We start from the raw sequence: 241,902 nt of genomic DNA, 5'->3' as shown, positions 1-241,902 counted from the left end.
ATTTCTCGGTTGTTATGGTGTACCAGTACACACCCCATCTAGTCAGCAACACCATCACCAAGACCCTGAAAGAAACTCCCAAGTCAACTAAACCGGAACCTTCCCCCATCAGAATTAACATACCATACCATGGCCAGATAAGTCATCGCATCAGCCGTCTCATCAAGAAAACAACAGGAATAGACGTCACCTTCCGTAGCGACACCAACCTGAAAACGCTACTATCAGCTAATGGACGCGGGCCAACAACACCTAAATGCAACAATCCAGCAGGATGCATCTACCAGATCCAATGTAGTTGTAAAGAGACATATATTGGTGAAACTGGTCGACGACTGACTATCAGGTTAAAAGAGCACAAAACATCAGTTAAAAATTTGGATCAGAAGTCTGCCGTATGTGAACACATCATGCACAACCCCAATCACAAGATTGTTTGGGACAACACCAGGACATTAGTTAGGAACGCCAGTGACTTCAAAAAACGGAAGCTCCTAGAAGCCATTGCAATCAAGCGGAACAAGCCCTCAATCAACAGAGACGGAGGTGTTTACTTACCCAATGCATGGAACCACTTTATCCTCAGTGACTAATCTTTATCCAAACATCTTTACCTGCAACTCGTTAACCTAATCAACACAAGCCTGCACACCAATCAGCCTGTACATAAGTTGAAGACTGTATATCAATCAGTCGAAGCCTGTACATCAATCAATACAACCTGTATATCTTGTTACCCATTGTTATCGGTCTACTGTTATGTGTATATATACTACAACCCTTTAGTTTTATCCTCACCTCACCTGAAGAAGAGACTAGAATCTGTCTCGAAACGTTGTGACCTTGTATGATAAAGAAGTTGAACCATAAAACACTTTTAGTTTGATCTTAAACATCACTGTATGCTGCTTGGATATGATGACAAGTTTTAACCAATTTATAGCAGGCTTGACAGCCCGACCCCATTAGTCCCTCTTACGACTAGCACTGGTTGCTCAGGCCTAAAGAACGAGTAACTTCACGGGTAGTTACAGTAATGAAGATTTGGGTTAGAATTGATCTTCCGTAAGTTGCGACTAACGGGGTCGGTTGGTAAGGATCGCTGACTTGGTTGACACGTCATTGTATCCATATTGCGAAGAACGATGCTCATCACCAGACTGTCTGGTCCAGATTAGGTTATTTACAGACTTCCACCCATGTGGAGAATCGAACCCTGGTCTTCTACGTGACGAGCGAACGCTTTAACCACAGGGCTAACCCACAAAGATCACATGTTCACGTCAAAAAGCATACACAAGAACATTAGTGCCTGTAAACATAGCATCATAATACATTTCAGTTGCGGGGCGGTGGGGTAGCCTAGTGGTTAAAGCGTTCGCTCGTCACGCGGAAGACCCGCGTTCGATTCCCCACATGGGTACAATGTGTGAAGCCCATTTTCTGGTGAGATTGCTGGAATATTGCTAAAAGCGGCGTAAAACTAAATTCACTCACATTCCAGTTGCACGTGTCTCACGAGACGGCGCCACACACGTGCGCTGGTTGTCGTTCGAAATTCCAACGTGTTGTGCCACCCTGTACACATTGTATAGTGCCAACAGACGTCAATGGCGCCACGAATGTCGAAACCCGAATAATGGTCGCTGGTTGACCGTCTTCAGATGAACTCCGATTCACTTTGCACTTCCTCGGTATACTTCGTCCTGTCGTGTCAACCTCATGACAGATCTGCCCGTGGATCTGTGGGCGGGCATCACTGAGTGAACACCACCCTTATTGTGCAAGGGGTGGTGAATGCATTAATATCGGTGCAACGCACTGACACCCTTTCTTGTCCCGTTTGCAAAGCGCGTGGATAGAAGCTGCCTAACTGGTGTGGAAGCCGCAGTGGCTGGGTGGGGTTCGGCTGGCGATAAGTTGGCTGACTTTGAAGGTGTAGGTTCGAATCCATAATGGGACCCAACCCAACAAAACTATACTAGAATTTAATGTAGTCGGTAACGATCTTCCCAATAAAACAGAATGATATTTTGTACATCTGACATGGCGTTAACATTAATCCATACATTGTGAGTTTCTATAAGGTCTGATGCTCTTGAGAAGCATAAAAAGGATATTCCACGGAAGGTCGTTTAGTATCCTCCGTGTATTCCATGGGAAATCGTTTGGTATCTTGTATGTATTCCACGGAAAGTCGTTTGGTATCCTCTATGTATACCATGGAAAGTCGTTGGGTATCCTCTGAGTGTTCCATGGAAGGTCGTTTGGTATCCTCTGTGTGTTCCATGGAAAGTCGTTGGGTATCCTCTGTGTATTCCATGGAAAGTCGTTAGGTATCCTCTGTGTATTCCACGGAAAGTCGTTTGGTATCCTCTGTGTGTTCCATGGAAAGTCGTTGGGTATCCTCTGTGTGTTCCATGGAAGGTCGTTTGGTATCCTCTGTGTATTCCACGGAAAGTCGTTTGGTATCCTCTGTGTATTCCACGGAAAGTCGTTTGGTATCCTCTGTGTATTCCACGGAAAGTTGTTTGGTATCCTCTGTGTGTTCCATGGAAGGTCGTTTGGTATCCTCTGTGTATTCCACGGAAAGTCGTTGGGTATCCTCTGTGTATTCCACTGAAAGTCGTTTGGTATCCTCTGTGTATTCCACGGAAAGTCGTTTGGTATCCTCTGTGTATTCCACGGAAGGTCGTTTGGTATCCTCTGTGTATTCCACGGAAAGTCGTTTGGTATCCTCTATGTATACCATGGAAAGCCGTTGGGTATCCTCTGTGTGTTCCATGGAAGGTCGTTTGGTATCCTCTGTGTGTTCCATGGAAGGTCGTTTGGTATCCTTTGTGTGTTCCATGGAAAATCGTTTGGTATCCTCTGTGTATTCCACGGAAAGTCGTTTGGTATCCTCTATGTATACCATGGAAAGCCGTTGGGTATCCTCTGTGTGTTCCATGGAAAGTCGTTTGGTATCCTCTATGTATACCATGGAAAGCCGTTTGGCATCCTCTGTGTGTTCCATGGAAGGTCGTTTGGTATCCTCTGTGTGTTCCATGGAAGGTCGTTTGGTATCCTCTGTGTGTTCCATGGAAGGTCGTTTGGTGTCCTCTGTGTATTCCATGGAAGGTCGTTGGGTATCCCCTATGTATTACAACTACACAAGACATCAGGGCTCGTCATCCAGAAAACACAACAAACACTTTTATTTAAAAAACAGCTATTTTCATTAATATTCAACAAAAAATATAGAGTTCTGTAAAAAACATACCATATTACACTTGCACTTATTAGGCACTGAATCCCAGATTCTAAGTGTTCTTTTGTCTGGGTTGCATAGTAAAATATGGGACGTACAATATTGAATGGATATATAACAACTTATTTTTTCGTACAGCGCGACATTTCGATACACCTTATTGTACCGTTGTCAAGCATTCCTCTATCTGTATCGAAAAGTAATGTCGTTATGAAGTAAATGAAGTTGTTATCAACAAAGTTTGTTCAGTATTGTTTGTTTGTACTGTTCATAGGACATGTGAAGATCCGGAGTAGAATAAGCCTTCAGCAAACCATGCTTGCCACAAAAGGCGACTATGCTTGTCGTCAGAGGCGTCTAACGGGATCGGGTGGTCAGACTCGCTTACTTGGTCGACACGTCATCGGTTCCCAATTATGCAGATCGATGCTCCTGTTGTTGATCACTGGATTGTCTGGTCCAGACTCGATTATTAACAGAACACCGCCATATAGCTGGAATATTGCTGTGTGCGGAATAAAACATAACTCGTTCACTCGCTGTTTACATTCATGTAGCTCCTGTTACATGAGACGCTGCTTTTATGAAGCATGATGAGTCATCTATACAAAAGCAGTAATGCCAACACAGTAAGTAAAATACAAGTGTGAACATACATGTGTAAGTGGTTTTCTTCTGCCCCAACATGTTTAGTTGCTGTACAGAAATACAGAAAAGATGTAAAAAAAATGAGTGACCAGACAGCAAAGGAATGAGTAACACCAAGAATAAAAAATGTCAGATCGTGAGCGATCATTCTTTACACCTATTACTGAGAACACTTCTACCACTGATTATCAAACCATCGCGTAAGAGCGTTACCTTATATACACGTTATTAGTGAGACAGGCTGTTTTGTGACTGCAATTGGCATTTATACGTGTACCAGCTATATACAGAGAGAGAGAGAATGAGAATTATCACACGAGTAAGTGTCATACGACCTAAACGAAGCGAATACTTGGAATTTTATCTACGCAAATGTGCAGATTTCGTTTCCAATCAATTTTCAATAGTACCAGGTGGCCCGGCCCGTCACGACTTTTAGGCCATCCCAATTTTGCACAAGTTACGTGTAAGTTGTGTGGCACACTTGCGATCGTGATAATTACTTCAGTATGCATTTTACTCATGTATATTTGTGCAGTAACACAGTGACAAATGTGACTGCCCTGTCCCATTCATTGAGTATAAAATATGAACGCCCATGTCATACTGAGTCATCTAGGTGACGATCGGACGCTTTAACCACTAGACCACCCAACCGCCCCATGGACAAATAACATATTGTATTAAAAGAATGATTTCGTGTAAATATATATTACAAAATTGAAGGACCATCCAAAACGTCCTGAGCAATGTCAATATCGCAGACATACGTTGGTAACTCAGACTTCTCCTTCACTGAATCACGATGTTTCTCGCCATAATCGTAAAGTAATTTCGCTCCAAACACCTCGTCTTGTCACTTCCAAGTCCTTGGGGACTCCCTCAGCTCTGATTCTCAATTTCACATCAACACCAAACGGTTTTGGGGGGTTGCCAAACAGTCTTCTGTAACGTTTTCTGTTTATCATAACCACCTCTTCAATCCTGTACACTCGAATCTGGTTATTCGTGCACTCAGCAACATCCTCCCAATCAATCACTGTTTGTGAGTTACGTGAAACCATTATCTGTAATTTATATATTAAACCCTCGAACAAGTCCGCATTAGCAGGAGGGTCCCAGTTAATATCAGTCTGCGTGCAATTATGCGGAATTTCTAGATAGTCATGCTCAAAGCTAACGGATAGAGGGTAAGCAACCACCCGGATTGGCTGATTGGGGCTCTCACTGGAAATCTGATCGGCGCCTACATTCTCTGGTCTGGAGTTACCCGGATGTACATCGTGTGAGCTGTGTTCACGTGACTTTTGATCAAGTACGCCCATAGGATCCTGAATGGGATGTCGAAATCGTCTTTGACTTCCAACTCCTGACTGATACGAGACATTATCTATGTTTCCTTGGTGCACACTTGTTGAGTTGATCTCACTGGCAGGACGTTCTGGTGTTGCCGAGCCGCCAGGTATGCTGCCCGTTCTCGGAGACGTAGGTGATGTCACCGCTGATGGAGACTGGTTTATGAAGTGCCTTAAAATCAATAAATAAAAAATACATCAATCGAAAGTGCGAGCGAAAAAACTAAAAGAAGTAACGACAGACCGACCTATCGACAGACATGTTCGCAACATTCCAGTAACACGACAGAGCTTGGCATCACACGTTGTTGAGAATCTAACCTTCCCCTTTACCAGCGTTAGCCGTGAATAGCTGTAATATTGCTCACACAACGTAAAACAATCATTCATGTGTTACCTACGAACTAATCAATGGCAAGAAAGGATAATGATGATTTTTTTATGGGAGACGCATTAACCACTAGACCACCCAAGGCTTTTGACACTTAAGAAATTGGGGATCGAATGTTCCCGTATTGCCATGGAGATCTGTACAATATTATATAACATGTATGCTTGGTGTTGGAGGCGACTTAACGCATCGGTGAACGAACGACTGGCCGAACAGGTTCATGCACGTTATCTACAATGTGTTAATTGATTCTTGTGGTCCTATATCGGAGTGCGGCTTTAAAAGAATTCTCATTGTTCCTGCCACTTCATTTTGGATGGACAGAGTTTGGGTTGGGTTATTATTCATATCAACTTCACTGTCATGTCGCTTTTAGATGTGATAATGGTTCTTAATAAATAGCATTATTTTTCAGGAGCATGGACCGATTTGAAATGCGTTGGAAAGATTGAAATCTTACAGTGAATGATGCACACTGTAAATTAGTACGAAAACAGCTCAGCACATTCCATAAGTGTTCAGGGTCCCGATAAACAAAGCGATCTTACCTCTACGTCATTTGTAAGCGTGTGATAAACTATACAGTTACGATAGCTCGTAGAGATCCGAAATAAGTCCAGCAAAAGAAAAGAGCCTACTGCAGTAGAGGTGACGAATGTTATCGACTAAGTGCGGAAACTTACCCTTTCGTAGTTGTGCTCTCACTAACAACTGTTTCTATTTTCTGGACACTTGTGTCAAAGAACAGTTATGTCTCACTTATTATGGTCCCCTCTGAACAATGTTGTAACCTACATCATCTATAAATAGTCGTACATACCTATGATTTCCGGCGTGTTCCTTGGGTGGGAATATAGCGACAACATCGGAGTTGCCCATAAGAACCGCCCGTCCCACGTCAGATGCATCGATTCCATACTTGTGCTGGATTTCACGTGTAAGCACCTGCACTGCCTCGCTGTAAGTTGGCGGATTATCGTGTCCTGCCATGGCAATGTGTCCTTATGATAAAAACAGCCTTATCACCTTGTTTACGCCGTTGCATCAAGAACATTGGTATTCCCTCGCGTTGACCAATGAACTGCTTAGTGACGTCAGAGTAGATGAAATGGCAGCGCGTTATTGGAGAGTGACATCAGCACCGTGTGATAAAAGTGGATATATGTAAGGGTGGGTTGATCAATGATTAGGAAAAGGAAGGGTATCCACTCAGATACTCCTTTGTAAGAAGATGAGTAGTCTACCAAACATTATGCGCAAAATATGTAAACCGTTTTCAATTTAACACATTATATTTGAGGTTATAATTTACTTAGGTCAGGGATACTCTACAACAGGGATAGGTCACTCGCTTGCTTTCTTTTCCATTTGTACTAATTAACATGTGCCTCGTCATCCTCCAACGCACACAGTGACTTGGCTCGTTCCCAGTGCAACTTCATTTGTGTTTAACCAGGGAGACAATATAGAGTACATACTTTGTAGATTATCCCTGGTTTAACAGAACCTCAGCCATAGTATATTCCCCTCATAAGAATTATGACAATGACAATGACAATGACAATTTATTTCAGTACGAAGGCCACATGGCCTAAAGTACATTAAATATTCAAAAGAAACAGTGCACAGCGGTGTACGAAGAGTGGAGGGTTGTGTACTGCCAATATACTCAAATTGGTAAGTTTCGTTTCAAATAGATACTTAAAGCTAGTATGTGCACATAGTGAATTGATGTCAGTAACTGATAATATTTAGCACGTGATGGATTAGCATGATAATATGATGGATTAATTTTCTTGCGGCTTCCAGAATAATAAGGACAAATAAGCACAAAATGGTACTCATCCTCGATTTGCTGCAATTGGCACTTAGTGCATAATAACATTCTTTTCTCAACAGTTTTATCAAACCTATACTGTTGAATATTTAACTTATGTGAAAGACAATGAAACTTACATAGGATTCTTCTCAAATCGTGTCTGTCAGCAAGTGCGGATATGCATTTCTCAGGAGTTAATAGTGATTTCAGTTCAGAATATGCCCCCCAAAAGTGAGAATTACTAATCTTAGAATGCCAATGTTGAAACTGGATATCTTCACGGCGTTGTTGAAACTGCTTAATAAATATCTCAGCGTGACCACAATCCTGGGCGACCCATACATATGAGAAACCAGTGTACCAAAGTAATAATCTAACTTGTGACACCCAACTTATTTTCCCATTTTTGTAGTATGTCTTGAGCATCTCATAACAGGCTTTTGGATGTTCCATGTATAATAGTCGACACCAGTATTTGATACAGCGTGTATAATATTTAACACAAAGCGGGTGTCTGCCTGTCTCACCAAGAATGGCATTTGTGGAAACAGTTTTACTGATACCTATAAATCTCTTAAAGAAATTTCTTTGTACTCTCTCAATTACATCTCTCTTTGTGAAGCCCCAAATCTCTGACCCATACAATAAAATGGGAATAATTTTAGACTATTTTATATATGAATTAAAGGTGTATGTGAAAGATGTATTTGAAGTAATAACTAGAAACACTCAAACAACGGCGTATAGTATTTCAATGGCGGATCAGAGCTGATCGGCGATTTGTCACATTTTTCACACACCTCAAATACACCCTAACATTCTTTTTTAGATGATGAAGCTATCACTATTACTTGCAAACACAGTTCGGCTGATAGTATATTCCCCTCATATGAATTAAAGGTGTATGTGAAAGATGTTTTAGAGGAAGTAACTAGGAATACTAAAACAACAGCGTATAGCATTTCTATGGTGAAATGACTATGCTTGTCGTAAGAGGCGACTAACGGGATCGAGTGGTCAGGTTCGCTGACTTGGTTGACACATGTCATCGGTTCCCAATTGCACAGATCGATGCTCATGTTGTTGATCACTGGATTGTCTGGTCCAGACTCGATTATTTACAGACCGCCGCCATATAGCTGTAATATTGCTGAGTGCGGCGTAAAACTAAACTTACTCACTCACTACAGCGAAATGTCATATTTTTCACACACCTCAATTACACTCTAACAATTTTTAAGTCATAAAGCTGTCAATATTACTTGCGAATACCTTTCACCTAAAGGTATGTTCTCCTAAAAATTAAACGAATGTGTGAAAGAAATTTTCATCGGCACAATTTAGTCTATCTTCGCGGTGAATCGACAATAGAAGCCAGTGAGCAAAAACATACCGACCTGAAACTTTACTACAAATCTACTGTCCTAATACGGACACTAATACCAATTATTTCACTTAAACTGAAGTGACAAAATAGTTAACCGATCTTAAACATGTTGGATTTCAGTTGTTATAACACTCAGCGAACTTAAACAGCTGTTGAGAATAAACCGGGCTCAATCTTAAATACTACGCTGCCACCATATTGGCTACACTGGTTACGTAACGACCCGAGACATACGTTCAGCGGCTTTTCGGGGAGTTTCTTCTCCCCATCTATATAGACTCCCTGCTTAGGTGGATCCACGAATTTTCAAAGGTTGCTGGGGTGTCGAACTCCCAGTTAGTTGGATGAGTGTCATACTGGGGTTGGGGCGGGGTTGTTACATTTCCTAAAGGTGGTACTCGCTGCTTCCCATTAAGAGAATTTCGTTTTCTTGATCAATTGTTTTGTCACTTGATCAGATCATATATTTCAGTAGTCACTTACTTGACACAATATGTAGGAGGGAGTGGGTGAGTTTAGTTTTATGCTTTCCTTCAGCAATATTCCAGCTATAAAGCGGTGGTCTGTAAATAATCGAGTCTGGACGGGCAATTCAGTGATCAACAGCATGAGCATGGATCTGTGCAAATGGGAACCAATGACTTGTGTCAACCAAGTCAGCAAGCCTGACCACCTCTGATGACACAGGCGCATTTTATGGCACACATGGGTTCCTGAAGGCCTATTCTACCCCAGACCTTCACGGGTCCAATTCATATATAGGAAACAGAGTCAGTCTGTCAAATAATCAACTAACTTTACAGCAATTTTATAATGACCAAAAGTTTCAGATAATTTACAAATTGACTGACTTTACATATGGCTGCAACATATATATAGCAACAGTGAATAAACCTTCCTTTCTCAGCCCCTCTACATGGGAGAGCAAGTCGTAGTGCCAGCACATTAACAATAATTTGAATGAAACCAATGGGTGATAATGTGAGCATCAAGTATATGTTTCACATTTGTCTTCACAGAAGTAGGAGTAAAACTGTCTCATGTTCATTACTTGTATGTCGGGAAGTATAGTTCAGTCTTTTGAAACAGGAATCAGATGAAGAGTTGTGTTGCTTAGAGTCACCAGGTAGATCATGTTTCTCAGGTTGTTTGTGCATGGTAAATATTCAAGACCTGCATCAATCAATGCTCATGCTGTTGATCACTGAATTGTCTGATCCAGACTCGATTATTTACAGACTTTTGCCATATAGCTCTGAGTGCGGTGTAAAACTAAACTCACTCACTTTAAGACCTGCATCAGTCTGTCTCCCTCCAACAGAAAGCCTGACATTTCATGGTATAACTAAAATACATATACAAGCAGTTAAACCCTCCTCATCTGCCACTTCTACATGACTACAGGTATGGCAATACATGGCATCTGTGTGAAATGTATATCAATACTATTAGTCAGTAGAACAATATGAAGTTGTATCCAATGATATTTTGTAATGTGAATCACAACCCTCAATCACCTGTTTATAAGTCTCAGACAGCAGCCATGACACACAGAAGGGAAGATACACATAAGCTTGAGGGTACTGGGCAGATTTCTCTGTTTCTTGACAACCTGGAAATACTAGAAAAACTGCATACACAGGTTCTTGAAGATTTTCTCTGAACCTTAAGTTCTTTTCAGTCCTAAAATAACTCCTAAAATAATTTGTATGCATTGTAATACAGAAGTTATAAAGCAAGGCATTATTGTTTTGTGAGCCTTGTAATGTGATAACGTGTTGACATAGGTGATACAATACTGTGTAGATACAATACTCTGTTGACATTTGAGACAATACTTTGAAGATACAATACTGAGTTGACCTATGAGATACAATACTGTGTAGATACAATACTGTGTTGATGTATCAGATGAAATACTGTGTATAGACAATAATGTGTTGAAGTATGAGATACAATACTGTGTTGATGTATGCAATACAAAACTGTGTTGCACTATGAGATACAATACTGTGTAGATACAATACTGTGTTGATGTATGCAATACAATACAATACTGTGTTGCACTATGAGATACAATACTGTGTAGATACAATACTGTGTTGATGTATGCAATACAATACTGTGTTGCACTCTGAGATACAATACTGTGTAGATACAATACTGTGTTGATGTATGCAATACAATACTGTGTTGCACTATGAGATACAATACTGTGTAGATACAATACTGTGTTGCACTATGAGATACAATACTGTGTAGATACAATACTGTGTTGATGTATGCAATACAATACTGTGTTGCACTATGTGATGCAATACTGTGTAGATACATGTTGATGAATGAGGTGCAATACCGTTTTGACCTATGAGATACAATACTGTGTTGATGTATCAGATGAAATACTGTGTATAGACAATACTGTGTTGAAGTATGAGATACAATACTGTGTTGATGTATGTGATACAAAACTGTGTTGCATTATGAGATACAATACTGTGTAGATACAATACAAACTGACATTTGGGATACAATACTGTGTTAACGTAAGTGCTTCATTACTGTGTAGAGGTATCTGATACTAAACTATGGTGACATATCGTTACACCATCATACAAGGCTGTCGTAACCCTGGATAAAAACACAACAAACACATCATAAATAACAGATATTTTAGTAGATATTTAACAAACAAAAACTCTATACAATTCTGTAAAGTAAATACCATATGACAATTGCATTCAACTGACACTGACTCCCATATACATACTCAAAGTTCTCTGCACTCTTTATGGCATATGAAACATTTACCCAGCTCTTATTTAATGAGACGCTGCTTGAGAAGTATGATGGACCAACTATACAAAAGCAGACATCGATATGCCAACACAAAAAGTGGTATAGATAACTGAAAAAGGGTGGTTTTCTACAGAAATATAGAAAAGCTTTGATAAATGTTCATAAATGCTGACTAGGCACTGACAGAGTTAGTAGCACCAATAAGATGAAATCTCAGATCGTAAGCAGTAAGTCTTTAAAACTATTACTGAGTAGATTTATATCACCTCACATCATACAGTTGAACTAAAGGTGCATGTGAGATTTAGAATATATATTTACACACATCACTTCCTCTCCTTCGACCTTTTTCAAGAAAAAACAAACCCAAATAATAAATAATCACCACTGGATGACACTAACATGAGAATAATGGACAATTATTAGGATGATTTCACAAAGTACTGTGTTTGGTGCATATATATTATATATGCAGCTTACAAAATGTCAGCATGTATATATAGTGGGCAGTGTTCATGCTGTTGTCAAGAATCCTCACCAGCGTTAATCAATCAGCCATAGAGTTCCATCCAGGTAAGCATGTGGCCATGTTGGTATGATACCCAAACATTTGAAACTAGGTGGGTATCAATCCATCTTGATAGTTTAACCTAACTCTCAGCAATGGTCCAGCTGTTTGTATTGGCTGCTGTGGCAATAGCTGACCCACATTAACTGTGGAAACAAAGAGCCAGTAAACTGAACACAGGATGTTTGCAGATGTTAAGACTTTAAGACGTGTCTAATAAAAAATGTTAATAATTCTAATTCTTGTGCCTAGAATCCAACATAATGATGCTCTCTGACATTACATTATTACCCTTAGTGAATTGTATTTTCAAAACTGTGACTGTATATGTCCATATATCCGTTTCTCAGGTAGCCATTTGGAATAGTTGGGTGGAATGAGTGCAATGTGGATGAAGAGCCATGCCCAGATACACAACACAGTATGAGACCCAGATCTCACTTTTATGAAAGCTTCATACGGAATTGAACCCAGGCCTTTGGCGTGAGAGGCCAGCATGCTAGTCAGGACACATTGTGTGCTCCACATATAGCATATTTGACCATAATTTGACCTGCATGTGATTTTAGTGCTTGATAACCTGCATGTGATTTTGGTGCTCGATAACCTGCATGTGAATTTGTTGCTCAATAACCCGCATGTGATTTTGGTGCTTGATAACCTGCGTGCGATTTTGGTGCTCGATAATCTGCATGTGGTTTTGGTGCTCGATAATCTGTATGTGATTTTGGTGCTTCTACCTGAACACTAAGTACTTTCTTTTGAGTTTGTGAAAACAGATTCAATTCAACCAGGAAAATGGCCATTCAAAGTCAAATCACAAAAAACATTTTCACTTAACTTGCTGATCATAAAACAAAGCACTTTCAGTTTCAATTGAGGTCCCCATCCACATTAAATACAAACTGAGACATGACATTCCCATCACCAATACATGAGGGTCCTGTTTAACAGTATCCTTCAATAAATAAACTGCTGTTAATTCTCTGTTCTTGAACATAAATTCCACATAAAACAGTTATGTAAGCCATCTTAAACAGAACCATTCTGATTACATTGTAGGTGTAGATAAGTCGGATGAAGGAATCCACTGGCCATATGAAAGTGCAGTAAAATGATCCAGTTACAGGTTATTAATATTATGAATCACTTCTTTGAATGGCGTGTTTAGAAGTTGGTGAATCAGACAAGGACAAACTTTATGGATGAACACCTTCTTTAATGAGGTACTTGCTTGACAATGATACAAGAATCTGTAACAAAATGTTGTATAATGTGAATAAAGAAGCTGTTCATCAATACAGTCTGTGCTTATCTGACCTGTGAAAGTCCTGGTGTAGAATAGGCATTCAGCAACCCATGCTTGCCATAAAACGTGTCGTATGATGCGACTAATGGAATCGGGTGGTCAGGCTCGCTGACTTGGTTGACACGTCATCGGTTCCCAATTGCGCAGATCGATGCTCATGTTGTTGATCACTGGATTGTCTGGTCCAGACTCGATTATTTACAGACTGCCGCCATATAACTGGAATATTGCTGAGTGCAGCGTAAAACTACACTCACTCACTCACTGTTCTTATCTGACTATAATTAATTATCGGAGATAGTGGCCATCCTAAACTTATACAATCCTGAGACATAAACTCACCCATCCATCCACTGTCAAATATATGACCAAACCCTGCAATAACAAGCTTAATTAGAACATGATATTGACATATGACACATTCCAACCTAAAATACCATCTGATTAACGATCTGGATGAAAACTATAACCAATGAAGTCAGGGCGGTGGAGAAGCCTGGTGGAGAGAGTGTTCACTCACCATACCAATGAGCTGGGTTTGATTCCTGCAAGGGTACAATGTGTGAAGACATATCTGGTGCCCCTTCATATTGATGGAATATTGCTAACAGTGGTATAAAAACACTCACTCACTTTACTTTGGACCCATTATGTCTAAATCACAGGGATGGTTCTCTCTGATCAACAATGTTTTGCTGCCAATGCGCATTCAACATTAACCGTGAGAATGACAGACACCTATTGTACAGGTGAGGAGGGTTTGAGATGCCAAAACGTGCCAAGTGAGTTTCCAAGTGTGACTTGTTAAAACACCCCTTACTTCCCGCAGTCTATGTGTTTCTTGTGAGGAAATTGTTGATGAGAGGACACATGATTTCTTGATAGTGTCACTCAGACATCTGAAGTTGTCAGAGTAACACCTATTCTGAGATAGTCATATTAAAGTGCGAAACTAACATGACATTTGGCTTTCCCTAAGCATCAACTATTACAAACACTTTCCCTAAAAGGAGAGAGTCAAACACTAACTCCAGACAAAAAACATATGATATCCTGAGTGACGATGCTGCTGCTGCTGCTGTAGTTAAATGGACGTGGTGGAACTGATGTTGAGTTTAGCACGCTGTTGTCAGCTCCACAGTCGGATTATTCCCAGACACAATCCCGCACACGTCAGAACCGTACCTGTGTAAGAAAAGGTCACTCTCAGTACATACCTAACACCAAACTGAATAACACTGTTCGGAATTATTAATATTTGGAGAAAGTTTTATGCATTTGTTTGATCAGTCTTCACTCTTGCCAAACATTCCCCCAAAATATTTTTTTATCCTTAACATTTTTGTTACTGCCTGAACTTCTTTTAGTCAGCCTCAAGGGCACTTTCAGAAAGACGATTATCAATAAATAATGCAGGCCTAGTGGTTAATGCTCAGATCAAGGCTTGATTCCCCTCATGGGTAAAATGTGTGAAGCCCATTTCTGGTGTCCCCTGCCATGATATTACTGGAATATTGCTAAGAGCAAGGTAAAACCAAACTCACTCTTTCTTTCAATTATATAATAGGAGATTTCTTGTCACACAACAGAAATGATATTAGTCCTGTAATGCGTTTTCATGGAGCCAGCCTATGAAATAAGGCCCATACGACTCTCTGAGACAGATAAGATTTCTTATGGATGGTCTAATTTACAATTAGGCAGTCCGGTATCTGGTGAAAACATCAGATACCATGTTCCATACATCTGAGCAAAAACTGAGTTCTTTACTCCTGGACCTGTGAAGATCCGGGTTAGAAGAGACCTTCAGTAACCCATGCCCACCATAAAAGGCGACTCTGCTTGTCGTAAGGGGCAGCTAACGGGATTGGGTGGTCAGACTCGCTGACTTGGTTGACACATGTCATCGGTTCCCATCTGCACAGATTGATGCTCATGCTGTTGATCACTGGCTTGTCTGGTCCAGACTCAATTATTTACAGACCGCTGCCATAGAGCTGGAATATTTCTGTGAGTGGCGTAAAATTAAACTCACTCAGTCACACTTTTCTTCTAGTTAAACCCATTTGGGGAGGTTGATGCCTTGCTTGGGTTAGGGCTTATTTCATACGCTGGTAGAGCTGATGATAGTCATGACGATGTTCATGATGATACAGGGTACAGGGGAGGTGTGCCTGTTCTGGACACTGCAAGTGCTTCAAAGCTAAGCTGAAGTGCCGAAGTATGTTGATTGTTGTTACACAAAATGACACGAAATAGCTGACCCTCTTAGTAATTTTGCAGAATGACTGCTTTCACAATCTGACTGTAACATACTAACAGTGACATGTGCATGGTGGTACAGGGTACATACCTCCAGCAAACTTAAACACATCGTTCCTGTATATTTCGTACTTGGTCAGGAGATGTGCAACCTGTGTCTCTATCTTCTGATGAAGCTTGGTAAGATTCTTTTGATTTTCTGCATGCTGGAAAGTCAATATGATCACCTCGCCAGATGAGTGTGTCCCATTATGTATGATAGATTACAAAAGCCTTATACCCCTCTAGTCTCAAAAACCCCATCTCAGTGCTCTTTTTGCTGCATGTATCAAAGTTCATGCAAGAACAACCTTTCACTGAACCAATCAGAGCTTTGTTTGCCAGATTCGGAAATTCTTTTCGAATCATGAAACTTCAAAAAAGTCAATATACCCTAACAACTAGTCTCTGAAATGAACATATTTCACAGATAAAAACATTCATAGTAAAACAAATAGTGAAAGGGAACCCTGTTGAAGCTGTGGAAATCGAAAGTTGCCACATTTTCTAGACTTGCATGAGCTTCCTTGGATATATTTGCCTCATGGACTGTATGACAGACTTTGGTCAGCACAGACCTTCACATCTAGCCCTACCCTACAGATCTCATCTAGTCTGTTCTATTTGCTTTGCTTTGTAAACATCAAGCTCTTCCATATCCCCAGATATATTTCATGGCAAACTGTTTAACTTCCACTTAAGACCAGTCTAAGTAAACTTAGTCTCAGCAATATTCATTACACACCTCTACCAAGTCTAACAAACCCTAGCAGGAGGTCACATCAGGTAACATTTGAGTGACCTATAGCCGCTAAATCAAATGTGAGACAGTGGAAAGGATTCAACAAATCAGACAATGACTATTGTTTAGGATTTGGTGGGACTGACAAATTTTCCCAGTCACTGACACTGATCCCTCAAGAAAAGAAAATCCTCATAAAACACAGATATTTGACCTGCAGTAAGTACACTTTAAATCTTCTGATGACATTGTTACCATTAGCCAATATTTTTGCAAGCTGACATCCTTGAATATTGACAAATACCCTATTTTGAGCAATTCTTTGCTCACTGTTGAATATGTTGCACTTGTAGCGTGCTTCACATGCATCATCCGGAAGCGATTGTATGGAAAATAGCATTTGAAATCGTTCGGGTACAAACCTTTTCCAGATAAAAGTTCAAAAGGGATGTGTGAATCTCGACTTTTGCAATTTAGTAAGCTGTGCTCTGATTGGTCAGTCTCAGAGGTTACCTGAAATGACCTCCTAATGAATAATACTAAAAAAGGTTTACCTTAATTGACATAAGACATGGATGTGGGGGACAGTTTCATAAGCTAAAATGCGTACATGTTTGACCGGACCAGTGAGCAGAGAATGTTTTCTGTGGCAAGATAACTAAATCCCTATACAGAAGTTTCCTATACTTACTGCCTCCACCGATCGGCTCCGCTCCAAGTTCATATCAAGAGTCATTTGACCTTTCAACTTTGCAATCTCATCCCGCAAGGAGTCTTTGATTTGACGGATTTCAAATGACTGTTTCTGAATAGCAAGTAAATAATAGATCATTTCAGATGTGAGGTGAACAGCTAAATATGCAGCCTACCTGTACAACCAATCAACATAAACAACTGTTTGCCACTAACATGGCAATGTCCCCCACCGCAAAAGAAGAATAAAATATTTATAACATATTCACTACTTTTTACTTGCTCATACACAAAATGCATGAAATGACTGGTGTCTGGATAATCACAAATGTAAGCTGTCAACAAAACTGTGTTAACAAAAGTTCGAATTGTGAACAAAGTGTTGTGGTCACATTGAAAATAGGATCACGGTCACCCAAATCGACTGGTGTCTTCCTAATTCCGACCCGTGAAGGTCCCGGGGTAGAATAGGCCTTCAGCAACCCATGCTTGCATTGGCATTGCGTTAACAAGAGTTGTGGTGACCTGAAAGTGACATCAAGGTCACCAAAATAAACTGTAACAAGAGTTAACAAGAGTTTAAAATCAGTCAAAGAGTCATGGTGACCTTGAAAATAAGGTCAAGGTCACCCAAAGTGATTGGTCTCTGTATGATCTCCCAATGTAGGCCATCACCAAATTTGAAGACACTGGGTACAACAGTTCAAGAGATATCGTGTTAACACGAGGTTGAAAAGCAGTCAAAGAGTCAGCGTGGCTTGAAAATGAGACCAAGGTCAATAAAATCAACTGGTGCCTTTGCAATCCCCTAATGTAAGCTGTCACCAAACGTGAAGACATTGGGTACATCTGTTCATGAGATATCGCAGTAACAAGAGTTATAAAAGCAGTCCAAGAGCTGTGGTGACCTTGAAAATAAGGTCATGGTCACCAAAATCAAATGGTGTCTGCGTAATCCCCTAATGCAGGATGTCGCCAAATTTGAAGACGTGGGGTACAACAGTTCATGAGATATCGTGTTAACAAGAAACTAGAAGTACAGCCGTACAGACACTGATGAATAATTAGTCCCCCATTCCGCATTGCAGCAGGGTAAAACCAAGATACCAAGATAAGATCATACCATTTCACCTCTGCTTGGTTGCATAGCAAGGAGACTCACCTGTGTCTAGCTGCACAGAGTGGAGACTTACCTCTGTCTGGTTACGTAGTGAAGAGAACTCACTCTTCTGCAACATGACCATGTCCTTCTTCACAGAAGAGATCTCTGCCATAAGCTTCTGCACGCGGATCTCCTGCTCCGACTTGCTGATCATGTGGTTAGACTGGTGTTGGATGGTCGTATTCACGATGTCAACTAGACAACTCGCCACTGCTTCCGACTGTTCACGAGTAAATCCTGATACAGAAACAACAAGTGACAATCACAACATCCACAATGCAACTTGGTTATTCACGATACATTATCATCCTCCTGAAGTTAAGGTGATCGATACTATAAAAAAGATCTCTAAAGTATGACAGGTACACTGGGACAAAATTCTCATCTCTGCATACATATGATTTTGGATTTAACATTGTTTTCCATGTGATAATAAATAAATAACTATCATAGTTTCTTTGTCTCTGTTGACCTTGTTATCAGAGAAATACAAGGCATTCCTGCAAAGTCATAATATTAGTCCCAACTGTCACAATTAGAACTGTAGACCAACATTTGATGTACATTTTTACAGAAAAATGCTGTCTATAAAAGGTAGCTATATAATATAAAGAAAAGGAGCTAAGAAACTCTCTGCATTTTCAGAAAACAGTAGAAATCTAAACTTTCTGCTTATTCTAGACTTGCATGGGCTTTCTTGGATGTATCTGTTTCTACTTGAACTGGGAAACCTGTCAATCCAGTTTGAGAATTTGTAAAAATATTCCTTTCAGTTTCATTCCCTAAGCAAGCCTAGATACAGAAAACTGACAAAGGTGGGTGCTTACTGAAAACCATTCACCAATGAAATCTTTGATCAGGTGTCAAAGGGTAAGGGGCAAAGAAAAACATTTTCAACAATTTTCACTTGATATGACAGCTATATACTTGACGTGTACTGCTGTGTGTGTACAAAATGTTTTGGCATCACAAAAATATGGACTGACATGTAAATGATAAGTCTTAGGTGTTGTCCTTTAAGAGATTACATACCGACTTGTGTACAAATTCGTGGTGATCAGATTAACTGAATTAATTGAAGACACACTGAATGATTAAACTGACCAAATGACTAAGCAATCAATCATGTTTTCTGATAATCAAACACAAACAATTTTGGAACACCTGTTTACATTAACAACATTTTTCACAAGGCTGATTTTGTCTGAAACTTTTCATAAGCACTACAAGGTCCTTCCTTGTCATGGTAGAATTTATCTAAAAAGACTCCAGGAAATTTATGTTCCTAACTCACTTGTCATCCTTTAAGATGTAAGATTTGTAAATGCATTTTGTGCAATTTGTCCCCCAAACTACAAAAGAACTGCATGTTTTCTGTTTTTTTATGCATTAACAAACATAATAAGGAAAATTTGATGAATGATGGTAACAAATTATTTTTGATGAATGATTGGTTGTAAATAACCAATCACAATGACTGATTGGTTGTAAATAACCAATCATAATGACTGATTGGTTGTAAATAACCAATCATCAACTGTGAAATTCTAACCAATTCCCAACACTAGCATAAGCCTGCCAAGGTAGTTGGAGCAGAGTGCTTAATACACGGAAGATGGCATGTCAAGTTTTCTCCTCATGTTGTAACTATGGTTCACTCTTAGTGATGAAGTTTTCACTAAGAAACAGTACACACCCTTATCTTCCAGCTTCTTGACAAGCTCCATCGTGTTGAAGAAGTAGATCTCTTTGACTGTGGAGGGGTCCACATGCCACACATTGTACGCGACCGGATGCTCTATGCTAGAGTCTCCTGGGAACAAGACACAGAAAATAGTGACTTGAGTCTGCTGTCTAAATTCATGTTTTACAATGGTGCAATAGCATCATAGTCATTGCATGGAATTTGGAAAACACAGGGCCTTAAAACAAGGGATGCTGGGAGGAAATGTGGCAAAATTAGTTTTGTTCAGTTGGGATGTATATGTTTTATTGAAGTTATTATTTCAAATTCTTAGCAGGGCCACTTTCAACACATAATTTTCAGACTGCATTCAATGCAATAACATAGAAGTGTTTGCCACTAACATGGCAATGTCCCTCGTCACACATATGGCCTAGGCCACCCTGAAATTATCACCTAATGTGATATAACTGAAGACATTATGTGCCACTTTATATGAAATATTGTGCTACACAAGTGGTCAAAGTGAGTGAGTGAGTGTGTGCATGCGTGCGTGCTTGCGACGATGCTGATACTGATGATGATGATTACAAGGAGAGACATGTACAATGAGGATGAACCTCCTCAAGATTTATGTACAAAGTCAGTCGACCCCACTATGCATGTCACATACAAAAATCATTACCTCCCACAGCTACCCCCCACACCCTCAACTTTACAGAGTAACTTTTTCGAAGTCTACAAAATTGATGACCTGCATACAACAGAATGGAATGGGTGAAACCCACACAAAATCATCATGCTTCAGCCATATATTATAAACGGTCCCTCATCCAGAGTTAAGTTGAGCACAGCCACACAAGGTGATGCTGAAATGAAATCCTGTTGAACACTGACATGAAAACCATCAATGATAAACGACAGGCTATATTAAAACAAACTGAATGTATTCAGTTCATGATGCGGCAGGTCTGCCATCTGTCTCATAAATAAACTGACTGACTTATTAATCATTCACCACTGTTTGCCCTCGCAGCAGACAATATGCTACCAGATCATATTCTGATTTAGACAGTAAACTCCATGAAATGGAAATAGCACTGCAATTACCAACCATTATTATTCTAAATGAAGGCCCCATTGTCATGTATTTCAACATGGCCTGACATAGATTAGAGATCCAGCCTCAGTTTATAAACTGGTTACTCAGATTGAGTGAATATTACTTGACACATCTTGCAGTTATGAATGGCAGAATATTTAGAACTGACATGTACAATACCAAGCACAGTGTTTTACATGACAAAGAAATGTATCACTGGTACACAAATGTATATAATGAAGCTCAATATTCTATTACACTGCATGAATAGTAATAGTCAATGTACTTGATTCGTGACAAGAAATGTTCAAGTCGTGTTATTTTCAAACCAAGTCAGTCCTATAATTACAGAGAATACATAGCTCATCCTGTGATATCGCTGATGTGAATAGCTGTGCTTCTCATCTGAATTCAATAAAGGAGTGTGTTTTACCGTTTGGAACCTATCTATCTTATCTATATACTCAACAGAATATTCATAACAGTTGGCACGTTTTAGAACAGGTGTTGACAATCCACATTGCTTCTAATTTCATGAGTAATGTTATGCCTAACAGTATATGCTAAAAAACCCAAGATATGAATTCAGTCAATGATATCATTCATTATACATCTTAAGACAGACGAATTTCACGCATATGAACATCACTTGCGCATGACGAATCACTTAGGGAAATTGCATCATAACTTGACATAAGACCTTTAACGCTGTGCTTTTTAAAAATCGAATGACTATCGAGTTGACAGTGTACCTGTGCTTTCAGAAACTTCTGGTGTTTCTGTACTATCGATCTTGAAAGCACCTGTCCGTCTAGGAGTGCCCTCAACCGGAGAGAGAGCTTGGGGCTGATTGAGAAACGGCTCGGACTGTTGTGCAGCTGCTTCGATTGGAGTTTGAGATCCTTTGCCGTGAACCCATCTATACGATCTGGGTAATTTCTGTGCCTCAAGAAGGAACCATATGTGCCTTCCACAAAGCCTCCCCATAGACATTCCTCTCATTACTCCCGGGGTCTTGAAACAACAATCGTTTCTTCTCGAACACTGGTTTCAGTTTTCGTTCCACTTTGATTTAGAGTTACCTGCCCCTTTAGAGAACACATGAAGGGATAATTGAAAGAAGCGCATGTAAAATCATGGATGTCGGTTGACCTCTTTGCTTCTGGACAGTGTGAGTGAGTTTGCTTGTACCCCGTATTCAGCAATATTCCAGCCATATGGCGGAGGTCTGTAATTATTCGAGTCTGGGCCAGACAATCCAGTGATCAACAGCTTGAGCATCGATCTAACCTGTTGGGAAACGATGACATATCTCAGCCAAGTCAGCGAGCCTGACCACAGGACCCAGTCTCGTAAAAACTTATATTTATGGTAGATCTATATCAGTTGAATGAAATTAGATAGATGACATTCATATGACGTGTTACACGCAGAAGACAGATGACCTTCCTTGATTGAATTATTATGTAGTTGTCATAGTTTTCTATTACCTTTGAAATACAGGTCCAGAAACTGTTTGTACTACATCACAATACCGTAATACCTGGTTCCAAATACTCCATTTACACTGTGACTATTAAATGTCAGGCAGGCTGGATTCAGTGAGTAGTTTAATGTCACACTTAGGTCTATGTAAATGACTGAGAGGCTCAGGCAGTCCAGTGATCAACAACATGAGTATCAATCAGGCAGTCCAGTGATCAACAACATGAGCATCAATCAGGCAGTCCAGTGATCAACTACAAGAGCATCAGTCAACGTAGCAAGCCCTTTGTGTGCGTGTGCCTGTGCGCGCGCGTGTGTGTAAGCTTGATAGGCTGCAAAGCTTTAAGATAGCATCGAGGACTTGCCCAGCCTTTAGCAACAACTATGTATAAACCTATTTCTTAAAATATTATTAGTAGTTGTAGTTATGTCTATGTCAGTCTACTAGTTGGATGTCATGACACATGTCAACCAAGTCAGCTAGTCATTTCACAAACATTATGCACAAACGCACAGGCATTGGTTACTGAAGACCAGTTGTAACTCGGGTCTTTATGAGTTAGCCAGGCAGGAATCAAGTTAGTGATCTTATCACTGATTAAAGGAGATGGGCTGAAGTCACTTTGGAATGTTTAACATTTTTTTAACCTAGACACCTGAAAAATACATTATGTTAACATTTACAGATTTTGTATCTGAGAAACCAAGAATGTCTCAAGCACTCTCCACTTCTCTTGCGAGAAAACTTGTGTGGGGACACGCAGTGGTAGCGGTATGTTTTGTACGTGTAGAAATAGAATTATATATACATGTATATAGTTCAAACCTTTCGCACGTGAAATTTTCATCACAGTCCTGAATCATTTAAAAATTTGTTTTTCTATGTTGCTGTTTTAAGGTACTTTGTAAAATTAAGTAGATCAGAATCTATGCGTCCAAAACATGTTCTTTTTTGTGTGCATTTATTAATTTTTTTTGGCGTGAAAAATGATTTTTGCATTATCGTGAACACTGGTACATGTGTCCAAAACAATTTGTCTGTTGTTTAACACTGCACTCATTGACTTACCAGCCGTGTGGGAGTAGTCTGCAAATACCTGTCTGAATCCGATAATCCCGTGACTGACTTACTGAGCAAGGATCTAAACGATTGGGATACTGTGACATGTGCTACCAAGTCAGCTAGAGTGACTACTACAAGCATGGGCTGCTGAAAAGAAATTCTAACTCCTAACTGGAGAGCAATGCGGATATTCTTGGCAAGAGGTAAACATGAGATGACCACACCAGTTCATCATGTCATCTATCAAGTATTGAATTACTGACGGAAAAGGGAGAAAACTGACCTTTCACATTTATCTCAACTGTTTTATGTAGTTCATATGCGAAATTGTGAAATACATGTTAAATAGTTCGGCCTAACTACAGTTCCAGTGGTAGGGAGATAGGAAACGTGCAATACAGAGATTAGTGCAGAAATGGGCAGTGTGGGGGTTTTTCCAAGTCCGAAGCCACTTATTTGGAAAAGACCATGTCTTCATGCAAAATAGTGCGCGGTGATATTATATTACAAAGAGCATTGGTTCAACGGACATTTTGAAATTAGTCTTAGCTTCATAACAACGATAGCTGACATAAAAAAGACTTTCATGCTGAAACTGTGAAGGATGTAAGGACAATGGAAATCATTATCACTATTAAAAGAAACAGGGGTGGGGGGGAGGGGGGCGGAGTCTCAAAAACAAAATCGGGACGGGTGAAGTAGACGATGGGGTGGGGGGTGGGGCGTCTCAAAAACAAAATCGGGACGGGTGAAGTAGACGATGGGGTGGGGTGGGGGTCGTCTCAAAAACAAAATCGGGACGGGTGAAGTAGACGATGGTGTGGGGTGGAGGGGGTCGTCTCAAAAACAAAATCGGGACGGGTGAAGTAGACGATGGTTGCGGTCGGGCTGGGGAATAGAGATATCGGCTTAGATGTTAGAATTCCATTGGGGAATTAACGTAGGGAAGTACAGGACATATCCTAACGTATATATAACATTATCCAGTCCTGTTGATCAACACACAGGAAAAGGTACAAAATATCTTTGAGAGAAACCCTTTGTGCCAGTTGGCAGCGTATGCATTTCATGTATTTCCAGTTGCCATCTATAGTCTGATCTAATGTTTTCAGCAGCTATTCTTTTTCTCCCCAGATTTTACGAGTAAACATGTTTTCCTGGATATGCTCTGCCCCATCCTACGGAATGCCCAGTTGGGCAAAAGTGGATTATTTCGACATAGATCTATCCTATTTTTTGGCGGTTGTGCAAATTTGAGGAATACAGAACAGCCCCAAACAGCTTTATTCTATTTCCGACATTACCTTACAATACAAATTCACCTTACATCTGATTCTTGTTGAATATTGTACAATTATAGACTGGTGATTAGTTCAATAACTGATTTTATGGACCCACGAAAAGTAATATTGACAGAGGACGAGGAAGGGGACCGAATTCAGCAGCCTGTAATTGTTTTATTACGTAATTACCAAGAACAAAGTTCTAAAATTCAAAACATGCCCATTTAGACAAGAAAAGTAATTCTGTTTTCACTACAACCAATAAGGTTATGTCAAAATACTGTGATATTTAAACAGTACAGTGAGGTTATAGTGCTTTCAAGTTTATATGAGTTTTGGTAGGACCTGGAGTCAATATGCGTGACCTCTAGACCAGTCACGTAGCCGGAAAAATATGCTTACATAACCACTAATCTTATCCACATAGTGAGTGAAAGAGTTTAGCTGACTCAGCTTTTAGCAATATTCCAGCAATAGCACTGTAGAGGGAGACACTAGGAATGGACATTGTACCTATATAAGGAATCAAATCCAGGGTCTGGATTTTTGAAGCTCTCTTTGGGCTGAGATAGTCGTAAGTGCCATATATTAACATTAATTTAACTTACGACTACCTTAGCGCTAAGAGACCATAAAAAATCTAGACCAAGGTCTTAAAGACCCTTAACCAAAGTTAACCATGGGGCAGGCACAAAGCCGTGTGTATGTCCAATACCTGCACTATCAGTGTGAAACCCAAGATACAATCATACATTAAATATTCATCACAAACTGCTTCAACGCATAAGGCCTTAAATAACATTTTGACTTCTGAGAAAGAACTTTCTGAATGAAAATGCCTCTACATGATCACCAGTCTTCCTGCTACTGGACTTGAGGAGACCTTTAAGTGCAGCCAACAAACAAGAAGTTATTTACATGAGTTTATTCCTCAGTTGTTGACAGCACGTGCACATATAAAGGGCGATTACAAAAATCTTGTAATTCACCTTGATAAATACAGCCAAAGTTAACAAATACACACACAGAAGCAGGTAACCGGATTAGTCCATGGAGTGAAGGAGTAGGGTTTTGTGTCAGGTTCAGCAATGGTCGATCCATATAATGGTCTAGGCACCTGGGCCTAGATTTTCGAAGCTCTCTTAACACTAAGATAGTCGTAAGTACTATACATTAACATTAACTTACGACTCTCTTTGGCTCAAAGAGCTTCAAAACTCAAAGCCTTGAAACATAATTTACACATACTACCCACGAAAGAAATGATATGCTATAACCACAACACCAAGACACTGGCGCTCATGAATACAATGGAAGAATCACCAAGCCAGTTTTGCCAGCCAGTTGGGCTGGCTATGTCAAGATGTTAATAGCCTGCCTGAAATTCAAATGTAGAGCTGGTTTCATAATAAAGCTGTTAATATGATGTACATTTTTAAGGTCATAAGGTCTTGCACAATTATAACTTAACAAGTTGGAAAGAGTGATATATTTACAAAATGACCCCATGAAAATCCCTAGCCAGTCTGGCCAGTGATTAAGATTTGCAGGCCCGACTGGATTTTTACTAGCCCCAGGCTAGGGGGCCAGAGGCTATTTCCCACACTGGTATCACCAGGTGTCAACAATTTGTGGGTATAGCATCAAAATGATGCAGGCCACACACCTTTACTATTTTGGTGAGAGTCACAAGCATGGAGCAGTGCTGACAAACCAAAAGATGTAACAAGGCGGATCAAACCCACCATCACAGGATTCTGTCACTACCCAAAGAGCTATTTCCACTATATGGAAGACTGAGACCTAACTTCTGTGTGTGTACATGTAGACACATTATGACAAACAATAAATAGTCCACTGACATCAAACAGCAGTATCATCTGCTTGACAGGCCATCTGTGAAACAACATGTGACTCTGGCGCTGGAATTTGTGTGTCTACTTAAAGATGCAACTTATAGAAAATTGGGAATTATGAAGAAGTCACAACGATATATATTTAGAAAATGTCTTCTTTGTATAAAAATGATTTTCATAAATTGGTCAAGAGAAAAACAGCAAAAACAAATGAGTGCACCAATAATAATGATGATCTTGGGCCCACTTGAACAAAGCAATCTTATTGCTACGACTGTCAAGCTTATGTTGGGGAGCTACAATCATTTTAGCACTAAGATCACTTGGTGCAAGTGAACCCGCGGTATTTTGTAGCAAACGGTTAAATAATCAAAGGTCAAGTAATATGTTGCTAAGCAACATGGTGCAATTAGTACTAGTACATAAAGCGTCTTAAAGCACTGTCTTTATTAGAATTCTTTGTCATATTCTGCTCATATACACCCAGCACCATGTTCCTGACTTTAGAAAACATAAAAATGCACAGATTCTTTTTGTAGCAACATGACGCAAAAGAGAGAACTTATTTCACACTTTACTAAATGAAGAAGTTAGCATTAGGTGATATATATAAAATAATCACAATTTTACAATGTTTGAAGAACCTAAATCAGTACAGCCTTGGGATACTGTATAATGAAACCAGATGTCAAACACTGTACCATAACAGACTCATACTGCACTGACATAAGGCATGTTGTCCAGCACCATGGACGCGAGAATGTTGTTGTTTGACAACATGAGAGGTGAGACTGTGTTGTATGTTGTCCATCATCAATGCGAGAATGTTGTGTTGTGATGCAACATGGAGGTGAGAATGTGTGTTATCCGTCATGGTCATAAGAATGGTGTGTTGTCAAGCACAATGGACATGAAGACGTTTTGCAGTCAGGCAACATAGGGATGAGAATGTTGTGTTCAGTCAGGCAACACAAAGGCTAGAATGTGTGTTTTCAGGTAATGTGGAGGGGAAATGTGACATCGATGTAAGACGTGTGCCTGTCGTCAGGCAACACTGATGTGGGAATGTCGTATTGTCAGGTGACACTGACGCAACGATGTTGTATTGTCAGGCAACACTGACGTGAGGATGTTGGGTGTTGGAAATGTATGCTGTACAACTACAAAGGTGGAATGGGTGGAGGAGAGGCAGAGTGAAGGGCATTGAGAGGTGGTAACCAGGGCAACACTACATCTCTTGTCACAAGTTCTGCTTGCTGCGCACATCACGATCATAATTCTCCAGCAGGTATTTCTTGTATGCTGTTTGATTATGCCACAAATCAGCTGCGTGGCTGTTTAGGGGACTGTCAATGTTGGGTTCTGAAATAAAGACCAAATATTATTATCCACTGTTCAACATGTCTGTTTAAAATATCAATACCTGCTACAGAAAAGGTTTTACAATGCCTTAATATATTATGTGCTATGTTGAAGTCACAGCATTTGAAGATATCAGGATCCTGGCAAGGGACGCAACTCTGCACAGTGAATTATGGCTCCCAAGATACCATGCGAGCACCTCCACTTTCCTTAAAAATATTCATGCCAGCTATTCTCAATACGTATGTAGTCCTACAAATTTCTTAAGCCCATTCCTAACACATTGGCTACAATCAAAGAAAAGAATTCTTACATCTACATCTAAGGGAGTAAGTGAAGTGAAATGGGGTTTAACGTTGTACTTAAGAATATTTCACTTATATCATGACATGCATGCATGTGCATGTGGGGCTGCTTGTACTAACCCAGACTTAAAATGGTTTTATTCTGCTGGCTCAATGACATACCATGCCTCAGCTAAGCATGAATACCCCACACAGACAAATTATACTGAGTCCGAGCCGACCAGTCCTTGTTTTTTCCCATTAAAATGATTAACGCCAAGCGCCAGATAGGAAGCAAAATGTACCCAATTTTAACGTTTTTTGGTATGACAGTCTGAGATCAAACCCCCGACCGTCTGCTCTCCAAGCGGACTCTATCTACTACACCACAGTGATGGTTTCAAGAAAATCCAGACACATCATGTCAGATGTGTCATCTTGGTGATATCGTGTAAAAAAACAGAAACAACATACTATTCATATTTCGTGATTGACTTTGTGGAAAAAAACAACAAAAACCTAACAATTAACATGTTGATCTGAACACCGACATGTTTTGCATCACATGCTACTCACCACCAAGCAGACTCTGTATGGACAACAAGATGGTTCGGACATCGTAGAGAGCTGACCACTTCTCCTTGAGGATATCAAGACAGATGTTGCCGTGGGTGTCCACGTTTGGGTGGTAACAAGGAGTATCAAACTTGACAGTTGGAGGTTTGTATGGATAACCACTGGGAAACACCAGTGACAACTTGTACTTCAGTCCATCGTATACCTGCACAAACATAAATAACCAGCTAGTATGTGAGCTGGGTATTACCATGCTTTCAGCAACACTCCCGCAATATCACAGTGAGGGACCACAAAATTTGGCATCACACATTGTACACTAAAAAACCAATGATGTACATGTGTATATCATAGTGTATTTCAGGTGTACCACGATGCTTGCAATGTTGACAAAAAGCATCAGAGTTTGACAGAGAATTTATCAGGTCAATTTAGCGTATAAGAATTTGATGGAGACAGTTTCAGCATGTGAGAGAGTCGTGACCTTGCATAAAAGTGTAGTTAATGGAGTGGATGGTCAAGAATGAGTCATAACATGGTTGGCATGAGTCAGACGCACAGAATGGAATGAGACTTTTGCCAGGCTTACCGTTCCAGTACCACCTTCAATGGTGCCTATCCAACAGAAAAGATTGTCACCATCTGGAAATGCTGACACACCAGGCTCTCCTGATTTCTGTAAGTGGAAAATGTGTAGAATTATTATCAGATCACAAGGAGTGGTGTTCACAGCAATGATAATGATGGTGCATGAGATTTAACATGTTTAAGGAGCAAAATCCTCAGGAGACATTTCACTGATGTTACTATTGAGGGGGAAACAACTATTGAGACAGCAATAGTCTATTGCAACATACTATTGAGATAGTGACAGCACATTGCAACAAAGTATTGAAGTACTAGTTTTTCATTTCATTTCAAGTGACTGAGTTTAGTTTGCGTCGCACTCATCAATATTCCAGCTGTTTGGCGGTCTGTAAATAATCGAGTCTGGACAAGACAATAAAGATATTTGCGCACTATCAAATTAAAACAAAACAACGGAGAACCATATCTACAATAACAACGTGAACAGGAAAGTCTTGACAATGAAGTTAACCAATATTTTTTTTTTATGATTGCTTGTTGGTAATAAACCAATCATCAATAGTGAGATTTCAACTGATTCCCAACACTTATGCCATCCAACTTATTCCATGATGCATGAAATATTGAGTTCTGAAAATATCCACTCAGTTGACAATGTCTTGAATTCAACACATGACATACTGGGGCTCATCAGGAAATGAGCAACAGCTGGCCTGGTTGAGTTCATCTGGTCACCTGCTACTGTCAGTATTTAAGGATTGATGTTGTTGACAAACAGTGCCTCAAATTACATGATGCGCAAAACATTCATAGTTCTGTGACACTGTTCAATGGCAAACATAATCACTTGACATACTGACATTAGAAAATGAACAACAGCTGGCTTGGTACTATTTGGTAGTATTCTAAATGAGGTCACATGTACTGTCAATATCCCATTGTGTCCACCCTACATATGCATGTGACAAGACGTGAATTTTAGTTTTATGCCAAACTCAGCAATGTTCCAGCTATATGGCAGTATTTAATCGAGTCAGGACCAGACAATCCAGTGATCTACAGCATGAGCATCGATCTATGCTGTTGAGATATGATGACATGTGTTAACCAAATCAGCAAGTCTGACCACCTAGTAATCCTGTTAGCCGCCTCTTACGACAAGCAGGGGTTCCTGAAGAGCAACAGAATTATACATACCAACAAGGTCATCAGTTCCTGCTGTAACCTGTAAATAAACAAGATTCATCTTGATATTGTGCTGATAAAGGTTAGGCACATTTGGGATCTTCCACATTTATCATATTTATCGACTCATTTACATACATATTGTTTGTGGTGAAACTACATAATGCTTTTTAAAAACTAATGGACATATCTATATTCAGGGCTATGGGATGAATTTATGAATTTAACAGTATCAGGTAAAAAAAATCCTGCATAAGTCTCTAGGTAAGAGTTCTGGCCGTAACCCCCACTAAGATGTATTCTATTTATCATCATTATTTCAAGGTTAATGAAATGTTAATGTTCAATGTTAGGTTTAGAGTGGCTTTCTACCCATAAAAAAAACAAACAAAAAACATATGTTCTTACTATTAATCTCTGGCATAGAATGATAAAAAAGACAGGTGTTGTTGGAAGAAGTCTTTTCAGTTTCAGTTCTACACTTAATAGTTTGAAGCACAGAATATTCTCTTAGAGTGTTAGTGGGAGTTTCAGGCAAAAGATTACACAGATATTTTGGTATTTTTCACAAAATGTAGTCAGCTAGCTTGCACATCCTCTTATGTTAGTGGCTGTTTCGATGTAATTCTTACTGCTGCATATTTTCGCCATCCATCAAGGTTCTGGTGTTTATGAGTGCAGCTGCAATTGTTCGAAATAAGACTGAAGTTATTAAAGATGACAACTCTTACAGGAGGAAGCCAAGATATCTATGTAATTTGAATTTTATAGATTTCCTGGATCAACCAAGCTGCAGATAAGTTTTATCTACATTCAAAAGTAGAAAGTGTATGTACATAAACTTTTATTCTTCAGTTCTGAATCGATATATCGATACTGTCGAAATCTCACTTGAAAATGAATGAAATCCTTGGTCATGGATTCCATCTTCCCCATTCGTTTTCAGTAACTAGGACCTTAATTAACCAATTAAGCCACCCTTATGATGTGTTGTAGAATGCGCACGAGGTTTCACAAAATTAATTGAAATCGGTTTTCATTTACTAACAGAAAGAATGAAGACAAATAAAACCATTTTCAACATGAATCCTACCTTTTGGTCACTGAGTGATTATCTTTAGACGAAGGCGACGAGGACGTTTTCTCTTTATTTTTGGCGCTAGAAGAAAGTTGATCAAAAAACATGTTTGCCATCTTTGTCAACGGAGATATGTTTTTATCAGTACCGTTCAATCAAGGCCTTGCTTCGGTTTGAACTGACCACACTGCACTCTCTGGATCGACATCCAATGAAATGCTCCGATACGTTCTTGAGCCAATCAGCAAGTACAGTACAAATCCGTCATTACTTAGGGACCATTCAGTGTGCAGTAAACTACATCCGGCCAATATTGCTTGAGGTGTTAATAAAATCATCACAAAAAGAAGAGGTTATCCATAATGGACTGTAATTACCGTTATAATCTTGAAGACAGCGGTAACATTATATACCAAATCCTGATAATTACAAAAGTATGGCGTCGAAAATACCCACAGCGTTCCTTTTATTTACGTTCATCTTCATCTTTTTGTTTACTCACAAATGTATAATCTCAACATGTTGACAACGTAGCACCCCAAAGGTAATCCTAGTATTAGAGGTTCTGGTTGGTGATCAGCCAATAATGTATCAGAGAATGGAAGCTGTTACCATCTGACAGAAGCAGAGACCAGCACCAGCTTCAGGAGCTGGAACTGGTAACTCCGATACCCAGGGCGGGTGGGTAACGAGTAGGACCCGGGTACCCATCTCAATACCCGGAGCCGTTATGATCATGTGACCACTATGTAAACAATGTAACATGTTATTCTTTCACTATTATATGGTTGCAGTGTCCTTGAAGACACCTGCACATCATTAACCCAACTGCCTCTCAACGGGCTATTATAACTTGTTTGTTTAAACTTCCTTAGGATAGTAGCGTTACCGCAAGAATATACACCTACCGCACAACCAGTCCCTTTCTATGAAGAGGCCGGTTCTTCGATTCCCTTGGAAGAAGAGGAATGATTACATGACGCCATTTAGAACGTGGTCAAATGCAACATATGTCATATTTGGGATTTCACTTTCTCGGTAAAGTGCAAATTCTAGTACTTTTTTGGTTGAGTCCCATCGGGGATTCGAAGTCGGATGGAAGTCGCGGTGGCTGAGCGAGGCGGCTGACTTGGTGTGCTGGCGATCAGGTGCCTGACTCTGAGGGTGCGGGTTCGAATCCCGGATTGGACTCAACCAAAAAAAGTACTAGAACTTTTACTTTACCGAGAAAGTGAAATCCCAAATATGACACATGTTGAAGAAAAAGAATGTCATGAAAAGTATTTAGCTACTAACGAACGGTTGAATACGTTGTCAAAATATGAAGAATGTTTGTTTTCCGTACAGTAGTAACGGGAAATGTTGTAGTTTTATGAGCTGATATATACTAAAGTTCACAGAAACATATTGTTTTACAAATAAGCTCAAGCTAAAAGTGACAATTAAGATCGGGATGTTTGTTCTTTAATGACGCACCCAGTTCCATTCCCTATTAGATATCTCAGCGACCTGTGAATAATCGGGTCTGGACAAGAAAATCGCGTGATTTTCTTGTCCAGACCTATCCTCACAATGTCGTAGACAGCGACCTATGTAATCCAACTTATCTACTTGACTCAGCGAAGTAAGCGTGCCTGACCACCCGACTCAATTGTGCCTGGTTCACATTTGAACTGAGATGGGTCTACGGTGTCAGTAGACTCAGTTTCGGCGCATTACGATTATCGCACGATTCTACGATTTTATGAAACAGTGAAAAATGACGACTTTGAAAAAAAATCGTAAAGCAGTGGCTGATTGTTGGCATTGCATGGGCACCGCATGGAGGCCGCACGATGATCGTGTGGCAAACGCACAATGTTTTTAACTAAAGTGATGTGCGCACGGCCATCGCACGGCTACTGCACGATCACCATGCGGCTTCCGTAAGACCTCCGTACAGTCTCCATACGATTTCTTTGCAGCCTCCGAGCATGTTTGCCTCGGCCTGTCCCCAACTGAATGATTCCTATAGACGATGTGAACACAGACGTCGTAACCCGCGGTCATCCACAATGCCTAAAAATCGTACGGAAATGCGTACACTACTCGTGGCAAATGTGATCTAGGTCATCGGTTCCAATTTGTGCAGATCGATCCTCATGCAGTTGATCACTGGATTGTCTGGTCCAGACTCGATTATTTACAGACCGCTGTCATATAACTGGAATATTGCCGAGCGGCGTAAAACTAAAACTCACTCACTCACTCACTGTGATCCAGGTGTAGGACTTTCACGGAGACAACTTCTTGGGAGTCCAGTGGACTGAGCGTCTGCGTAGCGAGCGGAAGGTCAGTGCATGGGTTGCAGAAGACTGCTGGGATTGGCGTGATTTACGCCAACAAACATTATCAACACAATTTCTGTCAGTCATCAGTTGAGTAGATCATAACACATCCGGCTGGTATATATTATACAATAACTACTCTGTATTCACTACTACAAGAACTGGAGGTATTGAAATTCTTCATTCCTCATGACAATCCTCTGCTTTTTGGCTGATCCAGTATGCGATAGGATAACCATATGGCTACAGCGTTCGACCCGTGTTCGATTCTTGACATGAACACAATACCTAAACCCTAATTCTGGTGTTTGCACGGTAGGCAATTGCGTTTTAACACTTTTAACTTTTTCTTTTGCCGATAATTTATGTGAAACAGACGCCACCTGTAATTGCACGTACAACGTCCAAGGAAACGGGCGTCACTCCACCCGTGAAGATCCGGGTCACAAGTGGTCTTCAGTAACCGATATTTGTTGTAACAGGAGACCAGCAGGATCAGGTGGTCAAGCTCGCTGATTTGATTGACATATGCCATCATATCCCAGCGTCGTGAATCGGTGCTCATGATGTCACCCACAGGATTATTTAGCCCCAAATCTGTTGTATACAGACCGATCGTCACATGACTCCTAGCGAGGCATACCGTAATTGAACGAAAATATGAACTGTGATGCTTACACCCATTCTTCGTGTTTGCTCGGCATATTCCGCAGTGCGCATAATTCGGCGGGACACGATGGCCTGCCGACAGTTTTCTCGCCATATAGCTGGAATATTGCTGAATGCGGCGTTAAACACCAAACAAAATTAATCCAAGCAACGCCGACTCTTAAAGGTCTGGCAAGAAAACCTGAATGCGAGGCATCGACACGGAGCCAAAATCAATGTTGTATTATAAAAAGAGAAATCTGCGAAATCTCTGCGTTCCAAATATGCACCCATATGCCCCGTCACGTGCTTGTGAAAGCCGGTTAACGAATTAAGTGCAGCTACATTAAATGTTTCCGTGTCATTATTGAAGTAAAATGCGTGTACAAACGGCGTTTATAAACCACACTTGATGACTTGTGATAAACACCTCCACAAATACGACACATCTCGCTGCATCTATTGAGACTGTAAGTACGGTCATCTTGAGCTGAGTCGCAAGTGCACGAAAATATACTGAACAGCAAAAGAAACGCGTCTCTTCGTCAAGTATGTAGTAGAAGACGTAAATATGAACGAACTCTTACTTTTATGAGATTTTCATTTTTCTTGTCACCAGTCGTATCCCAATTCCTTAGATCGATCTTCACGCTGTTGATCACTGGATTGTCTGACCCAGACTCGATTATTTACAGACAGCCGTCATATAGAAGGAATTCTGCTTCTTTCACCATCTCGACCTTGAGGGACCAGCGATGAGATAATAAACAATAGCTTTTTCCTTATTAGGATTTCGCTTATTATGTTGGATGTCAAGACATAAAATGCGTCTTATCTGAGGAAATTGACCAGCTTCTTCTTTCATCCACACAAAAATGTTTTTGTTAAGTTGACGTCTCCAATAAAAGTTATTTAGAATTATTCGTTTCCGTTTCGGTGAACTTTGACCTCCACTCCTTTTTTTATATATTTTAACAGCAAGTTGACATAACACTGATCCCAAACTAGTTTTATATAAAATGTGATAACATTGGTTTTATACACCTTTGACGACAGGATTTTATTTTGTTTGAATATATGTTTGTGATTGTACAATCTTCTCTCGTGACGCTATGGCAGTAATATCGTCATGTGGCGGTAAATATTGTAAACCTGTTTCGGTGCATGGCACCTTGCCTTCAATACAACTGGAACTCGAAATCACATTCGAGAGAGATACTGTTTTTTAAAGTTTTGTTTACCCCACATGGCGTGCAGTCGTTTGGATGACCATTCTAGTGATTCATCCATCCTTCGACGCCGGTATCAGTATGAACAAAAACAAACCTGGAACCATCGTTGACTTCACACGTACGTCAGCACTTAAAGTGTTTACTGCAGGCAAAACATACCATGTAGACGTCCTATAGTATAAATATACCCCCATGCTGCTAACTCTCGAGCAGCGTTATCCTCTATGCTATTACCGGCTCACGCATGGAGAAATCCTTATCTTGTAAATACTTGCGAGACATTATTACTTTGGGTTCAACTTCTGCGTTCAGGGTAGATAAATTATATGTATCTTTATATACAGCAGGGCGGATAATAGTGTGAATAACTTCAGCTGACGTGTTTGCCTACACATCACAAAACACATAGTTAAGTTTAAACATTATATATATATATATATGAATAGAATTGGGTACGTTTTCCAAGTAAATACACCTTCGCCCAGGTATTTACGCAAATGAATGACAGTTTATACTATGCATAAACAGTGCAGTAGGAAGAAAGCAGTATAGTTAGAATAACAGTTTAATATTTTTGTTTCCAGAAAACGTTTTTTTTTCAGAAATACAAACGCGTTCTTTTTCCTTTTTAAGGAAAACACGATCTTTCTCGGCTCATGTCATATGGAAACAACACGACTTGATTCGGTTTGACTATTAACTTGCCTCGATTTGATGTACAGACTGTAGACTTGCCTCGACTTTAGAATGTATGCTCATGGAATCAAATAAGGGAACGCAGAAAGTACAAGTGTTCCTTTATTCTTTTCCATGATTGAATTGCACCGTGAGTGAAATTCTGGAAATAAATACAAGAACTCTTTTACTTTCACGTGTTCCCTTATTTGTTTCTATTAGTATATATTCTATACTATAGTATATATAGTCCTGTCGTGCGTGCCACGAGTCCTTATCTGGACGGCTTGATAACACCGATGACGTCGCTATAGGCATGTTATTGCTCTCGCTTTACTTAGACGAGAGAAATCTTGTCACGATGTGCTGATAAGCGCGTTATGTTGTGTACCTATACAAACGGATGTCGACCAGGTAACGATTCTGTTATTGAGTCATGTGCATCTCAGCGAAGTATCGCAGTCATTCCGGCATTAGGTGAGCTTGTTGCCTCTTTATACAAGCATATGAGCGTTGGTATATTCTGATCTATATTCCTGTTGTATGCACATTACAATAGCAGTTCCAAGTTTTGTGAATATTCTAGATATTACGCAAACATTGTCAAAGCTCATTAATTTACCTTAACGAATACCATAAACATTTCGACTGCAGGATCTAGATCCATGCTGCGTTCATGGATGACCCCTCATGCCATGTGGTGGCAATGGCTACCGTTGGCGAGAGAAATAAGCGCGTACTTGGTTACGAAGGTATTCGGTTTGCTCCGAGAAGACTCCAGTTGGTCACCAAAGCAGCAATGGAATTTATGGAACAGAGACTGAAAACCAGTTCAGATGAAAGACGAAGTCCGATAACATGGCGGACTCCTTCATCTTCATCGTTTTCACCGCCTCTCAACATAGTAACCATGGTGCCCCTCTCCGTGAGGTAGAACAGGCCTTCAGCAACTCATGCTTGTTATAAAAGGCGACCATGCTTGTCATAAGAGGCGGCTAACGGGATCGGGTGATCAGACTCGCTGACTTGGTTGACACATGTCATCAGTTCCCAGTTTGAGCAGATCGATGCTCATGATGTTGATCACTGGATCGTCTGGTCCAGACTCGATTATGTACAGACCTTCGTTATATAGCTGGAAGATTGCTAAGTGCGGCATAAAACTAAACTCACTCGCTCACTCACTCCTCCTCTCCTCTATAAAAACATTTACTCATGGCGTATTTTCCACACACTGACATTATAAAAATAAAACCAAGCACTGAATGGGTTATGGAAATTTCCGTGTAAGAAGAAGAAAGTTGTTTTGCCTTTATAGTGCCTCACCTTTTAGTAGTAGCTTTTTTTTTTTTATCTACAAGTAGATATTTGTATAGCGCCGATATCCAGTTAGTTCAACTGCTCAAGGGCGCTTTTTTCCGCTCGATCATTGCATGTCCATAACAACAGCACATCGTATTTTCAATCTCAACTCCCTAGGGATCATACAACTCTTGCTGCCTTAACAGGCGCATCGAGTTAATGTGGCTTTCCCATCCTTACTAGGTACCCATTCACAGCTGGGTGGACTGGGACACATAGTCACAGTACTTTGTCCATCTTTACTGCACGTTGCTGTACCCGCAACGAGGTGTTAGTACGAATTCGTGTGGTCACCATCTGGTCATCTACCAACGGATTCGTGAGTTCTTTAAGTGCACAGGGTTGTGTACTGCACAGTCGGGGTTGTGACAACACTGAAAGAGTCTGCACACAAAGTTGACTCCAAGGCTTTTACACCCGGTCACAGGTGGGCTCGATCCCGGCACCTCCAAGCTCGCTGGATTAGCTGTGCCTAAAAGGCGTACTATATTAGGTTTTGGCTAGTTCCAAATTCGATTTCAGTCTACTGTCGTTCGGTCTAGTCCACACAGTTGATATATCCTGTGGACAAAGGGATGAGTGAGTGATTAACGGTACATTGAACAGAATCCCAGTTGTATCAGGGCGTGGCATATTGATGTAAGAGGAAGGGACCCCGGCCTTAAACGATTATTACTTGTGTGAAAACACTGAACATTGTATGGTAATTCTCTTAAAAATAATCAAGTTGCATCTGACATTTGACCACTTTCTAAAAGGCATTGAGTAATCATCGCTTTCAGTTTACTCATATCAGAGGGGTTCACAAGTTAGACTAAGGCTTAGTCTCTGAATATATACTGAACATCATTGAAAACGCACCACCTGTAAATTTTGAAATAAGGCAATAGAATCTTTTGGAAATGGAAAATTAATGGTGGGAATTTTGATAATAACACACTAGATCGTAAATAACGCTCTACAGTAAAAAACGGATTGTTCGAACACATCATCGAACACATCACATGAAAACAACAAAATTCATGCACATCACACACGAAGGGCACAAATTGCATGCAGAAAGCATGCTGTTCAGGGGTATAAATGACCTTCGGCACAAAACCGTTCTCATTTTCGCAGTACTTTCGTAAGTAAAGTTTTTTCGCCATGCCAAGATTGTCACCAGAGGAACGAGAACAGGCCTTGGGTATGTTGCAGGTCGGCGCTTCAAGCAGAAACATTGCACGACGATTTGGGTGTCATCATTCGACCATTCTGAGGCTTGCTAACAGATACCAACAAACAGGAACCATCAGGGACCGGCAACGCCCAGGTCAGGCACGTGTTACCACCCCTCGTCAAGATCGAGACATTGTACGGCGCCATATTCGGGATCGAACCTTGCCCGCTGCCAGAACCGCCAACGCTGTCCAAGGTCGACGTGGTTTGATCAGCGCTTCCACCGTCCGACGCCGTCTCCGTGCGGCAGGGTTACGTTGTCGACGCCCTTACGTTGGACCCATCCTGACTGACAGGCAACGCCGACAATGGGCTGAACAGCATCGTGTGTGGTTGTTGCGACGTTGGCATGATGTGGTGTTCTCCGACGAGTCGCGTTTTCACTTGCGAAATGCTGACGGGCGTCTACGGGTATGGCGTCGACGGGGTGAACGTTATCATCAGGATTGTGTTGTGCAAACCGATCGGTGGGGTGGAGACAGCATTATGGTGTGGGGAGGGATAAGTTATCACCACAGAACCGCTCTGATTGTTTGTCGTGGCAGAGTGAATGCCGTTTACTACCGTGACAACATTCTTCAGAACAACGTCGTTCCCTTCTTTCACCAGCATCAAGATCTGCACACATTTCAACATGACAATGCACGAGCCCACACTGCACGTGTTTTGATACAGTATCTGGCTAACAACAACATTCCTCTACTTCATTGGCCTGCATTGTCACCAGATTTGTCACCCATCGAACACTTGTGGGATTACATCGGCCAACGCCTCGCACGTCGTCCGCAGATCAACAACCTTGGGGAACTCGACCATGCCTTGCAGCAAGAGTGGAATGCAGTGCCTCAGGACTTTATTCAGAGACTTATCCGTTCAATGAGGAGACGTTGCACAGCTTGTGTTGCTGCTAACGGGGGTCATACACGCTACTGACTTTCCATTTTGACCCCATCTTTATTTCATTGTCAGCTGCATTAAATCTTCACTGTTTTGCTTGATTGTTTTTTGCTTCTTTTCTTTATCAAACATTGGTCTACACAAATATGTAAAATTTACATAGATTGCTCACTTCTGCTCTTAGAAATCCACAATTTTAGGGGTGGTGCGTTTTCAATGATGTTCAGTATATATAATTTTGATAGAAACAAATAAACCCATTTTAATTGAAAAAGGAGCCCTAGGGAGATCAGAGATCCTGAACCTGCTAACATGTAGACTTGCTTTATTCAGAGCCTTAGCACTGCAGAGAGGGCTAGACTGTGGGAAAATGACGTGGTTCAGAGACTGTGAGACAGGCTATCCGACTTCTATTTCTCTAGAAGCCGCTGTGGGTGAGCGCGTTAGGCAGACTTTGTGTGATGGCTATTAGGTGCCCGACTCTGAGGGTGTGGGTTCGAGTCAACCCAACAACGGCATGCTAGAATCTGTACTTCACTGAGAAAGTTTAATCCCAAATAGAACGCATGTTACTATGGTGACGTGAACAAAAACATTTACATCGGAAGTATATCGTCACATCAAGCCATTAACAATTAGTGAGATCCGCGTGGTGGCTAGCGGCCATTTTAGTTCGTTAAGAGAGCGGTGCCTCCACCTGTAATTAGTCGCCGTGCTACAGGTAGTTCCAGAGTGTGAGTTTCTTCCCGAGCTGACAATGGGAGTATATGTCTCGTACTGTCAAGACAATAGATGTCCAAATTTACTATAGTCCCATTAGCCTTATTGTGGCTGGAGGTAATGCAAGCTACATAATGCCACCATATCCGCTTTCCATATTGTCATCATTAATTTTGTTGTCGAAATGTCACCTTGGGCTTGGGAAGAATATCTTATGAGATGTATACTGTGTCGCAAAAGAAACCTCATCCTACCATAAATGTTGCCAGATATGTTTCATCTTGATTTTAATTATTTTGTCATTTTTTGTGTGTTTGCTAGACCTGGTTCTTAGCCAGTGTTCAATAAAATGTGGTTTCATATTCTGTATTTGATAAAAAAAAAAATGTCGCCAAAACGCAGTTACTAAAGTAATGATGGGACGAGGTTATTGTGCGTAGTTCATGAAAATGACAATGCGCGTGCATCCCGAGGTGTCATTCCCATAAGAAGAGCCGCCGAACATGCACCAACTCATTCACCTTTTGACAGTCACGACGGGGACATGCCACGATTATCAACCGGCAAAAATCGCCAGATTGTCATCACGTTTGAGACATCGTCAGATGTCGCAAGCCTTGTCTGAGTCCGATTCTCACTGTTCGACATCGTCGTCTCCAGTGGGCCACACCATCGGAACTGGCGCCAACGGAATTGGCGAACTGTAGTCTTCTCGAAGGGTGATGGCAGAGTGATAGTGTGGCGACGACGCGGGGAGCGTTTTGCTGATGATCTGTCCATGAAAGATTCGTAGGGAGGTCCGAGAATAATGATGTGGGGTGTTATTGATTGCTCTCAATCACAAACTAGGCCCTATGGTGTTCCATAATATTGGTCCTGGTAGAGTAAGAAACAGTGTAATATCTGCCCGCTACATTGATGAAGCGTTGAGACCCTTCGTCGTGTCTACCAGCAGGACAACGTGCGTGTCCTTACTGCCAGGGCAACTAGAGACATACAAATTCTTCAGTGGCCTGCCCTCGGCCGACAGACCTCTTGTAGGCGAGATTCAGAGGAGGCTCAGTGATGTGCGACCAAGGCCGACAACTGCAGCTGAACTCTCTCAGGCGTACCACTGTGTCTGAGCGCAAGTTCCTATGACCTTCATCAACCGTTTCATCCACTCTATGTACAGACGATGCTGTTGTCAACGCTCGAGGAGGCCACACACGCTACTGACTTTTGGATCGCACTGTCGCGCCTCCTGCCGTCTTTTTGACGTGTAGCTGTCTGAAATTCGTCCTTAAGTATTGAACAGAACATGTCAATTTCGAAATCTTTTTGACAATTATTATGTTATTCACATGTGTTCGAATTGAACGGATTGCCAATTTCAGAAGGTAAGGGGGTTGGGGGGAAGGGGGTGGGGGGTGGGGTGACGTTCTTTTGTTTTTTGTTGTGTTGTTTTTCATTGTTTTTATTATTTCTTTGCGGTTCGGTGTATTATGATCCTCATGTGTTCCTTTGTAATAGAAAGCAAAAACAAAAAAACCCCGAAAGAACATTACTTTTTGAACTGCAGCTTGTAATAAATAAATAAATAAATAAAGGGACAAACAAATTGATAAATAAATAAATAGTAGTCTTTATTAAGTCGATATTTTGCGGTCGTTGTATTTCTCTGGTCCCTTAGACATGGTCGTCTTTTGATTGTATTTCTGCTGATGCTCGCCATCAGCTTCCGTTTCCTATTTCAATAACATGAATAGTTAAAAGAACATTCGTTTCTCTAAACATTAAACACAGAAAACTAAAATGATGACGCTAAGGGTTGGTTTGCTTTCAATCCTGGTTACTGCTATAACCTGATGTATTTTGAGTGCCCATGGGCGAGATTTTTTAATATCGCTCTAAATTAGCGGAATTAAGTTAAAATGAGATGCATTTTATGCCATAATACTTACAAACACACTTTCATTCAATTACAACCTCCAAAACATGAATTCTGAGCGAAATTAAACTTTCGCGCATAAATTTTGCATTGTGACGTCATAAGTATGTGACGAGGAGAGTTAATAGTTACCGTGCATTAGTTCTACACGATGATGACACCAGAGCAAGCACTGAAACGATGGTTGTATCAAAGAATAAAAACAAAATGATACCCAGAAAATTCTCTATATTCATCGGAATCTATTGTTTATAAAAAGAAAGCAGACATACGGTACAAGTCAAGATAGCACATTGCAAAGGACATTTTCGGTCACCAAAAGCATCACTCACATGTATCACATAATTAAGACTTCTCTGAGGTTTTGGTAAGTTTTGCAACCCCGCCAAAAAGTCGTCTTTGAGCTCTCTGAAAATGTAGGTGGAAAGATGTTGCTCAGTTGTGCCGCAACAGCCATGGGATGTAGACATGAAAGCGTTGTAACGCGTTTTAAATTTGTACAATATACTCGATTGTTTTCTGAATAAAAATGTTAATGCAATTCACTGTAGTTTTGACTCTAGGCCATTAGAAACATTTCCTGGTTACCGAATCTACGCGTGTCCTCAACACATAGCATTTTATTGTGAAGTGTAATGTGAAAGGGCTGAGCCATTATGTTTGCCTGAAGGTCTACGGCGAATAACAGCGACGTCATAGACAGAAACAGTGGGTGTGACGTCACAGAATGGTTCCATGACAACATTGATGGTTCCCAGTCAGTCACCAACAAAGCTTGGTGGTGTACAGACGTACATTCGTTGCTCTTGCAAAACTTCACATCTGTTGCGGGTCTGTGTCTGTATGTTCAAGTCTTCTCAACCCATTATCAGGTAGGTGATGGGTAAGAACTTAGAATGCTAGAATTGCTTTAGTTTTCTGAAAAAATCTGAAACCTATAAATTGAATAACTACGTCTTCTGATGATGTTCATCGTAATCGATATATCCAAAACTTATTTCTGGGTAATTTAAAATGCTATCCGCAATATAAATAATTCAGATTGAAAGATTGAGATTTGATATATTTGGCCCACAGTTGAAGATGTATCAACAAGAACGGTTGAAGAGTAGGAAACTCTTCTCCCCCATAATCGAGACGGATGAGCGTCAGTCTAACCCTCCCAGTCCAAGAACGCCACATCAACACGATTTACTTGGTATGAAATTCCAATCCTGCAATATTGGACAGAATCAATACATAAAGCCATTCAGTTCACCTCATTCACAAACAGTCGAAAGGTATCCTGTGTTTGAATTTGCTACTTTAGTCTGTACCAGAATGTACTTCTACAATGTCTGGTTTAATATATTCAGTTAAATACCAATGTAACCCCGTGCAGTGATGATGTAAATAATGGCGAGTCAGTTTCCAGCGTTTTAAAAACAATTCTGATCTGATAGTTGCTAATCTTTACCATATTCAAAAACTGTTGAACAGCGTCTTGTGCTTGAACTATTATTTTTCATTTCTCTTGACAGTTCAGTACATGGATCTGAAACTTCAAGTCGGGGATTTGGAGGAAAGGTAGGCACAGCTTCTGTTGATATTTTCTTAGCTTGTATGTCACAGCTGCGATAAGCACAGTGTAAACAGGTTTACAGTTTCTTCCCAGCCATTGAAGAGCACGCGATGTTTCGCCCCTGATGTATGGAGCATAAAGCATACAGCGTGAAAAACGTGACTTTACATTTGAGTGTTAAATTGCATAGAAAAATGAGTTACACAATGGCTATTTACGTACATTACAAAATATCGACGCATCCTTTTTCAGTCTTCTCGATCACCTGTTCAATGAGAACCAGAAGCTGAGAGAGGAGAACGAACGACAGGCCCGGCAACTCCGGGAGGAAAACGTGTTAAGGCTCAAGGCTGAGTCGGAGAGACAGGGCTTTAGGCTGGAGTATTTCAACTATCGTCTCAGTTGCACAATGGAGCAGGCCGAGGTCCGGGAACTGAGACAGACGCTGGAGAAGCTGACAGGCGACTGGGAGAAGGAGAAGCAGGCAGAGGTGGAGCAGAGGAAGAAGCTGGAGGAAGAGCTGGCAGCTCTCCAACGCCAAACTGCCTCTCTGGCCCGTCGCACTCTTGGCAATAAGCAGATCAGTTCCTCTAACGTTTGTCCTCCAGTTCAGCCAAGGAAGACTCGAAGACCCTACACAGGAAAGTCTAAAGTCAAGGTTCAAAGCAATATCTCAGGTGTCAAGACATATTCATGTGCTTCCGGTGACAACGTGGAGAAGGCCAAGGTCATGGACAAAAATAATAAAAAGTTGAAGGTCACTTCTGATGTTAGATCCATCATGAAAGTCACCGAGGGAGAACAGGACAGAAGGAAACCAGGCCGATCGTCTAAGAACCTTTCTGTTAGATTTGCAAAGGGAAGGCCACTTGGAAAGACCCGCCAGGAAATGTAATTACGACCCTGGGTCAACTGACCTAAGTTTATTAACTGTTTGATTGTTGGAACTTCAACAACAGAACTGTGCTGATTAAATGTCACTGGTTGTTTGCTAAACAAATTCGGGTCATTGAAGAAACTGCTTTTTGTTTTTATTTACAAAATCAAGACGTTTTGATTTATACTCACACATCATATTACTGTTTCTTTGCAAACATATTCTACCACTAGTATATGCTCACACACTCTGCCACAGATCTATACTCACACATTCTACCACTGATCTATACTCACACATCACACCACTGGTCTATGCTCACACATTCTACCACTGCTGTATGCTCACACATTCTACCACTGCTGTATGCTCACTGATTCTACCACTGATCTATGCTCACGCATTCTACCACTGGTCTGTGCTCACACATTCTACCACTGGTCTATGCTCACACATTCTACCACTGGTCTATGCTGACACATCCTACCACTGGCCTATGCTCACACATTCTACTACCGGTCTATACTCACAAATATTCTACCACTGTTGTATGCTCACTAATTCTACCACTGATCTATGCTCACTAATTCTACCACTGATCTATGCTCACTCATTCTACCACTGTTCTATGCTCACACATTCTACCACTGTTGTATACTCACACATTCTACCACTGTTGTATACTCACACATTCTACCACTGTTGTATACTCACACATTCTACCACTGTTGTATACTCACACATTCTACCACTGATCTATGCTCACACATTCTACCACTGTTGTATGCTCACTAATTCTGCCACTGGTCTATGCTCACAAATTCTAGGACTGTTGTATGCTCACACATTCTACCACTGGTCTATGCTCACACATTCTAACTGGTCTGCGTTCACACATTCTACCACTGTTTTATCCTGACACATTCTACCAGCCTCTTACGACAAGCTTAGGTTGGGTGAAAATCAGCTCTTGCATGGATGACGGGTGGATATGCACAGAGTTGAATGTTTGTTACTCAAAGCATACAGTCTATGTTTGGCAATATTTTCGGAACATAATCATAACTATCTATGTTTTGTTAACTGAAACACGTTATCAATTATTCATCTTTATTCTCCGATTATTCCTTTTGATCCTAGTACAAGATGTTCATTTGAACATTCGCAGGCAATGCAATGGGTATATAAACACGCGGAAATATCTTTACGTTGGTCATTAGAGGTTATATCTAGGTATATAACCCGTCCTGATATTACACAACCACACATGAACACATTTAAGTCAGGTTTGTTATTTTATAGTCGGACTTTGACGTGTTTCCGATTCGAAGACAGGTCCGTCTATTGCTAGGTCGATGTTTTAGTAGGCGGCTTAATATTCCCCAATTTTACCTTAAGCTCAATATGGCGTTTATCAATAATGCAGTCACCTGGAAAAAGTTTTAGGTCGAGACATGAAAACAGAACTCAGTGGTGTTACGTTAGGAACATGTTTCCTAAACGGTTTTCTCTCTGTATTTGTACTCGGCTGATATTATGAAAATTGCCACGTCAGTTTTAGGTCTACAAATAGGGTTAGCTATCCTTAGTCGAAAATATCGCCAGTGTAAAAAAATATTCATAATGATTGATTTGAAAACTGTGGCATTGATAATATAGTACATGATGAAACAGAGTTTTGATTAACACAGACAATGCTCAAAGGTAGGTTATTATTCATAGGCTGTTTCTAAATTGTGTGATTTGAAATATTTCGATTTGTTTGTCAGTGTCTCTAGTCCTAGTTTACAGACCACCGCGATACAGCTGGAATTTTGCTGAGTGCATCGTAAAACTAAACTCACTCACTTACTCAATATGGCAGTTGTATTGAGATTAAATCATCTAGACGGATACTACATTTTGAGAAAGGGGTGCACATTATTGAGAAAGGGGGGGGGGGGGGGGTGCACACTTCATTTTCGCCCACCCAGTTTACATTCAGCTGCTCAAACTATGAAAATTAAGAATTTGAATTTTAACTTTACTTTTAAATTAACCCCGCTAGGTCCCCATGCGACGTCAGGTGTTCTGAAATGCAACGGTCGTTCTGACATGCAGTGTTCGTTTGATCCCTAATCAACAATCAAACCGCACAAATGAGCTGCCATGGAAATGAAATGTACAGGACATACTCATTATAACCATATAAAAACTTTGTAATCCTTTTAACGATGGAATCTTGCCACACGATATTTTCTGATATGTGAATGTCAGGAAGGAAATGAGAGGCATTAAACCGGTTTCTTAAGCAGAAGAACTCTGTACTGAAAATTGTGCCAGTCAATCCGACTATATCATGGGCAGGTGTATATAAATCAGAAATTGGTCCCGCTCCAAGAATGATCCGAATGCTAAACCCATAGATATATTGTAAGTATGGCAAGTCATGTCTGGAAAGACGGACAGACGCCAGTCTATTTGAGGTACAATATGTGAATTTCTTTTCTCCAGAAATTATCATTGAAAGTGTTAAGCATAACCTCAGTGACTTGAACAGGTCTAATCAGAAATCATACAGCATTGATACAAGATGTTAATGAATAGTCAAATGTATTGTCAACAAAAAGTAACTGGACTTACAGTACAGCACAGAGCCCCAACACACGGGGTGACATCATCATCTCGTTCACACGGATGACATCGAGCTCTTTGTCAAATGAGATAACAGTTTCATAGTGTAGGTTCTCTTTGTCGAATCCTTTTCTAATGATATTGGTCTGACTTTTTGACTCGACAAATATACATTGTAATACTCCGCATCTGAAACGTGGCAAGGTACCTATCGATGGATCGTTACAGGGGAGGGGAGTTAATGAACATCTTGTGGAAGATCAGGCTTGCAAGTTCCAGACACGCTCCACAATGCCCAGATTCAATTTCGGGCCGACGAGTGTAAATCTCACTCAAAGGAACTCTGGGTTTCCGAGCTAAATGCTTGAAACAAAGTCAAAGCCACCAATACTTTTGCTGTGCCAGTCCTTTCCTATTCCTTTGGAGTAGTTGATCGCCCAAAACAAGACATCCAGAGTCTTGATCGCCTGATCAGAAGGATCATGTCTGATGACAGAGCCAACCACCCTCGTTCCTCTCCCAATCGTTTATACATGTATATGCCAATCAATATAGAAGGTTGGGGTTTGATTGATGTGGATGCTCTTCATGGTAGAATTTTATTGTGTACATATGCATATATCTATTTATCGGCTGACCTTCTAGTGATGAACTCACGATGAAAGCAACGATGAACTATTTTAAGCATGCCAGAAATGTTGGATATAAACAGAAATATGAGGTTCATCTTGTTGAAAGCCATGTTGTGCTGGACGGTACAGGGAAGGAAGTAAACCAGGTGAAGTCCTTCACCATGTCTGCCCAGAGTCGGTCATTTGTGGAGAAGCTTTCTGAGAAACCACTGTATCGTGTGTACATGCAGTGTGTGGAACAGAACAGCAATCCAACCGACTCATTCGACTGGATGAAGTTAGCTGGTCTAGAAAGTGAAAATGAAGGCTTCCACTTTGTTGCTCAGGACCAGTCACTTCTCACTCTCATTCGCCAAATGTGACTCTAAAAGAAAATAATTGTAATAAATTTGCAAAAACTAACCCCTCGTCAGTGGATGCCTTTTCAGGGCACAAGCAGCATATCTTAAACGACATGGTGGCATGGCTTGCTGCTTCTACTATCGTCATCGACATGTCTGTGGCTTTGACTCCGAGGTCCATCCATGGTATGACCCGGAACATGTCCAGGACGTCATGGAAAATGATGCCTTGAAATCCCTGTGGAATAGGCCCATATGCAACCTAAGGAGAATTCCAGCCAACCTGGACCTGACTTTATTTGACATCAATGTGATTGGCTAGATTCATGAAAAGCATGCTAAGTATGCAGATCTCGCTTTTGAAACGTTAGACTCCCCATTGTTCTCGGCGCCCTTGGTTTAGTACCTCCCGATTTTTGGCGCAGATCAGAAGAGTGTCTGGGTTCTCCAACGGGAGCACAGCCCTTCTCAAAATCTGGGTATTGCAGAAGGCTGCTATGTTGGGGCGTCTAAATATTCTCTGAAAAGGTCTTATGGGTTCGGCAGCATTTCCTGGGAGAAGTCCCATTCGCTCTCTTGCGTGTAGAAGGAGCAGGGACCCCGTGCTGGTGATAAGCCTTACCAGCCTGACTGTGTCAGGGTCACCCGAACCCTCTCTGCTTCATTTTTCACGGTAATCTTGTAATCAGAATGGGTATTTATAAAGCGCTGTATCTGTCCTGAAGGTACATGCTCAAAACTAATAAACAACTCTGTCTACGGTGCCATTGATGTAACGTTGTCTGTTCATGTATGTCTGATAATCACAAAGTTAAGGTTACAGAGAGAGGCACCCAAACACCAACAACGCTTGCCCCTGGATGTTCCGTTGCATATGCAGTGAGGCGTCAATCACAATCAAGGTCATCAGTCATGAATAATAGACTCCCAATTAGTGGACTCTTCCAAATGACGTCAAATTCCACTGACGTCGACCTTGACACCAAGCTAGAGTCGCGCTGCCTTGTGCTCTTGGGATAACAACGAAAGTCTGATAGGCCGTCGGGATATACACCAGACCTATCTTAGGAGAGTCCAACCATTCTAATGGACAAATGACGACGGTGCCACTGTTTTAAAACGTCACTTGACAACAATTACATGTAGACTTGTGACTCTGAGAAGGGTTGTATCCTCGTTAGAAGTTGTCACAGGTGGTCAACCTGACGGCATTAGTTTGATGCTGTTTTGGGCTGCCAATAAACATTTCTTGCATACTAAGGTGGTTCCTTTGTTTTTAAAGATCCGGTTCGATTCCCAACATGGCTACAATGTGGGAAACGTATTCTGATGTCCTCCGCAGTGATGCTGCTTGATTATTGCTAAAAGCGGCGTAGAACTATACTCCCTCACTCATACACAACATCATGCATCAAACAAGTCAGCGAACCTAACGACCAGGGACCCGTTTTACAAAGCCGTCGTAGCGCTACGACTTTCGTAAGTTACAGTTTAGGAGATACGACAGTTTGAAGTCAAAATAATCGCTCATGCCACTACAGCGAAGAAAGAAGGTTGAGGACACTGTTAGACCGATCCCGACCAGTCACTGTGTATTGTTACGTTTGGTTGGTAAAATAATGTATGAATCAACAGGAGTGGGTGAGTATAGTTTTACGCCGCTTTTAGCAATATTCCAGCAATGTCACTGCGGGGGACACCATAAATGGACGCCACAATTTACCCACGTGGTTAAAGCGTTCGCTCGTCATGCCGAAGACCCAGGTTCGATTCCCGACATAGGTACAATGTATGAAGCCCATTTCTGGTGTCCCCGCCGTGATGTTGCTGGGATATTGCTAAAAGCGGCGTAAAACGCACTCATTATAGGCTTATTTTCCATTGAATTCATATGACCGAAGGTAGCTCCACTGATTCCGAATTTAGACGTGACCGTTATATAGGTACGGCGGTGGGTGTGGTTCTCAGTCTTAACGCTCCTATCCATTACCGGCGTAGTGTAACAAAGGGAAATCTTGTTGCTGTGTGAAGGAGCTTACTGAATGCTAGAGCTGAGTCACACTAAACAAAAGACGGTATTCTGTCTCGCATTGTGTATACATATACTTAAGACTTGCGTCTGAATCACTGGATGTGGGTAGATATCGAGCTGCCCGATACATCCGCCCTGGATGATGCTCCAGGAGTGCCCATTTGAATCGTCAGTCTTAACTGCCAGCTTCATCTAAAGAGCCCGTATTTGATGTCCTATAAAAATATACAATTGGTGTAGCAAGCCAAATATGTCTATTGTTGGTTTGGTTTTATTGTTTTATTGTTGGTGCTATCGTTTGCTGTTCCTCCATCCGAAATAATATTTATGAATTAATATACATACTAGGATTATTAACAAAACCTATCAAAACATATACTAGAGAACTCACAAGAATAGCTTAAAGCCCCCAAATCACTTACGACATATGGGGTCGAACCACTTAGCTTTACCTCTGTTAATCTGCGGGAAATAATGGGGGAACGGAAGGAACTTTTCCGTTGTTCGATACTACCCTCAGCAATATTTTGGGTATATTTGTCGCAAGTCTATTGATAATCAAACCTTGACCAAGCAATCAAAGGATTGACAGCATGAGCATCGACCTGTGGAATTTGGATATGACGGCATGTTTCAGTTAAGTCAGCGAACCTCATCAATCGATCCAATAGTAGCCCTTTACAAAAGCATAGTTTCCTGCAAACTTAGATATTCGCGCCTCGGTGCAAAATTAGTCTGCCATACAGACTCTGAAATAAATATATCCAAGAAAGCCCATGCAAGTCTAGAATATGTAGCAAGTCTAGATTTCTACTGTTTCTGAAAATGAAGAGAGCGTCTGGAAAGTACATATGAATGTATCATTTAGTTTGCACCAAACAACAATACAAACTAACATAACTTAAAACATTAGCACAAGTACCTTGATAACAATCGATATCCTCAGGAGTCTTTGGGCGGTGTGTGACGCCCGTTTCTGATGTCCCCCGCTATGATGACTAAGGTATAATAAGGGAAATGATATCGTAGTTTTCAGAAGGAGTGAGTGAGTGAGTTTGGTTTTACGCCGCTTTTAGCAATATTCCAGCGATATCACGGCGGGGGACACCAGAAAATGGGCCTCACACATTGTACCCATTTGGGGAATCGAACCCGGGTCTTCGGCGTGACGAGCGAACGCTTTAACCACTAGGCTACCCCACCGCCCCGTTTTCAGAAGGAACTGGGCTGAGGTACGCTGAAGGCGTTTAGTTCGTCCCTAGGCCTGGAAGAAACCTGTGATGGCGCGAATGCAGAGGTACCACAAGGAACTGATGGCCCAACAATTTAGGTTACGAAATTCCCTATGGAGAGCTGTCATGTCAAAAACCTGTGATTGTGGGTTTATTCCCGAATGAACATGATCATGAGTGTTTGTGGTTCAAGGATGCGCTCTGGACTATTCCAGCAGTTAATATGACTGCGGTCTGTAAATAATCGTGTCTGGACCAGACAATCCAGTGATCAAAAACATGAGCATCCGTCTACGAAGTTGGGACACGATGACATGTGCCAGGCAAGCCAACAGGCTCTTAAGACAACCGTGGGTTCGTGAAGACCAGTTCTAGCATGGGTATAGCGTGATTAACATGTTCTTGTTGATGAGCATGATGCCAGTACACACTGGTAGAAGTGAACGCTGAACACATTACCACGGGAATTCCTCCCACCTGACGCTGACTCGCCTCTCCTTGCTGCAGATCATAGCGTATGATCTACCCCAGTCAGATATCTGTCTCAGCATCCGCGCGAATACAATCCATATGAGGATTCAAGAATATTCGAAGGTGGACAGGCAATTGATTTAACAGCTACCGGTGACTGGTTGGTTGGTTGTTTAAAAAAGCACCCAGCAATATTCCAGTAATATGGCGGCGGTCTGTAAATAATCGAGTCTGGGCCAGACGATCTAATGATTAACAGCATGTGCGTCCATCTACGCTGTTGATATATTGTTTAATGTGTCAGGACAGTTTAACGTGAAAAATGCCGTTCAGTGTGCCAAGAGACAGTTTAACGGTATGTTTTCGCGTTAAACTGTATCACCGAACCATTAAACGGTACATTGTCAATTTAAATGGGGTATAGTGTAAAGATAAGCTGCTTCCTGCCACTATCAACAGTATTGTGTCACTATCAACAGTACCGTGTCACTATAAACAGCATCGTGTCACTATAAACAATATTTTAACACTGTAAACTGTATTTTACCGCGGTAAACTGTTCCTTGTCACTATAAACTGTTTCCAATCACGTAACATGGTATCCTGTCATTTGAAAAGGTTTTCTCGTCACTGTGAATAGTATTCTTGACGGTAATCACCCGCTTCTCATCACAGTAAACGGATTCTTGTCACGCCAAACGGTATCTTCTCATGTTTACCTGCTTCTTGATATCACCTTCAACTATATGTCACCGTTGATGGTTGTGATCGATATCAATTTTAAAAAGGGATGGCCTAAAAATCGGGCTTAAAAGGTATTTGACCCAAGATTACCCAGGTGTTATGAAGAAGCTACTGCTGCTGCACTCAGAGATATTGTCTACAGATATGTCGACAGGGAATTACCTTGCTCCCCTTAGTTCTCTGGGGACACATCGCCTTCACCGTTCCGGAACGTTTCATGCTCATTGTCAATAATTGACAAAAAGACTGTGAACGGAATATACGCTCCCTAACCACAAGGGCATCAATGAGTTTAAGGCTTTGAAATTAAGGATGTGAGCGAAGTCTCAGCACAACGTGTTTAGACCTGCATTGTCTCTAGGTTAATAAATAATAGATTAAATGAACATTTCTACAAATACATAACCGCAGACTAGCGTCCCTATACTCTCCGTTTATCTAGACTTGCCTCTTTGAAGGATGGAATTGCTAAAGATCCATGGACTTACTTCTTTGAGAGGGATTTTAGAGTTGTAAAGATGAAAGGAAGCAAGTTCTATATGCATAGTCACCTTCTTTATTGCAATGAGTGCGAAGTTTCGGTGCAGGTGCTAACATTGCTATCAAACATATCAAGCTTGTCAAACCGGATAACGGTGTTAGCGCACTCATTGCAATAAAAACTTGGCTATCCGGTTTATACTTCATGCCGGATATTCCAGCTATATTGCGGCGGTCTGTAATTAATCGAGTCTGGCCCAGACAATCCAGTGATGAACATATGCCAACCATGTCAGCGAGCCTGACCGTTAGTCGCCTCGTACGCCAAGCATAGTCGCCTTTAAAAGCAGGCAAGGGTTGCTGAAGGCTTGTTCTACCCTGGACCTTCACGAGTCCCACTTAACTGCGGAGTGAGTGGGTGAGTGAGTGAGTTTAGTCTTACGCCGCACTCAGCAATATTCCAGCCATATGGCGGCGGTCTGTAAATAATAGAGTTTGGACCAGACAATCCATCGACCAACAACATGAGCATCCGATGACATGTGTCAACCAAGTCAGCTAGACTGACCACCCGATCCCGTTAGTCGCCTCTTATGACAAGCATAGTCGTCTTTTATGGTAAGCATGGGTTGCTGAAGGCCTGTTCTACCCCGGACCTTCACGAGTCCCACTTAACTGCGGAAATCGGATGGTATAGAGGAGTGAGGAGTGAGGAGTGAGGAGTGAGGAGTTTTGGCATTTTGAGTACAATGGGTACTCTTGTGTTTTTAATGGAGCTTGATCACACACTGTGGTGCTTTGCTCAGAAAGCATGTTCCTATTCCTTATTCATGTATTCATAATTCTATTCTAACATGAAAAAACACACTCTTAAACGCTGAATTCTGCTTTGCTGTGTAAACAGTAACATACGCAATTGTGGGTGGCGGCACCCGAAAATATCCTCAGTCTGACTTCAAAGTCCTCGAAAATACATTAAATTTTGTGCTAGACTGTGCACATTGATAATGTGTAACAAATCATTGCTAGGATGTGTTTGGTTTAGGTTTTTAAAACTTTTTGCATCCTCTTTATGTGACTCAATGACCCTCCGGCTTTTGTTGGGTACAACGTGTGAGGCCCATTTTCTGGTGTCCCCCGCCGTGATATCGCTGGAATATAATGCTAAAAGCGGCGTAAAACCAAACTCACTCACTCACTCCGGCTTTTGTCTGACCTCCAGCTGTGCCAGTATATCTGGCGTCACCTGGGTCTAGTTCAGAGATTACCTTCAAAAATATCTCCAAAGATGTAGCTCGTCTGATGATGTCATTTGAAGTAAAACGCACATAAAACGTGTCGGTATTGACACAATTAGGCAATGGTGTAGTGCACCTGTCAACAAACCCGTGAAGATCCAGGTTAGAATTGACCGTGAGGAATTCATGTTTATCGTAAAAGGTGACTAACGGGATCAGGTGGAGAGTCTCGTTGACTTGGTTGACTGATGTCATCGCACTCCAGCTGATTAGATCAATGCTCATGATGCTAATCACTACACTGTTTCGATGTGAGGAATCGAACCCGTGTCCTCCGCGTGACGAGCGAAGGCTGTAACCACTAGACCACCCCGCCGTCCCTTGATACATGACTTAACGTCGTTTTAATGTCTTGACTTGATGACTGGCCATCAGCATGACAGGCAAACAGAGAGGTTACCTAACCGGACGTGAGCTCAAACAGTTACTCTGCCCAGATTCTCCACCAGATGATGTTGTTAACGCACATGTTCACAGGGGATTAGATATGAAAAGAATGACAGCATCGCCTTCATTGTTTCGTGAGTGAGTTTAGTTTTTACGCCGCACTCAGCAATATTCCAAATATATGGTGGCGGCCTCTAAATAATCGAATTGGATCAGACAGTCCAGTGATCAACAGCATGAGCATCGACCTGCGCAACTGGGAACCGATGACATGTGCCAACCAAGTCAACGAGCCTGACCACTCGATCCCGTTAGCCGCTTCTTACGACAAGCAAAGTCGCCCGTTATAGCAATTATGGCTTGCTGAAGGTCTATTCTACCCCGGACATTCAGAGGCCCTTCACTGCTCCGTTATCAGTATAATGAAGGAAGTATCAACATTAATACTACGGCATGCTATCTAACGGGACTAACATGATAAAGTGGCTGTGGGGTAGCCTAATGGTTAAAGCGTTCGCTCGTCACGCTGAAGACCTGGGTTCGATTCCCCATATGGGTACAATGTGTGAAGTCCATTTTCTGGTGTCGACGTGATATTGCTAATCTTTGGTGTGACAAGCGAACGCTTTTACCACTAGGCCGCACCCATAATATGAATTGTGCTAGTATACAATGGTACAACGAGTCTTTGGCGTGACGACCCTGTGACCATTAGACAACCAACATCCCATCAGAAGGGATTTGGATTCAGCTGAAAAAATATCATCTTAAGCTGGAACTGAAAATAATGTTTTCTGAACAACTTTCATCCTGCTGCCCTTTACCATTGCTGATTGGGTTTGATTTCCTCGTCTAATGGTCGTTGTCGGTATTTCACAGTTTTCATCCCGTTTCTAAAATGTTTCCCCAAACAAGTCTGAAACAAGGTGCCTTGACGTGACCAGTGACCAGTATATTCTCCGAAAATAGACGGATATTTGGACATTAAGTACTGTAAAATTTTGCAATCCAAATACGCCCGAATGAAATACGCAACAGAAAAGTGGTAGCCTCCCTTGTAAAAATTGTGGAAGATGGTCATCATTCCTTTCACTGGCTTTTCAAATAATTTCCTCAGTGATTCTGAACGAAAAATGGGGATTCGTTTTAAATGGAAGCTAATGTCAAACCATCTGGAAATCAATGCTCTGACTTTGAATCACTGAAACAGCATAGTTAGAGACAGGTGATTCAAACATAAAGTACGTTTAAAATATCCCCACCCCCATCCCGTTATCGGCTTTAAAGGCCGGGATGGTTCTTCCATAGTCCCCATAAACGCCACGTTTTCATTCAGCAAAAGCTGAAGTCTGTGCATATAACGTTTTCACCCCCTTTTTCATCAACTCTGATGATTGCGTATTGATCAATGACTCACTCCCAAACTTGAGGTCTTTACAGTGTGTGGAATGCTGATGGATATTTCACATGCATGTTTCGTTTCTTTTTCCAAAATTAATCTGTATCGCGGGCTGAGCGCGTTACGTTTGTATGTATGTGCACTGACGTAGGCTACCTACTACCTTAAATCGCGCAGATATGCCAGCGGAGAAACGTCATATGTCACGTGACCGCTCACTGCCATTTTCAATGAAAACCTGATTACATTCTTGTGTTAGTCACGATCCTTAATACAACTCACGCATAACAGGGAATTGACAGTGTTTTTCGACTCTCACAACGTGTAGTCTTCCTGTGTTGCAGGTTACTGTCTTGAAATGGACCATCGGGATATATTAAGTAGAGAGGTTGCTGAATCAGTTAGCGAGGAACGGCGGTCTAGTCTCGTACCGTGATCTATGTGAAAAGGACCCTGCAATACCACTGTTTCATCGTGTTTACCACTTCTCTGCAAACGCGCCAGGCAAATTAAACTACAAAATTATAATTCGTCCTGATGTGTCGGAGGTACGCCCGAGTGGAGTGACCATGTCCGAGGAATAACCATATCGGTGTGTGCGATATTACGGGGATATTTACTCTGTCGTCTGCTACAGATCAGCGTTAACGAGCTTTGGCTCGTGCGAGCTCTGCACAAAGCTCTACAAAATGGCGACGTTTCCAGATGCCTGTGTGGAAGTTACCTCCACTGACCCTCCGTCAGCTCCCAGTACCCCACAACATTCGAGCTCAGCGAGTTCGTCTCCTGTGTCAATCAAATCCCTACCCCAGGGACCCAAATACAAACTGGTCTCAGAGGGCGACATCCAAGTGTGTCGTCTTAACCACACACGGACGATTGTAAGCAAAATCATGAACTCAAAATATCTGCGGCGATGGGAAAGTCATCATATTGTTCTAGATCACGGAGAAATTCGCTCTGCTACGGTGAGTGTCTGACATCACACGAATACCTATCATCCCCTGTTTGTGCGATGATGCGTTTATCACACGGTCGTAATCTGGTTTGTTGTGACGGCTGTCAACATGGCGGTTCTGTGCCATTCTTATCACGCGCGAGTGTTTTCGTTGTTTTTATTGCTTCTTTTCCCTGAATTGGCGACAAAAACAAAATGTTAATATGTTCCAACTGGTTCACCGTGTTTTCCACGACTTTGCTAATTATGCGTTAAATGCGTGTTCTTAGCGCGTTTGGTCGGGACACGTGAATCTGACCTTAAGCCTAAACTAGTAAACACCGTCGGGGGGCACGAGAAATCAGGCTTCGGAGGAATCTGTCAAAATTCCTGAGATCGATAAATGGTTTAATTTGGCGAAGGTAGATTGGATCGTGTTCCTCCATATTGGTCAGTTGTGGTTGTTCATATTAGCTCTGTAAAATGTGTTTGCCAAAGTTAGTTCATCCTTGCCTAGTTCAGCCAATAAGCCAAGTCGTTCATGCAATTTGTTAGCATTTATCAACCAGACGTGGGAGTTGGTGACAAGTGAAGAGATGTCGGGAACTTGTTTCAGATATGTATGCGATTAACATCTTATGTAAAGAAATGTTCACATCCATAAAGTTCATACACACACAGTGACAATTTGTCAAGCAGGTGACCTAGTTATTTTTACTGGCAATGTATTTTGGGCCAGTTCATCAGGATGTAGTTTGTGATGCGAACTCTGTTTCCCTCACGTAAGTTGGATAAAAGTTGCACCAAAACCCAATAATTCGACTGACATTTAGTCCAAGAGATATACGCTTGAAGGTCCAGGGTAGAAGAGACCTTCAGCAACCTATGTTAGCTATTAAAGACGATGATGCTTGTCGTAAGAGGAGACTAAGGAGACTGGGTGGTCACGGTCGCTGACTTGGTTGACACTTGTCATTGGTTCCCAGTTGTGCAGATCTATGCTCTTGCTGTTGATCACTGGATTGTCCAGACCATATAGCTGGACTCACTCACTCCTAGAAATAAAGCCATGTGATTGGAAAAATATGGACAATATTAATCTAAAAATCAATCCAAATGTAGTTTGGTTGGTTGTTGTTGAACACCACACTCAGGTATTTCAGCTATATTGCAGCAGTCCGTCATTAATTGAGTCAGGAACACAATCCAGTGATCAACATCATGAGCTTCAATCAACTGAAGCCCAGAATAATTCTGACCTTTTTAGAACTGAGGCAGTCCAGACTTGTCAAATGATTCTAGGCTTGTGTAGGAATATGATTGACAGTTTGGATGTTTCATATTTGGGACATATTGACAATGACATATCCTATGACCTATGAACTATTACTCTTTGTATGTTTCTTATCAAGACTGTTATAGTACCAATATCTATCATTTGATGTTGGATGGGGTCGTAAAAAGGAAAATTGAAAACTTTATGTAAACTTTTCAAGTCCAGATTAACCAAGAGGAGAACTCACTTGCAGTAACAATATTATATTGTATGTCTTAATACAAGGGTAGTATGATACTTGATTTATAACTCATTGGGACCATGCATTATAAGTTACATTGTTGTAAAAACACATAAGTAATAGCAGGTACTGTTCAACAAACTTAAAATTCTGGTTTTGTCGAATTGGCAAAATGCATATTTGCATAGCTTTTACAGTAAGCTTTGTTCTATGTGTTACTGTCACATATAAGTTTCCCATCTTCTGTCTCTGAATTTCAAAAACAAATATTTTAGGGTTCTGATACATTTGCAAACTTGATGCATAAAAGTACTGCATTTTGGTACAGTTCATATCACACATACACTATCAGGATACCTATTGTGTCTAACCCCCACTGCAGTGTTAATGCAATAATGAGTTCTTAAAGTCTGTCAGTTTTAAAGAAAAGTGTGGAAAGGGATCTTACACCAAGTTCTCTACCAAAGGAAACATTTGTCCTGTAGAAATCATCAGAAGAAAATCACATGCAGCAGTGAACCTTTCATCAACTTTTCAGTGGCAGAATTTGAATTCTCATCACTTCCATCACAGATTCCTGGAATGATTTTTGAAACCTTTCAGCTTTCTGAAAATTGGACTGGGGCTGTTTGGGGCAGAATAAATCCGGGAGCTGTTGGACAGTTGGTCAATATTCCCCATCTTCTGTCTTTTCCTTAGGACACACATGTTCAAGTATACAAACTGCTGACTTACTGCACATACAAATAGGTTATTTACTGATAATATGGTTTTATGTTGTCATATTACCCAACACAGTTATCAACATTGTTTCCTTGTGGTATAAAAGTGGGCAATATATGATATAGCATGCTATATGCACAGATTTCTTTTATTGATTAATAAACAAAGAAACCCAGAGCAAACACTATGTATAACGTAACGAGTGAGTGAGTTTGGTTTTATGCTGCTTTTAGCAGCATCAGGTTTTGAATGGGGGTGGTTGTGACACCTGAAATGGGTTTCTCACATTGTACCCATGTGGTGAATTCAACCGGGGTGTAATATAATGAATATGAAGAGTTGATATATAGTATCAGCTTGTTATATTGAGAGCCAGTGGGAAACCTGGAATTCCACACTGCCAGAAACCTGTAAAATGTCTGTTAAACTCAGCTATAAATAGCCTGTAGATACACCATAAAGCTGGAGTATGTCAAGATAAAGGACTATATCCAGATGCATGCTGGCCTGGAGCAAAATTCTATATAATAAATAAAAGTGTTATAACGGATATCAGTGTAGTTTGCCAATGTTGTAACTTTGTAGAGGAAACTATACATCATTGATATCAGGATAGGTCCCAAGGAACAGGCTTTCTTGCATATTTTTACATCACGGCAGTGTTAACATACCTTGGTATTCAGGACAATGATACATTTAAACTAATCTCAGTTTGAAAAAAAAGTAAAACCAAAAACAACAAGAATTGCTTTCACCAGTATGCCTGAGGAGGTAATAATGTATATTATCCTTGATAAACATGTGTATGTCAAAATCTATTGAATGGTGGCAGTTAAAGGACAGTTACAGGTATTGAGATGGTTTGGTAAACAATGGGTATGATTCTTTTTTTTCCTGTTAGATGCAGTATAGGTTTGAATGTATAAATGTTAGTTTGTAAATGAATATGCTAGTTGGATGGTGTTGCAGATGAAGTGTTTACTTGTCATGCTGAAGATCCAGGTTTGTTTCCTCACTTGGTTACATTGTTTGAAGCTCATTTTGGTGTCTCCTGCCATGATACTGCTGGAAGATTGTTAAAAGTGTTGATGTCTATCCTTGTATTCTCACTCGTCTCGATTTTCCTAATTAATATATGTATTTTTTATTATGTTGGAAATTTAAGTGAATAGTCATTGCCTTTTAGGATGTAAAGAAATATTAAGTGAAATGTTTTATTCTTGTATTGTCAATGTGTACATATTCACTTCTTTTCCGATGATATTGATTTTTTCCTGAGTGTACAGTGTATTATTTACTGACATTTCATGACACATTGGTGAAAGTGTAGCAACATGGTCAGAAAGAAATATTTTTCGCTGACATTGATAATGATCTTGTATTGCAAGAGTGTGTCCTTCGTAGTTATTTGTAGCTGGATGTTTGTATTACTGGGAGATATGACATATAATCAATATCAAAGGAATCCTATCAGGTGATCATTGTTGAAAAACATCCAGGAAGAATATTTGTGCTAGGGTTGAAGCCTGCTTGGGGCCAGTTCAAAAGCAGGAGTGTGATAAAAATGTAATTATTTAAGGTCAAGGTTTAATGAAGGACAGTGTAATGGGGGTTTAGTGAGTGAGTGAGTGAGTTTGGTTTTATGCCGCTTTTAGCAATATTCCAGCGATATCATGGCGGGGGACACCAGAAAATGGGCCTTACACATTGCACCTATGTGGGAATTGAATCCGGGACTTTGGCGTGACAAGCGAATGCTTTAACCACTAGGCTACCCCACCGGCCGTAATGGGGGTTTAATGGCCCTGGAAGTTATATATCAGGCAAGTGCAACACGCCAAAATGTTTTGCTTTGTATCACAGCTTAGCTAAACCATGGTTTTATTCATTCATATACTGTTAGGAATTGTCATCCATCATACAATGGATAGTGTTCTCGGCAGGATAAAGTCAACGGATATTTTCAGTATTCGTTGGGGTCATTATATGCTTCTGTCTGGCGGTGGGGTAGCTGAGCGGATAAAGCGTTTCTTCGTCACACAGAAGGCCCGGGTTCGATTCCCTACATGGGCACAAATATATAAGTGTGCAATATGTGAAGCCCATTTCTGTTGTTCCCTGCCATGATATTGCTGGAATATTGCTAAAAGGGATGAAAACCAAACTCTCTCTTTCATTGTAGTTTTTCTCAAGGCAAGGCTTTATCTTTGTTGACTGTTTTGGATTAGTCCATCCATTGTATAATATAGGCAGGTACAAATGATTTTATCACCCTTGAATAAACTTTAGTTGTAAATACTGAAAAGGTAAGTTCAGTTCTGCCACAACTAGTCACCAAAACTCAGTGAACATTTTCTGACTTCAGTAATTCAATGTGTGGGGATGTGTGCCTTTAAACTTAGGAATTTAATTTTATTTATCTGACATCAAACTTTTGAACTGGTCCCTCAGGGTGCTTGGTATTGCATAATAGACACTTAAAGTAGTTTTGTTGCGTTCTTGATGTATGTTCCAGTTGCAGGGAGTGATGTGCAAATTGAACAAGCAGCAAGCACGTTTTGGATTTTTGATTATGACATATCACCAAAAGAGATCCAGGCCTTGTGCTCAACAGCCAATAAATACAACTGTACTTGTAGTCAACAAGAGTATTAGTCTGATAAAGTATTCCTATGCCTGTTCTGAGTGAGTGAGTGAGTTTAGTTTTACGCCGCACTCAGCAATATTCCAGCTATATGGCGGCGGTCTGTAAATAATCGAGTCTGGACCAGACAATCCAGTGATCAACAACATGAGCATCGATCTGCGCTATTGGGAACCCATGACATGTGTCAACCAAGTCAGCGAGCCTGACCACCCGATCCCGTTAGTCGCCTCTTACGACAAGCTGAGTCGCCTTTTATGACAAGCATGGGTTGCTGAAGGCCTATTCTACCCCGGGACCTTCACGGGTATATGCCTGTTCTGAAGTTAAATTCAACAATGTCTATGTCTTTCAATAGTCCAGTGCCACTTTAAGTTCTACATAGTGTACCAGTAGATGCGGTGTTAGTAGAACCGCAGAATTTGGTCTTCGGTTCGGTATACCATTAAGTAATAAAAATCAGTGGTTTTGGTTTAGGTACCATCATTCCTACCAAGTCATAAATTGACAACTTTATTCATTCAAAGTAAGAAAGATTATGGTTATTGTTTATATCTTGTATTGCAGTATATACAGTACAGTAGTAAGAGAGTACCATTTCACCCCTATGTATTAGTGTATCTAAACCACTGTCAGTCTGTTATCATATGAGAACAATCTATGCACAGGTGGATCGAGTGGGGGATCCCCTTTTTTCAGTGGGTGAGTGAGTTTAGCTTTACGCCGCATTTAGCAATATTCCAGCTATGTGGTGGCAGTCTGTAAATAATCAGTATAAAACAGACAATCCAGTGATCAATAGCATGAGCATCAATCTGTGAATTTGGGAACCGGTGACAAGTGCCAACCAAGTCAGCGAGCAGCACCTGATCCTGTTAGTCACTTCTTATGCCTTTTATGGCAAGCATGGGTTCCTGAAGGCATATTCTAACCTGGACCTTCATTGTTCGATCCCCCTTTCTCCAAAATCTGTATCCGCTCCAGTTAATGATTGTAATGATTATTAAGTTTCCATACACAAGTCTTATCAGACAAACCCCGTGAAGGTCCCGGGGTAGAACAGGCCTTCAGCAATCCATGCTTGCTATAAAAGGCGACTATGCTTGTCGGAATAGGCGACTAATTGGATCGGGTGGTCAGGCTCACTGACTTGGTTGACACATGTCATCGGTTCCCAATTGCACAGATCATTGCTCATGTTGTTGGTCACTGGGTTGTCTGGTCCAGACTTGATTATTTACAGACCGCTGCCATATAGCTGGGATATTGCTGAGTGCGGCGTAAAACGTAACTCACTCACGATGTAGATAGGCCAGACAGTGGTATTTGCACATTCAGCTTTGAACATTAAAAGATGCCTTCATGATTTAAGCTGAGTGAGTGAAATTGTATGTTGGTTTCAGCAATCTTTACCACAATGTAGCTGTGTGTGTATTTTTTAGTTGTTCATTGCTGCATTCAGTAATAGTTCATCAGTTCCTGCAGATTGTAAATAGTTGAGCCTGGACAGGAAAAGCCAGTGATTGACATCTTGAGCATCGATCTAAAAACTGGGATACATCATGCAATTTGAAGAATGACAACAATTTTTATGGGGATACAGCTTCTTTTATTCTGTGAAGGCAATGCTTCAACATAAATTCTAATGTCGTTGAAAGTTGTCCACTCCACATCTAAAATGCCCATCGAAGAAATCAACCAAGTCAGTGAGCTGTTTCTGTATGTGCCTGTTCTGTTTATATGTTACAGAGTTTCATGTGAGATCTCTTAAATGGTGCCATATAACACTTGCCTATGACAGTAGGGGTTCAACCTGATTATGTCTATAGGTTCAATTTGGTTATGTCTCAAGATTCAGCCTGATTTATGTCTGTAACTTGAACCTGATTATGTCTGTAGATTCAACCTGATTTATGTCTGTAGGTTCAACCTGATTTATGTCTGTAGATTCAACCAGGTTATGTCTGTAGGTTCAGCCTGATTATGTCAGCAGATTCTACCTAAATATGCCTATAGATTCAATCTGATTATGTCTGTAGGTTCAACCTGGTTATGTCTGTAGGTTTAACCTAATTATGTCTGCAGATTCAACCTGATTTATATCTGTAGATTCAACCAGAATGAGTCTGTAGGTTCAACCTGATTATGTCTATAGATTCAACCTAAATATGCCTGTAGATTCAATCTGATTATGTCTGTAGGTTCAGCCTGATTATGTCAGCAGATTCAATCTGATTTATGTCTGTAGCTTCAACCTGATTATGTCTGTAGATTCAACCAGAATGTGTCTGTAGGTTCAATTAGGTTTTGTCTGTAGGTTCAATCTGGTTATGTCTGTAGGTCGAACCTGAATATGCCTGTAGATTCAAACTGATTATGTCTGTAGGTTCAACCTGGTTATGTCTGTAGGTTCAACCTGATTATGTCTGTAGGTTCAACCTGATTGTGTATATAGATTCAACTTGATCGTGATCTCTAACAGGGAAGTATCAATTACACAGATAATTAAAAAACATGTTTGTCGAAAATATGGCTCGTCAGAGCTGCCAGACTCAGTTTCCTTAATATTGCAGGAATATTACTGTTCATGGTGAAAAAATGCTTTGATGATAAATGATGTATTCAGTGTACGTTATAGAGTAGCTCATACTGTTTCTGGCTTTTTGGATAGAGTGGCTGTGGGTCGGGCATCTGAAAAAAGAAAAGAAAAGTGTACATGCGAAGGTGCACACACAACATGCTATAATACCCTATGAGTGCAGTGGTCTCGAAAGAAATTCAAAAGCAATTGAATTCCAACTTACTAAGGAAAAGAGTGAGTGAGTATGGTTTTATGCCCCTTTCAGTTATATTACAGTAATACCATGGCGATGGGGGCACCACAAATAGGGATTTCATCCTTGTAGGGTATTGAACCCATGTCTTCAGTGTGACAAGTGAACACTTTACAACTAGGCTATCCATTCACCCAGGAAGTAGAAACAAATATCATTATGAGCGCTATGTGAAGAAATGCATGTAGTAAAATCTGCTTGAAGCTGACTATTGAACAAGTCATCATGACATGCTGGCAGTCCAACTTTGCAGTGTGAGACGGTCTCAGTTCTGTTATTTGGTCTGGAGTGCAATCAAGCAACACTTTTGTGACTATCTAGTTAAATATAACTTTTGTGATTCTTTTTATTTTTGTTTTGTTTCTTTGTTCAGTACCCTGTCAATCTTTTATGAAGAATCCTATGTACTTGTTTAAGGTTTGATCGTTAAATTTTGCTGAAAAGTTGGGCTATAAATGTCTGTAATCAATATTTCTTTGAAAGTAATTCTGTACTATGTTTACTTAGACGTTATCTGTAAATATTCTTTACTGAACAATTTTCTGTGATGGTATGTGTTAAAATCGACCATTTTTAGGTGATTATTGGTTGAGGGAAATGTCAGACATATGAAGGCTAGGGGATTAGTTTGATTATCGCATACCCACTCTGCCCACTGTAAAGTTTTGATGAGTTTTGCTTTGACAAGACAGATGCTCAAGTCTCATCCGTAGTATGTAGCTATGAGAGACTTTATTCACTTGTTTCAGACACATTGGATTGCATCCTGCTCTGTGTCAGATATTAAAAATGTAGTTTGTTGCCAGGCCATGCCCTTAGTGGTGCAACCAGTTCTATGTAGGACATTAAAGGTTTTTGTTCCATGGTCTGACACACCCAGTTATATGGTTAACATTGAAAAGGATCAGTTCTTCACATCCCATGCCCTTAATGGCACACCCATCTTTCTGGTTGACTTTAAAGAAGGCCCTTGCTCCACAGTCCATGCCTGTTTGTGGTTCATCCAGTTCTATGGTGGACATTAAAGAGGCTGTATTACCCACACTGTGGATGCTATTCTGTAACAACTGAGTGTGTGAGTGAGCTTTTTGCAATATTCCAGCAATATCAGGGGGACCAGGGACACCAGAAATGGGCTTCACACATCATACCCATGTGGGGAATCAAACCTAGGTCTTTGGTTGATGAGCAGTTGCTGTAACCACTAGGCTACCCCTCCGTCCCTGTAACAATTGATGTTCTGTATTAAAGTCAGAAATGTTCAGTGTGTCAGTTGTACCTGACAAATATGTGAAGTAGAGCATGCAGAAGTGAGTGAGTGAGTGAGTTTACTTTTATGCGGCACTCGGCAATATTCCAGCTATATGGCGGTGGTCTGTAAATAATCGAGTCTCGACCAGACGGTCCAGTGATCAACAACATGAGCATTGATCTGCGCAATTGGGAACCGATGACCACCCGATCAGCGAGCCTTGTCAGTCGCCTTTTACGGCAAGCATTGTTTGCTAAAGGGCTACCCCGGGACCTTCACGTGTAGCATGTAGAGCGTTGTGATAAGCAAATGCTTTAACCTCTAGGCAACCCCACTGGCCTTTTCTGATACGACTAACTCAAGGTTCTCATCATTGCATACAATAGATGTTTAGCTGAGTTCATTCTTATATCTTTCCTTCATGTTTGTAGTGTGGACATCGCGGTAAAGTATTGCAAATATAATTATTTTAGGTGCAGTCGGTTAGGTAGTTGGGTGGATGGCTGACGTAGTACCTACCTTTGTAGCCATAGTTGTAGGAGCTTTCGCCCATATGGACCTCATTGCTAAGGGGGACAGGATGATGTCATGCTTCTTGCATGCTCCGCCATTTTGAGGGGCAGAGATGCAAGGAGCGTGCACATTGGCCAAGTTGGGGATTTTCCCTGTCATGTGGTGCGAGAAATATGAAGGATTGTTTGATTCAGAGTATTTTGTTGGATCTTATTTCTTGATACATTGTTTTTAATAAACTGGAATGGAAACTTATTATTCCTTCTGTTGGGACTTTATTTGAGTTGGATTAGAAAAACCTTTCAATAATCAGCCATACAGAACCTACAGACAAGTTTTCTGACCACACAACGTGACCAGTTACATAAAAAACAGAAGGAAAAGCATCACAGTAAACAACCGACACTTGTCATGTATCCACAAGGTTCTGCTGTCACTGAGCATCTGTTACATAACTCTCACCGATTACAGTAGGAAATACTATCTAGGTTGATCTGAGGTTAAGTTTAAGAAATATATTCAGTATGAACGCCAGATGAACATCTTTTCTCTCAAAAAGAATTACCAATTTTTTCACTCTTGCAAAAGAAAATCTGTGAAACAAACAAAATAAGTGTTTCAAACAAATTATCCACTTTTATCAGAACATGAGCAACAGGTTCATTCGCAATAAGGCAACTTTTTAGTTTTCGATTTTTGCACGATGGTGAAACACGGTGATCTTTCATGCTTAGTGTTGTTATAGTAATGTTTATGTAAGAGCTTCCTGGGGAATTAGTGTAAGTGTGGCGGCTAAATTTGTACTTATTTCTACGCGAACACAGTTCATGGTTTGTTCATGCTGACGCTGATTTTGTGAAGTTTTTGCAGAACTGTTATTTACCGTATTGATTGTTTATCATGAGAAGTGCACATTCATATCAATCGCATGTTACTATAGTGTCAACAGTTTTATATAAATATACTGTTACAATCATCATGATTACTCGATTTCTGAGAACGTACAGCTACAGTACAAGTACGTAGCTACAGATCAAGGTGGAAGGTATTTGGTAGTTGAAAGTTGTATGTACAGAATCGGTAAGAAAAAAAGCAAATGAGGTAGGTAATTGGAGATGCACAACAAAGACTGCAGTGCCCCATTGACAACGAAGAATGACTTTCCACTGAGAGCCGACGCAACTCACAAGCACCACAACAGCTGCACCCCTACCCCCAACTTTTTTAGCACCTCCCATCAAAGAAAAAGAGGTACAGAGATCTGCAAAGGAATCTTGTGGAAGTCAAGTGGAAGTTGTATGAATATGCAGATGGTGCATTTATGATATTAAACTAGCATGTTAGATGATGCTATATTGTAATGATAAATGACATATGAAATATTTTACAAAATGATACGATGATTAGCATGTTAGATGATACCTTCTGCATCTTTCAAGTAAAATATATCATAAAATGATACGATGATTTGCATGTTAAATCATACTTTGTGCATGTTGTAATGACTAAAAAGGACCATAGAAGTGGGATATATTATAAAATGATATGATATTAGGTGATAACATGATAGATTATACTTCGTACATCTTCTATGCGAAATATATTATAAAATGGTTCGTGGAAGTGAAATACTTTATAAATACATATGAATGAATGAACATGAACGTCTTGTGGTTGTCACCTTCCCCTGGTATTAGGGTTCTTGTATAACCACCTGAATCCATTGTTACAAATGTGCACCCTTGTCGCACAAAGGTGAAAACAAAAAACAGCCCATGCTTATACACACCCTGAAAAGTTGCCTTCCTGCGAAAACACCGAACAACAGGCAGAATGTTTGGTTGTTTGCTTATGAGCAGCTATTATGTAATTATTTGAGCTGAGCAATAATTGTACCCTTCGAAATTATCTGTGGTCATGTTTGTGAGCAGTGGGCACATTTATTCATCATCATAATCACTGGTTTAAGACAGGCCATAAACAGGATGAAGAACTCTTCAGCTTTGAGATTGTGTATTTTTATGATTAAAACTGTTGAAACTATCAGCTTTCAGTTTCTACATCAATGTCAAGTTCATATTTGCTGTTCATGCAGAGGGTATTGTGGACAGTCATGGTAGTGAAATATACTCTTAAAAAAAAGTAGGGGAACTGTACTTTCAATGTACGATTGTTGAAATTGGGTGATATATGGGATTAAATCAACGTTGAGGTCAGTAAATAATCAAGTCTGGACCAGACAATCCAGTGGTCAACAACATGAGCATCAATCTGCGCAATTGGGAACCAATGACGTGTGAACCAAGTCAGCGAGTCTGACCACCAGATCCTGTTAGTCGCCTCTTATGACAAGCATAGTCGCCTTTTATGGCAAGCATGGGTTGCTGAAGGCCTATTCTACCCCGGGACCTTCACGGGTCATCTACATTGTGATGTGTCTGGACATATTACATTTGGAATTGCACTTTCCCAGTAAAGTACAGATTCTCATACTTTTGTTAGTCCCATGGTTGAGTCCCATCCATGTTTTGAACTGACACACTCAGGCACCTAATCGCCATGACACAATCCTTAGTTAAATATACCATTTCACCATTTTTGAAGTGTGGATCACTAGGAGCAAAACACTATATTCTCTTACCACTGTATGGTACATAATGCGCTACAAGGCCTTTGGTTCCGTCAGTTTTGGTGTGGTCAGCTTCGGTTAAGTACTTCAGATACTTCACTCCTGGAAAATATGAAAGAAATGCATAAATTTTTATTTCCAGACATTTCAGAAAAGGATTAAAAAGCATCAATGAAATAATTATATGAAAACTGAAAATACCAAATTTCTGGGTTGCATCACTGCATACTAAACTGAAGGCAAAATACTGCGGTTCTACTAATACCACGATATACCGGTAATGTTTCACCTCTTTGGGCTAGTGGATTGTCAGATTCATGCTTCATTATTGAAATGTTGCCTGTCAAAGCGCCAGAATATTGCAGTGTGTTATTGTTAGAGAAACAGATAAACATGACCTCGGTATTTCTGAGGTCATCATCAAGGCCTGAAAAGGGTTATCCTGACCTAATGTATTGTAACATGTATTCATGTTATTCCATGTCACAGTTATGGAGAGAGATTTCTGTTGATAAATATGGCAAACCAAAGATTTATAATGTTTCTGCACAAAGATTACATACAAATGTTGCAATGCCAACACAATGACACTTCACATTTCTTGGCCACCAAGTACGTTTTATTACAGAACAGTATGCCACATGTGGAAACTTAATTTGCTTAAACAGGTAATAACTCAGCACAGTGAAATAAATGAGTTATTCCAGCTGTTTGTTCATGACTAATGTTAAGATATCACCTGGAAGCAGGTTATCTGTCCCCTCACTGGTTACATTCTATGTGACATTATGATCCTTAATGCACGGTCAGGCAGTGAAGTGCATTTAATAGTGATTAATGCCAAGGGTCTGAATAATAAATTGTTGAGTTAGTTTTCAGAGGGTGTTGTCCCGTACCATGTTTGTCAGAAGGGGAGAATACTTTCCCTTTCCTCTTTTGCCAGGATGATCATGGCTGCTTCCTTAAGGGTCACATACAACCAAAAGAATCAAACATAATTAAAACCCAGTTATGACTTATTCACGATCTATAAAATGCAGTGGTGATAGTGAAAAAATGAATATACGAAATTATAAGCATAAAATTCAAATCAAAAGTGCAATATTTTGTACTTGTGTTTACCTCCCTCAAAATGAATGACATCTTGTCATTGGTCATTTTTCATTTGCTGATATACTTAGCTGGCTCTTTGTTTATGGTTTAAAAGCCCAATAGGTGTTAATTTCAATTTGCATGTGGTCAGTGATTGAAGTTGTGCATTGCATATTGTCATTAGCAGACAGGCTGGCAGACATATAGGTTTCAATAAACCAGACATTGAGTTTTTTCTGTGACAGAGTCTGCTTATCGCAATCAACATGTTTTTATTATGTAACGAGTAGATTATTTACACAACCAAGATTAGACTGCTGCTCACAACCTCGTACTTCAGGCATGCATTCTGTTTCAAGCTCCACTGCTTTATGAGTGCATAATGTTGTTGAAATCACGATTTCCACGCGCTGGGGAAAATTAGTGAATTGTTTGAAACCCGATTTCCTTCGCTTTTTTTCAGCTTTATAGGTTGAATCGGCAGTTTTGATTATTTGTTTCGGGGAGTGCATACCAAAAGGTATCAGAATCTGCAAAGTTGTGTTTTGTGTTGCATGTGACCTTAAGGTAACCTGATATCTGTAAAGACAAATGGGTGAATTAAAAAAAATATTTTCAAGGGACTATACAGTAAGAAATAATTAAGGATCATTGAAGTAAGCTGTTGTGGCCTTTACCATTACTAGATTCAAAATTGCTCCTTCACAAGCAAAACAAGAGTAAACCCTCTCTTAGTCTATTAGATACTCTAGTATATGTTGCTGTTAACTGCAGTTAATGGTGATATAAAATGTGATCATGCCCTTTTCAGTGTACTTCATTGTATATCCTGCTGATGGATTGTCACCTATGATGTGACTGATTTGGTGTCAATGTTTCCTAATCATGTTAAGAGGGACTTAATGGTCTGTAACCATCCAGTTGTTTCTGCATGGTGGATGCAACATTGAATGCAGATCAATGCAGTGATATAAAATGTTAACACCATACTAACATGTATTATAGTCATGTGTTTACATCGTGCTGACAAAGGGTGACAGAACGGATAAAAAAACACAACATTATCCGAAATTTGAGAGATGATTAGTTTTCCCATACTAGTGTGAGTATATATCAAGTAATATTTGTCAGATTGAAGTTGAATTTACTGGTATATACTGAAAGTTATTCTCCATGATCTGAAGACAATGCACTGTCGATACCTGTCACCCACAAGTCAAGTGTGAAGCTGTCAATTTCATGTGCAGCATGGGAGACTCACTAGACTACTGGCGTGGATGCATTAGCTGTGTTTGTCTCAGTCGAAGTGAATCACGACATGTATTGAAAAAACTTTACATTCAAGGAACATTTTTAAATAGACAACTGAAGCTATTACTTGTTCTGAACTTGATTATCCACGTAAGTGGGAAATACTTATGTGATCCCCCCAGCCTGAAATATGATCTGTGTGTATGGACAATGAACACTTTCAATGTCGAGACTAATTTGAAGGACGTTTTAAACACAACATCAGTTCCTTACGTCCGCCGCCTTTTGGAAATATGTTCCGATGTGGAGTCGAACCCTGGCCCAAGGGGGCGTGCGGAGCGAGCAGGGATGTCCGGGCTAAGACAAGACAGTCTACACTAGAGTTCGGTGGTGAGAGCAACCCTGACCATGGTGAATCTGACATCTGATCAGGTCTGACATAAGTAAACTGAACAATAAGTTAGACACGATGAGAAAGGATATTACAGACGAATTCATGAAAATAAGGGCGGAAAACGCAGAATTAAAAGAGAGAGTGTCCATGCTCGAAGATGCAGTGGATAAATGTGAAGCCCACAGTAGACGAAATAACCTTATCATTCACGGAATAGGGGGCACGTTTGGGGAGAAGTGGGCAGAGACTGAACGTCTTGTGAGAAATTTCCTACACGACAACCTTGGTATGGACAACGCCGACAATATTGACATCGAGAAACCTCACCGGCTTAAAAGCAGAGGAAACCGTAAACCTATCATCGTAAAGTTCCTATCCTACAAGGATAAGGTAAGCGTAACTGATCTTGCCAGGCAGAAACTTAAAGGCAGTGAACAATTACGTGTAGCTGATGATTATACAGAAAGAGTTAGAAAGACAAGAGCAGCTTTAATTCCTTTCATGGTTGAGGCTCATAACCACGATAAGAAATCTTTTCTCTCGTATGATAAACTTGTCATTGATGACGATGTCTATGTGTATGATAATGAGAAAATCAGAAAGATCAGTACACGATTTACCAACGCCCGCCGTGAGTCAACGCTGCACAGTTCTAACGGGGCCCATGGAGGGACGCCTCCTTGGTCCCGGGGAAGCGGCGGTAGGGACACCCAGGCGGCGTCTGTTTCAGAGTAGGCACTCGGCCATGACCTACATACTTAGCTGGACACAAGATCTACACCCCAAGGCTCGGGAACTGATTCCTTAATCAACTTGAACATATGTGCATGGAACATCCATGGTCTGCAGTCGCACATACAAGATAATTCATTTATGGACTTTTGTGTACAGTTCGATATATTTGGTCGTTTAGAAATGATGCAAAGTGATTCCACTATGCTTCATAGTCTATTCACAGAATTTATGTGTCATGTAGCACCTGCAAAACGGTTACGGAAGTATGGTCGTTACTCTGGAGGTGTGGCTGTTTATGTTCGAAAGGTGTTTGCGAAGGTTCTCCAAAGGATATATCCCAGCTGGGAAAATAGCGTCTTTTTCCACTTTAAGAGTAATTTCATTGTAGGATTCCTTTATGTACATCCAGAAGGATCCCCACTTTATGTTGACCCAGATTCTAATGGCATTGATGAGCTTGATAAGAAATTAGCTGCTATTAGAGCAGATTATGGTGATGATATTCCTATAATACTTCTAGGCGATTTCAATTCGAGGGTGGGCACAAACGATGATTATTTGTTGGAAGATAATAGTGATTTGAACTTCTTACCATTATCAGATTTGTATTGTGCCGACAACTTCAGGGAGACTAGAGCAACACCACAGTAAATATCTATGGTCTGGCTCTTCTAGAAGTATGCAAAGTATGGGGTATACATGTAGTTAAAATCCGCAAGTGGTCAGTGATCGTCATGTAGAGTGTGTAAAACTCGTAAAGTTCAGGTGGAATAATGGTGGTTTAGACACCTTCAATGAGTCTGTAGCGTCTAATACAGCACATTCTATATTAGATGAGTTCCTTGATCTAGTCCATTCTGATATCAATGGTGCAACCGAGAAACTTGTTGAGTTTCTACACTTTGTAGGTAGTCACTTTAAATGTCGTGATGATCACATCCCAAAAGCAAAGAATATGCAACCAAAATGGTTCGAGGAAGAATGCGAAGGTTCTAAAAAATGTAAGTTTTACTGGCTTAATATGTTCCGCAAATACAGATCAAAAGAAAATTTAAACAGATACGTTGAGGCAAAGAGACACTTTCGCCTCCTATGCAGAAATAAAAGTAGAATGTTTAAAAGTGGTATTGCTGATGAGATTCAGAGTGCAGCTGTAAGTGGTGACTTTAAGAAGTTCTGGCATAAGATAAAATCTCTACTGAACACTTGTAATGAAAGTAACACAATTACAACAGACAAGTGGGTGACATATTTTAAGAGTCTGTTAAACCCGGCATGTCGGGAAACAAATGTTGAGTTCAATGAGAATGTTGAAGAATTTTTGACACAGCATGATTACTGTGCGGAATGTAACAATACTGAATTTCTATCTGAACCAATTACAGGAACAGAAATAGATAACGCGATCAAAGCGTTAAAATCTGGTAAATCCCCAGGTATTGATGTACACCACCCGAATTCTTTAAACATGCCCAATGTTTACTTCCCTACCTGGAAATATTGTTTAATGCTGTTCTAGATTGCAGCATTTACCCTGATAGTTGGAATATTGGCTTGATCATTCCACTCTATAAAAATGGAAGTACTCAGGAACCAAATAACTATCGTGGAATCTCTCTGTTAAATGTAATGGGAAAAATATTAACTTCTATCCTCGAAACCAGAATCCGTATCTGGCTAGATCTGAATGAAATATTACATGAATGTCAAGCTGGATTTAGACCTGATTACTCAACAGTTGATGATATGTTTGTTCTGCAAGCATTATGCCAAAAGTATTTAAGAAAACCGAAACGCAGCTTTCATAGACGTTCGGAAGGCTTTTGATTATGTAGACAGAAACAAGCTTCTATATGCTCTTATCTCCAAAGGTATACATGGGAAAATAATACGAATTTTAAAAAGTATGTATGATAAGGTATCTGCTTGTGTGAAAATAGGTAGTGTGCGCTCAGACGTATTTTCGACATCATTGGGACTATGGCAAGGATGCATTCTAAGTCCTGTTCTATTCATCTTCTTTATTAATGAATTAGTTGATGAAATGAATACATGTAGCCTACGAGGACTATTCGTGAAAAATGGAATGAATGATATACTTTTACTGTTATTTGCAGACGATGTCACTCTTATCGATGACACAGTAATAGGTCTACAAAGAAAACTGGATACGTTAAATTCATTCTGTATCAAATGGGGTCTAGAGGTTAACTTGGATAAATCCAGCATTATTGTTTTCAGGAATGGTGGTTTTCTTCGTAATAACGAAAAATGGTTTTATGACAGTACAAGCATGAATGTTTTACCTCATTATAAATATCTTGGCATTGTCTTTACATTGAAATTGTACTGGTCTAAAGCATGTGAAACATTAGCTTTACAAGCTGGGAAGGCTTCATTTCCTATTTTTTCTCTATTCAAGACATATCAAAGTATATCTTTGTCTGTGGCATCCACTATATTCGATAGCAAAATTGCACCAATTTTACTTTATGGTGCAGAAATATGGGGTTTTACTTATTGCGCAAACATTGAAAAAATGCACAGCTATTATTTCAAAAGATACCTTTGTGTTAGCAAAAATGTATCGTCAAATATTGTACTCAGTGAAATGGGTAGAAGCCACCTTTGTGTGCAGTATTTCACCCGTTGCATAAAATACTGGTGTAGACTCCTATGAACTGCTAAAAAAGATATGACGACAGTGGTGGTCACAATTGGGTATCCCATGTACGTTTACTTTTATTTCATTCTGGATTTTCTATTGTGTGGTTATCGCAAGATTGTGGCGAGGTAACAAGTTTTATAAATGTTTTTAAACAGAGATGGAAAGATATAGATTTCCAGAATTGGTATGCAAAAATCACTTCTTCGTCATTCTTATGGTCATAAGAAACTTGGTCATGTGGCCATAAATACCGAATAAAGCCCTTCCAATTATTGTATATTTCTCTGATGGATTATGTCCTGTAATTTGATCAGTCTGGTGTGTCATTGTATCCAAATGAAGTGGACTGTGAATTAGTGTAGTCAGCAGCCATGGCGTTGTTGCAAAGTTGATGTCATTTGGAATGTAGTGGTAATATAATGAAGGAAACAAATAAGGGAACACGACTTGCAGTATATATTTATTTATGCATTGATTCATTCATTCATTCATCCCCCCAGCATGTAATGCGGGGGAATATATTCGAAGCCTCGTCTGTTTGTCCGTCTGCCTGTCCGTAATCATTTTGTTTCCGGAGCATAACTCAGAAACTGTTCAATATTTTTAGACCAAACTTGATAGATATAATAATCTCAACCTATAGTTGTTCCTTTTGCTATTTACACAGTTTTGGCATTTTAATTTTTTTTTGTTTTTCCATGGAACATTTTGGTGTTAGTCTAATGGTGGGGTGGGCTTCGTTTCCGGAGCAGAACTCAAAAAACATTCAACAATTTTTCAGCAAAACTTGGTAGATATGTGTGGCAGACCCCAAAGTGGTGCCTTTTGTTATTTACAGGTTCTTGTGATTTATAATTTTCTGTGTTTCCATGGAAACCTTTCGGACTTAGTCTCAAAATGGAAGGATGGGCTTCGAGGATGGAAACGATTCTCAAAAGTGAGAGGTGTGTTCGTTTCCGGAGCACATCTCATATAGTTCCTAATATCTGTCAGCAAAACTTGGTAGATATATATGACAGTCCCCAACAAGGTGCCTTGTGCTATTTACTGGTTTATGTGATTTATAATTTTCTGGGTTTCCATAAGTGTTTTGGACTTTGCCTCAAAATGGACTTCGTTTCCGGAGCACAACTCGAAAACTATTCAATATCTTACTGCAAAACTTGGCAGATATTTGAGGCAGACCACAAAGTGGTGCCTTTTGCTATTTACAATGTTTTGACATAAGAAGGGCCATGGGTTAACAGATTCAATTTCCCACATGGGTTCAATGTGTGAAGCCCAATTTTGGTATCTCCTGCTGAATGCCGCTGAAAGTGGCATAAAACCCAGCTCACTCACTCACTCTGTATGTAAAACTGTGTATTGCTGCCACATCAAAACCACCATTCATCACGTTCATTTTTATGTACAACTGTTTAGGATGTTGAGTATTGATGTTTATCATGGTAGCTTATACAATGGTCATCTGTATGATAATGATCTGTTCATCCAACCAGGAAGTATGCTGCAGACCTATTCTTCATTCTTCATAATTTTGAGGTTATTTTGTTGGCACAGAACTTCTGCACTTTTCAAAACAATTAGTTCAGAAATATCCTGACTGTACATTTCATGTAAATATTGAAAATAATGCCTTGCAAGAATTTCATTTGGCTTAAAAATGTGAAAATCTGTGCTAGTATACCTTCCTTTGAACTATGAAAACTTAACCATGAATAGTGTAGGTTTAGAAATCCATGTAATGGGTTGAGAGCATTTTCATTGCATAAAGTATCTTTTGCAATCTTCACAAATTTTACTTTAGCTGCTGTAATATATTCCCCCAAACTCATATTTATGTGATAATGGTCAGGTCATTGACAAAGGACCTGTGTTGGTAAGGTTAGAATTGATCTTCAGTGACCTCTGCTTGACATAAGAGATGACTTACGAGATTGGGTGTTTAGACTTGCTGACTTGGTTGACACACAGTTACATAGATCGGTGCTCATGCTATAGGTCACTGTATTGTCTCGTCAACACTCGATTAGTTATATACCGCCGCCATATAGCTGGAATATTTCTGAGTATGGAGTAAAACTAGAAATGATTGTAAAGGTTCCAAAGTTTTTGCATGACTGTTTTACATGAACCTTGATTGTTGTTACAGTAAAGTACTTTTGCTATTGCTGAAAAATATTTTGCTCAAGATTATATAATTTTTGGACTCGGTTACCAAGAATAAACACTGTCATACATGATTATTGACTGTCAGAACAGTTTGATCAACCTGCGTTGAGTGAGAGAGTGAGTGAGTGAGTTTAGTTTTACGCTGTACTCAGCAACATCCAGCTATATGGCAGTGGTCGGTATATAATCAAGTCTGGACCAGACAATCCAGTGATCAACAGCATGAGCATCGATCTGCACAATTGGGAACCAATGACATTTGTCTACCAAGTCAGTGAGCCTGACCACCCGATGCTTCAAGTCGCCTATTACATCAGCATAGTCGCCTTTTATGGCAAGCATAGGTTGCTGAAGATCTATTGTATTCTTGATCTTCACAGGTCAAACTTGTGTGGGCAAACTGACAATACAATGACAATGTGCGAAGCAAGGCTTCAGTTTAGCAGTCATTTACAGTGTGTAATGATATCATCTTTGTTATGTATATAATTGTGTCAGTGAACTTGACAAGTCAATATTTTTCTTCAATAATAATATATCTTCATTATGACCAGATATTATCCATGCGAGGAAGGACACTTGATTGTTCCAGATTATTTTCATGCTCTCAATTATTTCATGATTAGCACTTTGTGGAAATAAACAGGAAAATCCTGCTGCCGGAAGTATGACCAGATCATGTCTTGTCACGTAGTATGTTGTTTGTTGCACGTGATATGATAAAGGCCTGAAATCAGGACACAGATCTGAAACTATACATAAAAAATATGGGAACAGTTTTTAGACCAGTAAGTGGAGTAGTTCGAAACAAATACATGTGTGGCACGTTATGAGTGTTAACATCCTACTTGTTCTTGGTGTTACGTTTACTATGCATACCCCCTTGTAATACAAACCAGTAATAGCTATCTGAAATTATAATGAAGTTGAATAAAATTCTGAGATTTGAAAGCTCAGTTGGTCAGGCAAAATTATGAGGATTCGCAATCTTAATTTCACTTTTTTCAATATACTTTTTAGTTTTTAGTGAAATTCATTGGTACATTTTCTCTGCAAACAGACTATAACCATAGGTCTTATCTGAGAGAGGTTACAGATCCAGTGACTGTTATTTCAGTCAACTGATTGGTCATACTCGAGAAAAACATTGCCGATAGTCTGCGATATGTGGGATATTGATATATCTAAGGTAAATAGGTATGTATCAGGTTTTTAATTAAAGCATGCCTATGAGGTTTGTCTCAGTAACTGACCCTCTGTAACATTGGTGTGCTCTTCAGCAGCCACAGTAATAATGGAAGGACATATAAACTGTTACCACTCAGCTCTGAGTAGTGATATCTGATTGGTCAAGACAAATTTAACCCATGATCACCTTGTATAGAGTTCTGAAATAAAAGCCTGTGATAACTGAACCTGAGAACACTTGTATAGAACATTGACATAATAGCAGCTTAACCCCAGGCCATCCTCTTGTCTCAGCACTCACATACTGGCTAAATGATAGATTAACCCAGAACCACTGAGTCGATTGACTAGAATTTTGAGATGTTTGCCATGTGACACTATTACTCTGGTCTGTTTATTTTTAAGTGTTTATTAGTTACTACCAAGCTGGTTTCTTTGTTCTGATATAATTAACTAAGGAATATTTGATGCATGTAATGGTTGTCTACAAATAAACAAACCTAAACCAGACGAACTGGTGATTAATGTTGTGATATCTCATTCACGCCACCTGGATACGTGGCTGGCAAGAAAGATTGATAACTGGAAATATCGTTGAAGAGAATTCTTAATAATTATTAACGTGAAATTCTTCACAAGCTTTGTATTGCGCAGATTGTGAAGAAACCTGGAAAAAATTCAAAGAACACTTTTGCTTTCATGTGACCCATTATGTTGTCCCCCTCAGTACATCATACATAAACTTTAGGTAGTTCTCTCAAGCAATACGCAAACATGTCTTTTTATAGTGACTCTTTTCTAATTATGTCCAGAATATGTCTGTCTATGCATAAATATGTCAGCAGTCACCATTTTGTGAAATATGATGATTTATTTCTGCTTTTTTAGCATTTAGGCCCAAAGTTACTGCTCTGATATTTATTGATCATTAATGGATTAATTGATAATTAAGTTAATTGTTATGGATTTCTATGATCAGTATTGACTGCCAGCCTTAATTCATTGACATACTAGTCAACAAACCAACCAACCAAATCTTGGAATTACTAAATTCCTCCAAATAGATAAATATTTTTTGATACTCTGAATTCAATAACTTTCTTTCTGGAATAAATGTCAATCGAGCCTTGTTCAACAAGCACAGGTTACTGACTATGCATTCCTATTCAGAAACACCAGGGACAAATTTGACACAGGAATGGCCAGCTTAAGTACTTCGATTTAAGCACTGCCATATTGAACTCCAGTTATTCAATAACAGAAGTTCTCAGATATAAGCAAGACCACCTAGATTGAGTTCTGAGTTGTCAGCTGTGTATAGCACTTACAGGTCATATGGGACACTTTATTTACTTGAGCTGGTAGAATGGGAATAAAATGTCTGGATTCTGATCTGCTGGGGTCAGGGACGAGGAAAACAGGCTGGAAGTGTTGCCAGGCAGCATCCAGGATGCTTGTATAAATACACACACTCTCAGTGGATAACATGTCAGTGTGCATGGGTACATGGTTAAGCCTTCATAAACCAATCTGGGCCGTTGAACCAAACAGTTCTTTCAGTATAGGGTGAAAGCTATTATAAAGTTTTACTTTTTCATTGTAAGAATAAGAGGACTTGGAGTAGCTTAGAGGTTAAAGTGTTCGCTTGTCACAACGAAGACCCGTGTTCGAGTCCTCACATGGCATAAAGCTAAACTCTTGCCTTTTATGGCAAGCAAGGATTGCTGAAGGCCTATTCTACCCCGGGACCTTCACGGGGTCAGGAACTGTTAATCAACAGAACTGATTAAAAGTAGACTGTTCATTAAAAGGTAGAATTACCACGTGTCACATTTATTTCTGGGTGGGATCTTGCAAGCATTAATAGATTTTATAGATTATGATGTACTTTTATATCACCTATTAAACAAATATCAATAGATGTTATTTCCACACTAAATAAGCCAAATCAAATACTTCCCCATCGACTTTAGGTTTAACTGTAAATATCTAGGCTTATGAGAAGCCCTTGTGTCATAAGCATCTTCATCATCGTCGTCTTCCTTGTTCTATTCCCTCTGTACAGGTTTTAGGCCTGGTCTCTGTGGTGAAAGCTTTGTTTGTCATAGTGACCACCTGAGTTCAATTCCCATAATTGGTGCAGTGTATGAAACCCAATTCTGGTGTCAGCCAACATATTGCTAGAATATTGCCAAAAGTGGCGTAAAACCAAACTCATGCTCTCAGTCACTTAATTTCATTGACTCTGTGTTAGTCTAGTTTCATATGAACAGTGGGGTAGCCTAGTGGTTAAAGCGTTTGCTCGTCACGCCGAAGACCCGGGTTCGATTCCCCACATGGGTACAATGTGTGAGGCCCATTTTCTGGTTTCCCCTGCCGTGATATAGCTGGAATATTGCTAAAAGCGGCGTAAAACCAAACTCACTCACTCACTCACTCACTCATATGAACAGTGTGAGATTACTGAAGTGTAATTGTCTTGTATGTTTTGTTCCAGCCCTACGGCTTCATGGAGCTAGGAGTACCATATTCCGGAATAGAGGATGTGCACATAATATCTCGATGGGATGCTGGTCAAAAGTTTTGTATACGGATTACCATACAAGATGGATCCTTATTACTACAGGTATGTAGGGATTAAAGTATCCACTTGTTATGCCAGAGACCTTCGTTCAAAGCCCCACATAGGTTCAGCATATTTAGTTTGTGAAATTCATTTAGTACTGTACATATGTTGGGATTGTCATACAACCTAGTGGTTAAAGTGTTTGTTTGTCACTCCAAAAATCCAGGCTCTCTTCTCCACATGGGTTCAACATTTTTAGTGTGTGAAACTGTCTTGTGTCCTGCCACGGTATTGCTAGAACATAGACAACAGTATTGTAAAACTGTACCTGTTCACTGTACCAGTTTTGTTAATTTTTGATCTGATATTTCTTGAATCAATGATCATTTTGAATTTGAGACTAAAGTTAGTATTTGAGGATTTGGTGACATCTAAAACACAGGATGATTGTAACCTCAAGGTGTATTGTAGCTGAGCTATTTTGATATATAAAGTGTGAATTGTCTGTTTAATCATAAGGAAAAGAAGTTAAGAGTGCATGTCTTCATTACGAATTTGTGACACTCTTTTGTGGTGTCCCATGCCATGATATTACTGAAATATTGCTAAAAGCACCCTGTAACTAAGCTCACTCACTCAATCATGAAGAATATTATTTTTAATGCACATAATTCTTAGGTAGGTAACTGGTGTATTTGATGTATCCTTGGGTAATATTTGTTATAAACGATGCATCACGTAAAATTTACATTAAAAATATTTGTTTTAATGTTGGTTCGTATTGAATAATAACTTGGTTGATATTTTCAATTAGATATTCTTTCAGTAATGCATGTATTTGTCAGCAATGGTCATGACAAACTAAAAGAGTCCACTAATTTTGTTATGACAGTTGTGTGTTAAACTCATTTCAACTTAGTCGTAAACTCATTAAATCATAAATGCATTTCAACTAAATTATAAACTCATTTCAACTATATCATATAGTCACTAAATCATAAATGCTTTTCAACTGAATTATAAATTCATTTCAACTATATCATAAACTCATTTCAACTATATCATATGCTCATAAACTCATTTCAACTATATCATAAACTCATTTCAACTATATCATATGCTCATAAACTCATTTCAACTATATCATAAACTCATTTCAACTATATCATATGCTCATAAACTCATTTCAACTATATCATAAACTCATTTCAACTATATCATAAACTCATTTCAACTAAGTCATATATGACATTTCCATGACTAAAACATAAACTGTCAGAGTTTACTGTGAGCATTATGATATATATCCTCAGATTAATATTTGTTAATATACAACAGCTGGGAAATAACAAGTTTGTTTCACAGTCCCTGAACCACATTACTTTACCTATGTCCTAACCTTTCCTACCATGTTAAAGCCCTATAGGAAGGAAGTCTAGATTTTCTCTGAATTTCTCTCTGAGTTAGACTCCTTTTCACTGTAAATGGGTCTATTTGTTGATATCAAAATTCTATATTCAGAAACTAAGCATTAGTCTAGGATACAACATATTTCTTGATGTATATTCCGAGTTGATGATAACATTTGGTCCTAACTGATGTCCTATAAAATTCATATCTTTGGGCGGACATTTCTTCACATGTAATAGTTGTGATATAACATGATATTTGCCTGACATACATTCCCAGGTGATTCCCGTCCTAACTACCTTCCTTCAAGATTTAGATCTATCAGCAGACACATCCAGGGGAACGGTCCCTCATGGCCCTTGCTGAAATAATGTTTGATCTAAGAATTCTGGGATGAAAGATTCTGCAGCCTGACATCTTTGAGACTATTTGTGATAAATTCATCAAAGTGAAACTTTTTTGGTAGGATTTGAGATATGTGTTGATTTATTGTGAGATATTTACCAAAATTAGACATGTTAATTAGTCTGTAATTAGCAAGAGCTTGTCAGAATGGCCATTGTGATATTTTACCGTTTTCACCAAAACCATGGCAACATGTCAAGAAACTATATATTGTATAGTTTTTGTACGAAGGATGGTTTAAGGCATCATTAATCATGGTAATTATGAGGTAAAAAATGAAGTGTGAAGCTTAAAAATCAGCATTTGATGTATGTTGTCAGTCGATGTTGCACATTGTAGTTTGTGTTTTATCAGAATTCCAGCTATTACCAGTTTAACATTTACTATGATATTTATTTGAAACATGATGTGTGCATTATTTATTCATGGTGCCCTGGCATTTTGAATCTCAATATCTGACATAGAAATAAAGCATACCGGATAGCCTGTAGACTGTTTTGAACATACATATTTTTCACCTTAGATGTGGCACTATATAATTTGACTTTTTTCTTTTGATTTGTGCTTGGTTATGTTAGCATGGGTTTTTCAAGCCCAAATGGGTGATGAGAAATTTGTAATTCCAAATATGACATGTATTTTTATCAGAAGCTCCACAGTAGGGAAATACATACCATTCCCAAAAAGTAGGGGATATTCCATTTTGCAAGGATATACTACTCTACGCCATTGCATATGAGAAAATGTAATATATACCCATACAGATTAAACATTTGTAGAGGAACGGATTAAATAGTTACATTTTCTCTTAATTTCTCACCATCACCTGTTTCCTCCTTAGCTTCATCATTTGCATTTTATCACTCTTGAAAATCTAGTGTCTGCTAATTTTTTGAATGGTGTATTTTGATGTGTGATGCATTTTACTGGAACATCATAAGTTTGGTAAATACTGACAAACATCAAAATGTATTTTATGAGAATTGTTTCATATGAAAATAAAGTAAGAAAGTCCTTGTGGCCTTTTCGTATGTGGTGAAGATCTTGTAGTTTATCACGGTATAGTTTGTTTACACTATCGGCATCAGTACTCAGGACAGCTCGTTTCCGGTCTCTGAAATTCAGAGCCCTGGTTAATCGTTGACAGTGTTCTCGACGAAGAAGTTAAATATTTGTGTTTCATTTCTGATTAATCGATGCATGGTATTCATTCCAGGCCCACAATGGCTACCTGAGGGATCAGTGGTTGTACTCTATTCAGTGGAAGGTAAGTGTTGGCGGGGATTATTGATCATGTTCACATTGGACATAGGAGGGTGGGAGGAGAACGTATGCTGATTGGATGAGAGTTTGAGTGTGGGTGGGGAGGTAGTTTGGTAATGATACTGTAGGGTGATATTGACAAAGGAAGAGGATAGGAGGCAAGGGGCAGTTTGGATAGCTGGGTGGATAGTTTGGGACAGACGGATGGATAGTTTGGGACAGACAGATGGAGTGTTTGGGACAGATGGGTGGTATGTTTGGGACAGATGAATGGAGTGATTGGGACAGATGGATGCTATGTTTTGGACAAATGGATGGTATGTTTGGGATGGACGGATGGAGTGTTTGGTACAGACGGATGGAGTGTTTTGGACAGACGGATGGAGTGTTTGGGACAGATGAATGGTGTGTTTGGGACAGATTGATGGTATGTTTAGAATGGCTGGATGGTGTATTTAAGATAGCTGCATCTACTGTTTGGGACAGTTTGGGACAGTTGAGTGGTGTAATTCACACCACCCAACTGGAGGATTAGAGATTCTTTCTGAAAATATAAAAACTTTAAGATGACCCAACTGCTTGAAATGCTTCACAGTGCAATATATCTATACAAGGCTGAAGCTCAATCGACTGTATACACTTGGGTAAAGCCCTGGGACTTAGTGGTAATACAAGTGAGTTCTTCAAGAAAGCACCCTTTTCTTGTATTGACATGTTAGTTGCTTTGTTTAACTGTATCTTATCATCTGGAATGTACCCCCAGCAATGGACTCTGGGAGTCATACTACCTATATACAAAAAAGGCAATATTAATAACCCTGCAAATTACAGACCTATAACATTATTGGAAGTGTCTGGTAAAATATTTGCGAAAGTGATCAGCTACAGACTAGATAAATGGGCAAAAGATGAAAAGTTCTTTGTTTCTGAAAAAGCAGGTTTTCACAAAGGGTTCAAACAACTGATAATATTTTCATACTTGAATCTATTATTACTAAGTATCTATCCTTGCACAAGGGCAGGTTGTATTGTGTCTTTGTTGACTTGAAATCAGCTTTTGATTCAGTTGTTTGGAAGGGACTGTTTTATAAACTGTGGATAGGTAGCATTAAAGGTAAAATGTTCCGCTTACTTTGTAATATGTATGCAAGTGTAAAGGCTTGTATTTCTTTAGAAGATGGTAATACCATCTTTTTTTAGTGCTTATTTGGTGTAAGACAAAGATGTCTTGGCACAAGTGGCAGACGTCAGCAAGGACCATAAGGTAGGATAAAGAAGGTGTGGTCAAAGCATGCCCACTCATTGGTCTACGCTTGTTATCGTCCAGCATTTGTGTCAAGATTGTTTAGCTGAGGGTCAAAATCGGCTTTCAGTTGACTTGTTGAAGTAACAATGAAGAAGTGGTAGGTGTCATGAGTGGTGATCGATATGCCAATCACCCATGATTATGTTCATATGAAGTTTTAATCGATTGCATGCGATGGAAGCGTACCGATATTTTTAAGAAGAATCTTTAATCCTCATAATGACATGAGGGCCTGTGGTGTATTTGGGACAGTTGGGTGGTGTAATTAAGATAGATAAATTTAGTGTTTGGAACAGTTTGTAAGATTAGTGATTGGACTATTTTGGACATTTGAGTGGTTTGTTTCCGCCGAATGGATGGTGTCTTTGGGACAGCTATGTTTGATGTTTTGGAATGAATTGTTAATGGACCTTATAAACATGAATGAGGTAGTTTTTGAAAATGTAACCAGTATCTGTTAGCACTGTACATGGAGTAAACCTTCAGATGAGGAAGGAAATATATACACTAGCAATGTGCAGACTATCATGTTGCCACCAGCCTGCCTTGAAGTAGGAGGGAATGCTAAACATGCTAGAAATACCACAGGATTAAGATGTATTACTCTATAACTACCTAATTAGTCCTAGAGGACATTCCCTTGGGCGCAGTGCTCCTGGTGTTCATGTCGAATATTGAAACTAGACTGGAAGTACGAGGAACAGTTTCAGCCTCTGTACACTTTTAAAATTTGTTTTACAAGTTCTTAAAGAAGCAGGTGGACATGGACAACATTATGGCTCAGTTCGCTCAAGGCTTAATCCCCCAACATCTGAGAATCTGCTTGCTTCCTTGTAGAGTTGGGGCTTTACGTTGTTGTGCACATCTTATGCCACGTCTTTATGTTGGAGTAATCCCAGTTCCCCTCATCAGGGCAATCATTCTAATGTCAGCCGAGTCATACTCCATGGACAGTATGTATAGAAGGCGTCATAGTCGTCTTATGTATACTGTGTTAAATGGTCAGTTCAGTCTGTTGAAATGAAGCAGTTGTCGAAGAGACTGAAACTTCCTAACAGGCTGAAGTTTAATGTCAAACTTTGGCAGAAAACAGTATGTGTAGCATGTTTTTGAATGTTTTAATTAAGATAATCGGATGGGCCATGCTACACTAAGGCACCATTAAAGATATAATTTCTATACGTTTAGACTAACAAATCAAACACGAAATCCTGAAACATGCTATAGTCCTTATAACGTTTCAAGGTCTTTTCCAGTCCCCTTCATCAGGTGAACCTTGAAAGATGTTTGAAGAATTGAAAAGACGTTTAATCCATAACAGATATAAGTCATACATCACAACTTCTAAATGCCGCTAAAAGATATATTTTTGTATGTTTTAAAATGGTTACAACCATTTCTCATACACTGGTTTGTCTTGAGCTGCTCAGAAGCTTGTGCTTGGCAGCAAGTCTTCAACAGATGCTGGAAAAAGCCCAAACTGATATTTAAAATTCTAATGTCTAATGTCGTGACTTTGTAGAGGAAGAGGAAGAGGAAGAAACTTTTAAAGCAAGTGTTACATTTATTGACTGAATGCAATAATAAAATTTTAATGTAACTCCTGTGGAGAAAAAGAGAGTTTAAACCAAAATAAATTTGCCCCCAAATTAGCTGCTAATGTTCTTATTGTTTTAGATTAAAGTTATGTTTACATGGTACAGTTTTTAAGTAAAACATATGACAGATTAAGATCACAATGTTTTTGTTTCATTTGATATAGCTTAATTATGTCAATGAGTTTACCTGTGAATTTGATTTCTTTTTCAGAAACACATGTACAAATATGAAAAACTGTTAAAGAATGCGCGGAGACCTGAAGTTTTAGTAAAAGAAATAAAGGTAAGGTGTGCTTGATTTCAGGATTTATTTAAATTTATTAATTTGTTGTAGGCTTATGTTTTACATGATTTAGAAATGTGCAAGTGAACAGAATGGATGCAGGAAATGTATGTGTTATAATGTGATATTTTACGGAAGTATTCAGTGATAGCAACACAAAGTTACATCAATCTTCAAAACAAGTAATAATTCAGAGTTAAGTGCCATACCTCAGATATTTCAGGGATGCAAGCTATTATCTAGTTCATTGGATTTCATAGAGAATGGCTTTGAAACTACCTGTGGAGTTTTAATCAGTTAAAGATGAACATTTTGTAGATTACACTGTCAGTAAAGTACACTTTCTATGTTAGGTTGACTACCATCGCCACTATTATTTCCAAGGAAGGAACACTTTCTAGATGCATTGTGTAATTCATGTTACATCTTACACTAGACTACACAACTTCATAACCTGTGAAGATGTGGTTTAGAACTGATATTCAGCAACCTAGGTGACTGATGGGATTGGGTTGTCAGGCTTCAGATTGTGATTGACACGTTATCCCATCACTATTACGAAGACTGATGCTCATGCTCTTGATCACTGGATTGTCTGGTCCAGATTTCATCATTTACTGATTGTTGCTTTTAGTCTATGTTAGTGAACGTGATGTGATTAGTCAGCAATATACAAGGTCAAAACTGACAATTTTTGATGGTTAATGACCAGAACGAGGTTCAACAGGAAGTCATGTCAATTAGTAGTGAGACCAAAGGTCACATGACCTGTGTGGTTTTATGGATAGAGAATCAGTCAGGAGAGGTTTGTTGGTTGACCCTTTGGATACCTCATTCCAAATGATGTTACAGGATTTTTTGTTTGTCTGCCAGTCTATCAGCATGATAGATTTGGCTTTGTTTCTGTTAAGTGAGTGAGTGAGTGAGTGAGTTTTATGCTGCACTCAACAATATTCCAGCTATATGGCAGTGGTCTGTAAGTAATCAAATCTGGACCAGACAATCCAGTGATCAACATGAACACCATTGAGGGTAAAACAAGGTCATAGCAGCTAGGAGTGACTGGGTGCACAACACACACCAACACTCCATGACACAATAAAAAAAAAAGTAAAAAAGAAATATGCATCATTTCAGAAGTGCGGGCACAGTGTTGAAAGTGCCATTTTTTCTCCTGTATTAGTATAATTGGTTTAAGAATGATAACTTGTGCAAACAGAGATGAAATTTGGTTTCGTGCTTGCCAGCACAGTCTGTAGTGAGGTGGTCAGAGGTCAGGTCAAATTGTAATGGACTTGACTCTGTTTCACGTGATGTATGTAATGAGTAATTTCTTTTCCAGGGTAGATCAGTCATTTTGATGTATAATGGACTCCATTCATGATGTATTTCATTACAAAACAGAGGCGGTGGGGTAGCCTAGTTGTTAAAGCCTTTGCTCATCATGCTGAAGCCCTGGGTTCGATTCCCCACAAGGGCACAGTGTGTGAAACCCATTTCTGGTGTCTCTGATATTCCTGTTATTGCTGGCATGTTGATAAGAGCAGCGTAAAACCATACTCACTCACATCGGACATGAATTTGGTGCATTATATACTGAGGGAAAAAAATAAGAAATCACATGAAAGCACTCGTGTTCTCTTATTTTATTCCAGGTTTGATCACAAGCTGTGTGTTACAAAGCTTGTGAAGATACCTTGGGGAAAAAATAAAGGAACACTTGTCCTTTCATGTGGTCCCTTGTTTTTTTCATTCAGTATAGCTAAAATACTGTGCAGATTGTGTTTTACTGTAAGCACATGGTTTTGTTGTTATTTCTTATCTCAGGTAAGCTCATGTTTAGACGATTGTTTCAAGGGTTGTGAAACCCATGCCTTTCAGTTTAAATTCTACAATTTCATAACAACACATACATACATACACAAAACCAAGTTCTATGGATAGCCAACTCTTTTTTGAATCCAGTGTTTTGGTGCAGGTACTTACACTATTATCATTATTTGCGTGTTCACATATACTGAACAATAGAAGAAATGCAGCTCTGGCCTTTTGTGAAATTTTTAGATAGAAGACATAGCTATGAATGCTAACTTTTATGAGATTTCAGTTTTTTAAACTTTTAAAACATTTCTTTAGCTGATCAGTAGAGTTATACACTCACCCTTAATTTCTGATTTTTTGGGTGGTTGAATTTAAAGTCAAGTGGTAATTAAATGTAGAAAATTTAAACATGAAAAAGGTATTCTAGCAATGCCAACTTTGTACAGAAAAAGAGAATGTGTACTTTGTCCACCCCAGCTGTGAATTCTCAAACAACGCACTCTTTGCTCTTCAGCAGACAGCTGAACATGTTTTAGTGTGTGAAGGCAATTATGTGCCTGTTACAAAGATGAATAGCTGAATTGAAGTTTAAATATATCCAGAGTGAATGTACTGGTACGTAGTGACCTGTGTCATTACTTGTTACAAAAACAGAAAATTTCAGAAATATTTGTAATTAATTAGATTTGTGTAACATTATCTATTTTAGTCTGTAGCATTTTTGTTGAGGGCATCAACTATCGTCAGATTACTGTAAACTCATTCTATCTGAATGTGTTTCATTACTTTACCAGAATTTCTGAAATATTTTTAGTCATTTCTAGGACAGATCCTGCTTTGTACAGCATTATCTATTTTATTCTGTAGCATATCTGTTGAGGGTGTTTAGCAGATTAATGTAAACTACGAATTCAAACATTGTTTATCAAATTCTCTATCTGATTCTTTCTGAATGTATGTTGTTAACTTAAGGTAGTAGCGCTGTGGTTCTGTTGCCATATGATATATAGAAACTATAGCCTGTTTCACTTTTTGTGGGGAATGAAATAATGCGATTAATCTTTCGTGCTTTCTGCCCATAATAGATGAATCTCGGAAAATTTGATTAAATTGCAGTCACAAACCATCGCCATAACCCTGACCCTGAACTTTGTTGAGATTTGCTCTGATTATTTATGAAGTTCAAAACTGCTTGAAACAAGGGCTTAGCTGAAGAACATTTACTGTGCAAAGTGTTGACTTCGCTAGTACACCCAGCACAGAATTATCTCCGGATTCTACTGTGGTTCACACTGAGAGTGAGTCAGTTTCTCGGGATTAATGCCCACTTGAGCATTATTTCAGTTTTCTCACATGTTGTCATAACTGGGGGGTAGGGTGGAGGTGAGTGAAGCAGGTTTTAGATGTTTGCGTCTTTGTGAAGTAGTAAACCCTTGTACATGAGTATGTGTCAGAATGAAAAGTGCTTAAAGTTTTTTTGTTTTTACTGTTTTATGCAGATTAGTGGGGGCAGTGGTGGTGAAGTTGAGGCACTACAAGAGATCTGTGATTAGGGTTTGAATCCCATGTTGACCCTTTTATGTTTCTAGGTGTGTCAGCACCAAACCATTATACCTACACTTAGTTTCAACAAAGCGTTAAATGTCTAAGGTCTGGATAACTTCAGCCTTTTCCCCAACATGCTGTTGCCAGGCCTTGATATAACTTGCTTTTCACATTGTCATTAAACCTAACTTGCAGCTTTCCTTAATCACTTCCAGTGGTACCCAGCAAGTTGGTTAAAATTCTGGATTTAAACCCACAAATCAGTGAGTAGGGTTTTATAATGGTTTTAGTAATATTCCAGGATATCATGGCAGGGTACAACAGAAATGGGGTTCATACATTGTACCCACATGAAGACTTAAACTCAGGACTTTGGCATGACAAGCGGTTACCCCACTGATTCTGTGAAATCCAGAAATGAGGTAACTGCTGGATCTAAAGAAGGTGAAGTTTTTGCACTAAGGTATATTGAGGTATTATAAGACTTTAAATGATTTGAGGAAATGGTTGAGGTGTTTTCCTGGTTTTACAAGTACCTTCTAACATGTAGTCAAAATTTACAAATGACTAGTTTCATGAATGTTTCATATATTTACAAAAAATATCCAGAAATTGTGACGTTTAACTTCTACCTGTTTTTGCTGTATTCTGGGGAATTATTCATGTGGCATTTAGTACAGTAACAGATGTTTTCCACCTGAAAATGCAGAGTAGGAACTAGTTACACTATGTTGCAGCTGTGTACAGGAAGGGCACCTGTTATCAGTCCCATGCAGGTGCAAGTTGCATACATCACTGTCTAGGCCAATCAATAGGCTTGATTAGATCTCAGGCATTGTTCTTCAGTCAACAGGATGTGAAACTTTGACCAGTAAACTGTGTAGAGGGATGTTAAAAAATATGAAAGATGTTACAGAGATAATGTCTGACTCACAGCTTGAATGCATCTGAATGTGGTATTTTGAGAACTCTTGTGTTGATGGTGATGAGATCATATAACAAGAGGACTCATGCCTTGGAAAGTTTTGCTCAAGTTGGATAGCCTTAAGGTTAAAGCGTTCGCTAATAACACTAAAGACCGCGGTTTGATTCCCACATTGAATACCATTTCCGTTGTTCCTCACTGTGATATTGCGGAAATATTGCTAAAAGTGGCACAAAAATGTACTGACTTAAGTTATATTGGATAACAACCATATACATACATGTATACAAATGTTTCATTGGGAGAGCATACTGTGCAGTGTTTGATAACTACAAAAATGACTGTTTTGTGTGTTTGTGTAAATCATGAAAATGACTTGTTCTGATCCACCAACTGAGCTCCAATTTCTGCTGCAACATTGTAGATTTATTGATCATTAATTTCAGTTTCTGATAATTCCCAGTGTGTAATAAACATATGTGATACAGTAGTAAATTTAACATTGTTGCTAGTTGAAAATGCCTTGGATAGGTCCAAATTCACTGCCAAAATCACTGTTGCTCCACCCACCTGGTGTTTATGTTCTTTTATTCCATTCAAGAGGTGAGATGGGTTTAACATCATACTTGAGATTATTGAACAACGATAGCATAGTGATGAAAGTGTTCTCTTGTCTAGTTTGATTCCTGAAGTGGGAATAATGAATGTATCAAGCACATTTCTGTCATCCTCTACTATGATTTTACAGGTATTTTGCAAAAAGTGATGCAAAACCTCATCCACTTTTGAGGGGGTTGAGTCCCGTCAGGGATTTGAACTCGCACCTTCAGGGTCAGGCACCTAGTCGCCAGCACACAAAGTCCAGCTGGAAGTTTCAATTGCTGAGTGGGATAGACTTGCGTACTGACTTTGTGTGCTGGTGATTAGATGCCTGACTCTGACAGTGTGAGTTCGAATTCCTGATGGAACACAACAAAAAAAAAAATAGTAGAATTTGTACTTTCATAAGAAAGTGTTGTTCCAAATATGATATATGTTACATATGACCACTTTCTAAATGGCATTGTGTGATCAATCCGCATTTTATTCATATAATGTTCAGCTCTACCCAGTAATCTCAGCACTATACTTGACTATGTTAAGATTGATTTGTGAAATTGGGTCGTGACAAGGTACATGTCATCATACCCCAATTGCACAGATTTAGAATCCTTCGGGCATTCCGGTTCAGTCACGTTTATTTATGCATAAATGCAAGTCATGCCTAAAACTATATTCACTCAGTCACAGTCAGCAAACCTACTGGTAAAATGTGTTAACGTTATGAGCAACTACCGCAGGACAGGGAGAGCATCTCAGAAGGCTTGGTAGTGTGGGTTGCTGTCTTGCAGACAGAGGAGGGAGACATCGATCAGGTGCTATAAACTGGTCTGGTGCCCCTTTCACACAATCAATGATGGTGAATGAAACAGGATGTGAGTTTAAGGAAACATCTGTTGGGTGCTACATACATAGTGTCAGAGTGCCAACCAGCCAACTGATTTAATGCTCTCTCTCTCAGATCGATGGCCATTTGTCTGCAGCAAGGCAACACAATCTTTGTAACACCCAGACATTTAGCCTGGCTCTCCCTCCCAACTATCTTGTGAATGAGGTCAGAGTTCTGATTCTGTGTAATTATTCTATTTCACTGTTATTCTATTCTAATTTATCATTATTTAAGATTGCATTATTTTTTGTCTATGAAACCAGTTGTAAATTTTTTTGCATCTATTGAGGAGAAATTTCTTTTGCGATTAATGTTCATCTTTTAATTAAGCTGGATGGGTAGGGGGATATGTCAGCTTGAGAGATTTTCAAATTTGATTCACAAAATTTTTTCCGATGTTTGGGTCAGTGATACTTCCACAGAATTCTCTAATTGTTGACATTGTTGCCAAATTGTCAAGAACAATACAAAGGTTACTTCTCACTGTTACAAAAATCATCCTAGAGTCCACAGTCAATGCACGGCCTTACCCTTTTGGTCATCATGCTCATAGGGAATGAATTACTTCAAATATTCTTCTCTCATGTACATGCTTCAACTTCTCTAAATAGTCACTGCAGGAATTCAGTTTGTATAATTATCCTGCTCCTGAACAAAGTGTTGTTCCTGTATCATGAGTGTATGTCATAAATCCTTAGAAAGTATTTCATGAAATTTTGTATGCACATCAGGAAATCACTGAAATGCGGACATGTGGTAATCAGGTCTGATTTTTATATTTATTTCTGTTTCCATGGCTCAACCTTGCATCAAATGAAGAGTTTCTTTGTGGATCATAGCTCTGCAACTGGCCAGAGTGAAGTAGTGGAACTCAGTACTCAGGCACCTAGCTGATTACTTTTGCTGTTCATAATATTTGAATTGTATTATTTTTGTTTTTCTGTAGAGACAATTTTGTCTGAGGTTCAAATGGAAGTAGGAGAAATTTCTTAAGTTGAACTCATTAACTGTGAAATAAGTCTTTGTGAGATGCTGTTAGCCCATGAGGCCATTCCTAAGCAGCTGTCTTAGGCCCCTAAATAGATTTTATTAACAGACGTTTTTGTTTCTGATCGAAGAATAAAATGGATTCAGGTTCCAATAAAGTGTTTCATATAGGGTGGCAAAGTGTTAATAATCATAAACTATTCAGTAACATACAATCCTGCTTATGCTCTGTTTAGACAGGGGCAGTGGGGTAGCATAGAAGTTTAAAGCATTGGCTCGTTACTGTGAAGACCTGGGCTCGATTCCCCACATGGGTACAATGTGTGAAGCCTATTTCTGATGTCGCCTTCTTTGATATTTGCTGGAATAATGCTTTTGAAAAGTGGTATAAAACTGTATTCACTTACTCTGGCTAGACGTGGATACAATAAATGTCCCCAACCTATTTCTGTTTTATAAAATGACTAAATGAATTTTAAGTCCACACTTGGTGTCTTCGTAGACGTGACATGCTTGATCGAAGTTGCCCATAGTGCAATGTTTTCGAGGAAACAAGAACTACTTGCATCCATACGTCAGTTGACGACTTGTTATTCTTTGGGTATTTTGTTCTGGGATAATAATTTGAGTTTACATTAAAATCTTTTGACATATGTTTTATTACATGGCATCACAAGAAGACTTCAGCATAAGCACTTTTGGATGTAATGAAATGTATTAATATTTTTTTTATCATTTTATGAATCCCCCTTAGAATTTGAATCACGATTTTCCATGGGTGTTCTTTGTTAAGCACAACTGCAATATTTTTCACAAGATTGGTGTCAAACTAAGATCCAGTGTGTGAAGTAACCACTGGCCCACCAGCCCGTGACTAGTAAAAATCTAATCATGACAGTCAATATCCAGTCATTGGCCCAGCTGGCTGGTGAATTTTCAAGGGATCATTTTGTAAATATATCACTTTATCCGACTTGCTACGTTACAATACACAGGCAAGATTATGGCCTGATAAAAATGTGTATCATGTTAGCTGCTTAAAGATGAAACTCATAGCTGACAATATCTTATTCTGATCTAATTTTAATATCTTTTGCCTAGTTTCTACATTCAAAGTTCGGACTAGTGAATTATTTTGTGGGCTAGTAACTTTGAGGCATAGCTAGCCTGACTGGCTAGCAAATTGTGGAAAGTATTTGCACGCTGCTAAGTACCAGTGACTATGACCTGCACCACATTGCAGCCAGGACGTCTGTAACCGAAACACACAAGTCAAACCCAGAGGGTGACCCTATGACATGTATTTAAGATACACACATTTTTGTGTAACCTCAGTCAGCATCTGATAACCAAATGTTTGTTGCTTTCAGTTGCAATAGGAGTCCTAGATACGACTCCAACAAAGAGCATGAAAATCAATAGTGAGACATTACGGTACAAGGCACTTTTTCAATAATTAGGTCAAACCAACAAATTAGGTTTTGTAGGACTGTTTTTCTTCCCATTACGAGATGGAATATGTCTTTTAAAATGTCATGTTTTCGTATGTTGCAGTGTTGCACCTTGACCTACCAATCTATGGGTACCCCAGTAATTAATTTCAAGTGTCCTATGGGAAATACAAGTGTTCTGTAAAGTAATGACATCTTGGGTAGAGTGGTATAAGATTTGATAAGAACTGAAATTACAATACCTTTATCAAGAATTGGATACAATAAATATGTTTTATGCATCTCTTGGTATGCAATATTGTGTTACTTTCTGCATTCATTTTGGACAATTGTTCTTATTGGATGAATATATTGTTGTCATGTAACCCTGTATCATGTCGTGATTTCATTATCATATCAACAGCTGTAGTCTTTGCAAACATGATTATTGTGTTAAAATACTCCTTATGAACATAAAAGGATTCCATGACCTAACCTGTTTTAGAATATGTCTCATAGGGCAGTGGGTTAGCTTAGTGGTTGAAGTGTTCGCTTGTCATGCCAAAGATCCAGGTTCGATTCCCCACATGGGTACAATCTGTGAAGCCCACTTCTGGTGTCCCCTACCATGATATGGCGGAATATTGTTAAAAGTGGTGTAAAACTAAATTACTCACACTAGTATGTCTCTGCGCCTCTGTTCTTTAGATGTGACTTAACGGTCAGACTCTGTGCGTGGGGCCATTTCTTGTCAACATACCCAAGTGGTATGTGCAGTTATAGATATATATTGCTGACATGATAAATATTGCTGAATGAAATAGCAGCAAAAGCATTTCAGTATTTGTGAAAGTCGAAAATACATTTTTTGCAATGACTTAAAGTGGTATATGGAATAAAAGTGATGTAATGAAGAATATGGAATGAAAGTTTTCATTATCTTCAAGTGATCATTGAGTAGGTCTCTGTTTTATGGTTGTCCAGTGGAAATATGAGGACAAAACTGGTTATTGCTCATTGAAGATATTTAAAATGGCGATCTAATGCCTGAGCTGATTACTTGTCAGCGTGATCAGGGCGAAGAACATCTGTTTATGCATTCAGTCACTGGCATATCTTGCCCTGGTTTGATCTTCAAAGCAGGACCAGATATGCTAGTGACTGATCTGGTCTTGGTTTGTTCTTCAAAGCAGACCCATGAAGGTCTGGGGTATAATAGGCCTTCAGCAACCCATACTTGTCATAAAAGGCATCTCTGCTTATTGTAAGAGGCAACTAATGGGATCATGTGGTCAGACTCACTGACTCGGTGGGCACGTGTCATCGGATCACGACTGCATGGATCTATGCTCATGCTGTTGAAAACTGGATTGTCTGGTCCAGACTCAATTATTTACAGACTGCCTAAAGACAGATTATAGCTGTAATATTGCTGAGTGCGGGATAAAACTAAACTCATTCACTCTTCAAAGCAGCTGGCTGAGGCTGAATATTACTGTTTTGGTGGAACGATATTCACTCTCTCTGTGATGTGTTCTGATCATCAGATCTTTATTGAATGATGTGACAGGTTGTGAATTCTGCTACACATTTTTAATGTAGCAATTAGTGCAAAGCAACACCTGACAGGTTTTGATTTATGAGGATTTCAGGTGCCTGTGCAAGGTGTTACTTCCTCAAATGATGGTGGTAAGGTAGCCTAGTGGTAAGGTAGCCTAGTGGTAAGGTAGCCTAGTGGTAAGGTAGCCTAGTGGTTAAAGTGTTCGTATGGGTTCCATTCCAAGCATGGGTACAATGCATGTGGTGCAATCTTTTACCAAAGTATGACAGTGAAATGTGAAAAGAGGTAAACATTATGATGATAAATCTGTAAAGGTTAAGGAGAACTCAGATTTAACAACTAAACTTGATTGCACAACATTGGGACAATGTCAAAACACAACTGACCTAGGATGAATATGGTGCAATTTCTATAAAAACTGTAATTGGTGATTAAAGTCATCTTTACTTAATGCAAGAAATTTGAGAATATTGTTGTCAGAAGAGGGGATTGCATTGAGATACATGGGGAACATACCTAGAATGGATCAAGAAGAGTGATACGATAATAAAAAAGAATTTGGTACATAAGTACTGCTGCAAGAGGAGTCTGTTATGGTATATATTGCAATAGACCCTTGGTGTGTGATATATTATGTACTACAAATTGTGTGTAATGCGATACATATTGCAACACAAAATTGGGGTATATGTTATTAATCATATGGAAACAGCAATATCATATATCATTTCTAATGTAAAAGTTTGTTTATCTAGATTTTTCTGCTGAAAATGATAACCTGATTACCAGAGTTTTGCAGTATTTGATATTTATATGGCGCTTTGCTTGAGGCAGTGTTATTGTCAATCAATATATCATATTGACAGCTGGGTGTTACATTATGACACTTGTTAAGTCATTACATGTTCTGAGATTAATCAAGAGCAAATGACAGAAGTTCTGTAAATGTTTTAAATAGAACTACTTGCTCACAGATTACTACTCACCGTGTGTTTTTATGTCTCCCATTTAGCACCTGTGCATTTGTGATTAGTATACTGATGGTGGTAAATAATGCAACATAGGTGGTATAACAGAAGACAGTTGAATGTCTTGAAGATAAATAAAATGAAGTTTCATGTAAATCTTGGTGCTACAGCTTTTGTAATGCCTGTGCTGTAAATGTATGCTGGTTTTACTGCAATGGTATTTTACTAGTAAAAGATCTGAACTCGTCTTTTTGATACATGTGGCACATCTTTATTTGTTCTCTTACTTCGAATACCTTATGTGTATTTGTCCCATGTCATATTTGTGAATGCACTTTTTCATGAAAGTACAGATTCTATTACTGTTGTTGGGTTGAGTCCCATTTGGGAACTGAACCCACACCCTCAGAGTCAGGCATCTAGTCACCAGCACACAAAGTCACCTTAGCGCAGTGATACCCTGGACATAGATTTTCGAAGCTCACTTAGCACTGTATTGCAGAGTGTGATTGATGTCTCACTGGCAAACCTTAAGTATACAGTATTTTGTCTGTATTGCAGAGTATGATAGATGTCTCCTTGACAACTCCTATACAAGATGTCTCTGTGTACCAGTTCCCCCTGGACTTGGTATCTGAGTTACTACAGCAGGTATGTAAAGGATAATCATGTGTTTACCTTTCATAAAGATTCCAGGTAGAACTGTTCTTCAGCAACCCATGCCTGTTGTTGGAGGCAACGAACCGGATCGAGTGGTCATGCTCACTGACTTGGTTGACAGGTCATCATATCCCATTTGCCCAGATAAATGGGCATGCAGTTGTTCACTGGGTTCTTTGGTTCAGACTCAGTTATGTCATAGCTGGTATATTGCTGAGTATGGCATGAACTCTTTCCATCACCCATGTAGCATCATTTCAGATTTTCCAGGTACCAGAAGTCTCATAGACTGTGTTCTGTGTGAAAAGGTACAAAATTTGGGTTGTCCTTCACAGCCAAATCAGAATTTCCTGTTTCCTGTTGGCATTCTTATCCTGTTTGAAACTGTGACAATTTCTGTGTTAAACTGGTATTTTTATTTAAATATAAAACATGTTTAACGATTGAAATCTGTAGTGTTTGAAGGACATTAATCACTTTAGCCTAAGAACTCCTCATTCCACAATGAAACCAGAGAAGATCTGCTTTAAAGTTGGTCTTCAGTAATCCATACTTGGGATCTTGTGGTCAGACTCACTGCTTTGGTTTACACATGTCATCGTATCCCAATTGGGTAGATTGATGCTCATGATGCTCATCACTGGACTGTCTGGTCCAGACTCAACTATTTACAGGCTGCTGCCATACAGCTTGAATATTGCTGATGGCAGTGTTAAACAAGAAACCAACCAACCATTCCATAAAGGAATCAGTGTGTGGTGATTGTTACTCTCATGCTCGAACAAAAAATTTAGACAGTTGTAGCACTCTCATTTTCCTTGTGCATTGCTGTCCAAAGCCAAGTCAACTCATATTTGTGGACTTGATGGTCACAATGGCAGGTGGCAGTGGGGTAGCTAGGTGGTTTAAGCGTTTGCTCTTCACTTCAAAGATACAGGTTTTGATTGCCCACATGGGTACAATGCTTGAAGCCCATATTGGGTGTCCCCAGTCTGATATTGCTGGGATATTGCTAAAAGCAGCTTAAAACCTCATTCACTCAGTCGCTCACAGCTTTATGATATGGATTCAAACATTTGAAATATCTGCTTTAATTATCATTCATATCATTTTTATTTTATTTGTTTTCACAGAATTCAGATGTCATCACCAAAGTTGCTCATGAAAATATTATTGTAGCATTGGCACCTCTTCTTGAAAACAACCATCCCACGCAAGAAATCTGTGATTTTTTCAGCAAGGTGAGTCTTATCTGATAACTGCTTGATATTTGCATTTCATATCATTGTTACAAAATATAAAGCAATGGCTTCCTTGTTACAAAAAGAAACTAAGCCATGAAGACCATGTTATATTTGGGATTACACTCTTTTAGTTAAGTACAGATTCTAGTACTTTTGTTGGGGTATTAAAATACACTCCATCTATCCGTGTACATTTATCTGTTCCAAGCAGAACTCTAAAACCATTCCGTATTTCTTCACCAAACTTGGCACATAGATAGATCTGGTGGTGAACTGGTGCTTTTTGGTAGTTTTGGAAACTAATTTTGGTGTTTCCATGGCAACAAGTTTGACTTTGACTGAAATTGGTGGTAGTGCTTTTTTCTGGAGCAGAATTGTAAAACCGTTCTCTATTTCTTCATCAAACTTGGTACATAACTTGGTCTAGTGGTGTACTGGTACCTTTTGCTAGTTTGGGGATAAAATATTTTTGGCGTTTCCATGGCAACAAGTTTGACTGAGACTAAAATTGGTGGTAGTTCTCTTTTCCAAAGCAGAACACTAAAACCGTTCCTTTTTCTTGACCAAACTTGGTACATAGCTTGGTCTAGTGGTGTACTGGTGCCTTTTGGTAGTTCTATAGTTCTGAATGAGATATGTTTGGTGTTTCCATGGCAACAAATTTGACTTATACTGAAATTTGTGGTAGTTCTGTTTTCTGTAGCAGAACTCTAAAACTGTACACTATTTCTCCACCAAACGTGGCACATAGGTGGTGTAGTGGTGTATTGTTACCTTTTGGTAATTTTAAAATTCTGATTAAAATATTTTGCGTTTCCATGGCAACAAGTTTGACATACACTGAAATTGGTGGTTGTGCTGCTTTCAGGAGCAGAAATTTAAATACCGTTAATTATTCTCTTTCCACTTTTCCATAAACACATCAAAACATTTGACATAATCATAACTTGTAGACATATTCATGAAGGATATTTGGCCGTTGTGGGGGAATCTCGATGACTTTGTCCTCTTGTTACAAAGATTTTACTCAGAGAGTATAATTCCAAATATAACATATGTTAATATAACCAAGTGCTCTACCAAATACAAATATGCATAAATAATGGTTCTTAGAAAAAGACATTTATTGCATCAGGTGCAAAATGAATTTTTAAAAATACATTGTTGTAAACATATTAACATGTTCTTGAACAATGGTTATTGCACTAGGCACAATGTAATAATAGAAGTGTGGAATATTGAGTATATTAGCATAGGCATTCTATTTAGCCTACAGTATCAGGGCATGCTATGATGCGTATTGCAGAAGGGCATGAAATAATTGTGATGTGTCTGACACTGTCCTTCATGGCCTTGTTGCAATACTAGCCAAGGGCTATTGTCTCTGGCCTGTCTATAGCAATTAAAACCAAATGGCCAACAGCGGAAATTGTTCTCCAAGGGTGCTTCATGCGTTTCACAATTGATTTCTATAACTGTTATCATAAAAACTTGTATGTCATTCTCTGAAAATGTGCAGATTGACATAGCTTGCGTTTGATCACACGATTTTTTCGGGCAATGTTATCAGTGTTAGCATCATCTAGGCCTGAATGTGATGAATACATTTATGCACCAAAGATAGTTTCCTAGTTGACTTCTCTCAGGTGAAGGTAACACGTTTATATTCCTTCTGGTAATGGGGATGTTGGTTCAGAAATTACTTTGCATTGTGAGGAACAAAAACATCACCAGACATTTTATTGACTTTCTGTGATCTATAGACAAAGGAATCTGTGATTAATAGAGAAGAATAAATAAACAGTGCTACAGACCCCAGCCTTCTTTGATGACAGACATTGGAAATGGTTCAAGTTGTCTTATCTTGTAGAAAATAGGATTGCATCAAAGCATAGATTTCCGGAAATTCCTGTTTCAGTACGTCTGGTGATAGGTAATAATGTATTGTGGCTTAGATAATGATTGAACGTGTGGAAGGAAATGGTCAAATAAAGAATTGTGACAGACTGTTTTCACAATTACAGAGCAGTCAGTTTTCATTTTCATCAAGATCAGTTTGATCCAAGACATTCATAGCATTCTAGAACAGTTATGGATTTCTACAGTGTACATTGTGCTTGGATTCTCAAGTATATGAACGTGTGTGTGGACTCATTTAAAGATGGTATATGGAGGAATTCAAATTGAGGTATTGATTAAATAATCTTATCAAAGCAGTGAAAAAGTTATGCTATATTTCACTGAAGATGATTTCCTGGTATTCTAAGATAGGAGTATTTTCTATTCACTTACAAGTTACACTTCAAACGTCCGTATCTGATTTCTTTGGTATGATCAATGTCATGATGACAGAGTTGAAATTGAACATGATTTTGTTTTAGCTAAATCATGTGCCACAAAGATATAACATTGAGCGAGAGTTCCTATCCAGATAGAGATACAATATCAATATATCTAATGGCAGTTCTTTCTGAGGACATCCCAAGAGTAGCTCTGTGAGGTTCAGAACTGTTTTAAATGGCAATCCAGGCTTCAGGGAGCAGATGATTCAAAATTGATATTTGATGTTGAACAATGTTAATTGATGGCAAGGTGATGTTGGAAACTGAGATGAGTAGGCTTGCTGAAATGCCAGTTTAAGGTTAAACTTGGCATCTGTTACCAAATATCATTGACAGTTCCACAGGGTACAATTGAAAGTTCTCAAATCTTGTCCTAGGAGGAATGAGATGAACCTTGGTGAAGTACCTATCAATTGATTTTAATGTTTGATGATTTTCTGAGTTTGAGCTTTTTCATGACTTCTCTGGAGATGTAACTGATGCTTGTAATCAATGTTGGTATGTCCAACTGGGGATGGTTTTTCAAGACCTTGACTCAGACATTATGTGGAATTAGTTCTTTCATGTGTAGAATGAAAGCTTCATTCATTAATAAAACAATTCTTTGAAATAATCTCAATATGTAAACATGCTCAAATATGAAAATGTGCTTAAAGGGAACTATAAAATTTTTATTTCCACTGCTGAAAGAACCAGGAAGAAGGTTCATTTCGTAGTGTTTTCAAGGCTCCAAAGACATTAATTTATACTCGAGGATTGTCTAAGAAACCATAGTATTGCAACATACTGAAAGTTAATTTTGAGATGTGCTTCAGAGCAGTGCACATCAAATAGCTACAAATAAGTTTCTGCTTTTTGGCAGTGTGCAATCAGGGTTCCCTTTGATGTGGAAAACCTTCATATATGATGCTGTGTAAAGTGAAAATATGCATAAAAAAATCCCCTCTGCGTCGCTTGCGATGCAATAAAATCACTAATCAAAACCACACAATTTAGTGCTGTAAGAAATAAATGTACCTAAATTGATCCCTGATTTCAAACTAATTATAAAGTACACACTATAATTCTTTAACATTTAGGCTTATAGGCATGTACCTGAGAAAAAAAGACATTATTAGTTGAAAATATTGTTTAAAATAATTTAGATGTTGAGAAAAAGAAATATTATGCAGGCAATTTTACTTCCTTCAAAACCAATGCTTTGGTATCAAGGGAATAATCTATCAATCAAAGGAAATGGAAACTAAGAATCAGAGGCCCAAATAAGCTGCATATCCAGGTAAAATATGCATAGGAAATTTCCAATTATGCATTGAAAAATAATTATTGCATACCAATTTAAAATGTTAGGTACTTAAAAAGTTTTAATATATATGTGTATGGAACATATTCATCAATATCATCAGCATTGTGATTGCTATCAAGTTGTACTGCTGTCAGTACAGGATTTTTTATGAAATCTTTTCCATTATATTGTTAAGTTGGTTTTGAATAGGTATGACATAAGGCAGTACGTACCTGCTTAGAAAAACTTACTCAGTGACATACACTTAGGTGAGTAGAAGCATTGAAATACCCAGATATCTGAAAGCAGTAGTTAACACTAATAACAGAAAAATAAAATACCCATTCAACATTCATAAATTTTCATGGTTTTCCCTCATTATTATCATGTTTTCCTCTTTAGTGTCATCAAAAGTAATCTCGATTTCTCCAAAGGTGTTAAACATCTATGACTGCCTTTTCTCATTTAATTTTTATAAGCAAGAACATAACTGAACAGGCTGTCACTGAATTAAAGAAGTTGGGATGTAACCGAATTCAGGAATAGATGTAAATCATCAAGCAGCAATACAACTGAACAAGAATGGATATAAGCTGACAAGCTGGGATATAACTGAACAGGCTGTCACTGAATTAAAGAAGTTGGGATGTAACCGAATTCAGGAATAGATGTAAATCATCAAGCAGCAATACAACTGAACAAGAATGGATATAAGCTGACAAGCTGGGATATAACTGAACAGGCTGTCACTGAATTAAAGAAGTTGGGATGTAACCGAATTCAGGAATAGATGTAAATCATCAAGCAGCAATACAACTGAACAAGAATGGATATAAGCTGACAAGCTGGGATATAACTGAACAGGCTGTCACTGAATTAAAGAAGTTGGGATGTAACCGAATTCAGGAATAGATGTAAATCATCAAGCAGCAATACAACTGAACAAGAATGGATATAAGCTGACAAGCTGGGATATATATAAGTAAGTTGGGATGTAACTGAAATGGAAAAGATGTAAATCATCAAGCAGCAATACAACTGAACAAGAATGGATATAAGCTGACAAGCTGGGATATAACTGAACAAGCTGGGATATATATAAGTAAGTTGGGATGTAACTGAAATGGAAAAGATGTAAATCATCAAGTAGCAATACAACTGAACAAGAATGGATATAAGCTGACAAGCTGGGATATAACTGAACAAGCTGGGATATATATAAGTAAGTTGGGATGTAACCGAATTCAGGAATAGATGTAAATCATCAAGCAGCAATACAACTGAGCAAGAATGGATGTAAGCGAACAAGCAGGGATATAACTGAACAAGCTGAGATATATATATAAATAAGTTGTTATGTAACTGAAATGGGAAAGATATAAATCGTCAAGCAGCAATACAACTGAAAAAAACATATATAACCAAAGAATCAAGTCATTGAAAAAGATGGGATATAATTTAATATCCTTTGATATAAATGAAGAAGCTGTGAAGTAACTGAACAGACTTGGGTATAATGGTTGGGATGTAATATATCGATGTTTAGCTCAGTAAGCTGTAATATTCTGTCTTGAAAGTGCCATTCAACCCATCTGATTCGTTTGAAAATGTATGGACAACCCTTGGGAAAACAAAAAAAAATCTTCTATTTAGTAGTGCATACTCAGATACTGCATGACTCGAGCATAAATGGAATGAAATCCACAGTTTGGTTCTCTGAAGATTTGATTGGGAAACTTATTCTTCTATGGTACCAGTAACCAGAGCAAGCATTTCCATGCTTATTTACACTGCTGCATGCTAAGTGAGGTACATGCATTAATGATAGAAAAAAACCCATACCATTGTGTTGATTTACGGCTGATTTGATGCCTACTGTGCTAGCCATGGATTTGACTTGAAGCATGTCTGTAAATTGTGTTAAATAGATTGACTAAATCAATACTATCACACACTTGGTATTGGCTGCTGTCTGCTTCCTGAGACTTGGTCGGAAGTCGTGATGTCCTAGCTGCTATTGGAGACCAACATACTGCTGTAGTCATGGTGGCCAGTCTGCTAACCTGTTCTGTCTACTGCTGTGGTTGTGGTGGCCCACTTGTTAGCTTGGGCTGTCTACTGCTGTGATCATGGTGGCCCATCTGCTAGCCTGGGCTATCTACTGCTGTGGTTGTGTGGCCCATCTGCTAGCCTGGGCTATCTACTGCTGTAGTCATGGTGGCCCATCTACTAGCCTGGGCTGTCTACTGCTGTGGTTGTGTGGCCCATCTACTAGCCTGGGCTATCTACTACTGTGATCATGGTGGCCCATCTGCTAGCCTGGGCTGTCTACTGCTGTAGTCATGGTGGCCCATCTGCTAGCCTGGGCTGTCTACTGCTGTGGTTGTGTGGCCCATCTACTAGCCTGGGCTATCTACTGCTGTAGTCATGGTGGCCCATCTGCTAGGCTGGGCTGTCTACTGCTGTGGTTGTGTGGCCCATCTGCTAGCATGGTATCCCATTTGCTACTTGGGCCTATCTGTTCTTAGTCATCTATTGGTGAAACCTTAGTGGCCTATCTAATATTGCGATCAATCTATCATAGTGATCCATGTGGACTAGGGGCTAGCCTGTCTGATGCTGTCATGGTTTTTCTTGTTTTACAAGGGGCCTGTCATCCTTTGGGTCATGGAAGCCCATCTGTTTTTGGTGGACTGTCGGATGCGGTCTTGTTAGTCCATCTGCTACTAGCGGCCTGTCATCCTCAAGGGTCATGGTAGCCCATCTGTGTTTGGTGAACTGCCTGATACAGTCTTGGTATTCCTGCTGCTGTGGGCCTATTGTCCTCAGAAGTCTTGGTGACCTAACAGTTACTGGTCTACTGTCTGATGAAGTCCTGGGAGTTCAAATGTTACTAGGGGTTGTTGTCCTCTGGAGTCATAGGGGCCCAGCAATTACTGATGGCCCATCTGATGCTGCTGCTGAAGACTGTACATAACAGATCAGTGAGAATGTCATTTTATTCCATAATGAAGTACTGTTGTATGTCATACATTCTAACTCACTTATAGAGGTTTTGTTCATGATAATGAGGTGGTGGAGTAGACAAGCGGTGTCTCTTCACTACAGGGTGTTCAGTTCCCACAATCTGAGGAGCCAGTTCTTGGCATCGAGTCCAATGTCATGACTGGAAGAGTGTGTGAACTCAAGCATATGGTTAGCAATTCGCGAAGCGTTTGTAGCCCTACTAGCTTCTTAACACATTCAAAGTTAAGAATTCTTAGGACCATTAATGGTTCGAGAATAAGGGCCCTGTGTGGTTGCCCATGGCTGCTATTTCTTTTCTTTGGCAAGTTTGATAGAATTAATAAACTCTTGGTAATTTACTTTCATATCTAAGGAGATATACAGCTTATTGAGCTTGACCTCATCAGGTGAACATTGCGTGACTGTGTCACTACTGGTTGGGTCTATTATTTTGAAGGAGTGCACCTCTATCAGTTGATTGTCAACGAGTCCTAACAGCCAAGACAAGGTTGCCATCTCAGTGCCAATAAATCGTCAGCAGTGTCCTAACATACAGACAGTCTAATGTTTCCGATGTGTGCATGCTTCATTAGAATGCAACATTAACAACATTCTGTGCTTCGTTTGTTTAATGAAGTTATCTCGACCTGCCGCTTGCTCCATTCGACGTCACGGGTCAGCCATTTGTAGAGTAGTTCAGGTCAAGCTGAATGTACTGTAGTATTGTTATTCTGTGCTCAAACAACAAGAATTTACAGCCTGAATGGTCCATGGTTCATTTCTGGTTTCAGAGGTTTGATGTTAGAATTGCTGTACTGCTTATGGGGGGGGGGGTCTTGCCATGGATTCTGCTAGAAAGACCGTGATAGACTGGGTTGGAATATTGGCCTTCAGTAACCAATGCTTGTCGTAAGAAGTGACTAATGGGGTCGGCTAGTCAGTTCTGCTGTCTTGGTTGACACATGTCATCAGTTCCCAGTTGCGATGATCAATGCTCATGCTGTTGATCACGGGATTGTCTGGTACAGACTTGATGAATTACAAACCCCTGCCAAATAGCTGGAATATTGCTGAGTGCGGCACAAAACTATGGTCACTCACTCTGTAAGTAACACAGAGATGTTTGTTCCTGAATTAGACTGACATTCTAACCATGTGGAAACTTGAACTTTCTTTCTCTACTACCAGATTTCTGTGTGCATCAAGTGATATGATGATATAAAAACTCTGAACTACTGAAATTTAAACTGACTTGTATGCAAGCATCCAGCAAGCACAGCTGTTGAGCAATTTCTTGTACTGTCGATACATACTTTACACAATAGACTTAAATATTGTGAAAATCAGCATAAGACTTCACTCGCATAATACTGACATGACTAATTTCTTGAATATTTTCAATTTCAGCACTGTAAAAACAGTCCCCGGTCTAGCATAGTGATAGAGCTGTTCACCCCTGTGGTTCAAAGGATATTAAAACACAATATGGTGAGTACACTGAATACCATATTTATTCTAATAAAAACAAATATCTGTAAGCTATGGAGTTTAAGCTGAAAGACCTATATTCCCTCTACAGGCCAGACCCACTTCATAATGCTCTTACACTTTTTTTTCTCTAGAAGGTTAGAAATTTAATAGATTAAAAACAAAAACTTGAAGAAACATGCTGGGCCTGCACTATTCAGATATCTTATTTAATTGAACCCTTATTGGAACAGAGGGAGGAATTCTTTTGAAAGACAAAATGTTTGATCCTTTAGTTTCAGATTGAGTCATTTCTTGAGCTTGGAGGAGAGATCAGACATTACCACGAAAGTGTAACTTTTATTAATATAAAATATTAGTCATATTTGACATTATTCCTTTTAAAATCACAAAACATGAGAGAAAAGTTTGCTAAACAAGGGAGGAATTGAGTCTGGTCCTCAGTGTTTTGATTCTCTGGCTTTGTTTTCCCTCTTTACATGTTTTATTTTGTTTGTGGTTCTTTATTCATATTTGAACTAAAACATAATGTTAATCTCAGATTGTACCTCAGATATAGGATGTACAGATCGAACATATCAGATACATTTTGCTGAATTATTTGATGCTGATAATATATTTGACAGATAGATATGAGTGTGGGACCCGTTTTTTATTGTCCCTATTGGTACAATGTGTGAAGTGCATTTTTGGTATCCTTCTGTGATTTTGCTGGACACGTGAAGGTACGGGGTAGAATAGACCTTCAGCATGCTTGTTATAAAAGGTGACTATACTTGTTGTAAGAGGTGACTAATGGGACTGGATGGTCAGGCTTGCTGACTTGGTTGACACATCATTGGTTCCCATTTGCCCAGATAAATGGGCATGCAGTTGTTCACTGGATTGTCTGGTCCAGACTGGATTATTTACAGACCGCCGCCACATGGCTGGAATGTTGCTGTGTGAGGTGTAAAACTAAATTCACTCACTTACTGTGATATTACTGAAATAATGCAGCATAAAACTCATCCCACTCACTTGTTCAGCAAATTGTTTTACATTGTGACTTATTGTATCTCTTCAAAATTGGGACCGTTTCTGTATGATAAAGCACAAAGTAATATAAAATGATTTTACAGTGCGGAAATAAATATTTGTGAATAGATATTACCACAACACTAGGTAATAATGTGCTGTTTGGTAATGAGTTTATATGGAGCCTGTAGATGTGTTCCCAGGGAATATGAGCAGTCTTTGTAATTACCACACGCACATTGGATATCAAGAATACCTGTTTACGTCAGAACAGAATAAGAGAGATGTAAGGTGTTAGTGTCACTGACATGTGCAGCTCATTAATTTAGTCCTGCTGTGAAGTCTTTGTATAATGCCATCTGTGTTGTAACTGAATGTCTTTATCCGGGACATAAGACATATCTGGTCATATACACTATGAAGAACTCTCACCTAATGTGTAACAAAGTGCTTGTCAGGGCATGTCCTCTCACCTACAGTGTAACACACCATGCTGGCAGGGCATACTTTCACCTACAGTGTGACACACCACTCTCTCAGGGCATGTCTTCTCACCTACAATGTGACAAACCATTCTGGCAGGGCATCTTTCACCTATAGTGTGACACATCACTCTGGCAGGGCATGCCCTCTCACCAACAGTGTGACACACCACTCTGGCAGGGCATGTCCTCTCACCTGCAGTGTGATCACTCTGGCAGGGCATGTCCTCTTACCTAGAGAGTGTCACACCATTCAGGCAGGACATGTCCTGTTACCTAGAGTGTGTCACACCATTCAGGCAGGACATGTCCTGTTACCTAGAGAGTGTCACACCATTCAGGCAGGACATGTCTTCTTACCTAGAAAGTGTCACAGCATTCAGACAAGACATGTCCTCTCACCTACAGTGTGACACCCCACTCTGGCAGGGCATGTCCTCTTACCTAGAGAGTGTCACACCATTCAGGCAGGACATGTCCTGTTACCTAGAGAGCGTCACACCATTCAGGCAGGACATGTCTTCTTAAGAAGAAAGTGTCACAGCATTCAGAGAAGACATGTCCTCTCACCTACAGCGTGACACCCCACTCTGGCAGGGCATGTCCTCTTACCTAGAGAGTGTCACACCATTCAGGCAGGACATGTCCTCTTACCTAGGGAGTGTCACACCATTCAGGCAGGACATGTCCTGTTACCTAGAGAGTGTCACACCATTCAGGCAGGACATGTCTTCTTACCTAGAAAGTGTCACAGCATTCAGACAAGACATGTCCTCTCACCTACAGCGTGACACACTACTCTGGCAGGGAATCCTCTGACCTACAGTGTCACACACGACCCAGTTCTTTCACCAACACTGACATTGTAACTTATTTAAAGTAACACGCTCCCTAATCTCTTCACATGACAAAGGCTAGTCATGGTTGTACAAGAAGTGGTCTATTTCAAGAACTGGAGATTTCTGAAGAGACCAGAAAGGTTGCCTTCATGATGGAAATAATGCTTCTAGTATTTACAGCCCAGTACCCACTCCAGGGCAATGTGACTGACCAATGCCAAGAAGAATGGGCATTTTCCTCTTTGTGTGTTGCAGACACTGGCATTCAAACCATCCAGTAACAAATGTTACCAACACCATGAGTGAGTGAGTTTAGTTATATGCTACACTCACTCAGATATATGGCAGCGTTCTGTAAATAATCAAGTCTTGACCAGACAATCCAGTGATGAACACCATGAGCATTTTTGATCTACGCAATTGGGAACTGATGATGTGTCTAACCAAGTTAGTGAGGGTTTTTTTTATGACAAACATTGGTTGCTGAAGACCAGTTCTAACCTGGATCTTCATGGATATATATATATATATATATGAGTCACCAAATTGAAGTGTGAAAAGAGCTGTGTTCTGTTTTCCCATTTTCTGCAGTTTTCATGAACTTTGTGCCTGTCACAGAATTTCTGCCTTTGGTAGCTTTACTTAATGCCAGTAAGCTGTAAAATGTAGAATAAAAGTGAAATATAAATTAAAGGTCACAATTGTAATAGTCTTACCAATTCATGGTTTATTTTGACTGCCAGTGTCAGTGTGGACTAAGTGTTGCATAGTTAATATCAAACATCAAACAGGCTTGGTATTACAAGGTTCGTAGAGGCCATGTTACAGGCTTAGCTTTGTGTACTATCCAAGCAGTTCCTGGCTTTTGGAACCATCATGTAGGTAATCATTGCTTTGTCAGTATTGGGCAAGTATTACATGGCTTGTATTAGGGAAAAGTGTAATGGATCATCATTGCTTGGTCAGTATTAGAAATTGTTTTGGCCAAAACTATTATCATGTGAATTGGTGTCATATAGGCTGACCGTCCCATTTCATGTGTCATATAGGTTCATTATTCCATGTTTCATATGGTGTCATATAGGTCCATTATTCCATGTTTCGTATAGTATCACATTGACCCATCATCACACATTTGGTATAGTACCATATAGGCTCATTATCTCACATTTGGTATGGTATTATATTGCTGTATTATTCCACGTTTGGTATGGTGTCATAAAGGCCCATCATCACAATATTGTTTTGTATGGTGTCATATAGGCCCATTATCACATTTCGTATTGGCATCATGCACACCAACCATCACCAACCATCACCATCATACAGACCTATAATTTATTGGTTTGGATTTGTGTCACGTAGTCGCAGCACTAAGTAGTTTATGTGGGCTGTCAGTACCATCTGTGTTCCACACCATCTGTGATTTTACTTTCTGTTTTTACAGAAACATTTCAAATCATGGTGTTTGTCAAATCTCTCACTGTGGTTCTGTACACATAGCTCACATACTAAGAGAAAATGTCTGGGATCAAATGATTAGCTGTAGTTTTTGTATTTATGCACAATTCCTAAACTACAGTTATCTTTCAAATCTCATAAGTAATTAATACAGAGGATGTAGTAATCAACATATTTGTAGTCATCCCATAATCATATTTTGTCATTCGTTTTGTGTCAGTCCATTTACATATCTCTAAGACCAATGGGCATTCTTTCAAGAAACATATGAGAAGCCCATTTCTGTTGTCCCCCACTGTGATATTGCTGGAATATTGCTAAAAGCAGCATAAAACCCAACTCACTTGCTCACTCTTTCATGAACCTGTGCAGAGACGAAATCTAGGTTCCTAAAAGGTGCCTAAAGCTATCTAGAGTGCTTTAGGTAGAATTTTGAGAATGTTCATGATTATGTGTCTGGACAATGTTCTGAAACTAATAGGTTTAAGGTAAACCTAAAAATCAGTTTTGTGGATGAAAGCTTGGTATGTTTTATGTTTACCTGTCAGAATGATGGTAAAAGTCGCCACATGTCACAGCACATTTCTATGACAATGAAACATCCATTCCAACGATAAAGGAAGCATGCTCCGTATGGCCTGGCAATCAATAGTGTTAGTTCCATTGGTTGTCGTTAATGGTCATCTGCGTATTGAGGCGTGATGTTGACTGTCGGGCTTTTTGCCCAGATTTACCCTAATCAACTGATTACCAGGAACCACAGCACAGTGAGTTCCAGAGTACAGCGTTGTTGTCAGTATTAGCACATTGCTCCCAGAAGTTGTTAATGTTACATAAGCCTCTAGTCAGTAATGGAGTCGAGACAAATTGAATTTTACAATGGTTTTAATGCTGATGTGCTACTCAATGGAAGTTAAGAACTAGGTAGTTCACTCGTGTTAGGTTGATTGACTGTTGTTTTAAAGGGCACTTGGCAATAATCCATCTATGGTGGTGGTGTGTAATAGTCAAGACCAGATAAGACAATCCAGTGATCAACAGCATGAGCATTGATCTACTCAATTGGGATATGATGACGTGTGAAACAAGTCATCTAGTCTGACCCCCATCCCATTTTTTTGGACTGCAGACCAGTTCTAACCCAGATCTTCACAAGTTTTCTCATATTAGGATGGTTTACATCTGATTCTTCTTCCATATTCCGATAGTTCACCTGTTATTTTTAATGTGTTTTTAGGGGGTGATGTGGTAGCCTAGTGGTTAGAGCATCTGCTCGTCAGGCTGAAGACAAGGGTTCAGTTCCCCACATGGGTACAATGTCTGAAGCCCATTTCTGGTGTCCCCTGCTGAGATATTGCTGGAATATTGCTAAAAGCCGGGTAAAGCCATACTCACTCACTACCTTCTTTTGAGTGGTGAGCTATGTATATGATACCCGTTACTGTGATTTCTATTAGCTTCCTATCTAGTGTGGGAAACACTGTGTTTTGTTGGACTGCACAGTATTACTGCTATGCTGGTATATCACAGTACACTTTTCAAATGATATGTATTGCAATTTTTTTTTCTGAGAACCTGTATATTTGATAAAGAGCATATGTGAAGTTTTTGTGATTCTTGTTAAAACTTAAAATCTACACAGACTTTTTTTAATAACAAATGTTTTCCATCATATTCAGTAGAAAACAGCATACTGTAATACTATGTATGGTATGAAAAATTAAATAGAATCCCAGACTATGCAACCTAATTTTGAAGTTGCTGTTGAAATTAGATCCATTTTGAAATTAGATCCATGACATATATTTTTAGGGACTTTCAGTGTAGAAAGTAGAATTGACATGCACAATATAGTGTCATTCAGTCAGATAAGGGCGGTATTTGAAATAGTCTGAAAATCAGTGATAAATTTCAATACATGCGTTTGTGAAGGGTGGATGATGAGTGAGCTTAGTTTTAGCAATATACACAATGGCAGTGGACACCAGAAATGGACTTCACACATTGTGTTCCTTGTGTGGAACCAAAACAGGTCCTGGGGATGATGAGTGAATGCTTCGACCACTGTACTGCAACAACCCCTCCAACGTCATGAACGTGTAATATCTTCACTATTTCATGGTAATAATTCATAGTCACATTCTTATGAGTGAGTGAGTGAGTGAGTGAGTGAGTTTAGTTTTACGCCGCACTCAGCAATATCACAGCTATATGGCGGCGGTCTGTAAATAATCGAGTCTGGACCAGACAATCCAGTGATCAACAACATGAGCATCGATCTGCGCAATTGGGAACCGATGACATGTGTCAACCAAGTCAGCGAGCCTGACCACCCGATCCCGTTAGTCGCCTCTTACGACAAGCTGAGTCGCCTTTTATGCACATTCTTATGATAGTGCAAGAGTTTGAACACTGTTTGTAGCAGAGACCTATTATGAAAAGGGAGTGGATTATATTGTATATGTTTCTTCTGTTGATTTCTTCATGTGTTGATCCGTGAAGGTCCGAGGTAGAATACCCAGCTAAAATGGCGCCATGGTCAACCATGGTTGCCATAAAAGGCAACTATGCATGTTATAAAGAGGCTACTAAGGGAATCGGGTGGTCAGGTTCGCTGACTTGGTTGACACATCATCTGTTCCCCATTGCGCAGATCGATACTCCTGTTTTTGATGACTGGATTGTCTGGTCCAGACTCAATTATTTACAGACCTCTGCCATATAGCTGGGATATTGCTGAGTGCGAAGTAAAACTAAATTCACTCACTCACTCTGATTATGCGAATACATTTCAGTGATGTTATTTTGCAGGACTTCGGAAAGAATCCACAGATGCGATTTTTTGTTCAGGAATACATCCAAGCCTTGAACTGTCAGAATGATGGAATACGGGTAGTGCAGAACTTCGTCAGAAGGTGAGATCAGCTGACTTAATTATGCCACAGTTATTGCAGCTTGTAGTTGTGACACATCCATCTCTAGTACATCATTCATTTACCATTCATTTATTGCTACAAACACTGTAAAACTAAACTTTAGGTAATAACAGTGGTTATATACTAGTTTTTAGTCCAGTAGCATTACCAGCTCACAGCATTTTCTGTGCATAAAGGTGGGAAAACTTCACTTCCTGTATTTGCTAGAGTCAACATCTCTAGTTGTGATGTCCAGAGGTGATATTGTAATTGCTACAAATTGTGATGTCATGATGCAAAGTCGACGTAATAGTATCAACTGTCAGTTCACCTGATGAAGGGGTTTGGAATGACCCAGAAATGTGTATAAAAGAAAGTAAAGAAGGTTTATCCATTAAGGATCTTGGTCATTCTATTTGTATCTTCAAACGACTAAATTTGATCCTTAAAACTACTATTCGCAAGCCCTACCTTGGTTATGTAGGTGTTGCAGGGTGTGAAGTCATTGTGATGATGATGATGATGATGATGATGATGATATCCTTACCTTGTCAGCTACAGGATCATCCTATTTGGTCATATTGTTATGAAGTCTGTGGTTCTAGTGCCCCCGTAAATTTTAATGCTACTTCATATTCACACTGTTGTTTGTCTGTTAAGTTATGCAGTTAGTTGTTAGGATGTGAGATCATCCAACTTATTTATGCTCTTCACACAATTTTAACTGACAGGGTGGTGGGATAGCCTAGTTAAAGTGTTTGCTCATCATGCTGAAGGTCTGGGTTCGATGCTGCACACGGGTACAGTGTGTCAAGCCAATTTCTGTCGTCCTTTTGCCATGATATTGCTGAAATATTGCTAAAGATGGCATAAAACCGCACTCACTCACTCACTCAAATGGACAATGTGATGACACCATTGTTAGAAATTGATGTGATATTGCAGAAATAATGCTATAAGCAGCATAAAATCTTGCTCAATCAATCAGTTTTGAACAGTGAAACGGTGTATTATAAAATCAAACTCCTGTGCATGAACAATCATCACAGGAAATAATAACTCCATTATCAATCATCAAAGGAAGTAATAACTCCATTATCAAAGTAAGCAAAATATGTGCAGTTGTTTGTCATAATATTTAGGCATTTTTATGTGCAAATTAGTATTAAGCTGATAAATAGCAATATGCAAAGCAACGTACCTTACATAAACTAATAGGATTAAGAAGATCCAACTATTTTTGGTAAATCCTGAAGAAATGCAAAGTGGAATTGACAGACTGATTGATCTGCAGAATATCAGCTTTCTTGGTACCATCACCGTACCGGAATCCGTGAAATAACCATAAAACTTACAGCAGAGTTGTTTCTGTTGGAGTTTCGGCTGCTGTTCCCCAGCCGTCTGTGATATGTCATTAAAGTACTATTTTAGGATGTTGTGTAGTTTCAGTAGATAAACTCTATTGTCTGGTTTACCAAGCAAGTTAATATTTTGCAATCATGCTGGAAAGTACAAAATGTGACATTTGCAAACGTTCAAATATGGCATGAATGATATCGTCTCTCTTTGTGGAGCATCATTCTGTGAGTTTCTTGTGTGTGATTTGGCACTGATGGCACATAGTTCTCAGGAACTTCAGCTCAGGTCTCCTACCTCCCTTACACTTCACACCTTACGCTGTCATTCCTCAGTAATTGTTTTCATCCTTTAAAGTACTGGGCAAGTCGTTATATATTTGAAATAATGATGTTCACAAGATCATGTCTGTGCTCAATTGGGGTAAAGTGTTTCCCTGGAGTGGAAGGTTTTTGGTTCAGTTCCTTAGCTTCTCTGTCAACAAAAGACAGAGGATGAGATGTTACTTGTTGTATCCCTGCCTTTCGCTTATTAGGAAATGTAAGAAGGATTAATAAGCTTGGATTGAGTACACTCTGTGTGAGTGGAAATCCATGTTGAACTATGGACATGAAGAATGACAAAATGAAACAAATGTGTCATTACTGGTGTTCGTAATTTTCTTAATAAGGTGATATTGTAGCCAACTGTGTGTGATATGTAATGTGTGATGTCAGTCTAAGTAAATTAAGCTTCAGTACTTTTCCTTACACTCCACTACTGAATCTAACAAAACCTTATGGGAGGTCGTGTTAGGTGACCTTTGAGATTGACCAATCAGAACACAGCTTACCAAATCACAAAAGTGGACATTCACACGTACCTTTGAACTTTTTATCTCAAAAACGTTTCTGTCCCCGAATGATTCCAAATGGTATTTAGCACACGGTCGCTTTCAGGTGATACACACGGCCCATGTTACAATCATGACAATGGTAAGTAAACTGTCTCTGAAAATAGTGTTTTTGGCAATATTCAAGGATGTCATCTTTTGGAAATATATTAGCTAATTTTAACCGTGTCAACTGAAACCTCAAAGCGTATATACTGCTGGTCATATAACTGTTTTATATGCAGATTTTTCTTTGTGGAGAGATCTTTGTCAGTGACCTGTCCCTGCAATCCCTGAGTAGTAGCTGTTGTCTGATTGGTTAAATCTGTTTAACCGTCTTGCTATTGATTGGATGGTCATAGGTCGCTTAAAGGTTACGTATAAAGACCTTTTACTAGGGTTTGTTAGACTCAGTGGTGGAGTGGAACAAATAACACTGAGACTAGGTTTACTTCCACTGTGTGTGATGGTTTACTTCCACTGTGTGTGATGTAATGTTCGTACTTCCTCTCAGTAAGGTTGATACAGTTGGACAATAATGTCTGACAAATGAAACATTCTCTTGAAGACATATTCTTGTTTCCTCTCTATTAGGCTGTGGTATGGTGGACAACATGTGACAAACAGAAACTTCCTAATGTGGACTTGTGTTCGTACTTCCTCTCAATAAAGCAGATACGGTGAACAATAAATGAAACATCCTCATCAATACATATATTCTTGTTTCGTCTCTGTTAGACTGTGATATGGTGGACAACAATGTGTGACAAATTGAAGTGTATTACTGTAGACTAATGTTTGTACTTCCTCTCAGTAAGGCAGATACGATGAACAATAAAGGCTAATAAATGAAGCGTCCTCATCAAGACATATGTTCTTGTTTCCTCTCTATAAGGCTGTAATATGGTGGACAGCAGTGTGTGAAACAGAAACTTCCTACTGTGGACTAATGTTCATAAATCCTCTCTATAAGGCTGATATGATGGACAATAAAGGATGACAAATGAAACATCTCCATCAAGACAGGTGCTTGTATTTCCTCTTTATAAGGCTGATATGGAGGACAGTGATGAGTGACAACGAAGCATTTGTATCAAGAAGACCCTCTTCTGTAGTACTAATTCTGCTGTCAGCAAGCTCAATCTAATGCTGCCCTACTGACATCAATTCTCCCCGTTGACATTTGCCATCTTCCCTGTGATGGTAAGCTGTATCAAAGTGCTTCTCTGTGAGCACTGACCAGCGAGACCTCTATGTCGGTGACCAGATTTGATGCCATGACGACAGGTGCCCTGTGACAAACCTCAGTGCATGGTGCTGATAACTGCTGTTCCATATCCCATCAGGTTCTTCTGACAGAACCATTGGAACTGACAGTGTTATATTTAGCTTATCCTCATGGGATTAGTTTGCCAGCATGACCAATTATTAAGTCGAGACGAATACTCCCTCTGCAGAGGGGGTTATTGCAGAATATTGATGCTGACATTTCATTTAGAGCGCCACAGATCCTCTTGCCCTATGTGGCTGATACAACTTCTCACCCGATGCGTTAAGTGACAGAGATATCAATATTTCATTAGAATTCAATATTTCATTGTCGTCATGAATTCAATGTAGCATTTGAAATGTATGGATCTGACATTTCTTGAAATTAGACTATCTGTTTCTGTATCTAAGATTTCATTGCTTGGCAAAGTCCATTTCAAACATGCTCCATATTCCATGCTGTTCAAGTTTTGATTACACACCCAGACATTTCATATTATTCAATACTCGGATCACCATTCCCGTTAGAACATTACTATTATTTATTTAATGCCACACTAGACCACTCATATGGTGGTGATTTTTGTAAATAATAGATTCTAGACCAGACAACTCTGCTGGAGGCATCCTGAGAATCGATCTTCCATCTGATCATGTTACCTCCCTCTTGTGACAAACAGGAGTTGTTACATACCCATGGCAATGGGGTGGCGAAGGGGTTAAAGCAATTCACTTCTCATGCTAAAGACCCAGGTTAGATTCCCCACATTGGTACAATGAGTGAAGCCCATTTCTACTGTCACAGCTGTGCTATTGCTAAAAGTGGCGTAAAACCGTACTCACTGCATGCAAATTCAAACCTGGATCTTCATTGGATAGAAAAATATTAAGCATCCATAATATATTTATAATGTTTTGGGAACAGGAAGCTTCTTTATGAAATATACTGATATAGTATGGACTTTTTGAACCCAGCTCATGGTGCAACATATGTGTCAGGGGATGATGGTTAATGTGCCTTTATACTGTTATGTTGTTTATTTCAGCATGCATGGACCCTCTCATACATGTCCACATCCAAGGGTGTTGCCCAACCTAGTTGCTGTCTGCTTGGCTGCCATCTACAACCTGTACGAAGAGAAGAGCAAGTGAGTGACCCAGATCAGACTAGTAAAATGGCAGTTTCTTACAAGGAAGCATGGGCTGATGCTCAATGCGTTTGTAGAAAAATACAAGCAAGCACTAACCATTATCTCACTGTCCCTAAACACTAATGAACACAGTCAGTAGCTGTATTGTTTGTGGTGGCATTTGGTCTTGTACAAAGATCATTTTACAAGCTGGCAACAATGCAGCAAAATGTCTCAGTTGTGGTTTCTGCTTTCTGGTGATTCTGCTTTCAATTCCTGAGAGTTTTCTGCATCTATGGGGATTTATAGGGTCCTCCATCTCACGGAGGCATGACATAACACATATTGCTTGCCTGTTTTTTCTGAGCACTTGGTCTGAGTACTGATTGGTCAGAGCACTTGACTGGTCTGAGTACTGATTGGTCAGAGTACTGACTGATCTGAGCATTTGATAGGCCAGAGCATTTCATTGGTGTGAACACTTGATTGGTAAGAGCATGTTATTGGCCTGAGTACTGATTTGTCTGAGTACTGATTGGTCAGAGCACTTGACTGGTCTGAGTACTGATTGGTCAGAGTACTGATTGATCTGAGCATTTGATAGGCCAGAGCATTTCATTGGTGTGAACACTTGATTGGTAAGAGCATGTTATTGGCCTGAGTACTGATTTGTGTGAGCACTGATTGGTCAGAACACTCGATTTGTGAGAGCACTGATAGGTAGGAGGACTTGATTGGTCAGAACACTCACTAATCTGAGCACTTGATTGGTCAGAGCACTTGATTAGTTAGAGTACTGATTTGCTCAAAGTAGTTGATTGGTCAGGGTACTGATTGGTCAGAGTACTGATTGGTCAGGGTACTGATTGGTCAGAGTACTGATTGGTCAGGGTACTGATTGGTCAGAGTACTGATTGGTCAGGGTACTGATTGGTCAGAGTACTGATTGGTCAGAGTACTGATTGGTCAGATTACTTATTGGTCAGAGTACTGATTGGTCAGAGTACTGATTGGTCAGATTACTTATCGGTCAGGGTACTGATTGGTCAGAGTACTGATTGGTCAGATTACTTATTGGTCAGAGTACTGATTGGTCAGAGTACTGATTGGTCAGATTACTTATCGGTCAGGGTACTGATTGGTCAGAGTACTGATTGGTCAGATTACTTATCGGTCAGGGTACTGATTGGTCAGAGTACTGATTGGTCAGAGTACTGATTTGTCAGAGTACTGATTGGTCAGGGTACTGATTGGTCAGATTACTGATTGGTCAGGGTACTGATTGGTCAGAGTACTGATTGGTCAGGGTACTGATTGGTCAGAGTACTGATTGGTCAGATTACTTATTGGTCAGAGTACTGATTGGTCAGAGTACTGATTGGTCAGATTACTTATCGGTCAGGGTACTGATTGGTCAGAGTACTGATTGGTCAGGGTACTGATTGGTCAGAGTACTGATTGGTCAGAGTACTGATTGGTCAGATTACTTATTGGTCAGAGTACTGATTGGTCAGAGTACTGATTGGTCAGATTACTTATCGGTCAGGGTACTGATTGGTCAGAGTACTGATTGGTCAGATTACTTATTGGTCAGAGTACTGATTGGTCAGAGTACTGATTGGTCAGATTACTTATCGGTCAGGGTACTGATTGGTCAGAGTACTGATTGGTCAGATTACTTATCGGTCAGGGTACTGATTGGTCAGAGTACTGATTGGTCAGAGTACTGATTGGTCAGAGTACTGATTGGTCAGATTACTTATCGGTCAGGGTACTGATTGGTCAGAGTACTGATTGGTCAGATTACTGATTGGTCAGATTACTTATTGGTCAGAGTACTGATTGGTCAGAGTACTGATTGGTCAGATTACTTATCGGTCAGGGTACTGATTGGTCAGAGTACTGATTGGTCAGATTACTTATCGGTCAGGGTACTGATTGGTCAGATTACTTATTGGTCAGAGTACTTATTGGTCAGAGTACTGATTGGTCAGAGTACTGATTGGTCAGAGTACTGATTGGTCAGATTACTGATAGGTCAGAGTACTGATTGGTCAGAGTACTGATTGGTCAGAGTACTGATTGGTCACAGCACTTACTATGGATGAGTTAATATTGTATGTACAAACTGCTAAACACTGACGAAGGCCTCACAATAAAACATAGATTTGATGAAGTGGTGTTTCCTTGGTAGATAATGAATGCCACGTCAGTTGTGATAAGAGCATGAATGTAGACCTTATTTCGGGTTATGTTGCTTGTGCAGACCCATGTATTTGGACACTTGACGTAATTTCCATAGATTTCCATGTTAATTTAGTGTAGCATAAATAAATTTTGTAAGATCCAAGTGAATATTTTTTTATCTTCCCTACAATCACATAATTTCTGTTTAATTTGCTGTTGCTTATTTATCGAATGATGATATATTTAATCACCAATATATGTGCAGTGCTGTGAACTCCTTTAACATGGTGGCCTATGAGATTGTGGAGCCATACATAAGTTAATAAATGTGATGTCATTAGTTAAATAGTGGTTGGAAACTTAAGCTGAAATTATGTGCGCAGAGCAGAGATGATTTCCAATTCGCCAGTGAAATTTTACAAAGATCCATCCAAAACTCACTTCATGAAAATTATTTATGCTACACTGAAATAACATTGAAGTCCATGGAAATTACGTAAAGTGTCCGAATATATTTTGCATGGGTCTGTAGCTGCTTAATCCCCAGGGACATTAGGAAGCAAATTGAATGTACTCTGATCTGTTGACTGGGGTAATGATTGTACATACTGCAAGGCTGTGGTATAAGTGCTGTGCATATGTACATATTGTCATGCATAAATGTGGAAGCATGACATTAGTATGGTGAGGTAGAAGTTAAGGATCTGTTTCAGCCGCTGGATGGCTCTCCAGCTCTGTGCAGCAGCAGTAGTAGTAGTAGTAGTAGTAGTAGGAGTAGTAATAGAAGTAACAGCAGCCTCTTGATATTAGTTGCTGTGGCAATAATAGTCCAACAAAATATCGTAGCAGCTCAATAGCAGTGTCTTGTCAAATAGCAAATAGCATCTTAGTAACAGCAGCCTTCTAACATTACTGAACAGGTATGTAGCAGTGCCTTTAGAGATGACAACCTCTATTATTCAATCATAGTCTATACAGATTTTAAACTCAAACTAATACCATTGCCTTAGAAATTCTATGAAATTTGAAGAATCATTAAAATCAGGATACATAGGCAAAAGTATTTATTTTTGTCGATTAAGTACATTTTTTGGATTTCACTTATCTTCCATTCCTCAAATTTAATGACATATTTGATCTGGAATCATTGCAAGTAATAAATTGGAAATCTGCTTTGGAGGTATGTGAAATTAAAGCTTCACTCTTGATTAGTGTTATATTAAATTTCTCAGAATCCATCATAATTCTATGTATTTTGTGGACTGATGATGGTATAGTGAAATTACTATTTTGGATCTTTGAAACTACTATTTGCAACACTTTAGGGTTGGAATCTCTGTCTTGGTGTTCCTTTCGCTTGCAGATGCTTAACCACCAGTCTTGTGCATGGTGCCGTAGTAGTCTACTGCTATTTATTATCAGATCTCTGTATCAGTGCTATAACTGGTATAACAACCTACTTTCAAACAAATATATGGTTATAATGTTTCTTGCAGTGCTATGCATAACAACATTGATGTCATCTTTGAAGAAAATGACTGGTCAGAAAAGCTCCTATGCTACATCTCCATGCTTGAGACTATGTAAGTAAGAACGTGTTGATTTTCAAATGTTTGTTTTTCATCCAGCTTTCTGAAAATATTCTGTGGTAGACAGAGCGATTGATTTGATGAGCAGTGCTCCAACCCATTGAGGGGCGGTGGGGTAGTCTAGTGGTTAAAGCGTTCGCTCATCACACCAAAAACCCAGGTTCGATTCCCCACATGGGTACAATGTGTGAAGCCCATTTTCTGGTGTCCCCTGCCGTGATATTGCTGGAATATTGCTAAAAGCAGCGTAAAACTAAACTCACTCACTCACTCACCCCAACCCATCAAAGTATGATTACATACAGATGAGCAAATCACAGAGTTTGTGCCCTCAGCTCTTGCAATAATGCAAAGCTGGGGACTTACATGACACATGTAACAAGATAACACTAACTATGGGCAGGTTGAAAAAGCAAGTGAATGAAAATCTGTGTGTTACTCCTAGCATAATGGCCAAATTTGATCCTCCACCCTCTGTCATATAAAACTTACATAGAATAATGTCCTCAGATAGAATGAAGTACTATGGTTTATTGTAACATTTGTACTTAATAGATAGATAAAATAGATTTTGGGAATATGTCTTTGATTCCAAATTAAGTGAATGATCTTTATGCTTTGATGTGTAAGTCTTGTCAGTAAAATACAAGTCCCTTCAAGAATGCTATAACTTATGTTGTAGCATTCTGATGAGGGGTATACGGGGCTTTTGCGCATGTTGTGTTAGATTTTATCTTATGAGAGACACATAGAATCCAGTATATCCTGAGTCAGTGAGTCAGTGCCATATATTTTTACTACGTAACATGGTTGACAAGCTGACCTGAACCATTAGGTCATGGTTCTTTGACTGCTGTGGATGCATGCTGTTTCCATGGGGTGGGGTATAAATGATTTATTTTCCCTAGCAAATATGTATACCCAGTTGGGCAGTATTTGGCCTTGTACCAGACATACATGGTAATTTGTTCATGTGGACCAACCAGAGATGGACATTCTCACATGAAGTAAGATAATGTTGGTTATTATTGCTTATAGCTGCATGTTTGGGAAACTTTGTAATTCCAGCTTAAGAATTGCTCTGACATAGGCTGCAGACATAGTGCCAAATATTGGCTTCTGAGCAGGTCCAGATAATTCCCAGGATATATATAGATATATACAAAAATTGCTGCAGGACAAGACGTTGGAGAATCTATAGGTCTGGCAGACTTCATCACAGTCTTTTGTTTCCTGTTGTTTGTGTATGATTGTCAATATTTACTATTGGGTTTGTATTGATGGATTCATGGATGTTGTACTACCTCCAGAGGGCCTGTGGTTATATACACGTTGGCACTCTCATTGACACACTCACCTTCAACTTCAAATAGGAACACTGGGGTTTACACAGGCTTCAAAGATCTTAAATTAGGCTAGACTTATCAATGCCTAAACTTAATATACTCATGGAAATAAAGGAACACCTGAAAGTAGAAGTGTTCCTTTTTATCCCCCGGACATGTAATGTGGGGGATATAGTCGACGCCTCGTCTGTCCATCCGTCCGTCCGTCCGTCCGTCTGTTCATAATCATTTTGTTTATGGAGCATAACTCAGAAACCGTTCAATATTTTTTTTTGCTATTTACAGGTTTTTGTGATTTATTTTTTAGGTTTCCTTGGAAACGTTTCGGGCATAGTCTCGAAAGTGAGAGGCGTGTTTCATATCCGGAGCAGAACTCAATAACTTCTTAATATCTGTCAGTGTAACTTGGTAGATATATGTGGCAGACCCCAAAGTGGTTCCTTTTGGTATTTACAGGGTTTTGAGATTTATTGTTTTCTTAGTTTCCATGGAAACATTTTGGACTTAGTCTCAAAATGGAGGGATGGGCTTTGTTTCCCTAGCAGAACTAAATAAATGTTCAATATTTTTCTGCAAAACTTGGTAGATATGTCAGTCAGAACCTAAAGTAGTGCCTTTTGCTACTTACAGGTTTTTGTGATTTATCATTTTCTCGGTTTCCATGGAAACGAAGTGAGAGGTGTGTTTCATTTCCGGCGCAGAGCTCAATAACTTCTTAATATCTGTCAGTGTAACTTGGTTCTACGGCAGGATAACGTCAATAAAGAAAGGGTATTTGGTAACTCAGTGTATTTGAAACACTGATGACTGAATATTATAAAGCCGTATGTGTGTGTAAGGCCTAAGAATACCTTAGTAAAAATCAGTTTGGAGGCATGAATGGGTTCTTGAAAAGGGGCCTCTGCCTTAAAAAAAGGCTGCTTTGAAAAATATGGATATGTGTATTTACTTGGCATCCCTGGTATTAACACTCTTTTGATGACTTACTCTTGACTTTTCCAGGTCTGAGTATGACGATTGGCGGTATGTGCTTGGCAGCTTATTACAACCAATCCCCTTCCCAGATGAGTGAGTATATAGCATTTATTCCCTTTCATAAAGCAGCCAATCAGTGTACTTTAAGTTTTTTTTAAAATTTCATTGCCATGGCTAACTTTGTTTTGAAACTATACAGTGCTGGGAAAACTAGGAATATTAAATCATAGCTATCTTATTTATAATCCTTGGAATATATTTTTTCACAATGACCCTTTATGTCATAGACATCCTTTAAGGTAAAGTTGTACTGCACTGGGCTGGCATTTTCCCAAATCAGATTTGATGTGATTAAAATAGATGTGTTTATGACTTTGGTGTTAGGGTAGCGGGTAGCTAAAAGTTCAGTTGTACAGCATTCATAAGGAGATGGGGAGGCTTCTGTTTTGGCCTGTAATTCAAACAAGTTCTAATTAATTTCAGGGTTACTGGGTTGTGGCCCTTTGTACTTACAGGATCTGTTGGTATCATGTTAAAGTCCCAGATTCAAGTGTTGTTTCAGGGGATACTCAGCCCACTCACTAACCCAATGAGACATAGAATTATTCTTTTGTTGTTTATCTCTGTTGCATTGATGCAAGTATTTATACAATAATCTGAACGGTATGCTTATAAAAAATTGTTTCTCAATTTCAGTGCAATAGCCCATGAGGTGTTCACATCGTAAGTACACATTTCTAATGATTGTTTTGTTTGTAACTGTAGCATTTTCTGAACATTTTACAATCAGCCATGTCATTTGACAAAGTTCTCCACAGAAGAAGACCTGAGAATACCTTAGTAAAAACCTTATGAAAAACATTGCTGTTACTTCCTGTTGCCTGCATATCTCTACAGGAAGTCGTCACTGAGGTGTCTCATTCATTTGCAGAAAGTTATGATTATTCCCCCTTGTTACCAACGTGATTTTTATGAAGGGATTTACCATTGCAACCAATTATTGGTCGATTACTAAGCTTTGATTATCAGTTTGCATATCATGAGCGATAACCAGCACTACTTTTTTACAGTTGTTAAGGGTGGGTGGTGTAGTCAAGTGGTTAAAGTGGTTGCTCATCGTACTGAAGACATGGGTTCTCTTCTGTGTATAGGTACAATCTATGAAGCCCCTACCAGGATATTGCTGGAATATTGATATTATGGTGTGAAACCAAACTCACTTGGTAATTAGGACAGTTCCATCACTATTTCAACCATTTAATCTAGCCATGACTTGACACCAGTTAAAGACAAACGAGCCAGTGCACAGACCAAAGTGTCATTGCGTGTTGAACATTGCCACATCTGATTATCTGACCAAATAAGGACACGCCTCACTGTTTTGTAGATTAATGCCTAGTTTCTGAAATTATATAATTTTGATAGGCATACACAACAGCATTTACACTTAAAAGGGACTCGAGCGAGATGGAAGATATACTGTACTGTTTAAAATATAGACTTTCTTCAGTTGGAAATATAACTAACTATGGCACTGGTCAGAAAGTTTAAGAGACTGTGAGACAGGCTACACAGTTGCACTAAATTCAGTGGTGAGGCCAGTCCAATTTTATTTCTTGTCTTACAGATTTTTGTATTCAGAAAACCTAAAGGAATCTGGGGAAAAAAAATGAATGAAATCACCAGTGAAAGTAATATTCCTTCTAAATATTAAAAGTATTTTACTCCCAGGAATTTATTAAGTGTATATGGATCAAAAACATCTATAAAATCTTTTCTTGTAAGTTTACATTTTTAGCCATTAAAAACATAAGGATTTTGTTTTTTGAGCGGGAAGATTTTGTATATATTTTCCCTTATTCCTGAAAAAAACCCCATGACAATCAGATCCATGAAGTAAGAAATGAAATTGATCTGGCCTGATGAAGAAATGTACTGCATTCAGATGTGTAGGTGTCAGAATGACATGACCTTTACTAATAATGAGTTTCATTACAATATATCTTTTTGATTTTGACTTGTTTAATCTTGGATTTGTTGACAAGTCTTTAATTTTCAAGCAATAAAGTGACTGGATTTAGAGGATGCCTGTAACCCTTTGATGTGGAATTGTTTATAATGCTGTGTTTACACAGAAACAGACATTAACCTGAAACTGATCTTGCCACCCACACACCGGGAGCCATGTTTGCCAGTGTGAAATAGCTCACATTTCCATTTGTTGCTGTGAAATGGTTTATTTTATGACTTAAAAATAAGGTTAATTATGTTCTGAGGAGTCTTGATATTGTGAATAAGGTTCAGATCGATTTGCCATTGCTTGAAATTATAAAGTACAAGTAAATAAATCTTATTTATAGTTAAGAATATGAGGTGTTATTGGAGATTCCTGCACATTCCAGGAAAACAGATAGCAGTTTTATTTGTGGATAGATTTGTTATTGCATGGCAATTTAGGGAATAAAAGAGAGATTGTGTATTGAAGATAGTTGATGGCACATGATGTGATTGACAAACATTGACTCACTGACACTTGATGTTGCCCGCAAACATTGACACAGTGACAAATGAGGTGGTCCAAAGGTATCAACTGTTCGACACATGATGTCCACAAACATTGACACACTGACACATGATACGGTTCACAGGTCTAATCTGATTGACTCATGATGTGGTCTACAAACATACACACAATATGGTTCAGAGGCCTAAACTGACTGACACATGATGTTGTCTACAAGCAGACACATGATATGGTTCAGAAGCCTAAACTGATTGACACATGATGTGGTCTACAAACATACACACAATATGGTTCAGAGGCCTAAACTGATTGACACATGGTATGATCTACAAGCAGACACAGGACATGGTTCAGAGGCCTAAACTGATTGACACATGATGTGGTCTGCAAACAGACACACAATGTGGTTCAGAGGCCAAAACTGATTGACACATGATGTGGTCTTCAAACAGACACACAATATGGTTTAGAGGCCTAAACTGATTGACACATGATGTGGTCTACAAGCAGACGCACGATATGGTTCAGAAGCCTAAACTGATTGAGACATGATGTGGTCTACAAGCAGACGCATGATATGGTTCAGAGGCCAAAACTGATTGACACATGATGTGATCTACAAACAGACACATAATTAACAGACACATTCATAATGTGGTCCGTGTTGATTCAAGAGTTCTGTGAAAGATACAGTCCATGAATATGTTGTTGAAGAAAAAGTGTACATATATTGCTCCCACAAAGGTCATTGTGTCATTGTCCCTTTATGTAGCTTTTCAAAATATTGTTCGTGGATGTATGTACAAATCCACTCTTTGAATTGTCAATTGTTACCTTAAACAAATCATGCATTTCTGTTTGCAGATGAATTTAATTTGGAGCATATTACACAAAAGAAGTTGAGCAACACCTGATTCTTTCATATTACAATAGATTACTTGTCAAGGCGTATATGAAATATGTTGTTAAAGAAATTGATGCTTTGTAATATTTTGGAGAGTATAAATCATGTGAAGTTTAAAAAATTTCCTGCATTGTGAATGATCATAATTGTTTGCATAATTTCAGATAGATCCCAGTAGATTTAAAACCATCATCACAGCTCTGAGAATGTTGTCTGATAAATGTTTACCTGAGAGATAATAGATCAAACTTTATGTTGCTGGCCAAATCTATATGTGTTTCCATGGTTACAGCGTGGCAGCATGATGCTGGTTTGGATGTTGGAAGTTCTTCTTGTTATGTCTGCAAAGATTGACAGTACTACTGGTATACCAGTATATTGTACATGCTTTACAAATGATGCGTGTAGCAGTATTATTTCTGAGAACTGTTATGTTGGGTAAAAAACATATATAGTATATTTTGTGATTATCTTTATGCTTTGATTAATATTTCATCCACATCTTCATTATTCGATGACAAAACGGCACACTGCTGCTGTTACAGATTACTATTGTCAGAATCATAACTTGTATGTTTAGGGACTTAGAATGTATAAAATAGGATGGACAATTAGTGGTATTATGTCAAACACTTAAGTTTTCAATATATTGCAATAACATTTATTTTCCCAGGCAAAAATGGCTACTAGTGGTGTTGAGATTAAATGAAATAATCAAAGATGCATTGCAGTGACCAAACAACCAAGCAGATGATCACATTTTCTTATAATCAGACACGAACGACTGTTGTCACTACTGTTTTGATGTTTGAAATACTTGATGATGAAACACATCTTCGAAGATGTCAGGGCCTGAAAACATGTTTAATGCTTAGAATACTCACTTCACTTACTGAAAAGTCATGACTGAATATTTTTTGAAGATTCCCAGAAGTTTATGTTCATGACATATTAGTTATCATGTTAAGTAACAAGTTGCATCTTTTTACATTGGATGTGAAGTTTGCAAATGCATTTTGTAGGGTTTGTAAATAAAACAAAATAACAAACAAAAGAGAACCATGTTATATTTATCTGCTTTAACAACATAGTAAAATATGAAATATGATGCTAACCAATTATTTTTTGATGATTCCTCATTGGTGATAACCAATTATCAACTGTGAGATTTTAACCAATTCCTAAACACAAACTACTACCAGTTTATGGTTCACTGATACCGTATAGATGTTTGGGGTAAGAAATAGGAAATGTCTATGTTAAGCAGTATAGATGTTATTCAGATGGAAACCAGGAAGATAGGGGTTACAACTTTTCTTAAGTGGTGATAATGGGTTTTTTGGCGAATTATAACAGGTATTTGAGTGTTCTGACTTGCTGACTTGCTCCACACAAAAATGATGCTCATGGCATCAATCACAGGTTTGTCTGGTCCATACCAAACAAATTATGTAAGAATTCAATCATTCCACAGCTTGATCAACAACACATTCAATATTGTAATGTTGATTCCATGTGAATTGTCCAGAGAAACTTCAGGCAGTTGATTAAAGTTCATGTAATAGATACCTTTGAATATGGTTACCATTGCAGTGACAGATGGTGTCACACATTTGTGAGAATTTTATACAAGGATTGGTGTAGAAACAACCTCATGCAATGCCAACATGACATTGCTGACAAATCATTATTATTCCCTTCTTCCTTAACAGCTGAGTTTGGAACCAATAATGCAGTATTGCAGAAACGGCAAAATAACCCTTACGACTGCATTACTTTGATTCAGTGCTCGCTGGCATGTCATGAGATTTACTGTGTAACAGTTTATTCCAGCGGGGATAAAGTTCCTGATAAAGCATTTGCACATGATCACCACAATAAAATCTGATTGCATTAGCGTAGATAACCACACGTGCATCAGTCAGTTTCACAGTTTCAAACATTGATTAATGGCATCTCACTGATTACCTAATAGTCACGACCAAACAGAAATATTTATGAAATCATTTTTAAAAAACCTACAGAAATATTTTCCAATGTAATTCATTCTTTTTCTAAAATTTGAAATGATTTTAATGTAATTCATGGTAAATCTTTTGAGTGAGTTAGTATAGTTTTCCGCTGCTTTTAGCAACATTCCAGCAATAACATGGCAGTGGACACCAGGAACCACTAAGCTACCCCATTTTAATGTTAATTTAAGTTTTAAGTACTTTCCATTTGTATTTATGATACCAGAACAAATTAAAATGTTTCTTCTGTAATCAGAACAGAACGTTTAGAACTAAACTCATTTGTGAATCTTCTTAGACCACTGGCATAGGAGGTGACTAACAGGATCGGGTGGTCACTCGCTGACTTCGTTAACACAGGTCATCGGCTCCCAATTGTGCAGATCGATGCTTGTGTTGTTGATCAGTGGATTGCCTTGATTATTTACAGACTGCCGCCACATAGCTGGAATATTGCTAAGTGTGGCGTAAAACTAAACTCACTCACTCACTCTTAGACCACTGTCAGTGTTTAATGCAGGTTATTTGTGAGTGACAAGTGAACACTTTAACCACTTGACTACCCCACCACCACTTAAACTTTATGAAACACAGATGGAAAGGGTGCTTTTTTAATTGTACAGGAAATCCCATTTACATGAAGGCAACCTGTAGAATGGTGATCATGTTGGCAAATATTTAAAAGTACAACTGAAACACTATGAAATCTAAACAAAACCATTTATTTCAGGTATATGATGATATGAGAAAAGTTGGAATCAGACAATGGCAATATCTGACAAAGACTTACCTGATGGTTATATGAACCATATTTCCCTAGTAGCATTGGTGTATGTAGTGTATAACTGCCAGATCAAACCAACCACCAGTCATGATAAACACTTTTTCTTGGACAAGCCTCCATTCTTTGTGGCATTGTTTGTTCAAGGTGGTTGCATGCCCAGTGACAGTTAATGTGATTGTAGAAAAACAATGTCATCCTCTGACTGGCTGTTTTCAAGGAATCTGATACAGACCGTAATGATTTTAGGAAGTATTGATGTGTAGTGAAACACAATAATGCAGTCGTTTTTGTGGTATTTATTCGTGAAAGGATGGCACAATGTCTCTTGAAGTATGCCAGGCTGGATGTTTTTGTTGTATCAGATCAGGCCTTGACAAGAAAGAATGGCAGAAATTTTGATATGTCAGTTTTTGATCTCCATCAGATCATATTCATATCTATTAGGTTTCAGTTTGGTAATGTTTTAATGTTTTCATTGTAAATTGATGTAGCAGTTGTTTTTTGAAATGTTTTTTTTTCCAAATTTGGAAAATCATCATTAAAACACTTGATATTTATAGAAGTATTTCATCATCCAAATTTTAGCATGGGCACCCATATTTTTATTTCATTATATACCAATTGTTACACAGATATAACACAGGTACATAGAAGTGATTACCCTTCACTGATTGGTGGAAGTCATGGAACTCTACTATACGGGTCTTTAACTACTGGAAACAGCCAGCTCAAATTTGACAATCCTATTGATCTTACAGGATTCCTTGGCTCTTTAGCAAACATGCTATTTGGTTCTGTTTTTAACGTTATCTCTTGCCTTGAATGAAGATGACTTTTGGTTCAATGTTGAAATTGAGATGTATGCGTACAATATCATAGCAGATTATGTGAAGACGTCATTGGCTCATTGTTGTTGATTTTCTCTTGTTAGGTATTTTGAATCACGAATGTTGTATTTTTTAGACTGTAACTTTCTTTGAGGATTTTGTTTGATGTTTTCAGATGAGAACCAGTGTCAGTGAAACACCTCTCAGTGTCACAAACTTGCTATAATATGTTATTGGGAAAATTGGTCTGTTCAGGTTTTTGTTCTAGAGAGTCATTAAGCAGAGATATTTTAATCGGATCTGCATGCATTTAGATTGATTCAGGGCTTGATACACATGTTTTTCCACCATGGCATGCTCTGTTATACAGGAACACACTTGTAGCAGACCACCTTGCCCACTCTCCAGTGATTGCGAGAGCATACACCTATCTATATACATATATCTGTCAACAGGAGTCATATTTCTCTCTTCCCAACTGTTCATGAACTTACATCCATCCATTGCGGACATATCCCAGTATGTTTGCACAGGTGTGTACTCACATGCACATGTGCACTCATACTAACACACATGTATGTTCACAGCAGGCATATGCCTAACTGTGGAAATGTGTTTGTCCAGACCAGGCATATGCCTAACTTAAGATATGTTTTTGTCCAAAGCAGGCATATGCCTTACTGTGGATATCTTTTTGTCGAAAGCAGGCATATGCCTAACTGTGGATATGTATTTGTCTAAAGCAGGCATATGCCTAACTGTGGATATGTATTTGTCTAGAGTGGGCATATGCGTAACTGTGGATATGTATTTTTCTAAAATGGGCTAATGCCTAACTGTGGATATGTATTTGTCCAAAGCAGGCATATGTCTAACTGTGGATATGTTTTTGTCTAGAGCCAGCATATGTCTACCTGTGGATATGTATTTGTTTAGAATGGGCATGTGCCTAACTGTGGATATGTATTTGTCTACAATGGGCATGTGCCTAACTTAAGATATGTATTTGTCCAAAGCAGGCATATGCCTAACTGTGGATATGTATTTGTCAAGAGCAGGCATATGCCTAACTGTGGATATGTATTTGTTTAGAATGGGCATGTGCCTAACTTAAGATATGTATTTGTCCAAAGCAGGCATATGCCTAACTGTGGATATGTATTTGTCTAGAATGATCCTATGCCTAACTGTGGATATGTGTTTGTCCAAAGCAGGCATATGCCTTACTGTGGATATGTTTTTATCTAGTGTGGGCATATGCCTAACTGGATATGTTTTTGTCTAGAATGGGCATATATCTTGACTAACAACTAGTCTCTGTAATGAACATATTTTACAGACAAAACGTTCATAGTCAAAAAATATAATATAATGAAAAGGAGTCCTAGACTTTATGAGCTTTCTTGGATATATTTTCTTCAGGGTCTGTATGACAGACCAGCTTATGCACAAATATACCTATTTGGAGTTCTTCTAAGTCCTCTGCTTTGTTTCAGGCACATGAAATCAGTTATCAAGAATGTTGCATCTGATGAGAATTGTGACGTTCACCAGACAGTGCTTGCTATCCGAGAAGGGAAGGAGGGCTGGTTCCACCTGTATTGCCCAGGGGGCATTGCATGTGATGATGAGGGAGACCTATGGGGGGTCATGGTAAGGTTGTTTACAACTCTCTTCACACCATTTTGTGAACAAGTCTTTGAAAACATCAAAGTCACGCTCACCTTTGTGTTTAAATCAATATGTCAACACTTGTTAGCTTATGATTCCAGCTCTTTAGTAAACTGGAGTGGTGGGGTAGCCTAGTGGTTGGAGCGTTTACTCATAATGCTGAAGACCCAGGTTCGATTCCCTACAATGAGTGTAGCCCATTGCTGGTTCTCCTGGAATATTGCTAAGAGCAGCATAAACTAAATTCAGTTAGTCATTCTTTAGAAGCCTCAAGGTTTTCAACCTTTATCAGCATATTTCATATCAAAGCAAACTTGGGTTAAATTGTCTATTTACCGTCAGTAACACAGGTTAAATTTGGGATTACACTTTCTCTGTAAAATATGGATTCTGGTATTGTGGCTGATTGGGTTTGATGGCTGACTTTGAATGTGGGTTTGAATCTTAGATGACCTCAACCTAATGAAAGTGCAGGAATGTCTACTGTACTGAAAAAGTGTAATAAAAAATATAGGGTGTTGCATTTGACTGCTTTCTTAATGGCATTGTGTACTTATAAGAACTTTATAATATTCTTTCTCATCTTTGAACATATTCAAGATCTGTACAGTTGTAGAAAAGAAACCCCCAAAAGTAGTCATAATTATAATCTTCCAAATCCTATTATCATGAGTGAGTGAGTGAGTGAGTTTCATGCTGCTTTTAGCAAGCTTCCAGCAGTATCATGATGAGGGACATCTGAAATGGACATCATATATTGTACCTGTATTGAAAATCGAACCCCAGTCTTCTGTGTGACCAGTGAATGCTTTAACCACTAGGCTACCTCATCATTTTTTTGTGTGTTAAAATTATGGTTTTTATGTGGTTCACTGTTGGTTGTAGCAAGACGATTTAAGCATATTTTTATGTTTGTATATATGGCTTGAAAGACATTCTTTAGCTGTGTATGTGAGTTTCAGGACATTTCAATCCTTTGCCTCCAAAAATGGGGTCCAATTTGAGAATTGCTTTTGTGTGTGTGTGAAAAGGTCATATTAGGTTTTGAAATGGTCCCTGATAATTCCAAAATGTAACCAAAGTTTGGTGATCAGCCTGGTATGTAATGGACTATTCACAGGATAACTGATCAGTTCAAATTCATTTTGAATCAAACCATATGATCAATTTCCCCCCATTTCAGTGATGTCTATGAAAGTGACAATTTAATGTTGATTTCCATAGATAATTGCCACAAGACTTTGTCCACTATTAGTTGGATATGGAATTGTGCACCCGCCTCTGAGAAATAATGAGTTAGTCTAGCATCAAATGTGAAGTAATGGGGCTTCAGTCTTGAAAGGAGTTATAAACATGTCCTCAGTTAGCGCACAGTCTCTCATTACAGCATCCTGTGCCAGTTAAGGCAGCTGTACATCACAACTAAACATGACAAGATGTGTACAAAAAATGTTTTAATTCCTGATAGATTCAGCCGGTTGTGAGAGCTTAATGCATTTCGTGATAGGAACCTCAGTAACTTCTGATTTTTATTGACCCTTCACTTGCATCACTGTTATAGCCTATATCCACAGAACAGTGGATATGGCCACCACAATGCCCGAGGCTTGCTGATAGTATTTTTTTTGGACCAGATTTAATCAAGCTTGTCTTGAGGGCCACATATTGATTGAAAGTAAATGATGATATTTGCAAACAGCTCCATTGACATCTTACCACACAGTGTCTCCAGCAGACTGAAATACAACCAATCAAATTGCAACATGCTACACTAACCAATCAGATCGATACATGGGGGTGTGATAAAAGTTGGTACTAAGCTCGTTATTGATCAAAATATTGCTTCTGTTGGGTTTAATTGTGTAGGGTCAACCTCTGGGAATACCAGAAAAGGTGGAAGTACCAAGATGAGCACATTCAGTAAACATGTCAGTGGGCCTATAATTCAGGCATCAAGATGATCAGTATAAGAATAGATATGAATCCATTTGATAACCAATTAAGGCCATATGATAAATGTTCATACACTTGGTGGTTGTATTGGTACAAGTTCTGTTGACAGGAATCCTTGGTATTATGTGATAACAAAGCTTTTTTTGATATTCTGATGTGTATTAACATTGTTCTAAATACTGGTGTGGAAGGTGATGGTGGGGTAGCCAAGTGGTTAAACAGTATGCTTCTCACGCTGAAGGCCTGTGTTCGATTTGCTGCATGGGTAGAATTAGTCTGTCTCACAGTCCCTGAACCGCATTAGTTCCTTGCCATGCCCTCTATGCATGCCAAAGCTTTAAATGGAGCAAGTCTAGATTTCCTCAGGTTCAGGAATCTTGTGTGTCGCTGTGGCGCCTTTTCAGTTTATAGGGGTTAGTTTGTTACTATCAAAGTTATATATATTCAGAGACTGAGCATTAGTCTAGTGTACAGTATGTGAAGAAAGTCGTATGTTTGTCGTAAGAGGTGACTAAAAGGATCGAGTGGTCAGGATCGCTGACTTGGTTGACATATGTCATCAGTTCCCAATTGTGCAGATAGATGCTCATGTTGTTGATCACTGGATTGCCTGGTCCATACTCAATGATTTACAGACCCACGCCATAAAGTTGGAATATTGCTGAGTGTGGCATAAAACTCAACTCACTCACTCACTATAGTGGTTAGAAATATGACTGCGATAGGCCCTTGTGGTGTTGGTCAGAATGGTATGTTGAACTGGAATTGTGCAGCCATGTCTTTCTGCTAGGTCATGGTTGGGTTAGATTGATAGGAGATTTGTCTACCTGTTGGTTCATGGTCATCCTAGATTGGTAGAACAGTGTCTGGCAGATCATAGTAGTATTATAATGGTAGAGCAGTGTCCATCTGACAACTCATGGTAGAGCATTGTCTCCTGGTCAGGTGATTTTAGTGTTTTATTGATAGAGCAGTGTCTACCAGATATTTCCTGATGCTACAGGATTGGTAGAGCAATGTTAGGTAGGCTGAGGTAGTTTTGTAATGATAGAGCAGTGACTGTGTGGGAACTCTTGGAAGTATTAGATAGGAAGTGTAGCTTCTTCTTCGTATGTCATGGTCAGAGCAATGTTCGTCTGGTAGTACTGAAATGTTAGAGCAGTGTTTCACTGAAAGCACCTGCTATGATTGGAACTGGAGAGCAGAGTCTGTTAGCTCATAGAAACAGGGCTCCAGATAAAGGCCATATTGGTGTATGTACTGATAAAAAAATATGCATGATGCGGTTGGAAAAAAATCAGAAGACGTACCAGATACCCACCACAGCTATGGTGTACCATCTTAGAATCATTTATGGACCTATTTATCTGAAAAAGTATTGCTTTATTGTTTACTGACCTGTTTACAAAAGAGTAGCAATGTTGTTTTGCATATATATGAAACAAAAGATGAGATTACTTACACTCCATGAAATTCCATTCAGTACTCTTTTCCCAGTACTCTTATATTGAAAAAGTAAAGCCTTATTTATAGGTGATGTTAGTATTGGAATGGTAGTGAAATCCTTGTTTATAGGTGATGGTAGTGTTAGAATGATAGACAAAAACCTTATTTATAGGTGAAGGTTGCATTTGAATGCAAGACAATAATCTGACAGTGGTATGGTGAAGCTAATGTGTTACTTGACCGGGTAGTTGTATTGTTGTGCCTATATGTGGCGTGTTCTTCGCGATATGGATTACTGAATGGCTTCCTGTGTTCCAGCTGCGGACATTGATCAGGTGCTGCTGCAAAAGGAAGAAGTTCCTGCAGGGGATGACCAAGATGATTGAGCCAGTTATGCTGCTTGCCATTAGGGATAATGTTGCAGCCATGGAGGTCAGTCCATACTCAGGCATCTGGGTTGGGATCGGTTGCATCTAGTAGTTTCCAGACAAAGTTTCCAATTTTCAACAACCTTTATGATGAGCTGCTGGTCATGGGTTTGAATCCCAAGGTCTACACATTAATGACTTTTTACCTATGACCATTATTTCCTTTGTGTTATGGCTTAGCCAAAGGAGTTACAGTCTACCAGCTGCATTAAGTTTTCTTGATTATCAATCTCCTAACTTACTGTGATATAACCCCACCTCTCCATTGCCAAACTCCTGACAAGCGTTGATGTAACTCCATATCCATTATTATCAAACTCCTGACTTACTGTGATATAACCCCATATCTCCTTCATCAAACTCCTAACTGTGGTGTGGCTACATATCCATTATCAAACTCCTGACTTACAGTGATATAACCTCATATCTCCTTCATCAAACTCCTAACTGTGGTGTGGCTACATATCCATTATCAAACTCCTGACTTACAGTGATATAATCCCATATCTCCTTCATCCAACTCCTAACTGTGGTGTGGCTACATATCCATTATCAAACTCCTGACTTAAAGTGATATAACCCCATATCTCCTTCTTCAAACTCCTAACTGTGGTGTAGCTACATATCCATTATCAAACTCCTGACTTACAGTGATATAATCCCATATCTCCTTCATCAAACTCCTAACTGTGGTGTAGCTACATATCCATTATCAAACTCCTGACTTACAGTGATATAACCCCATATCTCCTTCATCCAACTCCTAACTGTGGTGTAGCTACATATCCATTATCAAACTCCTGACTTACTGTGATATAACCCCATATCTCCTTCATCAAACTCCTAACTATGGTGTAGCTACATATCCATTATCAAACTCCTGACTTACAGTGACAACCCCATATCTCCTTCATCAAACTCCTAACTGTGGTGTAGCTACATATCCATTATCAAACTCCTGACTTACTGTGATATAACCCCATATCTCCTTCATCCAACTCCTAACTGTGGTGTAGCTACATATCCATTATCAAACTCCTGACTTACTGTGATATAACCCCATATCTCCTTCATCAAACTCCTAACTATGGTGTAGCTACATATCCATTATCAAACTCCTGACTTACAGTGACAACCCCATATCTCCTTCATCAAACTCCTAACTGTGGTGTAGCTACATATCCATTATCAAACTCCTGACTTACAGTGACAACCCCATATCTCCTTCATCAAACTCCTAACTGTGGTGTAGCTACATATCCATTATCAAACTCCTGACTTACAGTGATATAACCCCATATCTCCTTCATCAAACTCCTAACTGTGGTGTAGCTACATATCCATTATCAAACTCCTGACTTACAGTGACAACCCCATATCTCCTTCATCCAACTCCTAACTGTGGTGTAGCTACATATCCATTATCAAACTCCTGACTTACTGTGATATAACCCCATATCTCCTTCATCCAACTCCTAACTGTGGTGTAGCTACATATCCAATATCAAACTCCTGACTTACAGTGACAACCCCATATCTCCTTCATCAAACTCCTAACTGTGGTGTAGCTACATATCCATTATCAAACTCCTGACTTACTGTGATATAACCCCATATCTCCTTCATCAAACTCCTAACTGTGGTGTAGCTACATATCCATTATCAAACTCCTGACTTACAGTGACAACCCCATATCTCCTTCATCCAACTCCTATCTGTGGTGTAGCTACATATCCATTATCAAACTCCTGACTTACAGTGATATAACCCCATATCTCCTTCATCAAACTCCTAACTGTGGTGTAGCTACATATCCATTATCAAACTCCTGACTTACAGTGATATAACCCCATATCTCCTTCATCAAACTCCTAACTGTGGTGTAGCTACATATCCATTATCAAACTCCTGACTTACAGTGACAACCCCATATCTCCTTCATCAAACTCCTAACTGTGGTGTAGCTACATATCCATTATCAAACTCCTGACTTACTGTGATATAACCCCATATCTCCTTCATCAAACTCCTAACTGTGGTGTAGCTACATATCCATTATCAAACTCCTGACTTACAGTGATATAACCCCATATCTCCTTCATCAAACTCCTAACTGTGGTGTAGCTACATATCCATTATCAAACTCCTGACTTACAGTGACAACCCCATATCTCCTTCATCAAACTCCTAACTGTGGTGTAGCTACATATCCATTATCAAACTCCTGACTTACTGTGATATAACCCCATATCTCCTTCATCCAACTCCTAACTGTGGTGTAGCTACATATCCATTATCAAACCCCTGACTTACTGTGTTCTTATGCCATATCTCTATTATCAAACTGTGACATGCTGTGATAACTGAAATACAACTTGTGTCATACCAGGTGTTGTGTTCCATGTTGGAGCTGGAGGTGATATCCAGCCAGGATCTCAAGATGCAGATGATCACTACGTTACAGAGTACCACAGACGGCAAGCGAATGTATGCAGCTCTCTGTGAGAGACAGATTGCCCTCAGGGAACTGGTAAGGTTACATAAAAATATTGTACCCTGCAGAAATTTGATTTGGAATTAGTCTTCAGTCACCTATGATCATCATTAAAGCAAATCCTGGGATAGGGTGGTCAGCCTCTATGTTAGTTCAAGTCTTCATATCCTGGGATAGGGTGGTCAGCCTCTATGTTAGTTCAAGTCTTCATATCCCATTTCCATAGATGATATCCAGGTTGTGTTGATAGATGCTCTTATTGTCAGTCATTGACCTGTGGAAGGTCCCGGGGTAGAAACCCGTGAAGGTCCCGGGGTAGAATAGGCCTTCAGCAACCCATGCTTGCCATAGAAGGCAACTCAGCTTGTCGTAAGAGGCGACTAACGGGATCGGGTGGTCAGACTCGCTGACTTGGTTGACGCATGTCATCGGTTCCCAATTGCTCAGATCGATGCTCATGTTGTTGATCACTGGATTGTCTGGTCCAGACTTGATTATTTACAGACTGCCGCCATATAGCTGTAATATTGCTGAGTGTGGCGTAAAACTCAACTCACTCACTCACTCACTCCCGGGGTAGAATAGGCCTTCAACAACCCATGCTTGCCATAGAAGGTGACGTCTTAAGAGGTGACTAAGGGGATTAGGTGGTCAGGCTTGCTGGCTTGGTTGACACATGTCATCGGTTCCCAATTGCGCAGGTTGATGCTCATGTTGATTGTCTGGTCCAGACTCGATTATTTACAGACTGCCGCCATATAGCTGGAATATTGCTGAGTGTGGCGTAAAACTAAAGTCACTCACTCACTATTGTCAGTCATTGGATTATTTAGTCCAGACCAGTATCTACAGACTGTTAATTTGGAATATTACTGGAAGTGTCATGATAATATTCTGGTTATTGTGGTATTTCTTATATTTCTGGATTATATCATACTTCATGCTGAAGAAAAATATGTCTGGATGTATTGAAGGTATAATAATTAAATTTTTATTGTGTTCATTAAAATTCTGGCAATCTGATAGGTTAACTGGGAACGTTTCTTTTGATTTCATTTCCCAATGAATCTGAAAAAAAATACGCCACGCCCACCGAACCGGACTACTTTCGGACCTGAGGAATGTCGGGGAAAACCTTTACCAGCGAGGGAATTCCCTTGCACTCGGGTACCTTAATGAACTTTGGGTAAACATTGAAGTGATATATTGTGGTTAACATAAACAAACAACTCAAAATTATCCGTGAACATTAATAACGTTGCAATGTCTTGACAAGAGCATGCGCATGTTGGAACATCAGTTCATGGCATCGCAGTCCCAGTCACATCACAGCCTCTTTCTACTTGCGCAAATACTACAATCTCAGTTCCACTAACTTCATACCATCGGGCTTCATTTCCATTTCTCACTTTTCAAACTGTCTCTTTCAGTTCGCAGGTAGTAATTCAAATGTTTGAACTTGAAACTTTGCCGATACCGTCACGTTCAGTTGTTCCACTCTGATTCGCCGACCGATGTTAGCTTGGTTGATTGACAGCTGTTTGGGGGTTCTCTATGCTAATTGGCTAATGGTTTGGCAGGCGTGTCATTTTATGTAAATGAGTCACCTGAGTCATGTCACGCCATTACTGAATTCTTACACTGAAAATGTTAATCGGTGGTAACAAAGATATCTTTTTCGACGAATTTGATTATGTTTAAAGAAAATATTGTTGACAGGGTATAGTATTTGTTGCTGAATTTAATTATAAGGATTGACTTTGTATTTCTTTCGTTGCATTGAATTATGAAACTAAAACCCAATGTGCAAACTTTTGTAAGAATCCGCTATGCACAGTCAATCCTTAAATGATGTTAATGCCACATTCTACCATGGCTATGTGAAATGCGTGAATTTGATTGGTCTACGCGTTCGGTTCCAAATGAAATTTAGAGACTGTCAATTCTGCATAACATTCATCTAATTTCCCAACACAGTACGTTTATCTCCTAAATACTGCTGGATTACTGCATTACTTTGTTTCATAAATGATATCATGAAAAACAATTGATTTTTTGCTTTAACATCACAAAATTGTTGGAAATCTTCTCCTTTTGCATGTAATTCTGGGCCTTGTTCTTTATGGTGGGGATGGTGGAGGAACCAGGGCCTATATTTTCGAAGCTTTCCTAGTGCTAAGGTAGTCATAAGTTAATGTTAATGTATGGCACTTATGACTCTCTTTTCACTAAGAAGGCTTAAAAAATCTAGACCATAATGGTTAAAGCATTGGCGTTAAAGGGTTTAATTCCCCTCATGGGTTCAATATGTAAAGCCTATTTCTGGTGTCGCCCACTTTGATATTGCTGGAATATTGCTAAAAGTGGCATAGAACCATACTCACTCACTTACTCTTTGTAGAGATCACACTGCTAAGATGATTGTTTGTCCCAAACTTAGATATGTTCAGATCATTATGTTAAATCCACATTCATCGTGCGTTCAATTGAATATTGATTCTATAGAAGTGATTCTCTCAGTTTTCAGTCGTGCACTATTAATTTAATGAAACATGACATATTGCAAGTTCTTTGCACTTTTGTTTGGATGACACAATCAGTCACCATAAGTCAGTCTGCATCTTGAAGCTGTTGTCATAGTTACATTGTATGTTGCAGCAACAAAAAGGTGGTCCAAAGAAACTCACTCTCCCTTCCAAGTCAACGGATGCTGATTTGACGAAGATGCTTAGCTCTGGTTCCTTTGGGAATCTGGAGTGTCTCAGTCTTGCCTTTACACAAGTTACTAGCTCCTGTGCTCATGAACTCATCAAGTTGCCTTCACTCCGATACCTGAATCTCTGGTCCACACAGGTTTGTAACATTTTATCTGTTGTTAAGCTCAGCGTAAGTAATACCCACCTGCCAGACTGCCTGATACAGGTTATTTTCAACAAGGACCGACAGATTCTCAAATCCACCTGCCTAACAGTCGGGTTAAAATTAAGACATGTATATAAGGATATTCATCTTGTTCAGGATGATAAATCATTATCAGTTCACTTGTGAAAAAATATAGTAAATAAGTAAATTAGTTTTTTTTCGTGGGCAGATAAGTTCTGGTCAGGGCGGGCAAGTTTTACATCTAACCAGCACTGTGGTCTGGCTGAAAATTTTTTTGAAGTTCATACCCTGTAAGGCTTCTTGTTAAGGTGTTTGCTTTTCACAGTGAAGACCAAGGTTTGATTCAGTTCTTAATCTTTTATCAGAGTAAGGGTTGTATGTGTATTTTATTAATCAGTTTTGATTTCTACAAATGAAGCCAATGGTTAATATCCTTAGTGTTAAGAAATGTGGGCAGCTACATTTTTCATTTATGATTTTAAAAATTTTGCGATATATCTGTCAGTTAATGTTGACATGATTATAATGAATGTTTTGAGTGAACATCACCAGTTGCACTTCCTCATGACCATAGTCATTTGTATAGTAATGGCTTTTGGGAGATAATCGGTGTATTACATGAAATTTGCAAGTGTATGGTTTCTATTTTCAAACAAAACAAAAACTGACAAGAAACAAACACTAACAGAAGTGTGATGCAAGATGATCAACAAAATTGATGGTTTAGAGTGATTTATCATCCTCCTTGAAAAATGTCAAAATCAAGAATGACACCCAAGCTACTGCATTGTGCATGGCAACCAATGGGATGTGTCCACGGGGTGGTGATAGCGAGAAATGCTTTCATGAGATATCTGTCTTTGAAAAGTTTGCTAACTTTTATACTTCATATCCAGATTGAAAGTTTAGGTTCCCAACTTAGTTTAAAGAGTATGTTAGTGTATCGATGAAGCAGCTTTTCCACCACTTTTATCAGACATTGGTTTCTATAGAGGTATAATCTGTCTTCCTTCAACTGCATTACTTCTCCCTATCCCAACCCTGCCTGTGATGCAAATGCTTTAAATGAAGCAAATCTAGATTTCATCATGTTCGAGTCTGAATCTCATATCACAGGGGCTTCTTTTAAATTAAATGGAGCTATTTGTTTCTCCCAGCATTAAAATTTTTCAGAACACTCACTCACTCACCCACCCACCCACCCACTCACTCACTCACTCACTCACCACCCCATTCAGATGGCTCATCCAGCTTGCTTGCTTGCTCGCTCACTCGCTCACTCTTGTGACATTGTAACTGTATTCTGAATACACAGTTATGTTTTGTCTGTGCAGTTTGGTGATGTGGGTCTACAGTTGATCTCGGAGCATCTCCACAAGCTGCAGGTGTTGAACCTGTGTGAAACCCCGGTCACTGACAAGGGACTTGTTTCATTGTCAGGTAGGCGGTCTTACTGCAGTGTTCTGTGAAACATTTTCTCAAGATGCTTCTTGTTATAATTTTTCCCGTGACTACAGGTACTGTTGTTGTTCTTCACAGATTAATTGTAGTCGTATGAAAAAAATCAGGTGCCCTTAAATTGTTTGGAGCAGTATTTCATTTAGACACAGTACTTAGTTTCCTGTGAAACACAATCTGTGGCAAAACTTTGAATTTATTAGAAAAATATCTTGTGGTATCCTTTCTGGATATTCAGAAGAAACGCATGTGGTCTGTTTGATGCATGTCTAACTGAATGATGTTCTACAAACTGTGGCTGAGATTGATTGACTGATGAAGCAATGATAGTGATATTTACCATAGGAATTCAGGATCCTGAGCTATTACTACTCTTCTCTATTTCAGCATTGAAGAACTTGCGAAAACTTAATTTAAATAGCACAAGCCTTTCAGCTCTAACCTTTGAAGGATTGAAGGTGAGAGTTTGTGCAGCAGTTGATTATGTCTGCATCATGCTTTTGAACGAGTAATTCACTAAACATTCCATTTTGAAAATGTTTCTTAAAATAAATGATATTCTAACATTGAATAACTTATTTACGTTTGTATTGATCGGATATCAGAAAGGGTTTTTCCTTCACAATTTTTGTGCAATTCCATTCTGTACATTTACATGTGGACTAGAAAAGTCCACTTCAATTCTTTTGTGTTCAAATGCATCAGTAAAATACTGGCCAATAAGCTGATTATTCATGCATGTTGGGACTGTAGCATTACTGAGGCAGTGGGGTAGCCTAGTGGTTAAAGTGTTCGCTTGTCAGGCAGAAAAGCAAGGGCACAATGTGTAACGCCCTTTTCTAGTTTTCCCCTCCATGATATTGCTGGATTATTGTTAAAAGCAGCATAAAACCCAGCTACTCAGTCATTCACTGATAGCATTGCTAACTGTGATTATGGGTTTGAATCCCACTTTGCCCTCATTCTGGTTCTTGGTTTGTGAGCACCACACTCATGGTAAGGGGTGTCACCAATGTGTTAAACCTGTGAGGAATATCCTTGAAGTAAATGCAACCAAGATTGAAGGCCAAATCAACTCGTAAAATTGTTAATCACAAATATGTTGTATGCTCACAGTAACTCAAGAAGCATGGATTAAGTAAGACAAAATTTGTTATTTGTTATCCCAAGGGTGTGTGATTGAAGTGGTTTGGCTTTTTTTAACCTTTATGGTAGGTCAAGGGTCACTGGAATATATCTTATGGTGGTTTTGTTGATAATTTGGATGAAATGTTTTTAAGGGCTTACCTGTGTTTTGACTTGAAATGATGTCATGTGAATAGCAGTGAGGTTTTTAAATTAAACATTTAGTGGTCTTAAGTCAATGATAAAAGACCAGAAAATTGAAATCGATGGAGCTTTTTTCTAAATACACACACCCATACCAAACTGTCTCATTTAGGGCAATAATCCAAGAAACATGGCAATTTTTAGTAAAGTGTGTTATGGGTGGGATGGAATATATTTAAAATTATGTCCAAAATATGCTTGAAAGCATGTTATAACTAGGAAACAAGCTATTTAAATTAAAAAATATCCTTGTCAACCTAATTTTGTGTTATTCCTGTGAACTTGAGGTCACTGTAACCTAGCTTCTTTCCAGGCACCAGTCCGGGAGGAAGCTGCCATGCGGACATTGATCTGTTTTTTTGTTTTTTGCAATGCTTGCAAACACTACATTAGGCAATAAAATTTGACAGAACCAAATCTTTTTGCTGAAAGGGAAACTATTTTGTAGATTTTTTATTGTAGAATGGAAATTGGCTTAGAATCCAATTTTATCAAGTTTCACCTCTGCGGATTTCAGTTTGAAGACTTAACATAGCTGATCGCTCTTTGTTGTCAAGATTAACTAAACAGTGCATCACTATTTCTGTATAGAATTATGCGTTTCACTGAAAAAGAAAATGGATTTTTTTTTATATTGTGATTTAAACATTGCTAGGTGAACCACTTTTGTGTGTACAGTGTTTTTACTGAGAGATGCATACAACATCAAAGGAAGGATACATGAATTTAGGACAGTTTTGACCTCTATTTATGGGTTGACAATTAAAATCTGCTTTTACTTTGAATTTAATGTCAAAATAGATTTATTTTGAGGTAAATGTGCGTTTAGTTGGGTGCAAAAGATAAAATAGCTGTGGAAGTCATATAAATGACTCCCTTGGAAAAAAATCAAAACGCAAAGGTCCAAAACAGTAATGACACCAGGGAAGCATTTTCTGGCCTATCTCTGCTGCTTGGCAAAAGCAGTCTAAACATTGTCTGTTTCATAAACTGGAAGAGGTATAATATGAAAGATTACCTGAGAGTTACCTGAGAACATGTTTATCATGATATTATAAGCTGATATTTCATTTGGTATAATATCTGCTTGTATTGTTTTGATGATGCCTCCACAGAATGGCATGTCTGGGTATGTGATCCCCAAGGAAACGATCCAGTGAAATTGAAGGATGCATGAGTTCCTGAACCAATCGTCTGTCAGCTTTTTCAGCTGATTCCATTTACGTTCTTTACCATGCTTGTTCAAAATTTTGAATCAGTAATAATCTGTAGAAAGAAGAATGTGCCCAGAAAACCATTGCCCAGTCCGAGGAGGTTCTGTCTGGGTTTAGTGGCCATGGTGCTCAGAATTGACAGGTTGAAGAAAAGAAGTGGCATGAATTATTCACATCCACACTGGTCGTTTGTTTCATTGAATCAGATGTTCATGTCTGATTGCTTCACTCACTCATCCAGAGAAATCAGAAGCCTTCACTCTGAATCGCAGATCAGAAAGTTCATGTCAGATTTTCAAACATGGGTTTTGTATCAGAGTGAGGGATGTTTATGATGAGATTGTCTGATGTAAGGATTGATTTTATGGTTTTATTTTTTTCCAGGAGAAACTGCCGGCACTACAGGAGTGTGATGTCCGATACACAGATGCCTGGTGACTATAGGAACCCGCCACTTCATCTGAACAGTTGCTAATAAAGTCAGCAATCTTCCCACAACCGACCAGCCAACTCTCCACAACTGGAGGACTAGTCATAGCCTTGTTTGTGCCTACTGAAGATTGGTAACAGAGATGAACATGACCGGCTGCTCACTGGCAGACAACAGACTGCTAACTTGTGTCACAGCAGTCTTTAGGATGTGTCAACATTTGGTGCATTGAAGTTGGCCGTCATCTCAGTTTGAGTTATTGAGGATGGCTCAGTCATGAGTCAGTTGATGAAATCACTTCACTTCATGCAAGCTGAATTTCATTTAGAATAATCATAGACAGCCAATGTTTCAGTCTCTGAATTACTACTGGATGTGAGCATATGACCAATGCTTCTCTCAGTAACAGACTTGAACTGGTACAGAATCTTCAGAAAACTGATTATCAGAAAATCAAAGATGGAAGCTTGTCAATGCCAGCGCTCTATGGTTCAGCATGAGAAAGCTAGAACAAAGAATGGCTTAGCCATGTGTGCTTGCTTGGATTTATTTCTGCACAAGAAGGATAATGGAGAAAGATTTGATCATGCACTTGCTGTGAAAACAGAGTGTATTCTGTTGTGTAGTCGTCTTCTACCGGTAATTGTCTGTGCTCCTGTCTACTCTCTGTGTGCAGTATGTTATCCTCTTGTATTCATCTGGTCAGCAGACGTGTACATAAAGTGTCATATATTTTGTAACAGCTGAAATCATGGGATATTTTATGTGACAATTTGATGACCCAAGGGAGGACAAGGTCAGTGTAGTGACACTTGTTGGATTGATCTGAAACTAAATGGATTCCTTCCCTTAGTGTTCACAAGTTCTGCTTGTAGATGGCAGCACTGCAGTTTTGATAAATTGTGACAATGAAAGTAAGGAGTGTAGATTTCAACATTGTAGAATGACATGTCTTAGTGTATTCAGGTTACTGAGATTGAATCCTCAAATCCTGACAGTTCAGCACCTTTCCAGTAATGGTAGGTTATGCTTTGCTGTCCTTGGATTGGAATCAACCCACAAATTCAGTATTGACTTTGCTAACAATTTTGCTGTTTTTTTCCTACTGATCTTGACTTTCATAAAACAGTCATTCCAGAGTTTCTGGACAATAATTCATTTATAATTCCATTAGCCTTATGGGACCTCCTACGGTAACGCTCCCATAGTTTAATTAATTCGATTCATGGCGTGTGAGGATAGGCCATGTCTGTCCATGTAAGGACTTACCATTACGCATAAATTTGGTATGCAGTCCAGTGATATTGTTCAAGAGGCGGAATGTTTTCAATTGCTGACGAAACATAGTAGAGTCAGCAGAGTTTGAAATGACCAAAATTTCATTGCATCAGGTGGCACACCCTCAAAATGATGAAACAGAAGGTATTATAACACAGCCATGAGGCAGCCATATTTATAAGAGCACTGTGTAGATATTTATGGCTTGCCATTGTTGCTATGGTAGCATGAGTTCTTGTTGCCATGTAAACATGAGTCATTGCCATAGTTTTGTGACTTCAGAGTGCCCAGTGTGAGAAGGAAGGAAGGAAATGAGAAAAAGAGGAACTTTGTATTTTTTACCAGAAGATTCTTGAATAAGGCGATTGAAGAATAAATGAAATGTCTTATCTTTTTAAATGGACGTGGTATGTTTGCTATGTAATTGGATGATTGTGAAAACTTTGTGCGAGTTGCATAAGTCTGGCTTTAATTTTGCCATTTTTGAATTTTTGCCATTTTATACTGTAGTATTTTGGTGTATCAGAATGTACCCATATCTGTGATTTGTGTATTAATTATGATTACCATTTGTTTAAATTGTTCATATATTTCATATGTGTGAGTTGTGACATGTAGAATTAATCAGGACATTCCAGAGTTTGCAAGCCATAATGTATAATGCGCCATCTTTTCTGTGCTGGACAGCCATGTTAGTTCCTATTGGTCAGAAAGATCTACAATGCTCTGTGTTGTCATAACAACTTGATACCTGCAATCTGCATCAGCTGGGAGATTTGCACATCTCTGACAATAACCTGTGTTGTAGTGTGGTGCAGTGACACTGATTAAAATCAAACTTAAGTGACACTGATTAAAATCAAACTTTAATTTTGGGATGGAAATACTTAGGGTTGAAATTGGGAATTTGGAATTAACTCCTGACAGTATGAAACATAAGGTTTGATGAAGAAATGACCATGTCATTTATTAAAGTAGGGTGTTCAGAACTTTTTGATATGATAATGTAGTGAAAATATTTACCCTCCCATGACACATGCGATACCCTGTGTCCGCTTGCACTTTTCGGGCCCCTTCTTGCCAAGATTGCCTAGGCTATATGTTTTACTGTAAATTATCCATTTTCTCATGAGCTTTTCCTTCCTCAATAAAAACGACTGGTGGCATTTGTTTGCAATAAATGATAAATACCCTCACATAGAATAGAATGTGAAGGCTGAAAAGTGAAGGCACATGATGTTCATTGGTCCGAGTTGAAAAATATATGACTATATCAACAAAACATTGTTTACAGTAATTAATCATGTGGGTACATGAAGTGGAAATATGGTGCATGTGTCTTGGGAGGTGTTCATGTCTTCAGTCATCATGCTTTGTATGTAGGTTTGTTTTTCAACACGACTGCAGCAGGGGTAGGCTATTTCTTGGTGATCCTACCTGGATGTTGTTGAGATATGGGCATCTGTATACTTGGTGTTGTTTGCCCTGCTATTGATGACATGTTGATGACAGCTTCTTGAGATAATACAACCGAAGTATAGTATTTGCATGTCTAGGATTATCAAGGGTTAAATACAGAAGACATGACAGGGCTCAATTTAGTGCCTTGCCACTTGCACGGCTGCATCCCAATATTACAAAATGCAACCTACTTATGAGTCTGTCTTGCACAAGGTGCAAGTCAATTTTTGAGGAATAAATCGACAATAAATCTAACATTAAAAGCATGAATAGATATGTAAGCTCTTTTCTTCTAAACCATGAATAGCTGTGGTACCAAAACATTGCTATTTGTACATGCGCCTCAGCTATAACACTCTTGTAAACAGGGATCAGCGATGTCTCAGTGTTGCTACGGTTTCACGGGGACTAATAGTAATCAGGTCAAGGATGAATATCATGTGTTATTTGTGTGCAATTACTTCAAAGATCTGCGAAATAAATATCTTCCAAACTTAGGTACAGGGTATAAGGATCAACATTCTATGATAAATCTTTTAAATTCTAAGAATGAAGATGTTATTATCTCCTTTGCATGTTTTCTGAAAAATGTGTATATTTTTAGAGGTAAAACGTGATAAGTATGCAAATTTTGAAAAAACCTGTAATTGTACTATTGGTCGTTTGGCCTAAAATACTGAATAAACTGTCTGTCTGTCATGGGGACTACATCACAGACATATGTTTATGTGCACTGAAACCCTTGACGTTTTTACACACTGCATTTGCAACAGCAATTTGGTTGGTGCAGCAAGGTCTTTATCTTAGGTTGCACCTGGTCCAAGTATCTTAACGTCTCTAATTTCGAGCCCTGCATGAAGGCCCTGCATGAAGCACTTGCTGTGCAATGTCATATGGGCAGCCATTGTTCACTCATGAAATGAAATTGATCTGTTTAGTATCGCGGATTGTTTTTTCCTAAAAGCCTTTGTTTCAGACTGTCAGGGAGGTTATGAAAGTGATGCAAAGTTCATAATCAAATTAAGTGTAATTGGCACTTATCTGACACAATATAAATTTTATTGAAGGGTTCCTAGCAACTACAAAGCAAAGGAGCTTAACAGGAAATGTTACCACAGTGCATATGCTTAGATAAGAGTCAAGATTGTTGCAAGTGATTACCAGATCTTTATTACTTAAAACAAGTAAAGAACCACATGACTCTTTCTTATTAACATGAAGGAATTGGATTGTCCTTAATTTGTTTTGTGTTGTATGGTTTAAAGAATAATTCTTAATTACCTATGAACACAGACATATCGAGGGCCCATAAAAATCTGTTATTATTCTTTACCAAATTTACAACTTTCTTACACCTGCTCTTGGATAAAGATATGGTCATTTTTAATGAAAGTTTAGGCAGTTGGATACCTGGCAGCTAAATGATTTACAGTCCACACCAAAGTCCGGGTTTGAATCCCAACAGTGTGTGATCCTCATTCTAAGTATATTGTTACTAGAATATTGCTGGAGGCTACAGTGAACCAAACTAATCACAACAGGCTTTTGCTTTGTCTTGATTTATCTGGAGCAGTTTATATATTGGTCTCAGTTGTTTCCTAAATCCTTTCAAAGTTAGGGCCATAGACAAATATTTACAGTTGTGTTATCCAGCCTTGTAAAGTGTCCATATGCTTTCACATCAGTTCAGTTTGTACCAACTGTATTATGAAGTATTAGTTTGTGCAAGTTCTTTTTGTTTTGACAGATTCAGTTCCAGTATTTTATGATGGGGCTCCATCCTGTGGTCCAAGGGACCTGTTAAAAAGGTGCTGCCAGGTATTGAATAACGTCAGAAAAATCAGGGTTCATATACAACATAGGAATTATCATATTCCCTCTTTCTCTCTGTATTCTTGGTTTTGTTGAAGAGTATATTTCTCGAAAGAGATCTTGCTTAGGAACAGACTGCACACCCCTTTGAAAAACTATCAATAAATATAGGCAAACAATTCAAACAGAACAACAAGTCTTCAAAATTATGACAATGGGATTCAGCATTCTAATTAATCACAGGCACAGTGCCTTTCGTTTTTCGCATTGGACCAGCAGTTTCAAATATTTGCAGTCCCTTGTAGCCTTCAATAAGTTAGCTGTTTATTTTTAATCAAAACAGAATCTTTCCCATATTTTTTTCATTAACACCTGAGAACGATGATTCATCATGTTACGATAATTCTCAGTTCCACTTCCTGGAATTACAGCACTTTGAGGAATGGCAAAACCAGTCTTTAATAAAATGCTAAGTTTTCTCTGCACCATAGTCTTTTCTAATTAATTTTGTTGAAACAGTGCAAGACTGTGTACAGTGTAGTGTATTTTGGCTTTATTGGTTTGACTTTAACAAACTGGGCCTGCAGATTTTATTCAGGGCCTGTATGCTTGCAGGTGGCTGCAGGCCCTGATGGTTAACTGGCAATTAACAGTATTGCAAACACTAGTGGAATCTGTGTCAGGTAAACTTTAGTTACCCAAGTTACCAAAGGTCTTTGGAGATGAAGTTAACAGTTCCCGGCAGCAGTGTGTAAAATGTTTTCCAAATTTTGCTGGCCAGTGGGACTAACTATGCCTGAGCGTTACAAGCCCACAAAATAATACACTAGCTCAAATTTCATCAGTAATCTGCTAATTTGATGAACATTTTTATCAGACAATAATCTTGAATGATTATTATGAGGACAAGTAGCAGGAAAGGAAATCCTGTTTCAGTTTGTTTGGTGTTGGTTTGCTTTTTTAATAGTTATTGTTAAAAGTGAGAAATGCTGTGTAACTTATTTCTGATCAAACATTGCATTACCTTGTTATGATTTAAAAACCTTTCTTAGTCCCTGAAACAGGAAAATGATAAAAATTTGTTTAATTTGATAGAATAACAGTGAAAGCATTACAAGATCTGTTTTATGACCTATGAATGACAGCAGGAACAGTATATGAAAGTACACCAGGCAAACAGACTTGTTGAGTTGTACCCTTTGGTTTGTTAGATGTTTGAAAGTTAGCAAGTGTGTGAATCTCTCTTATTTTGTTTGTTAAATGTTTCACAAAACCATAGTGCTAATGCATTGTTGTAGTGTGTAATTATTCCGTGATTTTTTTCTGTGATTTTAGTTAATTTTTGACGTATGTGAAAACATACAGTTTTTCAGTCATGAGTGTTCATGTGAAAGAAATGCTCAGAAGGGAACCAGTCAGATTTTGTTGGCATTATGCATCAATGGAGATTGTTTTCAGTTATGGAAGAACAAATTTGAATGGAACTCTTTTAAATTTAAGGCTTGTCCAAGGATTTCAGATCAATATCAATGCAAAATCACTGACAGTTAAAGCATTTTCACTGTTACTCATAATACCCTTTATAACAATGTCCTAGTTTTAGCCTTTGTTACTATGGTTACCAGTATCATGTGATGTACAGCTTTAATTGTGACACTGTGATTTTTAGCTGGTAAATAGTCACTACTACACAATGTGCCATGAAAGAGAGTATAAATCTTTGCGTGAGTAAGTTGTGGTCCTCCATGATGCCAGACGAACAAGTGGTTAATGTAATTATACTCCTTAAGGTATGATTTGATTGTTGCTAATGCTGTAGTCAACTATATTCTCCATCTGTGATGGCATTCATTGAATAGTCATGTCTGGGCCATAGAAACCTTGGGTGGTGGGGTAGATTCATGATTCCATCACATAGGGGTGAAGCCCATTCTTTGTTTTCCGTGAAAAAGTGGTGTAAAGCCATTCTCACAAGCTCACCATAGGATCCCGTGGTTGATATTATGAGCAATGATCCTTGCACAGAGGGTATAATGACTTATCAACCAAGTCTCTGAATATAACCCTGTTCACTCAGTCACTTTAATCAGATTTAGTCACTTGGTAGATTCCTTGTCATTGTATTCCATTTGCATGTATCACTGTTCAGGATCTCAGGTGGTTAAAGCGTTCACTTGCCACACCAAAGACCCGGGTTCGATTCCCCACATGGCTACAGTGTGTGAAGCCCATTTCTGGTGTCCCCTGTTGTATTATTGGAATATTGCTAAAAGCAGCATAAAACTGCAGACTTGATGTTATCATATAGGAGAATATAGTTTATGCAGCATTAAAAAGCATAAATAAACTAACAAAGAGTATGCATGTTCATTCAGAAACTGTAATTAAAAGAATGTGTCAGACATGTTCCAAGAAAAATATATATAATCACCTTGTGATATTTTCCCAGTTTGGATGATGAAGTGTGAACTGGTATAGCAAGATAAGAATGGCCATGTTTAAAATACGTGTCCATCTGATTCTTTATTAGATTGATAGAACTATGCCAGATGCTACTCAATTTGAACAACAGAGTATCATTTAATAGTTTGACATGATGGAGTGTTCATTACTGATCTTGGAAAGTCCTTGATGTAGTTGTAGATCTGTCATTTCCTGTTTGAGGGATGTCAGGCACCATGTTGTCAAATGTGAATTAATTTGTTTTCTGTACTTTGGATGTATTGCATAAATTCCCCATTGATGAAGCTGGCCTTCAATATCTTGTATTGTAAGATCTGATGCAGTGAGTCCAGGGGTCACCTGTATTGGTAATGGCACCTGTGGACTCACTTCCTCTGAGGGGCATCTCAAAACTTCTCGAGCTCATGTATGTTATTATGTATTAATAGTTTGTATGGCATCTGTATTCATTATAGACTGTACTTTATTTACCTCATTTTGGAACATTTTGCTGTATGACACTGATGTTCTGCAAATACTTGTATTTCAGTGTATGCTGAGAAATATCTGAATGCTCCATTATTTTGTCCTGACACCAAAAAGACACCCACTTTGTTTGAATTTTCATGCATTCTTTCATCAGCAGTTGTCTCACTGTTCAAGAATGTTTAAATTAAAAATTGAATTTCTGCTTGGTCCTTGTAGACTTCAGGATTTGGAAGTATGTACACATCTATGGACCAAATTATTTCACCTGGTGATTTTCATGAGTACCATCTTCATCATTGGCTTCTATCATTGATCCATTGTATAAATTCTCTGCTTGTGAAACAAGTGCAACCTCTCATCCACAGTTTCTCAGTATGGCAATAGTGTCCAGGCATATTAAGTAAATAACATTACTCACCATTGCAGGACAGAATTTCATTTTATGACCTTTTTTGTGATTTATGTTTGAGTACCAATCAAAACCATTATTGTTCTATATTAGAAGATATTGAGGAAATCGATTATCACTTTTTGAGCATTCTGATACAGTGCCGTGTGTTCTGAACTGTGTCTACTTACCTTGACATATTTGGCATGGGTGGCTGAGTGGTCTGTGGCATTTCAGTTTGCTGTGCAGAGTCTCTTTCCTTTGTTGCAAGGATCTGCTCGTCTTGCTTTAAATCCCCATTACACCAACACATTTACAAACCACTAAAGACTTCATATTTTAGAAATCTCCTACATTTAGCTAATATCCTATGATTTTACTCTAATACTATTTGTGTTATTTGGCTCCTTTCACGAAGCAATCTTTACTGATGTTAACCTTAACTCCCATTCTTTAACATTGCACTAAGGTTACCTTTGTGACTTACGATCACCTTAGTGCTGTGTGAAAGGAGGCCCAGGTTGATAGAACATGATATTGTATCATCAGTGTCTGATTGGTTGAACATGAAGATATATGGATGATATCTCCTGTATCATAGTTAGGCCTATGTTTGGGGGGCAGTCCTGCTGGGATATGTAACTAGTTACCAGTGGCTTCATTTGGATGGGCTACTTCCTTATTTCTTTGCATGTGGAGGGAAAATACGAAAAGTCAAACTTGGATCAGAAATCATTAATAAATAAATATCACTAACAGTCAATGTCACTTTAACATTAAAAACACCAATGAAATGTCACTCCATGACTTTAGAATTATAATATGTATAATTTTGTAAAGCAGGCCTGGTCATTTGTTTCTTTTACCTCGAGGTAGTGACCCAACTCAAACTTAAAATCCTGTGCAATGTATTTCATTTCCTGCTGTATGACTGAAAAATCTGTCACTAATAAATGTGTAAAGCACTGCCACCAACCAAATTATAGTGAGGCTTTGTTTACAGAAAATTACAGGACCTAATTCTACTGATACAAATAGGTAGTTTGCCAGTTGGAATCATGGGTGTGGGTGTGGCATGTAAACAGCACATGGCTGTCTCTCATTATACATAGTTTGCCCACTATTCACCTGATAGAGGATTACAGTAACCTTAAACTATCTTGGGAATAGCATAGCAGTGTCTTCCATAGGTCTTTGTGTCCATGATATAGACATGGTGGTTCTTCAGAACAGCAGAAGGATATAGGCTGCGTGACTCCTTTTTCATCAATATGACCAGTATCTGAAACCTTACTTAAAATAGTAAGTGGGGGCTGTGGGGAAGCCCATCACTGCAGAGGTCTGGGTTCAATTCCCCACATGGATATAACACATGAATCCCATTTCTTGTATCCCTTGCCATGATATTGCTGTAATATCGATAAAAGCGATGTAAAGCCCAATTCACACTTTTAGGCCCTGTTAATCAAACAGCCTTGCTTTTGGTACTCTCCATAACATCCCGTGTATGCTAATGAACATAAGTCACAGTGAGTGAGTGTGGTTTTATGCCACTTTTAGCGATATTCCAGCAATATCATGGCTGGGAATCAAACCTGGGTTGTCAGCATGACCAGCAAATGCTTGAACCACAAGGCTACCTCACCACCCTGTTAATTCCAGAACACCCATTATTGCAAGGCTGTGTTCCAATGCCCATCAGCCCTGACATGCAGATGATTATAGTCCTATGAAAAAGTTGTTGGACGTCTTTTGAAAAGTATATATTGACAGTATGTTATAATCAAGATGAGTGCATTGTGTTTAATGAATACAAATTGCTTTAATACACATTTTAATCAGGAGACAACTGATTGCTTTGTCAAATTTGCCAGGCACAAAGAGTTCAACTCTGTACACAATGACAGTATGAGATAAGTTCTCTCAGACACAAACACCAGTTATAAGTGAACTTAAAATGTACAGTTCAAATTACAACAGTCTTTATCGAGGATTGCTGTCAAACATGTCCCATTGGTTATTTAAAGGGCTTACAAGCACAAATGCTAGCCTTTCTTACAAACCTAACGTAATAGAAAACCATGTACCAGTGTCCTGTTGCACAAAATGATTTCTGTGCTACGATTATCACTCATGCATTCTTTAACATAGACTTTGATGCTCGGAGCACAAAGACCACTTTGTGGAAAATAGTCCTGCACCAGATATTCATGCTTTCATTTTAAATGTTGATGTCTCTACTTATTGTATTTTCCCCTCTCCCCCACCCCATCCCCAAGGATGTCCCTACCTTTTATATGTACCTTCTACAGTTTGTTTGCTTTTGTGATGGAGTTGTCTGCCCTTTGCGTTGTTGCCTGTGGTCGCTGAGCGCGTTAGTGCTCATCTTTTATATGCAGATCAAGCATCTGTCAAATGTCGGAATAAAACCATAAAATAAAGTCTGGCTTTGTTATTTATACAGAGGTTGTGTAAGTGTTTATATCAGGATTGGTCACGTCAAGATTCATAAACACTTCAGTAGATGCGACTTGATAACGGTGTCAGTATGTACACCGCATCATTGCATCTATTGCAATAAAGAATTTGCCAAACCATAGCATTTGTTCCTCTTCATCATACCAACTTCAGCGCCACTTTGAGAAGTTAAATCACAAACATGAACCTAGTGTGCATGTTTCCACACCATGAGAACATGAAGTCACAACCTGTAACTGAGAAAACGATCATGGAATACTTTGAGACCATCTCCAGTCTTAGCATCATGTGACATATTTTCTCTAGTGATGCAGAAAACAGTTAATTATTCAACAGATCAGTAGCACACCATCCCATTCGTCTGGACCTTTGTTCCAAAAGTTCAGGTGATTCTATTGTTACCATCATGGATGAGTCTTTCCACACAAAGATATTTTACATGACAAAGAAAAAATGACTGTTCAGGGTATAATTCTTTATTTACAAGTGTCAAACCAGTGACATATGTACATTATAATTTACAATTTCAACATGACTAAGCACACTAGAACAAATTAACAGTAACTGCAGGCTCCCATTCCACATACAAAACTTAATGCAAGGAAGCCTCAGATAAGATCTAAAAATACAATTTCTACAAATATTATCTGGTGAGTCGAGAGAAACAACCCCAAAATTATGTATGTCTGCCTTGAGATCCATACTAAAGAGGCCAATCAGAGTTATATTTTATGTAGAACATTGTAGTACTTCAACACAAAGAGGAATGTGTAAACATATGTATGTGCTGTTAAGTGTTACAAACCTTTGGTCAACTGTAGTCAGTGAAGAGTTACCTTCCCTTGTAGATTTGGCATTCAGTGACTCAGTGAAAGACAGCACCGAGTCTAATTACATCATCATTATCACAGCTGATGAAGGTGGTTTTCTATCTCCAAACATTTGTCACGATTATGTATAAAAAACTCAAGAAAACAAACAACAAAGATTGATAACAATATTCTCAGTTGGCATCTTTCTTCACTTCATAAATTATGACTATCACATTCATATGAAGTAATACCTCAGCTGTCTATGCATATCTACAGTGGTATATAAGTCAGAATAACCTGTTATGCATGACGATATCATTAAATGGACCTACTACTCTTGACTACAACATAAGCACAAAACATTACAGAACAAATAAGGTCACATGACCTCGGCTCAACCAAGATCTACTGACCATAACAAAACATTTTTCCACTAACAAGTACAAATATTGAGCTAATGTAACAAATCTGGCTTCCTTGACTGGACATTTGACTATTCATGGTCTTTTTCAAACAAATGTGAAACATTCTACTTCATACACCGATATATAGCAGTACAATATACAATATATACATGATTCCGACATTCGCGCCAAGCTCCGCCCACCTTGGTTACTGTTGCTACGTCCCCCAAGCTTTCGGATGCTGAGCTGTCAAAATGGCAGATACACTTGCAGACACCAATTGCGTGTTGACAGTCACCGAAGACATTATCTGTTGTATTTTTACCAGATCACGCTACTTTCACGCAGAAATCGGAACAGAAATCCTTGAACTATTTCTCGCACGGTTATGTCCATTACAAAGGAGTTTAGAGCCGTGACAACACCTGTGACAATGAGGCCAAGTGCTAGCAGTCAGTGTCAAAGAATATTAGGGCTCGCATACCCACCATTTGCGGCTTGACACAAGTGTCGAGAAGATCGTTGACAGCTATTGTTTTTTGTAAAGCTGGGTAAGTATGTCATTGATGAGATGCATTTATTACCACATTCCCCAGAAAATCTAGAATTTATCACATATGTTGTGCAAAGTGTGCAAAGTCAAAAATTGATTTTCCTAATATGATGCAAAAGCACACCATCTGCTGGCAGTACCTCAACTTGACAATTTAACATACATATATTTATTGATCATAATAACAGCTTCTCAAAGGGTTCATTGTAAAGTGTGCTTCTGAGGATACAGATTAAAACAGAAAAAAACTAAAATAAAAACAAACGTGAAACAAAAAAAAAATTAATATTTGATCAGCTTTGCTATATATCTGTATTGAAAAAAAGTAATATGTAATTCAAGCATAGACATATTATAATTCCAGTAGACCTTATCGAAATCTTCCCCTTTTGACAATTATTTCAAGGGTTGATGTATCAATGATTAGATATACCTTTACTCATATCTTAGTTTGTTGATGTTGGTATTCAGCCGATGATGGGGTCTTCAACAAGCCCGACTCCATCACAAACACGACACCAGAACGGTTTCAAAACGGGTCTTTGGTTTCGGAAAAGGAATGAAATTGCATTCTCTAGCCTCTCTTGATATCTCTCGTCAGAACTGCATGTTCCCCATGCACATCGTTTCCCCATTATCAACAACAACTGCAAGCTGCTTTGCAGGGTCAAATATTAATGTCCTGACAACCGAAAGCTTGGGGGGACCTAATGGTGCCTTAGCAACAAACTATCCCGCGGTGATGGAAAAACGCGATCTGATTGGTTGACGGGCGACCGGTCGGAACCATGCATAGCAGTGTTTCTGTTCAGTATCAGCAAAAACAGTATGAGTCAAATGTTATGTTTATGTCAAAGTCTCACCAACAATGGGTTTGCTAACAACATGCATATGTATGTATTGTAGATATTGTATCTGAAGTAACCAAGGGCCTAGGTTCAGACTGGGATACTGTATTAATGCTCCATGTGAAATGATCATATAAATGCTCCCTTATGGAAAGTACTAGCAGCCATATAACTGAAATGATAAGTGCCACATTCTGAAATAAGAGACTTACAACACAATAAGGAAATGGTGCTTCAGCAAAGGGTAGCAAAGGGTAGCAAAGGGTAATCAATTGTTTTCAATCTGAGAAAAATTCATTCATTTCAAATTCTGATTTCTTGCTGTCCCTGTTCTCAAGAATTTGAACAATATCTTTTCAGACAGCCATTTGTTTTCTAGCAAACAATGTTTATTATGTGACAAGCAGTTAATTATCTCATGATATGTTACATATTACTGGTCAATGATTTGATGATTCTACAATTGCACTACAATTTGAATTGTTATTTAATGTTGCACTCAGAAATATTTCAGCTATATGGCTGCAGGCTGTACATACTTATGTCGGAGGTGAGTTTCTACAAAAGAGCAATAATTTGCAATAATGATACCTTGAGAGTTGTGAGGCACTTGACCCCTTACACACAGGAAGCCTGGTTGACAGTAACTACATACAGAAAGTGTTATCCGATTAAAATAGATGCTATGCTGGAGTATAATATTTGACATCTGCTGAAAACAAACATGATAGAAATAAGCAACAAAACACCTACCAAAAAATACAAATAGAGATATCTAAAATAAATACATGTAGATTAGAAAAGATGGAAGAGTATATGCAGTACAACATACACTCCAGGGTTGCCATTTTGTTGTCTTCTACACTGCTCTTTATCACAAAGCATTTCATATCTTATTAGTAAAATAATCATATTATGTAACAAGTATCTGAAAAATTATCCCATATACTAGTAAACAAAGATAGATGAATATCATGTATATTTTGGTCTGCCTGATGAATAAATCCAAAAAATCTGTGTGCAGTACGAATGTAAGATAATGTTTTGATTTTAGATTTTGTTTGAGCTGTATGAAACACCATTATGCAGGTACAAACTAAATAGAAGTCCAAGAGAGAAGTGTCATGCTGACATGAATGGAAGACTAAGAGAGGTAATAATAACATACCTGACCATCAAAATGCTAATTAGGGATGAATTCCACGTACCACAATTCACAACATAAGGAGATATGTCCTCCCACTAACTACACTGATCTTATTTAGTAATAATAATAATTAGGCGTTGGGACTTGGGTTTACAGTCACTGTGAGTAGTATTCCAGGAAGTTGTAACACTGTTGCAACAAAGTGGGAGAAACATCCTATGTAAGGCATGTCTCGCATGTTTATCAATCTAGTGAAATCATCAACAACTGATATGGAGTTGACAAACCTACTGGCAAACAAGGATAAGTTGGACTGGTGCAGATAATGCCATTATGAGAAGTAACTTTTGCATGGCAATGAGCAAACCCATTTGGTTTGTTAAAGCTAGAGCATATTTAAGCCTGTGCATGTGTAGTGCACGCCGATAAAATTGATTCCGAGCAAAGCTGGACACGCCTTGCTCATAAGACCCTCACATGGTCGGTGTAGCAAGTCAGTAATATTATAACCTGGGGCCTTTTTCAAGTGTCAGTGGGCGGCACTCATACATGCTAATACGGGTCAAGTGTCAGGTTGATTCTCAACTTATCCTTGTTTGCCAGTGGAAACAGTTGGGGTAAAGAGTGAGTCAAGCCTACAATCACTGGTTTCCATGAACACACCTCTGCACAGTATACTGCAGTACCTAAAACGACTGGAGAAACATGCCCAAAATTACATCTGGAGACCTAAATATTTTTATCTCAGACTTAGCATCCTATTGTACCTTAATGAAATACCTGAGAACGGGCAACCAGTTTGTAGCATAAGTCAAGAGAGATCATAGGAAAACCCTGTACCACAAAATGATCTAAGAGAACTAGGGTGCCAGTAAGTCTATGTTAAAGCAATAGAGATACAATCACCTTAGTGTCAAGACTGCATTGTGAGGTGGGTCACAGGTAAAGATAGGTTACTATGTCTCAATATGAGCAAAGAGTCAAATCGTTCAGTGGATGACAAAATCAGACATGAAGTATTACTGATCATAATGATACAGGGAAATGAGCATATTTTAAGAAAACACAATCAGCTCACAGTATATATGGTTTGATAAGGCTCTCTTTCATTTGTAAACTGTTGACATATTAATCTGTTGACTACAGTCTGGTGAGCTAATGTGAAGTCACTACTTTCCTAACATCAGAGACATAAAACCTACACTACACTTCCTGTTTATTGGTTACCGGTGAAGTGTAAGCTACCTCTAAAGACTTGTCATATCTGGTATTTAACTTTCCCAGGAAAGTACAGATCTCAGTAAAACGTTTTAACTTGAGTCTCATCTGGGATCCAAACCCATCTGTCAGGGTGAGGCACCTAATTGCCAGTACACTAAGTCAGCAATCTAAACCACTCAGCCAAAGCAAAATAGAAATCTGACAATTGGTAGTCTTGTTCATATATAATGCGTACCCTTCACCAACTGTGAAAGCATCAATAATAACTAAATACACATTTAGATGGAAACTTTGATTGTAAATAGAATATCTTATGACATTTACCACATGCAACTTGGATGAATATCAGATTCTTAAGTCATGAAAATCCCTGTGAATAAATGGATTATTATAAGTGATTTCTCTCCACAGACCTGAAGATGTACAGGACATGTTTACATGGGCTGACTGGCATGCCTGTTCCGTTTGATTCAAGCCACTGAAAAACATACTTCTTGCAGTTTCCACTTGATCAAGTCTTTGAAATATATAATGAAAACCACAATTTCCTTATCATGTCAACACCATGCCTGACCGAGACAGTCAGATGTAGCCCCATTCCCCTCTAAATTGCATAGAAACAGGTATGCTATGCACAGATACCTGTTGAAAAACAAAGTCGGCAGAAGGCTTAGGCAATACCATTATCTTGAACTGACACCAGTTATACTCTGATCCAGAGCCCGAACACTCTATCAGTTTTACTGTATAAACAGCTCCACTGAGGAACTGTCCTATAGCTTTGTTCACTGCTGTTGACAGACTGCATGACTCAAAAAGGTTGAAAAACCTAAGTCTAAATATTTCAACATCATGGAGCAAAAATTACCCAAACCAGATATATTGGTGGCAGACAATTTAAAGCACTACTGCAAAATATACACCTTATTCTGAGAAGAAAGGCAAACAAAACTAACACACCATAATATCATTTTGAGCCTATCTGGGAAGCTACAAATTTGTATAAAGCAAGATAGCCATTGCAGCAAACCAAACTTTGAACACAACCATCCTATCTATCAGGCGTCCCAACCATCCTATCTATCAGGCGTCCCAACCATCCTATCCACTTGATGAATGAAATGTTAATCAAGCTCAAGAGTATTGGTAAAATACTCTTCATGAATACGTCTACTAGTTATGATGATGTGAAATGTTTTTGCAAAGTGGAAGGAGATTATTGAAAATATTCTATTCAGACTTCCAAAACTACCAAAAGTAACCAGTACACCACCAGACCAATCTATGTGCCAAGTTCAGTGAAGAAATATTGAAAGGTTTTACAGTTCTGCCCCAGAAAAGAACACTACCCTCAAATTCAGTCACAGTCGAAATTGTTGCCATGGGAACGCAACAAATACTTTATTCAAAATTCCCAAACAACCAAAAGGCACCATTACACCATAAGATCAATCTATGTGGCAAGTCTGAGGAAGAAATACTGAAAGGTGTTACAGTTCTCCTTTGGAAAATTCACCAAATTCGAATTTGTTGCCATGGAAACACAGAAATATACTTCTAAAAGGCACCAGTACACCACAAGTTCTATCTATGTGCCATGTTTGCTTTAGAAATAGTGAGCAGTTTTAAAGTTCTCCGAAGAAAAAGAGCACACCCACCAAATTCAGGCAGTCGAACTAGTTTCCATGGAAACACAAAAAATATTTATTCAGAATTCCAGAACTACCAACAGGCATCAGTACACCACCTGATCTAAGTGCAAAGATTGGTGAAGAAATAGTGAATGGTTTTTAAGTTCTGCTCCGGAAAAGAGAAAGGTGAGGGGACACACAGACGCAGAGATGGAGTGCATTTTCATATCCCCCGCAAAACCTGTTGTGCACAAGCAATCTGATATGCACGTCATGACAGATATCTTGTGCATGTAAATGTCTTACACACAGCTCCTTAAGCAGCAAACGCAGACATCTAAGAGAAAACATGCACACTTTAATCCACCATGTTGAATGGACCTCTTGATTACAAACAATTGTGACCTGAATATAGCACCTGTTGTTAAGCTGGCAGTCTATAGTACAGACTTGTATTTACATGCAAACATCAGCCATGTCGCACACGCTGACTCAGGGTAGGGGAACAATCTGACTCGCAGCCCCAGTCGGACCTGGTCACCTCGGCAGTTGATGATCTCCTCGCATCGTGATGCTCTGTAAACACAGAGTCAGCTACATCATTACCACCAATTCTTCTAAACCATTTACCTTTTATGTGAAATGGAAGTGATAGCAAAATTCATGACAACAGAGTTTCTAAGAAATTTGAAATCCCTGAAGCTTACTGAAATGGCACAGAGTGTCCTACCTCAGGTACTAGATAAGAAAGAACTCTACATGTCATAAATGTGGTGACGATTTAAAGTGGTGGAGGTGGTGGTGGTCACCCATTTGGGATTTTCCATAAAATCATCATCACCCCCACTAGTGACATATTACCGTCCATGATTTTAGGGCTGCGTTTACTTACTTGAGACATGTAGCAAAGATCTTGCGGGCATTGCGGTGTGTGAACTGTATCGGGTAGCCTTTGAATGTGTGGCCGTCTGGCACACTGTGTCTCACAGCATCCTGGAAGTCTTCATTGCCTGCAGTCAGTCCTGTACAACAAACACCCACAGAATGAATGAATGGTGGCTGGTTGTTTAACACAGCACTCTGCATTATTACAGCTACAAGTCGGTGGCCTGTGAGTGAGGTTAGTTTTATGTTGCACACACCAATATTCCAGCTACATGGCAGTAGTTCGTAAATCATTGATTCTGAACCAGGCAATCCAGTGATCAACAACATGAGCATCAATCTGTGCAATGGGGGACTGATGACATGTGCCAACCAAGTCAGTGAGCCTTACCACCCGATCCCATTAGTCGCCTCTTATGACAAGCATAGTTGCATAGTAACAAACATGGTTTACTGAGGACCAACTCTAACCTAGATTGTCATGAGTCCCAAAATGGATGTGTCAGTGATAGAAATGAACCTGAACAGTCAACGTGTCACTGGAGCAGTGAGCTCATAAAAAATGAATGAAACATTAATTCAAACTTTAGAACGTATGTTTCTTTTTTCAATGTATGTTAAATCAAGAAATAAGCAACCGGTGCAGTCTCCTGAATTTAAAACTGCAATGTAAACATCATACTCCTGTACAGGTCTCGATTGTGGTACAACTGCATTAACTGAATGTTTTGTTTGTTCAATGCTTTGATTATGTCCTGTTAAATGCCGAAACGAGTTTTGTGGTGGGTATATAACTGCAATCGATCACTGACTGATTACTGAGCTGAGATCATTGATCTGCATGTTGTGAGTGATGACTCAGCATTAAGCTGTATTCGATTCTTGGTTTAGTGTTACAGTCAGCAATATTCCAGCTATGACGACGGTCTGTAAATAATCAAGTCTGGACCAGACAATGCAAATATTGACACCATAAGCATCGATCCACACAAATGGGATATAATTACATGCATTAATCAAGTCAGCTTGTCTGATCACCAGGCCCTTAAGTCACCTCTTCCAGCAAACATGGGTTGCTCAGAACCAATTCTAATGCTTCATGGCAGTGTTTAATCTACTTTGCTACCCTACTGATGCTCATGTTGATCATTGAATTGTCCGGTCCAGACTTGCTTATGTACAAAAAGCTGAAAAAATGCTGAGTGTGTCATAAAACTATACTTAGTCACTCATTAAAGACACTATCAAGCAAGTCTTTGGTGTGAGATGTAATTTCATGGTTAACACTAGGCAGTCAAAGATCCCCTCAAGTTACTTGCGGAATTAGTCATCACCTGTGACTCTTTCTAGCTCGTAGGCTGCCAGGGCAGGTGTCAGTAGGTAGCTCAACTGGTCATCCCAGGATGTTGTTAGACCCTGGTCCTGGAATCAAGAACACAAAAACTCACATGTCACATGATCTTAGAGAATGAATGTGTTGTATATGAGAACCTTCTTGTTATTTATTTGCACACAATAACATCAAATATCAATAAAGAAAAAAATTCCAGACCCCACTTGCCCAAAACGATACTGAACCAATGATGCCAGTAATTTCCACAGTCGATAGAAAAAAGAAGCATAAAGCCGTAGAGCTAAGATTGTTTTGTGCAACTGAGACCAGGGGCTCTCTTCACTCAGGTTTAACCGTAACTCCCATTCTTTAACACTGCACCAGTGTTACCAAAGTGATTTACAATCACCTTAGCTCTTTGTGAAAGGAGGCCTAGGACTCTGCACTCTATGTGTGTTCTTCAATGTTGCAGTGAGCAATTTTGCAGATACCTGGCAGCGCGATTGATTATGCCTGAACGATATGATCCAGTTATTTATGCACAATCAGTTAGTCAAAAAGCTTGACCACCTAGTCCTTTCCTACAATGAATGTGAATTACTGAATTCACCTACAAAAATACAAAAATTCAGCAATCATGATAAAAGACAAGACGTCATTCAATTTACTTAAAGTTTGAACACCCTTTGAAAACAGATATCATGCTTTTGTTTTGCTTGTTTCTAATCTAATGTCACACTTAGCTATATACCAGCCATCTGACTCTGGTCTGTAAACAATTGTATCTAGAACAATCTGGTGATTAATAACATGAGAATCTATCTAGATACAGTTGTGCCCCGTTTATCTGAACACTCATGTTTTTCTTGAAATCGTCCGGATAAATGAATTTCTGGATATCTGAACCACAGACCATAAGTATGTGTACAAAGAAACGAACACAATCGGCCTATGACGTAATCTTTCATGATTGATAACACATTAACAAGCACTTGCTGCTTCACCTTCATCTTTCCTGCTTGATACACTATGTCTAAACGGGAACTGTGTTAACCAGCCATGTGATTAAGCGAAGTTTTGATACCCATGCAATCGCCAAAAGTATGTGTTTTTACAATCAACATTTCGTCACAGGCCTAACAATTAACCCAGTGTCAACTTGCTAATTACAGGTAGTCTTCTCAAGCTTCAAAGACTGCTGTCTTCTTTCATGTTAGGGCACACAAGGCCAATTGGTATTTGCGTGTGTAAACGTACAGGTGCTCAGCCATCCGGATATACGAGACAAAAATGTATATAATTTAACTTTTTGTATGTGAAAATGACCATTCGGTTACGTAAACCCTATTTCTGAACGAGTGGGTAATTTTACAAGGTTGTGAATTCGTTTTGAGGAATTTTCGTTCGGAAAGTGAGTTTTCTGGATATCTGAGGTTTGGGTAAACGGGGCATGACTGTTGTTGCAATATGATGACATGCACCAGCCAAGTCAGTGGGCCCAACAAACTGATCGTTAGTTGCCTTTTACTACGTGCATGGGATGGTCGAAATATGAGCACCTAAATGCAGAGGTCAAAAGGTTACATGGAAAAATACTTTTTCTGTATACTACTGCCACAGAAACAATGTTATATAACTGAATCAGCAAGCCAGAAATACAAATCAGGGAAAATATCTGGATTCATCTGTTTTTGAGGTTACTAAGAAAGGTAACATCAAGCATAGTACATACGCACAATGATCACAACAGAATTATCAAGGGAAATAACTCTGTATATTTCTCCTCACCCTCCTGTGTTCCATCACCAGGACACGTAGCTGCTGCTCTAAGTCATTACTGAGGATGGTGGGGTCTAGGGTGGAGGCACACAAAGGGGGTGGGGTAGGCCAGGAGGGACACGCCCCAGGCCCACATACAGACATGACAGCATCACCTGCCATTGACTTCCACCTGGACTCGTCAGTCAGATCAAAGCGACAAGTCTCAACATTGTCCATCACCTGAAAGAAGTTAAAATAGTGTCTTACAAGCATGTCTGGATGTGTTCAGCATGCAGGGGTTTCATTTCAGTTATCATAGAAGTCAAGTACTTTGGTAATAAATGTTTCTCACCTTGGTGAGACCAGAGTTCAGATAATCAGCCATAAAGTTAATGGCTGTTTTAGAGTGAGTGAGTGAGTTTAGTTTTCCAGCTATATGGCAGCGGTCTGTAAATAATCGAGTCTGGACCAGACAATCCAGTGGCCAACAAAGTCTGTGAGGTTGACCACCTGATCCCGATAATTGCCTCCTACGACAAGCATAGTCGCCTTTTATGGCAAGCATAGGTTGCTGAAGGCCTATTCTACCCAGGGACCTTCACAGGTCGCTGTTTTGGAGCATTTTCAAGTCCCAATGAACAATTTAAGGAACTATAGAAACACCTACAATACATAAGTATGTAAATGCAAACAACACTTGTCAAATGGAAGACTGACCATCAGTGGGAAGTACCACTTAGATACACTGCTGCCGGGAGAAAGTCTTTCTTTGCAATGCAGAATATTTAACATCCAAATCCACAAACTGAAAGGTATTTTTGTTATGCCTTGGATTTTGCTAAACATAGGCCCTTTTACTTTTAATAGCTACATTATTAAAAACTATTTAAGTTCCAAAGTCACATGTCCTGAGGGAAACATACCTGAGAGTTGGCAAAGAAGCTTTGGTGGTTGAAGACACAGCCTACAGTCTTGTAGGGGTACGCTGGGCGTGACTGTTTGGACATGGGAGGACCATCAGGATCCACTGCTTCATGTATGTACCTGAACACACCACAGACATAGCAACTGATTATTGGGGCAGTTCCATTTGTGCATGAATAGCTGCCATTATAATTGTATTTATCTGAACAAGAACACCCAACTCGTTAAAAAGTAAATGTGTTCAGTGACGGGAAAGTGCTGTAGGCGACTGTTGACAGAACTACAAGACAATTTGTGTCTTTGTTGCCTTGTGTTTCACTTAGCAATATTCCAGCCATCGATTTTGGACCCAACAATCTAGTGATCAACATCATGAGCATCAAAGCAAACACTTTGATGGATGTCAACTTCTTTACTGTGATGAACATGTTGTTTCGGAGTATATTCTTACTCCTTTATAAGGTGAATGTATTGTTGCATGACCACTGGACCAATACATTTGCTTAACAAAATGCCATGATGCTGTTAACAGAACAAGTTGGCATCAGTGCATCATGAGATTGTTCTAAAGTCTTTGCAAATATCAGAAAAGGAGACAATGGAGGGTAAATCACTAGTAAAACATAACAAGTCTAAAGCACTACTGAATTCGGTCTAAATTGGTCTTCATGGTTGTCACAAGAAGTGATTAAAGGGACTGACTGGTCAGGCTTGCTGAGTTATTTGACACGTCATCAGGTTGGATCGATATATACATACAGACGTGCCTATTTAATGAATGTCATTATAAAGCAAGAATATTGCTGAGAGTAGCATTAAACATCAAAGCATTTCTAAATTCAATAACCTTGCCACACTTTCACCAAAATCCCAGTGCTTGTCATGAATTGATTCACCCACCTGTGGCCATTCAGACTCTCCCAGAAGGTAACGACCCCATCTGTGGTGATGGTCATGACCCAGGCGTGGACAGACCCCTTAGCTTTGGTGCCCACACATACATAGGCATCAAGTCCGAAGCCCATCAGGAGGCTGCACAACAACACCGCATGATCCTCACAGTCCTGGAGCGTACACCACAAACATCATCAGGTAACAGTCACACATGTGAAATAAACTAAACATTGTTTAAGAAGTGGTTTGCTAGAACTGTCTCAACACAATAATCTCAAGTATCAAAATAAAAACATCAAACAAAAAAACACAAAAGTATCTGATGTTACTTTACAAAATCTAATACAGATTTCAGAAATATATCGATCCCCCCTATCTTGCTTTCAAACCATCCATGAATATCCTGATTTACAACTATCCTCGATTATTCAGATCAACAACAATACTTGAGTTTGCTCATATAATCCATCCTTGATTATCCGAACATTAACCATCCTTGATTATCCTGACAATAACATCCTTGATTATCCTGACATTAACGATCCTCAATCATTCCAACATTAACCATCCTCGATCATCCCGACATTAAACATCCTCGATTATCTTGACATTAACCATCATCAATTATCCTGACAGTAACCATCTTTTATTATCCTGACAGTAACCATTCTTGCTTATCCTGATATTGACCATCCTTGATTATCCTGATAGTAACCATCCCTGATTATCCTGATATTATCCATCCTTGATTATCCTGATATTAACCATTATTGATTATCCTGATATTAACCATCCTTGATTATCATGATACTAAGCATCTTTGATTATCCTGATATTAACAATCTTTGACTGTCCATTGTATCACGTCTCCATTTTATTTCATGTAGAAGCTGAATCCAATCCTTTAGCAGGAGAAATACTGTTCAGTTAGAAGATAAATAGTGTGGTTTGTTCAATTTCCGGGGATTCATTGGAATTCAATATAGGCAAATTTAGTTTAAAACCGATGGTGTCAGCAAATAAATAAAAGCAACAGTGATTGAGATGTCACAAAGAGAAACCAGGTAAGCTACTAACTTCAGGGAATTTATCACTTCATTTTGGAGACATAATAATTAAATAATTGAATTTAACTTGCTAGAGTCATGACTGATAGTATTAACTGGCATCAGTGAGTGGGCGTGTCCACATACCCCTTTGTTTCTACACAGGAAGGCATGCATGTTGGTCCACTGTTCTCGCTTATCTCCTCCTCCCAGGGTGGGCACCTTCTCGTTGTGGATGAGACTGACAAGACGAGCAGCCTGTCTTGGTGTGTCCAGCAGTCGACCAGCACGCAGAGGCTTCACATAGGAGCACACAGGCCTATTGGTCCCATTTTCATCCTGACCAACATGCATCATAAATTAACATTGGGTGGATAACTGTATATAAATAGTGAAATTTTCATGTAGTGTGTTCTGAGCCTTCCTGCTTATAACTACTGAAGACATTCTTTAAGCAGGGATTGGGAAAGGCTGGGGCCATGGGCCATTTTGCACATTAGAATGAAAAATGGCCCATTAAACTTATACAAACCTGTAGAGGTTATGAATTCTTTGAAGAATGTCCTCCTTGGGGTACATATAAGCATTTTTATGTCCATTAAAAATCCCTACGACAGTTGTAACTATTTTGATAATAAAATATTTACAAAACAAAAAACTCGTTTTTGTCTTGTGGGACCACCTTTACAGGGCCCCCCAGGCCCCCTACAGCCAAGAGCAGGTAACTCTGGCCGTCTACCTCGCACCTCACTTTTCATGCTGAACGTATCAGACAGAATGAGGGGAGGCGGGTGGCCGTACCCCAAGGAGGACATTCTTCAAAGAATTCATAACCTCTACAGGTTTGTATAATTCTTTTTCAGAAGAAGTCCTCCTTGGGGTACATATAAGCATTAAACAGACTCCCGAAGAGAAGCAATTGGGAGTGGTATTCTGTCTGACAGCAACAGTCCATTCGATCGAAGTGCAAATCTACAATCACACGGAAATAGAAAAGGCACCGACCTGGTCACCTGACCGCTGATGTCAATCAAGGCGGGGGCGTGACAAAGCTGAGGACCCGCTTGTCAAAGCTTACATGCCCATTGGCTAGAATTTGGGAAATCCCAAATGAGAAACCCCGCCCACCCAAATCAAAGTTTGGAGACCTGGACGTACGGGACACTCGCCAAACTGAACCTTGTCCATACCGCACTAGCAAGCTAAGCAGGGAAATGGAAAGGAAAGTAAGGCACCCAGCCAAAGAGGGCGGGACTAAGAAACCATCACCAAATATCACCGCCGATAAAATGGGAATGGATAGTTACCCAACACCGAGTGCAAACAGATATAGTTATCAAACAAAGCTTAATCAGCTTGAGCAGAACTATTCTGTCTACTGCAGGGAACTGACTGACCGAACCGAGCACACTCTCGTGAGTGTCTGTTCAGTTGGTAATGACAGTTCTGACGTGGCCACTGCTCTCACTGAGTGAGCTGACAACCCCTTTTGGGGGAGATAAGCCTTTATGTATATAGACCTTGCAGCCTGACGATACAATCCATCGGGATGCCGTCTGTGTATCAGTCGGATAGCCAGCCATTCCGCCACCACAACAGCAAAATAGCTGTTTCTCCGTACGGAGCAAGGCTATTCTCTTAAAATAACTTTAAGAGGTTTCATAACGTCTAATACACGAACCTTACGGTATGTATTATCAGACGACGCAGGCAGCATGCACCCAGTTAGATCGATAGGCGCGGTCATTCGAAGCGAATGATCGAATTTTTTGTTCGGTATGAATCCGGTAAGCGAATGCTAACCCGATCCTTATGGAACATAGTAAGATCCGGGTCTGAAAACATGACGTGTAAGTCGCTAACACGTCTACCAGACGTAACCGCCACTAAAAAGCCGTTTTCCAACTTAACAGATGTAACGACGGGTTGGCCAAGTCATAAACGAGAGGAGTGGGTAACCATTCCAATACTCGAGACAAATTTCACGACCGGACGCAGTCTGTCCACGCCTGCAAGAAAACGCTGTACCCGGGGGTATTGTCCCAACAAGGCACCCTCAACGGGTATGTGGAAGGCTGAAATAGCCAGGGAGTAGCCTCGAATCGTAGAAGCGGCTAAGCCAGATTCTAAACGAGACGGTAAGAACTCCAATACTTCAACTACAGTTGAAGAAAAGGGATCGAGAATCCCTCTATTTCCACACCAGCGCGCATAACAGGCTCATCTATCCTCACACTGTACATTCGTGGAATCCGTCCACGAAGCCAGAATTGTGTCTGCAACTGATGCAGGAAATCCGCTCTTTTGGAGACGATTCCGGACAGTGGCCAGGCCACCCACTGAATCCTGGGGATTGGGGTGAGGCTGGCCGTCCTGGGATAGTAGGTTCGGTCGCCGCGGTAATAGTACCGGCGGCTACACTAGCGACCTGAGTATTACCGGAAACCAGCGTTGAGACGGCCACAGAGGTGCGAGAAGCACTAGTAGCCGCGCTGGTTGGGTGGCAAGCTGAGACAGAACTTTGGAAATCAGGGGAATTGGCGTAAACGCTGACACCACCCTGTCCGTCCAGTCCCGCTGGAAGGCGTCGGCGGCAATCGCTCTCGGATCAGGAATCCGCGAACAAAAACCCGGAATCTAGTTCGTCACTCCAGAGGCAAACAGATCCACCTAGAACGACCCAGACAACTGGGAGATAATCCCGAATATCTCCCGATCGAGCAACCACTCGTGGGGAGCCAGAACACGTCGTGAGAGCGCATCTGCACGCACGTTGTCGACCCCTGGGAGATACACAGGCATAACCCGTATGCTGAACTGATCGCACCATAGTAGAAAACTGCCACGCCTCCTGAAGGAGCGACGGAGACACAGTGCCGCCCTGCTTCAGAATGTAGGACATCGCCGTCTGGTTGTCCATCTCTAGACAAACCACTTGGCTTCGAACCTGATCCACGAAGCGTACGAACACCAACGTCACAGCTCTCAACTCTAACACATTGATGTGCAAGGTCGCCTCTTGGTCGGACAATAGTCCCGACATCGCGAGGTCGCCCAGGACGCATCTGCCCCCAACCCTGTGAGGGAGGCATCCGTCTGAACTGTGAGCGACGGTACCGGGGTCATCAGAGGTAAACCTTTGAATAGATTCCCGGTATCTGTCCACCACCGCAAGTGACGTATCAACCACTGGGGAATAGCCAGATTCTTCTCGTAGCTCTCCGAGTGGGACCACTGTTGTGCTAACGCCTGCTGAATGGAACGCATTCTCCGACGTGCACGCCAGACTATGTCCACCGTCGCCGCCATGTTGCCTAGCAACTGAAGCCACGTCCGTGCTGAGGCAATATGGGACTGAAGGAACCTTAACACTATGCCCTGTACCTTGAAAATGCGCTCTTGGGACAGAGAAACCACCCCTCGGGTTGTCTCGAACCTCGCCCCTAAGAAAACCAGATACTGCCTCGGCACCAATTGATTTTTAAGATAGATAACCCAACCTAGTCTGGTGAGAATATCCATCACCTGTTGTGTGGATTCTCGACTTAGGTGTTGGGAGAGCGCTCTGAGGATCCAGTCGTCCAGGTACGGGAAACAAAAGTTGCCCTGCGCCCTGGCGACCTGAACTGGTACTAGCATGAGTTTGGTGAACACCCTTGGCGCCGTGGAGATGCCGAAGGGGAGCACACGAAACTGATAACAAACCCCGTCGAAGGAAAACCGAAGGTATTTCCTGAACTCGGGATGCATCGGTACATGGAGGTATGCGTCTTTGAGGTCGATTGACGTAAGCCAATCCCCTGCCTCTACAGACGAGATCACTAACCTCAGGGTCTCCATCTTGAAAGACGGCACCTCTATCAAGTTGTTCAAACCCTTGAGATTTAGAATGGGTCTGAACCCTCCGTTCTTTTTGGTTACCAGGAAAAAAGTGGAGTAAAACCCCATAGTCTCCTGTCCTGATGGAACCATCTCTAAAGTTGCCTTGTCCAGTAAAGACTGAATTTCGGCACGGAGGATTGCCACCTTTTCCGGCGACTTCGGCACCGGAGTGCAGCGAATCCTGGCAAAAGGAGTAAGCTCTCGCTTCCACTGTGGCGTGTGGCCATCCCTGAGTAATAACGGGAGGCGACCACCCACAGGAATTTCGGGTAGAAGGCAAAGTGTCCCGGCTGACGGCAGAGATTGCCGCTTGCAACGGGACAACTGAGGGCTCCGGAGGTACTCCCTTTACCCCTGCCCTTGCTCTTCCGTGCCTGTAGTGGAGCAGTCCACTTCGGCGCATCCTTAGACTGAGTCGCAGGATAGCTTGAGCTGAGGACCGAAGGCCGCGAGTGAGAGGTGGAGGGTTGTTCAAGAAAAGACTTAAGAGTCCTTGAATTGACTAACGGCCTCCGCAGCCTCACTAACTCCCGTCAAAGCCCCCGGGAACAGGGTCAAGCCCAGTCGGAAAGGCAGAGACAGCAGTGCCTGCTGTGTAGCCGGTGAATACCTGGCGACAGCCATAACCTACGAAGGCCAATCACAGCATACATCATCTGACTCGTGAACGCATTGAGTCGCGCGTCAAATGTGAATGCACCTCCGTAAGTTGCCGCTCTAACGGAAAAATCCTCGTCCCCGTCCTCCTGCGACACCACCTGCCTCTGCAAGACAGAGAGGTAGGCTGAGTGCACCGCAACCTTAAGTTGCTGCACGGCGTTCCGATATTGCTCCTCAAAGGAGCGGAAACCGAGTGCAACACCTGGTTCGATGAGGTACAAAGCGGCAAGCGGCGACCCTGACAAGCCGACGCCTGGCAGTGGCCAGACGACCCCCCAAGCGCGATCGAGGCGTACACGCACTCGTCGACAGCGGGAGGGTCAAATAGCGCATCGTCCCCCATCAAATAGCTGGTCAAGCTCCGGGAGATCGAACCGCGAACGGCTACCCTACAGAAGCAGATTAATTACCTCACTGACGAGTGAAGGTGAAATAGGCAATTGAGCCTCAGCCACCCTACACGGAGCAAACGCTTCCCCAAGAAGACGAAACTCCGCGGGATCGGGGGCGTCCGCAGGGACGACCACCTGCGGCACAGCCCCTTGATCTCGGCTACCCTGCACGGAGTAAACACTTCCCAGGAAGACGAAACTCCGTGGAATCGGGTCAGTGCTACCGCGATCCATTCGCGTACCTGCCCCGGGGACGAACGGAGCGAAAAGCTCCGAATCGGCCTCCGTCGGTTCGCTGAAAAAAGAAGGCGTCGAGACCTTGTGAGATCGACCGTCGAAGTATTGACCCCGATGCACTGAGCGGAATCGATGCAGGCGGCAAAGCCGGTGCTCGAACCGCCAGTTTGGTTGCCGGTAACCCCGACGCACAAGGGACCCGTCAACAAGGACAACAGACCCAGAAGAGCCGAGTTGTCGGAGTCGGCCTACCTCTGGTTCACGAAAAAACCAGGGTGCCGAGACCCCGTGGTGTCGACTGCCGAAGCAGGAACACCCGATGCACTGAGCGGAACCGAGGCAGGCGGCAAAGCCGGTGCTCGAGAACCACCAGTTAGGTTGCCGGTAACCCCGACGCACAAGGGACCCGTCAACAAGGACAACAGACCCAGAAGAGCCGAGATGTCCGAGTCGGCCTACCCCTGGCTCATTGAAGAACCAGGGTGTCGAGACCCTGTGGGGTCGGCTGCCGAAGCAGGGACACCCGATGCACTGAGCGGAACCGAGGCAGGCGGCAAAGCCTGTGCTCGAGAACCACCAGTTAGGTTGCCGGTGACCAACGGTACGAGACCTGATGGACCGGCGCCGGCAAGCGGAATTGCACCCGAGCCGGTGCTCGGTGCAAAACCCCTAGAGCCAGCTGGGAAAACGACACCAGAGCCGTAGCTTGGATCTGAGATTCCCACAGGGACAGCACCCGTGCCTGAGCCTAGACCCAAGACTTGGGTGCACCCCGAAACTGTAACAATCACAACCAACTAATGGTAACTGATGTACAGAAAACATACGCAATTGAACACACAATATGCAAAATATAAACGCACGGGCGATAATAAATTGCCAAAATACATTAACCCAGCTAAACAAGAAAGTATAAGCGGATAAATGCAATAACAAGTGTGCACACACAAGTGCGTAATGCAATGAAAAAGACGAAAAGTCTTAAAAACCAACATCCCCATTTTGACTAAAACAAGAACAAATGGGTTAAGACATCTTAGCATGTAAAACATACTAATAAGAAACACGTAGGAATAAGTGAGACGCAAGCGAAACACTTCCCGCACTAAAAAGAAGCCATAAAGACCGCCATCTTGCCTGCCACATGACAGGAAGATAGGACCTGATCGGCAAAGTTACAACAATATATGAATGAAAATTTCAGCCAAGAAATTCCAACTAACGCCCGTGCGAAAGAAAAGGAACCATACATACAGTAGCTGACTCTTTCTCACTCATAATTCCGTAGGCAGATAGCACAAAAACTATCTAAATGGGCCACACACGTCTTTCTAGTCGAACGACAGCATGAAAAGTGAGGTGCGAGGTAGACGGCCAGAGTTACCTGCTCTTGGCTGTAGGGGGCCTGGGGGGCCCTGTAAAGGTGGTCCCACAAGACAAAAATGAGTTTTTTGTTTTGTAAATATTTTATTATCAAAATAGTTACAACTGTCGTAGGGATTTTTAAAGGGGCACTGATGCGGAGCATTTTCCGTGGACTGGTGTAAACTTTTGTTATTGTTTTTCTCCCGTGAGTACCCGGATGATATCCCAGAATTCGTGACTGGTTCGTGACCTCTGCTGCGCAGTCCGTAAGCGCAATTGATAGTTTAATTATAGACAGATCAACTGAGGTGAAGTCAATTGTACTTCATTACAAATGTATTATGAAAACAAATGAAACACTTTGAAGGTTAATCATCTGCCAGTGGTAGAAATGGTAAAAAACTATTAGGACGGAAAAATAACGAAGCCAATGTACGTCTCTATATTTTGTCTCATAACCCTAATTAGTTTATTGTCATATTTGTATGATTCTGAAAATTAATAAAAGAACACACGATTTGCTTATACTCATAGTAAATTTCTAACATAACAGCAACATTTATACATTGTATAGATTACCAATGTGGATCCTAGTTCACACACATACGCGATCTAGTGTGTGTTTTCTGTCATACAGATTCTGCTGAATGCTACAACAAATAAATTAAAACAAAATGCAAATAATGAACGTAAAACAGACTAATTTTATAGCAACAGTGTCAGGCTACTACCTTGTTCAGGAATGTATCCATCAATATCCACGTAAAAGAAATCGTATTCCATTCATCTGCAGCTGGTAAATAATCCTGCTCTGTGTCGCGTGTCTTACAACAGTCTCATTTGCGAAAAAGTAACACATCGTTTCACGTCTTTCGTTGGTGAAAACTAGATAAACCTCTCATTGGTCTCCCAAGATAGCACACCTGGCAACTAATTGTATGATGTCCACTATTCTAAGTAATTTAGTTGACCAATATTGAGCAATCAATCAATCAACGCAAGGGTGGTTAATTCTTTGAAGGGAGGATGTTGTTTTTGCACTCACACTTTACGACAGGGTGTAGTCATCTACACACACTGCCTTTTGACAAATCCGCTAGAAGAACAAAAGTAATTAATCAATCAGTGTGTTATCAGTTAATCCTTTGATCGATGTTTGTTTTTGTAACTCAGGTGATAAACCCACTTGCATCACTTACATGCACATATTACATAACATACAATACATTTGCCATTACAGACCTTAATTTATAATGTTGAGTATTTACTCCAGGCAGGAGAAATGCCAAATGGGAACCTTTGTTGAGTAACCGAAGTGGTGTTGCTACTAATTATACCTGTTATAAATTCATGAATTGACCATCAAGAGAATGATGACAAATAACACGTGTAGGTTTACACCATCAAACGCGAGTTACAGCAAGGAAGATGTAATCTCTGTGTCGCATGCAGCCTGAAAACACTTATGGGCCGAAACTGTTTTGAGGATACCAACGGAATTTCGTTACATAAGGAATACACACAGGCATTTGCTGTGTACTTTGGTAAATAAGTGAAAAAAGTTTTTTTGTACGTAAGACAATTTTCAGATTTCTCTACCAAAGCCAAGGTCATCGTTTTTTTGTTTACGAATTCAAATAAATCAACTGTGTGTTTTATTATCATAAATAATAAACCATTGTAGCTACCAATATTTACCTATGCTATTTGCTATCACAGCTCAACCAACACTCAAAACTACCTAAATATACAGCTTTGCAATCTTCCGTACTGAAACAAATGGCTTGCTACGTGCCTGTAGACATCATATTTTCATGTAACATGATTAAATATCGAGGTTAAAAACACAGAAATAGGATCAAATTGGATCAGTAAGTATACCATCCAAGCATCCGAAAAGAACTACACTGCTGGGATATATGGTTACGATCAGACAAGGAATACCATGGATATTTTTAAACAAATGGCATGTGATGGGCATCCGGCCTCCTGACTGTTTAAGTGAAGAAATTTTGTTAATATGGACAGGAGCCCAGTTCCTTTGTCCGTCACGGTCGAAGGAGTGGGCGCTGACCAATTTGCGGTCTGCTTTCGTAATTAGACTGTTGGCGAGAAGCATTATTCGCTCCGCATCAGTGCCCCTTTAATGGACATAAAAATGCTTATATGTACCCCAAGGAGGACTTCTTCTGAAAAAGAATTTGTAAGTTTACTATTGCTACAAGGGCAGTGGTCCATTCAAAAGTCTGGAAATGGTCAAGAAAGTTTCACATGGGAACTCTCATCTCCAACTTGTACTAGTTTACTCACATACACAACCACTAGTATGGTGAAGACAACTATAGAAACATATGAAAATGGAAAAACATTGATGAAAATTATCATGAGACAATCTACATAAAAAATGTTCTAACTAACCTGAGCAAATATCTTGACCAGTCTATCCTTGTGAGCTTCTCTGATCTGAAGAAACTCCTTCCACCATTGTTTGGCATAGACAAGAAATAACCTCTCCTTCTCTGCCTGTCGAGATCGCTCGAGGTCCAGCTGTGCTCGTACAACACGCTCATCCATCACCTGTTGAGTCCTAGGATACAGCTCCATCTGGACTTCAAGGATACCCACTGGAACCTTGTTCTCACTGCCTGGAGACAAACGTAACAGTTAGCTCCCCTTAAAGTTGGGAGGCGAATGGGGCTTTATGTTTCATATATAAGGAGATTTTAATTGCAAACTACAATACATATACCTTTACCATATCAATATGACTACAACCAAGAGTTGCTGATCATAGCACAGAGATGCATGCTGTGTTGTTTTATTCCCCCATATACTCAAGTTTGGGATAAAATAATTACATTTTCCTTGGGTGGCAAACACTTTATCAACATCCCAAATGGCATGTTAGGTATAAACAATATTTTCATTCAGCGTTTGATTTCTCAAAGCAATCCTAGAAATATAATGATCATGATAAGTTTACGTAAATGTCATAATACTGAGATCAGATTCTGGAACAAGGGCCGTATATCAAAACAGTCAAATCTAATGTGTCAATGATAAACTTTCTTCAATCTAACATTCAAACACACAATCATAGGCTTAAGTTTCATTTGATGTCAGTAAAACTCTCGGGAACCAGATAAGATTTACTTTTCTCATTTGTCTTGCTGCCCTGAAGTTATTACTGAAGGTTCCCTGGACTTGAAAACATCAGTGAATGTCCCAAAACACTGACTGTTTTGAGTTCCTGGTCTTGTGTTGTTTGATTTCAAAAGGGCAAACAGAGATTACATCTTCAAGACTAAAGCAAAATACTTAAATGATATGAGCAGATTTCATAACTTCTAACTACCTATTCCTTTGAGTTCTACAGAGATTTTCATGTTTGACTGTGGAGCAGTCAACACTGGTCTCCACTCATAAAAGTGAGATGACACAAGAGTTGTGTCCCCTGTTGCATCTGTCTTCACCAGGACAATGTGGACTGGGTCCGAGAGAGACAACATGCCTGCTGGATCTGCCATCCGACCAGCATCACCTAGCAAAAGGATAGTTACTCAGTCTTAAGATGAGCAAGTGAAACAAGCATTTATCATTCTGACATAAATATACTACTATGAGCACCATGAAGAGTCTTAAAACTGATATACACAATAACTGATACAGGACTGTGTGTGAGTGAAGCTCTAGTCAGCAAATATGATCCAGTCAAACTTTTGACCTATTCTAATCATTATTACAGTATCAAATAAGAAAGAGTAACAAAAGATATTTCTTGGGAGCCAACTTTGTCACTGAAATGATTGTTCATTCAATAATCACCAGGGTTACCTGGTGTTAAGAGTTAAACTGTTCAGCAGAGATCCCTGAGACTTTCCATTTTAGCAAATATTTCATCAATAATACATAAGGAATTAGTGAATAAATATATAAAGGTTTCCATAGTTACCTGCTGTTTCCTTATGAAGTTCAAGCAGGAACATTTCGTCAAACTGTGGCTCACAGGCACAGGCAACTGGTCGGGATTTGAACCTCTGTCCCCTGAAGTAGATGTGTAAGCTGAAGTATGCGCTGACCTTTTGACCAGGAAGTGGGTCAGCATCCTGTAAGTGTTCCAGGAAGGCCTTGCCACCATAAATATGAAGGTGAAGGTAGCGACGACTTGGGTCCAAGTTGGCTGGAGTCAAGAAAATGGACAGATACTTAGATCCCCTTTGTCTCAGTTTACCCAGCTGTAAAAATTAGAACCCGTGAGGATATGCTGGAAATGTGAATGTTTTTCATAGTGCCCAATTGGGAGCATGGCTTTATGATCCCCAGGGAGTTGAAAAAGTATCGGAAGTATGATAGTGTCCTATGACCTGGGATGGTAACATACAAACTGCAGTGAGCAGTCAACGTGTCTGGATACGAGTGGAACATAAGTGGACAATTACTACCACAAAATCTATCAGTGGTGTCCACTGTAAAGAACAAGATCGATTTGATACAATGTTAAACATATGTTTAGTCCACAAGTATTAGGTCACCTACTGGACTGAATAGATTATCTAAGGAAAAATATTGTGTGCTAATTCTTTGATTGCAGTTACGACATACATGTATGTATAATTCACTTGTCAAAATAGGTTTTTATTTCTTTTATATACTGTGGAGGTTTGAAAATAATGGAAGTATGGTCAAAGTAAACATGTGACTAGCCTTAGCTGCATTGGGTGTCACAAGGAATTATGAAAAAAAAGGGGATTTTTTGTATATTTCCTTAAATATGGTCTCCACATTTAATGTGAAAGGGTAACCCATCTGTCATCAGTTAACTTAAATGTATGACATCTCCTCATAGCCAGGGTTACAAACAGTTTTAACTCAATACTGGAATTTATTCGTATTTGGGAACATCAGCTGACCTTTGCTGAATACTCAGGGCCAAACATTGACTCCTGAACATATCTCTATGTAACAGGAAAATATCAGATGTTTAACATTCTTCATCTATGTGACAACAGTAGAATTTGTAAACATCATTAAGCAGTGACCTTTAGACATTTTTCAACATTATGACCAAATTTTATGAAAAGCTTTGAACATTTTAACCAGTCAATCCTTGAAATTGAACTGATTTGAAACTGTGATGTGTGATGTCTAGTCTTACCTCTCCTTGAAGCAGCATGTTGTGTGGCATGACTGTCTCTATCCAAGAAGTGGGAGGCAGGTGGACCTATGGCTGAGGGGCCATCAAAATGTAGCTGCTGCAGGATATCATCAACAACACCCTTCTGTCGCAGTTTCTGCATCAAGTCTTGCTCACTGACATGGTCAGATCGACCTTGGTACTCATCATGAATAGTCTCTGATAAAATGTCTCGAATCCGAGACTGTATGTCCATCTGTCAAGGCAGGAAGATGGCATGAAAATATTCAGAAGTATTCTATTGTATAACATATAAGAGCATAAACCTAGTCTTGTGATTCCATTTTTGTTTAAAAGAGCTTAAAAATGGCCAACAACAATTAAAATAAAATAAACCCCTGGGAAAGGGAAAATATTCTGGTTATCTTTAGATCTGATCTACTCAGTATATCCATACCTAGCTTATCTTCTTGTACAATGTTAACTGACACTGCAAATTATCTACTGAATACAATGCAGAAAGGTAAGTTGGATCATTCCAGCAAGATAAAGGCACATGTCACAAAAGTTTAAAATAACTACCAACTTACAAATTTCATTCTACAGAAATATTGGGTTTTATACCTAAGGGAGATTTATATCTGCTATGTCTTGTATCAATAAAAATGCCAAGTCGCCTTCAGGTATGCCACGAATACTATATTTGTTTGTGTCAAATCTTCAAAGAAAGACAGAGTGAGTATAATTTTTTGCAGCACTAGCAATATTCTAGCTATATGATGGTAGTCTGTAAGTAATCTGGCTTGGACCAGACAATCCAGTGACCAACAGCATGAGCATCAATCTACACAATTTGGATATCCCACTAGCTGCCTCTTACAACAAATAGTAGTTACTGAATATCAATCCTAACTCAGATCTTCATAGGTGTTTAATTCTGGATGTAGCATTATGATATTAGTAGTATTCGCTGCATGCTATTTACTATGTAAGCTGTGAATAATTTCATATGTCTAGAGTTGCCATACATAATTTTGTCATACAGATACCCTGTACCTTCCAATTCTTTACAACTAATATTTGGAAACTTCTCATGTATCAGACAATTTACTAAATACTTGCAATCATGGTAATAAATGTCCTGGTTTTTGAAATTACATCCATACCAAAAGTCAGGCACGATGACTTATCCAAAAGCCAGTACTCTTTGTCTGATGAGACTATACCTACTCTTTTACTTTCCTGCTAAATAAGAAATGACATGTTCCTGTTACATTTTCGTTTCAGATGCACATATAGATTTACTTGCAATAACATACATCATTACTGGGTAGACGCAGATATGCCAGTAGTCAGCAGTACGTCATAGTGATCCCTAGTGCTCAAGTGTTTCTCGGACTGGCTGATGAATAGTGGAAATGTGGACAGACGATTGAAAGGCAATATTTTGAAGAATCATGACTTTCCACTATTGTTATTTCCGGCAGTAGGACAGCTTGTAAATAGTATCAACATCAACATACGTTCATTAATGTAAAACTGTATGAACCACGATTCTCAAGTCTGTCTAATACAATGCAAACGCTTGTGGCATTGAAGAAACATACAGCATCGAAATCGTTTGTAAATATACACACGTGCAAGTTTGTTCACGTTCTCATCGCTGTCAGATACTGAGTCACGATATCTATTGCACAATACACGCACCTGTGAAAGCTGTGAATGAATTATTTGTTTCAACTCAGAAATTTTCTCCGGGGGAAGTGACATGTCGATTGGTGGTTTCTTCCTGTTTTAGTGTAATCAAAACAAGAGCTTCAGCGTGCTGTCATGTGCTGTCACCTTGTTTCGAAAATGGCCGCGAGTTGACGCGCATGACTGACCTTTCAGGGTCAGGGTCAATGTTGTTATCAATGTGAAGGACGTTGCCTCACGAGGGAAATATGACAAGCTGACCATACCGTAGTCGTAATCAAGGCTACAATTACAAAATGGGGGGTTCACAAAGTTCAAATAGCGAGGGATCAAATGTTCATTTCACAGAGGAAGAGAAGGACATTATTTCTCAAATGTTTACAAAGATTTCCCATGGCAAAAAGACAATTTCAAAGGAACAGTTGGAGGTAAGTGTTGTTGTTTACATGATTCAATCTTTCAGTCTTTGGACACAACAAGCATAGGACTCAATCAATGCTTTATTAATTCTAAGTGTGTAACAGTTGTTTACGATACAAACCGCCTGTCAGTGTGGATGTTGTACAAGGGGATCTATTACGAAAATTATAATCATTTAATTAAACAATAGTGTTTTAAAGACATATTATGCTTGATTTTCAATGCATCATTTCTGACGCTCTAGGGAGCAAATGCATGCTAGACTGCAGTCTGCCACACAGCTCCTGAACCACATTATTTTGCCTACTGCCAAGCCTTCTCTGCAGAGCTAAAGCCTTAAATGAAGCAAGTCTAGATTTCCTTGGGTTCTGAATCTCTGGTCTCCCTGGGGCTCCTTTTCAATTAGAATGGATTTATTTGTTACTATCAAAATTATGTATATTCAGAGACTAAGCCTTAGTCTAGATAGACTGAGAACTAAATACGCTGGCAAAGTATTGCCACCACTACTCCCATTAACATATCAAGTAGCATCCTGGGAGTGATATATTGGGACCTGATATACATGACTGAGACCAATGAAAATATTATGTTTTTCCATGAAATGCAGATCTATACATAACATAACAACTTATAGTCTGAAATGGGATGGTATTGGTTAGTGACCAGTTATCACCACAAACAAGTTATTGCCCACATCTGGCACAGACAGCTTGACTTGTACTTCCATAGTATTTCATACATTGACACATCACAAAAGCGATACACTATGAGAGTTAACATCAAGCTGTCAGAAGTGCTACGGCCAGGTGTTGGCAATAACTGGTCTCTAGCCTGTAGACTATTTGGATACAACCAACAACACATATGCCTGTAGATTACTTAGAGATGAGTCCCACACTCACATCCACACATTATGAAGCATGGGACTCTTAAATGTAGTTCAACATGGCTGTAGAGCATTGGGATACAACCACCAACAATGCAGTCCTGAATGTGCTATTACACATAGATTGCATTATGGAACAGGGTTGTGGGAGTCTAGTTACATATGGCCTCAAAGGTGAATGATTTGTTCTTCCAGTCTTACACAGGTCCTGTCCTAGGACAAGAGATGAGCCACAGTATGTTCTGTGTGATGGAGTTGTCAGGGAAACGGCACGAGCCTGATGGTGGTATCAGCCTGCAGCAGTTCCTGCAGTGTCTGTCCAGTCTGCTACGAGGCAGCGTGACAGAGAGGTCAACTATCCTTCTGTATCTCGCAACAGGGGGGAAGTTTGAAGCAACACCTCAGCAACTAATAAAGGTCAGCACATTTGTTTGATATGGGAAATTTGGGACTTTGGTTGATTTTATTTCGGAATGTTGATTCATCTCATCCAGTGTGCTAAGTATCCACTAGCCCACCAGCCCATGGCTAGTTAAAAGCCAATCTGACCAGTAAATTTCCATGATTGACCTAACTAGCTTGTGAAATTTCATGAGGTCATGTAGTCTTCATGGTATTTTATCTTTGTGTCCTTTTGTAATATTCTGTTTAGTTTCTTCTCAAAATTTCAGGCAAGTGAATTCTTGTAACTTTCGGGCATAGCTAGCCTGACTGGGCAGCAAAATGTCACGTCACTGGATTGTCTGCCCAGATAATTGCAATACCATCATTACGTAAATGGAATATTTTTGTGCATCATCAAACAACAAACTAAAGTTACTGTAGCCAAGGGAGCTAAGTCTACACTAGGCTTCTTAATAAGGAACATCAGAACTTGCCCTCCATCCAATAAATGTACAACCTACTTATACATGTGATGACCAGTAATGGAGTTTGGATGTGTTATCTGGGATCCCTACCAGAAGGGACACATCAATCAGCTAGAGACAAACCAGCACCATGCAGCAAGATTTGTGGGCGGCAGCTACACATCGGAGGAGCAGGACGTATCACTAAGATCCTGAGGGACCTTGACCTGCCACCACTTCAGAAGACAACAAGACATAATATTGTTGATGGTTTGGTACCAGCTATTCCATGTGACAAGTACCTGAAGCTGTGAAGACCAGGCTGGAACATCAAAACTGCCACCTTTAAAGGCGATGATGCCATCAACATCATCAACAAATACATGTATAACAATAGAAAACACCAATGTCCGGGACAAAAATAGATTACCTCACTAAGGCCTCTCCCTTTTTTGTGCCAGCGTCCCACATCCCATCACCAGACCACATGGTTTCTACACTAACAGGTTTAACCCTCTATGGCATCAAGGTCTTCTATCATAATGTTATTGGTCAGATTGCTCTTCAGATCGGAGCAGACAGTGAGCTCAGTGTTCAGACAGTTCATGCCGAAGACCCAGATTAGAAGCAACTTTGTGGCAATTCAGAAGGCGAGAGATAAAAAGTTCAGGTCAAAATAGAGGGTTGAGATCATCTTCCTTTCAGGATAAAGAAAAGGATAAGGAAAAATATGTAGTTTTTATGATAAAATTGATATTTTATACTTATCATATCAGACACTATTTGGCTTTGGTTATGTAGTTGGGTGGCAAAATGGAGAGAGTGGCACTTGGGGGTTGATCATAGGGGACGCTGGTAGAGGAAAGAAAGAGGCCTTTATTAAACTTTAAAACTGTTCTTTGGGAACAACAGAACAGAGGTTTATACTGAAGCTTGGTAGAGAAGAGGATATGAGCAATAATGTATGATTCAGGATACTTATAAAATATAAATTTTATCTTCAAAATTACATAATTCATAAACTGTATTTTGTTTCAGTGTGTAACTATGCTGATATACAGTTTTGCAAGGGTTGCAGAGAAACATATTGAGTATAAAAGTTGGGTGCTACATCGGAGTGAAGAATCCTTCTCTCGTCTTGCCCTCTGTCTTTTGGAAGATCTCTTCCATGCAGGTGTGTACCCCATTCTTCTTCTGCCCTTGTTTAATCATCCTTTCAATATTTGTTAATTATTTGTTTTGAGTATGGAGTCTAGTGTTGCTTTTATTGCTGTCTAGGGTTGTGTCAGTTGCTATCTGGGGTAGCCACTGTTGCTCCTTAGGGTTGTGTCAGTTGCTGTACAAGGTGGCCATTGTTGCTGTCTAGATTGTGTCAGTTGCTTTCTAGGGATGTCAGTAGCTGTCTGAGGTGGTCACTGTTGCTGTCTAGGGATATGTCAGTTTGCTGTCCAGGATTGCCATGGTTGCTGCCCAGGGGTTGCCACAGTTGCAGTCTGTTGTGGCCACTGTTGCTGTCCAAGGTTGCCACTGTTACTGTCTTGGGTTGCCACAGTTGTTGTCTTGGGTTGCCACTGTTGTTGTCTTGGGTTGCCACAGTTGCTGTCTTGGGTTCCCACTATTGTTGTCCAGGGTTGTCACTGTGGTTGTCTTGGGTTTTCACAGTTGTTGTCTTGGGTAGCCACAGTTGTTGTCCAGGGTTGCCACAGTTGTTGTCTTGGGTTGCCACTGTTACTGTCCTGGGTTGCCACAGTTGCTGTCAAAGGTTGCCACAGTTATTGTCTTAGGTTGCCACAGTTATTGTCTAGGGTTGCCACTGTTGTTGTCTTGGGTTGTCACAGTTGTTGTCTTGGGTAGCCACAGTCGTTGTCTTGTGTTGCCACAGTTGTTGTTTGGGGTTGCTACTGTCATTGTCTTAGGTTGCCACAGTTGTTGTCTTGGGTTGCCACAGTGGTTGTGCAGAGTTGCCACAGGTGCTCTCCAGGGTTGCCAATGTTACTGTTCAGGGTTGGCAATGTTACTGTCTTGGTTTGCCAGGGTTGCTGTCTGGGGTTAGCACAATTGCTGTGTTGCCTCAGAGACATCCTTTCTTCATGACAGAAATTTGACAGTGGGTTGAATCCTTATCAGTCCTAAATCCAGATTTGTCAACACCAGACCCATGTATGTTGGCTTCCCTAAAGCAGGGAACATGAAACACACCCAGTGATATAACTGCAATACAATTCAAACTAGAAGTAAACCCAGATCACTCACTGATGAAGATCATATAGCACAGGTTTATTCACCAAGTCATGATGTAGTGTCTTGCTTTACATAGGCTCTGCCAAAGACCGTGGCACTGGAGTTCCGGTGGTACCAGACAACGTGACCTTTGATAAGAGCCAGATAGAAGACTGCATTTCAAAATCACAGCTATTTCTCCAGATGTTTGAACAGGTCTTCTCGGGATGCTTTCATGTAGTTTCAGTAAGTTGTATTTCTATCATGTTCTGTACCTGTGAAGATCCAGGTTAGAATTGATCTTCAGCAACTCATGCTTCTTTTAAGAGTCAACTAGCAGAATCGGACAGTCAGGCTTGCTGACTTGGTTGGCTTATATCATCATATCCCAAACGTGTAGATTGATGCTCATGATGTTGATCACTGGATTGTCTGGCCTGGAATCGATTATTTACATACTGTTCCAGCCATATGGCTGGAATATTGCTGAGTGTGGCGTTAACAAGCAAACAAAAAACAAATCTATCTTGTTCTGTACTAGTACTGCATCCACAGATTTATTACCAGAAAACTTCAGTTGGCAGCTATTCACAACATGCTCTTATTTGTCCCCCAGAAGGACGAAGAAGTTGCCCATCATCTGGCCCCACGGGTACCAGTGGCCAGCTGTATCAACTGGGCCAAGGTCAAGAGCATCCTAGACTTCCCGTCCCTCATCTTCCTCAACTCAGTTATCCCCCCTGACAAACAGATGGAGTGGCGCTTCCTGTACTCCAACCTCGTGTTTGGGGACAGCTTCACTCAGTTGGTGCAAAAGATAACGACTCAGGGGCCCACTGTAGTCATCATCAGAGACAAGGATGGGCATGTGTTTGGGGGCTATGCAAGTCAGGACTGGGAATTTAACCCCAAGTTCACAGGTCAGTTAAGCTTGGATTCAAATGGTTTTTGCTGCTTTTATACATTCCAGCAAGGTCATGGCTGGGGAATCTTTCTAGTCTTCAAACCTTAGACAAGTCAGTTTGTTAAAAATTGCCTCTGTTCACCCAGCCGAAAGTGGGTACCTGGTGGGACAAGTCATGTGATTAATAACCCTCTAGCACCTCTCACTCAGTCAGCCTAGGTTATCCAGGTTAATAATGTGCTAGCACTTTGAGAATGCTTGAGTTGCTAGACGGTGGTGAGGTAGTCCAGTGTTAAAGCATTCACCCATGTTTCATTCCCTACATGAGTGCATTTTGTGGATTTTTGTTCTGCATCTAGGTGATGCTCAGTGTGCATTGTTCAGCCTGAAACCTCACTATGGGGTCTACACCGCCACTGGATACAACGACCACTACATGTACTTCAACAACCACGTCCAGACTCTGCCCAATGGGTTGGTAAGTGGGACGCTGCAGTCTTTGGTACTTGGTTGCAATCCATTTGCCATTTGGACTGCTTATGTGTTCAGTCTTATAGTCATGAACATGGCTTTCAATGATGTGACCATCTGTCATTGTTGTACTTCAGGGCTCAATTTGATAGATGCTAACCAATTTGCACCAGGTGCAACTTAAGAAATTCCAGTTTCGTTGTTTTATTGCAATATGAATGGAAAGAAATATGCTGTTGAATTATTTATGTGTTTAATTCAGAAGTTCACCTACTTGTCATTACTCAGATTCATCACTAGTTTGATGGATTTCTATCACTCTGAATCTAACAGACTTCCACCCACCCCTAAAATTATGTTAATTATGTTAGATTTATTGTTGATTTATTTCTCATAAACTGACTTTCACATGGTGCTTTGACTAGTAGGTAAGTTGCACTTTGTAATATTGGAATATTGGGCTGCACCAGTGCAAGTAACAAAGCACTAAATCAGACCCTGCTTTGGTACTTTATTGGAATCCATTTGCCCAGCTGTTATGGTCAATCTAATAGCCATGGCTTTCATTGATTTGGCCATCTGTCATTGTTATACTTTCTAAGGCATTTGTGTTGTTTCTATATCAGGTGAACATGGTTATTTGGGGAAACTCACCACCTTTTACTATGTGGAATACTCTAAATGTATCTTTTTTGTGACTTATATTTGAAAGCACGTGATTTGGGCACTGAATCTACAATAATGTTTGTACTAAATTGAACTATGCAGTGTGGAAGAGGCGTGGTCAGACTGGGTTCTTACATTTACTTTATGTTATCAAAGGCTCACAGTGTTTATTGTGGCATGTAGTATTATCACTCGATTGTCTGGTCCAGACTTGATTATTTAAATACTGCTATCATGTCGCTGCAGTACTGCAGAGGGCTGCATTAAGATCAGATCAATTCTTCATATCAAAACAATTGCCAATGCCTATTTTCCCAACCTGTTAAGCTTGTAATGTCTGACAATGTCATTATTAAGACACATGACTGTAGTACTGTATTGCTGTCACTTCTCAGGGTATGGGAGGACAGTTCGACTACTTCGGTCTGTGGATAGACCATACTTTCAACAACGGACACAGCAAGGCCGGGTCACGATGTACCACGTACGGCAGCCCACAGCTGTCTGGGAAGCCAGACTTTGAGGTGGACGTTATTGAAGTATGGGCGGTGGGACCGGAGAAAAAGATAGATGATGATGACATCACAGATGAGGTAGGTTCACATTCAAACTGTGGTTTTACTAGCCCACTCACAAACTGTGGTTTTACTAGTCTGCTCACAAACTGTGGTTTTACTAGCCCACATGCAGTTTGTCACTGACTACATTCTGCTGGTGTCATGGTCCATCAAACAAAGTGTTGTTTCACACACACACCCCCCCCCCCCCCCAAACCCCCATTCACTGTTGTTCCACTGACCTACATGCAGCTGTTGTTTCACTATATTGTTGTTTTATTTACTTGGCTCCAATTTTATTTATCTGGATTGCATACAGACTGGCATTCTACCATACAAAAGATTGTTATACTGATCACCGAAGAAATAGTTGTTATGCTGACTTCACTCGGCAGCTGATTCTCTCACTCCACCAAACTGTTGTGTCAAATTCCATCCTTCAACTGTTGTTACACACTGACCTACTCCCTCCTAACTGTTGTTTTACTGACCCAACAGTTATTTGATTCACCCCCTTCCAACTGTTGTTTTACTGTCCTAACTGCTGTTTTTTTATTTATACCAACCCTACCTTGCCACTGACCAAACAATTGCTGTTTGACTGACCCACTTTATAATTCTGTTTTGCTGACCCACGTGTTGTTTCAATGACCTCAACCCAACTGTTGTTCTGGGGACTTCCATGCAACTGTTGTTTTGCTGACCTCCATCCAACTGTTGTTTTGCTGACCTCTGTCAACTGTTGTTTCAAAGACCTCAATCCAACTGTTGTTTACTGACCTCAGCTTAACTGTTGTTAGTCTGACCTCCACACGACTGTTCTTTCACTGACCTCCACCAACTGTTGTTTTGCTGACCTCTGTCAACTGTTGTTTCAAAGACCTCAATCCAACTGTTGTTTACTGACCTCAGCCTAACTGTTGTTAGTCTGACCTCCACACGACTGTTCTTTCACTGACCTCCACCAACTGTTGTTTTGCTGACCTCTGTCAACTGTTGTTTCAAAGACCTCAATCCAACTGTTGTTTACTGACCTCAACCCAACTGCTGTTAGTTTGACCTCCACACAACTGTTCTTTCACTGACCTCCACCAACTGTTGTTCCAGTCAAGAAAGAAGAAGAGCATTCTGGACAAGGACCCTGAGGCCCAGGCCATGTTGACGCTGATAGGGAAGGGGCCTGTCAGCGAGGGTCTTCGAGAGGAAGATGACACAGCAGGAAATCCCGAACACAGCAAAGTTGTCTCACTGTTCTAGAGGGAAATACTGATAAGGAGGACTGTAAGGGGCTGAAAATTATTCCTGCCTAGATATCCTGAAAACATATGGTGGGTCCGTAAAAATATTTACCTTGTCATTTCAGAGAACAAATTTGTTACAAATACACAATGCCCTTTAGAAAGTGAGTGAGTTTAGTTTCAGCACACTCTGAAATATGGGTTACTGAAGATCAATTCTCATCCGGATCTTCACAGGTCCAAGTAGAAAGTTGTCAAATGTAACACAATGTGTAATCACAAATATAATGTGTAACAAATTTGTTAGAAAGTGCTGACTGAAACAATATTCTGTTGATAACAAACATAAGTCCCATATTTTTCTCTTCTCTTAAAATTATATGGTACGTCCATATGTTGCTTATGCAATGTATCCATGTTGTGACCACATGCATGTGAGGATACAATGTATTCAGTATTCATTTACGATGTAGTAAGCTCTGCTTCATTCTACTCCCTTGTGGTCATAATAACAACTCACTGAATTATCTGGTTTTGAAGTGTCCTAATATTGGTATTGGTAACTCCCATGGTACAACAAGATACAAAGCGTTACTGCGTTAGGTATGGACATTTATGGGTCAATTCAATTTGTATCACTTATCTGTGTTGTGAAGAGAATAGATTGTCAGACTAAAAACCAATTGCGACAACATTTAGTTGAGCTAATACAGTAAACTAAGGTATAACAAACTCAAAAGGACCACTCAAAGGGATGTAGTTTAATATACGCATTTCAACAGATGTAAACAGCAAATGTGGGGGGGCAAGTGACATCCTGGTGATGTTTGCTGCTGGAGGTAGCAGTGAAGATATGCATGTTTTGCATTATCATCTTGTGTTATCAAGTGTAAACTAAGTATGGTTGGAACAATATGTTATTAATTATATTTATATCATCATATCAGTGAGTATGGTAGCGCAGGCCACTCTGTAGATAGACAAGAGTACCTTTGTTACAGTTTTTTGAGGACCAGCATTGTTCTCCTCAGTATAAGATCCCCTCTTAGTATAGAATAAACAGCTGTCACTATGTCTCTTTCTTTTTTTCTGACCAGTTTGTGATAGTGTATATATGGTATATGGTGTATAGTATACAGTGTACATACTCATAGCATTGTTTATGTCATATATTGTACAAGGGTTTGAGGTTATGAATATGAACATGTCAGTCTCTCCTTTTAGAAACTTACCTCTTGTGTTGTATGATGCTAGAGTGAGATGGAAGGTTACTGTGTGTAGACTGGTGTGCTGATGTTCTGGAGAGATGAGCTGTAGGTTTATAGTGTCCTTGTATTTGTTCCAGTATCGTCCTACATGGATAAAACATTCTCCATTTGTCTGTCATTTTGAGCAACCTCTGCAATGACCAAACCATGTTTGGTGTAAGTTTATTTGTTAAGGCCAGAACAATTTCATTTCTTTTTTCACAGATTTTTATCCTCAGAAAACCTAAAGGCAAGAGTTAAAAAATTACTCACAAATCAAAGTAATATTCTTTCTAAATATTCAAAATCTTTTACTTTTGGCAATTGTATGAAGTGTATATTGGGCAAAAAACAAGTTCACATTTTTGGCCAATAAAAACATTAAGATTATATTTTTTTATATGACTGGTGGATCCGTAAAACAGGAAATAAAATTGGTCTGGCCTAACAGATATTATGTTTAGTAAACCCTCTGAATGTCCAAACCATAGATAGATAAACATACTGAATGAGATTACAAGTGATTTGATTGGCCAATGAAGGAAATTTCATGTGTGCATCTTCTGTTAACTTAAACAAAGTGGGGCCACACTTCATAAGAGACTGGTGTTTCCTCATTGGCTCATAAGGGAATAGGCATGGCCTGTGTTGTAATATTAGGCTGAATCGTTGGAAAAGTGCATGTGAAGTTATTCATGTTATTTACACTGTCTGCATTCTTGTTTTTACATCCATAAAAATATTGCCATCAGTTTCTTAAAGAACTGTGTGTATGCCATACCATAGTTTTTAAATCAATAAATACATCATTACGTTGGTAGATTTCAAAACAGATAAGTCCCTGTTCCTTAGTGTGCACACTATCATTCCTAGCCTGATCAGTGGAAAAACACAGCTAAAATCCATTTCAAAATGGCTGCTAGCCTACTACATTGTGATTGTTGTCGTGTATGATGTCTGTAGTTATGTGAAACTTTATAACTGAGTGGTGAAGGATTGAATCAGGCCACACCCTGTACATGTATGTTATGTGGAGGTTAATTGCTAACCTACTTTCTTGGTTATTTTGAAATAAGAATATTTAAGTTTTAATATTCTTCTTAATGATTTGTTCTCATGTGCATTGTGTGGTGCAAATGAATTATTCAGAAAAATAACTTATTACTTTGTTTATTATGTTTATTGTATGGGTTGTTTACACCTTTTCACATTTTCTATCTCCGTAGAGAAGGATTTGTGCTCAATTAATTATCATGACTATGTAGGCTATATATAGAATATAGTACTGGTACCTTTAATCAGTTATTTTTCAAAAGTTGATTCACATGTTTATTTGATGTTTCTAGAGATGTCATCGAAGACAGAATAGTCAGAGTGAGTGAGTGAGTTTGGTTTTACGCCCCCTTTTAGCAATATTCCAGCGATATCACGGCGGGGGACACCAGAATATGGGCCTCACACATAGTACCCATGTGGGGAATCGAACCCGGGTCTTTGGCGTGACGAGCGAACGCTTTAACCACTAGGCTACCCCACTGCCCCCAGAATAGTCAGACAGTAGAATTGAATGAAGCAGATATAAGATTTTTTTTTTAAATAAAAAACCAGACCAAATACTACATATTATTTCTGTAAATTTTTATTTTAGTAAGGAGTGAAGGAAGCAATGATTGTATCAAGTGTGTATTTGTTTGGTGAGTGTGTGAAAGGGTTTTTGATTAGCACTGTCTGCAGAATCATGTGTGAGATAGTATGGAAAACTAAAATGATGGGGGTCTTGAATATATAAAACTTTTAAAAACTTCCAACCATGGGTCTTACCATGACAAACCCAGAAATGTAATCACAGCCATCCAGGATTTTTGCCATGAATGCTAAGTTTCAGGCACAATTATAAAGGGACACAACTCTGCAAAGTAAATTTTGTCACTTATGGAGACTTTATGCACAGGTTCTGGGTTTTTAAATAATTCATGTAATAATTCTTGAATTATTGATGAAGCACATTTAGTTTATTTCTCAAAGCAAAACAATGTGGCTCTGTACAGTGAGGCTAACAATGCATGTACTACACAGTGTAACCACCTTCAGTCATGTTTTTTCAAAGAAGAGCAAATTTTAGAAAAGCTAGCTGGTTCTACTAAAGGATAGTTAACAAAGTACAAATTGAGTTTAAAATTAGATAGAAAACCGGAGTCAGTCTTATCAGAGTATCAAAGTTCATTAAACCATAATACGTACAGGCTATCATAGAATATTGCCATGAGGAGCATAAACAACAGAAAATTGGACAGATGTCGGGTTTGACAGCTTCCACTGTATAGATAGTTATGGATGATAATTGAACGCACAGAAAATGCACCTAGTAAACACACTAACTGTAGCCACCCTCAATTTCCCAGTGTATTTCATTTCCTTTCTGTTGTGATAAACATCATGCATCTTGGCTACATTGTGGAGGTCACAGCAAACATATCTCCCCACTAGACAAACATGTAGTATCTCAAATGAACAAAGTTTACAGAGACTCACTTCCTGAATTATTTGCATGAATTATGATAAACAGATCCCAGAGACTTTCTTCATTTTCAGAACTTAAACTGTGGTATTCAAAGACTTGACATATATTTTTAACTGTCATTGGGTCTATTTGGGTATTGGGTATATTTGTTTCGTGGTCAGTGTGACAGACTATTCTAGCTCTTACTTAGCACAAAATGTCTCTTTTTGGCAAGACTAATTTTTCTGAACATTCTGCCAATCAAAGTGGATTAAACTAATCATGTACTAAAGAATGAGTGTTTATATCAGAATGGAGACAGAATGTGCGGTGACTAGGGCTTATGCTTAGTATATGCATATGGCTAACTGTTTGTGCAAGTCGCACATGGTCATTTGTGCACATACGATTTTTTTTTTATAATTGTACACCTGTATGTGTTATGATTAATTAAGAATGTTTCATGTTATACACAAGCCAGAAAGATTGAAGTAAAGAATCATTTATTCTTGGTGTATGCTTTATGTTTTCAAAAGATGATGTCCAACTTTGACAATGGACAGAAGAGGATCTATGACTGAGGTTCAGTGGTAGCCCAGTTAGGTACCATTCAGAATTTATGGCTTTTTTTTCTTTTGTTTTTCTTTTGTGTCTGTGTGTGTAATGATTTTTATGGAGAAGCATGTACAATGTAACTGCTGCCAAACACATGTTTCTAACTCATGCTCCATACTGTCATGATCAGGAGTCTTCATTCTATACACAACACATGCTGTCATGATCAGGAGTCTTCATTCTATACACAACACATGCTGTCATGATCAGGAGTCTTCATTCTATACACAACACATGCTGTCATGATCAGGAGTCATCATTCTATACACAACACATGCTGTCATGATCAGGAGTCATCATTCTATACACAACACATGCTGTCATGATCAGGAGTCATCATTCTATACACAACACATGCTGTCATGATCAGGAGTCTTCATTCTATACACAACACATGCTGTCATGATCAGGAGTCATCATTCTATACACAACACATGCTGTCATGATCAGGAGTCATCATTCTATACACAACACATGCTGTCATGATCAGGAGTCTTCATTCTATACACAACACATGCTGTCATGATCAGGAGTCATCATTCTATACACAACACATGCTGTCATGATCAGGAGTCATCATTCTATACACAACACATGCTGTCATGATCAGGAGTCATCATTCTATACACAACACATGCTGTCATGATCAGGAGTCTTCATTCTATACACAACACATGCTGTCATGATCAGGAGTCTTCATTCTATACACAACACATGCTGTCATGATCAGGAGTCTTCATTCTATACACAACACATGCTGTCATGATCAGGAGTCATCATTCTATACACAACACATGCTGTCATGATCAGGAGTCTTCATTCTATACACAACACATGCTGTCATGATCAGGAGTCTTCATTCTATACACAACACATGCTGTCATGACCAGGAGTCATCATTCTATACACAACACATGCTGTCATGATCAGGAGTCATCATTCTATACACAACACATGCTGTCATGATCAGGAGTCCTCATTCTATACTGTCTTGCTGTGGGTCATTGCTGAAAATGTTAATACACTTTGTGATGGCACAAACATAGTAATATACTCGGCAAGACTGACACAGAGTATATGAAATCTTGTATGACAGAAACCCTTTCTTTCCATAAAATATGCAGACCCTGATTTTGGATTTTAAGAAATGAGCTCTTATCTTGTCACAGTCCCAATATTCAGAACACTCTAACACAAGATCATGTTCATATACACAATGCTATGCTTTTAATCTTCCTACAACAAATCGATGGTGTAAGACTTGTTTGTTTCTTTTAGAAATAATCCTGATTGGTTTTGATATTACAACATATACTACCCATCAAAGTTTAGACTCAGTAGTGTAAATGTAGCCACTCACTTTCGTCAACTGTGTAAACCCACTTTTGCAAAATATTCCACGCTGTTTAAAGGCACTGTTTACATATGAACAGATGTATTGTAAAACAAATATGTAACATTGAAAAGACTATTGTGATGAGTTTAATAAATGATAAAAAATCATAAAATTGGCAAATTCTTAACAAAAGTTTACACCAAAACACAGCTGTACACATGTATGGTATTTTCACATTTTCAGCAATTTGATGCATGGTCCTCGTGTATACCACATGTAAATGTATCTTATATAATGAGTGCTTTAAGTGAGTCTCAACTTCAGATAGCGTGCGTGCACACACACACACAACAGTCATGATGTAGGACTGCTGGTCTGTGGCTGAGAGAGAACTGCATTAGACCCATAATCATTACATAAGTACACCCCTGTGGTTAAATGGGTCAGATTAGTCAGATGTATGTGTATTACATTCCTGCAGTGTTGGATTTCAAATTACTTTGAGCCACCTGTGAAGACCAAACTCCAAGAAATAAGAGGTAATTATGAATTTATTCCATTGACAATGAGACCGGATGGAACAGTTATTGCCTGATGACTGAATCTGTCAAAACACCATTTCTTTGTCAACCTCAGACTTTTTTTGCATACCTGGGGAGCAATAAATCATCTTCCAACTAAGGATGTTGAACTTATCCCCACTACGCGCTTACATATTACAGCATTAAGAAAAAACACGTGAAGGGAGTCTTAGTCTTGTTAAAGGAGAGATATATTTTCAACAGGCAGTCAAGATGTCAGAAATATTTACTCCAGGTATGCAAGTAAAATGACTTCCGAAAGTGTTACCTCCCTTTGCAATATTAACAGTTTCCGGGTCAAATCGAAAGCAGGATGGCGGTGGAAGGGGACACACGTGAAGGGAGCTCGGGTTTTACCCGTCGCCATTTCGAGTACGTTCACTCTTCTAGACGGCCAGATCGAAAAACAACGACAGGGAAAAAATCCATACCAGAACCAACACATGTTGGTCACTTCGCGGTAATGCTTGTCATGAAAATTTGCCGAGCCGTCCTGCTGATAGACACGTCAGTAAAGATTGGTGTTTATCTCATCGGGGTAATGGTCGGATCTGTACTGTGCGATTTGTTTGCATTCCCTAGATCATTCTTCTCTAACAGGAGGAACTTCTTCAATATCTTTTTCGTCAAGATGGGATGGGGATGGACATTCACGCTTCTTCTCATATTCATTTTCCTGACGAGTTCTGTGTATTGTTGTGGACGCTGGAATGAAGTCAAACGACACATTATGCGGCTTGGTGTTGGAACATTCTGGTGGTATCTCTGCACGAAATCTTTTGAAGTGATCGACAGCACTGTTGGCCAATGCACCAAGCCAGGAATAAACAGTAAAATGGAGTGCCTTCAATCAGGAAGGGAATGGATTGGATTAGATATATCAGGACATGTTTTTCTCTTAATACACTGCTTATTAACTATATCTGAAGAAGTTAAGGTGTTCAAGAACTGGAGGAAGATTGGAGAATTGTTATATGATGATGAACTGAAAGATAAAAGGAAAGTAACAGATGAAGATATATCAAAAGGAAGATTTTCACTAAAATCTCACACCCCAATTATTAAAGCAGTTATTGCTGGTCTCGCACTTATTGTAATATTGTGGGAATTTATGTTGTTAGTGAGTGTTATTTACAGATTCCACACACTTCCTCAGAAGATTGTTGCAGCATTCATTGCTGTGTTGTGTTGGTTTGTAAGCTATAGAATATTGTTTAGGAGTAAAATTCCTTGGCTACCACCACAACCAGGAGATTCGTCCCTGAGTTACATGAAACTTGTTTAATGTGAAATGGTAGTAATGGCATCCATAAAACCACTTACAACTAAATTATTCCATATTTGTACTATCAACACTTACCCTCCTTACAACATGTTCAAATGGCTTTTACTACATCTCTGCAGAAGATCTGTTTTGGGTGTGACATTCATTATTCTTAGTCAGGTCTGCTTCTAGTTTTGTGTATGATTATTTTCTGCACAAAGTAATCATGTTGTTATGAAGGGCATCGTGTTTAAACACTGATATTACACAGATGATCTTGATGGACTTCAATCAATTTCCTCAGATTGCCAATGTTAATACCTCAGGCACCATGTGCTAGTTGTTTTATCATCTTGACCACACAAATCCTAATCAACAACTACGCTAGAAGTAGTGTACCAAGAAAGTTCATGTTGTCCATTGACATTTATGGGACTTTGGTATTGGACCTGTAGTGCAAGATACCTTAACATGATGAAATACAGAGAAATATTACATCATCTCTTCACCATGTTCATATTGTGTGATGTTTATTTATATATTAAACTTTGTACGTTTAATCTGATTGTAGATGTGTCATGATAAAACTGAAAGGAATCTTTCTTCTATTTACCATGTTTACATCAATATTTTTGTGATAATAGTTATTGTCATATCAACAATAAAGATTAAACTGGTGATGACGTTTTACGTTAATCATTGCAACTCAAGTATTTTTCTTGTAGTGGCGCTGTGAGTATTTCAGTGCTCTGGAATTTAAGCAGTGTGTGTGACTCAGGTGTAGAGATTCACTACCAATCTGTTTACTTTGGGTACTAGTTTAAACATTGTAGCCTCCCACTCAGTTAATGAGGGTGTGTCAGACTGGTTTAATGACTCATGTACATCACTGAACATCAATTCAGGATGACACAGTTTGGTTTATATAGCATGATTGTATGGTACATGCTAAACTGAGATAATGACTTGTTTACGGTGAGTTGAAAAATATTTATGACATTATATGAATCTGAAAATTGTAGAATCATAATTGTTGTGGAAAAACGAGGAAAGGTTATAAAATCTGAAACATACACATTTTGCGTGGTGCCCAACATTGATGTAATGCAAATGTAAGTATCAATGATCTCAATTTTTCAACTATGGTTGATGATGGTCAGTTCCCAAGTTTTTTACTGTGTAGTTGAGTAATAGTTTCCTGTTTTTTATCTTCTCTGAATACTTTTTAAAAAATTATGATGTGCTATATAAATTATTGTACTATTGATGAACAGACTATTTTACTTATTTATTTTATTTAAATGATAAATATATTAACTGGCCTAGTCATAGTAGTTTTTAGGACATCTTGATTTGAATGGAATGAAGTAATGTGAATGCAGATGAATGGCCAACATGATGCTGAAACATTGCTCGTGTTTGCTGCGTGATAATTCCTTGCATCTTTATTATCTTTTGTATTTCATACTGCATTAAGTTGTTAGTGCTTTAATCATATCAGTTCATAAACTTTGAGTAAATGGACAGATTATCAGACAAAGAAAAATGAGTGTGATATGAAATGATGAGCTTGTGTCAGACCCAGTAATATTATGATATATCACACAATGTATGTGTTAACATAATCTCTCATAGAGAGACCCTGAAACAAGAAAGAAAGCCCTTGCAAGACTGGAATATGTGGATTTTAGATTTCCATAGATCTGAAAACAAAGAAAGCCTCAGGACTCGTTTTCATTATTTTTTTTAGTTTTATAATGAACTTTTTTTCTTTTCTTTTTTCCCTTTTTTTCTGTTGTGAAATATTGTCCATTTCTGAAACTGGTTGTTAGTCTAGTGTTTACGTTTCCATGACTACTGTGTTCATCAGTTGTTTATCTTGCCGACTCTCCGACAAGCCTCCATCACAGATGTCAGGGTAAGGTGGAGATTTTATGTGGTTTGATCAGGAACTAGTGTATCGCATTTGTCCCACATGGCCATTCTCACAGGATTGTTCTTGTTCACAACAATCCTGGCCTAGTGATATGTATTGTCTATTGTTTGTTGTAACCGTGTGATAACCAACATGGTCAAAGCAACGCAAAACATACACAATAAGTTTATATGACTGTAATAAATTATTGGTAGTAGGCTTTAAGCCAAAGAAACTACAGACGTACAAGGATGGCATTTATGATGTAGATTTGCAACTGGTGTTTGACTTTTTCCTTTTTGTACAAAACCAGAGATGTGTTGCTTTTATGTTGATAAGTTGTTTCTTGATAAGTTTGTATGAATATCTGAGCAGAATCACTGTTTTGTTTTCAATGCATTTCATGCTAATGGCAATGTATGTGGGTGCCAATTACATTTTTTATACTTTTTAAAAATGTTTTGTTCAATGAACTTTGTCATGCTTTACTGGAACAGTGTCCCCCAAACGCAAAAACGAAGTAGAAACATATTCAGATTATGTGTTTGCAATTGCATGACTTATCTTACATGTCTGTACACTTTCTTGGACTCCATTTGAAAATATTCAAAGTAGAATCGTTACCACTTGTACTACTTTCTGTAATAGGCTGTGTTATATACACTACTTAAAAGTTAAACAAATACTTGAATTTATTCTAGGACCAAAGTCAGTCATTTCCATGACTGATTTACTGTTGTCCTGTGAAGAAATGAGGTGTTCTTTAATACCTAGACCTTGTTTCAGTAGTTCATATGTTTAGTACCCATATGGTGAAACATAACCAGGGTCATATATATCATATGTGCACTTCACATCATTTAACAAATGAACATAATGTCAACAAAGGGAGTTGTCACTTTTGATTACGTATTACGGCACAAATGTACATGAATAAAGTGGGTAATAAAGAAATTATTACACTCGAGCGTGCCATATGAGAAACTCATGCAAAAGTATGCAAAGTATGTACTAACTTTTCACACTTATTTCGTATAAGTATAAAGTCATATGAAACACTTGCCTAAGTGTAATAATCTCTGTATCTAAATGTAATATCACTGGACTCTCAAGTAAAGATGCCGAATATGGCCTTTCTTTCTGTTAGAAACAGTTGTCTGGGGACACTGCAGAAGTAGCTGGGCTGTTTTTATTGGTTTGCTGTAATACAGTGAAGTTTCATTTGTGAGTTTACCATACAGTTTTACAAGGCCCTTTTAATGATGATTAATGATGACTAAAGGTATGTGTTAAACTGATTTTGTGAAACTATTGGGCTACTTTTAACAAGGTTGCTTCAGATGATTGGTGTTCCTTCAGCTACTTCCCTTTACAAAGTTCCATGTGCAATGATTGATTTTATCCCTTTGAAATAAAACCAAAGTTGTAACATGTTCTTGTTTTTAGTTCTTAATGCCACTGTGAAGATTGGGATTGGAACTGATCTTCAGTAATCTGTACTTGTCGTAAGAGGTGACTAACAGGATAGGTTGGTCCAACTAGCTGACTTGGTTGACTCATGTCATTGATCGATGTGCATGTCATTGATCGATGCGCATGCCATTTATCACTGGATAGCCTGGTCCAGAACTGATTATTTACAGTGCGCAGCCATATAGCTGGAATATTGCTGAGTGCGGTGTCAAAATAATTTGACTTGTTCTCAATGCAATGACCACTGGTGCTGTGTCACTGAAAAAAATTTATTATTTACTAAATTCTGAGTTTCCAAAACAAATGGTTGACCAAGCTACTTCATTCCACCACATTCCCCTAAAGCACTGGGGTAGAGATGGTCTAGTCTAAAGTATTGCCACTCATAGACCATGCCGATACCTACGATGCAGTTTCCTATCCAGGTTAGCACTGGTTAAAATGTTTGGTTCACAAGTTAGCGCTATAGTTAACCAGGGTGTGGTGGGGTAGCCAAGTGGTTAAAGCGTTGTCTCATCATGCCGAAGACTTAGGTTTCATTCCCCACATGGGTATAATATATGAAGCTCATGTCTGGAGTCCCATGCCATAATAAGCAGCGTAAAACTAAACTCGCTCACCATAGATTTGCAACTGGTGTTTGTACAAAACCAAAGATGTGTTGCTTTTATGTTGATAAGTTGTTTCTTGATAAGTTTGTATGAATATCTGAGCAGAATCACTGTTTTGTTTTCAATGTATTTCATGCTAATGGCAATGTATGAGTGGGTGGTGAGGTAGCCGAGTGGATAAAGCATTCGCCCTTTATGACAGAAATCCGAGTTTGCTTCTACACATGGGTACAGTGGGTACAAAGTCCAGTTGTGTCCTCTGCCATGATATTGCTGAAAAGTGTAAAACTATAAGTAACTAAGGTAAACAATGCAAACATGTGTGCCTGATGGAGTGTGGGGCTCTAAAGATGTATTTGCATGCTAAGTATATAGTGTACTGTTAAAATCTGCATAATTTTACTTCAGGAAGCGGTGGATAATAAACTACTGGTAAGCTCCCTCAGTGCTAAGATAGTCGTAAGTTTATGTTAATGTTTGGCACTTACAACTATCTTAGCAATAAGAGAGCTTTGAAAATATAGGCCTTGCTTGTGTTACATCAGGCATTTTACACAAGCAAAACTCATCATGCACTAAACAATTTCACAGTATAAGACTAAGAAAAACTCTTGCTGACTGGTCACAGTGTATGTAGGATTAAGTGGTTACAGACAGTTCAAGTAAGCAACAAGCAAATCCATTTCAAATATTTTATTCAGGTAGCTATGCACTCAGTTACATGTGAGCTGACACTGACATTAGCTGTGGATGTACTTTGCCTTGACCCTTGAGGTCAAGGTCATATAGAGGTCACAATTACAGCTTTTCTGAGCCAACATGAAAGAATTTGTGGCAACTATGATTGTCAGAATGCATGAAACTCGTCAGCAAAGGTCAAACCTCAAATGGCTCATTCCATCAAGACAACCTTTCAGTTTTCCTGAAATTCAAAATGGTAACCATGGTAAAATTGAACAAGTCACGTACACGTACAAGACATAGTTGTGTAAATTTTATACCAGGTGCACCTTTAATTTTGCCACTGACTCAGATTGAGATTTGTTAGATCAAGCTAGGACATACCAGTTTACATCAAGTGGAGTGATTACACACCAACACTATCTGGTTTCAATTACAGCCAGATCCACCTTTCTAATGCCACATGCATATCAGCATGGGCGTGGAGTGAACTACAATCTGACCACAGGTAATAATTTTCACCCACGGCATAAGAAGCTGCTTAAAATGATATTCTTCAACATAAGATTGGTCGTTTCATTTTCGCCGTGGCAACCATTTTCTAACAATGACAGCGCCACACTGCAACATTATTTCCTGACTGAATCATCGGAATGTCACTGCGCTTAAGAAATAGGTGGGTGAATGGGTACATTAACTATTTGCTTGAACATATGCAGACTAAAATATTTAGAAATTATCAAGTTTTCTTATAAACATTTTATGTACATGTGGTTGAAATATGTAAAGTTCTGTTAATTGTACGTTTATGCAAAAATTGTAAAGAGTTATTTACTCTTAGCCTCTATTGTGAAAAGATTTCTGTTGTGTTGATTTAAATTATGGCAATTAATTTAAATTGTGTTAATTTTAATGAATTAAAATAATCAATTTAAATTATAATGTTGTGTTAAAGATTTCTGTTAATAAATACATTTTTCTCTATTATTCAGGTTAGATTATATTGTCTTTATTTTATGAATGCCAACCTTAGAAAAAGCTCAATATTCTGAACACAATACATGTATCTTGAAGGCTAAAACTGATCAAAACCTATGTGCCATGACATACTGACTAGACTCATGGGACAACAGACGTCAAATATAGTTACATGCACTCTATAAATGTCATACAGTCAATGATAAAATAATGGGTTGTACAGTCTGTTTACAGTGAATACGCGTGTGCACATGCACATTACATGAAACACAAAAGATATGTAAGGTTAGCCTAACGTAACGCTCATCATGTACCATACATACCTTTCTTTCACTGTTTTAACTACTGCACTTATCCTCTTGTAATACAAACCAATAATTGCGATTTGATTCCATATTGTTTTTTTAAACAACTTTTATCTGATATTGAATAAAATTTTGAGATTTAAATGTTCAGTTGGCAAGGTAAAATAATGATTCACAATCTTAATTTCACTTTACTTGTATTTATTTGTTAAAAGCGAAATTCATCAGTACGTTTTCACTGCGAACAGACAATAGACAGGATAAAGAATCAAAAAGTAATCATTACATTGAGAAAAATTGCAAATGGAATACTGATGAAGGCAGCAGCTGCATCAAGCAATAAAATGAGATCCCTTGATGAAACTGCTGGATCGTTAACCAATAACAGATGGTATATTGCGGGACAATGTTGACTGCAACGACAATTGTGTGAACATGATGACAGAACTCATTATCAATACAAGTAGGACATAACAGGACATAAATAACCAAAATAAAAAATTTACATAATTAATTTACAGACATGACCAAATCAACAAAAATCGACATTATAAGAGCAAGTGTAGGTATGGTCAGACAAAAGACGTTTGGATATATACAATATGAAAAACAGTGCTGAATATACAACAAAAAATAGTGCCATAGCTCCCTTGTTCACAATAATATGGACGACAATGGACACTGCAATAGTCACTTACATCGCCTTTTAGGCCAGCGGTTCGAAAGATTCACAACTGAATTGTCACAATTTACGACTGTACAGTTCAACATGATATAAAACAATACAAAACAATTCTTGAGAGGCATGTAGAAGTTAGTGAACACATAACATGAGTCTATGGATGGCAAGAACGTTGCCTAGAAATGTTAAACAATAAATAAGACTCTATAAATAACAGTGCGGACTAGGCATTCCAGTGATCATCTGCATGACCATTGATCTATGCAGTTGGGATATCAAAGAGATGTGTCAACCAAGTCAGCGAGTCTGACCCTATCCATTAGTTGCCTCTTACAACAATTCAGGTGTCAGATATGCTTGTCATAATGTGTCTAAATTGGATACATATGTTAACATTTGGTATGGTATCTCATTTCAAATCATCACCATCTTGTTTCACACAATTCATTTATTATCATAACAATAGTTATACAAAACACACATATATCAGATCTTGTGGAGTGTTGTTGAAGTGGAATGCTGGAGGAATCTGTAGATGGGAGGGGAGTTAGTGAGTGAACTGGGTTTTATGCTGTTTTCAGCAGCATTTTGATGACCTCTTAATGAGTGAGGGAGTTTAGTTTTATGCCGCACTCAGAAGTATTGCAGCTATATGGCGGCGGTCTGTAAATAATTGAGTCTGGACAAGACAATCAAGTGATCAACAACATGAGCATCGATCTGCACAATTGGGAACTGATGACATGTGTCAACCAAGTCAGTGATGCTGACCACCCGATCCCGTTAGTTATGACAAGCACAGTCGCCTTTTATGGCAAGCATGGGTTGCTGAAGGCCTATTCTACCCTGGGACCTTCACGGGTAGTGACCTCTTAGTCTTAAACTGAAGTCTAAAGCAGCAGAGTCTTTAAACACTGATAAACCCAGGAGGTCATGGTACTGGTAAGTCAAGGATAACTATTTCTGCCAAACCTTCAGTTCTAAAGCATAATTTCTTGCATTCTGAGGAACTATGGTATCTAAAACATTGGTTAGTATTTTTGAAAATGTATTTTACAACTAAGACCTTTATGACAATCGCTATAACAATATGCCAAAGACATACATTATGTTTAAGATGAAGTTTCTTTGCAAGGTACAGATTTCAGTACTTTTGGGGTTGAGTCCCATCCAGGATTGGAACCCACACTTTTAAAGTCAGGCCCCAGTCACCAGGACACAAAGTCTGCCTTCTAACCCACTCAGCTACTATTGCTGCCACTTAACTGAGAAAGTGTAATCCAAAACATAACATCTTTCATCTGACAACTTTCGAAATAGCATTGTGTATTCATACAAACATTGCCAAATTTTGAGGACCAAAAAAAGCTGTAAAAGGTAGGTTTACCCACCCAACAATAGAAATCTACAGCTTTTTCACCAACATCAACACAGGTGGAATTATGGTGACTTAATCTAGATCATGACACTGGAACTGATAGTTCTGGCTGTCAAGTTTAGCCTGTGTACAAGAAACATTTTGAGATCAACGAAACACACAAAAATGGCTACATAAACATATGGACGTCTTCATTAGCACTTGAATGAATCTGCCCACAGCTTGTCATGCCAGGTGAGGGAATATACTTCAACTTCAGCAGTCAGGCAGTTATGAGAATGTTTCTCTCTAGTGGCCTGGTAAGTACAGGGGTCTGTTTCACAAAACTCTTGTAAGCCTAAGATCGTGTAAGTTTTCTCGCTGCCGTTGTACCTCCTAAACTGTAACACAGGAGCTACGCATGCTATAAGAAAAGTTATGAGATCTTAGGCTTACAAGAGCTTTCGGAAATGGGGAAATGGGGCCCAGGTTGCTGAAAATCAGTGTATGAAATTTACACTGGTCCTTCGTTCCCTGACAAGTGAAAATTCATCAGGACCACTAAATGATAAGTTCGCAGTGGTGGCAAATGAATGTTTTCCCCATCTAAATAATTAAAATTGTTTTTTAGATTATGACAAGTGATTAATACTTGCAAAGCACATGGGAAACCAGGAACCAGTTTTACATTCGCAATCACTCCACTGGACCAGTGAAGTACACATATGACCACTGGTAATGTCCACTCACTGGTCCTGTGGGAAATTTTGAAACGTTTTAAACACTGGAAGACCAAGTCCATGTGGAATCATTACAGGCAATAAAAAGTAATCAACATGGTCATCAATCCAGAGCCCCATTTTACAAAACTATCGTAGCACTGTCCCTCATATACTGTACCATAGACATACCACTGTCATAGCGCTATGATTGCTTATTGAAATGAGGGCCTGACATCCCCTCCCACCAATCCATTCAGTTGCCTCCTAGGGCCAGTATCACACAGATTTAACACAGAATCCCACAGAATCCAATCAACCATTGCCTCATTTGGTACAGTTTGGTACAACAGATTACAAACAAATGTAAATAAAACACAGGAAATGGGATAAAAAAAATAACACAGTATTCGCCCCAAACAATAAATCATGTTGCAGGGACAACCCCTCTCAAAAAATAAAGTATGCTTTACGCGGATACGAAGTCCCTGCAATGTCTGAACACTTGATACAAAACATGGCCATGAAGGTTTCAAAGCACACGCATGTGCTTGAGTTGACTGTCACTTGGTTTACCACTGCAGTGTATGGTACCCTTTGTAGAAAACAATAAAACAGATTGCACAAGACCATCTCTAAATGTACCCTAGTTTAGGAAGTCATCTTGGGATAAATTTTGGAATTGATTTTTGGTTTTTGTTTATTGATTAATGTATTCAGCAATATTCAAGGGATATGAAGGCAGTTTGTAAATAATCAAGTCTGGACCAGACATTCCAGTGATTGGCATTTTGAACATCGATCTACACAATTTGGATACAATGACATGTCTGAGTTGATGAAGACCAATTCTAACCAGACTTTTCATAGGTCTTTGGAAATCAATTGAGGATATTGAGAAATGGACAGCCAGGTGTGCAAGAGAGCATGATGACAGCACAGCACAGGTTAATGAATAAATAACTTTCTTTGCCCTTGTGCACTTGCTTCTTGAATACCTGGCTGTGCCTTTCTCTGGACTCCTCCCTCGTAACTGTGAACCATGTCAATATTTTAATGATAATTTCTTAAACAACTTTTTTATTTTAAGGAAAAATATTCTGCAAAAACCTCACAGATTTGCTATGACATTCTGATTATGATTAGTGTTTTGCTGAGTATGGTATGCTTTTTAGTTTTTGAGTTACATTGCAATTCATGAGTCCACTTTTGACCTAAACAGACTATAGGTATAAATAGAATTTTACCTTTGATGTAATGATAATTAAAAACAACTGTTTTTTTTTCTAAATGCAGTGTACATCAAAAACCTTGGCTCTGTCATTATTTCAGTTTACAGAATGTGGTTCTGTATCTGTACATGATGCTGTTGGTTATCTCATAATAAATTCACTTAAGTTAATATACAGAGTTTTATGCAATGTGCAAATGTCCAGCATGCACAAATATAGATAATGGATGTAGAAAAAATTCACTGCATCCTCAGAGTTATGGATATCATTTCATCTACCAGTCCAAACAATCAATGATTCATTCAAGACATCATCAGAATGTACAGTTCTCCACAGTTACTACACAGGGTCCTGTTTCTCCAAACTCTCGTAAACGTGAGATCTTGTAACTAAAAACACAACATTCTTACCCCCTACCAGTCCAAACAATCAATGATTCATTCAAGACATCATCAGAATGTACAGTTCTCCACAGTTACTACACAGGGTCCTGTTTCTCCAAACTCTCGTAAACGTGAGATCTTGTAACTAAAAACACAACATTCTTACCCCCTACCAGTCCAAACAATCAATGATTCATTCAAGACATCATCAAAATGTACAGTTCTCCACAGTTACTACACAGGGTCCTGTTTCTCCAAACTCTCGTAAACGTGAGATCTTGTAACTAAAAACACAACATTCTTACCCCCTACCAGTCCAAACAATCAATGATTCATTCAAGACATCATCAGAATGTACAGTTCTCCACAGTTACTACACAGGGTCCTGTTTCTCCAAACTCTCGTAAACGTGAGATCTTGTAACCAAAAACACAACATTCTTACCCCCTACCAGTCCAAACAATCAATGATTCATTCAAGACATCATCAGAATGTACAGTTCTCCACAGTTACTACACAGGGTCCTGTTTCTCCAAACTCTCGTAAACGTGAGATCTTGTAACTAAAAACACAACATTCTTACCCCCTACCAGTCCAAACAATCAATGATTCATTCAAGACATCATCAGAATGTACAGTTCTCCACAGTTACTACACAGGGTCCTGTTTCTCCAAACTCTCGTAAACGTGAGATCTTGTAACTAAAAACACAACATTCTTACCCCCTACCAGTCCAAACAATCAATGATTCATTCAAGACATCATCAGAATGTACAGTTCTCCACAGTTACTACACAGGGTCCTGTTTCTCCAAACTCTCGTAAACGTGAGATCTTGTAACTAAAAACACAACATTCTTACCCCCTACCAGTCCAAACAATCAATGATTCATTCAAGACATCATCAAAATGTACAGTTCTCCACAGTTACTACACAGGGTCCTGTTTCTCCAAACTCTCGTAAACGTGAGATCTTGTAACCAAAAACACAACATTCTTACCCCCTACCAGTCCAAACAATCAATGATTCATTCAAGACATCATCAGAATGTACAGTTCTCCACAGTTACTACACAGGGTCCTGTTTCTCCAAACTCTCGTAAACGTGAGATCTTGTAACTAAAAACACAACATTCTTACCCCCTACCAGTCCAAACAATCAATGATTCATTCAAGACATCATCAGAATGTACTGTTCTCCACAGTTACTACACAGGGTCCTGTTTCTCCAAACTCTCGTAAACGTGAGATCTTGTAACCAAAAACACAACATTCTTACCCCCTACCAGTCCAAACAATCAATGATTCATTCAAGACATCATCAGAATGTACAGTTCTCCACAGTTACTACACAGGGTCCTGTTTCTCCAAACTCTCGTAAATGTGAGATCTTGTAACTAAAAACACAACATTCTTACCCCCTATACCATAACACTGACTTATGACAGTCGCAGTGCAACGACAGCTTTCTGAAACAGGGCCAAAGATCCTTATACAATAACGCTTAAAATTAACCAGGGTTCCAGAGACAACTGTGTTTGGGAATCAAGGTAAAACCCCACATGTACCTCATTTTATGTTCAGGGAAAAGCTTTTATAGATACACATATGACTATCCCGAGATTTCCAAAATTGGAAACTTAGATATTGTACACTTAGATATGGTCTGGATACATAACAATATGTCAACATCAAGCTGGGTATGTTTCAAATGTAAAGTGATTTACAGATCTATCAACAATACACACCCCTGTACACAAGATTTTCGCACTATCTACAATAACAAGACTATGAGTCAATTACAACTGGTGCGTACACAAAACATTATATACACTGTTCACATCATTGACAATAACCTGATAACAACACATGGACAGAGAGATCAAATATGATGAAACCAAATTGCTTGGAAAATCTTTAAAAATGATGGTTTTACCCAAAAACAACTGATAATAATATATGTAAGTAGAACATGTTTTGCCACAAAAGTGTTTTGGTCGTCGGCATCACAAATATGTGTCATAGGAATAAGATAATACATGTCAAATAATGAAAAATACATGTTTCCAATATACACCAGTGACCACAGTATGGAAAATCGTGAGTTTTAGCTGTTATTAGAATTACGCTACATCAAGTGCACTTCATAATCATTGTGTACATACGCTCTGTGTCTTCAGCCATAATACCCTATTATGCAATGACCTACAGTATACGCCTCATATCTCCTCACAATGCCCTCTACTTGTATTTGTGTATGAGGAAGGCGGCCAGCCCAGCCGCCAGCCCAACTGTGGCCAGACCACCAATAACTGGCAGGACAACCTTGGCCTTTTCCTGGATGATGTATTTGGCAAGGAACTTCCCTGCTCCGAGGACGACTTCCCGTGTGCTTGATCGTTGTTGTGTCCGGCCCCAGTAAGCCCACAAGTTGGGCCGTTTCTCCTTGGGGAAGTAGCGGTCGCCCAGCCCGACAAAGATGAGTCTGCCCAGAAGGCAGGTGAGGGTGACGTCGGCAGCAGTATAGTTGGGTCCACACAGCCACGTCTCATCGGATTGTTCTGAAATGGAGGATGGTCTGTATTATACCTTACTATAAAACTTACCTAGAGGCCATTACTATGCCAACATTTATCTACAAGCAGTTTCATGAGACTGTTCTGGAATAAACAATGGTCTGTACTACACCAACATAAGGCTAAAAGCTATTTCATCAGATCGTTCTAAAATAAATGATTTTCTGTACTATACCAACATTTATCTACAAGCTTTTAATATACCAAAATTTATCTTGAAGTCAGCCAAACTGTCAGCAATCTTTAGTCTACAAAATTCACCATGGATTCCTTACCAAGGGGAGATTACTCTGTAACCACGATTTGCAATGGAGCACAGTACTTACAATCCAATTGACTCAACAATTTATATAATTTTATTCACAACTTAAAACACAAGTGAACAAGTCTGGAACGACTTAAAAAAAAACGTGATTCAGTTTCAACCAACCTTTTGACCGATCAATGATATCAAAGCCAACAAAATCAGTGAGTTGAAAAGTGGTTTATGTTAACAATCAGACTAAAATTTTCGTAAATTTTTAGACATTTTCTTTTGGCTGTCCTATCACAAAAAAAGTTATCTGCTGGTCTACAATTGCAAGTTATCTTGAGTGTCTGGTTTACATGGCTGAGTCGGGGATGATACATTTGCACCTCTTACAATAACACTAAAAGTATGTCCTAAACTTCATCCATCTAAGAATTATGCATGCAGCCATTTCTGATATCTGATTCAATTCTCAAAACAGCAGTGTATATGGTCATGACTCACCAATCTTCATCTTCTTCAGTTGTTCCTCGAGCACATCACAAGTCTTTTCCAAGTCGTCAAGTGTTTCCTCCACGCGGGACTTGTCTGTCAGGAAGTTTAGGCGGTCCGACATCACCTGACTCTTTGTCAGATAAGCATCGCGCAGGTCTAGGTGGCGCTCGGCTAACTTGGCTGTGTCTACAGCCCCTTTCAGCATCTTTGCCTCCAAATCTACAATTATCAAATGAGAACTGGCAAAAATGATGGGCATATTTCATTATTTGCAAAATTATCATGATCATTGTATCAAAAGGAATATTCACAAGGTATTACCTTGCTTTACAAAACATCAAGAGGACCTCCAGTTACTAATCTCAAAGACCTTTACTGGAAATCTGTGTGACTTGTAAAGGAATGAAATAGTGCAGTGTACTTAACTTGTGAGTGAGTGAGTGAGTGAGTGAGTGAGTGGGTGAGTGAGTGGGTGGGTGAGTGAGTGAGTGAGTGAGTGAGGGAGTATAGTTCTACACTGCTTTTTAAAATATTCCAGTGAGATCATGGCTCGGGCACCAGAAATGAGCTTCACACATTGTACTCTAGTCTGTCTCACAGGTCCTGAAACGTTATATTTCCTACTGCCTGGTAGGGCTAAAGCTCTCATTGAAGCAAGTGTCAGGTTCAGGATCGCCCAACTTTATAGGGCTCCTTTCCAATTTAAATAGGGGCTTGTAATGCTAAAAACTGCCATTAATGGAAATTTAAATTTGACCAACTGAAATTATTCAAAACCTTATTTTTGCATCCCATCAGACCATTTATCAGTGGTAGTCACAATCTCCCAGCATCACAGGGGTTTGGCCATTTTGAATGCCACTGTTCAAAACAGGAAATCTTGTTTTTGATGATAGTTTGGGACAAATGAAGCTGAACAGTCTAGCTCCATTCAATCCACCTCTCAAGTTTACAGGTTTACATGATGTTCACTGATTTATTACACAATAAATTGAAATGATGTAAGTGTTGTGATGTTTTAAAAACTGGATCAGCATAAGGTATGGGCAAGCTAATTTTCACAAATTCACACCTAAACTATCTATAAGAAGTTATATGGCACCCTTTGAAATACTTCATTTCTATTCCTGCCCTTGAGACTGAATGCAACGCAACGCCTACCTTTTCTTGACTGTCTAAATGGGGGAGGAATCTGGCCTCCTGAAGGTGACAGTTCATTGTTGAAGAAAATGCCATATGTTATACGGTCTATTGGAATTTTATCCAAGATTTTGCGAAATTTCTCAACCTGTCTTCCCATCTCTGATTCTGTACCAGGAACCAGTCGAATATCTGTGGATAAAGAAATACCATGGTAATGAATTGACAAGTTTCAACATAACAGATGTGCGAGACCTTCCAGGAGCTATTGTCCATTATTCTTGTTTACTCCTTTGTATGTTGGCAAAAGTGAACATTATAAGTTGTTCACTGGTCACGAGGGAGCCATGGGCTCATGTACCCTTGAGGGACCAGTGAACAACAAAGTATTTATCTTAATGAACAGCTGAATTTTAGTTTTGAACAGTTTGAAGCACTTCTGTTGAATGCGAGGCGAATTGCCATTTTGCTGACAACACAAGGTAAACAGATTTGGAGTTATCTCCCTTCTATTGATTTTCAATCGCAATACTTGGTCAAAAGGTATATGAAAAAACAACCTTATACACAGTGACATAAGGTAAGTAAAAATTCGGTGACTGAAGAAACAGTTATCCTGTTTATGGACATACAATTACCATGATAGCTTGTCTCAACACAGATATAAGACTTTCTGCATCAATCCACAGACATTTTGTGACAGTTCAATTATTATATCCAGCTTCATGTATAATTGACTCAATGGGAACCCACATTGCAGAGCACATTTCTTCCTTTGAGTGAGTGAGTGAGTTTAGTTTTACTCTGCACTCAGCAACATTCCAACTATATGAGTCTGGACCTGATAATTCAGTGATCAACAGCTTGACCACCCGAACGTGTTAGTCGCCTCTTACAACAAACATGGGTTACTGAAGGCCAATGTTCTATCCCAGACTTTCTTCCTTAGAGCAGGATGCAGATATTTCCAGCACTTGAAACATTTCAAGTAAATACAATATGAAACAAAAATAGTTTAAGTTTTAATTTGAAAATATGCAAGTCATGGTATTTTTCTATGCATCTAACTCTGTGTCTTGTGGCTGAAGAGAAGATTCTTTACAATATTTGCCAATTTTAGAGTTATTCCTTTACCTGAATTAATTGAATCTGGACTATGTGTTCTAACTTGTGTGAATGTATCCAATTCCTAGACCACATTTACACTATTTTGTAAACCAAAAGTCACTGTGTTCTGTAATCTGATTGGTTGAAAAACATGATGGCATTTAATTCCCTGAAATTGCAAGACTATTTGCCACGTATTGACACACAGAAATATCGCACACAACCGCACTATTGCATTGGTGATGTCATTCAAATAATATTTTGACGTGAAATGGGAATGTCACAAATGAGCAGATGCTGCCATGGGAACCAGCTGAAACGGCCAGCTGATGACTCTTCACTGCTGTACCTGTACTTGATGTAAATCAGTGCAGACAGTAAAACCCATGTGGGCCTTTTGTTTAACTCGTGTTTACAATGTCGAAAAACATCGTGTGTTGGCCAATTTATGGGTGTTAACTGAGTATTTGAAAAACAGGAATATTTCATTGGAAACCTCCAGGTGATACCGTCGGTTCCAAATTAATTCATGTGCTTTAAACACTCAAAACACATATGAAAATTGGCCAACACATGACGTTTATCTCCTAATGATTTGATTTTGTTTTTCGTTTTCCCAAACAAATTGGTTTTAACAGCATAAGCAAAAAATTTATTTTCTGTTTACCACCAGGAATGGCCCGGTCCACATAGTTGATGATGTCTTCCGATTCCTTCACTATCTTGTCGCCATCCTTGAGTACAGGAACGGTGCCACTGGCATTCATCCTCATGTACCATGCCTGGGTCTGTTCCAGGTTGAGGATATTGACCATGCGAAGCTGGAAGCGGACATTCTTCTCTTTCAGTGCAATCAGCACCTGGAGCAGAAACGTGCATTCATAGATTTATGAAGATAATTTTCAGGTCTGAAAACAGGAAAGTGAGGTTTCTAAATCACTGGGCACTCATAACATTCAGGGGTGAACTTGGGACTGCAATATAACAGCTGTATTGAAATCTTCATTGACAACATCTACATGACATTTCTAAACAAACTCATTAAAACGAAAGCCTTTTATAATTTTCTGAATTCCAATGACTGTTTCATGAATCATAATGTAATGTTTGTGACTGCATATCTGTGATGAATGTGATATGTAACACTAAGTTTCACAGGAGATTTCCATAGGATGTATATCATCAACAATTACAAAACAAAAACATCATAGAGGTTTTTCATACTTAGATCTAGTGCAAACAACACTGAACTTGTTTTCATAACTATAGATCTGCAGCCCTGTGGTTTGGCTGAAAGTTTGGGGAGTTTCATACCCTGTGCTTGGTTTGTGATTGATCTACTATGGAGTCTTTGCAGCTTAATATTCTCTATCTTTCAGAGACGAGTAATTTTTGTGAGAGAGATTGAGATGTGTGCGTGTGTGTGTGAGAGAGTGAGGTGATGTGGGGAGGTGGGGGTGGGGTGGGGGTGGGGAGTGACAGAGGGGAGACAGAGTGTGTTCCGCCCCTAAATACCCCGCGACCCTAAAAACTAAAATTACAAAGTGACATGCAGTCTTCACCCAAAGATGTATATTCACGTAAATATACTTTCAGTAAACTAGAACAGGTAGGGAAGTGAACTTATTTCAGTGTAGGGATATTACTCTTTGGAAGGACTCCCTTCCACTGTGTAAAAAGAAGGGGGTACTAGTGCATGAAAGAGTTCCGCCCGCACCAGACGACCGGCTAGCGACAGTGTTCGAGTGTTCCTGAAGTGAGATGCATAATGTTGAGTTCAGTGTCTGCTGGAAATTAACCACGGTCCTTGATTATTCCAGACTCTTCCAGTTATAAGAACTGATTCTGTGTTGCAAATTCTTCGAAATTAAGCTGTTACCTTCTGTGAATAGTAGGATGTCGGGAAGTAATACAAAGTGAACTTAGAATCATTCATGTTTACTGAAACCGCGACCTTGACCGTGACCAAAGTTGAAGGTCAAGTTTAAGGTTACTTCCGTATCACGATCATCGCAAATCATGCTTAAGGTAAATTAGTTACAATATAACAACAGCAAATCATATAATTTAAAAAATATCACAATATACATAAAATACTGACACAGCGCGTAATTGTTGGGCCTCCTCACAAGCTATGACTTTTTAAAATCTGCCATTAGGGAGCAGGTGGGGATGTAGCTCAGATGGTAGAGCGCTCGCTTAGCATGCGAGAGGTACGGGGATCGATACCCCGCATCTCCAATCCCTTTTCATTTTTTTCTGCTTAATTGACATTGTTTGTCAGCGTGTTTGTATAAATCATGTGTTTTTCAATGTCAATACGGATTACATAATTCAAACTTCTTACCTTACACGTTCGTAGCAACGTAAGTAAGACATAGCGTCACATATAGCTCCATGAAAAAGTGCAGGTCTGTGAAAACATATTTCCTGTCCTGAACGCGAGTCTGGAATCACCGTCTCTCGCGTGCTATTTTTGTGTTGCTATTTCGTCCAAAGGGAAATACGAAAACTTGACACTTTAAAGTGAGTGACCGAATGGTTTTCAGACTTTACGGCCCAACAATATTCCAGTTATATTTCGAGGCCTGAAAATATGCATGACAGGGCCAGAAAATCCGGTGACTGTAAGCACCCGCGTTTGGTGACTCAAAAGTTTCACACAGACTGCCCCCGCAGTGTAGATGAGTGTCGGCCTCGATAGTTCTGTCCCGGTGGCATCATACCAACAGACGTCTAATAAAGGTTCTTGTTGTTACTCTGCCTAAGTGCACGACCATATTATTTCCCATGGGCCAGTGAGTTATTTTATCTTTCATGCTAGTCATTATTTTTGTCCTTTCAAGTCGCGTCGTGTAAGTCTGATATGAGAGGAAAGGCAGAGGCAGGTTAGAATAATTATTGGTCTTCAGCAAAGTCGGTCGGGGTCACGCTTGTTGACTTGGTTGATACATGTCATCGTATCCTTAATATTTAGATCGATGCTCATGCTGTTGATGACGACATTGTCGGGGCCAGACTCAATTATATACAGACAGCCGCCATGTACATGTAACTGGAATATTGCTGCGTGCGACGTTAAAGAAGAAGAAGAAGAAGAACAACAACAACAAAACAAAACACCCCCCCAAGAAAACAAAACAAAACAAAAACAAAACAAAACAAGACAAACAAAATAAAAAAAACAACAACAAACAAACAAAAACAAAACAAACAAAAAACAAAAAAACACACAAAAAAAACTCAAGCCCTCGAGCATAGGTATGGCGTTGAACAACCCAGAACCATAATTAGTATTTGAACCAACGATTTGTAGGTTTTTGGCATGCTTAACTAATTTTGACGGCTGGATCACCTGATTATCCGCTTTGGAACTATATAGTCTGTTTGGGTCAAAATAATACCGACGAATCACAAATCCAACTCCAAATCGCTTCATGAGCAAGCATTCTTTGCAACGCCATCAGGCCAACTCTGCAAAAATATTTCATAACGTTTGTCTCCAAAATAAATCGTTTTCTGATTACATAGAATAGACATAATTGAATATTCTACCATGACTTCTGTAAATATTGGATTGTGATTGGTTAAAATAGGAAATTCAGAGGTATACAAATGCGATTAAGGTAGAATGGCGATAAACATACGGTGTTGGGTTCGGTTCGCGTTCTGTTGTATATTAGTTTGGGAACTATTATATTTTCGTTTCATTCTTCCGATTTTCTAAACACAGCATGTTTGTCACCTAAACATCGATCCAGTGTTTTTGAACTATGGTTGAACTATGCAAAAAATGTCGGGACTCCATGGTATCGTACAGATGGATATGTTCCCTATTTTCAGTCACTTTGGCATATATCATCTGTACACATTTTTAAAACAGATCCACGTGTATATTCGGTATATACCTGGCTAAAATAAATGCTTGCTCTGGACTTGGCTATTCCTTCTAAGTCTGTGTGACAATATCGAGTATATCTTATGGAACAATAGCGTATCACTGGTAGACCGTCGGGGAATTTTAGTAGTTTTCGCTTGTGCAATGGATGAATTCGAGCAACACTGCTTATAACGGCACGGCGTGACATAACCCAACTAATTTTCAAAGTGGTTATACACCAAACACACTCGGTCACCCTTGCTTGGAATGTGACGATCATGTTACATCTGTTTGAGTCGAAGCCTACAATACTTGTCAACATATAATGTATGTGTACCATATGCGCGGATCCAGGAATTCTGAAGTATGTCTATTTACATACCGCCGCCATGTAGCTGAAGTATTTCTGGGTGCGGAGTAAAACTAAATTCATTCACTCATTCTAAAGTGTGTGTGCGCGTGCGCGTGCGAGCGTCTGGGTGGCAGGAGGGTTTAAATAGTCAACGTGGTACTTACGTCGAATCCACCAATTCCCTTCTTGGATCTGCCAATGTGTACCAGGGAGACTATATATATTGTAGATTATCTCTGTGTGTAGTAAAGTCGAAACAGACATTGGGGTGAGTTATCTCTGTGTCCTCATCTTTTGAAAGTTCGAAATCTGAAGTAATTCATACAAATGTCTAATAAACGTCTCGACACTATCGGAGGGCCTCTGTATTCGTGGATGTATGCGTATATTGTAACCAATCTACCCTCTTGAAATATGTCCAGCTTCCATGGCATAGATAAGACTGTATAACTAAACATCCTCCGATCTAGTGGAGCTAGTGGCAGTCGCACTAAACGTTGTCGCCATGCCATGTCGAATAACACACACACACGCACGCACGCAAGTAAATCTAGAATAAAGAATATACGTATGTATTCATGTATTTTTCTAAATTAAATACTCATCAGAAGTGGAATCTGAGTAGACTGCTGCAAAGAAGCTCATCTGTTGTCTGTGTAGCGTTGTATCGGGCTGGGCACAGTAAGTCGTGGTTCTGCTTACATGGAAGTGACGGGAAACATTTATGTCATACTGACCAGCTTCTAAAAGTCCGATAGCCTGGTTCCTTTCAATTTGAGTTAAACGTGGCACTGTTGAACAAGGAGTGATAGAACCAACCTTTGTGCAGTCTTATACCGACTAAAGGCGGTGACAACTCGTACATGTTCGATTTCACGAGATGTGTGTGCATGATACAACAAACATGTTCATTGGTACGGTGCGTTTTGGTGATTTCTTCTGTTGATGTGTTTTTACAGGGACCTTCTAAAACGCAACAAAAATATTGATAACACCATCAGGCTTCACTATATGCCAAAAGCTCATAGCTGAGTATCTATTTAGGAGATAAGGGCATTCTGTTTTCATTTTTGCGGTCCTTTATCTGTTGATTTAAGACCGGTGAATGTCATTTAAAGCCGAACGCGATAGCTATATGCCAAAAGCTCACATCTGAGTATCTGTTTGAATTTAAAAACACTACCGTTCTTAAGAGCATAATAACAGAGTGCTCAAAGTTCTCCAACATCATCTTCGGTCTTCCAGGGTGTCATATCTCCTATCTATTCTAACGATAGCAATCACAAGGGTCGGGGACGGTGTAGTAGCCTTTTGGGTAAAGCGTTCGCTCGTCACACCAAAGACCGGTTTCGATTCCCTACAAGGGTACAACGTGTAAAACCCTTTCTGGTTCCCCCGCCGTGATATTGCAGGAGTATTGATTATAGCGTCGTAAAACTCACTCACTAGGTCGGATTACAAACTTACCTCCACATTTGGTGTGCATTTTTGTACCTAACCGATAATAAAGGACACACGCAACTGTTCGGCTATGACTTTATATATGAGCATGTAGGCAATTTCGTGGCAAGAGTGTAGATGTAAACAAAAACAGGATAAAAAGCAACAACAATAATACACATATATAATATCCAAGGAGAATCTCAAAGTTCCCTTTCCATGAATGTTATTTCGCTTGTTTCGCTGCTTGTTCCTGTGCGGATTTTATACCAAACTCCTTCAGCTGTTTCATACATCCCCGGGTTTCAGCTCTCTCCCAGTATGCCGCCACCAGGGGGCGTGTTTCTTTGAGAAAGAGAGGTAGGATACCCAGAAGAACCAGTCTGTTCATCAATACTGTCAGTGTGATGTCTGCTGCACTGTAGTCGTTGCCACACAACCAAGCGCCTGCAACAGAAAGGTGGGCATTTAAAAAAAATGATTTCTCCCTGTCACGTGTAACCATGGTTGCACGTTCGAACCCCTGAACCTTCCCCCCCTTCAAAATTCCTGGATCCGCCCATGGTGTCTCTTTTGTTTTGGTCTCAGAGAGAGAGAGAGAGAGAGAGAGAGAGAGAGAGAGAGAGAGAGAGAGAGAGAGAGAGAGAGAGAGAGAGAGAGAGAGAGAGAGAGAGAGAGAGAGAGAGAGAGAGAGAGAGAGAGAGAGAGAGAGAGAGAGAGAGAGAGAGAGAGAGAGAGAGAGAGAGATCACCTGATGATGCTGGAATTAAAATCAAACCTCTCAGAAACTCTGTACCACTTACCCAAACTACTACTATTACATACTGTTTTCGGCATTTCAATGGGTTCCAATCTCCAGCCATTAGAAATGATAGAGAAACGTGTCTGACCTGTTTGCACAGAGATGTTAGCGCTACGATGCCGTAACTATTTGTATAGCGTTTGTTTTGTGTCAGTGGACCTGTTTTGTTTGTTGTTTAAGGAAGCACTTAGCTATATAAGTGGGCCCTGAAATCAGCTGCCCTATTCTACTTAAAATTTACTTACAAAGCGTTTATCTTAAACTGTCACCATGGTAACATCGCGGTTTTAGTTGATGCACCTATTAGAATTGACAACGACTGAGATCGTGGGTGACGACTTCGAGTAACGTTCATGACACACACGTTGACTGTACCAACGCCATGCTTAAAACGCTGGTCGTATCAGTTGGCATTGAGGTGGATGAAACATACAGATTGTCTCGGTATATGTTTACTTAGCGATAAAGCCCTCCGAGGACGAATACTGTCTCTGCTGATAAACTAGAAATATTTCCATTGGAAATACCACGGCGGCATGGGGTTGACCCTGAAAGTCAGCACTTAATATAGATCGTACAGCATGCCAGTCGCATGACTTAAAATTGTATTCAAGGCGCGCAAGTCATTACCTTGAATGTGACCTGCGCCTTAAGCTAAGCCACGTATATTTGTGTGAAAAAAAGCCAAATACCACACAGCATGACAAGACGTTTTCAGCAATCAACAGGAAATCTCTGCCCGCTTAACTGTATGAATCTGACATTTTATGCATTTGTTTGAAAAACACTATAAATTAAACGATGTAGTCAGGTTTGGACGCAAATGTGAGGTTAGTCTGTCCTGTCCTTGTTACCGCTTACTAACACGCAAAAGCGAATTAATAGGTTACCTTATAAACTGACGGGCTAAAGAAACGCTACCAGACTAAAAACCCTATTACTATAGAAAACTGATCCACAATACAAATAGCACTCGCTGCCAGACTAATTTTTAGTCTCTGAAAATAAATAATTTTAATAGAAGCAAACTAACAATATAACTTAAAAAGGAGCCCATAGTCCTAAACCTGAGGGAATCTAGACTTGCTTCATCTAGAGGTTTAGCATTACAGAGAGGACTTGGCAGCAGAGAAAATAATGTGAGACAGACTACCTCTGCCATTCATGTCACTCCCAACGATGCCTCCGTCGACGATGTTCGGTTGTCAACTGTTGTACCCGGAAAGGCCTGTATACGTATACGTATTTCATAGGACGTCAGTCGTTTGGTTGCTGTGTATCAGCTGTGTATCGGCCTACACGGTGACCCAAGCCATGCGACGCTGATGATGTCAAACCGTCAGGAAGCGGTTTTCTGCGCAGCGTGCGCAAATAGTGGTCCATCTGAGGCATTGTGACTCAAGGTCTGCCTGATCGTGGTCTGTCTGATTTCAGGCCTGTCTGAAGGTATCGCTGCATGAGTCCGGTAGGGTGACTGTGGCGCGATGACAGCCAAGCGTTCTTGCAATGTGGATTTGGGAGGTTATTTCATAGAATGAATATCTGACAACACGTCTGCATTGCTTTATACCTGTTTGGTATTTCATTTTTTTCGCTTTGCATGAAACACCTGCAAACCACATTAGACGAAAATGGTGCATGCCTTATTTTCAAGTGATAAACGTACTGTTGCGTTTAGGCGATGTGTTTTCATGTGACGGTGATTGCAGCTGAATTTCTAATGTTTGGTGACGTTTCTTTAGCCCGTCAGTATATTTAGGTGGGTATTTCTTGGTTGATATTGTGTTCACAAAACACTAGAAGATATACAAAACAATTTCACAATGTCATTACCCTCGTTTTGTCAGGCTGCTTGAACATCGTCATACAATGTAGAGTTACGAAAGCAACGCCTAGTGGATGCCAGTTAATAAAACCATCAGTGAGTGAGTATTGGTTCTACGTCGCTTTTGGCAGCATTCCACCGGAAATGGGCTTCACACACTGTACCAATATACCTGGGACCGTTGGGTAAAAAGACGGACCAGGGTACCCGTCTCAATACTCGGACCCTTATGATCATGTGATTAATAGATTAAACAATATAATATGATATTCTTTCGTGATGAAAAGGTTGTACTGTCTTTGAAGATACAGATATAATTTACCGTCATACTGTACTGTTTAAGCCTAACAGCTGAAAAATATATTGTCATTTCTTGCAAATTAATGTCAGGAATTAACATAACAGGTATCTGTGTAGGGGAACAGCCCAGCCCTAGAACCCATGTGGGAATCGAATCCGGATCTTAGGTGTGACGAGAGAACACTTTAACCAATGAAAAACTATCACGATATCGCCACAACTGACCTCCTCCCGACTCCTTCAACTTTTGTTCAACCTTGTCAAACACTGCCTGCAGTTCGTCTATCTTCGCCATCACCTTCTCAGTGTCGGTTATAACGTTCTTCCTTTCCTCCATGCCTTTCAGTTTCCGTTCAATGTTGTCTTTGACATCGGGCATCTTTTCAGCAAGCGCCATCAGCGCCTTTGCAGCTTGACCGCTTCGTTCTCTCATATCTAAACCAAACCAAACACTTGGTTAGCAACATCCGATTTATAGTTGTAACCTCGTCCCCACCCTCCACCCCTATATTCAGCACGTCTTTGTCAGTTGTCAAGTGACTCATACGATAAATTGCGATATTACCTAATAATGCTTCTCCATGCCTACTGTCTTCAAGGCTTTCAATTGCCAAGAGAGTTACTAGATTGGATGACTTTTAGCAACATTCCGTCCGAACTAATGATAGGGTTATGATATTTATCATCGTAGAACAAAGTATACACCATATAATAAAAGATGACCTGTGTCCGCCAGACGCTCTAAGTGAGAACATAAATGAAAAGAGTGCATAAGTGGTTGCAAGGTCAGTCTAATACAGTAATCAATCTTGTCGACCCGGAAGATGTGTCCGGTTTAAATTGATGCCAGGGGAAAAGGAAAAACAGCATGAAATTCACCAGGGTTACTATGGTCCGGTACTAATAGATATCCACACACAGCCGAGTCCTCTGCAGCTGGTCCATGAAATGATGCATTAAAAGGCTAACGGACATACTTTCATGACCTGTGAGGATTTTTTTTCAGTAACCGCATGCGTACCAGCCACAAGAACTGAAGAGTTCGCACCACTGAATGTCAAGAGAAACGTTTTCACTCCTTATGTTTTCAGTGTCGCTGTACACAAATCTGTACTAGATAAACCATCGGTTGATGTCATGAGCATCTTCGGCCTATGATGAGCAAGGGAGACCACCCGATTATCTCTAACGACATATATGATATGCTTTGAACCTATTTCCATCCGGAAATAGTGTCGTTTCGAATTAACCTTATGTTCAAATCATGTCAGGGTTAGAAAGCCGAAGAAAAACTTTCAACATGCGGGAAGCCCACAGATGGGATGGTTAACAGTGTTCGAAACCTTTCAAAATTTCCCACTAGACCACAGGAACAGTAAGTGGACATGTCTGTACTTCACTGGTCCGCTGGAGTAATTGCGAATGTATAACCGATCCCTGTATTCCCATGCGCTTCGACTTGCGAGTATTACTCACTTTAAGATTTAAAGATAATGTAATTAGTTAGATGAGGGAAAATCATTAGCCACCAGGACCGCTGCAAACTTATTATTTAGTGGTCCTGATGAATTTGTACTAGTCAGGAACCAGAGGACCAGTGTAAATTTCGCACACTGGCATAATGGCTGATTGGAGGTGAAATCTCTGATGCGAACATTGATGTAAGCTAGACGTTGGGATGCAGGGTCTCGTTTCACAAAGTTATCGTAGCGCTACGACTGTCGTACTGGGGTAATGAGAATAGCTATTCTCGAAACGTTCGTAGCCCTACGAACTTCTTAAGTCAATTCTTAACACATTGACTACGATAAAACTTGAGGCAACTACCGTTTCGAGAATTGGGGCTGCAGGACCTAAAAGAACCTTCGTAGTCCTAAGAATTCTTGACTTTGATTGTATCCAATGTGCCAAGAATGGGCTTAAGAAGTTCGTAGGACTACGAACGTTTCGAAAGTCTTAGCCCTGATTTCTGTGCCGTCGTACGAAGCGATCTTAGCGCTAAGGTGAACAGTAACTCCCATTCAGTAACACGCATGATTGTTGTACCAGTAAGCCTGCTTTGTACAACGACAGTTACGACACTGTGTACATCGATCTCCATGGTGTTTACTTGAACGATATTACGTAGACACGACAATTAAAGCCTAAAGGAGCTTTGCAAATGTAAAGGTATATTACCGTCTTTGGTGAGCTTGATGGGAGCATTGATTCCCGTGACGGACATCTCTGGGTTGAAAAACACCCCGTATGTTATCAGTTCTATAGGTACCTCTGACGTCAGCAGAGAGCGCCACCGGGCGACTTCTTTCCCAACGTCGGTGTCAACGGATGGCACCAAGCATGTTTCTGAAACAAATAATATTATGGTATATACGCTGATGTTTTCCATTATGTGTAATGTAATATATCTGTAATATGTAATATAGCACCTTGGATAACACCGATCCATGCCACTGAAGTCTACGACTCATATCGTCTGAGGACATAACACCATGGACAAGATGGATCAGTCAGATGGCGCCTTGTCCTCCATTAAATTCCAGCAAATGTCACGGCAGAGAGACCAGAAATGGGCTTCATTGTACCCATCTGATAAGACCGCCATGGAGGTTTAGAGAGGTACCAGTACAATTAAGATCAAAGTATGATGGTTTATATATGTATATAAACTAATGCTCAAAAGAAAGTATGCACCTAAACAATTACATAAAACCTTCGCAAAGTGAAAACGTAAGAAATTATCCATACTGAGCCATGTTAACGATGTAAAGACCCATCCTTTCAGAGAACAAACTGAACCAGAATATTACGATTCGCATAAACGCAACATAAAATCGAAAAACGGCATTTTCGTACTTAACACGAAAAACACGTGCATTGTATAAATCAGTCGATGTCACACGTTAGGGACACAGTGATCAGGAAAACACAAGAGGTATGCCACGGTTTAGCCAAGTTCAACGAGAGAGAGCTGCCGGAAGGGCGCAGCAAAGGAGCGACTAACACTGCTATCGCTAGAACCTTTGGATGCACAAGAGCAACCGTCGTCAGACTGATGCCGCAACAGGCAGCACATCTGACAGGCCTAGGAGCGGTCGACCACGCGTGACCGCAATCGGTTCGTTACGGCAACGTCAACGGCGGTGACGGCACTTGGCACCAGATAAGTCGACACACCGTCTACCGTCGCCTACGTCAACACGGTATTAGGGCACGTCGACCTTACCGTGGAGTTCATCTGACACCTCAAAATCTGACGAGGGCCAGGCGGGTTCTACGTTGGCAGTGGCGTGAATGGGCACGGGTGATGTTCTCCGACGAGACCAGGTTTTGCCTCTACAGAAATGACGGTCGGTCTCGGGTATACAGGCGTGTAGGAGAACGGTTGGCGCCAAATTGTGTTCAGCAGGTTCGAGCATTTGGAGGTGGGAGTGTGATGGTGTGGGGTGTCATCTGCGGCGATCTGATGACGAGGCTGGTGGTGATTCATGGGAACCTCAGATACAGGGATGAAGTGTTACGATCGACTGCAGTACCATTCATCAACCAACAGCCAAGAGGAATTTTGTTCCTACATGATAATGCAAGACCTCATACTGCACGACTGACGAACAACTTTCTGCAAAACGCCAACATTGATCTCTTACCATGGTCAGCATGTTCTCCACACCTCAGTCCAATGGAGCACTTGTGGGATTACCTGGATAGACAAGTCAGAAGACTGACAGCGCCACCTGTGACCGCACAACAGCTGGAACAATGTCTCCAACAGGAATGGCAACGAATCACACCTGACGTCATTCGTCGCCTGACGTCATCCATGCGGCGACGTGTTGTGGCCTGCATAGAGGCCATACACGCTATGGAGCTTGATTTCAATGACATTTCCATGTCTTTATTTGACTTTTAGTAATGTAAATATTTTTGACAACAGTTCTCTTTCACTGACCATCAAACCAAACCTTCACCATTTCATGCACTGTATGTATCGACGTTTGATGTGCAGTTGAATACTCTTCTTGAATTCAAAATAATTTAAATGATACTTGTTTCCGTTTTGATTTAATGTCTAATCAAAGAGGTGTATACTTTCTCTTGAGCATTAGTTTATGTGCGTGTGCGCGCGCGCGCGTGTGTGTGCGAGCGAGCGTCTCTCTGACACATTATAAAACTGTATATGTTACTGCTAAACACTCTCTCCGACGTGTCGGAGAAGTAAGAGGCGACTAGCTGAATCGGGTTATCAGGCTCGCTGACTGGGTTGACACACGTCACCTTATCCCAGTTGCGTATGATCACTGTACTGTCTGGTCCAGACTCAGTTATTCACAGACCGCCGACATGTAGCCAGAATATGACTTGTGTTCAGCGTGAACCTAAACCAACTCACTTATGAACGCGTTGACCTACCTCACTCTTACGAGAAATATTGTAGATCGGACTCACAACGCGGGTCTCATATGTGAATAGACGTCATGACACTGACCAGATACAGTCGTCCAAACCAATAGGCCAGACACAACGAAAACAAGAATCGTGCTTTATCACTGGTTTTCATTTCACGTTGACAAAAGGCCAACCGTTTGTATCGGAAACTGTTGTATCCTGTGCTGTACTCTACCATGCCTTATCAGCAACTGATAGCGTTTACCGGATTAGGGTCTGATTCTCCTCATTTTATCTGGTTGGGAGTTCTGGAATTGGTACTCTCTCTGGGGACTTTCTGTGACAACTGACATTTGAGGCAGATTGATAACATGGATCTGTTGCTCGGAACGTAGCGTAGACGCAAAAGACCCGGGGAACCAGGCTGACATTTGAGGCTAAACGTCGGCCGGGTTAGTGAGTGTAGTTCGTACTCAGCAATAGTAAGGTATATCGTGGTAAATAATCGAGTGTGGACCAGAAAATCAAGTGATCAACAGCATGAGCATCAATCTGAGCAATTGACATGTGTGAACTAAGTCAGCGAGACTGGCCACCTGATCCCGTTAGTCGCCTCTTACGACAAGCATAGTCGCCTTTTATGCTGAAGCGGGGCTGGTTGGTTGCTCTGTCGGTCGTTATTTAACACCACTCAGCAGTATTCAAGCTGTATGCTGGTGTTACCCCGCCGTGATAATGCTGGAATATTGCTAAAAGCGGCGAAAAACCCAACTCACTGACTGACTACAGCTGTATGTCTCTAAATATGCATAACTGTGATGGCTAGAATAGTCACGTAATCAACAAGCGTGTGTTGTGAAATTTCAATTTCACACGTACAACTCGCACACCTGGGTGTTCTATCAAGTGCCCATATAAACTAGAATGCTTGATTTGTTTCGGCAGCTGTTATTGTTACATGAATAATGAACATAACAGACGCAAAAGTAAAACAATCCTCAGGTATAACTGTCTGATTAAATTCTAATTCCACAAAATAGCCAGTACCCTTACAATAACAATAGCTGCGTGTAGTAGCGTATAGCCGTGTTTCTCTGGCTGGGTTCACTATGAGAGCCTAGTCTACCCAGGGAAGCATTCGTAATTACTCACCTCTTTCCGTGACTTGATGAATGCGGGAAGACACGAGTCGTTACGAATGCCTCAGCGACCAGACCATTCGTAACTACTCGTGTCATTCCGGCAAGCCGGATGGCATCTTCTTGTAAGTCACGGAAAGAGACGAGTAGTTACGAATGGGACCAGACAAATGAGGGTCTCATACATTCAGCACAGCGAAATGTAAACCCTTCTATCTCATAATCTGATCCCGACTGATAACCTTGGACTTGTACCTGTGTTTTGTTTGTCGAGATGATCTATGATGTCGTCCGATTCAGGGAGCAGCTTGTCGTCGTACTGAAGCAGAGGGACAAGACCGTTAGGGTGAAGCCGGTAATACCATTCCTGCAGCTGCTCGTTGGCCATGAGGTTGACAAACACGGGTTTGAAGTCGAGTTTCTTCTCAAAGAACGCCAACAAAACCTGGAACACACAAAGGAAAATGCTATGGAACCAGCACTCGTTTGTTATTCAATTAACATTGTTTCGTTTTTCTGGAGTATTCCTATTCCCGAAAATTCGATTATGTCAATATTCTCAATATCAACCTTGAACTTTGCACATGAGCATGGATAAACACAACAAAAGAACCAAGGTATAGTGTTTACCTGCAAATGATTTGTATTGATGCACACAAATATATCGCAAAGCAGTTACTGTTTTGGCAGGTTTCTAAGCGACCACTGATATGTCAAAGCAGGAAGCTACAGCTATGCCAGTCCACTGAGCTGCATATGCCCGACTACTGAGCTACTACTGATATGTCGAATCACTTAGTTTACACTGATATGTCGAACTGCCAAATTACCACTCGTATGTCGAACTACTTCAATGCTACTGATATGTGAATAGCTAAGCTGCAAATGATATGTCGAAACAGTAAGTTGCCACTAATATGTCGGATTACTAAGTTGCCACTGATATGTCGAATTACTAAGATAACCACTGGACATAATGACGCTCAGAGCTTCCCTTTACATTCTATGTGGTGGGATGTCACATTTCGCAGTGTTATTGTGCCAGGAATCCATTAGGCCTTGGATCTTGATGTATCGCCCATAACATGGCATCACCATCCTTCACATCGCTATTAATCCCACGATATTTTGTTTCACGTGCTGCAGCTGGGCTTCATAAATATGCTTGGCATTTTTTAACGAAATAAGCTGCTCAGGCCTAACAACAAAACATAATAATAATATCCCAAAATATTCCTCATCCCCTTAATCCTTTTAACAAAGTAAGAATGACGAGCCGGGAACGGCTAAGCTACCACAAATACAACACCCTGGTGCTATCGTACTGGGCTACCACTTAGACACAACCTGCTTTGGCTCAAGTGCAACATATGCCTTCAACCACGTCACAGTATTTGATATTTCGCTAAAAATGTAGTTGCATAACCTCGATCCAGGAGAACGGGTCAGTACAGCTTACTCTTTAAAACCATTGGCCGACATTGCCATTATAATATATATAGCCAGCTCCACAGCGTTTAATTGTCAAATGCGATTAACAACTGACAACGAGTCGGCATTTCACCTCCACGAGGCGCCACATGTCTCCAGTGCAGGAGGCAGCATTTACAGTGAGTAAATCGTCTGCAATTAACGCATATCCCATGCTGATATTGTGGGATGCCTGTCTCTTCAAATACAGAATGCCACAAAGGGTGATCATGATTGTCGTAGGAGGCGACTAACGGGATCGGGAGGTCAGGCTCGATGATTTGTTTGACACATGCCATCGGTTTCCAAATGCGCAGGTCGATGCTCATGCTGTTGATCACTAGATTGTCTGATCCAGACTCCTTCATTTACAGACCGCTGCCATATAGCTGGAATATTGCTGGGTGCGGCCTAAAACTAAACTCACACAAATACAGAAGTCCATCAGTGGGTCCACAACACTATAGTCATGATTTAATGCAACAATTACAAGGTATTATGGTAATAGACACGTGACATTGTCGGGGCGATGGTCAGAAGGTCAACCCCCGACTCACACAAAGCTTTCCTATTTATCCCAAAGGTCGCGAATCCTGATCAGACTGTCACATGTCGTATTTGTGACAGATGTCCGGTCAGACTATTGTGGCCCTTACCTCATCCGCAATGTCATGCTTCAGTGACCACCCGGTCTTTGTCTTGCTTTAATTACAGGTAGCTAATCTGGAAATGATTGTGTGTTGGAGGCCATGATGACACTGGTCAAGCTGCGTTGATTTCCTTCCTATTGACAGCTAGGTCATCATTTAGAGAGATGTTCAATTTACATTCAGGTAATATACGATATGTAACATCCGTGATAAACCCTGTTCTCACATGCCTACGATAAATATGCCTAGTAGTAATTACATGAATTTAATGCATCTATACTTACCCACAGTTTTAATCTTTCAGTTAGGATCAACAGCTTTAGGCAATATTTATACTTTCGTTTCTAAGCATTTAGGCTTGGTACTTCTAAGGGAGACTACCCTTAACTTCAATTTATATGTATCACGTTTTCTATGTTACAACGCTAGAATTGTGATCAGGTTTCAATATCCTCTATATACAGCGCAGGCTACCACAAATATGTCACGTACTGCACCGAGTTACCTCTAAAGTGGACAGGCCACCATTAACACGCCACGTACATTGCCAAGTTCGACCAACGTGACACGTACGTTAACAAACTACACCAATACGTCACATACAGTGTTCCCAGAAATTGACAAAATCTTTGTTTTTTTCTAATGATGCTAAGATTGGAAAAAGGGCTTTCACTATGCACTAAGCATACTAAATAAGGGAGACAACTCTTAAAGGCTTAGAAGGCAGCTCATTACGTCAAGAGTTATCTCCCTTGTCTGAGCAGACGGCTTCCTGTGTTGACATGGCAGAATTTACAGCAAGAGAGAAAAGAAAGCTCATTCTAGATGATTTTGAAAGGGGTGAGGCTGATGCTAAAGTGTTAGCTTGTAGACATGGTATTCCTCTGTCTACAGTATACAGAACTTCGAAGAATATTCAAACAGGAACCGGGATAGAGCACAAAGCAGGGGCAGGTCGGCCTAGGAAATTCAGTGTTGTGGATCGCCGAAGACTTGGGCAGATTGTGAGTAGGGGCAAATTGAAAAGTGTTGAGAACATCAGAAATGAAATGATTAGCAGAGGAAGTCCTCAGGTATGCAATGAAACAGTTAGGCAGGAATTACGGAGACTTAATTGGGTGAAAAAACGTGGAATTCCCTCGCCGTTGATGAAAGATGCACAAAAGGAAAAACGTTTAAACTGGTGTCGGGCTCATGAAAATCAAGATTGGGATAATGTTTTCATTTCGGATGAAAGTTCTGTTTGGCTTTTCCCTAACTGTGTGAAAATTTGGACCAAAGATACTGTCAAACCTATCTACCAGCGACCAAAACATAGCCCGAAGTTTCACATGTGGGGTGGCATATCGGCTCGCGGAGTGACGCCATTGTGTGTTTTTACGGGATACTTGACAAAGGAAAGATACGTTGACATTCTAAATGGTCACCTTCTTCCGACAGCACAAACATTGTAAGAAGATGATTGGATTTTCCAGCATAATGATGACCCAAAACACACTGCGCGCTACACAAAACAGTGGTTGTCGGGCGAAAATGTTCAAGTTTTAGACTGGCCCAGTTACAGCCCAGACCTAAACCCAATTGAGAATGTGTGGGGAGTCATGAAGGACAGAATAAACCAAAAGGGACTGAGAAATATTGAAGATATGAAGGCCGAGGTGGTCCAATATTGGGATACCCTGTCACACGATTACCTACAAACTTTGATGGGTAGTGTGCCTAGGTGTATTCAGGCATGCATTGCTGAGCGAGGAGGTCTAACAAAGTACTAAAACAAGACTGAGACTGTAAAAGGATGATGTTTTAACAAGTTTATGTAAGTAAAACGCCAGAAGTTAATAAACGTAATGAGTTACATGACGCAACATGATTCTCAATAATTTCTGGGAATACTATACGTAACCACGTTACTAATACGTCGCATATTTTTGCCAAGCTACAGGAATACGTAACACATCTTACCAAGCTATACCAATACGGTAGGTATGTTACCAAGCAATATCAATACGTCACGTATTTTGCAAAGCTACAATGCGTAACATATGATACCAGGCTATACCAACACGTCACGTACGTTACCAAGCTATACAATACGTAACATACGTTACCAAGCTATATCCAAACAGAATGAATAAAGAAATATACACTGTAAATATACCAATAAATTAACTATGTGCGTAGATACATTTGTCCATGTTGTTCTTGTTGAGTCTCTCTCTCTCTCTCTCTCTCTCTCTCTCCCCCTCTCTCTCTCTCTCCATCGAATATTCCCACAATACTGACATCCACATGTTGTCTATCTTGGTCATCTGCATATAGGGTTTCTCCGGAATCCATTTGACATGAACTCAACAACATGGCAGGTCAGCTCGGTGGACTTCCTTGGCAGACCGCCAAGACTTCACACAGATTGAAACGCACCATCTTAAACATCTCAACTGAATGTTACATTCTACAAACTTTTATTCGGCGCCGTATAGACATCACACAGGCTTGCACAAGCTCACGGCGCCACAAGAATCTAAATATATAACATAAGAACGACAGGAAGATTGTTAGATTGACCCCAATAGGGAGACATTTCTAAAACGTTAGTCTCGTGTGCAAAGAAACCATCTTCTCGCGATACTGATCGATCGGGAAAGCAAATTTCCAGAATTAAAACCTCAAACATGACGTGATAGACAGAATTTGAGTGTTCTGGCGCGACCTACAATTTTATTGTGTTCCTTAGAAATGTAAACACTTTTCTCCATTGCCTAATAATCATACCATTCCAGCGAATATTGGAAAGCAATACACCGTAACCAGTTCCGTTGATTCTTGGCATATATAAGATCAGATATTTTACTGCATAGCATTCCATTAAGAGATAGTGGCAATATTCTGTAAAACTACAAATATAAACATAAAAGGTACAATGATATAGTCTTTGTCACAGCAATTTCATAAATCAGAAGGAAAATATTCTAGATGCTTTTCTGCTTAATCCAGGTTTATAAAGAAAGTGCTTTAATGATTGTGTGGATAAAAATAACATTGAGTTAAAACATCAACTGCCGTCTGGTGTGATATATATATATATATATATATACTGTCAATCTATCTGGCTACAGAGTTACCCGGTCTCCGTTTATATACACTGCAGACCTAACGTAAACATGTGTTGACTGGCAACTCACAGGCAGCGAGGAAACAGCTGAACTATAATGGAACCGTTGCCTGCCGAAGTCGTGCTCGAACTAAAACTTATTTCTCATTGTGAGCGCTGGAAGCTAGCTAGCATGTTATTACCCTGCTGATACTATGTTATTACCTTACTGCTAGCATGTTATTACCTTGCTGATACTATGTTCTTACCTTACTGCTAGCATGTTATTACCTTACTGCTAGCTTGTTATTACCTTGCTGGCAGTATGTTATTAAATTAGTATGTTAGACAGTATGTTATGAAAGTGTACGTTGAAAAGCTCATTATGTTTTAAAAATATGTCTCAAAATATTATTCAGATTTGAAATTTTGCCAGATATGAAACTGAATCTAATATAGGGCAGTAACATAACGCAGTACGTGTCAGGTCCTATCAGTACACGTTTGCCCGAAAATAAAAATCGTGGGGAAAATTCATCCCAAGAATCTATCAAAGTGTCTCTGTTGAGAACAAAAACTACATACTGTTTAGAATGGTCTACTTAATTCGTGCAGACACAAAAATCCGAGAACAAAAAAATCTGTTGAGAACAAAAAAATCTGTTGAGAACAAAAACTACATACTGTTTTGAATGCTCTGCTTAATTCGTGCAGACACAAAAATCCGAGAACAAAAAAATCAAAATATACATACATACATACATACATACATACATACATACATACATACATACATACATACATACACACGTACATACATACATACACACATACATACACACGTACATACATACATACATACATACATACATACATACGTACATACGTACACACGTACATACATACATACATACACACGTACGTACATACATACATACATACATACACACGTACGTACATACATACATACATACATACACACGTACATACATACATACATACATACATACATACACACGTACATACATACATACATACGTACATACGTACACACGTACACACGTACATACATACATACATACATACATACATACATACATACATACATACATACATACACACGTACATACATACATACATACATACATACATACATACATACATACATACGTACACACGTACGTACATACATACATACATACATACATACATACATACATACATACATTGCATATCAACAGCGAAAAATCAACACTAGGGTAATTTCAACGTTCTGATTTCCTATGACACATCAACTGAAATGCTCAACACATGTCTCACAGGCACGTACGTAGCACAGTTATTCTACATAAAAAGTTATAGAACTTACCTTCTGAGAATAATAGGACATTGGGAACTGATACAACGTGTACTTCGGCTCCCCAGACATCTTGCTGAGCACCTTCCACAGACTGACCGGCCGGATGGACTGCTGCACAATAATACGTCTTGTTTGCAGGGAGAGGCGGGCCGTGTGCACACACGCGTTTTTATGTCGACTCTCAATTTTACAGATTCCCTTCTATTGGTCGCCTTTAGATATGCGCATTAGGGGCTCTCCGCGAGTATTCGCCATGACGGACTTGTCGACATATCATGTTTCCTATTCGGTCTATCAAGACAGCTTGCAAAACTGTAAACTCGGAGAATAATCGTTTTTTCTTATGCATATATTTTTTTTCAACACATTGTTGAAGTGAAGTGAATGATGATTTAGTATTGTAAAACTCTTAAATAAACATGGGACGAATATTTTTTTCACAAAATATGTAAGATAAAAGTTTATTTAACAATTCCAAATAGCTCTCTGTCCGATATGTTAAGCTTCCTGTCATTTCTTCAGTTCTTGTCAATTTTGAAAGATGGCGTATAGCATTGTGTTATGTCATCTACAGTTCAAGTTCGTTATTTACAAATCGATTATTTCGGATGGACCGTTTCTCGACCATGCTCATTGATGCCTGTTGTTGCATTTTTGTAGATGTATTTGTCCGCCATGTCTAAGGCGCATGTCAGTGATTTGTGTTTGTTTGTTTGTTGTTTAACACCGCACCAGTAACATTCCAACCATATGGCAGCTGGCTGTAAACAATCGAGTCAGAACCAGGCAATCCAGTGATCAACATAATGAGCATAGACATACACAAGTGGGATGCGATGGAATGTGTCAACCCTGTCAGCAAGCCTGACTTCCGATGCCTTTGGTCGTCTCTTACAACAAGCCTGGGTTGCTGAAGCCCAATTCTGACCAGATCTTCACAGGTCCACATGTCGGTGAACTATTATTATTTCACAGAGGTCTCTCTCTCTCTCTCTCTCTCTCTCTCTCTCTCTCTCTCTGTGTTAATCTTGGAAATGTCAATGATTTCCTCAAGGCTTATGCATTTTAGTTACTTGAGTCGTAGTTACGTGTAAGTGCCATGTCTATCTTTGTATAACCTGGCATATATAATCACTCACGAGCCCATATCTGTAACAGATGCCATTAATCACTCCGGCCCAGCAAGAACATAAGTAGGGTTTCTCTTCGCGATTATTCATATATTACCTTGGTAAACACAATATCTCATCAACTGCCCTCCGGTGTTGTGGATATTCGCACAGCACAGATTCCACGAAGAACAGCTAATACTGTATGTTACGTGGGTTTTTGACCTCGTTTATTGCTCATGATATTCCCTATTCGTGTGGACAACAGTCAGCTGAGGCAAACAGTTGAGATCCGAGTTAGAACCGATCTTCGGTAACCCATGCTTGTCGTAACAGGCGGCTGACGACATCGGGTGGTCAGACTCCATGACTTGGTTGACACATGTCATCGGTTTCCAGTTACGCAGACCATTGCTTATGCTGTTGATCACTGGATTGTCTAGTCCATACTCGATCATTTACAAATCGCCGCCATAAAGCTGGAGTATAGCTGAGTGTGGCTTAAAACTAAAGTCACTTATTCCCAAATACGTAGATCAATGCTCATGCTGTTGATCACTAGGTTATCAGGTACAGACCCCCGCCATATAGCTGCAATATTGCTGTGTGCGGCGTCAAAACTAATCTCACTCACTCTACTGAGATTTTTGTTTGTATCAAAGTGAAAGTACTTTGGATTTTTCAAGTGTGGATTACGCCGAGTACGCACGGCACATAGCATTCCTTTGCGTTGACTTTCATGTCATCACTTTAGATGTTGAAGGTGAACTAAATATGATGCTTGTGGGAGAGACATCCACTTAGGGATGTCCACTCTAGAACCTTCCTAAAATCACGGCATGTGAACCACGGTATGTGAACCACGGCATGTGAACCACGGCATGTGAACCACGGTATGTGAACCACGGTATGTGAATCACGGTATGTGAACCACGGTATGTGAACCACAAATGTGAACCACGGTATGTGAACCACAAATGTGAACCATTGTTACCTAGAAATCACAAGCACGGTATGTGAGCCGTTATTATCCTAGAATCAGAAGCACGGTATTTGAACCACTGTTGCCTACAAATTATCAGTTCGGTGTGTGAACCACGGTATGTCAACCATTATTATCCTAGAATCACAAGCACGGTATGTGAATCATGGCATGTGAACCATTGTTACCTAAACATTACAAGCACTGTATGATAGATTGATAGAAATGGTCTCTTAAAGTATTTTCTACTCGTGATGAAACAGATTTGGGTGAATAATTATGTGGATTTCTGAACACACCCCTCTGTCCTGATTGATATGACGATATAATGTTATTATTTTCTTTAAATTTAGTCAATCGATCATTCAAAATATTTGTGAATAGTTTCCTCAAACAACTTACTAATGTAATTGGTCTTTAATTATTTGGATCGTTTCGATTTCCGTTTTTTTATAAATAGGCTTAATGGTACCGCTCACCCACATGTCTGTGACACAACCTGTGTCTAGAACAAGGTTAAAAAGAGTCACGTTGACGTGTCCAAGCTTTTCAAGTGATTCGACTAAATATTCGCCGGCAGTCTTGTTTCTTTTTAAACGTTTTAAGTCATTTGCTATCTTATTCAAAATAGTTTCCTGATTCCTAGCTGTGTCGTGAAAGTCTTCTTGTATATCACCGCAGTCTGGAAAGTCGGTGTCCGGGTACGTTTTACAATTAATATCTTTGAAAATTTCATAAAAAAAACTGTTTAAATTCACATTATAATCATTTGATTTAATTTTAACAGGGTGTTTGAACTATTGATACCTAAACATCACAAGCACTGTATATGAACCGATGTTAACTTATCTTTTTACACCATATCATCATGGCAGGAGACTGCATCGAATATAACAATGACATCGTATGCTGAAGGGGTGGCAGGTTTGACTTCAGCAGTTACATTAACATGGGGGAAACGCACATAGTTTAAAAAACTGATAATAGTATATGTTATTGAAAACTGGTAATGTTACAGACACACTGACCACATACCACAATCTTAAACCTGCCAAAGGTCACACTTATAACGAACGTCCGAGGAGAATATCTTGTCTTGTCTCATCTGGTTGAGATATGCTAAACTAATTCACTGTGAACTTTGCCAATTAACACCGTTGGCATCAATATGTTTATCAAAAGTATTATATAATCCAGTCAAGATAGAGTGGCTGAAGTTTGCAGTAGGCACCTTATCGTCAGTCGAGTTAAGCAATAGGACCTCGATAAAGCAAATGAAGTTCACAACTTTATCAGTCAATGCGTTTATCTGTG

The 241,902-nt window shown here is 39.5% G+C and overlaps 10 protein-coding genes and 1 non-coding gene across 12 annotated transcripts; 5 read left to right on the top strand and 6 right to left on the bottom strand.

The window, feature by feature from the left end:
* Positions 1-3,194: 3,194 nt before the first annotated feature.
* On the bottom strand, positions 3,195-6,671 carry LOC137258129 (uncharacterized). The gene is made up of 2 exons (XM_067795692.1): positions 6,465-6,671; positions 3,195-5,425 (listed from the first exon to the last, which is right to left on the bottom strand). Exons 1-2 carry the CDS (start codon positions 6,632-6,634, stop codon positions 4,699-4,701), a joined length of 897 nt encoding a protein of 298 aa, XP_067651793.1. The 5' UTR covers positions 6,635-6,671; the 3' UTR covers positions 3,195-4,698.
* Positions 6,672-11,508: 4,837 nt separating this feature from the next.
* Positions 11,509-22,284, bottom strand: LOC137258903 (mitochondrial calcium uniporter regulator 1-like). 2 transcript variants are annotated; one of them, XR_010954665.1, is made up of 7 exons: positions 21,963-22,284; positions 20,121-20,237; positions 18,456-18,661; positions 17,261-17,374; positions 15,880-15,994; positions 12,958-14,711; positions 11,509-12,824 (listed from the first exon to the last, which is right to left on the bottom strand). XR_010954665.1 is itself a non-coding variant. In XM_067796599.1 (6 exons), exons 1-6 carry the CDS (start codon positions 22,210-22,212, stop codon positions 14,656-14,658), a joined length of 858 nt encoding a protein of 285 aa, XP_067652700.1. In that variant the 5' UTR covers positions 22,213-22,279; the 3' UTR covers positions 11,509-14,655. The 2 variants fall into 2 exon arrangements, 1 of the variants encoding a protein (XP_067652700.1); XM_067796599.1 differs by having other exon boundaries at positions 11,509-14,711; positions 21,963-22,279.
* A 3,667-nt stretch (positions 22,285-25,951) lies between these two features.
* On the bottom strand, positions 25,952-32,264 carry LOC137258146 (ubiquitin-conjugating enzyme E2 C-like). Its single transcript, XM_067795713.1, has 5 exons — positions 31,986-32,264; positions 30,905-30,932; positions 29,709-29,795; positions 29,120-29,324; positions 25,952-28,259 (listed from the first exon to the last, which is right to left on the bottom strand). Exons 1-5 carry the CDS (start codon positions 32,084-32,086, stop codon positions 28,138-28,140), a joined length of 543 nt encoding a protein of 180 aa, XP_067651814.1. The 5' UTR covers positions 32,087-32,264; the 3' UTR covers positions 25,952-28,137.
* Positions 32,265-44,062: 11,798 nt separating this feature from the next.
* LOC137258513 (uncharacterized) lies at positions 44,063-45,435 on the top strand. Its single transcript, XM_067796213.1, has 3 exons — positions 44,063-44,177; positions 44,500-44,545; positions 44,793-45,435. Exons 1-3 carry the CDS (start codon positions 44,063-44,065, stop codon positions 45,433-45,435), a joined length of 804 nt encoding a protein of 267 aa, XP_067652314.1.
* An 11,840-nt stretch (positions 45,436-57,275) lies between these two features.
* LOC137258922 (C-Maf-inducing protein-like) lies at positions 57,276-159,282 on the top strand. The gene is made up of 19 exons (XM_067796618.1): positions 57,276-58,014; positions 82,093-82,221; positions 85,193-85,243; positions 88,355-88,426; positions 99,714-99,803; positions 100,946-101,053; positions 109,097-109,177; positions 115,788-115,891; positions 120,434-120,535; positions 124,201-124,287; positions 126,642-126,707; positions 127,311-127,337; positions 135,162-135,318; positions 139,054-139,167; positions 141,553-141,693; positions 144,316-144,510; positions 145,875-145,980; positions 146,386-146,456; positions 148,926-159,282. The coding sequence occupies exons 1-19, from the start codon at positions 57,736-57,738 to the stop codon at positions 148,977-148,979; spliced, it is 2,034 nt and encodes a 677-aa protein (XP_067652719.1). The 5' UTR covers positions 57,276-57,735; the 3' UTR covers positions 148,980-159,282.
* Positions 159,283-159,782: 500 nt separating this feature from the next.
* Positions 159,783-186,320, bottom strand: LOC137258512 (centrosomal protein of 76 kDa-like). The gene is made up of 12 exons (XM_067796212.1): positions 186,156-186,320; positions 184,470-184,704; positions 183,267-183,494; positions 182,670-182,855; positions 181,733-181,959; positions 172,926-173,117; positions 171,739-171,902; positions 170,838-170,958; positions 169,942-170,154; positions 168,155-168,242; positions 166,828-166,957; positions 159,783-166,511 (listed from the first exon to the last, which is right to left on the bottom strand). The coding sequence occupies exons 1-12, from the start codon at positions 186,216-186,218 to the stop codon at positions 166,373-166,375; spliced, it is 1,986 nt and encodes a 661-aa protein (XP_067652313.1). The 5' UTR covers positions 186,219-186,320; the 3' UTR covers positions 159,783-166,372.
* Positions 186,321-186,366: 46 nt separating this feature from the next.
* LOC137258536 (MTOR-associated protein MEAK7-like) lies at positions 186,367-194,452 on the top strand. Its single transcript, XM_067796245.1, has 8 exons — positions 186,367-186,571; positions 187,648-187,869; positions 189,339-189,474; positions 190,618-190,766; positions 191,137-191,440; positions 191,784-191,902; positions 192,957-193,154; positions 194,226-194,452. Exons 1-8 carry the CDS (start codon positions 186,440-186,442, stop codon positions 194,373-194,375), a joined length of 1,410 nt encoding a protein of 469 aa, XP_067652346.1. The 5' UTR covers positions 186,367-186,439; the 3' UTR covers positions 194,376-194,452.
* Positions 194,453-200,940: 6,488 nt separating this feature from the next.
* LOC137257907 (acyl-coenzyme A diphosphatase FITM2-like) lies at positions 200,941-205,241 on the top strand. The gene has a single exon (XM_067795411.1). It carries the CDS (start codon positions 200,949-200,951, stop codon positions 201,918-201,920), a length of 972 nt encoding a protein of 323 aa, XP_067651512.1. The 5' UTR covers positions 200,941-200,948; the 3' UTR covers positions 201,921-205,241.
* Positions 205,242-211,788: 6,547 nt separating this feature from the next.
* LOC137258351 (ganglioside-induced differentiation-associated protein 1-like) lies at positions 211,789-219,763 on the bottom strand. The gene is made up of 5 exons (XM_067796001.1): positions 219,682-219,763; positions 218,470-218,662; positions 216,717-216,887; positions 215,565-215,774; positions 211,789-214,795 (listed from the first exon to the last, which is right to left on the bottom strand). The coding sequence occupies exons 1-5, from the start codon at positions 219,736-219,738 to the stop codon at positions 214,476-214,478; spliced, it is 951 nt and encodes a 316-aa protein (XP_067652102.1). The 5' UTR covers positions 219,739-219,763; the 3' UTR covers positions 211,789-214,475.
* Positions 219,764-219,970: 207 nt separating this feature from the next.
* Positions 219,971-220,043, top strand: Trnaa-agc (transfer RNA alanine (anticodon AGC)). The gene has a single exon. It is a non-coding gene; the product is annotated as a tRNA-Ala (tRNA).
* A 3,515-nt stretch (positions 220,044-223,558) lies between these two features.
* Positions 223,559-238,649, bottom strand: LOC137257891 (ganglioside-induced differentiation-associated protein 1-like). Its single transcript, XM_067795389.1, has 5 exons — positions 238,507-238,649; positions 232,182-232,371; positions 228,580-228,747; positions 226,627-226,836; positions 223,559-223,921 (listed from the first exon to the last, which is right to left on the bottom strand). The coding sequence occupies exons 1-5, from the start codon at positions 238,564-238,566 to the stop codon at positions 223,701-223,703; spliced, it is 849 nt and encodes a 282-aa protein (XP_067651490.1). The 5' UTR covers positions 238,567-238,649; the 3' UTR covers positions 223,559-223,700.
* Positions 238,650-241,902: the final 3,253 nt, after the last annotated feature.

Source organism: Haliotis asinina, chromosome 12 (genome assembly GCF_037392515.1).
Source record: "Haliotis asinina isolate JCU_RB_2024 chromosome 12, JCU_Hal_asi_v2, whole genome shotgun sequence".
Classification (NCBI taxonomy): Eukaryota; Metazoa; Mollusca; class Gastropoda; order Lepetellida; family Haliotidae; genus Haliotis; species Haliotis asinina.
The sequence above is the reverse complement of the archived record's forward strand: the minus strand, read 5'-3'. Positions and strand labels throughout refer to the sequence as shown.

What these genes read in the sequence shown, in the direction of transcription:
- LOC137258351 (XM_067796001.1), bottom strand. Translation starts at nt 219,738, where the DNA reads ATGAATGATTCTAAGTTCACTTTGTATTACTTCCCGACATCCTACTAT. An exon ending in CATCCTACTATTCACAGAAG is followed by an intron (nt 218,663 to 219,681) that starts GTAACAGCTTAA and finishes TTTCTGCTCCAG; the next exon opens with GTGCTGATTGCACTGAAAGA. An exon ending in ATTTAGACAGTCAAGAAAAG is followed by an intron (nt 215,775 to 216,716) that starts GTAGGCGTTGCG and finishes TGATAATTGTAG; the next exon opens with ATTTGGAGGCAAAGATGCTG.
- LOC137258146 (XM_067795713.1), bottom strand. Translation starts at nt 32,086, where the DNA reads ATGGCAAACATGTTTTTTGATCAACTTTCTTCTAGCGCCAAAAATAAA. An exon ending in AGGAACTGATGACCTTGTTG is followed by an intron (nt 29,796 to 30,904) that starts GTATGTATAATT and finishes TTCCACTTACAG; the next exon opens with AAATCAGGAGAGCCTGGTGT. An exon ending in TTGAAGGTGGTACTGGAACG is followed by an intron (nt 29,325 to 29,708) that starts GTAAGCCTGGCA and finishes ATGTTTGTGCAG; the next exon opens with GTATACGATGGACTGAAGTA.
- LOC137258129 (XM_067795692.1), bottom strand. Translation starts at nt 6,634, where the DNA reads ATGGCAGGACACGATAATCCGCCAACTTACAGCGAGGCAGTGCAGGTG. An exon ending in GAACACGCCGGAAATCATAG is followed by an intron (nt 5,426 to 6,464) that starts GTATGTACGACT and finishes ATTGATTTTAAG; the next exon opens with GCACTTCATAAACCAGTCTC.
- LOC137258512 (XM_067796212.1), bottom strand. Translation starts at nt 186,218, where the DNA reads ATGTCACTTCCCCCGGAGAAAATTTCTGAGTTGAAACAAATAATTCAT. An exon ending in GAGAGTCTGAATGGCCACAG is followed by an intron (nt 170,959 to 171,738) that starts GTGGGTGAATCA and finishes TGGTGTGTTCAG; the next exon opens with GTACATACATGAAGCAGTGG. An exon ending in GCTTCTTTGCCAACTCTCAG is followed by an intron (nt 170,155 to 170,837) that starts GTATGTTTCCCT and finishes AACTTCTTTCAG; the next exon opens with GTGATGGACAATGTTGAGAC.
- LOC137257907 (XM_067795411.1), top strand. Translation starts at nt 200,949, where the DNA reads ATGGCGGTGGAAGGGGACACACGTGAAGGGAGCTCGGGTTTTACCCGT.
- LOC137258922 (XM_067796618.1), top strand. Translation starts at nt 57,736, where the DNA reads ATGGCGACGTTTCCAGATGCCTGTGTGGAAGTTACCTCCACTGACCCT. An exon ending in ATGGATCCTTATTACTACAG is followed by an intron (nt 82,222 to 85,192) that starts GTATGTAGGGAT and finishes TATTCATTCCAG; the next exon opens with GCCCACAATGGCTACCTGAG. An exon ending in ATAATGTTGCAGCCATGGAG is followed by an intron (nt 139,168 to 141,552) that starts GTCAGTCCATAC and finishes GTGTCATACCAG; the next exon opens with GTGTTGTGTTCCATGTTGGA.
- LOC137257891 (XM_067795389.1), bottom strand. Translation starts at nt 238,566, where the DNA reads ATGTCTGGGGAGCCGAAGTACACGTTGTATCAGTTCCCAATGTCCTAT. An exon ending in TCTCGACAAACAAAACACAG is followed by an intron (nt 228,748 to 232,181) that starts GTACAAGTCCAA and finishes TATTTGTTTCAG; the next exon opens with AAACATGCTTGGTGCCATCC. An exon ending in CATCAAGCTCACCAAAGACG is followed by an intron (nt 226,837 to 228,579) that starts GTAATATACCTT and finishes GGTTTGGTTTAG; the next exon opens with ATATGAGAGAACGAAGCGGT.
- LOC137258536 (XM_067796245.1), top strand. Translation starts at nt 186,440, where the DNA reads ATGGGGGGTTCACAAAGTTCAAATAGCGAGGGATCAAATGTTCATTTC. An exon ending in CACCTCAGCAACTAATAAAG is followed by an intron (nt 187,870 to 189,338) that starts GTCAGCACATTT and finishes ATTTTGTTTCAG; the next exon opens with TGTGTAACTATGCTGATATA. An exon ending in ATTTAACCCCAAGTTCACAG is followed by an intron (nt 191,441 to 191,783) that starts GTCAGTTAAGCT and finishes TTCTGCATCTAG; the next exon opens with GTGATGCTCAGTGTGCATTG.
- LOC137258903 (XM_067796599.1), bottom strand. Translation starts at nt 22,212, where the DNA reads ATGAGAGGAATGTCTATGGGGAGGCTTTGTGGAAGGCACATATGGTTC. An exon ending in CACTACGTAACCAGACAGAG is followed by an intron (nt 17,375 to 18,455) that starts GTAAGTCTCCAC and finishes CTTGCTATTCAG; the next exon opens with AAACAGTCATTTGAAATCCG. An exon ending in TGTGTTTAAGTTTGCTGGAG is followed by an intron (nt 14,712 to 15,879) that starts GTATGTACCCTG and finishes TTTCTTACACAG; the next exon opens with GTACGGTTCTGACGTGTGCG.
- LOC137258513 (XM_067796213.1), top strand. Translation starts at nt 44,063, where the DNA reads ATGTATCAACAAGAACGGTTGAAGAGTAGGAAACTCTTCTCCCCCATA. An exon ending in ACATCAACACGATTTACTTG is followed by an intron (nt 44,178 to 44,499) that starts GTATGAAATTCC and finishes TTCTCTTGACAG; the next exon opens with TTCAGTACATGGATCTGAAA. An exon ending in GTCGGGGATTTGGAGGAAAG is followed by an intron (nt 44,546 to 44,792) that starts GTAGGCACAGCT and finishes ATCCTTTTTCAG; the next exon opens with TCTTCTCGATCACCTGTTCA.